Consider the following 288358-nt stretch of genomic DNA (forward strand, 5'->3'; position numbering starts at 1 on the left):
TTAAGGAGGTGTTTAACCTATGGATTCTAAGCTGCAGAAGCCAAGGAACCTGTCTAGAGGAGGGTGCCCTTCTGAGGGTGCTCGTCTGATGGCTGGGGCCCGCAGAGCTCCATGCACCTGAAGCAGAAGCCCCACCAGCGCTCAGGTGTCTGGCGCTATATGACGTGCGTGAATCGAAAGTGCACCCTTTTTCCATGGACAGCTAGCTCCAATGTTGTCACCCACATATTATGTATCACTGCCAGTGTGTGTTCCACTAGGGTTGCCCCCCACCCCTCCGCTGGACAGCACCGGGTGGTGAAGGGAGGGCCTACTGTAACTGCGCAGTCGCATGAATGCAAAGTTCAGGGCCTCCTCCCAGCCAAACACGAAAAATATTATACTATTCAAAGATCACACAGTCACTGTCTTTAAATAAGACTAACAGGACACATTTCCCGTGCAGTGTACCAACACCATTCCCTACCACCTGTATATTCCATGTCATTTCTATACACAATAGTATACAAGTTATTTAAAACAGCAAAAGAGCAAATACTTAAAAACAACAGTTCATCCCATGTTTACTGGAACCTTTGGGGGGAGACGTAGCTGTTGAAGTTAAGATGCAGGGCCGCAGCCCATGCTCACATTCCTACAGGCGATGAAGTCAAACAAATTATAGCAAATTCTCTGGTGTGTAGTTATCCATATCATGACTGGACTGACTAGAAATGCCCATGCTGCCTGCAAATACCGCCTGAACCTCCTGGTGGCTGTTAAACCTGCGGCCGGGTGCAGTCCATGGTTGTTGGTAGCTGAGAAATATGCTAAATTTCATTGGTAGTAGCATAGGGCTCAGCTACCAATGACATAACGCTTGCATTGAGTGACCCCGTGGCATGGCCGCCCTCGACCCGCACCGCCTGGTGTGACTCGTTACAGCTGGGCCGTGGTCGGGAGGGCCCCATTATTTCTGGTAACATCGAATGCGCTTGAGCACACTCCTGCAGCCCAGTGGCACTCACTGGGCTGCTGGAGTGCACTGCCAGTGTTAGAGTGTTACTAAAAAGAATGGCGCCAGGCCACCCGCGTCTGCCACCCATATGGCACCATGGCACGCCACCAGGTCCAGCCATCACGAGTACGGCCCGCACCTCGCAGGCCGGGCGCCATTATTTTTGGTAACATCGGACACTCCTGCAGCCCAGTGGGTCACTGGGCTGCTGGAGTGCCACTGCCAGCATTCATAGCTGCCAATGTTTCAGATTGCTAATGCTATTTGTGACATTTTCATAATTACAGTGTAATTATGAGTGACGTTTCAACGAGTATGAGTGACACTTTCTTGCGACAAAAATCAAGCAAGGAAGACAAGGGAAACATATAACTATAAAAAATTAGAGTGATTTGAGCAATGAAACACTCTAAGGAGATCTTAAAACTGGTGCAAACAGCTGACTCATAATTACAATGAAATTATGAAAATTTCACAAATAGCCATCTGAAACTTATAGTGATTTAACTACTTTGTGCATTCTGGGAGTTATGGTATTGATATGCCTCAGTGGACCACTTTGTATAAATACACTTAAAAACAAAGATACCTAAAACGAAAGCCTTGGATTGTACACATGGTGTCCTGCTGACAGTTGAATTAACTGAGAGCCTACATCTCCAGTTCCTCATGTGTGCAGGCGGTGGTGGTGTCTAGCGCTCTTTTTTAACAGAATGGGACACATTTTTCATTATTTAAACTTTACCCGGAGTAAGAGAGATAAAGGCAGAGAAAGGAAAAAGAAGCAGAAAAGGGAAAACAATAAAAAAAGGGGAAACATGGATGAAAAATAACATGTAGCAGAATAAAGCTAAAGAGACCAGCAGTGTGGGGGTGGTGGAAAAATTGCATTAGTTATCCACAAGTCTAGGCACCCCAACTTTCAGCTGCTCCTGCAGTGGTTCCATAAGAAAACTTTGGACCCCTGTGCTTATTATTATTTTTTAAATTAGGCACTGCCTCCATCTTTACCTAATTTTCAAGAGTTAACATTCCATGTCTCCCTAGATCAGGGCGTCCCTCCCTCGTGGATGATTTGTCCTCCCTCTCTGGGAGGCTTGGCCTTCCCAGGTGCTCTGTGTTAAGGGCTCCCCGACTCCTTCCCTTCCAGAGATTGGGTTACGATGTCACAGTGTTTTGTCTGCTGATCTTTTAGGTACGATGTGACACGCATCCGAGTTCTGCGTCCCCTGAGCCCTGGGATAATCTCCCGGTTTTGAAAGGCCTCAAGTTCCCTGGCCTTTCTATAGCGGCCAACTCGGTCCTCAGCTGTGGGGAACACGGCGTGGAGCTCGTGGCCTCGCTGATGCCTGTACAAGGCCACTGGCCACCCCAAGAACCATGCGAGGCAGGAGAAAAGGACTGCGTGGTGGAGGGGGTCCAGAGAAGGGAGACTGCGGAGAAGAGAAAACAATCCTAGGAGTGTCAGTCATGATCGGGCTGTCTGTCTGCAGCTCAGCCTCACTCGAGCAAAATGAGCTTAATGCTGAGTTTCCCAAAAATTAAGTATTTCTGCATTTCGGTGACTGAAACAGTTGAGCAGTAGTATAAGCCACTATGCTTGGTAAGTAACCGGACACTTACTTTTGCAGCAGCTGCTGCCACCGAGCCTGCTCCTGCGCTGGTAGCTGCAACGACCCGGAATGATGGGCCAGCCTGCCCGATTACTTTCCCTGCAGAAGCGCCGGCCGCATTTCTGGCCTAGAGTCGAGGACAGTGCTGGTGCAACATTTTGATAATGGCCTCACTGCTGCTGGGCTCACTGCAATGTCTGTTCAGACACCATCCCTTTGGTGGCATACAGGTCCTGGGTGACGTGGTACTTTACTATTTCGGCTCAAGAAACCAGTTATGCGCGATGTCATCACCACTCCGCTGAAATGATCTGCGCAACCGCGCTGGCGGGGGTGAATTTGTTACATTGTTTGTAACCTCACCTCTGCGCAACCCTGAGAGCGCTGAACCTGCCCGCAAGCTGCAAGCTGCACACACGGCGCGCTGCCAGCTTTCTGGTTCAGTTAGTTGTGCTAACAGCAGCACTGCCAGTACGGCCCCCACCGGACGGACCGACGATCCAGGGGGGGGCATGTGCCCCCCCCTTGCCCCCTCCTGCAGACGCCCATGGTTGAAGCGACTTTCCCCTGATGTGGTGTTGTTGCAGGAAACACATTTGATCAGTAACACTTGTCATGCCATGAACCGGAGAAGGTATCACTTGGTTTCCCATGCAGGGTTCTCCTTTGGATCCAGAGGGGTGGGTATCCTAGTTAGGAATTCACTCCCCTTAGAAATAGATGCAACGGTCCTGGATGATAGGGGGCGCTATGTAGCTCTTACTGGACGATGTGAGGGTAGAACTATATCCTTGATCTCGGTTTACGTCCCCCCGGAGCTACAGTCGACAACTTTTGCTGACCTGGGGCAAATAGTATTGGGACTTCCTGAGGGGACTCTGGTCATGGGCAGAGATTTTAACTTGGTTGTCTCTAGCACGGAGGATCGGCACCCACCCAGGGACCTTACAGGGTCACAGAATTGGCTTAGTGGCTTTATAGACACACTGGGGTTTGTGGACTGTTGGAGACTGCTACACCCAGCCCAGAATCACTACACTTTCCACTCGGGTGCACACGGTAGCCTTTCCAGGATTGATTACATTTTGATGCCAGCTGCACAAGCCCCCTCCGTAATTGAGGTTAGACATCTAGCTTGGGGAATATCCGACCACTCTCCACTGTGGCTTCGGATGGACTCGTGTGTAGGTTCGGAGGGGCGGGTAGCCCCAATTAATCCGTGGTATCTCCGTAACCCTAAGACCCGCCCGGCGTTGGTCAAATCTCTTGACCAGTATTTTGTTGAGAATTTGGGATCTGTTTCTTCTGCAGTATCGCTCTGGGAGGCTTTTGAGACGTTCATCAAAGGTCAGGCGTTGTCATTGATTGCTGGTGCGAAGAAGAGTAGAAATGAGGAGGTAGTTAGACTCGAGACAGAGATCACCGAACTGGGGCGTGATCTGGAATTGGGCGTCACCCGTGAGAAGATGCATGTTTTGCGTCTTAAACAACTTGACTACAGGGCGTTGCTTACGAATGCCGTGAAAGTAACAGGGAGCAGCAGGGTCGATTGTATGATGTCGGGGATAAAGCTGGCAAACTGATAGCATAGTGAGATAAAAAAGAAAGGGCTAGTCGCGTGGTTCCTGTGATTGAGAGAGTGAATGGTAGGCGTGTGACTGAACCCGAGGAGATTGTCCAGAGTTTTGCGGAACATCTCCAGGAAGTGTATTCCCCTGTATCTGATAAGCCGGAGGAAGACTCCCATTTATTGTTGCGCGACATTGCATTGCCCAGCTTGTCCGATTCTGATAGAGAGTTGCTAGATGCCGTAATAACCGCGGACGAGGTGGCTCTCGCTATTCGCTCTATTCGTTCGGGGAAGGCGATGGCCCCCAATGGTCTCCCCATTGAACTTTATAAACTGCGCCCGATAAAATTGCGCCATAGCTTCGTGACATGTTCTTGGAATCGCGAGATAGTGGCTCCCTTCCCCGTGATCAGCGTCTTGCGACCATAGTGGTGATTCATAAAGAAGGGAAGCCAAGGGACCGCTGCGCCTCTTATAGGCCTATATCACTCCTTAATGCGGAACCCAAGATTCTCGCTAAGTTATTGGCCAATTGTGTAATAAAGGTGATTAGTGAGTTGATTCATCCAGACCAGTCCAGTTTCATCCCGCATCCGAATACGGCTCTGAATCTGCGACATTTGCATGGTGTTCTCGCGAGGACTTCGTCATTGCGTGAGCCGGCCATCTTGGCATCCTTGGATGCCACGATGGCTTTTGATACAGTGGAGTGGCCGTATTTGTGGGCTGTACTTGCCAAGTTTGGTTTTGGTCCTGGCTTCATTAGCTGGGTCAGGCTCCTCTATGAAGTCCCGTTGGCGCAGGTTGTGGTGAATGGTCGGGTCTCTGAGCCCTTTGTTCTCGGAAGGGGTACAAGAAAGGGTTGTCCATTATCTCCGCTCCTATTTGCTCTTGCTCTTGAGCCCCTTGCTGCCTGGATTAGATGGGAACCATCCATAAAGGGTATTCAGTGGGCCCCAGCCCTCGAAGATCATATTTCGCTCTACGCGGACAATATACTGTTGTACCTGTCTTCGCTCAGGAAGTCGTTAATTGTTTTGTTTGATGTCCTCACCTCCTTTGGTAGGAACTCAGGTCTAGTCATTAATTGGACTAAATCTTACTTATACGTCCTCTCTGGAGATGTCCCACTTTTGCCGCGCGATTGTCCCATTCAGGTTACACAGACGGGTTTTAAGTATCTTGGGGTTTATGTATCGTTGAACCCGGCTGCCCGATATGAACAGAATTTGCTCCCGCCGCTAACCCGGTTGAAGCTGGACGTGGTGCCCTGGCGCAAGCTGCCGCTTTCATCGCTCGGCCGTGCGGCGCTCTTTAAGATGATGTTGTTGCCACGCTTTCAGTATGCTCTTCAGAACACCTTTGATGTAATTCCCGCAAGCTATTTTCGGACTATTTTCGGGACTCCAGAGGAAGTTGATCTGGGATGGGCGTTCGCGTATCGCCCTTGCCAAGCTGACGCTTCCATGGTATGATGGTGGTATCGCTCTCCCTGACATCAAAAGGGTTTTACTGGGCGTCTCAATTGGGGGCCATTAATCATGGCATGTATGGTCCCGGATTGAACCCTGTGTTTGCCATGGACAGGTGGCTGTTGCCGTGAGGCGATTATTCTAAAGCGCTTTATTCTAGATTTGATAGAGGAAAGCTCTCCGGGCCCACAAAGATTATTATATGGGTTTTTTGCTCTGCACAAACAATGCTATGGGTTGGAAGGATCGACTGACCCGAGCGACCCCACTTTTTGCTTCCGAGAAGCTGGGTAACTTGTGGAAAACGAAAGGATTTGAGAAATGGGATATGATCAGTATCAGTAAGGTGGGTGACCTCTGGGTAAAAGGCAAGTTCAAAACTTTTGAGGAATTGAAGGCCGAGTTCCAACTTAGTGACAGGGAATTTTTTCGATATGCTCAGGTCCGCCATGCCTTGCATTCGGTTTCTACTGAGAGTGGGGATATACCGGAGTCCTCTCCGCTTGAGGATAGAATACTGGATGGTCATGTGCCAGATAGTACTATCTCTTTGATCTATAAAAAGCTGATCAATGGTAGGGCTGACCTGTTGATGCTCCTCCGGGACGTATGGACCCGAGACGGTCTTGAATTAGATGATGAGGATTGGCAGTCTGCGATCTCTTCTCCCAAGGAGGTTGCGATTCCGGCCAGTCTCCGGTTTGTGCAACTTAAAATCCTGCATAGAGTCTATGTGACTGGCCCACGCTTGATTAGAATGGGTTATTCAGAAGATGGTCTTTGTAAGTGTGGTTGTGGGCTGCTCGGGACGTTTCTACATATAATTTGGGAGTGTCCTGCAGTAGCAGCTTTTTGGACTGAGATACACAATAAGATGGAGGATGCTACTGGTATTGATCTGCTGCCCGAGGCTAGACGTTGTCTCCTGAATGTTTGGGAGCCAACTGACTATAATGTTGCACAGACGCAGTGGGCAGCCCTGAGAAATATGGTGGCTAAGAGAGACATAGCGCAGTTGTGGGGTTCCCAAAGGCCACCCACGGTCGAGGCTTGGATGGAAAACATGGATTGGTGCATGTTTAGGGAGAAGACGGTCTATGTGGCACAGGGGAGACCCAGGAAATGGGGTAAGATATGGGGTCATTGGAACATTTACCCTGGAGATATTTGCACTCCTCCTCTTATGGATGTCCCTGAAGTTCCACTTTCTCCCTGATTTGCCATATCTCGTAATGGAATATGTATAACCGGTTTTGAACTCGGCTCTCCCCTGATCCCATCCCCTAATATGATTTGTACACCTTATTGTATGGTATTTTTTATTCCTCCTTCCGCATTCGGACTGGTATACTATTGTATTGTGTTTATTGCCTTGTTTGTTTGTATGTTCAAAAAAAAAAGAAAAAAATAATCTCAGCATTTGGGTGGATGAAAAACTGTCATTTGACAACCAAATCACTGCAGTAGTGGGGAAATGTTTTGGAATCCTTAAAATGCTGTGGAAAAGTTTGAGCTTCCTGCCAGATGCAGCAAGAAAGGCAGTAATTCAGGCCTTGATAGTGTCAAGCCTGGACTACTTCAATGTCTTAAATCTTGGATTTCATCAGAGGTGGGACTGTTCTCCAGTCCCCAGAAATGCACAGCTAAACGTCACTTTTGGCTGTACCTGTATACGAACATAATTTTTTACTTATTCCACATTTATCCATTGTAATCCAAATTATATATCATCAATATTCCAATCTTCCACAGACGAGAAGGCGCCCTTCGTGTGCACGTTAATTTTCGAGTTTCTACTATTCTCCTGGTGTCACTAAGACTTTGACCAAGAATATGACAAAGACGTGAATTCATTTCAGGCAGTATTTATTGTCACATAACACAATGCATTTCGGGCATCCAGCCCTTCTTCGGGGGTCACTGTAAAGTATAAACATACGACAAGATTACCGAACTGATTCACCCCTTTAAGTGCGTTTTCCACTATCTGCACATATCCAACCACATTTATCTATTAATTCTCATTAAAAAAGACATCTCAATAAACCTTAAATTAATCTGCACATGTTGACCAAAAAAGTACAGCCTCAGATTCGAACCCCTGTTCTATGCACATTGCTTCATGCTGCATTATCGCGCTGAGCCACCCTTTGTCCTAATGACCTACGCCCTTCTTTTCTTAACTCAGCTAAATATTTTTACAACGCATTGATAAAGTACGTGAAAGTCATGTTTCTCTAACAGTGTAAACTCTGTGTTTTATGCCATAGCCTCAATTTTCTCTTGGATTGCCACAGGGCACAATTAACAGACTACAAAGAGTGCAGAACACTGCAGCCTGACTTACACTGAATTTCCCAAAGCATGTGTCAATGGATGCTGCGCTCAAGCAGCTCCATTGGATCCTGTGAGAAAGAGGTCCTCATTTAAGGGCTTGTGGTACAGTTACAAGGCCTTGAATAAAAAAGGCCCTCGATATTTGCAACCTTATGTACCACTGAGGAACCTTAGATCAGCAGAGGAAATGCAGGCAATGGTCCCCAGATTTAAGGGTGGGAGCTCGTTTGGCTACATGGTGGCTAAATTGTGGAACGCTCTGCCTTTAGCAGTTTTCCAGGGCCACACGGAAGACCTGTTCATAAAAAAACGTAAAACCCGGTTCTTTAGCTTAGGATGCAGGTTTGATACCGGTCTTGAGGCTAGTGGTTGCCTGTACCAGGCACACATCAAATGGGGTAGCTATGCACAAGAGCTGTGAATGTAGGCGCAGGGGCCACAAAAATTCAATCGGGAGGCGGGGCAGCGAGTGGGCAGTCAGGGGGGCTGAGTCGCAGGGGGCACAGCGGCTGGGGAAACTAGTGGAACAGAAGGCAAAGGGGGAACAAAAACATGGAAAAAACGAGTAGCACAGAAGGCAGAAAAAAACGAGTGGAACAGAGGGCAGAAGGGCACAAAAATGAGGGGAAAAACAAGTGGAACAGAGGGCAGAAAGGCACAAAAAACGAGGGAAAAACAAGTGAAATAGAGGGCAGAAAGGCACAAAAATCGAGTGGAACAGAGGGCAAAAAGGCACAAAAAACTAGATGAAAAAACGAGTGGAACAGAGGGCAGAAAGGCACAAAAAATGAGGGGAAAACGAGTGGAACAGAGGGCAGAAAGGCACAAAAAACAAGTGAAACAAAGGACATAAGGGCACAAAAAATGAGGGGAACAGAGGGCGGAAAGGCACAAAAAACGAGGGAAAAATGAGTGTAACAGAAGGCAAAAGGAGCACAAAAATGAGGGAAAAAACAAGTGTCACAGAGGGCAGACGGGCACAAAAAACGAGTGGCACAGAGGCAGAATATAGAAATATAGGAGCAGCTAAGAGCAGAAGGCAGAACGAGCAGAGAGGCACTGGGGCAGCGAGGGGAACTGAAGGGAAAGCCGGGCAGAGACACGGGCAGCGAGGGGTACAGAAGGATAGACCGGGCATGGAGAGCACGGGGACAGCGAGGGGAACAGAGGGAATAACAAGGGACACGGACCACGTACGGGCAGCGGGGGAAGACAGACGACAGCAGTCACAGACACAACAATGAAAATACAGGCAATAAAATAAAAGCAATAAAGCGTTGAAAGGCACATGTGTATAGGTTACTGTTACTTGGTAGGCAGGTAAAAATAGATGCAGCCAGGATCAGAAGTAGGATTTTTGCGCTGCTGTCTGATTTCTCACTTTCCACAAGCCCTTGGGTGAATTATGTGTGCTGTCAAGCTTTCATATTCAGACATATCAAGCTCTTATTCTGTGTAGCCTTTGCAGTTTGTTGTTGGCAAGGGACGGGGCAGTGGGCATACTAACAGGAGAAGGTCATGTTAGGTGCCACACGAAGCCTCTCTGAAATATGCCTTACCTGCACTGCTCACCCCTTGGTGGTAAAATGCTGCTCTGCTGTCCGTGACTGAAGATTATGTCTAAGAGGGGTTTATGGTAATTGGCAAAGCATTGTTCCATGATCTCGCTGAAACAATATGCTTCCTGCCATCTCTTGCACTTCCATGATGAACTCCTAATATAGACCTTGAATTTGCTCTGTACACTGGACTCATCGCTTTGTGCACTATCTTGTTATAATTTTCTCAATATTCGTTGCTCCCCCGGGCATGTCTTTATTATAAAATGCTTCATAATTGTATAATATGTTAGACCTTCTTAAACTGTGAATAGGTAAAAATGCTAATAATTCACAATCATTCAACCTGTTGCAGTAAGGAAGGGTCACCACTCCAAGGCTCTGGAATGAGAATATAGAGGTGCTGCTATGGCTAAGAGCAGGAGACTTGTACCACTAAATAATACACTGCTGTATGCATACATGTCCATGCCAATAGACCCAATTCAGGCTGTCTCCCTCTTGAAATTGCCTCTGCTTCAAAAGGCGTTTTTAAAAAGAAATTTAAATTGTACAAATTGCTTGGGGGTCTCCGACTTCCAGTAGTGATTCAGTGGGGGTCCTCAGTAGTCAAAAGTTTGGGAACCACTGTTGTAGAGCATTGGTAAATAGTGAGTGTTAACTGCTAGTTAAAAGCAAAGCATTTCTTGAATGATTAAACCATACTTATTAATGTTAAAAGTCAACCTACATTCTAGATAGATCATGTTCGATAGGCATCTCGAGAGTGTGCTCCTGCCAGTCCAATCTGGTATTTATGCCTTCTTATTATGAGTCTATAGATGATTGGTGGATAGTGAAAACCCAGGCTCGTGGTGACAATTGAAGCCAATAGCTGGGCTGTTTGCAGTTCAGTTAGGAAAAGATTTGAAGAAACTTGAAGAGTGGGATCCTTTGGGAGTGACCAGTTGGACTTAAGACATATCTGGCTGTGAAGATTGATAGGAGATTTCGCCAATGGAGTTATTGCAACATCCAAAAACTTATCAGAAGCTATGCATCTATTTTGTGTAGAGATTTGTCTAGAGCTGCTTTGGCTGATCCGTCTTTCTAGGCATCTCTCCTTACTGTAATTCCGCAAATGATGAATTAATAGAGTCTGAGTTTGTGTGTGAACAGTACGGTTAGTAGCAATTGGATGATACCAAAAAGAGTGGGTTCCTTAAGAGTCTCCTGTCTTTAAGTTAGATTATAGTGAATGATTCGGACTATTGACATGTCAGACTGTGGCGATTGATGTTAGCTTTCTCCAGTAGGATTGTTGCAAGGTCAAGAATATACAGAAGTCCAGTCAGAAGCTGTACATCTGTTCCATGCAGACATTTGTCTACAGCTAGTTTGATGGATCTGATTGCTAGGAGACTGAAACAAGGCCCTAAGAGCTTCATTCTGAGGTCTAAGAGAAGGGAAGATGCAATTTGTGTGCTCTATGCAAACCTTGATAAAGGCACCTTGTGAGAGAGAGACATCTGGTGATGTCCCAGTTCTGAGATGCTGGCATAAGTCGCTTCTTAGAGCAGGGGTGCACTATGGGTTCTGTAAATCTGGCCGATTATTCTAATCTATGGCCACACCCCCTACAGTTTAGACAGGCTTCTTTACATTTCCAGGGTTGAGTGGTCTCAAGTGGTATAGTAAAAATCTGTAACTGATGAATTTGAGGCTTCTTGAATGTTTCAAGTTGACAGATAGGAACGGTTGTTGGGAAGGCGAGATGAAAAATGGCAATGGAGACTCTGCTCTTGATAGATTTTCAAAAGCCTCTAAATTAGCTCTAAAACAAACATTGTTGACGGCTACTTGGCCGTTGTTTTGAAAAGGGTGTAGTGTGGTCTGGACCGCCACGAGTCCTTTAGGTGGGGATTGTTCAAGATCTTCTCGAGGTGGCACATCCCACTAGTTTGAATAATTTTAGGAAAAGTTACTAGTTCTTTCCAAATCAGGCTTTTTAGGGTCTCGTTGGGTGCCCTTCTCAGACTCTGACAGTAGTTCATGAAGCTGAGCTCAGCTAATGAGGTTATATTCAATAGGCCAAATTCAAGCCTCAGCTGGCTGATGGACATGGTTGTTGGCAGAACAAATAAAGCTGTAATTGCCTCTTGTGAAGTTGCCGGGCCCAGATGGGAGAGCCATATAAGATTGCTGGGATCACTTTCAGCTTTAAACATGTCCATAATATAAGAGACTTTCTGATATTTTAGTTCCTTAGAGATGCGACGCAGTTCGATTTTGCTAGAAGGAGCAGCAAGCAGACAATGATTTGCGTTGGTGGTCGAATTTTAATGAATCATCTATCCTCCTCGGGGAGAGGTGTGGCGCCGCGGCCAGAGCGACTGACGCTGGAATCTGGGGATCACGGTTCGATCCCCGGCACCGGTGGCAGATTAGCCCAGCACCATGTGACTCTGGGCAATAGCTTGCTTAATCTTCCCTACGGCCCCCAGCGCCTAGAGACCCTTACGGGTGAGTGTTCGTGCTTTACAAATGTGGATTATTATTAATGTGGATTATTATCCAAACCCCTAAATAATGGTATGCATCTATTGTTGATACTGTTCGAGTGTTGATACTCCATGAGTACCTGGTCTTACCAGAGCTGAATTTCACAATGTTTGCTTTTTCCAGATTGAGGTTTAGCTCGTTCTTGCTGTTGTTGTAGGTGTTACAACTGATTAGGGCACTTTGGAGGTGGATTGGTGTTTAGTCAAGTAAGACGGTATTATCGGCAGACGGATTCATTCTTGTTGGATGGATTTATAAATCCCTTTACAGCAGCGGTCTTCAATCTGTGGGGCGCGACCCCGAGGGGGGTCGTGGAGTACTGGGAAGGGTGTCGCAGCTTCTGCAGATTGCAGTTCCTGGCATTGGGCTAAGGGTGCTCACGGCGGAGGCCTAATTCATACCGAGGTGTGAAAAACATCAACGCCTCATTAACAAGTAAAAGGTCTTTGAAAGACCTTTCAAGTACTTGGGTGTGACTGTGTGTGTGTCCCTGAAGCTGTTACAGCCGGGCTCACATACACGAGCTGGGGGGAGCTGGGGGGGGGGGGGGCTGGGGGACTGGCTGTAGTGCAGCCCTTTGAGTTCAATGGATGTTGCGCACCTGGAGCTGTGGGTCCCATGACACGTCCCCCACCCCCAGCAGGGAGGCACAGAGATGCCCTCCCATGAGTGGGAAAGAAGAATGAAGACGACGCAGAGAGATACTGATTCCCCCCCCCCCCCCCCCATGAGAGAGGCACAGAAAAGGTGGGTGTATGAATGATGGGTGGATGGATGGATGAAAGGCTGAAGGATGGATGGATGTGTGAAAAGGTGGGTGGATGAATGATGAGTGGATGGATGAATGAAAGGGTGGATGGATGAATGATGGATGTATGGATGGAAGGATGAAAGGGTGGATGGATGAAGGATAGATTGGTGAAGGATAGATGTATGGATGGAAGAATGAAAGGGTGGACGGAAGAATGGATGGATGAATGATGGATGTGTAAAAAGATGGGTAGATGAATGAAGGGTGAATGGATGAAGGGGTGGATGGATGAATGATGGATGTATGGATGGAAGGATGAAAGGGTGGATGGATGAAGGATAGATTGGTGAAGGATAGATGTATGGATGGAAGAATAAAAGGGTGGACGGATGAAGGATGGATGGATGAAAGGGTGGATGGATATGTAAAAAGATGGGTGGATGAATGATGGGTGAATGGATGGATGAAAGGGTGGATGGATGAATGATGGATGTATGGATGGAAGGATGAAAGGGTGGATGGATGAAGGATGGATAGATGGGAGGATGAAAGGGTGGATGGATGAAGGATGGATGTATGGATGGATGGGAGGATGAAAGGGTGGATGGATGAAGGATGGATGTATGTATGGATGGGAGGATGAAAGGGTGGATGGATGTATGAATGGACAAAAGGCTGCATGGATGAATGATGCATGGATGGATGCGTGAAAATGTGGGGGGATGAATGATGGGTGGATGGATGAAAGGGTGGGTGGATGGATGTATGGATGAAAGGGTAAATGGATGTATGGATGGGAGGATGAAAGGTGGATGGATGAAGGATGGATGTATGGATGTATGGATGGGAGGATGAAAGGGTGGATGGATGAAGTATGGATGGGAGGATGAAAGGGTGAATGGATGTATGAATGGATAAAAGGTTGCATAGATGAATGATGGATGGATGTGTGAAAAGGTGGGTGGATGAATGATGGGTGGATGGAAGGAAGGGTGGATGGGTAAAGGATGGGTGAATTGGTGGATGATGGATGTATGGATGGATGTGTGAAAAGGTGGATGAATGATGAGTGGATGGATGAATGAAAGGGTGGATGGATGAATGAAAGGGTGGATGGATGGAAGGATGAAAGGGTGGATGGATGAAGGATAGATTGGTGAAGGATAGATGTATGGATGGAAGAATGAAAGGGTGGACAGATGAAGGATGGATGAAAGGGTGGATGGATGAATGATGGATGGATGGATGTGTGAAAAGGTGGGGGATGAATGATGGGTAGATGGATGGATGAAAGGGTGGGTGGATGGATGGATGAAAGGGTGGATAGGTGAAGGATGGATGTATGGATGGGAGGATGAAAGGGTGGGTGGATGTATGAATGGATAAAAGGTTGCATGGATGATGATGGATGGATGTGTGAAAAGGTGGGTGGATGAATGATGGGTGGATGGAAGGAAGGGTGGATGGGTAAAGGATGGATGTATGGATGGAAGGATGAAAGGGTGGATGGATGAAGGATGGATGTTTGGATGGAAGGATGAAAGGGTGGATTGATGGATGTGTGAAAGTGTGGGTGGATGAATGATGGAGGGATGTGATGAGGTCTAACAGGCGCATTTATGGTTGTCAAAAGTTGATGATGAGGAGTACCAGTTTCTAGAAACTTTTGTCGGAAGGGGGTCCTTACGCCTAAAAAGGTTTTACAAGGGGGTCTAGGCATCAAAAAGTTTGAAGACCTCTGCTTTACAGTATCCAAAAAGAATTGCTTGAGGCAACATCAACCTGGAAATGTTGGCAGTGTTTCTTCACATTTCTGTATATATGTATAGTCACCTTGATGAGCACTGCCTCGTTTGCACCTTCATTTTTTACGAAAATACTAGAATGTAGGGCCTTTGGTAGAGAGGACGGGGTCTCATTTGGCAAGATTAAGAAGTACTACCTTGAATAGCTGGAATCATTGGGCCCCAGACTGTGTTTGAAAAGTGGTGGGGAATGGAAGAATAATGGATCCTAGTCTGTCGAACCCTGTATTTACTGTGGTATTCATTTCTTCCGATTAATCTAATACAGAAGGATTGAGCTGTTCAAGGAAAAACTATAAAAAGTAGTTATTTAAAAAAAAGAAAAATGGCAAATTGCCAAGACTATTTTTGGTGGTTTGAAAAATGAGGTCAAGTAGATGTATGTAGGAAAATGTCCAAGTGACATCAATTCCTCCTCTGTACTTTTTAACAATAAAAGGCAAAAAGGAGATGAAGTCATGAGTGCTTCGTGATAAAAGTACATGTTAAAGAGCCAGCTACCTTCTCACAGGCTACACATTTCTAAACATTTACATACGTTGCTTTTAAACTTCTTTTCAGGGTTTTCGATATCACATTGCTTTCCATCTGATCAACCTGGCTCAGACCCTAATCCAACCCAAAGCCAACAAAAACCTTAGGGCTAAAGACGAACGAGTGCTTTTCCGGTTTCTTCTTCATATCCTCCTTGTAACTAAACACACCAGGGAAGAACTCTATTATTTTTTAATCAATCAATCAATCAAAAAAATCTGTATGCGGATATGATATATCCATAAAAGCACAAGTAAAATCAAACAATACAACCATAACATACATGATCGATAAACGTAGTGCAATATCTTAAAGGAAACAGTTTCTGATAAGGCCATGAAGTTGTGTGGGATAGGTACCAAATATATATATATATATAGGTAGTGAACAAGGCGGCAACGCCGAAACGCGTCTAAGCAGACACTGATCTAGAAATAAAAGTTTGGATTCAGATTCACGGAGTCAGCGCCTTCTTCAATCGTACAAGTATGGTATGAAAGCATATATATATATATATATATATATATATATATATATATATATATATATATATATATATATACAGTTAATTATAATGAAAAAGCAAAAATACAAATGTTAAAAAAGCGGTTAACATGATGCAATTAATATACAATTCAGTCGGCCATCATGGAGTACACATAGATCTGCGTGTGCATACTGCTGCTTTCAGAAATGAGGCGACACGCAAAATTAATTTTTAATCAGTGTTAGTTCTCAATTAATGGAAACATGTTTACATTCTCTTTTTTAAAGGAAACCAGGGGTTATATAATGCCTTCATAAAAGGCACTTCAAACTCCCATTTGCATTTTAATGTCTTTTGAAACCATACTAATAATTACGTTTTGGTTAGATTTAACAGCAACAGAGCAAAGTATTAATTTCTACGGGAAAACCACCTCATTTGAGTTTCTAGATTTAATGGGTGCAATGCTAATTTCTCATGCCAGTCTTGCCCGGATACCACGTAGTGGAGATCATGAAAGATATACCTCATCTAAGCTGCATATCATGGCTCATCGGCGATCGATGATGCACCATGAAAAACAGACGGCGGCAAGGCAAGGGCCTTTATGGGATCCACTCGAACACTCCCACTACCTAGGACTCCAGTCCCACCCACAGAAAGTCAGGGATTGCAGATGTGACGTGAAATGCCCCCAATGCTACATGATTTGTGATTTGTGGCCCTGTAACATTACATGAAGTGACATCACTAAATGTTTTTGAAAAAACAAGTACAATGAGGGCGGGATCTGCAATATAAGTTTTGTTTAGTTGACACTATATATTTTCTACAGCCCATTTATGATGTAGCACGAGCACATTCGAGCAAGGCCAGGGGCTCAAGCATCGTGTAACAAGGCACAGCCCCCACGCCTGAGACAAGCTTTATATCTTCACGTCTAATCTAAAAGGGCCGAATGCAGCTTTAGCTGCACAGTTCCAAATGTCCAGACAGGGCCACAAATGTCCAAGTGCACCCCAGATACCAGGGTTACATATCGAAAATGCAGACGGGAAATTGCAGAGCTTAATTGTGCTCAGGAATATTTCCAAAAGTCTATTATAGACTAATAGTGCTTGAATTTGAAGTCTAATTCCCCAATTTATTATTTGCAGTTGTAACCTGGTGTCCCCAGGGTAGCCTTCACCTTGTACAGTTTTTTTTTTGTATGTTCTTATATAGCGCTCGAATCACCCGGAGGCATCTCGGCGCTTGCCTTGGGAACCCGTCCTGGCTTTTCCCTGTGAGATAGCCCCTAACGGGCATCCCCAAGGTGAAAGCCAGGCATCCCGCCGCGGGGGGGGGGGGGGGGCATTGTGGAGATTAAGCAAGCTTAATGCCCAGAGTTGCAGATTGTGAACCCATGATTAGGTCAGGCACCGAAGCGAGAATTATCGAGTCAGTGGACATTTGAGCTCAAGACCCTGCCGCGTCGGGAATTGAACCCTGGTCCCGGGTCTGACCTCTGCTTCAGGGTCTGCCTGCTCTAACCAGTGAGCCACACTTCTCCACAGTTGTTGCCTCTAACGTCCATTTAAACATTGCATGTACAGATTTAGGCTCACTATCCAATGCAACCTCCATCTCATTAGGTTTAGCCCCAAATATGATTTATGTGGCACAAGTCTGTGATCAATCCTCAGACTCAAAAGTTAGATTTCTGACTGCTTAACCCAACCATTCATGTCTCTGAGGTCGATAAAATGAATGTTAACTAGCTGGATTCACACTAATTTTTAAAACCTAGCGAACATCGATCGCCCCTTTTTCAGTTCCACATCTCATTACACTGGTTTGAAGTACATTGTGAGAACCTCGATATCTGAGTGCCAGAACAAGAGTTTACACGTCATGTCGGGATAGAGAGGAGTTGCGAGAGCTCATTCGCTGCCTCAGTGAGGGGCAACTATGACATTGTGCACATGAGAATTAGTTTGCAGGTCTCCACCCAAGAATGCCATTTCCTGCTCCATGTCAGGACAGAAACTCATTCTATGATATTTTTCGTTTTTTTCGCTGTGGGATAAAAGCTCGATGCAAGCCTTGATAAAGGCACCTTGTGAGAGAGAGGCATCTGGTGATGTCTCAGTTCTGAGATGCTGGCATGAGTCGTTTCTTAGAGCGAGGGTGCACCTGCATTGGAGAGTTTGGCGGATGTCTCCATGAATAACAGTGCACGTTGCAGTTTAGTATAGATGTGCATCTTGAGAGATCTCTGGATTCAAATACGCCTGCATGCCACAAGTGAGGGAAACGGTCTAGATGCTGAAATGGGGGGGCGCAGGAAGGGAAGGATCGGGAGAGGACGGGGTCTGGTAAGTTGGGCTGGGGCCGGGTTTTTGGGGTAGTTTTTAGGGCTCATGGCTGGGGGGCTAGTTTTTCAGGGCTGGGGGGGGGGGGTCAGGGTTGTTTTTAGGGCTCAAGGGGGTCGGGTTGATTTTAGGGCTGGGTAGGGTCGGGGAAGTACTTAGGGCTCAAGGGGGTCGGGTTGTTTTTAGGGCTGGGTAGGTCGTGGAAGTACTTAGGGGAATCGGGGTAGTGTTTAGGTCTCAGGGGGGTCGGGGTAGTTTTTAGGGCTATGGGAGGGTCAGAGTAGATTTTAGAGCGCAAGGCAGGGCTGGGATGTCATCTTTACCACACATATCCTTTTACCAGTCGTGTCTTTACCACAAAACTGTGTGGTAAAGGCATGAGTGGGAAAATAATGGATAATTCACATCCATTCATTGTTCAGGCATCACTGTAGCGGCACGCCTGCCTTAGCCGTGGGTTCCTCTGTCATACAACCTTACCTTGCAGTTAAAAGGGGCTTGATTTAAATGGTGCAGCAGGTACAGTGGCACCAGGACCAGAAGCTCTAGCGACCCCACTGAAACAGATGATTGCTAATTTGTTTACTACTAAACAGACAGTTACAGGTGCATTAATTTAGCAGGCACTAGGATAATGATTACAATGGTGAAGCAGGTGCAGTGACACTGCTACAAAAAGCTCTAGGCACACCACTAAACACCTAATATTACTACATTTTACTGCTAATTAGGCAGTCACGAGTGCAGTTGCTGGCAGTCACAAATGCAGTTACCTTGCAGTTAACAGGGGTTTGAATTAAATGGTGCAGCAGATGCAGTGGCACCGGGGCCAACAACTCCAGGGACCACACTAAACACACATTATTGATGAATTTGCAGTCACAAGTGCAGTTATCTTGCAGGCACTAGAGTCATGATTTCAATGGTGCAGCAGGTGAAGTTACACCGGGACTCAGAGTTCTAGGAACTCATCTAAACACCGACTATTCTATATTTTACTACTAAACAGGCAGCCATAAGTGCAGTTACCTTGCAGGCAATGGGGTCGAGTTGTGAATAGTTCAGCAGGTGAAGTGGCACTAGTCCTAAAAGTCCTCTAAATACAAAATATTGCTATATTTCACTATTAAATAGGCAGTCACAAATGCAGTTATCTTGCTGGCACTAGGGTTATAATTTGAATGGTGCAGCAGGTGCAGTGACACTGGGAACAAAACCTCTAGGCACATCGCTAAACATCTAATATTGCTGAATTTTACTACTAAACAGGTAGTCACAAGGGCAGTTGCCTTGCAGGCAAGAGGGCCATGATTGAAATGGTGCTGTAAATTAAGTAGAACTAGGGCCAAAAGTTGTCATAACTCCTCTGAACACCAAATATTGCTATTTAACTCATAAACAGACAGTCACAAATGCAGTTATCGTGCAGGCACTAGGGTCATAATTTGAATGGTGCAGCAGGTGCAGTTACACAGAGGGTCAAAGGTCTAGGAACACCTCTAAACACCAATTATTGCTATATGTCACTACTAAACAGGCAGTCATAAGTGCAGTTATATTGCAGGCAATAGGGTCATGTTTTAAATGGTGCAGCAGGTGCAGTGGCACCCTGTCCAAAAGTTGACACAACTCCTCTAAACACTTAGGGCCTTATAAAGAGTGGGGCGGTTCTAGAACCGCTGTACTCACGGTGGCGGTCCGACCACCGCTACCACTGCAGGTCTGTCTGCAGCATTTCGAGTGTGGTGGTCGGACCACCACAGGACTGCCGCATCTGCCGTGAGCCCGCCATGAAAAGGGTAGTGGAGATGCAACTATGGGGGTCCGGAAAGGCCACATGCCACTTCTGGGCCTGGGGTGCATGCGCAGGCGGCACATGCTGTGCCTCCTAATGGCACCTGCATTCCTACACTGTGTGACATGCACAACATGGTGTATGCCACAAAATGCAGGACTGTGCTGCAGGCGCTGTCACAGCACATACCACTGCTGTGAGCCGTCACAGCACCACCCACCCACCCAGGATTACAGCAGTAATCCTGGCAGGCGGGTGCACAATGGGCTTGGCAGTCCTCCTGTGAGCGCAGCAGTGGCGGTCTCACATGAGGCCCACCAAACACGTAATAAGACCTGTAGTATTGCTATATTTTACTACTAAACAGGAAGTCACAATTGCAGTTACCTTGCAGTTAATAGGGGCTTGATTTAAATGGTGCAGCATGTGCAGTGACACTGGGGCCAAAAGCTCTCGGGCCCCAGTAAACACAGATTATTGCTAGATTTTAGAACTAAAGAGACAGTCACAGGTGCATTAATCTAGCAAGCACTAGGGTCACGATTAACATGGTGGAGCAAGTGCAGTGACACAGAGACCAAAAGCTCTAGACAAACCACTAAACACCTAATATTGCTACATTTTACTACTAAACAGGCAATCACAATGTAAGTTAGCTTGCAGGCAGTAGGGTCATGTTTTTAATGGTGCAGCAGGTGCAGTAGCACCAGGCCCAACAGTTATCAGAACTTCTAAAAACACCTAGTATATATTTTACCACTAAATAGTTAGTCACAATTGCAGTTACGTTGCATTTTCAAACGGGCTTGATTAAAATGGTACAGCAGGTTCAGTGGCAGCAGGGTCAAACGCTCAATGAACTCCACTAAACACAGATTATTGCTACATTCCCCTACTTAACAGATAGTCACAACTACTTTTATCTAGCAGGCACTAGATTACAGTGGTGCAGCAGATTCAGTGGCACCGGATTCAAAAGCTCTAGGCATCCCCCTAAACACTAAATACAGCTATATTTTACAATTAAACAGGCAGCTACAACTGCAGTTATCTTGCAGACACTAGGGTCATAATTTGAATGGTGCCGGAGGTGCAGTGGTATTGGGATCAATAGTTGTCAGAACTCCCCTGAACACCCAATAGTAACAAGTGCAGTTACCTTGCAGACACTGGGGTCATGATTTTCATGGTGTCAGGTGCAGTGACAACGGAGCCCCAAAACTCTAGAACCCCTCTAAACACCAAATATTCCTATATTGTACTACTGAACAGGCAGTCATAAGTGCAGTTACCGTGCAGGCCATAGGACCATAATTGAAAAGGTGAAGCGCGTACAGTGGCACAGTGGGCAAAAGTTGGTATAACTCCTCTAAACATTACCTATTGCGATATTTTACAACTAAACAGACAGTCACGAATGAAGATCTCTTGCAGGTACTACATCATGATTTGAATGGTGCAGCAGGTGCAATGGCACCAGGCTCAAAAGTTGCCAGAACTCCTCTAAACACCTAATATTCCTATATTTTACAATTAAACCGGCAGTCACAATTGCAGTTACCTTGCAGTTAAAAGGGGCATGATTTGAATGGTGCAGCAGGTGCAGTTGCACCTTGGTCAACAACTCTAGGGATCCCAATAAACACATATTATTGCTCAATTTTAATGCTTAATAGATACTCACAGTGCAATTATCAAGCAGGCACTAGGTTCATGATTACAATGCTGCAGCAGGTGTAGTAACACCAGGACCAAAAGGTCTAGGCACACAATTAAGCACCTAATATTGCTATATTTTAGTACTAAACAGGCAGTCACGTCTGCAGTTACTGGCAGTCACAATTTCAGTTACCTTGCAGTTAAAAGGGGCGTGATTTAAATAGTGCAGCAGGTGCAGTGGCAAAGGGGCAAAAAGCTCTAGGGACCACACTAAACACAGATTATTGTTAAATGTTACTACTAAACAGACAGTAACAAGTGCAGTTATGTAGCCGGCACTAGGGTCATGATTACAATGGTGCAGCAGGTGAGGCAACACCAGAACCAAAAGCTATTGTCACAGCACTAAACACCTAATATTGCTATATTTTATTACTAAACAGGCAGTCTCAAGTGTAGTTACCCTACAGGCAATCGAATCATGATTAATGTTACAAGCACAACTATTGTTACAAGGAAACTATTGTGCAAACCCCCGTTTCCATAACTTCAAATCCTGTTATTAATATCCAGCTAGAGGAGGGCACAAATGTCCTAAAGATCATGGAGTAATCCGCAATGAGTAATGACACAATTGCCGACTCTATAACCCCAGATCCATACAGCATTACAGTTCTATGCTGGACCGTATCGGGGCCGGGAAGTAAGCTCAACTCACCAGAATGGCTTCAATTTGCAACAAATTTTACTTTTATCTGTTTACAGGAAACCTGGGTTACCAAACTATGCCACTTGAATGGTTTCAAAACATAGTTGGGCACATGCATCAAAGTAGGCTTTTGAGATTCCTTAATTGCGATTATTAAGGAATCGCAAAAGCCTATGCATGTAGGAATCGCTAAAATAACAACGATTCCTACACATTCCTTAATTGCAACACGCAAATTGCAAGTCGCAATTAAGGAATGGCATCCCATTCATTCCTATGGGCCTACAGACCCATAGGAATGAATGGGAATTGCATGTGCAATTTGCAAGTACCCAATAGGCAATCGCAGATTGACAATGAAATTTAAATGGTACAAAAAGGACACCCTCTTGCACCCCTGAAGTGTGCATGTGTGCAGATGCTGTGCACACACATGCCCTTGTGTGTGTGTAACATGGAACTTTGAAAAATGCACCATAGTGCATTTTTCAAAGATTTTGAATTACCATCACGTTCAAATTTATGGTATTTTCCGACCCCTAATAGCGAAATTGCAATTTTCGATTGCTTCATGCATTGCATTTAGGGAATCGCAATTTGCGATTTCCTAAATGCAATCGCAATTTGAGTAATCACTACTTTAGAGATTACTTAAATTGCGATTTTTGCATTTGGAATGATGCATCCCAAATGCAAAAAGTACCGGTTGCAAAGGGGTAGATTCTGAGGATCTGCAAGTTTGTGACCGGTTTTTCTTTTAATATATGTGGCCCTTAATTTTCCAACCATACGATCAAGGCATGGTAGACCGAATGGTGGTCTTTGCATTTACGTGTCATATAACCTATCCTCTTCTACCATAAACATTAAGGGGCAGATGTATCAACATCCTGATTTGCAAATCTAAAATAGCGATTTTTTAGAAAGCGCTATTTGAGATTTGCAAATAGGGATGTATGTAGAAAATCGTATTTTTTTTGCGATTTGTTTAAATTCCTTAATTGCGATTAGCAAATTGCGAATTGCAATTAAGGAATAATTTCCCATTCATTTCTATGGGCCAGGAGGCCCTTGGGAATGAATGGAAAGTTATTCTCAATTTGGGATTCGCAATTTGAGAATCGCAAATTGAGAATAATTTCAAGGGTGCAAGGGTGTCATAAGGGCACCCTGCTGCACCCCTGAAATTCACATGTGTGCGCATATGGCGCATATACATGCCCTAATGGCATGTATGTGCGCCACATGGCACCTTTACAAATGCAAAAAAAAGGGCATTTGTGAAAGAAATCGCAAATTACCACCAACTTCAAGTTGGTGGTAATTTGCGATTTCCTAATACGAAATTACACAACTTGGGTGCTTCATACATAGCATTTAAGGAATCGCAATTTGCGATTCCTTAAATGCTTTCACAATATTAAGGAATCGCAAAATTTGTGATTCCTTAATATTGCGATGCAAATTCACACATACATCCCGTTTTGCGAATTTTGAGTCGTAAACGCTGCTTTTTTGCGATTTGCAGCGTTTTCAAATCAAATTTCGTTTGATACATATGCCCCAAAGTCACCTAGTACATTTTTCCAAATTGTTACTGTTGAGTTTTCTGTATCCTCTGAGTTGATCTTGGTTAATTTTTACAACAATGCTTGTGATTCTGACATACTGGTTATATTGGGCCTACTTGATACTGAGCTGGAATCTACACTTTCTAAGGAGAATGGGGACAATTTCCTAACACAGTGAGGACTCCAATATTGAACCCCGTAAACTACCTTCTAACAGTATTTGCGAAGTGACCTCACTATTAAACGATGATGTCACTCACTTCCTACACTCAGGTTATGGTAAGAAACTTAACAAGCTTATTTCTAAATATGATTTAGGCTTCAGTAATAAATTTGGGGATAGCCCAGTTGAGGTAACATGCACCTTTGATGGCACTATGGGTAAAAATCTTATTGATTTTTTGTTATTTTCCAATCTTTATTTGGCACTAGTCACAAACTTTACATTACATAACTGTGCAATGAGTTACTATTTCTCAGAATTTAGTGCTAAACTCTGGGTTAGCTAAAGTCCAAAGGGCCTGTCATCACACATTAGCAGTGATGAACTTAGAGCTCTCGCGCATGAATGGCTATACTCTACGATGGTCCATGGTTGACCCGACTCGATTCCTATAGCAATTAAAATGAATCCAGCAACAAAGGAGTGCCTTTGAGGTTCTTTTGGTTACCTGGGAGGAAGCATCTGCCTTTATGGACTCTTTCAGCCAAATAACTAGAGCTATTAAAGTGGGGTTAACATCTAAACGGAAGACAAGAATGGTAAAGAGGAAGGGCTGGTTTGATCATGCATGCAGTGAGGCCCACAAACAACTCATAAGAGCTCTGAAAAATAAACCTAGGAATCATGGGGAGGTTCAGCATTGGAGACGGCAATATAGGCTTATGCAAAAGAATCGTAAAAAAAGCCTTAAAAAAAGAGGCCTGGGAGAAATTGTACAAGGCTAGCCAAAGTAGCGACAACACCGCATTCCGGCGTGTCATTAATTCTCCGTTCTTTAGGGAAGACGATAAGGCAAAAATAGAGGTTGAGGTAACCGAAGATGACTGGGTAGCACATTTTTCCAGTTTGTATGCAGCTTACAGAATGTGATAATATTCATTCTTACACTGCCCCCTCAATGCCTACTCCCACCTTAGATTGGACTGCTCTAAATTTTACTCTGGAAGATGTTTCCCTTGCAAGCAATTCAAGTAAGGGAAATAAAGCTACATGGCCAGATGGGGTCCCGATTGACCTGTTTAAAGCTAATATTGATCTTTGGGGCCCCATCTCATAAATGCTTTTAGATCTTACCAGAATGAGGGGTTCCCTTCATCTTGGGCGGAGACTCCGATTGTGCAACTATTTAAGAAAAATGATCGCAACTGCCCAGTGCACAACAGACCCATTTCCTTGCTAGATTTGCTAGTAAAGGTGGTGGGCCTTATAGTTTACGGCAGATTACACAGATGGGCAGATGGCAATAACAAGATTTCTGATTTACAATATGGATTCCACCAGGGAATTGAGACCATGGAGCAAGCCATCAATTTGAACCTGCTACTGTGGAAATATGTGTTTGTCAAGAGTGGCAACCTGTATTTGGTGTTTGTTGACTTATCATCAGCTTTCGCTTGTGTAATCCACAACAAGCTTTGGTCTGTAATGAATTTGATGGGTATTGATTGTACCATTGTTAACTTTTTGAGATACTTATATTCAAGTAATTATGCAAGGGTTGGTTTTGGTATAAAGGGTGAATGCACACGTCCCTTTAGCATTGAAAAAGGGGTACGTTAGGGGTGCAAACTGGCCCCTCTTTCATCTAACCTGTACATTAACAGTCTGGTCTAGTACGTGCAAAGATTTGTCACAAATTAAGTACTGGTCAATACCTGTTCTGCTTTATGAAGACAATGCGGAATTCATGGCATGCACCCCTCTGGTTTGCAGCGTCTTCTGGACAGCTTTGTCCTTTTTATTGACAATTTTGGGTTGCAAATGAATATAAGTAAGACATTTGTTATGAAAGTGGGCCGGAACTCACCCAAGTGCTGAAACATATTCATAGAAAAAGCCATTTTACCTTTAACCCAGAGTTTCTTATATCTGGGCATTTTATTTGATTGTGAAGGGAATTGGAAAAGTACTATTAATTCGAGAAGGCTGCAATTTGTTAGATCTATTATGGCTCTTCGTAACTTCGCAAGGAAACTGGGATATAGTCAGCCAAAAGAATTGTTCACTATTTACAATGCAAAATGTAGAACTATTGCAATGTAAGGGTCTGAAATATGGGGATAAGCAAATGTTGAATCACTACAAATGGTGGAAAATGCTTTTTTTAAAACTCTTTTAGTACTCCCTTTAGTTGTTCACATGTTGTATGCCACTCCGAACTGTGAGCTAAATATTTGATAGATTTGATCAAGATTCAGCCAGTCCTTCTCTGGCACAAAATGTGGACCTCGAAATGCATGGATTTGAACCATGCTATAGTAAAGGACTGCTGTGATTCAGAATGTGCTTTAAGAATCCACTGGTTAAAGTACATTAAGAGTTTTATGCCAAACATTAATCACCCAGAATTTTAGGATCAAACTGAAACTTTGAGTCACATGTACCAGAAAGCACTAAAGACAGATGTCTTAATTTATTAAAGGAACTTAGGTTGTGTGTGGAAGCGACCAAAACTACTGTTCAACATAATCAAATGGTCTTAACCACCTTGTCAGTGCAACCCTACTGTCTTAATGTTCTTAATGTTCATCACAGATTATTTTAACGCGTTTCAGGTTAGATATGTTCCACCGCCTGATAAGTTTCCCAAATGTTACCAATTGGTCAAACAATTTAATCCCCTGTCCCTGTGACAATGTGTCTAAACAATGAATCATTCAGTGTTCTTTTGTAAAAAATTTACAGACTTACCTTGTATTATACCTTTTGAAATCTCTAAATTTTAAACAATGTAGGTCGGCATTTCTACACTTGCAATTTCTTCCAAATCTCTTTACATGTGTGGTACTTGCAAGATTTCTTAGGGCTATATTAATGAGAAGAAAGCTTTTACCTGCTGTATGTTAAAGTGTGATTTATATGTGATTGTATCTTTTTTATATCACCATATTAGTCTTTTATCGAACTGCAGTTTTTTAATGTCTTCTTTTATGATACACCTTGCGAGAAAAGAATAAAGATGAATTGGATTGAATTGATAAATGTTACTACTAAACAGACCGTAGCAGCGTTTACTCTTTGCTGACACTTTTCTTCCTGTGGTTGCTTACATTTAAAACATGCTTGTTTAACACTGCTTTAGTGGGTGGAACCTTTAACAGATTTTAACATTCTTTATGATATTTTTCAGCTAATAAAGTGGAAATCGTGTTTGTTGCTAATAAATATTTTTTCTGTGCCCTTGTGTTTATTGTTCGTGCATTATGTGGAGTAAACCCTAACAAAGTGATTTCAGTGCTTCACATGAGCACACCCCGTGGTGCTCTGAAGGGATGTTTTACCCTCCTTTAACAGTTGGGACAGTTTCTGTATAACATTACAGCACCAGACAACTGTCACAGAGTCTTGGATTGTGCATGTGCCCTGTTCTAAAAGCACTCCTCGAGTTTTGAGATTGCAGCCTGTTCCTTTTATTGACTTGGGAAGGGAGGCTGTATAATTTTAAGAGCAGTGAATTCGCAAATTCCAGCTGCTGGGCATTGTTGTTGTTGTGCCTCAAACCTTGTCTTTGTGAGCAGGCGTGTTTGGTTACTGTATGGGACTTGTGCTGTTTATTTTTTGGAAGGAATTTATTATTTGAAAAATAGTCTTTTTCTTCTTTTGGTGTGAGTTTTCCACTTTTGTTACACTGAGTGTTTAGCTGAGTAAGCAGGTAGGTGGTAAGACTGGCTTTTTTTCAGACTTGCCTTTACCCTGCAGATTGTATTGTTCCAGCATCAGAAGTATGTTATATTGTTTATGGTATTTTCCATTGGCCGGCCATATGAATAAGCAGCGTGGTAATTGATCGATATTCTGTTGCCTGAACCAGGAGTTATTTCTTAATAGTGAGAATTTTGCTGTTCATCCTTCTCTGGATGTAAAATGCATTCATATTTATTTGCATACTTTTAACGCGTGGTATTTTAGCCTAATAATAGAAAAAAAGGGCTTAAGTTCTCCAAAGTAATTTAAACAGCCTTCTGTAATTTTGTTGTTCTATAATATAAAGAACTCCAACTGCACATTCTCAAAACAGACAAAGTGCAGTTATCTAGCAAGCACTAGGGTCATGATTTCAATGGTGCAGCAGGCGCAGTGGCACAGAGACTAAAAATAACAAATGCCTTGAAATAAAATACAGTATTTGCTACAACATACAAACCTCAAAGTATATAGCACTATAATTGTGAGCCATATGTAACGCAATGCCAATGACAATACACGTGCAACTATTAACTATATGCGCATTATTGTTTTAGAGTTTCTGTTAATTTGTAAGTGTTTTCACAATAATACAAACAATGTGCAGTTAAAAATAAATAAAACGTAGTAAGAGAAATCTGTAATAAAAAAAACTTGCCCATCTCAATCAAACAACTCACTTCCAGTGTGTTTCTTTTACTTATTTTTCACAACTGTTGAGATGCTCATTTGATGAATGTAAAGTTCATTTTCATTTGATTATCTCAACAATGGACAATAATCAAACACCACCTTTTCATCTAGTTTTTGTAATCTTGTTTTTTTATTTGCAAATGTACCTATTCTCCCCATAGCTGCACCACTTTCACACGTCCGCATCAGGTGCATATTATTTTTTTATCTTTGTCCTCCACCATTTACCAAATCTCCTCACTTTATTATGTCACTAGTAACAGCACAATATATTGCCTTTTTGTACATAAAGAAGTCATAATACTTTAACAGACTTTCTGTGACATATTGTACAACTACTCAGCAAGCTACAACTTACAACACTCGGAGGCGCATGCTCGCAGCACCAGGGATCACCTTGTTATCTCAAGCCCTGATCATCTCTGCCGGTGTATACTTCCTGCCTTCAATTCTATACACGGCGACTCTATTAGCTGCATCATTGGAGGGAATACTGTTCCTTGATGTAAACCACTTGATTCTTTGGTCACCCTACATATTGGTCTTAGACACACCCAGGAGAACCTGATTTTCTGACCTCCTATTCTGGTTTGTTCAAGTCAGGAGGTTTGTCCACTGAATCCTTCCAACAGACCAGCCCTGACAAAGTCGTAGGGATGTCTCTCAGAAACGACAAGACACATGTTGGCTAAAGGAAGGTCATCAGAAGAAAATAAAGCACAACATTGAAGACAAGAAAACAAATATCTTTGGCTCATTCACAGTTTTTCAACAAAAGTGCAATTGATTTAAATGGCGTCTGCTTCATATAATTAGCCATTGCTCATCAATATCAAGATTGGACCTGGGGAGTAGCATGTATCTTCCCACCATTGAATGCACCACGGCCTAAAACCCTGTTCTATAATACACACATGTGATTACTATATGAGCGCTTGATACCTCACAAACACCCAGTACTGACACTAGTTATTATTACTCACATAGCTGAAACCTAATGCATTTACTAATGCTTGTTTTTATTACAGTGAAGAAACTCAGAAAAACAACACTGTAGAAGGTAGTGTCTATGGGGCAAGGCTACTAAAAATATGGTTCTGAATGCCCAAGCATGCTATTGTTTCTCTTAAGCACGATGTTGACATATTTATCAGTAACATTATCAAATGCTGATAATGATTAGTCGCAATCATGTTTTACAAAAGATCCCAGTGAAAAATATGGCTCCTATAGTAGGTGTCGTATGGAATTGTTTTAGAATTAACAATTTATGTTTCTCCTTTTGGAGACAAATCTGGAGGGATGGCCATCACTTATACCAGAACTGAAAACTACAGCACCTGCTCGGAAAACTAATTTGTGATTGCTTACCATTTAACCGCTTCCAGTGATTCCAACTAGGAGAACAAATTCCGCTGCACTAATAAATGCAATATGATTTCATAAGCACTATCAGACACGGTTCTACCGAGCACAGTTGCATTGTTGGCTGAGTCCTCTCAGAGAGAGAAAATTAAGGGTTCATCAAACCCATGCTCAAAATACCAAGAATTCTGCAATAACTGGGCGTAACCTAAGCTTTCTTATGGGCGTAGGAAGTAGGTGGCAATTAAGTATAGATGCCCAGCCAAGGTTGTGTTTTACCACACCTAAGAATCTCTCACCTATAGTAAATATCTCTGTTTTTGCCATCTGCTTAAGATGATTACATGGTGCCATATGAGGTCACTGGCATAGTGTACCATTATTGTGTTACGTTTGTGTTTTGTGAGATTTTTTACCGTTTATGGTGCAAATACACCCAGGGCTGGACAGGCCTTTTATTCCCCTGGGCAATTCCACTATGGGATGGAACTCTTGGATAATGGTTTTTGAAAGTCAAGGACCGCTCCTTGTGCCTCGGTCACTTTCCCAATCTCCCTGAGGTTAACTGAGAGAAGAACAGAAAGGCTAGTGTGGTGGGGAGCGGGGGAAGGTCGAGATAAAGCAATCAGAGAGGAAGAAGAGAGAGAATAGTTAGATGAAAAGACAGGGTATGAAAGAAGTGAGGCTGGTTTGAGCACTTTGACAGGGTTGCTTTTAGCTCCTCAGTCTGTCTCTAAACACATCACATATAAAACTGGGATCCCTTGCTAGACAGCCTTTACAATATATGTGAAGCATAAAACATTCTGTGAAGAGAAAGACAGTTGCACTGGACTTGTAGCAATCAATATCACAGGTAGTCTTCCCATTTCCGTGCAGAGATGTTAGAGTGACTCAGAATATATTCATGACCAACTATTGTCATTGAGATCGATTTTCAGCAAGCCACAAATGGTCTGGCGATGAGTTGAGTGGGCTTTGAGGTGCTGTTTTGGTCTTCGGATCTCCCGGGCTTACAGGGGTCCTTCATACTGGTAATACAGCAGCAGAAGAGTCAAACAAAGCTTCGTCAGTGCTTTGAGGCTTCAGTCTAGCATGGACTAAGTGGAAGATCTACAACTTCATACTCTGGAGACCAAGGGCAGAGGATTTACCAGGTCCATGACATTCTCCAGGTCCATGTCAGGATCATTGAGCTGCAGGGCAGCTCTAGCTTACATGCAGATGGCTAGGCACGTTGACAGATGCCAAACAGAAATCAGTGTCTACTGTATCACAGTTTCAAAGGGTCAGACAATCAGTCCGATCAGTGACTTCGCTCCTCGGAGAGAGGTATATGGTAGGTTGGCTTCCCACAATGCACCATAGCATCTAAACAAAGAAGAATAGTGCACAAATAGGAGATGGGGTTATCATCTGAAAGTAAATTAAATGCTCATTATATGGCTAGCCCTAATGACACGTACAACCAGTAATGTTTACAAAGCGTCTTACGATAACCCATTCATTCTAATGTTTTCTAAGAGTGATATCAGCTATGACTGTACAAACTGTTTGCAAACATTAATTTCTGAAAAAAGTAAACAAAAAAGGGGTCTCTCATCTATCCAAAAGATCTGGACTTCAATGTACCCAGCGAGGAAAGTAGACAACTCTCTCATAAGTTGCCACCAGAGGAGGCCAGCAAAGAGAGGGTAAAGGCGGGCACCAAGCCTGAGATTACGTGTATTGTAGAAGCACTGGAGATTTTCCCTATTCTCAGGGTCACGCCTATGGGGTCCCTGACAGGCACTAGTTCTGCAGTTTACGAGAACAACAGACGTTAAAGGTGTCACAAACTCAGTCCAGGAGAACATCTGGGGCAAATGATGGCAGAGATGGCATAGCAGGTGTTCTGGTGCTGTATTTTTGTCTCTATTGACAATGAAACATGTCAATACATACTGTTTGTTGAAAGGCGTGCACTTGATTTTAATCCTGAGAAAGTATATAGCATGATCAAAAATATATTTCTCAAGATGGCGGCCGGGTTGGACGTGTAGTCCCTCGGCTCCGAGGACCATCTCCTTCTTCGTGACTATCCTGCCGGCGATCCTGCGTTGAGAAGGCACATTGGGGTAGCTGTTATGCTCCGACGGCCCGCAGAGAAATCCTGAAGCTCATGCCTCTTTGCTATCTGGAGAAAGGTTCGATTGAATTTTGAGGGCGGCATTGGCCCCGAGACCGGGGCCTCGAGTGGACACCGGAGCCGGCTGCGGAGCGAACAACACCGGGCGTCAGCAGCTGTGCTGAACCGGTCGGACCATATGTGGAAGTCGCGGCTGAATTTGAACCGCCCGCCCCACTTGACTACAGGTACAGAGTTGATTGTGCCTGGCGCTTGTATCTGGAGTTAATTTATGACTGCGGGAACCCTTAATGTGGATTGCAGAGTGACTGCCTGAGTGCTGGCCCAATATCCACCTCACTGATCTCAAACAGGGCGGCTGGTTTCCGGGACAATGCCTACGGCAGCTTTCTGGGTCTCACACTGCTCTTCTCCAAAGCGTAGACCTAAGGCTTACTGTGAGCAGCCTGCCCCGATCTGGAGGGCCTCCATTTGAGACCGCGAAGTGCATAATGGAGCACAACCCTGAGGAGCTGGGGCCATGGAGTGGTCACGGACGTGTGGTGCAAGGGGACATGAGTGGCAGGGAGCGTGGCTGTGATCAGGGATACGGCGATTTATTGGTGGCTATCGTCTCCCTTCACCACAAAATGGCTTACTCTGCGCAAACCCTGATCAACAAGGTTGACGTAATAATGTTTGCCCAGGGGTGCGTCTATCTCATACAAGATGGCGGCCTCGCGCAATAATGATGGCTTTGGGACTCCAGGCTTCGAGGCTGTTTTGGCAGCGGACGATGTCTGCCTGGACCAAACTACGACCCACGGATCGCGATCACGACGGGAGTCTTTTCCCCACGTCTTGCCCCCTGATACCCGGGGATCGCTCCAGAAGGGGCTGGACATCGAGACTTTTCCCCTTGGCTCGGATTCGCTTTATGCTACGAGGGTTGTGTATCTCTGGCTCAGCATGGGAACGTTGAACTCCGGTGTTCTTGATCTGGTTGTGTGTTTGAAGCAAAGTGCCCCTTCCGGACCACTGTTCGCGCCTTTTTGGGTTATTTCTGTTAGCAGTGGGGGGAGAGTGAAGACGGGACAGGGATGAACGCTTCTTATCGCTGTCTGATGGTTTCCTCGTTGCAGACCGACTTGGATGTGGGGCGTGTTGATTTCTTGGATAACGCAATGTGTCGACTCGGAGCCTTTTATATTGTATGCTAGTAATGCTGTTTTTCACCGGACAATACATCCCGAGCTACTATTGAACTATGGGAGGGGGGATGCCGGGGGACTGGTGGCGGGCTCCTCCTCCGCTTCTCTTCATTTTATTATAGTTATAGGTTAGAACCCTTTTCTTACTTCCAATATTTCGGGACTCCTTTTTAATGGGCGACAGGCACACTGCTAGGGGGGGGTAGGCCGTAGCCAGCTGCAGGGGTGCAGGGTGGGGGGCGGGAGGCGGGGGTTTTTGTTTACTTATTTTTTGTTCTATGGGCCTTCTATTCTTTTTCCCTTTTCTTCTGGGTTTAAACGTTTTCTTCAATGGGAAAGTGCTGGTTCTGGTATTTTTAGTGCACTGTATGTATGTCTCTCCTGATCCTCATGCCGGAACCATTGTGCTGTTTTGTGACATCCTGCCACCGTTTATCCTTCAGAACTTATCTTTGAAAATTAGACCTCAGTATCTTTGTACTAGATCCTTCGAGCATTGCCTTATTGCTATGTGCTACCTTTGGGAGGCTTCGGGCGTGTTTTTTGGCTATGTGTACGATGCATTATCAATAAAGGTCTTCCAAAATTTTTTTTAAAAAATATATATATATTTCTCATATTATTTCATTTAATTTTACTACTCACATGTTTTTCTTTCCAGCTGTCCATGTGAGAAGTACAGGATGAGACAAAGTATATTTATTTGCTGACGGGCAGCAATACCAGCCCTGCTTTTCTAAAAAAACTACATATACCAGTGCTAGGGAACACATAATAATTAATGAGTAATTATAATCCTTCTTATTAGAAAGTAGGTTCAAATAAACAGTGAGATTAACTTAACAAAACTGCATTTGAACTATTTGGGCTGGTTAAACTTTTGAGGGTACCCGCTAGCATGATTAGTTACATCCTTCATATGGTTTCCTTTAACATCATCTCTCTAATTCCCTGTTTAGCACAATAATTCTGAAAATTTGAAACCCCCAGGCCCTCAAGGCTTCGATTATCAAAGAAGGACAAGTACATCTAAGAACGAAGGTAGCTCTGATTCTATTAATTCATTCAGTATTCATACGCAATGCTTACTAACTACAATTACAAATAATATTTTGTGTAGGAAACAGATTACATACACGCATTCAAAATCAATGTGCAGTTGTATAAGTTGAAATAAAACATACTCAAAGTCACTACTGAGGAGCAATTCAAAATGTTGAAGCAGTGTGTTACAATAGTGTTGTTTTTTAATTTTATTATTGGTGTAAGTTTAAAGCCAAAACACTAGCACCAATAAGAGCTAATAATCCAAAACCTTCTGAATGCATAGAAAAAAGCTATAAAGCCTTTCTCCCACAGGCTTACGATTAAGTGCAGGGTGCATATAGAACAACCTACCGTCTTAGAAAAGAAAACGAAATGGCTTTGGTGTATGGTTATAACCATTCTGAAATCGAAGCAGTGGTCCGCTCACCGGGTCCCAGATCTTCCTTAGCCTTGCCCTCCACTCGTCTTTATCGATTATCAATATTTAAAGGAGGCCAGTATTCAGAAATTCATGCCACTAAAGAAAAGGAATAGGGGCCTCAGCCATAAGCCAATGTCGGGCCAAGATTAATCGTGCCAGAGAGATTGAAAAAACTAGATCCCAGCAGGGTGCAGAGGGATAGACGGAGAGTGCCCTAGTACTATCAGTGTAAGAGCCCCAGACAACATTGGCCTGACAGCATCAATTACGTTTTCCCATAATTGTCTTACAATAATAAATGGTGAATGGCCAAGCGGCGAAGATGTGCACTGCTTCCGCTTGATCTGCCGCACATCGAAAGCATTTGGCACCCTGTCAGAAATTCATTACATAAAGACGTAAGGGCATATAATAAAAATTGTTAATACACTTAAATTGATGAACTTGAACCCTTGAAATGTTTACAAAACTCTGCGGGGGGCATGTTTGTATGGCTTATGAAATCCACAGTTAAGTCCAACCAAAGATGCTTGCTCCACTTATCCAACTCAAGTTGGAAGGGACCAACGCGCGGTCTCAACTCGACCGATGAGATTACTTTATAGGCGAAACTAATGCTCCTCTTGATAGGACCTCTCATCAGGTACTCCAGAAAGCTGTGCGGGAAGCAGTCAATGTCTTTCATCTTCAGACTCCTAAGAGTAAAAGCTGTAAGTTCTGAAAGAATCCAACAATAGTCTGAAAATTAAGATGTAAAGAAAATTATATGACCCAAAATTGAGCATACAGTGAAAACTATGTTGTAGATATATAACCGGGATAAGACAGAAATATAGGGCAAGAGCAAAGATCAGATGTAGTAACCAAGTAAAGCATACAGTATTCCATCAAGTAAAGAAATTAGTAGACTACATGGCAGTCCATGGCTAGCAAGAGATCAGATTAACCAGGCCTATCCAATGGTCAGACGCACCCAATGACCATTAAGAGAAAAAGACAAATGTTTTTCCTTTTTTCATGAAGCACCAAAAGGATTAGTGACTCAATTTTCACAATACCTTTGAAATTGACAAACTGGGAATAGGTTAGCAGTCAGCAGGGGTGACAACATATCATTTTCAGTAGCATATGCCTCCCATCATTCACCTAGTAAAAGCAAGGGATCTGGGAATGTTCAGGGCTAACAATGTAAAAGACAGAGGAAGCAAGCTCTCATCACAGATAAATTAAGAGAAAGAAGTAAATTAAAGTCCCTGAGCAGGCAAATGATCTCGCAGTACAGTCTTTTTAAGTTTAAGAAAATATGTTTTCTATAAATAATGAGATACAATATAATAAACATAAGATAAAAACATATACACAACATTATCTATTCAATAACATATGCAAGATAGAAAGAAAGAGTGAAAACTATAATGAGTATAATTACAAGGCATTCATTATTACAACAAAAGTCGAGAGCAAGACAAAATTAACCAATTAACAGTTACTATATTTGTGTTGTGTAGTTCCTATAGTACCCATGCAGGACCTGCGCGTTTTGATAACAAACTGTGGGTCTGGTGGCAGACTGGTTCTGTGCACCCCCACCGAGAATGTTAGCCTGTTTGCATTAGCTAGCTCACAGTGCCACTAGTGTCTCCTCTTATCGGGGAGAGAATAGTTTCTGGCAACGTTGGCTCATGACAACCCTGATCTCTCAGGATCGTGGAAACAATGTAGTACTTTTCCCTCAATCACTCGTGCTCACTTATTCGGTCTCAGAGACACACAGAATAAACAATCTGTGTTTTTCAATAAGGAGTTATTGAACAGTTGTTATTCTCGTGTAGAATATATGAGCTGCAACAACCATTAGACAGCTGGAACGTCTGCATGCAGGAGCCTCAGCTTCTCTGGTCAGTGTGTCGGCCTGGAAGTCTCGGTTCCCTTTACCAACCCTAGCAAAATGTGCTGTATTTATACAAAAAGTATCTAGGGTTTCTTTGTCCCTTGTCTCATGTATTAGCCATTGTTGGATGTGAGGATAACGTATGGGATGAACCTTGCACGTAGATATGGTGCGGTAGGTGATGTAGCCCCTGCCTGGTTTCCAAGAACCCTCATGAATATTAAGTTATAGGATGCTATTGTTCAGGAGAAACCCTCCTTCTGTGTAGTATGAAGGAGGTAATGTAAGTGAAGGTGTATGATATTCCCTGTGTCTATATTAGGGTATCTATATGAAACATAACACTTCTATTGTAGGAAAAAGACATTCATGGAGGTTTAGGAACTTCATCAATTCGGGGATTATAGGAGCATGTAGACTGAGCAGAAATATCGAGAAAAGTAGTTGTGGGTAGCCAAAGAAGGTTTCATTTAATAGTGAGGGAAATTGGGGAAACATATGCCCTGTCTAATCTATAATTGTAACAAACCATATACCACCAGGCCAATAAGATACCTTAGTAGAATTCTTCCATTCCCTGGTGATTTGTTGGATGGCAAGGAGTAATCTATTATGTAAAAATTGTTCGCTTGGGAGTTCCAATCCACAGAATCACTCCCTAAGAAAATATTAACAAAGGTAAAAGGGATATGTGTGTGAAAAATGTCGTTTATTTGCTGCCAAACTTGTGTCCAAAAATTATAAATATGTTGACAGTCAAATAACATGTGTTTTAAATCAGCTGGATATATTGCACAGGACTAACAAGAGGAAGGAAGAGTTGAATTTATCTTGTGCAGTTAAACAGGATATAAACATAAGTCTATTGTAAATATAGAATATAGTTTGTGTAGTGTTAGCTGCTCTAGAAGACTTCCTTATTTTCAACTAAATCTTGTTCCAAATAGAAATGGGAAGGGAAACCTGAAGATTTGCTTCCCAAGCTAGTTCCACTTCCGTTTTTTCTTGATTGACCGGGTGAGGAAGGAGATGTTTATATAATTGAGAAGCAGATTATTATACGCGGATTGAATAACCACAATTAAAGAATTATATTTAGATTCATAGGAAGAAAGTAGAGATAAGTTGATTTGGGCATTAATAAAATAAATACATGTAAAACCATGAAAGAGTTGAGAAATCCAATTAATCCCTTTAGCGTGCCATTCTATCCAAAAAATAATGTTGTTATTAATGCGGATATATTTATTGTAGCAAATGGAAGATTGCAAGAATTGGTCTTTCTTTAGCATTTTTATAAGTCAGGAAAATAGGCTGAAAATGCTTGAAATGTTATTATAAATAGGAAGGGATAGAGATAAAGGTCTATGTGAGGGGAATAGGAATTATTTGAGGCAAAATGGGTGGAAAAAAGACTTTTCAATATTAGTCCATAGAGGTAAGTTTGAGGGTAGTGGCTTGGTGCCGATGTGAGGGGAAGCGGACTCCGGAGCTCTGTCCGCAGATTACCCTCGCTCACAATCATCCTGAATATGTAAGGGGCCCCTTATTAAAAAATAGACGGCGGAACACCTGGTGCCACTGCGGAGCACCCAAGAGATGGCAGAGGTGCTCCCACGACTGAGAAACACCGAAGTTTATAGGGACTTGCTCCGAACGTGGAGCCTTCAAAATGGCGGGCGGGCGATGCTGATGCACACATCTCCAATTGGGGTGTGTAAAGAGGCCCCTTACTGATACTATGTGCCGGAGTGGAGGGTGTACTGAGGAACCGGTCCTCGGAAGCTTGTTTCCGGTCCAGGGAAGACATGGCTTCGCAGTTCGGGCTGGACTGTTCCCATGAGGCACAGGGTCAGACTGATTTGCATATAGCCATGTCTGAACTGGGGTGGCAGAGTGGGCTAAAGAACGGTGATGGATTAAACCCAGATCTTTTGACTGGGTGTGAGTGTTTGATTGATTCAGATGCTCCGTCCATCACCACCCCCTTTTGTACCACTTTTGGTCGCCATAAGTGTGGCAGGGTATGCTCAGACGTAAGTCCCTTGCTCACTTTGCCACTGGATTCAAGCAAGCCGGGCTGAAGACGGCTGGAATGCCAGAAACCGGTCCTCAGAAGCTTGTTTCTGGTCCAGGGAAGACATGGCTTGGCAGTTCGGTCTGGACTGTTCCCATGAGGCACAGGGTCAGACTGATTTGCATATAGGCATGTCTGAACTGGGGTGGCAGAGTGGGCTAAAGAACGGTGATGGATTAAACCCAGATCTTTTGACTGGGTGTGAGTGTTTGATTGATTCAGATGCTCCGTCCATCACCACCCCCCTTTTGTACCGCTTTTGGCCGCCATAAGTGTGGCAGGGTATGCTCAGACGTGAGTCCCTTGCTCACTTTGCCACTGGATTCAAGCAAGCTGGGCTGAAGACGGCTGGAATGCCAATAACCGGTCCTTGGAAGCTTGTTTCCGGTCCAGGGAAGACATGGCTTGGCAGTTCGGTCTGGACTGTTCCCATGAGGCACAGGGTCAGACTGATTTGCATATAGCCATGTCTGAACTGGGGTGGCAGAGTGAGCTAAAGAACGGTGATGGGTTAAACCCAGATCTTTTGACTGGGTGTGAGTGTTTGATTGATTCAGATGCTCCGTCCATCACCACTCCCCTTTTGTACAGCTTTTGGCCGCCATAAGTGTGGCAGGGTATGCTCAGACGTGAGTCCCTTGCTCACTTTGCCACTGGATTCAAGCAAGCTGGTCTGAAGACGGCTGGAATGCCAGAAACTGGTCCTTGGAAGCTTGTTTCCGGTCCAGGGAAGACATGGCTTGGCAGTTCGGTCTGGACTGTTCACATGAGGCACAGGGTCAGACTGATTTGCATATAGCCATGTCTGAACTGGGGTGGCAGAGTGGGCTAAAGAACGGTGATGGCTTAAACCCAGATCTTTTGACTGGGTGTGAGTGTTTGATTGATTCAGATGCTCCGTCCATCACCACCCCCCTTTTGTACTGCTTTTGGCCGCCATAAGTGTGGCAGGGTATGCTCAGACAAGAGTCCCTTGCTCACTTTGCCACTGGATTCAAGCAAGCTGGGCTGAAGATGGCTGGAATGCCAGAAACCGGTCCTTGGAAGCTTGTTTCCGGTCCAGGGAAGACATGGCTCGGCAGTTCGGTCTGGACTGTTCCCATGACGCACAGGGTCAGACTGATTTGCATATAGCCATGTCTGAACTGGGGTGGCAGAGTGGGCTAAAGAACGGTGATGGATTAAACCCAGATCTCTTGACTGGGCGTGAGTGTTTGATTGATTCAGATGCTCCGTCCATCACCACCCCCTTTTGTACCGCTTTTGGCCACCATAAGTGTGGCAGGGTATGCTCAGACGTGAGTCCCTTGCTCACTTTGCCACTGGATTCAAGCAAGCTGGGCTGAAGACGGCTGGAATGCCAGAAACCGGTCATTGGAAGCTTGTTTCCGGTCCAGGGAAGACATGGCTTGGCAGTTCGGTCTGGACTGATCCCATGAGGCACAGGGTCAGACTGATTTGCATATAGCCATGTCTGAACTGGGGTGGCAGAGTGGGCTAAAGAACGGTGATGGATTAAACCCAGATATTTTGACTGGGTGTGAGTGTTTGATTGATTCAGATGCTCCGTCCATCACCACTCCCCTTTTGTACCGCTTTTGGCCGCCATAAGTGTGGCAGGGAATGCTCAGACTTGAGTCCCTTGCTCACATTGCCACTGGATTCAAGCAAGCTGGGCTGAAGACGGCTGGAATGCCATAAACCGGTCCTTGGAAGCTTGGTTCCGGTCCAGGGAAGACATGGCTTGGCAGTTCGGTCTGGACTGTTCCCATGAGGCACAGGGTCAGACTGATTTGCATATAGCCATGTCTGAACTGGGGTGGCAGAGTGGGCTAAAGAACGGTGATGGATTAAACCCAGATCTTTTGACTGGGTGTGAGTGTTTGCTGGATTAAGATGCTCCGTCCATCACCACCCCCCTTTTGTACTGCTTTTGGCCGCCATAAGTGTGGCAGGGTATGCTCAGACGTGAGTCCCTTGCTCACTTTGCCACAGGATTCAAGCAAGCTAGGCTGAAGACGGCTGGAATGCCAGAAACCGGTCCTTGGAAGCTTGGTTCCGATCCAGGGAAGACATGGCTTGGCAGTTCGGTCTGGACTGTTCCCATGAGGCACAGGGTCAGACTGATTTGCATATAGCCATGTCTGAACTGGGGTGGCAGAGTGGGCTAAAGAACGGTGATGGATTAAACCCAGATCTTTTGACTGGGTGTGAGTGTTTGCTGGATTCAGATGCTCCGTCCATCACCACCCCCCTTTTGTACCGCTTTTGGCCGCCATAAGTGTGGCATGGTATGCTCAGACGTGAGTCCCTTGCTCACTTTGCCACTGGATTCAAGCAAGCTGGGCTGAATACGGCTGGAATGCCAGAAACCGGTCCTCGGAAGCTTGTTTCCGGTCCAGGGAAGACATGGCTTGGCAGTTCGGTCTGGACTGTTCCCATGAGGCACAGGGTCAGACTGATTTGCATATAGCCATGTCTGAACTGGGGTGGCAGAGTGGGCTAAAGAATGGTGATGGATTAAACCCAGATCTTTTGACTGGGTGTGAGTGTTTGATTGATTCAGATGCTCCGTCCATCACCACCCCCTTTTGTACCGCTTTTGGCCGCCATAAGTGTGGCAGGGTATGCTCAGACGTGAGTCCCTTGCTCACTTTGCCACTGGATTCAAGCAACCTAGGCTGAAGACGGCTGGAATGCCAGAAACCGGTCCTTGGAAGCTTGGTTCCGGTCCAGGGAAGACATGGCTTGGCAGTTCGGTCTGGACTGTTCCCATGAGGCACAGGGTCAGACTGATTTGCATATAGCCATGTCTGAACTGGGGTGGCAGAGTGGGCTAAAGAACGGTGATGGATTAAACCCAGATCTTTTGACTGGGTGTGAGTGTTTGCTGGATTCAGATGCTCCGTCCATCACCACCCCCCTTTTGTACCGCTTTTGGCCACCATAAGTGTTGCAGGGTATGCTCAGACGTGAGTCCCTTGCTCACTTTGCCACAGGATTCAAGCAAGCTAGGCTGAAGACGGCTGGAATGCCAGAAACCGGTCCTTGGAAGCTTGGTTCCGATCCAGGGAAGACATGGCTTGGCAGTTCGGTCTGGACTGTTCCCATGAGGCACAGGGTCAGACTGATTTGCATATAGCCATGTCTGAACTGGGGTGGCAGAGTGGGCTAAAGAACGGTGATGGATTAAACCCAGATCTTTTGACTGGGTGTGAGTGTTTGCTGGATTCAGATGCTCCGTCCATCACCACCCCCCTTTTGTACCGCTTTTGGCCGCCATAAGTGTGGCAGGGTATGCTCAGACGTGAGTCCCTTGCTCACTTTGCCACTGGATTCAAGCAAGCTGGGCTGAATACGGCTGGAATGCCAGAAACCGGTCCTTGGAAGCTTGTTTCCGGTCCAGGGAAGACATGGCTTGGCAGTTCGGTCTGGACTGTTCCCATGAGGCACAGGGTCAGACTGATTTGCATATAGCCATGTCTGAACTGGGGTGGCAGAGTGGGCTAAAGAACGGTGATGGATTAAACCCAGATCTTTTGACTGGGTGTGAGTGTTTGCTGGATTCAGATGCTCCGTCCATCACCACCCCCCTTTTGTACCGCTTTTGGCCGCTATAAGTGTGGCAGGGTATGCTCAGACGTGAGTCCCTTGCTCACTTTGCCACTGGATTCAAGCAAGCTGGGCTGAATACGGCTGGAATGCCAGAAACCGGTCCTCGGAAGCTTGTTTCCGGTCCAGGGAAGACATGGCTTCGCAGTTCGGGCTGGACTGTTCCCATGAGGCACAGGGTCAGACTGATTTGCATATAGCCATGTCTGAACTGGGGTGGCAGAGTGGGCTAAAGAACGGTGATGGATTAAATCCAGATCTTTTGACTGGGTGTGAGTGTTTGATTGATTCAGATCCTCCGTCCATCACCACCCCCCTTTTGTACCACTTTTGGCCGCCATAAGTGTGGCAGGGTATGCTCAGACGTGAGTCCCTTGCTCACTTTGCCACTGGATTCAAGCAAGCTGGTCTGAAGACGGCTGGAATGCCAACAACCGGTCATTGGAAGCTTGTTTCCGGTCCAGGGAAGACATGGCTTGGCAGTTCGGTCTGGACTGTTCCCATGAGGCACAGGGTCAGACTGATTTGCATATAGCCATGTCTGAACTGGGGTGGCAGAGTGGGCTAAAGAACGGTGATGGATTAAACCCAGATCTTTTGACTGGGTGTGAGTATATGATTGATTCAGATGCTCCGTCCATCACCACCACCCTTTTGTACCGCTTTTGGCCGCCATAAGTGTGGCAGGGTATGCTCAGACGTGAGTCCCTTGCTCACTTTGCCACTGGATTCAAGCAAGCTGGGCTGAAGACGGCTGGAATGCCAGAAACCGGTCCTTGGAAGCTTGTTTCCGGTCCAGGGAAGACATGGCTTGGCAGTTCGGTCTGGACTGTTCCCATGAGGCACAGGGTCAGACTGATTTGCATATAGCCATGTCTGAACTGGGGTGGCAGAGTGGGCTAAAGAATGGTGATGGATTAAACCCAGATCTTTTGACTGGGTGTGAGTGTTTGATTGATTCAGATGCTCCGTCCATCACCACCCCCTTTTGTACCGCTTTTGGCCACCATAAGTGTGGCAGGGTATGCTCAGACGTGAGTCCCTTGCTCACTTTGCCACTGGATTCAAGCAAGCTAGGCTGAAGACGGCTGGAATGCCAGAAACCGGTCCTTGGAAGCTTGGTTCCGGTCCAGGGAAGACATGGCTTGGCAGTTCGGTCTGGACTGTTCCCATGAGGCACAGGGTCAGACTGATTTGCATATAGCCTTGTCTGAACTGGGGTGGCAGAGTGGGCTAAAGAACGGTGATGGATTAAACCCAGATCTTTTGACTGGGTGTGAGTGTTTGCTGGATTCAGATGCTCCGTCCATAACCACCCCCCTTTTGTACCGCTTTTGGCCGCCATAAGTGTGGCAGGGTATGCTCAGACGTGAGTCCCTTGCTCACTTTGCCACAGGATTCAAGCAAGCTAGGCTGAAGACGGCTGGAATGCCAGAAACCGGTCCTTGGAAGCTTGGTTCCGATCCAGGGAAGACATGGCTTGGCAGTTCGGTCTGGACTGTTCCCATGAGGCACAGGGTCAGACTGATTTGCATATAGCCATGTCTGAACTGGGGTGGCAGAGTGGGCTAAAGAACGGTGATGGATTAAACCCAGATCTTTTGACTGGGTGTGAGTGTTTGCTGGATTCAGATGCTCCGTCCATCACCACCCCCCTTTTGTACCGCTTTTGGCCGCCATAAGTGTGGCAGGGTATGCTCAGACGTGAATCCCTTGCTCACTTTGCCACTGGATTCAAGCAAGCTGGGCTGAATACGGCTGGAATGCCAGAAACCGGTCCTTCGAAGCTTGTTTCCGGTCCAGGGAAGACATGGCTTGGCAGTTTGGTCTGGACTGTTACCATGAGGCACAGGGTCAGACTGATTTGCATATAGCCATGTCTGAACTGGGGTGGCAGAGTGGGCTAAAGAACGGTGATGGATTAAACCCAGATCTTTTGACTGGGTGTGAGTGTTTGATTGATTCAGATGCTCCGTCCATCACCGCCTCCCTTTTGTACCGGGGGTGGTATGGGAAACCCTAAAGGTTCGTATACAGGGTGAGACCATACAATTTTCTCTGAGAAAGAATAAAAGGGAAAAACAGCAGATGCAGGGACTCCCCAAAACATTGGCAAGAGCCAAGAAAAAACTTATTGGGGCTGTCCAGAGGGGGGTGGAAATCGAGCTGGCACAACTAGAGGTCGCAGCAGCAAGAGCTGATATTGGTGCAATATTGGCTGAAAAATCTGTTGCCAAGTGGGTCACTGCTCGGGAAAAAGTCTATGAATTTAGCTAACAAATTGGCCACCAGCTAGCCCTGCGAACTAGGCAACATCTTACAAACAATGGCATTTATTCTATCTGGGTTCCTTCTACCAAGTTAACCACTGAGCCGGAAAAAATTCAAACTGCCTTCCGTCAGTTATATCAAAATCTGTATACTGAGGAAGGTGCTGGCTCCCTTGCCGCTAGACAAAAATCCATAGACAATTTCTGAGATCCGATTTTAATATCTAGTCTTAACTTGGAGGATCGTGAATATCTAGAAGCCTTCCCTTCTTGGGAGGAGATTGCTATGGTGACGTCTAGCTTGCCAGATGGAAAGGCAGCTGGTTTGGATCTTATACCAGTGGAATTCTATAAGACTTTCTCTAGTCAGATCAAAGATATTTTTTAATCTCTTCTGGAACAAATCTTTAATGGCACTACTCCTCCTTCCTCTTGGTCATCAGCTAAATTATCATCTTTCCTAAAAAAAGACAAACCCTGGAAATGGAAATGGGCTCCTATCACCCTACAACACTAATCAATGGAGACTCTAAAAATGTATTCGAAGACCCTTGCCTCGCGACTATCGGTTGTCATTGAAAAACTAATTTCAAGATGGCAACACGGATTTATTCCCAAGAAAAGTACCACCGATCATATTAGGAGTCCCATCACGTTGTTTGATGCGGCACAGTCTTCAGGAGACCTGATGGCTCTAATACTTCTTGATGACAAAAAAGCCTTTGATCAGGTCTCCTGGATATTTTTGTGGAGTATCATGCAGAGAATGGGACTAGGGCCCGGGAATATTCAGGCTATTAAAGCCCTGTATATAAATCCTACAGCCTAAGTAATAATAAACGGATATATTATCAGAGCAACTTGTAATTACACGTGGGGCACGTCAGGGTTGTCCCTGCTCCCCACTGCTCCCTGCAATGTACATCAATCCTTTTATTAAGAAGCTGCAAAACAACCAGGGGATCCCCGCAGTAATGAGACATGGATTTGAAAGAAAAAATATGACATAAGCCGGCTACCTGGCATTTGTGACCTCGGACCCTGGCAAGGCAATAGAAGTAATAGAACTAGAGGCCCAAAACTTTGGGGAGGTTTCAGGTTATGCATTAAATAAGGGAACCCCCAGATTAACGTGAACACAAACTTAATTGGATAGATCATTGATTTCTTCACCAAAGCAAGATATCTGGGGGTGAACATTGTAACCGATACTGATGCGATAGTCGACGAAAACCTTGTCCCGCTAGCCATGGAGATGAAGAAGACATTGCATCAGCTAAATAATTTACATCTGTCCATAGTTGGCCATTGCAATGTACTTAAAATGTTTTTTTCCCCTGAAATGTTATTCTTCTTTAGAGCAATTCCCCTTGAATTTACTAATTCAATGTTAAAAAAAATGTGTAGCCTCTTTCCACAGTTTGTATGGGCATATTCGGAGCCAAGAAGGGCTCTAAAATATCCATCTCTGCCTAGGTAAAGAGGTGGCTGGGCACTCCCAAACATAAAAATATACTACTGTGCCACCATTTAGCAGACTTGTCCCGTATTACTACAAGATCGATATAATACTTGAATAATGGATCTCCCCTCTCCGTGCGAACTGTTACATATGTGTATTTTTTTAAATGAATATATATATATATATATATATATATATATATATATATATATATATATATATATATATATATATATATATATATATATATATATATATATATATAGATATATATATATAGATATATATATATAGATATAGATATATATATTTAAAGTTTAGTTACAGGCCAGCAGGCCTCTGTATGTTCTGCAAATTGACTGCAGATTCCTAATGAGTGTCACAAAACAGAACCCAAAACAAGATGGATACCACAATTGCACTGAATGGAACTGTGTATCTCCAAAGTCTCAATTATTTGAAGTGCTGCATATTCACATTCATTCCATCAAGTAGTTTCCATAGCACCACATGGGACCAATGCAGCCTTCTTACTGACAAGATTTATAGGGCAGGAAACTGCCATTTCTCAGGGCTGCTGAAGGGTAGGCATAGGTTTTCTTCTGTGTTATGATGAGCTGTGACGATTATGCATCATTTGAAACTGCACGACATTACAGTCCACTACAGTCAGGGCGATTCCTAGTTGACAGGTGCTAAAACAACTGAAGAATACAGAAATGTGATGGGTGGAATATTTGAATCAAATTCAGCCACAACTATTTAGACAGGCTGCATCACAGTACATCATTATTTTGCACAACATGCCACCGCGGTTTGGATCCAGCCATATGCAAATCAGTCTTTACTTTGTCGCAAGTGTAACAGTCCAGCCCTAATTGTCAGGGCAGGGTCTTCCTGAACCAGAACACAAGCAGCCCAATAACAGTTCCTCCCTGTAAGTGACTCAGAATGTGACTCTTCAGTCAAATGCAGCTTGGTTCTTGTAGCACAATACCCACATCTGAGCATACCAGCTGCACTTAGTGCATCACGCTGAAGTATACAAAAAAGTAAAGGGCGGAATGATTGAATCAATCTCAGCCACTGCTGATTACTTGGGACATATCCCAGTCAATCATAAGTTAAGACACCATGGATTTCAGTTTGAACTTAGCCATATAGAAATTTGTCTTGACCCTGCTCAAATATGAATAGTCCAGGCTGAACTGCCAGGCCAGGTCCTCCCTGAACACAGTGTAGTATTCCCATATAAATGATGAAACTTAGTTGATTTCTTCATGAAATGTATTCATTACAAAGGATCCCATCCAACAGCTACAGAAGTCCGTCTCAACTGAGCAGCATTCTTCAAAACCCCAATGACCTCACAACACTCCAGATCCATGAAGACATAGAACCTAAGCAGGCTCACAATTCCAGCACTCAAGAATATCAAACGTCTCCATCCTATAACAACTATTTACATGTACTAATATAATTTAATAAAAACAAGATTCAACATTAAGAATAATCCTCAAGATATGATGGACGTTTTGTGAACCTCAAAAACGACGAAGATGATCATCTCCATTTCTGTTAGTAGAGCGACAAAGATGATCAGCTTCATTTCTACCAGCAGAAGCGTCCTTTTCACCAATGTTTCTACCAGCAGAAGCATCCTTTTCACCCAAAACATTGTTGAATGTTGATCCTACAATGACAACTCTGTTGAGGTTCCATATTCGGTGATCCTGAGTTTTTACAGCATTGGTAAAAACTTTTATGACCAACATTGGCTTAAGATACTTGGAACTGCCGCCACCAAACAAACCTGGACACTTGATGGCAACCCAGTCCACCTTAACCATTGTTTTTTGTGATCCGTTATAACCTCAAATTCCATTCCCCACAAGAATTTTCTTAATTTTTTATGCCGACTACGCCAGTGTAGTATTCCCATATAAATGATGAAACTTAGTTGATTTCTTCATGAAGTTTATTCATTGCAAGGGATCCCATCCAACAGCTACAGAAGTCAGTCTCAACTGAGCAGCATTCTTCAAAACCCCAATGACCTCCCAACACTCCAGATCCATGAAGACATAGAACCTAAGCAGGCTGACAATTCCAGCAGTCAAGAATATCACACACAGGCACACCAAGAATGGTTTCACCCTGATTGGGGCTTGTCAATTGGATGCAACTTGGTTCCAGTGGCATAGCGAGGAGGGTACCCATGTCTGGCCTACCCCCGGTACTTAGGCGGTCTCGATGAAGTATACAAAAAAGTTAGGAATGGAATGCAGAATTCATCTCAGCCACGGGTAATTATTCGAGCTGTATCACAGTCCATCATTATTTCGCACACCATGCCACCTTAGTTTGGATCCAGGAATATGCACGCAGTTCGGGTCAGACTGGTCCTAAGGAGCAGGGTTGGTAGTGAGTACATAAGGGACCCCTTTGTCTAGAGAGGCATGGTAGGCATAAACTGATGGACTGGAATGTGGCCATAAGCAATTGCCAGTGGCTGAGATTGATCTGAGCATTGCATCCATCACGTTGTTATTGCATTTGACACCCTAAGTGAGACAGGTGTACCCAGATGTGCTTCCTGGGCTCAATATGCCATAAGACTCATCCTACTGCTGAGCCCCAAGAGGGGAAAATGTTGTCTAGGGTTACTAGTGGACCCTTATGTAGTGGGCCGTTCCTTTTAGTTCGCGACAGATTGTTCCCATGAGGAGAAGAGTTGGTACTGATGTGCATAAACCGGACCTTTGTCTAGAGAGGCATGGTGTGCATAAAATGATGGACTGGAATGCAGCCACTAGCAATTGCCAGTGGCTGAAAATAATTTGAACATTCCATCCATCACATTGTTGTTGGTGCAGGCGCTGAAACAAAATATTTATATCGATTTTGCTGTAGGGAGCACCCGTTTTTTCTCACAGACAGTGCTGCGCATCCAAAGCAGTGCTGCTTCTCACCAAATATAAAAGTATGGGGAGGTAACACATATCAACCTAATTTTAAGCTGCTTCGCGCCAGCGATCAGATCCCCACACATGAATAAACCGCGCTTGAAAATTAAAGTGCCTTTTATTGTAATGATAATGATTACCTTTTCAGTTTGATTGAGCTCAGCCACCGTGGTGGCTCAGTGAGAAGAGTTGCATGTCGCGTAGGCCTTGAGAGTTTCTGAATACATATTAGCTGTTTAATGCTTTTGTGCATTCCACCCTAATAGGAGGTTTGCTGGAACAAATCAGGAAGGCCCGAGTGCTTCAGCACAAAAAGGGTTTGATGCATGCACAGCTAAAGTTTCAGCGAACAACTACGTGAATACATTTAAATATTGAATTGTATCTCAGCATAAAGTGTACATTTCTATATTTAGTTTGGACTAGGTTGTATTTTTTTTGTTTTTCAGGTAGTGGTGCCGTTCATGTTGCATTTGTGGAGCTGTCAAATAAACAATTAGACGTACGTCACAGTCGTGGCAAAGACAGTGCCAAATGACAGAGTAAAGCACTGCCTAGCACACACTAAAGGAATAACATTTTCTAAGTGCTTTCAGGTTTGCTCGAACAATTTGTCGGATAACAAAGTGTAAATGCGAGTAGGCATAACGATGCATGCTCTCTTCTGGCACCCAGTATCGTGGCACGCTGCCATTTGCTAGTTCCCCAAGAAATGGGACCCATTTCATGACACCCCTCCTACTTTAGGGCCCTATGCATGTCCTCGCCCCCAAGGCACTTTCATGGCTACACGTTTCCCGATGCTTCTCCATTGACAGAGTCCTTGCAGGGATAAACATGCCCGACAACCTTCCCAGTGCTGCATCCCGGGTAGCAGGTAGTGATGAGATGTCCTTTCTCCCCTCTCACTGCTGCAGCACCCAGAAGCGTGCACAGACCTCGTCACTAGTCCCTCTGCCACATGCCCTGCATGAGCGCGGGTCCCCTCACAAGGTGAGAACATTTTAAGTGGTTACTATGTTGTGGCATCCGTGCAGCTCCTAGAGTCACTCAAGGGGCCCACACATGTCTTGGCAGCAGGGTTGGATTGGGATCACAATTTGGCCCAGCACTGCCAAAAAGGGACCCACATTCGCGGGGCGTGCACTTTCATAAAACACAATTTGGTTACTTCCACGGGTCTCATTTGTAGAGAAATGCTTGATAAATGAAGCATCTTAAAGCTTATAGAACCAGTAACATTGGTAAAGACTAGGAGCACTGAAGGTCTGCAATCTGAATACTTACTTTCAGTCTTAACACCCTGCACGATGTAGTTAGATACTCTTTCCCAACCAGCTATGTCCTGGACTCTGATCTTCACATAAATCAGAAATCTAGTACTAAGTCAAGGGGAAAGGGTAAGACTGGAATCTCTGGGAATAGAACATGTAATAACAAAAGTAAGAGGAAGAGCAGCTCTGAACTTCTGCCTTTGGAGAATAGAACCTCTATCATTTTTCCAAATACTCAAAAGAAATTAAATCTAGCTCCCTCACAAATTTTGCACTTTTCCCTGAACATAAGTACCTTTTGCCACCTTGTCCTACCTCTCTTTCTCTCTTTGTGTCCACTACTCTAGTTAGACAGTGATCCCAGTTCTGCTGGGTAGGACCAACTTGAGTGCTGGGGGAAAAGAGGAGGAACACAGAGAGATAAAGAGACAGTATGTTATGCTATGTTATGTTAGTCTATTTCTTCTATAGCGCTCGGCTACTCCGAGGAGCATCCCTGCGCTTTGGCGAAGAATATCACTAAGTGAATCAACAACATAACAACTAAAATGCAGACAGAAAAAAAAGGAAAAGAACTATTTGGTAAAAAGCCACGTTTTAAGGTCTTTCCTAAAAGCAAGAAGACTGGGAGCCTGTCTTAGGGAAAGTGGTAGTTCGTTCCAAGCCTTCGGGGCTAGGTAACGGAACGACCGACCTCCCATTCTTGCACGCCTAATGGCCGGGACTGTCATCTTGGATAAGCAGGATGACCTCAAGGTCCTGCTAGGTACATATCGGGAAAGACGTTTCCCTATGTACTTGGGGCCAGTGCCATGTAAAGCTTTGAAAGCAAATGTCAGGCTTTTGAAAAGAATTCTCTTTGCGATCGGTAACCAGTGTAGGGTGTTCAGTAGGACAGTGGCACCTGCTCTTCTCGGGAGTCCATAGATGGCACAGGCTGCTGAGTTCTGGACTACTTGCAAACGGGTCAAAAGATATTTTGGTAGACCCAAGAAAAGAACATTTGCGTAGTCCAGTCGAGATCCGATCAAGGCCTGGACAATTATCTTCCTATGCTGAAGAGACAATAAAGGAAGAAATTTCCTCAGCATCCATAAAATGCCGAAGCATTTACCTGAAAGGCACGAAATATGCGGCCCAAAGGACAGTTCACTGTCCACAATCACTCCCAAGTTCTTGGCCTTGAGAGACACATTGTCAGGGGGAAACATATCTTGTGGCCACCAAGATTTCCAGTCAGGTTCAAGGGCGCATCCAAAGAAGAGCAGTTCCGACTTATCGGAATTGCACTTTAAGCCATTGCACCTAACCCACTCAAAGACCGCACCAAGGCAATCCCTGATCTTTATGCCGTCGAATGACCCGCCCCTATCACAAGTGAATAGGAGCTGGGTGTCATCGGCGTAGGATACGATCTGGGCGCCAAAGGACTCCGCGGCTACCGCCAGAGGGGCCATAAAGATGTTAAAAAGAATGGGGCTGAGAATGGAACCTTGAGGGACCCCCACCTCTAGCGGAGCCACATCAGCGGAGAAAGGGGGTGCCCAGATCGTTTGCCGGTGGTCGGCCAGAAATGATTTAAGCCAATTCCACACCGTTCCTCGAAGGTCGCACGCCCAGAGTCTTGCAAGGAGGGGATCGTGAGGAACGGTGTCGAAAGCCGCCGACAAATCAAGCATTACCAACATGGCTCTTCCCCCAGAGACGAGTACTTCCCTGATGGCATCAGTGACCTCGAGTAGAGCCGACTCCGTGCTAAAATTTGCATGGAAACCAGATTGCGTTGCGTGCAGCAGGTCGTTTCCTTCGATGAAACTGGAAATCGTCCGATGCACGAATCTCTCGGTCACTTTCGCCAGAGCAGGGAGAAGGGAGATAGGCCTGTAGTTGGCATGGATGAGGGGGTCTAAGGTAGGTTTCTTGATCAGTGGTAGGATCATGGCATGCTTCCATGCCTGCGGAACCACACCTGTAGACAGGGAGGAATTCAAAAGGGGGTTCAGCAAGGCATTTAAGGCAGGTGCCACCTTCCCCAGATGTTTAGCCGGGCACGGATCAAGTGGAGAGCCAGATTTCAAACCTGACAGAAGCTCGAGAGAAGTATTAAGACACAGATTGGGAAATTCTGAAAGAAAAAGGCCTTGACCCTCCACAAGAGAAGAGGAGGATGAAGGACTCGAAACCAACTGTGGGCGGGAGTAGGAAAGAGAGGCTTGAATGGTTGTGATTTTACTAACAAAGAAAGTTGCAAGCTGTTTTATCCATAGTTCTGAATGAGTATGAGAGGGAGTGCAAATGGCTGGAGAAGTAAAATCCTGAACAACTTTAAAAATGTCTTTACAAACATTTTCCGCCTCATCAATTCGGCGCTCAAAATAGGCCTTTTTTTAATTCCAGATCGACTGATGGTAGGCTTTAGTTATCGCTCGAAATTTCAGTTTTTCAGTCGGATCATAAGCCCGCCTCCAGTCTCTCTGGCCCTTTTACATCCCTGCATTTGCATCTTTAACTGGGGAGTGAACCATGGGGCCGACGCTCTTCGCTCACCTGATTTAGGCTTTTTTTCGGGGATTAAGGTCTCAAACCTGGCTATAAGCCATTTATGGAAGAGAGCAAGATTCACTTCTAAATTGCCCAAAAGAGGACATGGAAAGGTAGTGATAGCCTCAGATAGCATATCCACCGAAAGCAAATGGAAAGGGCGCGAAGTCCGCGTGGCCTCTATTGATTCTCTCACCCGAGTGAAAGCGGTGGCAGGCACGGAGAAGGAAATCAGGAAATGATCAGACCACAGTACTGGTTGTATGGAAGTTATATTGATAGATTTCGTTGAAAAAACCTGATCCAAGGTATGGCCTTTATTGTGTGTCGGTCCTTGCAGGAACGGAGACAATCCTAATGGGGCTGTGATGTCACTAAGTTTCATAGCGTCGGGGTGAAGTTTATTATCCATATGAACATTAAGATCCCCAAGAAGAATACAGTGATCGGATCTGAGACAGGGAACTGGGAGAGCTACTTGTAGTTCATCAAAGAAAAGCCCCGCAGGTCCCGGGGTTCTATACAGGAGAATCCCAGTACAGGCCTGGAGGGGAGAAAGATGAAGGGTGAAACCAAGGGTTTCACATCCCTGAATGTTCTCTACCGGAAAGGTTGAGCAGGGAATGTTTTTATTTACAACAAGTGCTACTCCTCCTCCTCTGCCCGATATTCTATCCCTCCTGAAGATGTTGTATTCCGGAGGGATGGTGTTGGCCAGGTCAGGTGCGGAGCAATCACCTAGCCAGGTCTCTGTGAGAAATAGACATGATATATTGGAATTCTGTAGTAAATTCCAGATATCAAGAGAATGACAGTTCAGAGACCTGGTATTAAGAAGAAGACATTGAAAAGGAGCAAGGATATTGCCCTGAGCGGTTCCAGTAAACACCGGGAGACGCCAGCCGCAAATCGAGCAGCCTTTCCTTGAAGCCCAGCCGCCAGGGAAGATATGGTGACATCGACCTCGGGGGAGGCGTAAAGCAAGTAAATCTGCCGAAGTATAGATAATCATATCTATGGAGCAGCACAGAAGTGCAGATGAAGGAAGACACCCAGCCGTCCAGCCCCGTCCGCTACCGAGACGCTGACGGGCGCAGACGGGCGCAGACGGGCGCAGACGGGCGCAGACGGGCGCAGACGGGCGCAGACGGGCGCAGACGGGCGTAGACGGGCGCAGACGGGCAGGACTCTGGCAAGACTCCGGCAAAGCGGAGGCCGACCCGCTGCGCGATCCCGCTGCGCTCGGAGGGCTGGTTTAAGTAGTGCCCCCAGGTGAGGAGCAAAGCGCACCACCAGGACACTCAAAAATGGCGCTGAAAGAGCGTCAAAGCCCTTCCCAAGATGGCGCCCGCTAGGCAGACTCGAGAGACCCTCAGCCACCCCGGAACCGGGCCCGCTCAAGCAGCGGTGCTCAACCTATTATGGTGCAAGTAAGGGGAGAGCCCAGAAAATGCTGCCAGTTAAAATCAGGGTAAAAGTAAAGAAAACAAACAAAGATACAAAACGAGGTTTTAAAAACAAAGCGCGCTCACCACGCTGCGCGAGAAGCCATTATGAGCTGCCAGCACCTGGCAAATAATTACTATCAAGGTGCACACACAAGGGGACCGCCTTAAGTAGTGCCTCCAGGTGAGGAGCAAAGCGCACCACCAGGACACTCAAAATGGCGCTGAAAGCGTGTCAAAGCCCTTCCCAAGATGGCGCCCGCTAGGCAGACTCGAGAGACCCTCGGCCACCCCGGAAGTATAATGAGAGAGATGAAGTGGAACTAGAAATCAGGTAGTGAGAGGTGTGTTGGGGAGAAACATAGGTAAAGAAGGGATGATCAGGTAGCCAGAAGAAAAGGTACATTGGTGTAGAAAGAAGAAGAGGTAGATAGATAATGAGTATAAGAGGTTGAGGCAATACTTTATGGTCATAGTAAATCACATGTAAACCTGCAAAGTGAACCTTCTTCACTTTTCCAAGAGAATAGATATCAAATGCCACACAGCACTCAGAAGAAGCAATACACCCCCCCTGTTCTCAGAATCATGGTTCAAGTGACCTACAGAAAACTAGTGATATTGATTTAAATATTCGATCTGTGAAACAATCACTCACAATTGTTCACATGCACCTCCATGTGTAAGACGCATGCTGTAGTACCAAATCTGAAGCACGTTCTGTGGGCCACATGCATGATGACAAAACACAACCAACGAGAAAAAGTTGTGCAATGCAAAATGGCTCTCTTCTTCCGGGCAGAATTAAGCCATGTGTTTGGGCATAACAGGGCCTAAGGCCTTAAATAGACCCGAGGCAATTATCTCACAGAAATGTTCCTCTAAGAATGGCAATAACCATGAAAAATCATCAAAAATTACACATTACCTGAACATGCTAGAAAAGACAATCCTGCTGCACAGTGAAGCATTAAATTTGCAAATTTTGCTTAGGCCTCAAGCATGGGCTGCTTAGAATGAGGCACAAACAGTTCTCTTTTGAGGAAGCACATTTCACAGTCTTAAACATATCCTAAATTTAACACACACATGTTGCCACATTCTGGCCCAGGACCAAAAACAGAGTTCAGTCAGAATGACCTACAGACTACAGCCCAAACTAACCAAAAGTTACTAATTAATATTCATGACATATGGAAAAATATGTCCCTTGTCTGCATTTTGGATAAGTCCTTTAAAAATAGAGCTGAAAGGGTGACTGGTATACAAATGATTCAGTTTAATTGTCCAAAGAACTGGAAAAATAAATCCATACAAATGGTTCCTACCTGTTCCTTCTTGCTATAGAGGAAGGGATCTGCTAGCAACACACTGCATTTCTGGATGCTGGATGTGATAAGTCAGTAAAGCTTTGGGGTAGACCAACTGCACTGAGCCTAGTGCGGGATTTTCTGGATGTGGTGGGGCCGCAATTGAGGAGCACTAGATATGACTTTGAGTATTGCTTTACTCCCGCCCTCTGTGTGTCAGCAGTTGGATGGATGAGCCAGGAACGATGCTGTTGTGATCACCCCTTTTCCTGCTATCAAGCGCCTCTGTTCCCGCCTGTCACTCGGTGTGTGGGGGGCAGGTGTGGCCTGAATGACCTCCCAACCAAGCCTTGACACCCATTTTCCTCTCAGCTACTGATACCAGCCAGGGAGGCGGAGGCCCCTGAGCATGCAGCATGTTGGGCAAGCACTACACGGGGCCTGAGGTTAGATGCTGCATTGCTTCAACATGTCCCCGTCCCTGCCCTTCTCTGAGGTCAGCAGTTGCCCATGTAAATTCCATGGGGGTAAAGCCAGTCAGGCGAGCCACATCAATAAAGGCAGTACGCAACTGTAGTCAAGGCAGTGAGTATGCAGCTTTGCATGGAGCACATGTGGTGTAGCTGTTTTCACAGCATTGTGTCAGGTGCTGCAGCTGGGTATTGTGTTGCCTGTTTGTGGACTGAACAGGCAGTGTCTTCTACCCGAGCAGGTCAGCAGTGTTACAGAAGAACCGTCTCTTGCACCACAACTGCTGCACACATTTGAATCACACACTACTTAGGCACATCAAAAACTATGCATTCATACACAAACCATAAACATATTTGTCCAGGCCTCTCTCTGTCCCTTGTGCCTTGTTCAGACCCTGACCAGTAGTCTTTCCTGAACCCTACCACGTCTCGTTCTTGCCCCTCTTTCCTGGAGTCTTTGTCACTCCTCACACAGACTAAATCGGTCTGCCACCAAACCTCTCTCTGGACCATTCCCCTGGTCTCCCATCCTACAGACCTTCCCTCACCCAGAAAGTGCCCAAAGCATCTAAGCAAGCAAAAGCGAAATCCAGCACAGCATAAAAAAACACAGAGGAAAAAGTCAGGGGAAACCACGCCAAACATGCTAAGTCTAACAATACAGCTATGAGGGCGTGTCTTTGGAAGCTTCTTGTTTATTTTTTATTTTTTCATCTCCCCTTACACACTACCTGTTGTTTCCTCCCTCCTACTCCACCCACTCACCTATGCTGCACCCCCATGATCTTTTATTCATTTATTTTGGAGAGCATGGTAGCAATTGCCAACAGCAGCTCAACCTAATTAAAAGTGATTCCCACTACATGGAATTTCATTTATTTTAATGTATTTACCAATTTATGTATATACTTTTTTATTCCACCCATTCACCTCACTTTGGACAATTGCTCAGTGGGCTAACCACACGTAGCGGAGGTTGGAACCCGAAGTCTGCAAAATGTTTCATTCTTCCAATGTGGATGAAATGGCACTTGTGCAAAACACTACTGCTTTCCTAGTATATATCCCTTCATGGTATACATACAGAAGACAGCACTTCAGCCCAGAATAATGCTCTCAAGGGGTGCACCTGAATGGCATCCCTGCACCCCGGCAATGCTTGGAGTGTATTGTAGCTCCCAGAAGCACCCTATGTAGATGCACGTTCTGCTGGATAGTACATCATTATCATTCCACACAATTCAGCAACACACCACATAATTCAATGAAACAACACATTTACGAAGCACACCACATACATCCAATCCACACCACCCAATACCACCTCATGCTCCAAAATGTAATAACACACCACTTAATTAAACTGCACAACATACCACTACACAACACAAAATAACATCCCACATAATTCCACTCCTTGACACACAATCCCACTCTACATAATTCCAGTATACTCAAAACCACATAATAACTATCCACACTATTCCACTGCACACCTCGCCACATAATTCTCTGCCACACGATTCCACAACTAACAATTTCAGTCCAACCCACATAATTCCACTCCACACCACATACCTCCACTCCCTAACCCATGGGTAAAAAACATCGTCCTTTACAACGCCAATAGCTCTAACTCTCGCAAATGTGGGACCTATTGGTGTTGCCAATGCTTGTTTTTTATTGTTGTTCTTCCTTTTGACAGTTTTATATGGTGTGAACTTAGCCCAAAGCAAAGGCTATTTGAGCACTATTTATGAGCACCAATTACAGTGCACAAGAACAGATTTTTTATTTATGGGTCTGGGAGATGAAGTGATTTGCCCAGAATCACAGGATGTTGAGAGCAGACACCTGGACTCAAACCGGTTCTCCCATCTCTGCAACTCTGACCTTTAGGCCACATGTGCCTATGCACACGCAAGGCATGGAAGTGGGAGGGTATTGTTCTTGGGAAGGACACTGGGGCCAAGGTTCCCATGGCCTACAGCCTGAGCAATAGAACAACAGCGAGGCACCTTCCCTCACTAAATTACTCAACCCTCACTACCTCTCCATTACTTGAGCAACAGAACAACTGCCAGGCCCCTTCTATTACTAAATTACTCAAGCCCTTCCCAGCCCTCTAAAGCCTCAGGTCAGTGGCCCGGCAGGGGAAGGGATTAAGCATAAAACACAGCTGCTGGGCCATCCACATCACAATATCACCTGTCCTCCAAAGCGAGGCTCCAGCATAAATCCACCCTCTCCCATCCACCATGCCCTGCATGTAGTGCCGGCTTTACCACAGTGCGATCGGTGCCGTCGCACTAGGCACCAAGCTCGGTGGGCGCCATTTGCACTTTGCTTGACCTGCGTGTCATTGCCATATTTTAATTTTTACAATGTTGTGGCAATAAAAGACAAACAATGCTGCTCAAGCTCTGACGATGCACATCGCACAGGGTTTTTCTCAGCTTTAAGTCTTCATATCTAGACAAAGGAAATGCAATTCTATTGGTAAACAATGATTGCTAAACTTCCAAAAGACAATTTCGATTCAAGTAAGTGGGCTATGAAGCTGGTCTATCAACCAGGTGCAGCAAAAAGGCAGTGCCCACAGAGCGGGCTAGAATAGCTGCATGCAAGCTTGCAATTTTATGAGTTGCTGTTTGAGAAAAAAAAAAAAAGACTATAGGCGATTTCTCAACATTTTCAAACAGATTCCTTGATACAATTATATTTTGTCCGGATCCTTTATAGCTTTTAAGCCGGAGCTTCTTTCATGTATAAATATAAGTCCCATTTCTCGTCATTCCACTCCCTCCCTAAATTATAATCCATACCTCGGGACTGGATAACAGAGGAGCATTGTAGCACCACTGCATCTTGCATCAGGAACAAGTTGCATGGAGACCACCCATGCCTGGTACAAAGTACCACGGCCCACCCTCTGTGGCGAGGTAATAGAATAATAAACAGCTTTATAAAGACTGTGTGTCATTGATTTTGAAATAGGGCCATTTATTACCCAGGGGACTTCTTTTTAGTAACATTAGAAGGATGGAAGTTTAGGAAGAATACTTTCTTATGAAATATATTTGCTGACTTTAATTAAGTGGGTCACAAAGATGCTGCATTTTAAGATATCTTGCAGTGTTAAGGCAAATGCTGGTGAGATTTTTGCGTGCCCAGCAGTTTTCAGAGCATAATAATGGCAAGATAACTTTGGGGTTTAATGTACTGTTCATTCATCCTAACAGAGGTTTAATGTGCCTTCTGAAAGGCGCAACTTGGAACATACCATTCTAGGGTTGCTAAAAACTGTTTCCTTAGATAGCGATACACGGTAAACATCGTTTACCACGAAGTTTTTACAACGCGGTACCTTTAGCACGCATCCCTTACAACGCAAGTCGTTACCACGACTTGCGCTGGAGGGCGCTAAAGGATTAAAAATAGTAAATTTACTATCCCAACACCTGCCCTAGGGTCCATGGGGACTGGTGTTAGAATAGTAAATTATAGTATTCGAAATCCGCACCCCCAACGCAAGTCGTGGGAACGACTTGCGTTGTAAGGGATGCGTGGTAAAGGGATGTGTTGTGACGGTACGCGTTGTACCGTCATACATCCGCGATACACTCATTACCAAATACAACCCCAACCACTGCGTTACTTTTAAAACCCTAAGTTTGTGTTTTTCCACACTAAGGGCTCGTACAAAATCAATGCCTATTAGTGAGAGAATCTGCGCAGAAGGAGGTCAATGGGCTCCAAGAAACTTTGTGGTACCAATCAATCAATCAATCAGTGACACTTGTATAGCGCGCTACCTACCCGTAGGGTCTCAAGGCGCTGGGGGGGGGGGGGGGGGGTGCCGCTACTGCTCGAACAGCCAGGTCTTCAGCTTCTTCCTGAAGTAGAGGTGGTCTTGGGTCAGGCGCAGGTCGGTCGGGAGGGAGTTCCAGGTCTTGGCGGCCAGGTAGGAGAAGGACCTTCCTCCCGTAGTCACTCTTCGGATGCGGGGGACGGCGGCGAGGGCGTGGTTGGCTGATCGGAGGTGGCTTTTGGGAGCGTAGAAGTTGATTCGGCTGTTGAGGTAGCTCGGGCCCTGGTCGTGTAGGGCTTTGTGTGCGTGGGTGAGGAGGCGGAAGGTGATTCTTTTGTTGACGGGGAGCCAGTGGAGGTCTCTCAGATGTCCGGTGATGTGGCTGGTTCGTGGGATGTCGAGGATGAGTCTGGCTGAGGCGTTCTGGATCCGCTGGAGTCTCTTCTGGAGCTTGGCGGTGGTACCGGCGTAGAGGGCGTTGCCGTAGTCCAGTCGGCTGGTGACGAGGGCCTGGGTGACGGTCTTCCTGGTCTCGGAGGGGATCCACCAGAAGATCTTTCGTAGCATGCGTAGGATGTTCAAGCACGCCGAGGAGACGTTGTTGACTTGCCTGGTCATGGAGAGGGAGGAGTCCAGGATGAAGCCCAGGTTGCGTGCATGGTCTGTCGGTTTGGGTGCGGTGCCCAGGGCGGGAGGCCACCAGGAGTCGTCCCAGGCGGAGGGTGAAGAGCCCAGGATGAGGACCTCCGTCTTGTCAGAGTTCAGTTTCAGGCGGCTGGTCGTCATCCACTCGGCTACCTCTTTCATCCCATCGTGCAGGTTGGCTCTGGCGGAGGCGGGGTCGTTGGTCAGGGAGAGGATCAGCTGGGTGTCGTCGGCGTAGGAGATTATGCTGAGGTTGTGTTTGCGTACGATGGCCACGAGGGGGCTCATGTAGACGTTGAAGAGGGTGGGGCTCAGAGATGACCCTTGAGGGACGCCGCAGATGACTTCGGAGGCCTCTGACTTGTACGGTGGTAGGCGGACTCTCTGTGTTCTTCCGTCGAGGAAGGAGATGATCCATTCCAGCGCCTTGTCCTGGATTCCGACTTTGCTGAGGCGCTGTACTAGGGTGCGGTGGCAGACAGTGTCGAATGCCACGGAGAGGTCTAGGAGGATGAGGGCCGCTGTTTCTCCATTGTCCATCAGGGCTCGGATGTCATCGGTGGCGGCGATGAGGGCGGTCTCGGTGCTGTGATTGGCTCGGAAACGGACTGTGAGGGGTCGAGGGATCCGTTCGTCTCGAGGAAGGCGGCCATCTGCTTGTTGACGGTCTTCTCGATGACTTTGGCTGGAAACGGGAGGAGCGAGATGGGGCGGTAGTTCTTGAGTTCGGTGGGGTCCGCTGTTGGTTTCTTGAGGAGAGCGCTGAGTTCGGCGTGTTTCCAGCTCTCAGGGAAGGTGGCGGTGTCGAAGGAGGTGTTGATGATGTCCCACAGGTGGGGTGCGATGACAGCGTCGGCCTTGTTGAAGACGTGGTGAGGGCAGGGGTCGGTCGGTGATCCGGAGTGGATGGAGTTCATTGTGCGTATGGTGTCTTCGGTGCTGATCGGGGTCCAGGCGTGGAGGGTGGTGGTGGGGGGTGGTTGTTCGGTCATGGTGTGCGTTGGTTGGTTGTTGAAGCTGTTGTGTATGTCCGCGATCTTGTTGTGGAAGTATGAAGCAAGGGAGTTGCAGAGGTCTTGCGATGGGGTGATGTCGTTGTTCCCTGCGCTGGGGTTGGAGAGCTCTTTCACGATGTTGAAGAGCAGTTGTGTGCGTTGTTGTCCAACCGGTCCTTGAATGCTGTTTTCTTGGCGGCGCGGATCAGCTGGTGGTGCTTCCGGGTGGCAAGCTTGAGGGAGGTCCTGTTGTCCGGTGTAGGTTCCCTTCTCCAGACTTTCTCGAGGGCTCGGCAGTTCTTCTTGGAGCTCTTGAGTTTGTCGGTGAACCACGGGGCTTTCTTGCTGCCGGGTCTGCTGGGCGGGGTCCTCAGCGGGGCGAGCTCGTCCGCGCAGTTGCTGATCCACTTCGTGAGGTTGTCGACGGCCTGGCTGGGGTTCGCTGAGCTGGCAGGAGGGTGCTGGCTCAGGGAGGTGGCGAGCTGGTCTGCTGTGATCTTGTTCCAGCTTCTGCGGGCGGCCTGTTGCTGGTGGCGGTGGGTCGTCGTTCTCTTGAAGGAGAAGTGGACGCAGCTGTGGTCCGTCCATTGAAGCTCTGTGGCGTGGCTGAAGTCGATGTCTGGGCTGGAGGAGAAGACTGCGTCCAGTGTGTGTCCGGCGAGGTGGGTGGGGGTGGACACCAGTTGCTTGAGTCCAAGATTGGCGAGGTTGTCGAGCAGGGTGCTGGTGTTGCGGTCGTTGTTGTTCTCCAGGTGGAAGTTGAGGTCGCCTAGGAGGATGTAGTCAGCGGAGGGGAGGGCATGCGGGCTGACTAAGTCGGCGATGTCCTCGCTGAATTGTGTGCGTGGTCCCGGGGGTCGGTAGATCAGGGTGCCTCTGAGGGTGGTGTTCGGGCTGGTGTGGATCTGGAAATGCAGGTGTTCGGCGGTGTTCAGGGTGTTGTCGGTGCTGGTCGTGAGACGGATGGTGTTCCTGTGGATGATGGCGATGCCTCCTCCCATCTGGTTGGCGTTGCGGTCCCTCCGGACGGTCTTGTAGCCCTCTGGGATAGCGATGGCGATGTCGGGAGCTGAAGAGGCGTTCATCCAGGTCTCCGTGAGGAAGGCGACGTCAGGGGCTGTGGCGTCTAGGAGGTTCCAGAGTTCGATGGCGTGTCTGTGGACGGAGCGGGTGTTGAGCAGGATGCACTTGAGGTGGGTGCTGCTGGCGTTCGACTTGGCGGGTGCTGGTGCGAGGCAGGTCCGGATGCAGGTGAACTTGCAGGCGTGGCAGCTGAAGGGTCCGTGGGTGCGTCGTGGGGTGGCTCGGTAGCATCCTGGGAATCGGCCGGTGTTGAGTGCGATGAGGGTGGCGGCGGAGTACGTCTGGCGGGTCGGCCGGGGTCTTCGGGGGCCAGGGGTGCTGGCGCTGGGCGCGATCCGGTCGCGGACGGGTGCAGACGGGCTTACCTTTGGCGCGCCTTCGGCGCACAATCGGCGCGCCCGCTGCGCATGACCGCTGCGCGTTCGCACGGTCGCCATTTAAGGCGAAGTGCGTGGGTGGGCGGAGCAGCTGGGAGGCGGGAGCGGGGAGGGAACAGAAGAGAAAAGGGGCGGGGCCAATGGCGGTGGCGGGAAGCGAGAGCGGAGGGCGGCGAGGTAGGCGGGCAATCAGGAAGGAAACTGGACACGGCACAGAGGATGCAATTTAAATTAACAGGCACAAATGGAGGGCAAAACGAAGGAAAACAGAAGGAAAAACGAAGTTACGGCAGAAGGAAATGCAGGCACAAATTACGGGCAAAACAAATAAAAACAGCTAAATAAACGAGCAGACGGCAAAAAGATAAACAAGCACAAATTTAGGGCAAAACAACTGGTAAACCAGAGGGGAGCGACCACGGCGTCAGCGAGGCCGGCGGCGAGGCAGAAGGCAGGCAGAGGGAGACACACGCAGCAGCTGGTGGCCGTGCGGCGCGGGGGTGTCCCACAAGTGGGTCACACTCACCTGCGTCGCACGGTCGCCATTTAAGGCCAAGTGCGCGGGTGGGCGGAGCAGCTGGGAGGCGGGAGCGGGGAGGGAACAGAAGAGAAAAGGGGCGGGGCCAATGGCGGTGGCGGGAAGCGAGAGCGGAGGGCGGCGAGGTAGGCGGGCAATCAGGAAGGAAACTGGACACGGCACAGAGGATGCAATTTAAATTAACAGGCACAAATGGAGGGCAAAACGAAGGAAAACAGAAGGAAAAACGAAGTTACGGCAGAAGGAAATGCAGGCACAAATTACGGGCAAAACAAATAAAAACAGCTAAATAAACGAGCAGACGGCAAAAAGATAAACAAGCACAAATTTAGGGCAAAACAACTGGTAAACCAGAGGGGAGCGACCACGGCGTCAGCGAGGCCGGCGGCGAGGCAGAAGGCAGGCAGAGGGAGACACACGCAGCAGCTGGTGGCCGTGCGGCGCGGGGGTGTCCCACAAGTACCAGGCACCACCAATGCAAAAGCGGGCCCTGCCGAAGGAGAAGGACCATGAGCGAGGTGTCAAATAGAACACTGTTTCTGGGCTGTGTTGGACACAGGGGGGCGAGGTGAGAATGGTGCAATGGCCTGAGGAACACCTAGCCCTCAGGAAGGCTGATTTTTCCCACGCAATCACCCGCGCCCCAGCCCCCCTTTAGAGAGATTGCTTGGCAAGTCAGGGGGTCAAGGTAATGCCACCACTGATCCTCAAAAAAGGGCCATATCACGCCCCCCCCCTCCCTCCAGCAAGACTGCTTTACTCTTCCTGCCCAGTGCCCTCTGTGGGCTGAGAAAGAAAATAAACCCGGCCAACAGAGGGCATTGAGACACCGGCCCTTCGGCCAATGCCCGACTGCATGCTGTGTCAATCCGTCCCTGATTGGCAGTTGGCACCACTTCTACTGACCCCAAAGAAGCACATGCGCCCTGTGACGGCACCTGTTGCTAACGCTCTTGAATGGCCGACCTCTCCTTCAAGTCAGTTTTAGAGCATCTGCAGATGGTCCCAAGCCTTGCCCCTCTCCCCCTACCTTCTATAACTCCTCAAAGGCCACAAGTGCCCTGTCACCTCTCCCTCAACTAAAGCCCCAATAGGCCATAGAGCCCCTCCTGTTGCCAGAGCACCTGCAAAGGGAACAATGCCTTTGTACCCATCACCATTTGCTGCACCCTAAAGGGTCGCACTAGTCCTGACACCACTTCTAAGGACCCTCTAAAGGTACCTGTGCCTTCACTGCACCCGCTGTTAAATCCTCTGAATGCCTCGACCCCCTCCCAATGCCCGAGCCTCTGCAGAGGGCCCTTTGCCATGATACGGATATATCGGACAGATCCCTTAAAGAGGTATATACCCCCACATCCCAATCATAACGATGATGAACAAAAAGTAAACACCCTTCTATGCCACCCTTCCTTCCCCTATGTGAAAGTATAATAATGACCCCATATGCGCTACCACCGTGTCCTTTTGTAGTAAATTGCGATTCTCAGTCAAATGTGTTCCCTTCAGACTGTGTAGCTGTGTTCCGACGCCACTGCGGGTGTCACCCCTACGTCACCCCCACCAGATATCAGACGGACCATGGGACGGGTCCCCAAGCCTCCGACGAGCTTGGCCACCCAGTGACACGGGGCGATGGCTGTACTGCTTTGTCAGTTCCGAGAGTCAGACGGCACAGCTAGTGAATTGAGTGCTTGGCCAGATGATCTAGGGTGTGACTTAGTGTCTCAGTGAATTACACCAGACAGCTTCGAGATGCTGTTAATTGGCGACTCGTGACCCAAAAGATTCTAGTTAAACATGTTGTGCTCTGACCCCTTTCTATAATCGCATCATTCTTTTCACAGGATTTTGGTTTGCTAATTAGATTATTAACTCAGATAGTACACCATACAGCCACAGTTTGCTGCATGTAGTTGTTGCTATATGTTTTTGTGGGTTCTTTTAGTTGGTTTTTTCCAAACACTTCAGGATTGGATCAGCAATTGGAGCTATTGGGCTACATTTCCTTTGTCTACTGCTAAATCTAAGTGCTGCATTATGATTGTTCGTTGCATTATATTTTTTGATAACTAAAGTATAGTTATAATGGCAGTTCTGCCTGGAATGGTCCCATTGAAGTAGGGTCAACATTGATTTGCATAGGGCTGGGTCCAAACTAAAGTGGTGCGGTGTGCGAAAGAACAATGGACTGGATTGTGGCCCAGAGAAATTACCAGTGGCTGAGATTAATTCAAGCATCCCTTTAATTTTTTAATACATTTCTTAACTAAGGCAATTAAAAATATGTATCAGTTATTTTGTGTTTTGTTACTTGTGGAACCACTGACCTCTGGTACTCCTCACACCCAAGGGCATATTAACACATTTTCACCCAACGCATCGCTGCAAGCCACCTTGATGCGCTGATTGAAAGGGATAGGGCACGAATGGGTCATATTTAACATTATACAGTGCATTCCTGCTCTCTTTCTGTGCTGGTGCACAAACTGCTCCTTCGCACCAATGCAAGAACCGGTGTTGCTGACAGGATTGTTTTTGTTCAAGAAGGGACACTTTCTTGCACAAAAACAAAACTCAGAGGAACTTTCCTCTTTCTACGTCTTGTTACATCTCTCTCGGGAGACATAGCATTTTGACACATTCTCACATCCACCACTAATGGTAAATCTGGGAATGTGCTAAACTCCGTGGGTGAATCTGTGGGAACACCCACACTCCACCCATGAAACGCCTCCGTGGGGCAGAGTAACACAAGGTACTGAGTTGCACTTCCTTGCGGTACTGCACAATTACCAAGCAATGCAGGGCCACGCATGGTGACCTTGCATGACCTGGTAAATGTCATTCTAGGTTTTGCTTCATCCTTGTACATCCTTGCGTGGTGCAAGGGCAAAGCAATACCATAATAAGTCTGCCCTCCAGTTTTAACACAGAAATAAGTGTTGGCTCCTAAAATACAATAACATTGTCTTTTCTGGTGGAGCCTAGACAGTGCTTGCAAGACATGTTGTATTGTATTCTATGTGTATTAAAAAATTAACTGCTTTCTATTGGAAGTTGACTGTGCCATTAAAAAATGTAGCCTTTGTATTGGTATTGGGTTGTAAAAGTCCCTCCCTCTGGCGATTTCACTTAGTGAGTATTTAGTTTGGCCATCACACTGTGTAGCATTTGATGGCCCCTGTTTAGAGAGACGTGCATCTGTTAGCAATTACCCTTATCGTAACTGCCGTCTAACTTCCCTTCTGACCTAAAGAAGCTCTGTGGCTTCGTGTCTGTTTCAGCGGGCTTCTGTTATCAATTATCTTATCTTAACTGTAGTTTCATTTCAATTATGACCTAAAAAAGCCCTGTGCCTTTGTTTATATTTTAACGTGCATCCGTTAAGAATTATCCTGATGGTAACTGCAGTATGACTTATATTCCAACAGTCAAACTAAAAAATGATAGTAAAAAACCACAAAGCATTTTATTTTACTAATATTTAACATTGTATGTTATTAATTAAATAATACATTAGATCATTTTTAGTTTCTTTTTCTGTTGACGTTGTCTGGGTTTGTTTTCCGTTTTGCCAGCAGACATGGGCAGAGATCATGTAAGGTATGGCTGGAAATAAATCACAGTGCATATGCACTTTTTAGAGCTAACGATGGAGAGCACCAACAGTAACCGGGCCAATTAAAGCTGGTGTTATAAAAAAATTGATAGAGCATTTTTAGTTTCCTTTTCTGTTGACATTGCCAGGGTTTGTTTTCGTTTTCTGTTTTGCCAGTGGACATGGTCAGAGATGCTGGAGTCATGTAAGGTGTGGGTAGAAGTAAATTGCAGTGAATATGGACTTGTTTCGGCACCAGCTTTTTAGAGCCAACAATGGTGAGCACCGACAGGACCTGCGCCAATTAAAGCTGGTGTCAGGTTCCTGTCGCGCCTCACTATGGACAAGGGTACGGACGGTGATTGAACTACAATTCCCAGACTGCTAAGCGGTATAGGAGGCGGGGTATATATAGGACGTCACTTCCTTCATCCGGTGTCGGATATTTTGGATTGTGACCGCCATCGTTCTTGACGTCTCTACGTTTGGCAAGTTTAGCGAGTGTTTACAGTATCATTGTTCTCCTTGGGTCCTCCGTTGGCAAGCCTTCTCACCGGCTATTGCGGAGGACATATTTTCGTGTTCTTTGGTCCCGCTGTGCTGTCATACCGCGTGTCTCCGTTGGCGAGCCTTATTGCATCGGCTCTTGCGGAGGACACGATTTCAGAACCTCAGATCTGGGTTCATTCTGATTCCGATTTCCTCCGTTGGCGAGCCTTCTTTCAACGGCTATTGCGGAGGAAATACCTTTTGTTTGTGTTCCGTATACTCCCCCCCTCCCCCCCTGTAATCCTCCGTTGGCGAGCCTTCTTGCATCGGCTATTGCGGAGGATTACTGTCATAGGTCACAGGCTGGGACGAAGAAATACGATTCCTTAAGGTTACCGAACAACTATCCAGGTAACTCTTTCTTTCCTTACTTTTGGGTGACGTAACCCTTATTTATGTTCAGGGAGAGACTGTGTCCTTTCTTTTTCGGCATAGAGCACTGACTCCTCATCTTCAATACCCATGGGTAGAGAGAATAGGGTATGTATTTCCCTTTCTTTACAATTATAGCTTTTCTAGAAATCCGGTCCCGGGGGTTGTTACAATAGTGAGGTTTATGTTTTGCAGGGGAAGACAGACGCATGCTGAACTTATATGTTCTCAGTAGAAGAGAAGTATCTCCTGAGTTATCGCTGGCTGCTTTCGAGTTACAGGTAGAAAACTGTTATATACTGTCAGTATATAGTGTTAGGAGTGCATTCAGTAGAACTGGTACCAATCATTGTGTTCTCTGTCTTCACAGCTCTCCCTCCCCGCAGTCCCCTTCCTTTCCTTCCTGTTTTGCCCTCACCTGATCCTTCCCTAGCCCACGGCTATAACAGCAATCGGGGCTTGGATAGATCTGGAGGTGGCCTATCTAACCACACGCTGATCCTGAGGACGGAGAGGATAACAGAATATCCGACCCACGAGTTATATTCCTCCTGATCAGCGGAGTGGTTATGGCCACTTTAGACTATGTGTTGGCGGCTCTGGTCTTGGTGCAATCTGAACTGATTGCATCCAGGCAAGAAAACACTGATTTAAAGACCCGGTTGGATAATATCCAGAGAAATCCCTTTAGTGCAGGGGCTTCATGGTCTGGCACTGCCAGTCCTGTAGTGGTGGAAATACCACCTAGCATTCCACTAGCAAATCCAGAACGATTTAACGGGGATGCTGGGTCAGTACAAGTATTCTTGACGCAAGCAATGATGCATTTTTCTTGCAAACCCCAATTGTTTCCCACCAATCAGGCAAAGGTAGCCTTCGTCACCACCTTTGAGAACTGGTTGATAAAGCGCCTGTAGAAATTGGCAAATCCTAGGAAACATTGAACATCCTTGATGTTTCTAGGAATAGGCCAATCACGAACAGCCTGGATCTTTCATTCAGCCATTTCTTGCCCCTGGGGGGTGAGCATGACATGGAAGGGCTATGGTCCCGAGGAGAACTCGTGGGAACCAGCGTCTGGTGTCCATGCTCCCCGCCTGGTGGCTGCTTATCATCGTCGGTTTCCTATGCGTCCTGGCCCCCTTCGGCGCTCTAGGTGAGGCGGGATGTACTGTCGGGTTCCTGTCGCGCCTCACTATGGACAAGGGTACGGACGGTGATTGAACTACAATTCCCAGACTGCTAAGCGGTATAGGATGCGGGGTATATATAGGACGTCACTTCCTTCATCCGGTGTCAGATATTTTGGATTGTGACCGCCATCGTTCTTGACGTCTCTACGTTTGGCAAGTTTAGCGAGTGTTTACAGTATCATTGTTCTCCTTGGGTCCTCCGTTGGCGAGCCTTCTCACCGGCTATTGCGGAGGACATATTTTCGTGTTCTTTGGTCCCGCTGTGCTGTCATACCGCGTGTCTCCGTTGGCGAGCCTTATTGCATCTGCTCTTGCGGAGGACACAATTTCAGAACCTCAGATCTGGGTTCATTCTGATTCCCATTTCCTCCGTTGGCGAGCCTTCTTTCAACGGCTATTGCGGAGGAAATACCTTTTGTTTGTGTTCCGTATACTCCCCCCCCCTGTAATCCTCCGTTGGCGAGCCTTCTTGCATCGGCTATTGCGGAGGATTACTGTCATAGGTCCCAGGCTGGGACGAAGAAATACGATTCCTTAAGGTTACCGAACAACTATCCAGGTAACTCTTTCTTTCCTTACTTTTGGGTGACGTAACCCTTATTTATGTTCAGGGAGAGACTGTGTCCTTTCTTTTTCGGCATAGAGCACTGACTCCTCATCTTCAATACCCACGGGTAGAGAGAATAGGGTATGTATTTCCCTTTCTTTACAATTATAGCTTCGCTAGAAATCAGGTCCCGGGGGTTGTTACAATAGTGAGGTTTATGTTTTGCAGGGGAAGACAGACGCATGCTGAACTTATATGTTCTCAGTAGAAGAGAAGTATCTCCTGAGTTATCGCTGGCTGCTTTAGTGTTACAGGTAGAAAACTGTTATATACTGTCAGTATATAGTGTTAGGAGTGCATTCAGTAGAACTGGTACCAATCATTGTGTTCTCTGTCTTCACAGCTCTCCCTCCCCGCAGTCCCCTTCCTTTCCTTCCTGTTTTGCCCTCACCTGATCCTTCCCTAGCCCACGGCTATGACAGCAATCGGGGCTTGGATAGATCTGGAGGTGGCCTATCTAACCACAGACTGATCCTGAGGACGGAGAGGATAACAGCTGGTGTTATTAAAAAATACGGTAGAGCATTTTTAGTTTTCTTTTCTGTGAATGTTGTCAGGGTTTGTGTTCCGTTTTGCAAGTGGACATGGGCAGAAATGCTTGAGTCATGTAAGGTGTAGCTGGAAGTAAATCGCAGTGCATATGCACTCGTTTCGGCACCAGCTTTTTAGAGTTAACAATGGTGAGCACTGGCAGGACCCGGGCCAATTAAAGCTGGTTCTCTTGGGCTCATTAATACAACTATATCAAATAGACAAACTTAAAAATGATATTTAAAAAAACACAGAACATTTTATTTTTGTAATATTAAGCATTGCGTGTGATTAAAAAATACTGTAGATGATTTTTTTTCCTTTTCTGTTCAAGTTGTCGGGTTTGTTTTCCGTTTTGCCAGAGGACATGGCAGAAATGCCGGTGTCATGAAAGGTGTGGCTGGAAGTAAATCGCAGTGCATATGCAGTTGTTTTGGCATCAGCTTTTTAGAGCTAACATTGTTGAGCCCCGACAGGACCCGGCCGGATTAAAGCTGTGTCTGTTGGTGTGATTAATACAACTATACCAAACAGTCAAACTTAAAAATAATATTAAAAAAACAAGCAGCATTTTATTTTACTAATATTAAGCATTGCATATTATTACAAAATATGATAGATCATTTATTTTTTCCTTTTCTGTTGACGTTGTTGGGGTTTGTTTTCTGTTTTGCTACCACTGCTCTTTAATACTTTCACTGCTCTTTCATACTTTTTATATACTAAACTCCAATATACAGCGAGACATATTGCCACTGCCAATTCTTATTTTGTTGTGCCCCTACCAAAGACATCATGAAAAACATAGCATGAAAAGTGGGTCAGTAAATTGACAAATTGCTGTTGAAACAAGATGTGATTTACATATCACAAGTTCAAGCTCCAGTAGGCTGACTTTTCTTTCTTTCTTGGTGCATAAAGTAAGTTTCAATTGGATAATAAAAATGTGTTTTATTTATAGCTCTTGTCAATAGCAGAAGTCTGGGACAATAACACAAATAGTTTTTATCAGTAGATGGTCAAAAGATATGCTTAAAATAGGCATGGTCATAACAGTACAATGGTGCAGTCTAAAACCTAGTGTGCTTGAGGTTTTAAATGGGTAGTTAAGTGGGTGTGAAACATTCCATCAGCTTTGCATAAAGTGCATAGGCACATGGTTTATTTTAGTTTTCCTTACTGATGGCGTGAAGCTAAGAAGTACATGGTGGTTTGTTTGCGATTCGAGGGCATCATCCCCTGAGTGACATAAACGCAGAATTGAAGAGGGGAAAGGGAGTCCCTTTCATAAGTGCAAATGTAATAGGAACATTGCAGTATTTCATGGAATATTACAACAGATTGACTACCTAGCAAGCAGTTCTCTGGTGCAAGTGGGTCGCAGCTATGCCCGCAAATCTAAAATGTTCATAGATTTATATGGCCTACTTATTTGGCTTCTGTGAAATAACTGAAATGTGTAAATCTATGCAAATCGTGGGCATACTCTACAAATATTAGAATAAGCCCATTGAGTTTATGATTGGAACACCTTCTCGCATCTCACCTCCTTGTCACCCTTCTTTGCTTTTAATTATCACCCTCCACAATCAAGGCGTAGTCGGTAGTCGAGGTCTTTTAAAATCTTCATAGTTTCTTTCCTAGGCTTACAGCCTGATTTGTACTTGGTTGATATTCGTAGAACACACCATCTGCCATTAAAAGGGCCACTTAGTGATGCTGCTGCCTAGAGATGCTTCAATATGCAAACATGGGGTTTCAATTACAGATTGGGATCTGAGAACCTGACTCCCCTTGTATATGCATCGTTTAGGCAGGTAACCTGCTCAGTGATGATTGGAGATATTCTATGCCTGGGGCTGCTGCCTTAGAAGCAAGTGTTATAGGCAGCAACATGGTATCCCACTATGGGCATATCAGCTGCTGTGGCTAACCTTTCTCCTCTTGCAATCTCCAAATGGAATTGCTGCAGGAAGTCTAGTTATTAGTTCCTCTTAGTAAAAGGTACATTTGAATTTTTAGAGAAGCCTTGATTCCTCTGCTGTCACTTCAATGTCTAGGTCTCCTCCCTCCAACTCAGGAATGTCAGCAATACATGTCCACTGTCTGGTAAAAGAACCTTAACTCCCTCACATGCACAAGAACAAGCCGGAGGATTCTAATGAAACTAACAGTCTTCCATTACTCTGTGCGGCACTCATGCACACCGTGCATATAGCCATATACCACAAAGGCCTCAAATACAATCACTTACAACAATTACTTGGGCTCTTTAGCCGTAGGTGCCTTTGTTTCTGCCGGTCCTCTGTTGTAAACAATAACTTAGAATGTGATTAGGAAACATGAACTACACATTTTTCTGCACGTTTGCAGGATGCTCTCAGCCAGAGCCATATAACTCCTTTTTAAGGAAGTAAAACAACCTTTTTGAGCAGTGATGTTAGAACATAGAGGAAAAATCATTTAATGAGAATTTCCCCTAAACAAGCCTTCTGTACTATCATCCTGTGCTGTAAACAGACTTAGTTGCTAGTTTGAGATACTCCAGATATCGATTAAAAGTCTTCTATCGGCTTGGCACACAACAGACTCAGGCTCCTAGGGCCAGATGTGTCAAAATTGGATTTTTTGAGTCTATAATAGCGAATGTTACCGATCCGCTATTATGGACTCGCAAAATGCAATGTATGTAGGTTTCAGCAAATTTTTTGTGATTCCTACACATTCCTTATTTGCAACTCGCAAATTGCGAGTCGCAAATAAGGAATGGCTTCACATTCATTTCTATAGGCCTAGAGGCCCATAGGAATGAATGGGAATTGCATGCACAATTTGTGAGAACTCACAAATTGCACATGCAATTTCAAAGCTGCAAGGGGGCCAAAAGGCCACCCTGATGCACCACTGGAATATCCATATGTGCACATGTGGCGCACATTCAAGCCCTAAGGGCATGTATGTGTGCCACATGGCACTTAGAAAAATGCAAAATGTTGTATTTTCTAAGGATTTGCAATTTACCACCAACTTGAAGTTGGTGGTAAATTTCGATTCCATAAAGCAGGGTTAAAATGTAAAAAGCACTTCCTGCATTGCATTTAGACAATCGTAAATTGCAATTCTCTAAATGCATTCGCAAAATAGGTCATCGCAAAAATTGCGATTCCCTATTTTGCGATTGCCTTTTAAAATTATGCATCCCTGTTTATAAACGGGCCGATTCTCCGAATCGTCCCGTTTGTGAATGAGAATACACTTGATACATCTGGCCCTTAATGTTTAAATGATCTGCATACTCAGACTCTGGTGTTTAATCAATCTGTCATTTATATAGAGAACAACTTAATCTTGCTTCTTTCTACAGCTTTACATCGTCAGGTTGCCTTCTTTTTCAGAAATAGTCCTCCTGCAATTTTCTTTAAACCGTGCCTAAAAATTGACTTTAACTTTCAAATGTGGACTTATTCCTCTTCTTCCATTCCTCAGTGATGCTTTCTTAGCTCCCTAAGGATTCTCTCTTTTGCATGCCTGTCTGCCTAAATCTCTCTTACTGTGTTTCTACAAATGCCTTACACCTAATTTCTTAGGTAACAAGTTTGCCTTCTTGAAAACCCTATCTCTGCAACATAACAATACTTCACCTCTGCCAGCCAATCTACTTATCTCACCAACTATTACATGAATCCACATAACCCTGACTAACAATCACACATAACTCTTATTAATTTAATCTACTAAAAAGAATTATGAGTAAATGTATGGAATGGGTTCCTGACAGAACATGGCTAATGCCAATAACCAGTGTATTAATCACTAACCTTGCGTCCTAGAGAAGCGTTCTACTTGGTGTAAAGCGCTTACACATCTCATCAGAGGTAACAAGTACACTATATATATATATATATATATATATATATATATATATATATATATATATATATATATATATATATATATATATATATATACATATATATATTACAAATCCTGAATTCGATACCGCGTCTTGAATCACGCGCAGGAACCAAACAGGACACGGACCCGGTATTCTCTTGGTGCTTATTTCTTTATTTCAGCCAGATGTCAGAGACGCGTATCGCAGCGCGAACGCCGCTTGTTCACTCGATATATATATATATGCAATCACAATATCTTCTTACAAAAGCATGATGGCAAATGCACAAGTTACTACTTGTGTAACGATATATCTGTAAGAGACATTAGTTAGTGAAAGATTCCTTACCTTAGAATATCCCCTGGCGTCAGACTGGATCCGGAAAGTTTTGCATAGCAGTACCCTTGCGCGTCGGTAGGCGTCGTCTGCGGCTCCGCGTCCGTCGTCGGCATCGTGGGCGCCGTGATGACGTCGTCGGAGTACTTAGACGCCGCCTCCGCGTGCTGACGTCAGTTCTTAGCCACAGCTTTTCCGCGCCAGAAGCGCAGAGCCATGACAAAAACCAACACTGGTGCTAAGAAACTAGGGCCCTGAAAGGAGATGACCTTAACCCTAGATATCAGTTTGCAGAACGGGGAGGATGAGTGGGTCGGTAAGGAATCTATCACTAACTAATGTCTCTTACAGATATATCGTTACACAAGTAGTAACTTGTGCATCTGAAAGACACACGTTAGTGATAGATTCCTTACCTTAGAATAGATACCCCAGCAATACCATCCCCGTGGTGGTGGGTCTGCGAACCAATATTTACACCAGAAAATCCTGGAGTACGGAACGGCCAAAACGGAAGGTGACATGCCTACAGGTTTCCAAGTGCAGATCGGAGGAGCTGGGACGAGGGAGCCTCGGTGGCGGGAAAACCGGACGACGCTGGCAAAGGACGAAATCCAAGATAACCGGCAGGTGAGGAGGAGTGCTAAGCCTAGACTGGCGGTAACCCGAAGCAAAGTGTGTAAAAATCAGAGCACCGTGCGTTTATCTGCAGTAGTGGGCGAGCAGTAATATACAAACATTTAACACCATGTCCGCGACAACACTAAGGAACAGGGAGAGTGCGGCGGCTGACGTGTTCTCGGACGAGACACCGCAATCAGCGAACGTTAATAAGACTGCCGGCACAAGTAACACCAATGTGGGAGCAGGATTAAAGGACAAATATAAACAGCTGGAAAAACTCATTCGCAGGGAGACAGCGAAATGGTGGGAGTCCAAATCGCTCAGAAGATATTTGGATGTGGGTCGTATACCGAGGGGGCTACGAATAATGATTGCCCCTAGCTACGATACCCCAAACCCGCGATTAATGGCAGAATGGGCACAATGTAACCTAGATTCCTCACGAAAACTGGTGGAGTTACTAGTTAAATACGCCGAAAGCGACAGAGAGGACCTAGTGCCTCAGATTGAGAATCTAAGGAAAGAAATAGAAGCCATGAGTGACCCACAAGAACAAAAAACCAAGTACAACGAGAAGATGGAACAAAAACTTGAAAAGGAAGAGGAAAAAATCAAAGCAAGAAAACAGTATAAATTTAGACGAGAAACAGGATTATGAGGATGGAAAAATCTTCACTTTTGCGAGAAAATTTGATGCAATGCGAAAGACAGCAGCAAAGAAAGCCAAGAAAGGTATACAAAGTGGCAACAAGCCACCTGCACATGTAGAAGAATCAGAGCCTGAAATCTCATCGCTATCGGATGGCAGCGGGATAGTGGAAAGCAATTCAGACTCAGAGGGCCTGGATGATATCACCAAATTAACCATGGCGGAGGAATTGGAATATGTAAGGCAAAGCCGGCGAGAAACTCTACGCTCAAAGACCGTACAATCGGCAAAAAACGGCGCACAAAGAGGAGAAGGGCGAGGAGGATTGCAAACAAACAACGCAACAAAGAGAGGAGGCAGAGGCAGGGGGTCATGGACAAACAAGAAAACAAAATAACAGAAACTACAACCACCCCGTGTAATGCCAACACTATTATCAACCTGGCAGGAATTGATCGAACAATTGCAGAAAAACAGCTTTTATCGCTGGGCCTGTCATACTGCCCGGAATCCAATTTCCAGTACACGAAAACTAGGGCCGACGTGTACCAATTTATAAGAAAATTAAAACTGTGCAAGTACCATAAACAGGCGAACAATAAAGCAAAGTCCAACAATCCACCTTTGGACACAGCGGTTATGCCTAACCTATTAGCTGGTGATTTTGAATTGCTAAGGGATATTCAATCCATTGTAAATACCGCACCAGTAACTCAGACTGGCAGTACCCCTCAAGGAAGTCAAGTAAGTCAGGGGGGATTTCCAATCTTGAACACCCAAGACATAGACAATATGGGAAGCAAAAAACCTGAAACCCCATTTAAGAAGAAGTCTAAATTTGTGCCAATAATGACTAAAGATGCCATCGATGTTTTTAGTGATGTGGTTGTTTCACAAATAAAGAAATTGAACATGAGAACAATAAACACAAAAAGGAAACTTACCACTCAGGAAAGAAACTATGGGGCCCTAATGGAGAAATTAAAAAAGCAAAAAGACATTGTGATAAGGAATTCAGATAAAGGGGGGAATATAGTGCTGTGGCCCCTCAAAGACTATCTATCTGAAGCAGAGAGACAATTAAATGATACACAATGTTACCACCACAGCACGCCCCTGAAATACAAGCAGATGCAAGACGAACTCTGGAGTAAATTACTTGCGTGGAAGAGCAAAGGATTTCTAAGTTTGGAAGAATTTAAATTCTTAAAGAAGGATTTTCCAAAAACCCCGGTAATTTATTTCATCCCGAAAATACATAAGAGCAAAGATCATCCACCAGGACGCCCCATCATTGCAGCCTGTGATGGACCCCTTGAAAATGTATCAAGATATATTGATTTCTTCCTCCAAGAACATGTACAAGGTTTAGACTCCTATGTGAGAGACACTGGAGATTTCTTGGGTAAAATAGGAAAAGTCAAATGGGAAGAAGGATACATGCTGATTACTTTAGATGTATCGTCACTATATACTTGCATAAGAAACATTGATGGCATAAAGGCAGTGGAATATTTTTTGGCAAGGAGACCCATTTATTTATTTATTTATTTGCGTGTTTATACCGCGCTAGGATCACCTCCCGAAGGAGTATCTCCGCGCCTTTGGCAACCAAAAAGAAAAGCAAATAGCGGGCCCTAACCATAAACATAGATCAATTTTGAAAAAGGAATGTCTTTAATTGCTTCCTAAAAGGAAGGTGGTCCTTGCACTGTCTCAGAAACAGTGGGAGGCTGTTCCACAAGGTTGGACCAGCAACCGTAAGAGATGTTCCCCCTTGTCTTACTTTTCTAAATTTTGGAATCTGTAACAATGCCTGCTCACTAGATCTCAAAGAGCGTGTCGGTGTGTACCAGGAGAATTTCTTAATCAAATATGCTGGACCATTTCCCTGTAGACACTTATGCATTGTACAGCAGATCTTAAACTTTACCCTCTGTTTGATGGATAACCAATGTAACTTCTCCAGAAGGGGTTTAGAGAGGGTGCGAGAGGGCTGGTTCAGGACGAGACGGGCAGCAGTATTCTGGACCACCTGGAGTCTAGAGATTACCGCTTCATTTGTTGACAGCAGCAACCAATTGCAAAAGTCCAAGCGACTCAATACTAGGGCCTGCACCAAAGTTCTCCTAGTAGAGTCTGGTAGTAGAGGAAATACCTTTCGTAGCATCCCGATGATATGGAAGCAGGAGCCCACCACTTGATTGCTATGATGTTTTAATGAAAGCTCCTGATCAAGTCGGACGCCAAGGTTTTTCACTACCTGCTTGGGCTCTGGAGCCGGGCCAAGATCTTGAGGCCACCAGTCTGGGGTCCACAGAAGTTTGGCCTCACCGAACAGCATCACCTCCGTTTTTGCAACATTACACTGCAGGAGGTTAGATGCCATCCAGTGTGCCACCGCCTTCATCCCCTGAGCAAAGGAGTTCCTGACCTCCACCGTAAGGGTTTCAAAAGGAAAGAGGAGTTGGGTGTCATCTGCATATGACACAGGAATAAATCCATACGATCTCATGATGTTAGCTAGGGGGGCCACATAGATATTAAAAAGAGTAGGGCTCAGACAGGAGCCCTGTGGCACCCCCTTAGAGATCTCCAACTCCTCTGACCGATAATCCCCCAGGGTGACCCTTTGGGTACGACCTGTCAGGAAACTCCTCAGCCATGACAGCGCCTTGCCTTCCAGGCCGATGTTAACTAGCCTGGTTGTTATGATATCGTATGACACGGTGTCAAACGCCGCAGACAGATCCAGCAGAACCAGGATAACAGAATGACCTTTATCCTGGAACATGCGTAGATCGTCTGCGACTGACAGCAAGGCGGTCTCAGTACTGTGTCTTGGTCTAAAGCCCAACTGGGATGGATCCAGACCGCCTACTAGCTCAATATAGCTGGATAGGTGGCGATTTACATATTTCTCTATAATTTTCCCCATAAAGGGGAGAAGAGAGATGGGCCTTAAATTCGCCAACTCCGTCCAGGGAATGGCAGTATTTTTCCTCAATGGCCTTACTAACGCCCTCTTCCAGTCCATAGGGACCTGCCCTGTACAAAGGGAAAGATTAATCAAGTTCTGGATTTCTGGTCCAAGAACTTCTACCAGCTTAGGCAAGATACGGGCAGGAATGCTATCATAAGGACTTCCACTCTTGATCTGTGCATCCAAAGAGATTACCTCCTCCAAAGAGATAGGAGGAAAGCTAGAGAGACATTGAGTAGGTGGTCCTGATTGTACACTCGACTGGGATCTGTTGTTATTATTCATTCCCTCAGCCGTCTTTGAGGCCATTATCTTCTCATAGATAGCCTCTATCTTCTTCATAAAGAAGGTAGAGATCTCATTGCACAGCTCTTGGGTGGCTACCTCAGCAGTCTCACAGGCTGCAGGACTGGTAAAGGTTTGTAAGATGTTATACAAAACTCTAGAATCTTTCCCTGCCTCTATAAGTTGTGCTGCAATATGGTTTTTCCGAGCAGTCCTGATGGCTTTATGGTACAACTTAAGAGAGGATTTGTAGAGTGTTTTATCCTCCAGCCTTCTAGACCGTCTCCATAATTTTTCCAGTTTTCTAGTATTTTGTTTCAAAGATCTTAGGTCTTCCGAGAACCAGATTTCTTGCTTTTTAGCTGGGCGGGGTTTGTAGATTTTCTGTGGGATAGTAGTATTTATTGCATCCCTAACTGCCTCCTCAAACCTGTACAACTCTGTTGTTATATCTCCTGTAGTGAGTCCATACAGGGGAACTTTGAATACACTGGTCATAACAAAATGCTGATGGATCTCTTAGTCTTTTGCTTAGAGCACAATTTCTTTCTTTTCAAAAAACAAATGTTCAGACAAGTGCAGAGTGTAGCAATGGGGGCCAGCTTCTCCCCCACATATGCCTGTTTGTTTATGGGTTGGTGGGAGGAGCTGGTCCTAAGGAGACAATATAATAACGCCTATAAAGACAAAGTTATATCGTGGCTACGATATATAGATGATCTGATGATTAGACAAAGGAGGAGGCAGAAAAATTCATTGAAGAGCTGAACGATAATGAGATTAATCTCAATTTCATTTCACATATAAGTAAGGAACAAATACCGTTCCTAGATGTCCTGATTAAAATAGATAACCAGACAATAAGCACTACACTATACAGGAAAGAAACATCTGGAAACACACTTTTGCACGCAACGAGTGCTCACCCTGTTCATCTTATCCAAAGCATCCCCTACGGGGAAATGCTTAGACTACGTAGGATATGTAGTAGTGATGCAGAACTGTTTAAGAATCAGCTGGCGAGTAAATTGAGATTTATTGAAAGGGGCTATAGTGCCAAATCTATCAAGAGCGCAATTAAAAAATCTAGAACTAGACCAAGGGAGGACTTACAGTCAAATAGTAACAAGGACTTGGAATCCCGCAAATCCAATACAGTAGAAATGGAGGGAAATCCAAGACTTATATTAACATATAATCGTCAGCATAAGTCCCTGCGCCAGATATTTAAGAACAATTGGCACATAGTCAAGGATTGCCCCATCATTGGAAAATCATTATCAGAACATCCTACCATAACGTTTAGAAAATCAACTTCAATGGCAGATATTTTAGTCAAGAGTAGCCCTGAATGTGAAAATACCAGAGACTGGCTCAGCACCAGACAGGTAAAGCCTGTACATATGGAAAAAACACAACGTCATATATGACAGCCTTCAGTCCCAAACCATACATGATCAGACAACATCTAACTTGCAGAAATGAATATGTGGTGTACGTTCTAGAATGTAGTTGTGGTCTCAGGTACGTAGGGAGTACAAAACTTCCTGGATATCAGAGAGTATTGCAACATATCAGGGCGATAACTAATAGTGACCCTAGCTATCCAGTAGCCCGCCACTTCAAAGAATACCACGGTGGAAAACCCAAAGATCTGAAATATTACCTTATAGACAATGTGCAAGTACAAAGAAGGGGAGGTAATAGGGAAGCGGCACTACGTCGCCTTGAGACCCATTATATACTGCTACTAGATAGCAAACAACCAAATGGGTTGAATATGGGGGAAGATCTGTACACCTACTTGGATTAAAAAGAGACCAATACACCACACTGTCAGTATAATAGTCTACAAATTGAGGAAGGTTGACTGAACAAGAGAATAATAAGGATCAAGTCAAAATGAGAAAGAAAACTAGAACTCGTTGTATGAAGTAGATCTGTAAATATTGTAAATTTATGCGATTATTTGATAACTATTTTAACTCATTGGGAATGTCAACTGCTGAAACCATATATTTTTTTACGAAGTGTGATTAAATGTTGGTTTTATGATCTTAAATGGATTAGAAATTTTAGCTATTTAAACATGAAATTGATTTTTAAGAGATTTTATTGGAATATTTTTTAGAAATTAATTGTGGGAATCATGTTTTATAAGCCCAGCAAAATGATAGTCCATTTAACCTGTATTCCAATTGGTGTGAAGATGGCCGACCGTCATCAAAATATAAGAATGAAGATACAAACCGCACATATGAAATGACTGCACTAATTAGCACTTTATTATTTATAAGCACTCACAAAGCACTTTTTGGTGTAAAACACTAAACAGGCAAATCAAGGGTTGTTCCTAGGGAAGCACAACATTATGAATCAAATAAGAGAGGTAACAAGAGTATAAGTTTACATAAACTTTTGATGAATGAGAAAAGATACATTCATGCAATCATGTTATTCTTAGCAATATAAAGGCTCATATATGTATTTATACAAATCATTGTAGCAGAAGCGTAAAGTGAATACTGTATTTTACAAGTATTATTGGAGGCCATTATGGTATGTTAAAATCTATTGTGGATAGCAATAACCATGAATTACTCATATTGCACAAATGTATTTTACGTATAATTGCAAAAACGGAAAAAAGAAAAAAAGTTTGTTTTTAAAAAAAGACTGTAGAAAGACAGGCTACCGTTATGTACATATGTCAATACCTCTTCTATGTTTAATAATGGGCACTAGCACTTTAAAAAGGGATGTGCTTCACTGACGTGTTGTCATGTGATCAAGGCAGGGATCTGCCGAAACGCGTCGTGAGGACTGGTGTTTGAAATAAACTGAAATTGCACCGAGAAGGGTCTGCCTCGTTTTCCTTTCTGACCCTTTGGGAGATGGTGGCTGAGGCGAGCACTATTGAAAAAAAATATATATATATATATATTCAATGAAAAAACCATAGGTTATACTCCATATATAGTTAGGAATTAGCATTTACAAAACCTTATTTTACTCGCATAAAACCATTGAAATTCCATATATAGTTAGATGCGCTAACTATATATCGCGCACCCGCAATCCACTGCTGATGATGTCACATATTACATCATTCATGACATGGTCAGTGACATCACTGATGACATCACTGATGACAACATCCAGTGACTGTATGTTTCTGTAAAGTTAAAATATGTCTTACATATTGAAGAATGAGTGGATGTATAAGTGTCTGGATGAAGGATTTAGTAGGTGCATGACTGACTGTATGAGTGAGTGATTAAATGTGTCTCACTGAGTGCATGGGTTAGTGACTAAACTGTCTTAATTTGCGCATCATTATGTCTGTTGTTCTGTAAACTGTTGCATGTGTTGATAAGTAGCTATATGAGTAACTATATGGGTTATTGATTGGTTGCCCAAGTATTTGTATGGGAGACTGAGTGTGTGTGTGGGTGGCTGGGAGGTGTATGACTCTGTGCATAGATGTGTGAGCAGTTGATTCACTAGATGTATGGTTTCAAAAGTGCATGTGGAAAAAGCTGTATGGGCGGTTGACTGTGTGCATGAGTGTATTGGTGAGTGAATGGATATCTCAGTGCTACATGTCAAAGTAAGTACATATGTAAAACACAGTACATGTGAGAGTTGACATATATAAATAACTGTGCATAAGAGCCAGTGAATGTGTGAGTGGCTGTATGGATCATTGTGAACTTGTATCAGGGATTGTATAAGAGAGTAAATATGTGTTAGTATATGTTTGAATAAGTAAAGTTTGTATAACTGTATAGTTGAGGAAATGGAGGTGTGATTGATTCTTTGCATAACTGACTAGGTGTGTGAGTAACTCCATGGATGAGTGACAGTCTGTGAGTGTCTGTTTACACTGATTGTATCTAAGGTTATATTAGAGTCTGAAGAGGTTCATCGTATTATCACATGAATGATATCATCAGTGATGTCATCAGTCATGTCAAATGAGATGTCATCAGTGATGTCATCAGTGATGTCATTTGAGATGTCATCAGTGATGTCATTTGAGATGTCATTTGAGATGTCATCAGTGATGTCATCAGTGATGTCACTGACCATGTCATGAATGATGTAATATGTGACATCATCAGCAGTGGATTGCGGGTGCGCGATATATAGTTAGCGCATCTAACTATATATGGAATTTCAATGGTTTTATGCGAGTAAAATAAGGTTTTGTAAATGCTAATTCCTAACTATATATGGAGTATAACTTATGGTTTTTTCATTGAATTTCAATGGTTTTTTGAAAGCTAATATTTCTATCTCTAAAATGTATTTTTCTTTAAATCATAAAATATATTGTACATTTTTTTATACAATTTTTTTTAAAAAAAAATTGTTCCGCTCCTAGTCCGCGAACTAGTCAGCTTCCCGTTAGCTGAATTCAAAGCCGCGACTTGGTGCGCGAGCCGGTAATCGCTCCTTAAGCGTGACTGTTACGTTATCATGACGTTTTGCGTTGTCGCGTAATACGTTATCCGACGCGCCAAGTTAGCGGACTCGAAAGCGGATTGGATAGCGGCGCAAAGCGCGAAACGTAAAGACAGCAGGTCATGTGACTCGATAATAACACTTTTCATTAGTTCATTTCACTTTTGGTTTCCTAATGATGTAATACTAGGTCATGTGATCTAAAATTAACACTTTTCATTGGTTTAGAACTTTGGCTTTTCCCAAATGATGAAAACCCCTCCTTCTTTCCTCACTCTGACTTTCATCTTGATGAGAGAAAGACCTTTGTACAATCCAGGGAAATGGCTTCTGTTGTAGCTTCTGGTAGTGTTCCCCCACCACCACCTCCACCTCCTCATGGAAAGAAAGGACCACCAAGTCAACCAATCTTTCAAGAAGAGGAAGAGCGGGAAGAGGAGGAAGAGTCTGAATATTTGCCTGAGGAGCCCAGGAGATACAACAGGAAGGAAAATTTCATTTGGCAATTTTTCAAATTTCCACCAGGGCAAAAGAAAGTGAACGCCAGGTATGTCTTTTGCCGAATCTGTGACGAACGTCTTTCTAGAGGCACGGATAAAAAATATAGTTATGGGAATTTCACTATGCACAGACACATGAGCAGGTGGCACCCAAATAACTACAGTGCAGCTCAGCTTCGAGACGAACAACAGAATTCACCAGCAATAGCCAGAAGATCGGTTGTGCCAGAAATAACGGGACCTGAAGCAAGGGAGCTGATCCCAAATATTCAAATGGACATGGGGGAAGTCAAACAAGTTTGTATGAGGTGCAATCAAACATTATGCTACCGCGAAAGTAGTATAACTCTTATCATTAGAGCCATCAAAAATCATGTATGTCCAAAACGCCCCCAAAAATAAATTCTTCTTTTTTTTGTTGCTCCTGTTGAGCCCTCTTCGATGAATCATTTTTGTTTCCCCCCCTCCCCCCAAAAAATAAAAAAAAATACATGTTCAGAAAAAAACAAAAAATATAAAAAATGTTCAGAAAACTAATAAAAAAAATTTAAAACAACAAAAACAAAAAAAAAGTTCTTTTCAGAACTACCTCCCCATTATTAAAAAAAATTGGTAGAATTCTTTGAACTCTGCCAAGCTCTATTTCTATTAGTTCGCTCCCAGTTCGCTATCCGGTACGCGAACTTTGAGCGCACCAAAAAAAAATTTTTTAAAAAAAGGAACAGTAAGTATAAGGAAAGAAAACAGACAGCTATGTTACTATAAAGATAGCTATAGGGAGTAAAGAAAAGATACTGTGACCCGCAATTCACTTCTGATCATGTCATATATTACACTATTTTTCACATAGTCAGTGACATCATCAGCAGTGGATTGCGAGTAAAAGTTTTTTTTGTTTACGTCCTATAGCTCTCTTTTTTGTAACATAACTGTCTGTTTCCTATCCTTAAACTTACTGTTCGTTTTTTTAACGAGATAACAGATATGCCCAATTATTACATCATTCATAACATAGTCAGTGACATCATCAGCAGTGGAATGCAGGTTAAAAAAGTAGAAAACATTTACCTTATAATTCTTGTTAATTTTTAACGAAAATTTTTCATACATTCAATCTGTAAAAGAGAGAACAAACATTTCCAAAAATATTAAAACATGTATTTAAAAATTAGAAAAAAGAAGGGAAAAGGTTCAAGAAGAAACACTTTTTAAACAACTTTGACACTTATATAAACCTCTACTTCTCTACGACCCCTACACAATCCTAAATATATTTATTTTCAACAAACAGTATCTTCATGCTGATGAAATGAGGCCTATTTTGAAATATGATGCTTCTTTTGCATTGCTTATGTCTCACAATCGTGATGCCATAACAGCGCAAAAGAGATGTGAAACCATCATAAAATTGTGTCTAACATTTAAAATGATTATTTTAGGATGCAAATAAGATGTGTGCTTTCAAGAGCTTTCTTTGAGGTGAGGCCTCTTTTCTTTTTTTTTAAAAAAACAGTACCCAGAAGTACAGCACTATAAGCATTAAAATGGACACTTACAGAAGACTCAGCTTACCCATATGTACCTCACATTTCTAAATGTATATCATAAGTACAAAAACGATAACATTAATTATACATGTTAAATGGTTTATTTTTGCTGTTCTCAGAATGTATCAAATTTCACTTAAATCAGTGACTTGAAGGTATTCATCATATAACAGCGGGGAAAAAAAAACACAATCAAAATGACTGTGTTTAAAAAACCCATACAACCAAAGAAATCTGATTTCAAAACTCCTTAAAATTGACTTACTTTCAATGACGTCAAATGATCTCCCATAAACAGCATCCACTCTGTTGTGCTATAAATATTTTCAGCCCGCTACTTTCTGAAAGAAAACCTCCATCGATACGTAAAATATGTTACATAGAAAAAAATACTTCTCTCATTCTATCACATGTTTCCACTAGGCCAAATCATGTTGCCGCAATTCGCAAGTCTTATATTTCTTCCAATCAAATCCCGACATTTTCTATTTACGCAACTTTCAAAAATAAAATATTTGAGATTATTTTCACAATCCTGGACTACTAATATCTTACTCTTCTTTGTCACTCATGTTCTCCTTTTCCTATGACACTGATACTGCTTACTATGAAGCAGACCTACTTGCATCAGGTTTATATAGTTGGATTTTTAATCTAGACAGCATTGCAGACTTACATTCCCTCTACTTAAAATTTTGGTTTTAAAAACACCAGGTAAGAATTTTTAAGGTCAAACGGCAATTTTTTTTTGAAAGTTACAACGGAATCATTACAGAATGACCAGCCGTTTCCAGACTTTAAGTAAGCTGTATAATGTCCTGATGTTGTTGATGGACCTTCATGATAGATAATTGCTACAGTTACAAAAGTCCTCCCTGATATTGACAGCTGAGAAGCCACAAAATTTTTTATTAAAGTTGACAATTTTGATCCATCAGGCCTACATCGTTGGATCATTAAAATGACATACTGGCTATATCTACGTATAAATAATGTTGACATCATATCACATTTACATTGGCTACACTCCATGTTGTGATCCGCTGCATTTACTAGCTTATTAAAGGAGACTGATTTACTGTCTGGCAAAGTTAAATATATAAATCTTTCTGAGTCTACACTAGTAGTACTTGATACCATACAGTTCTCGCAGTCATGCTGCCATTGATAAGAAAGCCCAAACAGGTGATCTACATCTACACCCTCATCTTGCAATACATCAAGCATATACATTAAAAACTCCTGACAATCTTGCTGATTATTTTCAGAGAAGTCTGTTTGACCTGAACATTCATCTAACAGATAACGAACTTCAGACACACTTTCTACTTTTGTTCGATCAGTGCTACATTTCTCTAACACAGAATTCAACAAGCAGCATAAACTTTGCTCCGAATTGAACACAATCTGTTCTTTTAAACTCTCTAGTGAAAAGAGAACATTAACCACTACATTTGCATAGCAGTTGACACCAGAACTGTTTTCAAATTGAAAACCGACAACATCTTCAACAGAATCCACTTTCTTTCTGCTAACAACTTTCGGTTCATTGACTTTTAGTCTTTTTGCAACAACCTCCCTACTATTACTGATATTTCTACGTTTCTGACCTACCACACGTTTCTCAAACAAAGGATATTGAGGCAAATGTGGCGCATACTCTCTTCTTAACCTATTGTATTCCTTAACACAATCTAGATCCGCACAAATGTTTGTGACATCACAGTCAATCAAGTACAATCCCGATAAAGTTCTAACTCGTGACAATGCCACATATGCCATACCCTCCTTGAACACAGAACTGCCAATATTCACCAATGCACAGTCTACACTTAAACCTTGCGATTTATGGATTGTCACCGCATATGCCAAGCAAACAGGAAACTGTTTACGGCGAACATATAAGTCTTTAACAAGCAAAAACCTAGCAGAACAACGACCAATTTGCTGTACTTCCTCAATGCCATCAAATTTAATTCTTAAAAATTCGATTCCATCTCTATTTTTGTATTTCTCCAAATCAACAACATTACCCATTGATCCATTTACTAGACCTCTTTCTACATGTAAATTCCTTCTCAAAATGATTCGACAATTTAAACACACATTCAAAGTCTTTTCAAAACCCGCTGTTTTAGATATAGTCTTCTCTAATGAATCCAATTTTGATTTCAAATTGTCTGACAAAATAATTGTTGATCCCATGTGCTCTAATTTGTCGATAGCTTCAAGTTTCACAATCTCTTGCTTTTCTAAATTCAACATTTTATTGTTGAAGATGGCACATTCTGCAAGAGTTGGCATGAGACATATCCCGGACTTCTTCTCAGTAATTTTCTGAAAAATATTCTCAGGCACAATCTCTTGTTTGGGATATAAATTTGACAGTAATCGTGCATTTAAAGCTTCTCTCCCATGCTCGGTCACTTTTCCAATTCTAATGTCTTGTAGAATATTCTTGTAATCTTCATCCTTTGCCTGACGCATATTTTCATGCAGTTCTGCATAATTGAAGTTTAACCATATATTGACGTTGCCAATGCTCCCTAGGCACTTCCTGGTATCTTCATGTGTGAGTATTTTGAACACAGGTTGACCTTTTACTGGTGTCAGCTGCAGAAGATCTCCAAAAACAATGATGTGTTTGCCACCAAATAACACATCATATTCAGTTTTAAGTACTTCTTGCATTCTCAAATGCACAAAGGCAAGCATGACATTGGAAACCATGCTTACTTCGTCAATGATAAGTAGTTTCATTTTCCTCAAGACTCTTGAAACTTCACAGCAAGCATCTCCAGATAACTTGTTGTATTGTAATTTGTTGTCATGCTCCACCGGCAGCATCAGTAGACGATGCAAAGTAATACCTTTAATGTTATGTGCTGCCAGTCCAGTAGGAGCGGTGACAACACAAGACAGCGATGACTTAGTCCTTTCCTGCAAATAACAAGAAATTGCTTTAATGAGGAAACTCTTTCCAGTTCCCGCTTCTCCACTCACGTACAGTCGGACAGGCTTCAACGACGTACATGAGCACTCTTTCTTCTCATGACTTAATCCGTGCTCAATTTCCTTGGTAACTTCATCATATATTTTCCTCTGCTCAACGTTGAGTTGTTTTTCCAAGTCTTCTAAGTTAACTGAATCCTCCTGAGCATGTGCCATGGCTCTTTCCACTTCATTCATAGCAGTGGCAGCTTCATTTTCGATAATAGGTCCTCCAAGTGGATCTTGACTCAATGAAACAGAACTCTGACTGTCCTGAGAACTGTCTCTGGCAATCTCGGCTGCAATCGTTGCTTCCTGCTCAATTTCCAAAGTTAGCATTTCTTGATATTTAGGAAAAGCAGGACATTCTATGGACTCCTTGGCTGCATTAAAAGAGTCTTCGTAACAGAGGAAATCTCCAAGCAGTTCCTCTTCTGCACGCCAAGGCTTGAAAAGTTGCAAAAGTGCTAAATAGAAAAACTCCTTTCTTTCTGGAGATTCACCACTCAATTTTCGATGGTTTACTAATTGGCATTTTCTTTGCTTGACCAGGCATCCCTCACTTCCAATTACAGCATACACTCCTTTCTCAATATCTTCTTTGATGTTCCTCTTGAATATATAATTTTGGAGAACCTCATATAGACAAACATTCTCAAGGTGACTGCTTCGATTTGGATAATATGTATCCAACATGTTGGTCTTCAAAATGTCGGTACTGTTTGGCTCCTTTTCCGCCAAATACTCAATTTCCCGGACAGGTTTTAGAACTCGATTTCGCGTTGCAGCAAGACCAAGACTCGCCCAAACGATACTCCTAGATTTGGCATAGAGACTTGCTGAAGACAATCGATCTGAACATTCGTAAGCTCCGATTTCTCGATGCGACAACATCTTCAGACTGAAACTATACAATTTCTTGCTGAGGCTCTTTTCATGGGATATGTCCTCCCACATATCCTTCAGTTCTGTCTTTTCTTTTTTGGTGATGTAAGATGTCACATACCGAGCCACAGCCATGCAGTTGTCACCCACAAACTGTATATCCATGTTAGCATTCCACATGGACAAAATCACTGGGTTGTAGTCATTGATGTACTTGGACTCTTCGTTCCTTTTCAAATTGTATGTATTTTTGGGTGATTTCCTCGTCACATTATGTCGTAGTGAAGACATCAAACTGTTCACTTTTCCTTTAGAAATCACCGGCCGTGGAAAGTTGAAACGACATTTGGTGTAGAACTTGTCCTTGTTTCTGAATTTACGACGACAGTACTTTCCACAACGATGGCTTTGGAAACGTAGAACTTGTTCTCTTAGGCTTTTCTTCTCCGTTGCATTTGGAACAGCACACGTAGAATACTGTTCTATGAAATTCATCACTAAGTCATCGGGATCTGTTCCAAATTTAGGAGCATCCTTGATCCACAACAACATATGTATATGAGGAGCACCTCTTGCTTGGTACTCCTTTCTCCAAAAGAAATCCAACACCTCTCCAAGAGGTGGATTCTTCTTATTTGTGATGAAAGACATCATAGCTTCAAATTTATGATTGAAGTACCTGCATACATTCACAGGATCCAAAGAACACAGTTCTCCAGGTGTCTTGAATTCAATGTTTTCAATATTTCCATTTGCTTCTCGTAGAAATTCAAGTAAGTCTTCCCAGCCATACTCGGCACAGCTCAGAGTGAGGAACCATGTCGGAGTTCCTAAGTTCCTCAGCATACATTTTAAATCACCATGACGACGATACCAATACTCATTAGTACCACGCTGACACGCCATGAGATTAATTAAGTGAGAATCCAAAATACTATCTTGGACATTAACTTTATGCATAAAGTCTCTTGCCGAGATATTTCGCATCTGTATACCACTTTTCAAGATGTGGTTCACTGCATATGACAGTCCAGACAGATCGCTTTCAAACAGGAGATGAAACAAATAGGGAATGCATTGACGAAACCTAGGATCTTCTCCATACAATCTTAAAGTCCGGTATTCAGACGCAGGAATTTGATGAGATCGCTCATCATATCTTCCTCCTCGACCTGTAGGAAATAGCTGTGGGAAACACCGAGCTTCCAAACTTTCCTCCCAAACACTAATGGGACTCCCTTTGGCTTGTTTCATTTGAAACAACTCAATAGCATTCCCCATGACTTCCTTGGAATGCAATGGATGAACACTATAATGTTCATATATTTCTTCACTTTTAGAGGCCTCTACTTTCTCAATTTGCCCAGCACACAAATCGCTATCCTCTTCATCACTTACTTCCTCTTCTGCAACATATACATTCTTATAGTACTTATTATTTTTCTTCAAATACACTGTTGCCTTTTTGACTTTCCTAACATCCACTAAATCTTGCCATATTTTCTTATTCTTTGTCGGAACCCCATTAACCAAGATAACCAGAGGTTCCTCTTCCACTTCTTCCACTCCAATTGTGTTAATGTTTTTATTCAAATCTAAAGGCAAATAAACAACTCTTCCCTTTAATCCTCTCTGTAAATCTGCTGGAGGCAACTTCCCTGTCTTTGGCTCCATTCTTACAATAGCCTGAAAGGGATGAATACTTTGAATCAAAATAGATTCATAAGTATTTAAATCCTTCAATTCAGAAGGAATCTCAACCAATTCAAGATTATTATGAACTGCCCTAGCAGGCATCTGGTTTTGGTTTAATTTATTACAACAATAAGTACACACACGTTGATCCGATCCCAAATCAAAATAATTTTCTACCATCAAGTATGTGGCAAAATACTTCCATTCACTATTATTTTCCCTTTCACTTTTTGCATATAAATCCACTACCTTAGTCTGATTCTTATAATAAGTACGTCGACAACAAACACAAGTGAAATTAGGCCTCTCACTTGATTTCATCTGAAACGTGGCAATTTCCTTCTGAAAATTATCTGTACTGTAAACCTGTACATTATCTTCCACATTACTCTCTACTTCAGGGTCAATTTGAACATTCTCATCTTTACTACTAAAGTAACAAAACTCAATTTCTTCACAAATATTCTTCACATCTATTTCAGAACCATGCAAAAGAGCAGCACATAATTGTTTAAGCATAATTGCTGGACTCTTAGCATAATACAACATTCTCACTAATTTTCTCACTTTATTATGATGCACTGCTAGCATCCTGAAATGATGAAAAACACTCTGGCATACTCTCCTGGAAAGACAAGCCAGTGAATGACCACGCAAACCTGTTATTTGTCTCACTCTGCAAGGATCTAAATCTTGCAACAACTTCATTTTCTGATTCAAACTTTTCTTATTAAATGTCCGTATAAAATCACAAAGCAAATTGATGGAAACCTGTCGCACACTGCAAATAGAACTACACTTCCAAATGTACACAGGAGCCTTAGGACGTCTTCCTAAAACCTCATCACTTTGCGCCTCTTTTGTGTCTGTTGTCACAAGTTTTTCTTTTTCAACTGGACAACCATCCTTCACTTCATAAGCTCGGCCACTGGTGTCAACTGCAAACATCAAATCATTATCCTGAAAATAACTCTCCTCATTAAAAAATGCCTCAGAACTTGAACTATGCATCCATTCTCCGGAAAAAACTTCACAAAAGTTGCTACGATTTACTACTCTCTTCCATCTACTGTTTGTTTTAAAATCAGAAATTACCTTGCTTAGTTTCCTAATTCTATTGATTACCAAAATAAACAACTTTCGCTTAATTTCAAAAGCATGATCAATAATTTTCTCGAAATTTTTCTTCTTCTTATAAAATGCCGCTTTCTGTTTGCATTTCTTAATATTTCTTAATAAATTAACTATTATCCGATTACGGAACATTCGTTGTCGAATGTCCCTAAACTGTTCTTTCCTTCTACTATCATGCACAGAGTTATCTCTTCCTCTACCAGTAACATTTTTCATGGGTCTTTTCTTTCCATTTAAATTACTCTTCTTTTTCTGAACTGAAACATTTTGGCGAGAAATATTTTTTTTACTACAAATATTTTTTAAGAAAGACTTGGTGCTCTTACCCGGAGCTTTCTTGGTGTTTTGATAAGTATTTAGGGAAGAGGACTGCTGCAATAAAACATCACCGTACTGTCTTTGACGTTTTCGAGCCTTTATAATTCTATTTTTGGAAGGCATTTTCCAAACTATGAAAGAATCTGCAGTTGAATCTGTTGAAAAATATAATAGAAAAATGTTAATTACCACTATTACCAAACAGTAAATAAATAACAGTCATCAAAAACTTAATGCCCTTCTTATTATTTAACATAGCAAATCAAGGCATATGACTGAGTATGATGTTATTTTTCTTTTTTAAATGGAAAGCGTTCTTCATGGTGCAAGTTTCTTGTAAATACGCTCCCACCTGCGAAAAGGAACTTAGCAATGCAAAGCTGCTTGGGTCCCCAGTGTCTGTCAACATTCTAAACAGTCCGGAGCGGCCGCCATCTTATCTCTCGGTAGGATCGAGAGAGAAGAAAAGGTGAAAAACGAAGGGGAAATTTAATAAAATGGGGTAAAGTATACCCCAGTTGACCCCCTAGGAATGTTGTTGGAATTTTTTAAAGGGTCCCCTGAGGAAAATAAAGAAATATATATTTTTCACGATAGAACCGCTTCCCAAACACCGAACTGGTCCGCAAACTGCACGAGAATACGCCATTTTGTGCGTCGTTTTAATTAAATTACTAGGAATAAGGAGGTGCGGGAGACGTATCCTATTTCCTTATATTTTCTGAGAGTGCCTGAGGAGTCTGATATATGTTGATACATGTGTTCCAGCGACTGTGCGTGAGCTTTTTTTAAATTCTTGCTGCGTGACGTCTGTTAACGTTCGATTCGAAGGAAATCAGGAACTGTTGACCACCAATTTCTCAGTACGATAAAATCTTTTGAAATATATTATCAAACCTGTGCGCTAAAATTATCGCCGATAAAGCGGCGACAATGGGCTTGATAATATACTCTGTGAAATTCCAATCGAAGCCCATTTTACATGTCTTCACATCTAGCATGTACTTCGATTGGAAATCCGTAGAGCATATTATCAAGCCCATTATCGCCGCTTTATCGGTCGTTTTCGGCTGATAAAGCGGCGATAATTGAAGCGCACAGGCTTGATAAAATACCACATTGTTATAAATGAATCCTTATTGAGACACAATGTCTGCGCCAATTTGCCTTTTTTACAATGCCACAATTTTGTCGTGCACGGCAGCCATTTTACATGCCAGGCTGGTCTCAGCCTATCACCTAGCCCTGCGAATGTAGGGAAATATTATCAAACCTGTACACTAAAATCTATTTCTATATCACTACAGACAAAGCCACAATTTAAAAACACAGCTTTCTTCATCATTTTCTCCTTAGCGATAAAAAGCGGTAGCAATGCATGAATATCACGCTGAAAAGTCAGCGATATTCATGCATTATCCTGCAAATGCTCTTAGCCATGTTATCCACCTCCTATTGGATAACATGGCTAAGAACTGCTCGCAAATGCGAAAAAAAACGGTCGCAATGCATGAATATCACGCTGAAAAGTCAGCGATATTCATGCATTATCCTGCAAATGCTCTTAGCCATGTTATCCACCACCCATTGAATAACATGACTAAATACTGCTCAGAGCCCCATGAGGAACGCTTTCCATTTAAAAGAGAAAACATATCATCATAGAAAAGAATCGTTTTTAAACACAGCATATAAATCAATTGTATACCTGCATTCAAGAGGAAATGACTGAAAATGTCCTTGAGACACACGAAAGCGTTTTCTGGAATACCCTAGCACCATTTTTCCGACATTATTAACATGGCTATGTAACTCCCATAATCAAAATCTAAATTTGCCAAGCGCAGGTGAGAACGTATTTACAAGACACTTGCCCCATGAGGAATGCTTTCCATTTAAAAATGAAAAAATAACATCAAAGACACTCAAATGCCTTATAAATATGACCCAAAACAACCTATGAAACTCTAACAGTACATATCCAAAATTTAATTGTTTTCAAAATGGTTTTTAAAAACAACATATCTGTTTCAGCTTACATAAAAGACCATGGAATGCGCTTCATATACAACAATACCTTGAGTTACTACATGCCGGAATCCTACACCGAATATGCAAATACAATTTCTCAAAGAAACAAAATCTATTTCTATATCACTATAGACAAAGCCACAGTTTTAAAAACACAGCTTTCTTCATCATTTTCTCCTTAAATCATTCTATTCTATATCTAAAATAAATAAATCTTTTCTCACCTTAGCAAATACTTTTTGAGTTTTGAAAACAGTCTCAGAAATACACCAAATTGTCTTCAGCAGAAGAAAAACGATGCACTCCAGAGGCTGCAGCTATTGAAAGCACAGAAATACAGATATTCATTTCACATATCTCTCATATTAGCCAATCATAACTCTTCCCTCACTTTTTTCAAATCAAAACCCTTCCCCCCCTCTGCCCTCTCTGCCTTTTTTTTGCTTAGCAACGACCTCCTGAAAGACCTCTCATGTTTGCAAGTTCACACAACAATGTTTCAATTGAACTCTGAACTCTCAGTGCACCTGCGTATCCAGTGCAATCTTTCATTAAAAGTTTCTTCCTTGACCATTGAAATTACATGTTTCAAGAACACATCCATGCACCCTAACTTTCTGTTTTCAGAAATGGAAATGCGCCAATCACTGCTAATGAATAATTAGCATTGGAAATCCACAGTTTTTTTTCTTTACAAACTCCTACTGTTTCAACTGCCCTTTCATTACCACACTTCATCTGACTGCAGCACAACCTTCTCCCACCATGTTTAACGTCTGGATTGTTGGACATAGTTACATCCACTGGGCTCAAAGGTATGCTGACAACAGAAATTTACACAACCTCAATTTACAGGATGTGGAAATTAAATGGTTGGGCCAAAGAGGATTAAAATGTCACCAATTGATACCATTGGTGAAAACCTTTATGCATTTGCCAAAACCTGACCTCTTAATAGTGCACTGTGGAGGAAATGATTTAGGCACTATGACTGGGGTTGGTCTGGAAATGCTTTTAAAGGACACCTTTGAGCAATTAATGGCACTTTTTCCTCAAACTGCCTTGGTATATTCCAATATATGCCAAAGACAGAAATGGAGGTGGTCCAACCAATTTGGTCCACAAATTGAGAAAGCGAGGAAGCATGTAAACAAATCTGTTTCAGCTTTCATGAGAGACCATGGAATGGGCTCCCTGTACAATAATAACTTGCGTTACTACATGTAAGATATCTACAGAGGAGATGGAGTTCACTTCTCAGATGAGGGCAACAGAATTTTCATTCTGAATTTAAGAATGTGCATTGGTACCTACTTATAAGTACCTAAATGGAACATAAACCCAAAAGCTCTTCTCAGAGCTACCCTTCATCTGATCAATCACAATTAATACTTTTCTCTAACTTATTTCTGTAATTTTCAACAAACTACGCTCAAAGAGCGCTACCCGGTACGCGAACTGGAAGCTAACCACCCAAAATTATTTTAAAAATGTTTTTTCTCCGCACATATGGTCCTCCTCAGCCACCCTCAGAAAACCTGGGGGGTCAAAATACTTGTACCGTGTCCCCTTCTACCCTTTCTGAACATTATTTAACCTCCATTTTATATGTTAATTCGACCGAAACACAAAATGGTGGACTCCCGTTACGCTTCTAGTTCGCGGACTAAACTGCTTCCCGGGAAGCGGCCCAAAGAAAAGGTGGGAAAGTAATTCAAAGAAAAAGGACTGGAGACACTCTCACCAAATATAGATTATCTCATACTACATAACAATCCCTTTCATTTTCACAAATTTGATTGAAATTCCATTTAGCCATTAAGCCTGTAGACCTCTCAAAATACCTTGAGGTAAATTACTTCACAAAACACATCTGAAGTTTTGGAATTGACAACCAATAAAAATCTTACTTTCATTTTCTACTTTTATTACCTGATATTTGATTGGTTATATACCTGAATATATATAAAGGAAGAGAAGAAAACACAGCCATTTTGACTGCTCCTTCTTGTTGTACATCACATTTCAATACTTACCTAAGACTTCAACTTGTTTCTGAAGGTAAGTTGTATATTGAACACTATAACTTAATATGGTAGACTTTTTCTGATACATATACACTATCCCTCTGTAGTAGTTATGGATTTAGATAGACTTCTCTGTTATAGTTAGGAATGGAGTTAGGCTTCTCTTCGTTAAATTACATACACTTTTTTTATAGTCCTATTTCCACTCTGATACTATACACTGCCAAAAGAAAAATTCACTGATAAAAACTACCTATCTAAAATTAATCCCAACAGTGCCCAATCTCTACTAATATATATTTTCTTATTCAAAATTTCAGGCAAAATGGAAGGCGAACAACAAGTTTCATTTTCGATTGAACTGAAGGAGAGCAGCCAAGACAAACTTGATGACTTTATGGATGACAGTAGAGACCACGAACTTCTACAATGTGTTGAAGCAGTAGACAACTTGCTTCAAAATGAAAAACAATTACACCCTATAATAAATTATGACATTTCTGACAATGAAATGTTAGAAAATTTAATAAAGTATGAAACACAATCATAATAAAAAAAATAAATAAAGAAAGAAAACAAAAAAAAACTAACAAAAACAACAAATATTTAACATACAGTATTAAAAAAATCTATCATTCTTTTATCCTTATAGTACGCTGCCCAGAGCGCTACCCGGTTCGCGTACTAGGAGCTCACCACGCATAAATAAATTTTTTTTTTTTTTTTTTTTTTTTTTCCCCTGCAGAAACCTTTTACAACCTCCACATAAAACCTAGGGGGTCAGGGAGGATCTACTAGGCCCCCTTATCGAAATTTCCCCCTTTGTTTTGGCCTCCTCTTATCTCTCGATCCTACCGAGAGACAAGATGGCGGCCGCACCGGACTGTTTAGAATGTTGACAGACACCGGAGAGCCAATCAGCTTCGCATCGCAAAGTTCCGATAAGCGAAAAGTACGCGAACCGGATCGCTGCCCGGAGCGCTGTTACAGATATATATCTTGATTTAAACGTTAATTTCTCAAAATCCACTGAAGCACATATATTGAGACCTAGCAAAGGCACATCGGGCTAACAGTCCCTACAATTTTGCCAAGTTTCGTGCAAATCCATTCAGCCGTTCGAGCTAAAAGTGAGGCCAACCGCCCTATGGAAATTAACATGGGAAAAACGCGTTTTGGGACCCCCCTTTTTTCTCAGCCCCCCCTTGACGAAACCCCCCCAAATTTCCAGGAGCTGCTCAGAAACAAAATGTGCCATTTTCCTGAAAATTTCAGCCGATTCCGTCCACAAACGCCAAAGTTATTAGACATAGAATTTTCAGAAATCCCATAGGGAAAAAATCCTAACTATATATACCTACTGGCGACCGCCAGTAGGTAATATATATATATATTCACTGAAAAAACCATAGGTTATAGTCGATATATAGTTAGGAATTTGCATTTACAAAACCTTGAAAATTCAATGAAAAAACCATTGGTTTTAGGCCATATATAGTTAGGGATTTGCATTTACAAAACCTTATTTTACTCGCATAAAACCATTGAAATTCCATATATAGTTAGATGCGCTAACTATATATCGCGCACCCGCAATCCACTGCTGATGATGTCACATATTACATCATTCATGACATGGTCAGTGACATCACTGATGACATCACTGATGACAACTCAAATGACATCACTGACAACATCCAGTGACTGTATGTTTCTGTAAAGTTAAAATATGTCTTACATATTGAAGAATGAGTGGATGTATAAATGTCTGGATGAAGGATTTAGTAGGTGCATGACTGATTGTATGAGGGAGTGATTAAATGTGTCTCACTGAGTGCATGGGTTAGTGATTAAACTGTATTAATTTGTGTATCATTATATCTGTTGTTCTGTAAACTGCTGCATGTGTTGATCAGTAGCTATATAAATAACTATATGGGTTATTGATTGGTTGCTCAAGTATTTGTATGGGAGACTGAGTATGTGTGTGGGTGGCTGGGAGGTGTGTGACTCTGTGCATAGATGTGTAAGCAGTTGATTCACTAGGTGTATGAGTTCAAGAGTGCATGTGGAAACAGCTATATGGGCGGTTGACTGTGTGCATGAGTGTATTGGTGAGTGAATGGATATCTCAGTGCTACATGTCAAAGTAAGTACATATGTAAAACACAGTACATGTGAGAGTTAACATATATAAATAACTGTGCATAACAGCCAGTGAATGTGTGAGTGGCTGTATGGATCATTGTGAACATGTATCAAGGATTGTATAAGAGAGTAAATATGTATTAGAATATGTTTCAATAAGTAAGGTATGTATAACTGTATAGTTGAGGAATTGGAGGTGTGTTTGATTCTTTGCATGACTGTCTAGGTGTATGAGTAACTCCATGGATGAGTGACAGTCTGTGAGTGTCTGTTTTCACTGAGTGTATCTAAGGATATATCAGAGTCTGTAGAGGTTCATCGTATTAACACATGAATGATGTCATCTGTGATGTTGTCAGTGATGTCATTTGAGTTGTCATCAGTGATGTCATTTGAGATGTCATCAGTGATGTCATTTGAGTTGTCATCAGTGATGTCATCAGTGATGTCACTGACCATGTCATGAATGATGTAATATGTGACATCATCAGCAGTGGATTGCGGGTGCGCGATATATAGTTAGCGCATCTAACTATATATGGAATTTCAATGGTTTTATGCGAGTAAAATAAGGTTTTGTAAATGCAAATCCCTAACTATATATGGCCTAAAACCAATGGTTTTTTCATTGAATTTTCAAGGTTTTGTAAATGCAAATTCCTAACTATATATATCGACTATAACCTATGGTTTTTTCAGTGAATTTCAATGGTTTTTTAATAGCAAATATGAAAAGCTTTAAAATGTCAAGTACGTGATAGATAAAAACATTTTCGTATTTATGCACGCTGATGTGCTTTGAACGCTGAACCCCCCCCCTTCCCTCTTTTCTCTTAGTAGTACTCTCTCTTTGCAGATAGTGAACGGTAGTTAACGCAGACCTTTACCCCCGTTGTAATCCGTCGTACCTGCTTGTCTCTCCATTTGATTGATTGTTATCCAAGCATTTACTGTTTTACAATTGATTCTCTTTGGTTCATTCTCTATTTACAAACAAGCACAAAGTCGCAATACTCTGTTTAGTCTTTGCAGATAGTGAAAAATCGTGTAAAAAAATAAAAGTAATCGAGCAAAATCAGTAGGCCACTAATTGGATCTCTTTTTGACCTCGCTAAAATAGAAATATTAGGAACAACCCTTCATGAGAAATACGAAAATAGTGAGATGAACTTAGCTCCACACCATGAGGGCTGCAAGACAGCTCGACTCCGTCACCCACCCCGCCCAAAATAACGACAAACCCTATGCAAATATTAAAAATATAGACAACACACCAGCAAAGAAACAGGGTAAAACATTTTATTAAATAACTATTTACATAACGTTGGTTTATAAGATGATGTCAGTAGTGGACCGATGTGTGAATAGGTCGGAAGTAGCACAAGGCGCCAAGATCCGGATGGAAAGTCCTGGATGTTGGGTGCCATAGTTCAGAGTTCTGAGTTTGAGCCTTTTTCAATGCCTGTGCTTTGTTGTTTCCCCTCCATCAAAAACAAAAAAAATATATAAAACTGTGCAAAAATACAAAAAAATCAAAAAATGTTTACAAAAGCAGTGCTTGTAAGACTGTCTGAAGCTTATTTCCACCTACTGCAGCTTCACTATTCTCAAAGTAAGTGAGGCTCGTTTGTGGACCTGACTGCATTTGAAAACAATGTTATATGGTACCTCCCTAAACCGCTTGACGGAGGCCCCCGAGGGGCGGTGTGATGGCACGGACTCGCAGAAGACGCTTGGCTCCGACCCCCTCCCCAAGTCTTATAGCACTGGTGTAGCCTGAGATCGCCCCCGACATAGGCGGCCGGCTCCCGGGGTCCGGCGGAACTTTTTGCCTTTTGATGACTCTTCTATTCTGGACTTTGTCCCACAATCCGTTTGACCTGAAGACACGCTGTAGTGGGGCGCACCTTTACCGTTTTAGTTGCCATTCCGCCCGCTTTTGCTACACTGTGCCTCTTCCGCCATTCAGCTGTTTACCGCCCGCTCTTGCGACTACAGCGTCTCGCTCACCATGTAGTTAAGTTGCTCCCGCTCTTGCGGTGCAGCGATAGGCGGCTGCCACAGGACTCTCAAAATGGCGGCCGGCTCTTCGGTTTTAGGCCTGGTCCACTAAAATGGCCCTGGGACACCTTGGAACTCGGACGCTTCCTTGATAGGGCTTGGGTCCCATTCTCGAAAGCGTCCCCTCAGCCTTGAAGATTCTACAAAAGTCTTGGGGGCCCCCGACTCCCGCAGGCTTCTGGTGGGGAGTGGCTGCCATGTCTGCTCGTGAAATGGCCACGACGGAGCTACGAGATGGCAGTGCTCTCATGCTGACGCCAGCTTTAGTCTGAAACATCCAGAAACACTGTAGTCTACCAATTCGATCAGTTCCGGGAGCGCCCCAACATGACCCGGAAGAGAAGAACTTGCCCTCCCCTCTTTGACTGATGGTTCTTGTTGCCTGTCCCCTCTGTTGTCATTTAACAGAACTTTTTGGACTGCTGAAAGGGGTTGTGTTCCGAACGCTGGTTGGTGGAGACATTTTGACTATATTCTTGACCTACGTTGTCGCGTAATGCGTTATATGACACGCCGCGTTAGCGCACCCGGAAGTGATCCGGGGCGCGGCGCGCAGCGCGTAACGTAAGCATAACAGGTCATGTGACTTGTTAATAAAACGTTTTATTGGTTCATTTTACTTTTGTTATTTTAATAATGAAAAGCTTGGTCATATGACCTAAAAAATACGCTTTTTATTGATTTCGAACTTTTTTTTTTAAACATATATGTTATAATATTCCAGGCTAATGTACTTTCCCGGAAAATTTACAACTGTCCTGCAAGTAAAATATATTCCTTTTTCGAGAAAAAGGGCGTTTCTTCGTTCCATGACGGAGCCGTTGAGTAAAAGAGACTCGGCCTGCTGTCTTAGTCGCCGATACGCCTGATTATCAGATTCTTATCGATCACTTTATGTTGCAGGAGTGGAAAACACAACTGCCCTTGACCATTTATCTTTACTGCGTTCCTACGTATTATACCTTTTATCCGTCATGAAATTGGACTGCTTTATTTCACTTGCCTTTTACTGATTCGAAAACAGTGACTAAAAGTAAAAACTTTACCAATCTAAATACTACTACCGTGTTTTGTTTTAAAAACCTTTATTGTGAAAATGTCAGCATACAAATACGGGCCTATAACCACGTGGGCCGGCCACGGAGCAAACTGAAATTCGAACTTTCAATAGTACAGTAATCAATAACACATCAGAACTTAATATCAATAGGGATGTCGAAATATTCAATCAATTCTCGTCCCCGCCCGCCATGAGCATCAAAACTGCATTCATATCTCGTGATATCAAGGTTGTTCAACCAGTACACAACAATGAGTTACGAGTCCCATTTATACCGGCGCCATTTTGGGCGAGGCCGGGCAGGTCCAAGATATAGTCAAAATGTCTCCACCAACAATCGGCCAGACCAGAACCCCTTTCGGCCCTTTATGCTACAAGATGGTGTCTTCCATTCAGAAAATATTGTTGGCAGCATTTTGAAAGGAAAGATAAACAGCCGTTCTCCTAGTGAGTCTCACATTGTTACATTTAGGAAGAATGTTGAAGAGTAATATGTGGAAAATCTGAAGCCATTTTTCTACAAACTCTCAATCAGCCTTGGATGGAAAAAAAAATCCTGAAGAATGTACAAACTGAAAACCAATTTTTGTCTGTATAGCATCAACAGCAACGCTTGAGTCAGCTTTGTGTCAAGTCGCCATTTTCATTCAATCAATAGCGTCCCCCTGCACACATTCAGGAACCTGGTCGTGTCTTCAGGTGAAACGGATTGTGGGACAAGCAGAAAGGAAAAGGAAAAAAGTTCCGCCGGACCTCGGGAGCCGGCCGCCTATGTCATGGGCGATCTTTGGCCACACCAGGGCAATAGTGAAGCTGCAGCAGGTGCAAAAGAGCTTCAGACAGTCTTACAAGCACTGCTTTTCTAAACATTTCTTTGTATTTTTGCACAGTTTTATATATTTTTTTTGTTTTTGATGGAGGGGAAACAACAAAAAACAGGCATTGAAAAAAGCTCAACAGTGCAGGGCGCCTTGTGCTGGTTCCGACCTATTCACACATCGGTCCACTACTGACATCACCTCATAAGCCAACGGGGCACCCCACACTGACTTTCGGCGCAGCATTGTAGGATGGCCACACCAGTGCGGCAACTTGCTGGACACGACCTCGGTGCCATCCGGATCTCGGCGCGTTCGAGTCACTGTACCGCAAGAGTGACCGGAACTCAGCTGAACACGCCGTCTTTCGGCGCAGCATTGTAGGATGGCCACACCAGTGCAGCAATTTGCTGGAAACCACCTTGGGCAATAGTGAAGCTGCAAAAGGTGCAAATAAGCTTCAGACAGTCTTCAACTTAGTCTGATTCTTATAATAAACTTCAGATAGTCTTACAAGCACTGCTCAGAACTCTCAACTATGGCACTCAACATCCAGAACTTGCCATTCGGATCTTGGCGCCTTGTGCTGGTTCCGACCTATTTACACATCGGTCCACTACTGACATCACCTCATAAGCCAACGGGGCACCCCACGCCGACTTTCGGCGCAGCATTGTAGGATGGCCACACCAGTGCGGCAATTTGCTGGACACCACCTCGGTGCCATCCGGATCTCGGCGCGTTCGAGTCACTGTACCGCAAGAGTGACCGCAACTCAGCTGGACACGCCGTCTTTCGGCGCAGCATTGTAGGATGGCCACACCAGTGCGGCAATTTGCTGGACACCACATATGAAATGACTGCACTAATTAGCACTTTATTATTTATAAGCACTCACAAAGCACTTTTTGGTGTAAAACACTAAACAGGCAAATCAAGGGTTGTTCCTAGGGAAGCACAACATTATGAATCAAATAAGAGAGGTAACAAGAGTATAAGTTTACATAAACTTTTGATGAATGAGAAAAGATACATTCATGCAATCATGTTATTCTTAGCAATATAAAGGCTCATATATGTATTTATACAAATCATTGTAGCAGAAGCGTAAAGTGAATACTGTATTTTACAAGTATTATTGGAGGCCATTATGGTATGTTAAAATCTATTGTGGATAGCAATAACCATGAATTACTCATATTGCACAAATGTATTTTACGTATAATTGCAAAAACGGAAAAAAGAAAAAAAGTTTGTTTTTAAAAAAAGACTGTAGAAAGACAGACTACCGTTATGTACATATGTCAATACCTCTTCTATGTTTAATAATGGGCACTAGCACTTTAAAAAGGGATGTGCTTCACTGACGTGTTGTCATGTGATCAAGGCAGGGATCTGCCGAAACGCATCGTGAGGACTGGTGTTTGAAATAAACTGAAATTGCACCGAGAAGGGTCTGCCTCGTTTTCCTTTCTGACCCTTTGGGAGATGGTGGCTGAGGCGAGCACTATTGAAAGAAAAAAAAAAATATATATATATATATATATATATTCACTGAAAAAACCATAGGTTATAGTCGATATATAGTTAGGAATTTGCATTTACAAAACCTTGAAAATTCAATGAAAAAACCATTGGTTTTAGGCCATATATAGTTAGGGATTTGCATTTACAAAACCTTATTTTACTCGCATAAAACCATTGAAATTCCATATATAGTTAGATGCGCTAACTATATATCGCGCACCCGCAATCCACTGCTGATGATGTCACATATTACATCATTCATGACATGGTCAGTGACATCATTGATGACATCACTGATGACAACTCAAATGACATCACTGACAACATCCAGTGACTGTATGTTTCTGTAAAGTTAAAATATGTCTTACATATTGAAGAATGAGTGGATGTATAAATGTCTGGATGAAGGATTTAGTAGGTGCATGACTGATTGTATGAGGGAGTGATTAAATGTGTCTCACTGAGTGCATGGGTTAGTGATTAAACTGTATTAATTTGTGTATCATTATATCTGTTGTTCTGTAAACTGCTGCATGTGTTGATCAGTAGCTATATAAATAACTATATGGGTTATTGATTGGTTGCTCAAGTATTTGTATGGGAGACTGAGTATGTGTGTGGGTGGCTGGGAGGTGTGTGACTCTGTGCATAGATGTGTAAGCAGTTGATTCACTAGGTGTATGAGTTCAAGAGTGCATGTGGAAACAGCTATATGGGCGGTTGACTGTGTGCATGAGTGTATTGGTGAGTGAATGGATATCTCAGTGCTACATGTCAAAGTAAGTACATATGTAAAACACAGTACATGTGAGAGTTAACATATATAAATAACTGTGCATAACAGCCAGTGAATGTGTGAGTGGCTGTATGGATCATTGTGAACATGTATCAAGGATTGTATAAGAGAGTAAATATGTATTAGAATATGTTTCAATAAGTAAGGTGTGTATAACTGTATAGTTGAGGAATTGGAGGTGTGTTTGATTCTTTGCATGACTGTCTAGGTGTATGAGTAACTCCATGGATGAGTGACAGTCTGTGAGTGTCTGTTTTCACTGAGTGTATCTAAGGATATATCAGAGTCTGTAGAGGTTCATCGTATTAACACATGAATGATGTCATCTGTGATGTTGTCAGTGATGTCATTTGAGTTGTCATCAGTGATGTCATTTGAGATGTCATCAGTGATTTCATTTGAGTTGTCATCAGTGATGTCATCAGTGATGTCACTGACCATGTCATGAATGATGTAATATGTGACATCATCAGCAGTGGATTGCGGGTGCGCGATATATAGTTAGCGCATCTAACTATATATGGAATTTCAATGGTTTTATGCGAGTAAAATAAGGTTTTGTAAATGCAAATCCCTAACTATATATGGCCTAAAACCAATGGTTTTTTCATTGAATTTTCAAGGTTTTGTAAATGCAAATTCCTAACTATATATCGACTATAACCTATGGTTTTTTCAGTGAATTTCAATGGTTTTTTAATAGCAAATATGAAAAGCTTTAAAATGTCAAGTACGTGATAGATAAAAACATTTTCGTATTTATGCACGCTGATGTGCTTTGAACGCTGCACCCCCCCTCCCCTCTTTTCTCTTAGTAGTACTCTCTCTTTGCAGATAGTGAACGGTAGTTAACGCAGACCTTTACCCCCGTTGTAATCCGTCGTACCTGCTTGTCTCTCCATTTGATTGATTGTTATCCAAGCATTTACTGTTTTACAATTGATTATCTTTGGTTCATTCTCTATTTACAAACAAGTACAAAGTCGCAATACTCTGTTTAGTCTTTGCAGATAGTGAAAAATCGTGTAAAAAAATAAAAGTAATCGAGCAAAATCAGTAGGCCACTAATTGGATCTCTTTTTGACCTCGCTAAAATAGAAATATTAGGAACAACCCTTCATGAGAAATACGAAAATAGTGAGATGAACTTAGCTCCACACCATGAGGGCTGCAAGACAGCTCGACTCCGTCACCCACCCCGCCCAAAATAACGACAAACCCTATGCAAATATTAAAAATATAGACAACACACCAGCAAAGAAACAGGGTAAAACATTTTATTAAATAACTATTTACATAACGTTGGTTTATAAGATGATGTCAGTAGTGGACCGATGTGTGAATAGGTCGGAAGTAGCACAAGGCGCCAAGATCCGGATGGAAAGTCCTGGATGTTGGGTGCCATAGTTCAGAGTTCTGAGTTTGAGCCTTTTTCAATGCCTGTGCTTTGTTGTTTCCCCTCCATCAAAAACAAAAAAAAAATATAAAACTGTGCAAAAATACAAAAAAATCAAAAAATGTTTACAAAAGCAGTGCTTGTAAGACTGTCTGAAGCTTATTTCCACCTACTGCAGCTTTACTATTCTCAAAGTAAGTGAGGGTCGTTTGTGGACCTGACTGCATTTGAAAACAATGTTATATGGTACCTCCCTAAACCGCTTGACGGAGGCCCCCGAGGGGCGGTGTGATGGCACGGACTCGGAGAAGACGCTTGGCTCCGACCCCCTCCCCAAGTCTTATAGCACTGGTGTAGCCTGAGATCGCCCCCGACATAGGCGGCCGGCTCCCGGGGTCCGGCGGAACTTTTTGCATTTTGATGACTCTTCTATTCTGGACTTTGTCCCACAATCCGTTTGACCTGAAGACACGCTGTAGTGGGGCACCCCTTTACCGTTTTAGTTGCCATTCCGCCCGCTTTTGCTACACTGTGCCTCTTCCGCCATTCAGCTGTTTACCGCCCGCTCTTGCGACTACAGCGTCTCGCTCACCATGTAGTTAAGTTGCTCCCGCTCTTGCGGTGCAGCGATAGGCGGCTGCCACAGGACTCTCAAAATGGCGGCCGGCTCTTCGGTTTTAGGCCTGGTCCACTAAAATGGCCCTGGGACACCTTGGAACTCGGACGCTTCCTTGATAGGGCTTGGGTCCCATTCTCGAAAGCGTCCCCTCAGCCTTGAAGATTCTACAAAAGTCTTGGGGGCCCCCGACTCCCGCAGGCTTCTGGTGGGGAGTGGCTGCCATGTCTGCTCGTGAAATGGCCACGACGGAGCTACGAGATGGCAGTGCTCTCATGCTGACGCCAGCTTTAGTCTGAAACATCCAGAAACACTGTAGTCTACCAATTCGATCAGTTCCGGTAGCGCCCCAACATGACCCGGAAGAGAAGAACTTGCCCTCCCCTCTTTGACTGATGGTTCTTGTTGCCTGTCCCCTATGTTGTCATTTAACAGAACTTTTTGGACTGCTGAAAGGGGTTGTGTTCCGAACGCTGGTTGGTGGAGACATTTTGACTATATTCTTGACCTACGTTGTCGCGTAATGCGTTATATGACACGCCGCGTTAGCGCACCCGGAAGTGATCCGGGGCGCGGCGCGCAGCGCGTAACGTAAGCATAACAGGTCATGTGACTTGTTAATAAAACTTTTTATTGGTTCATTTTACTTTTGTTATTTTAATAATGAAAAGCTTGGTCATATGACCTAAAAAATACGCTTTTTATTGATTTCGAACTTTTTTTTTTAAACATATATGTTATATTATTCCAGGCTAATGTACTTTCCCGGAAAATTTACAACTGTCCTGCAAGTAAAATATATTCCTTTTTCGAGAAAAAGGGCGTTTCTTCGTTCCATGACGGAGCCGTTGAGTAAAAGAGACTCGGCCTGCTGTCTTAGTCGCCGATACGCCTGATTATCAGATTCTTATCGATCACTTTATGTTGCAGGAGTGGAAAACACAACTGCCCTTGACCATTTATCTTTACTGCGTTCCTACGTATTATACCTTTTATCCGTCATGTAATTGGACTGCTTTATTTCACTTGCCTTTTACTGATTCGAAAACAGTGACTAAAAGTAAAAACTTTACCAATCTAAATACTACTACCGTGTTTTGTTTTAAAAACCTTTATTGTGAAAATGTCAGCATACAAATACGGGCCTATAACCACGTGGGCCGGCCACGGAGCAAACTGAAATTCGAACTTTCAATAGTACAGTAATCAATAACACATCAGAACTTAATATCAATAGGGATGTCGAAATATTCAATCAATTCTCGTCCCCGCCCGCCATGAGCATCAAAACTGCATTCATATCTCGTGATATCAAGGTTGTTCAACCAGTACACAACAATGAGTTACGAGTCCCATTTATACCGGCGCCATTTTGGGCGAGGCCGGGCAGGTCCAAGATATAGTCAAAATGTCTCCACCAACAATCGGCCAGACCAGAACCCCTTTCGGCCCTTTATGCTACAAGATGGTGTCTTCCATTCAGAAAATATTGTTGGCAGCATTTTGAAAGGAAAGATAAACAGCCGTTCTCCTAGTGAGTCTCACATTGTTACATTTAGGAAGAATGTTGAAGAGTAATATGTGGAAAATCTGAAGCCATTTTTCTACAAACTCTCAATCAGCCTTGGATGGAAAAAAAAATCCTGAAGAATGTACAAACTGAAAACCAATTTTTGTCTGTATAGCATCAACAGCAACGCTTGAGTCAGCTTTGTGTCAAGTCGCCATTTTCATTCAATCAATAGCGTCCCCCTGCACACATTCAGGAACCTGGTCGTGTCTTCAGGTGAAACGGATTGTGGGACAAGCAGAAAGGAAAAGGAAAAAAGTTCCGCCGGACCTCGGGAGCCGGCCGCCTATGTCATGGGCGATCTTTGGCCACACCAGGGCAATAGTGAAGCTGCAGCAGGTGCAAAAGAGCTTCAGACAGTCTTACAAGCACTGCTTTTCTAAACATTTCTTTGTATTTTTGCACAGTTTTATATATTTTTTTTGTTTTTGATGGAGGGGAAACAACAAAAAACAGGCATTGAAAAAAGCTCAACAGTGCAGGGCGCCTTGTGCTGGTTCCGACCTATTCACACATCGGTCCACTACTGACATCACCTCATAAGCCAACGGGGCACCCCACACTGACTTTCGGCGCAGCATTGTAGGATGGCCACACCAGTGCGGCAACTTGCTGGACACGACCTCGGTGCCATCCGGATCTCGGCGCGTTCGAGTTACTGTACCGCAAGAGTGACCGGAACTCAGCTGAACACGCCGTCTTTCGGCGCAGCATTGTAGGATGGCCACACCAGTGCAGCAATTTGCTGGACACCACCTTGGGCAATAGTGAAGCTGCAAAAGGAGCAAATAAGCTTCAGACAGTCTTCAACTTAGTCTGATTCTTATAATAAACTTCAGATAGTCTTACAAGCACTGCTCAGAACTCTCAACTATGGCACTCAACATCCAGAACTTGCCATTCGGATCTTGGCGCCTTGTGCTGGTTCCGACCTATTTACACATCGGTCCACTACTGACATCACCTCATAAGCCAACGGGGCACCCCACGCCGACTTTCGGCGCAGCATTGTAGGATGGCCACACCAGTGCGGCAATTTGCTGGACACCACCTCGGTGCCATCCGGATCTCGGCGCGTTCGAGTCACTGTACCGCAAAAGTGACCGCAACTCAGCTGGACACGCCGTCTTTCGGCGCAGCATTGTAGGATGGCCACACCAGTGCGGCAATTTGCTGGACACCACCTCGGTGCCATCCGGATCTCGGCGCGTTCGATTCACTGTACCGCAAGAGTGACCGCAACTCAGCTGGACACGCCGTCTTTCGGCGCAGCATTGCAGGATGGCCACACCAGTGCGGCAATTTGCTAGACACCACCTCGGTGCCATCCGGATCTCGACGCGTTGTGCTGCCTTCGGCCTATTCGCACATCGGTCCGCTACTGACGCCGCCTCACGTGCCAACGGATTTTCTATGCTTTTTGTAGCCCTATGCCGCATAACAGGTCATGTGACTTGTTTATAAAACTTTTCATTGGTTCATTTTACTTTTGGTTTCCTAAAGATGGAAGGCTTGGTCATCTGACCTAAAATAACACTTTTCATTGGTTTAGAACATTTTTTTTTCCCAAACGATGAAAGCCCCACCTTGTTTCTGGATCATTCAGACTGAAGCTGGCGTCAGCATGAGAGCACCACCATCTCGTGGCTCCGTCGTGGTCATTCCGCGAGCAATCATGGCAGCCGCTCCCCACCGGAAGCCTGCAGGAGTCGGGGGCCCCCAAGACTTTTGTAGAATCTTTACGGCTGAGGGGACGCTTTTCGAGAATGGAGCCCAAGCCCTAGCAGGCAAGCGTCCGAGTTCCAAGGTGTCCCAGGGCCATTTCAGTGGACCAGGCCCAAAACCGAAGAGCCGGCCGCCATTTTAAGAGTCATGTGGCAGCCGCCTATCGCTGCACTGCAAGAGTGGGAGCAACTCAACAACATGGTGAGCGAGACGCTGTAGCCGCAAGAGCGGGCGCAACTCAGCTGGATGGCCGCCACCTGGGGAGGCCCGTTCACGCCGCCTCCCCCACGCCCCCCCCCCCGGGCCGCCCCACGCCAATTTTCGGAGCAGCATTGTAGGATACCAAAACCAGTGCGGCAGTTTACTGGACATCACCTGGGTGCCATCAACATCTCAGCGCGTTCTGCTGCCTTGGGACTATTCGCACAACAGACCGCTACTGACGAGGCCTCCCCCCGCACCACCCGGGACGCCCCACGCCAATTTTCGGAGCAGCATTGTAGGATCCCAAAACCAGTGCGGCACCCAGGCGACATCACCTGGGTGCCGTCCAGAACTCTGCACGTTGTGCTGCCTTGGGACTATTCGCACAAAAGACAGCTTCTGACCATTGTTGCTTTTTTGGGTGAAAAATGTTTAAATGTTTTTACAGTTTTTGTTCCGTTCATTATATTTAAAAGTTAATAAAGTTTTATAATGTTACTTTGTTGGAGTGTTATAAATTTTTTTAAAAACGGGTGAATGGGGCCTTGAATCAGGTTATTGTCATGTGTGGGCTTTGCAAGTGTACTGCTACAGGATCGGACATTTCAAACTCAAATGCACGTTCTTTTTCTTACCTTTCCGAAGCATGGAGCGCAATAGCAGGCAGAGAAAGGGTGATGCACGTGTTGAACACTACCTGACCTGGCAAGTTGCTGGCAGTGCCCCCCCGCCCGCTCCTGAAAGAGGGCACACACACACCGTCGCCCCGAGTACTTCACAAATCTTTAAAAGACCATGCGCTTGTTCATGAGGCTTAAATGGTTTATCACCTCTTCTAGAACACCTGCATCGACCCTCTGACGTTTCCTGGAAAAATTACCACGTAACACAATACCAAGCCCTATCAGCTGAAACCCCCGAGGAATCGTGGGGCATACTATCAAGGGGGTTTATCTCCGCTTTTTTGGCTTTAAAAGCCATGAAAGCGGAGATAAAATTATCTCCCTATTACCAAGCTGTCGCTAACACCAGTTAGTGACAGCTAAAAGGAGATAGCGACCATCTTGGGCCCCGCTTTGCATGTCAGTGATACTTATCACTAATGACATGCAAAGTGGGCGTGCCAAGATGTTAGCGACTGGAAACAGTCCCTAATATCGCTATCTCCTATTACCAACTTTTGGAGATATTCGCGCTAAACGCGAATATCTCCAAAACCTAACACCTGCCCTGAGCAGTTCTTAGCCATGTTATCCAATGGGAGGTGGATAACATGGCTAAGAGCATTTGCTCGATAATACATGAATATCGCTGACTTTTCTGCGATAATAGCAAGGTTTATCTGCGATAAAAATCGCCGATGTGCGGCGAAAATTTTTGTCTCTAAACAAGTTAGAGACAAAAATTATCGCTAGTTGTTCGTAATATGCCCCCGGGTTTTTGCTTGCAGAAATCGGGAGGCGGGAGACTAGCACTGAAATCAGTAGTCTCACGCCTGAATCGGGAGGGTTGGCATGTCTGGATTCTCTTTAGCTGGGGCCATAAACTACATCCGCAGGGGTAGGTGATAGCCTGGGACCAGCCTGGCATCTAAAATGGCTGCCGTGCACGACAAAATTGTGGCATTGGAAAAAAGGCAAGATGGCGCAGACAATGTTTATCAATAAGGATTCATTTATAACAAAATATTTTATCGCAGTGACAAATTGGCGGTCAACACTTCCTGATTTCCATCGAATCGAACGTTAACAGATGTCACGCAGCAAAAAAAAAAAAAAGCTCACGCACAGCCGCTGGAAAAGATGTATCAACATATATGAGCCTCCTCAGCCACCCTCATGAAACATAGGGGATTAGGATACGTCTCCCGCACCCCCTTATACCTAGTAATTTAATTAAAACGAAGCACAAAATGGCGAATTCCCGTTTCGCTACCAGTTTGCGGCCCAGTTCGCGGCCCGTGAAGCTCTTCTACCGTGAAAAATCATTTTTTTTTTATTTTCCCCACGGGACCCTTTAATAACCCCAACAACATTCCTAGGAGGTCAAGAGGGGTATACCTTGCCCCCTTTCATTAAATTCCCCCTTCGTTTTTCACCTCTTCTTCTCTCTCGATCCTACCGAGAGATAAGATGGCGGCCGCTCCGGACTGTCACGCAGCAAAAAAAATAAAAAGCTCACGCACAGCCGCTGGAAGAGATGTATCAACATATATGAGCCTCCTCAGCCACCCTCATGAAACATAGGGGATTAGGATACGTCTCCCGCACCCCCTTATACCTAGTAATTTAATTAACGAAGCACAAAATGGCGAATTCCCGTTTCGCTACCAGTTTGCGGCCCAGTTCGCGGCCCGTGAAGCGCTTCTACCGTGAAAAATCATTTTTTATTTTATTTTCCCCACGGGACCCTTTAATAACCCCAACAACATTCCTAGGGGGTCAAGAGGGGTATACCTTGCCCCCTTTCATTAAATTCCCCCTTCGTTTTTCACCTCTTCTTCTCTCTCGATCCTACCGAGAGATAAGATGGCGGCCGCTTCGGACTGTTTAGAATGTTGACAGACACCGGAGAGCCAATCAGCTTTCTGCGCTCAAAGTTCCGTTTCGCGAAAAGTAAGCGAACCGGAGCGCAGCCTGGAGCGCTGTTACAGATATATATCTTGATTTAAACGTTAATTTCTCAAAAACTACTCGAGCACATATATTGAGACCTAGCAAAGGCACATCGGGCTAACAGTCCCTACAATTTTGCCAAGTTTCGTGCAAATCCATTCAGCCGTTCGAGCTAAAAGTGAGTCCAACCGCCCTATGGAAATTAACATGGGAAAAACGTGTTTTGGGACCCCCCTTTTTTCTCGGCCCCCCCTCGACAAAACCCCCCCAAATTTTCAAGGGCTGCTCAGAAACAAAATGTGCCATTTTCCTGAAAATTTCAGCCGATTCCGTCCACAAACGCCAAAGTTATTAGACATAGAATTTTCAAAAATGCCATAGGGAAAAAATCCTAACTATATATACCTACTGGCGATAGCCAGTAGGTAATATATATATATATATATATATATATATCAACCACGTGACTCCTCTGGATCTCTCGGTGTTTCTCGCACCACGCAGCACACCAGCAAACAGGAAGGAGACAGACCACGTCACATCAGCAAAGTTGTTTTTTATTGAACAACAGAAAGCAGCTACGCGTTTCTGGCAGGATGTGCCCTTGTTCACGCTGCAGAGTATTGATAGGGGGGTGTACCCAGTTAAAGTTAGGGGGACCTGGGTGAATAAGCGTATAAAGCGAAGGGGTCCCAGTAACAGAGAAACATTAACCACAAAATTAGAAATAAATCAAATCAACAAAGTTTTGGTCCACATTGTTTTAATTCACAATGGGACGTTATGCTAAACATGCACTTATTACACAGTAATCAAGCATTGGTTAAATACAGTGCCCCAAAGAGTAAAGGCGGGGAGGGGAATGTGATAGTGACGGGAATCAGTGAGGAAGGAGAAAAAGATTCTTAGGTGACGATATAATCAACACTAGAAGCTTGTTTCGCACAGTTACAAATTCTGTACCAGGAAATAGGACCAATAGGTTCAAATATAGTATTTTAGACAAATATCATACTCCAAAAGTTCAGCAAATGATAGCAATAGGGTATGGAGTTGAAAATGAAAGGCTGTCAGATGTCATCTTTTGGAGTATGATATTTGTCTAAAATACTATATTTGAACCTATTTTTCTCCTTCCTCACTGATTCCCGTCACTCGATGCCGCGATCTAGTCCGCGAACCGGTCAACGTTACGTTAGCGGAACTGTGACGCGTCGCGGAAGCGCGACGTATCACGTTATCGCGTAATGCGTCTAATGACGCGCCGCGTTAGCGCTCCCGGAAGTGGTCGGGACCGCGAACCGGAAGCGATCTGGGACGCGGCGCGCGCCGCGTAACGTAAGCGGAACAGGTCATGTGACTTGTTTATCAAACTTTTCATTGGTTCATTTCACTTTTGGTTTCCAAATGATGTATGACTAGGTCATGTGACCTAAAAATAACACTTTTCATTGGTTGAGAACTTTTGCTCTCCCCAAATCATGTAAACCCCTCCTTATTTCCTCACTCTGACTTTCATCTTGGTGAGAGAAAGACCATTTTGCTTGATCTGAAGAATGGCTTCTGTACTGGCTGCAGCTGGTGGAACCCCACCACCACCTCCACCTCCTCATAAGAAGAGAGGACCACCTAGTCAATTCATCACTAACAGAGAGGAGGAAGAGGAGGAAGAAGAAGAAGAGGACAGAGAGGAACAACAATTTGTCGAAGAGTTGCCCCGGGTTTCAAAACGAAAAACCAGTTTCATCTGGCAGTTTTTCTCCATCCCTCCTGGATCAAAGAAGGTTAATGCTAAGTATGCCACCTGCCTCATCTGTGATTACAGATTGTCGAGAGGCACAGATAAGAAATACAGTATGGGAAACTATACGATGCACCGACACATGAGCAGGTGGCACCCCTTAAACTACAGCAGGGCTGAGTTAAGGGATCTTCAAGACAATCCCACGTCAACTCCTGTGGCCAGATCGACCTCCACAATGTCATTGACGGGAAGAGAGGCACAAGAAACTGTGCCAAACATTCAACCCAACTTCCAGCATATGAAGTTAAGTTGTATATACTGTGGTGCTATGCTGTCATATGGCAACATGAGCGTCAACCTGATGAACATGGCGTACGAAAATCATAAATGCCCTAATGCACCCAAGAAATAATTTTTTTTTTTTGCTCCAGTTGAGCCGTTTTCAATGCCTGTTTTTTGTTGTCTCCCCTCCATAAAAAAACACAAAAAAAACATAAAACAGTTCTAAAAATACAAAAAAATCAAAAAATGTTCAAAAAATAAAAAAATAAAATAAAACAACAAAAACAAAAAAAAACAGTTCTTTTCAGAACTACCTCCCCTTTCAATCAAAATTGCTAGAATGTTTATCACTCTGGCAAGCTCTATTTCTTTTGGTTCGCTTCAAGTTCGCTGACCGGTTCGCGAACTTTAAGCGAACTAAAAAAATATTTTTTTAAAAAAAAGAAGAGTTAGTATAAGGGAAGTAAACAGAGAATAATGTAAAAAGAAAGACAGCTATAGAGAGTAAATGAGAGATACTGTCAATAACATCATCAGCAGTGCATTGCGGGTAAAAAGAGTAGAAAGCATTTACCTTATAATTCTTGTTACCTTTTTTTAAATATTTTTTCATACTTTCAATCTGTAAAAAAAAGAACAAACATTTCCAAAAATATTAAAACATGTATTTAAAAATTAGAAAAGACAAGGGAAAAGGTTCAAAAACAAACAGTTTTTCAACAACTTTGACATTTACAGAAGTCTCTGCTTCTCTACGTCCCCTACACAATCCTAAAGATATATATTCTAAAGAAACTGTATCTTGATGTTGATGAACTGAGCCCTATTTTGGAACATGATTTTTTTCTTGCACTGCTAATGTCTCACAATAGTGATGCAATAGCAGCGCAAAAAAGATGTAAAGCCATCATAAAATTGTGTCTAACATTGTAAATGCTTGATTTAGGATGCAAATAAGATGTGTGCTTTCAAGAGCTTTCTTTGAGGTGAGGCCTCTTTTCTTTTTTTAAAAAAAACACTACCCAGAAGTACAGCACTGAAAGCATTCAAATTGATATTTACAGAACTCAGCTTACCCATATGTACCTCACAATTCTAAATGTATATCATAAGGACAAAAAGCATAACATTAATTATACATGTTAAATGGTTTCTTTTTGCTGTTCTCAGAATGTATCAAATTTTACTTAAATCAGTGACTTGAAGGTATTCATCATGCAACAGCGGGGAAAAAAAAACACAATCAAAATGACTGTGTTTAAAAAACCCATACAACCTTCGAAATCTGATTTCAAAACTCCTTAAAATTAACTTACTTTCAATGACGTCGAACGATCTCCTATGAACAGCATCCACTCTGTTGTGCTACAAATATTTTCAGCCCGCCACTTTCTGAAAGAAAACCTCCATCGATACGTAAAATATGTTACATAGAAAAAAAGACTTCTCTCATTATATCACATGTTTCCACTAGGCCAAATCATGTTGCCGTGATTCGCAAGTCTTGTTATTCTTCCAATCAAATCCCGACATTTTCTATTTTCGCAACTTTCAAAAATAAAATATTTGAGATTATTTTCACAATCCTGGATTACTAATAACTTACTCTTCTTTGTCACTCATGTTCTCCTTTTCCTATGACACTGATACTGCTTACTATGAAGCAGACTTACTTGCATTAAGTTTATATAGTTGGATTTTTAATCTAGACAGCATTGCAGACTTACATTCCCTCTACTTAAAATTTTGGTTTTAAAAACACCAGGTAAGAATTTTTAAGGTCAAATGGCAATTTTTTTTTGAACGTTACAACGGAATCATTACAGAATGACCAGCCATTTCCAGACTTTAAGTAAGCTGTATAATGTCCTGATGTTGTTGATGGACCATCGTGATAGATAATTGCTACAGTAACAAAAGTCCTCCCTGATATTGACAGCTGAGAAGCCACAAAATTTTTTATTAAAGTTGACAATTTTGATCCATCAGGCCTACAACGTTGGATCATTAAAATGACATACTGGCCATATCTACGTATAAATAATGTTGACATCATATCACATTTACATTGGCTACACTCCATGTTGTGATCCGCTGCATTTACTAGCTTATTAAAGGAGACTGATTTACTGTCTGGCAAAGTTAAATATATAAATCTTTCTGAGTCTACACTAGTAGTACTTGATACCATACAGTTCTCGCAGTCATGCTGCCATTGATAAGAAAGCCCAAACAGGTGATCTACATCTACACCCTCAACTTGCAATATATCAAGCATATACATTAAAAACTCCTGACAATCTTGCTGATTATTTTCAGAGAAGTCTGTTTGACCTGAACATTCATCTACCAGATAACGAACTTCAGACACACTTTCTACTTTTGTTCGATCAGTGCTACATTTCTCGAAAACAGAATTCAACAAACAGCATAAAATTTGTTCAGAATTCAACAGAATCTGTTCTTTTAAACTCTCTAGTGAAAAGAGAACATTAACCACTACATTTGCATAGCAGTTGACACCAGAACTGTTTTCAAATTGAAAACCGACAACATCTTCAACAGAATCCACTTTCTTTCTGCTAACAATTTTCGGTTCATTGACTTTTAGTCTTTTTGCAACAACCTCCCTACTATTACTGCTATTTCTACGTTTGCGGCCTACCACACGTTTCTCAAACAAAGGATATTGAGGCAAATGTGGCGCATACTCTCTTCTTAACCTATTATATTCCTTAACACAATCTAGATCCGCACAAATGTTTGTGACATCACAGTCAATCAAGTACAATCCCGATAAAGTTCTAACTCGTGACAATGCCACATATGCCATACCCTCCTTGAACACAGAACTGCCAATATTCACCAATGCACAGTCTACACTTAAACCTTGCGATTTATGGATTGTCACCGCATATGCCAAGCAAACAGGAAACTGCTTACGGCGAACATATAAATCTTTAACAAGCAAAAACCTAGCAGAACAACGACCAATTTGCTGTACTTCCTCAATGCCATCAAATTTAATTCTTAAAAATTCTATTCCATCTCTATTTCTGTATTTCTCAAAATCAACAACATTACCCATTGATCCATTTACCAGACCTCTTTCTACATGTAAATTCCTTCTCAAAATAATTCGGCAATTTAAACACACATTCAAAGTCTTTTCAAAACCCGCTGTTTTAGATATAGTCTTCTCTAATGAATCCAATTTTGATTTCAAATTGTCTGACAAAATAATTGTTGATCCCATATGCTCTAATTTGTCGATAGCTTCAAGTTTCACAATCTCTTGCTTTTCTAAATTCAACATTTTGTTGTTGAAGATGGCACATTCTGCAAGAGTTGGCATGAGACATATCCCGGATTTCTTCTCAGTAATTTTCTGAAAAATATTCTCAGGCACAATTTCTTGTTTGGGATATAAATTTGACAGTAATCGTGCATTTAAAGCTTCTTTCCCATGCTCGGTCACTTTTCCAATTCTAATATCTTGTAGAATATTCTTGTAATCTTCATCCTTTGCCTGACGCATATTTTGATGCAGTTCTGCATAATTGAAGTTTAACCATATATTGACGTTGCCAATGCTCCCTAGGCACTTCCTGGTATCTTCATGCGTGAGTATTTTGAACACAGGTTGACCTTTTACTGGTGTCAGCTGCAGAAGATCTCCGAAAACAATGATGTGTTTCCCACCAAATAACACATCATATTCAGTTTTAAGTACTTCTTGCATTCTCAAATGCACAAAGGCAAGCATGACATTGGAAACCATGCTTACTTCGTCAATGATAAGTAGTTTCATTTTCCTCAAGACTCTGGAAACTTCACAGCAAGCATCTCCAGATAACTTGTTGTATTGTAATTTGTTGTCATGCTCCACCGGCAGCATCAGTAGACGATGCAAAGTAATACCTTTAATGTTATGTGCCGCCAGTCCAGTAGGAGCGGTGACAACACAAGACAGCGATGACTTAGTCCTTTCCTGCAAATAACAAGAAATTGCTTTAATGAGGAAACTCTTTCCAGTTCCCGCTTCTCCACTCACGTACAGTCGGACAGGCTTCAACGACGTACATGAGCACTCTTTCTTCTCATGACTTAATCCGTGCTCAATTTCCTTGGTAACTTCATCATATATTTTCCTCTGCTCAACGTTGAGTTGTTTTTCCAAGTCTTCTAAGTTAACTGAATCCTCCTGAGCATGTGCCATGGCTCTTTCTACTTCATTCATAGCAGTGGCAGCTTCATTTTCGATAATAGGTCCTCCAAGTGGATCTTGACTCAATGAAACAGAACTCTGACTGTCCTGAGAACTGTCTCTGGCAATCTCGGCTGCAATCGTTGCTTCCTGCTCAATTTCCAAAGTTAGCATTTCTTGATATTTAGAAAAAGCAGGACATTCTATGGACTCCTTGGCTGCATTGAAAGAGTCTTCGTAACAGAGGAAATCTCCAAGCAGTTCCTCTTCTGCACGCCAAGGCTTGAAAAGTTGCAAAAGTGCTAAATAAAAAAACTCCTTTTTTTCTGGAGATTCACCACTCAATTTTCGATGGTTTACTAATTGGCATTTTCTTTGCTTGACCAGGCATCCCTCACTTCCAATTACAGCATACACTCCTTTCTCAATATCTTCTTTGATGTTCCTCTTGAATATATAATTTTGGAGAACCTCATATAGACAAACATTCTCAAGGTGACTGCTTCGATTTGGATAATATGTATCCAACATGTTGGTCTTCAAAATGTCGGTACTGTTTGGTTCCTTTTCTGCCAAATACTCAATTTCCCGGACAGGTTTTAGAACTCGATTTCGCGTTGCAGCAAGACCAAGACTCGCCCAAACGAGACTCCTGGATTTGGCATAGAGACTTGCTGAAGACAACCGGTCAGAACATTCGTAAGCTCCGATTTCTCGATGCGACAACATCTTCAGACTGAAACTGTACAACTTCTTGCTGAGGCTCTTTTCATGAGAAATGTCCTCCCACATATCCTTCAGTTCGGTCTTTTCTTTTTTGGTGATGTAAGATGTCACATACCGAGCCACAGCCATACAGTTGTCAGCCACAAACTGTATATCCATGTTAGCATTCCACATGGACAAAATCACTGGGTTGTAGTCATTGATGTACTTGGACTCTTCGTTTCTTTTCAAATTGTATGTATTCTTGGGTGATTTCCTCGTCACATTATGTCGCAGCGAAGACATCAAACTGTTCACTCTTCCTTTAGAAATCACCGGTCGTGGAAAGTTGAAACGACATTTGGTGTAGAACTTGTCCTTGTTTCTGAATTTACGACGACAGTACTTTCCACAACGATGGCTTTGGAAACGTAGAACTTGTTCTCTTAGACTTTTCTTCTCCGTTGCGTTTGGAACAGCACACGTAGAATACTGTTCGATGAAATTCATCACTAAGTCATCCGGATCTGTTCCAAATTTAGGTGCATCCTTGATCCACAACAACATATGTATATGAGGGGCACCTCTTGCTTGGTACTCCTTTCTCCAGAAGAAATCCAACACCTCTCCAAGAGGTGGATTCTTTTTATTTGTGATGAAAGACATCATAGCTTCAAATCTATGATTGAAATACCTGCATACATTCACTGGATCCAAAGAACACAGTTCTCCAGGTGTCTTGAATTCAATGTTTTCAATATTTCCATTTGCCTCTCGTAGAAATTCAAGTAAGTCTTCCCAGCCATACTCGGCACAGCTCAGAGTGAGGAACCATGTTGGAGTTCCTAAGTTCCTCAGCATACATTTTAAATCACCATGACGACGGTACCAGTACTCATTAGTACCACGCTGACACGCCATGAGATTAATTAAGTGAGAGTCCAAAATACTGTCTTGGACATTGACTTTATGCATAAAGTCACTTGCCGAGATGTTTCGCATCTGTATACCACTTTTTAAGATGTGGTTCACTGCATATGACAGTCCAGACAGATCGCTTTCAAACAGGAGATGAAACAAATAGGGAATGCATTGCCGAAACCTAGGATCTGCTGCATACAATCGTAAAGTCCGGTATTCAGAGGCAGGAATTTGATGAGGTCGCTCATCATATCTTCCTCCTTGACCTGTGGGAAATAGCTGTGGGAAACACCGAGCTTCCAAACTTTCCTCCCAAACACTAATGGGACTCCCTTTGGCTTGTCTCATTTGAAACAACTCAATAGCATTCCCCATGACTTCCTTGGAATGCAAAGGATGAACACTATAATGTTCATATATTTCTTCACTTTTAGAGGCCTCTACTTTCTCAATTTGGCCAGCACACAAATCGCTATCCTCTTCATCACTTACTTCCTCTTCTGCAACATACACATTCTTATAGTACTTATTATTTTTCTTCAAATACACTGTTGCCTTTTTGACTTTCCTAACATCCACTAAATCTTGCCATATTTTCTTATTCTTTGTCGGAACCCCATTAACCAAGATAACCAGAGGTTCCTCTTCCACTTTTTCTATTCCAATTGTGTTAATGTTTTTCTTCAAATCTAGAGGCAAATAAACAACTCTTCCCTTTAATCCTCTCTGTAAATCTGCTGGAGGCAACTTCCCTGTCTTCGGCTCCATTCTTACAGTAGCCTGAAAGGGATGGATACTTTGAATCAAAATAGATTCATAAGTATTTAAATCCTTCAATTCAGAAGGAATCTCAACCAATTCCAGATTATTATGAACTGCCCTAGCAGGCATCTGGTTTTGGTTTAATTTATTACAACAATAAGTACACACACGTTGATCCGATCCCAAATCAAAATAATTTTCTACCATCAAGTATGTGGCAAAATCCTTCCATTCACTATTATTTTCCCTTTCACTTTTTGCATATAAATCCACTACCTTAGTCTGATTCTTATAATAAGTGCGTCGACAACATACACAAGTGAAATTAGGCCTCTCACTTGATTTCATCTGAAACGTGGCAATTTCCTTCTGAAAATTATCTGTACTGGAAACCTGTACATTATCTTCCACATTACCCTCTACTTCAGGGTCAATTTGAACATTCTCATCTTTACTACCAAAGTAACAAAACTCAATTTCTTCACAAATATTCTTCACATCTATTTCAGAACCATGCAAAAGAGCAGCACATAATTGTTTAAGCATAATTGCTGGACTCTTAGCATAATACAACATTCTCACTAATTTTCTCACTTTATTATGATGCACTGCTAGCATCCTGAAATGATGAAAAACACTCTGGCATACTCTCCTGGAAAGACAAGCCAGTGAATGACCACGCAAACCTGTCATTTGTCTCACTCTGCAAGGATCTAAATCCTGCAACAACTTCATTTTCTGCTTCAAACTTTTCTTATTAAATGTCCGTATAAAATCACAAAGCAAATTGATGGAAACCTGTCGCACACTGCAAATAGAACTACACTTCCAAATGTACACAGGACCCTTAGGACGTCTTCCTAAAACCTCATCACTTAGCGCCTCTTCTGTCTCTGTTGTCACAAGTTGTTCTTTTTCAACTGGACAACCATCCTTCACTTCATAAGCTCGACCACTGATGTCAACTGCATGCACCAAATCATTATCCTGAAAATAAGTCTCCTCATTAAAAAATGCCTCAGAACTTGAACTATGCATCCATTCTCCGGAAAAAACTTCACAAAAGTTAGTACGATTTACTACTCTCTTCCATCTACTTTTTGTTTTGAAATCAGAAATTACCTTGCTTAGTTTCCTAATTCTATTGATTACCAAAATAAACAACTTTCGCTTAATTTCAAAAGCATGATCAATAATTTTCTCTACATTTTTCTTCTTCTTATAAAATGCCGCTTTCTGTTGGCCTTTCTTTTTAATACTTTTCAATAAATTAACTAATATCCTATTACGGAACATTCGATTTCGAATGTCCCTAAACTGTTGTTTCCTTCTACTATCATGCACAGAGTTATCTCTTCCTCTACCAGTAACATTTGTGATGGGTCTCTCCTTTCCATTTAAATTACTTTTCTTTTTGTGAACTGAAACATTTTTTTGAGCAAAACTTTTTTTACTACAAATATTTCTTAAGAATGATTTCGTGCTCTTACCCGGACCTTTCTTGGTGTTTTGACAAGTATTTGGGGAAGAGGACTGCTGCAATAAAACATCATCCTGCTGTCTTTGACGTTTTCTAGCCTTTCGTATGCGACTTTTGGAAGGCATTTTCAAAACTATGAAAGAATCTGCAGTTGAATCTGTGGAAAAATATAATATAAAATGTTATTAACCACTATTACCAAACAGTAAATAAATAACAGTCATCTAAAACTTAATGCCGTACTAATTATTTAACATAGCAAATGTTTTCCACCAGCACTGCATCACAAAAATGACACTCAATGGTACAAAAAAGGCATACAACACTCATAAATCACTCCCTAATATTTTAAATCATTAATTCAGGATGACGATAAGATGTAGCCTATCTAAAGATTTGTTTAGGCCCTGATCTTTAGACTGGGGTAAATGTGTGTCATTGATCCACATTCAGTCCATCACCTGTTTTGTTTATTTGAGGTGAGGCCAACACATGGTTGCAGATAAGATTTTCACTGAAAAATATCAAAATAAAAAAACATGTGAAGGCCTACCAATGAAGTAAATCATTAAATGAAAACCAATACATTTCTGGAAATATGCACTACTAGTGCTTCATAAGATGTTTTGGGTCATATTTATAAGGCATTTGAGTATCTAGTATGCTATTTTACATTCTTCCTGGTGCAAATTTATTGTAAATATGCTCCCACCTGCGGTTGGCAAATTTAGATTTTGATTATGGGAGTTAGATAGGCATGTTACTAATTTCCCAAAAATGGTGTATAACCCCAAACAACCTTTGAAGCAAATGCTCTTAGCCATGTTATCCACCTCCCATTCGATAACATGGCTAAGAAGTGCTTGCAAATGTGAAAAAAAACGGCCGCAATGCATGAATATCGCAGAAAAGTCAGCGATATTCATGCATTTTCCAGCACATGCTCTTAGCCATGTTATCCACTTCCTATTAAATAACATGGCTAAGAACTGCTCAGGGCCCCATGAGGAACGCTTTCCATTTAAAAAGGGAAAAATAACATCAAAGACACTAAAATGCCTTCTAAATATGACCCCAAACAACCTAAGAAGCTCTAACAGTACATATCCTGAAATGTAATTGATTTCAAAATTTGTTTTTAAACACAGCATATAAATCAATTGTATACCTGCATTCATGGAGAAATGACTAAAAATGTCCTTGAGACACATGAAAGTGTTTTCTGGAATGCCCTAGCACCATTTTTGGGACACTATTAACATGGCTACGTAACTCCCATAATCAAAATCTAAATTTGCCAAGCGCAAGTGGGAGCGTATTTACAAGACACTTGCCCCAAGAGGAACACTTTCCATTTAAAAAGGGAAAAATAACATCGCAGAAAAGTCAGCAATATTCATGCACTTTCCAGCAAATGCTCTTAGCCATGTTATCCACTTCCTATTAAATAACATGGCTAAGAACTGCTCAGGGCCCCATGAGGAACGCTTTCCATTTAAAAAGGGAAAAATAACATCAAAGACACTAAAATGCCTTCTAAATATGACCCCAAACAACCTAAGAAGCTCTAACAGTACATATCCTGAAATGTAATTGATTTCAAAATTCGTTTTTAAACACAGCATATAAATCAATTGTATACCTGCATTCATGGAGAAATGACTAAAAATGTCCTTGAGACACATGAAAGTGTTTTCTGGAATGCCCTAGCACCATTTTTGGGACACTATTAACATGGCTACGTAACTCCCATAATCAAAATCTAAATTTGCCAAGCGCAAGTGGGAGCGTATTTACAAGACACTTGCCCCAAGAGGAACACTTTCCATTTAAAAAGGGAAAAATAACATCGCAGAAAAGTCAGCAATATTCATGCACTTTCCAGCAAATGCTCTTAGCCATGTTATCCACTTCCTATTAAATAACATGGCTAAGAACTGCTCAGGGCCCCATGAGGAACGCTTTCCATTTAAAAAGGGAAAAATAACATCAAAGACACTAAAATGCCTTCTAAATATGACCCCAAACAACCTATGAAGCTCTAACAGAACATATCCTGAAATGTAATTGATTTCAAAATTCGTTTTTAAACACAGCATATAAATCAATTGTATACCTGCAATCATGAAGAAATGACTAAAAATGTCCTTGAGACACATGAAAATGTTTTCTGCAATTCACTAGCACCATTTTTGGGACACTATTAACATGGCTAGGTAACTCCCATAATCAAAATCTAAATTTGCCAAGCACAAGTGGGAGCGTATTTACAAGACACTTGCCCCATGAGGAACACTTTACATTTTAAAAGGAAAACATAACATCTTAGACACTCAAATACCTTATAAATATGGCTCAAAACAACCTATGAAGCTCTAGCAGTACATATCCAGAAATGAAATTGATTTCTTAAATCGTTTTTAAAAGCAACATCTCTGTTTCAGCTTACATAACAGACCATAAAATGGGCTCCATATATCACAATATCTTGTGTTACTGCATGCCAGAATGTTACACCAAATATGCAATTACAATTTCTCAAAGAAACAAATTCTATTTGTATATCACTAGAGACAAAACCACATTTTAAAAACACAGCTTTCTTCATCATTTTCTCCTTAAATCATACTATTCTCTATCTAAATTAAATAAATCTTTTCTCACCTTAGCAAATATTTTTTTGAGTTTTGAAAACAGTCTGAGAAATACACCAAATTGTCTTCAGCAGAAGAAAAAGGATGCACTCCAAAGGCTGCAGCTATTGAAAGCACAGAAATACAGATATTCTTTTCACATATCTCTCATATTAGCCAATCATACCTCTTCCCTCACTTTTTTCAAATCAAAACCCTTCCCCCCTCTGCCCTGTCTGCCTTGTTTCCATAGCAACCACCTCCTGGAAGACCTCTCATGTTTGCAAATTCACACAACAATGTTTCAATTGAACTCTGAACTCTCAGTGCACCTGCGTATCCAGTGCAATCTTTCATTAAATGTTTCTTCCTTGACCATTCAAATTACATCTTTCAAAGAACACATCCATGCACCCTAACTTTCTGTTTTCAGAAATGGAAATGCACCAATCACTGCTAATGAATCATTAGCATTGTAAATCCACAGTTTTTTTTCTTTAGAAACTCCTACTGTTTCAACTGCCCTTTCATTACCACACTTCATCTGACTGCAGAACAACCTTCTCCCACCATGTTTAAGGTCTGGATTATTGGACATAGTTACATCCACTGGGCTCAAAGGTATGCTGAAAGCAGAAATTTACGTAACCTCAATTTACAAGATGTGGAAATTAAGTGGTTGGGCCAAAGAGGATTAAAATGTCACCAATTGATACCATTGGTGAAAACCTTTATGCATTTGCCTAAACCTGACCTGTTAATAGTGCACTGTGGAGGTAATGATTTGGGCACTTTGACAGGGGTAGGTCTGGAAATGCTTTTAAAGGACACCTTTGAGCAATTAATGGCACTTTTTCCTCAAACTGCCTTGGTATATTCCAATATATGCCAAAGACAGAAATGGAGGTGGTCCAACCAATTTTGTCCACAAATTGAGAAAGCGAGGAAGCATGTAAACAAATCTGTTTCAGCTTACATGAGAGACCATGGAATGGGCTCTCTGTACAACAATAACTTGCGTTACTACTTGCAAGATATCTACAGAGGAGATGGAGTTCACTTCTCAGATGAGGGCAACAGAATTTTCATTCTGAATTTAAGACTGTGCATTGGTACCTACTTATAAGTACCTAAATGTACCATAAACCCAAAAGCTCTTCTCAGAGCTACCCTACATCTGATCACTCACAATTATTATTTTTCTCTAACTTTTTTCACTAATTTTCCACAAAATTCGCTCCCAGGAGCGCTACCCGGTTCGCTAACCGAAAGCTAACCTCGCGGAATTTTTTTAAAAAAAGTTTTTTTTTCCGCACATATAAGCCTCCTCAGCCACGCTCAGAAAACCTAGGGGGTCAAGATAAGTCTACCATGACCCCTTCTACCCATTCTAAACATTATTTGCCCTCCATCTTGTATCTTAATGCGACCGAAACACAAAATGGTGGACTCCCGTGACGCTTAAGGTTCGCTAACCGGGCAGCTTCCCGGAAAGCGGTCCTAAAAAAAGGCGGGAAAGTAATTTACAGAAAAACGACTAGAGACACTCTCACCAAATATAGATTAGCTCATACTACATAACAATCCCTTCCATTCTCACAAATTTCATTGAAATTCCATTTAGCCATTTAGCCTGTAGACCTCTCCAAGTACCGTGAGGTAAATTACTTCACAAAACACATCTGAATTGTTGGAATTGACAACCAATGAAAATGTTACTTTCATTTTCTACTTTTATTACCTGACATTTAATTGGTTATATACCTGTATATATATAAAGGGAGAGAAGGAAACACAGCCATTTTGACTACTACTTCTTGTTGTACCTCCTATTTCAATAGCTTCAAAAAACTTCAACTTCTTTGTGAAGGTAAGTTATAATTTAATATATTGTGCACTATGACTTAATATAGTAGACTTTTTCTGCTAGATATACACTATCCCTCTGTAGTAGTAATGTATTTAGATAGACTTCTCTGTTATAGTTATCAATGGAGTAAGGCTTGTCTTGGTTAAATCACATACACTTTTTTATAGTCCTATTTCCACTCTCATACTATACACTGCCAAAAGATAAATTCACTGATAAAAACTGCCTATCTAAAATTAATCCCAACAGTGCCCTATCTCTACTAATATATATTTTTTTAATCCAAATTTCAGGCAAAATGGAAGGCGAGCAGCAAGTTTCTTTTGAGATGGACCTGCAAGAGAGCAGCCAGGAATTAATTGAACCAATTGACATGGAATTTATGGATGAAAGCTTGGATAATGAACTGCTGCAATGTGTCCAAGCAGTAGATGTCCTCCTTGCAAATGAGGACATTTTGCAACCTCACAGATTGCAAACAATATTTCAAGAAAATAATGACATTTCAGACACTGAAATGTTAGAAAGTTTAATAAATTATGAAAAAGAATCAAAATAAAAAAAACACTTTAAAAAAAAGAAAACAAAAAAAAACAAGAAAAACAACAAACAATTAACATACAGTATTAGAAAAGTCTTTCATTCTTTTATCCATAAAGTTCGCTGCCCAGAAAGCTATCCGGTTCGCGAACTTGGCGCTTACCACGCAAAAAAATTTTTTTTTTTTTCGACCCTCCTAGGCCCTTTTAAAACCTCCACATAAAACCTAGGGGGTCAACGAGGATCTACTATGCCCCCTTATGGTAATTTCCCCCTTTGTTTTGGCCTCCTCTTGTCTCTCGATCCTACCGAGAGACAAGATGGCGGCCGCTCCGGACTGTTTAGAATGTTGACAGACACCGGAGGGCCAATCAGCTTCTCATCGCAAAGTTCCGTTACGCGAAATGTTCGCTAACCGGAGCGCTGCCCGGAGCGCTGTTACAGATATATATCTTGATTTAAACGTTAATTTCTCAAAATCCACTGAAGCACATATATTGAGACCTAGCAAAGGCACATCAGGCTAACAGTCCCTACAATTTTGCCAAGTTTCGTGAAAATCCATTCAGCCGTTCGGGCTAAAAGTGAGTCCAACCGCCCTATGGAAATTAACATGGGAAAAAGGCGTTTTGGGACCCCCCTTTTTTCTCGGCCCCCCCCTCCACAAAACTCCCCCAAATTTTCAAGGGCTGCTCAGAAACAAAATGTGCCATTTTCCTGAAAATTTCAGCCAATTCCGTCCACAAACGCAAAAGTTATTAGGCATAGAATTTTCAGAAATCCCATAGGGAAAAAATCCTAACTATATATACCTACTGGCGACCGCCAGTAGGTAATATATATATATATATATATATATATATTCACAGAAAAAACCATAGGTTATAGTGGATATATAGTTAGGAATTTGCACTTACAAAACCTTGAAAATTCAATGAAAAAACCATTGGTTTTAGGCCATATATAGTTAGGGATTTGCATTTACAAAACCTTATTTTACTCGCATAAAACCATTGAAATTCCATATATAGTTATAAGCGCTAACTATATATCGCGCACCCGCAATCCACTGCTGATGATGTCACATATTACATCATTCATGACATGGTTAGTGACATCACTGATGACATCACTGATGACATCTCAAATGACATCACTGATGACAACATCCAGTGACTGTATGTTTCTGTAAAGTTAAAATATGTCTTACATATTGAAGAATGAGTGGATGTATAAGTGTCTGGATGAAGGATTTAGTAGGTGCATGACTGACTGTATGAGTGAGTGATTAAATGTGTCTCACTGAGTGCATGGGTTAGTGACTAAACTGTTTTAATTTGTGCATCATTATGTCTGTTGTTCTGTAAACTGCTGCATGTGTTGATCAGTAGCTATATGAGTAACTGTATGGGTTATTCATTGGTTGTCCAAGTATTTGTATGGGAAACTGAGTGTGTGTGTATGGGTGGCTGGGAGGTGTGTGACTGTACATAGATGTGTGAGTAGTTGATTCACTATATGTATGGATTCAAAAGTGTATGTGGAAACAGCTGTATGGGCGGTTGATTGTGCATGAGTGTATTAGTGAGTGAATGGATATCTCAGTGCTACATGTCAAATTAAGTACATATGTAAAACACAGTACATGTGAGAGTTGACATCTATAAATAACTGTGCATAAGAGCCAATGAATGTGTGAGTGGCTGTATGGATCATTGAGAACATGTATCAGAGATTGTATAAGAGAGTAAAGTAAATATGTGTTAGTATATGTTTGAATAAGTAAGGTGTGTATAACTGTATAGTTGAGAAAATGGAGGTGTGATTGATTTTTGGCATAACTGACTAGGTGTGTGAGTAACTCCATGGATGAGTGACAGTCTGTGACTGTCTGTTTACACTGATTGTATCTAAGGTTATATTAGAGTCTGAAGAGGTTCATGGTATTATCACATGAATGATATCATCAGTGATGTTATCAGTCATGTCAAATGAGATGTTTTCAGTGATGTCATCAGTGATGTCATTTGAGATGTCATCAGTGATGTCATCAGTGATGTCACTAACCATGTCATGAATGATGTAATATGTGACATCATCAGCAGTGGATTGCGGGTGCGCGATATATAGTTAGCGCTTATAACTATATATGGAATTTCAATGGTTTTATGCGAGTAAAATAAGGTTTTGTAAATGCAAATCCCTAACTATATATGGCCTAAAACCAATGGTTTTTTCATTGAATTTTCAAGGTTTTGTAAGTGCAAATTCCTAACTATATATCCACTATAACCTATGGTTTTTTCTGTGAATTTCATTGGTTTTTTAATAGCAAATATGAAAAGCTTTAAAATGTCAAGTACGTGATAGATAAAAACATTTTCGTATTTATGCACGCTGATGTGCTTTGAACGCTGCCCCCCCTCCCCTCTTTTCTCTTAGTAGTACTCTCTCTTTGCAGATACTGAACAGTAGTTAACGCAGGCCTTTGCCCCGTTGTAATCCGTCGTGCCTGCTTGTCTCTCCATTTGATTGATTGTTATCCAAGCATTTACTGTTTTACAATTGATTCTCTTTAGTTCATTCTCTATTTACAAACAAGCACAAACTCGCAATACTCTGTTTAGTCTTTGCAGATAGTGAAAAATCGTGTAAAAAAATAAAAGTAATTGAGCAAAATCAGTAGGCCACTAATTGGATCTCTTTTTGACCTCGCTAAAATAGAAATATTAGGAACAACCCTTCATGAGAAATACGAAAATAGTGAGATGAACTGAGCTCCACACCATGAGGGCTGCAAGACAGCTCGGCTCCGTCACCCATCCCGCCCAAAATAACGACAAACCCTATGCAAATATTAAAAATATAGACAACACACCAGCAAAGAAACAGGGTAAAACATTTTATTAAATAACTATTTACATAACGTTGGTTTATAAGATGATGTCAGTAGTGGACCGATGTGTGAATAGGTCGGAAGTAGCACAAGGCGCCAAGATCCGGATGGAAAGTCCGGGATGTTGGGTGCCATAGTTCAGAGTTCTGAGTTTGAGCCTTTTTCAATGCCTGTGCTTTGTTGTTTCCCCTCCATCAAAAACAAAAAAAAATATAAAACTGTGCAAAAATACAAAAAAATCAAAAAATGTTTACAAAAGCAGTGCTTGTAAGACTGTCTGAAGCTTATTTCCACCTACTGCAGCTTCACTATTCTCAAAGTAAGTGAGGGTCGTTTGTGGACCTGACTGCATTTGAAAACAATGTTATATGGTACCTCCCTAAACCGCTTGACGGAGGCCCCCGAGGGGCGGTGTGATGGCACGGACTCGGAGAAGACGCTTGGCTCCGACCCCCTCCCCAAGTCTTATAGCACTGGTGTAGCCTGAGATCGCCCCCGACATAGGCGGCCGGCTCCCGGGGTCCGGCGGAACTTTTTGCCTTTTGATGACTCTTCTATTCTGGACTTTGTCCCACAATCCGTTTGACCTGAAGACACGCTGTAGTGGGGCGCCCCTTTACCGTTTTAGTTGCCATTCCGCCCGCTTTTGCTACACTGTGCCTCTTCCGCCATTCAGCTGTTTACCGCCCGCTCTTGCGACTACAGCGTCTCGCTCACCATGTAGTTAAGTTGCTCCCGCTCTTGCGGTGCAGCGATAGGCGGCTGCCACAGGACTCTCAAAATGGCGGCCGGCTCTTCGGTTTTAGGCCTGGTCCACTAAAATGGCCCTGGGACACCTTGGAACTCGGACGCTTCCCTGATAGGGCTTGGGTCCCATTCTCGAAAGCGTCCCCTCAGCCTTGAAGATTCTACAAAAGTCTTGGGGCCCCCCGACTCCCGCAGGCTTCTGGTGGGGAGTGGCTGCCATGTCTGCTCGTGAAATGGCCACGACGGAGCTACGAGATGGTAGTGCTCTCATGCTGACGCCAGCTTTAGTCTGAAACATCCAGAAACACTGTAGTCTACCAATTCGATCAGTTCCGGTAGCGCCCCAACATGACCCGGAAGAGAAGAACTTGCCCTCCCCTCTTTGACTGATGGTTCTTGTTGCCTGTCCCCTCTGTTGTCATTTAACAGAACTTTTTGGACTTCTGAAAGGGGTTGTGTTCCGAACGCTGGTTGGTGGAGACATTTTGACTATATTCTTGACCTACGTTGTCGCGTAATGCGTTATATGACACGCCGCGTTAGCGCACCCGGAAGTGATCCGGGGCGCGGCGCGCAGCGCGTAACGTAAGCATAACAGGTCATGTGACTTGTTAATAAAACTTTTTATTGGTTCATTTTACTTTTGTTATTTTAATAATGAAAAGCTTGGTCATATGACCTAAAAAATACGCTTTTTATTGATTTCAAACTTTTTTTTTTAAACATATATGTTATAATATTCCAGGCTAATGTACTTTCCCGGAAAATTTACAACTGTCCTGCAAGTAAAATATATTCCTTTTTCGAGAAAAAGGGCGTTTCTTCGTTCCATGACGGAGCCGTTGAGTAAAAGAGACTCGGCCTGCTGTCTTAGTCGCCGATACGTCGGATTATCAGATTCTTATCGATCACTTTATGTTGCAGGAGTGGAAAACACAACTGCCCTTGACCATTTATCTTTACTGCGTTCCTACCTATTATACCTTTTATCCGTCATGTAATTGGACTGCTTTATTTCACTTGCCTTTTACTGATTCGAAAACAGTGACTAAAAGTAAAAACTTTACCAATCTAAATACTACTACCGTGTTTTATTGTGAAAATGTCAGTATACAAATACGGGCCTATAACCACGTGGGCCGGCCATGGAGCAAACTGAAATCGTATATGATGAGGAGACATTTACACTGTAGAGGAACGTAACGAGCGGGCCATTAGGTTATAAGAACTAAGGTGTCTAACAGTTGCGGAATCGGTGGACGTACATTTTGTAATTAAAATAACACAGGGCCACTTACAATAAAATTTTCTAGATATACATTTGCGGGCAAGGAGTTACGAGTCCCATTTATACCGGCGCCATTTTGGGCGAGGCCGGGCAGGTCCAAGATATAGTCAAAATGTCTCCACCAACAATCGGCCAGACCAGAACCCCTTTCGGCCTTTTATGCTACAAGATGGTGTCTTCCATTCAGAAAATATTGTTGGCAGCATTTTGAAAGGAAAGATAAACAGCCGTTCTCCTAGTGAGTCTCACATTGTTACATTTAGGAAGAATGTTGAAGAGTAATATGTGGAAAATCTGAAGCCATTTTTCTACAAACTCTCAATCAGCCTTGGATGGAAAAAAAAATCCTGAAGAATGTACAAACTGAAAACCAATTTTTGTCTGTATAGCATCAACAGCAACGCTTGAGTCAGCTTTGTGTCAAGTCGCCATTTTCATTCAATCAATAGCGTCCCCCTGCACACATTCAGGAACCTGGTCGTGTCTTCAGGTGAAACGGATTGTGGGACAAGCAGAAAGGAAAAAAGTTCCGCCGGACCTCGGGAGCCGGCCGCCTATGTCATGGGCGATCTTTGGCCACACCAGGGCAATAGTGAAGCTGCAGCAGGTGCAAAAGAGCTTCAGACAGTCTTACAAGCACTGCTTTTCTAAACATTTCTTTGTATTTTTGCACAGTTTTATATTTTTTTTTTGTTTTTGATGGAGGGGAAACAACAAAAAACAGGCATTGAAAAAAGCTCAACAGTGCAGGGCGCCTTGTGCTGGTTCCGACCTATTCACACATCGGTCCACTACTGACATCACCTCATAAGCCAACGGGGCACCCCACACTGACTTTCGGCGCAGCATTGTAGGATGGCCACACCAGTGCGGCAACTTGCTGGACAGGACCTCGGTGCCATCCGGATCTCGGCGCGTTCGAATCACTGTACCGCAAGAGTGACCGGAACTCAGCTGGTCACGCCGTCTTTCGGCGCAGCATTGTAGGATGGCCATACCAGTGCAGCAATTTGCTGGACACCACCTTGGGCAATAGTGAAGCTGCAAAAGGTGCAAATAAGCTTCAGACAGTCTTCAACTTAGTCTGATTCTTATAATAAACTTCAGATAGTCTTACAAGCACTGCTCAGAACTCTCAACTATGGCACTCAACATCCAGAACTTGCCATTCGGATCTTGGCGCCTTGTGCTGGTTCCGACCTATTTACACATCGGTCCACTACTGACATCACCTCATTAGCCAACGGGGCACCCCACGCCGACTTTCGGCTCAGCATTGTAGGATGGCCACACCAGTGCGGCAATTTGCTGGACACCACCTCGGTGCCATCCGGATCTCGGTGCGTTCGAGTCACTGTACCGCAAGAGTGACCGCAACTCAGCTGGACACGCCGTCTTTCGGCGCAGCATTGTAGGATGGCCACACCAGTGCGGCAATTTGCTGGACACCACCTCGGTGCCATCCGGATCTCGGCGCGTTCGATTCACTGTACCGCAAGAGTGACCGCAACTCAGCTGGACACGCCGTCTTTCGGCGCAGCATTGTAGGATGGCCACACCAGTGCGGCAATTTGCTGGACACCACCTCGGTGCCATCCGGATCTCGACGCGTTGTGCTGCCTTCGGCCTATTCGCACATCGGTCCGCTACTGACGCCGCCTCACGTGCCAACGGATTTTCTACGCTTTTTGTAGCCCTATGCCGCATAACAGGTCATGTGACTTGTTTATAAAACTTTTCATTGGTTCATTTTACTTTTGGTTTCCTAAAGATGGAAGGCTTGGTCATATGACCTAAAATAACACTTTTCATTGGTTTCGAACATTTTTTTTTCCCAAACGATGAAAGCCCCACCTTGTTTCTGGATCATTCAGACTGAAGCTGGCGTCAGCATGAGAGCACCACCATCTCGTGGCTCCGTCGTGGTCATTCCGCGAGCAATCATGGCAGCCGCTCCCCACCGGAAGCCTGCGGGAGTCGAGGGCCCCCAAGACTTTTGTAGAATCTTCACGGCTGAGGGGACGCTTTTCGAGAATGGAGCCCAAGACCTAGCAGGCAAGCGTCCGAGTTCCAAGGTGTCCCAGGGCCATTTCAGTGGACCAGGCCCAAAACCGAAGAGCCGGCCGCCATTTTAAGAGTCATGTGGCAGCCGCCTATCGCTGCACTGCAAGAGTGGGAGCAACTCAACAACATGGTGAGCGAGACGCTGTAGCCGCAGGAGCGGGCGCAACTCAGCTGGATGGCCGCCACCTGGGGAGGCCCGTTCACGCCGCCTCCCCCACGCCCCCCCCCCCCCGGGCCGCCCCACGCCAATTTTCGGAGCAGCATTGTAGGATACCAAAACCAGTGCGGCAGTTTACTGGACATCACCTGGGTGCCATCAACATCTCAGCGCGTTCTGCTGCCTTGGGACTATTCGCACAACAGACCGCTACTGACGAGGCCTCCCCCCGCACCACCCGGGACGCCCCACGCCAATTTTCGGAGCAGCATTGTAGGATCCCAAAACCAGTGCGGCACCCAGGCGACATCACCTGGGTGCCGTCCAGAACTCTGCACGTTGTGCTGCCTTGGGACTATTCGCACAAAAGACAGCTTCTGACCATTGTTGCTTTTTTGGGTGAAAAATGTTTAAATGTTTTTACAGTTTTTGTTCCGTTCATTATATTTAAAAGTTAATAAAGTTTTATAATGTTACTTTGTTGGAGTGTTATAATTTTTTTTAAAAACGGGTGAATGGGGCCTTGAATCGGGTTATTGTCATGTGTGGGCTTTGCAAGTGTACTGCTACAGGATCGGACATTTCAAACTCAAATGCACGTTCTTTTTCTTACCTTTCCGAAGCATGGAGCGCAATAGCAGGCAGAGAAAGGGTGATGCACGTGTTGAACACTACCTGACCTGGCAAGTTGCTGGCAGTGCCCCCCCGCCCGCTCCTGAAAGAGGGCACACACACACCGCCGCCCGAGTACTTCACAAATCTTTAAAAGACCATGCGCTTGTTCATGAGGCTTAAATGGTTTATCACCTCTTCTAGAACACCTGCATCGACCCTCTGACGTTTCCTGGAAAAATTACCACGTAACACAATACCAAGCCCTATCAGCTGAAACCCCCGAGGAATCGTGGGGCATATTATCAAGGGGGTTTATCTCCGCTTTTTTGGCTTTAAAAGCCATGAAAGCGGAGATAAAATTATCTCCCTATTACCAAGCTGTCGCTAACACCAGTTAGTGACAGCTAAAAAGAGATAGCGACCATCTTGGGCCCCGCTTTGCATGTCAGTGATACTTATCACTAATGACATGCAAAGTGGGCGTGCCAAGATATTAGCGACTGGAAACAGTCCCTAACATCGCTATCTCCTATTACCAACTTTTGGAGATATTCGCGCTAAACGCGAATATCTCCAAAAGCTAACACCTGCCCTGAGCAGTTCTTAGCCATGTTATCCAATGGGAGGTGGATAACATGGCTAAGAGCATTTGCTCGATAATACATGAATATCGCTGACTTTTCTGCGATAATAGCAAGGTTTATCTGCGATAAAACAAGTTAGAGACAAAAATTATCGCTAGTTGTTCGTAATATGACCCCGGGTTTTTGCTTGCAGAAATCGGGAGGCGGGAGACTAGCACTGAAATCAGTAGTCTCACGCCTGAATCGGGAGGGTTGGCATGTCTGGATTCTCTTTAGCTGGGGCCATAAACTACATCCGCAGGGGTAGGTGATAGCCTGGGACCAGCCTGGCATCTAAAATGGCTGCCGTGCACGACAAAATTGTGGCATTGGAAAAAAGGCAAGATGGCGCAGACAATGTTTATCAATAAGGATTAATTTATAACAAAATATTTTATCGCAGTGACAAATTGGCGGTCAACACTTCCTGATTTCCATCGAATCGAACGTTAACAGACGTCACGCAGCAAAAAAAAAAAAAAGCTCACGCACAGCCGCTGGAAAAGATGTATCAACATATATGAGCCTCCTCAGCCACCCTCATGAAACATAGGAGATTAGGATACGTCTCCCGCACCCCCTTATACCTAGTAATTTAATTAAAACGAAGCACAAAATGGCGAATTCTCGTTTCGCTACCAGTTTGCGGCCCAGTTCGCGGCCCCTGAAGCGCTTCTACCGTGAAAAATCATTTTTTTTTTTTTTCCCCACGGGACCCTTTAATAACCCCAACAACATTCCTAGGAGGTCAAGAGGGGTATACCTTGCCCCCTTTCATTAAATTCCCCCTTCGTTTTTCACCTCTTCTTCTCTCTCGATCCTACCGAGAGATAAGATGGCGGCCGCTCCGGACTGTCACGCAGCAAAAAAAATAAAAAGCTCACGCACAGCCGCTGGAAGAGATGTATCAACATATATGAGCCTCCTCAGCCACCCTCATGAAACATAGGGGATTAGGATACGTCTCCCGCACCCCCTTATACCTAGTAATTTAATTAACGAAGCACAAAATGGCGAATTCCCGTTTCGCTACCAACCAGTTTGCGGCCCAGTTCGCGGCCCGTGAAGCGCTTCTACCGTGAAAAATCATTTTTTTTTTTTTTTTCCCCACGGGACCCTTTAATAACCCCAACAACATTCCTAGGGGGTCAAGAGGGGTATACCTTGCCCCCTTTCATTAAATTCCCCCTTCGTTTTTCACCTCTTCTTCTCTCTCGATCCTACCGAGAGATAAGATGGCGGCCGCTCCGGACTGTTTAGAATGTTGACAGACACCGGAGAGCCAATCAGCTTTCTGCGCTCAAAGTTCCGTTTCGCGAAAAGTAAGCGAACCGGAGCGCAGCCTGGAGCGCTGTTACAGATATATATCTTGATTTAAACGTTAATTTCTCAAAAACTACTGGAGCACATATATTGAGACCTAGCAAAGGCACATCGGGCTAACAGTCCCTACAATTTTGCCAAGTTTCGTGCAAATCCATTCAGCTGTTCGAGCTAAAAGTGAGTCCAACCGCCCTATGGAAATTAACATGGGAAAAACGTGTTTTGGGACCCCCCTTTTTTCTCGGCCCCCCCTCGACAAAACCCCCCCAAATTTTCAAGGGCTGCTCAGAAACAAAATGTGCCATTTTCCTGGAAATTGCAGAAAAAATGAAAGAAATCCAAACAAGAATAATCAAACATGAGGAAGAGATCAAAGAGAGGAAAGCAATCAAATTTCAGAGGGACAGAAATGACTATCTGAATGGGAGAATATATACTTTTGCAAAAAAATTCGATCAGATTAGAAAACAACCCCTACAAAAAACTCAAAACGATCAAATTGGGGGTGCAGGTCAAAGTGAAACTGAATTTAGTTCAGAGTATGAAACTGATAACGAAAGCAACCAAGGTGCGGAAGGTCCAACACCAACTCCAGCGGAAGAGCTAGCTTTTTTTACGCCTACAACGCCTCAGAACATTGCGCCCAAGAAGTACACTGACCCAGGGAGCAGGGCGAGGCACGAACAATCAGACACAAAAACAAAAACAAAGAGTAGGAGACGGAAAAACAGGAGATGGGGAACAACAAGCACAAAAAGCAGAAAAACAGAAACAAAAACAAAAATACAGATCCAACAGGCGCCGATGAACAGTACAGAAAAAGACAACACAGTAATAAATCTATCAAACATGGAGCTAACCAAAGAAGAACTGGAAATTTTGTCACTTGGTCTAACCTACTGCAGTGATACAAACTTTGACTATACCCAAACGAGGATTGATCTCTTCCTGTATGTAAGAAAACTAAAACTGCAAAAATATTTCTATAACGTTAACACAACCACCACAGGGGCAGGATTGAGCAGTGAAACAACTAATACACTGAATGTTGAACATATGGAAACACTACAGAACCTAATTGATTTGGAAATGGAGAATGAAGGTACTAATGAGGAAATCACACCAAGTGGAGCAGCAATGAGTTCGGACATAAATATTTGGCAACCAGTGAAAACAGGTTTTAAACCGAAATCAATCTTTATGCCAGCAATGCCGAAAGATGGTCTAGATCTGTTTGCAGAATACGTAATAAAAGACCTGAAAGAACTCTCCATTCTAAGCACCAAGCAGAGGTACAGGAAAAATGAAGACCATAACAGAAAATATAATGCACTAATGGAAAAAATTAAATCCAGGCCTGACATCGTAGTAAGATGGTCCGACAAAGGTGGCAACATTGTACTCTGGCCGTTGGAGATGTACAACGCGGAGGCACTTGTCCAATTGCAAGACAGGGAGTGCTACACAAGGATAAGCCCAACCCACTTGGTAGGTATCCAAGAGAGATACCACAATGAACTGTACAAATGGAGAGGGGAAGGCTTACTGAGCAAGAATGAACTTGAATTTCTCAAAACAGATTATCCGGTAACAGCACAATTGTACCTAATCCCTAAGGTGCATAAGAATGAGAAAGTGCCACCGGGAAGACCAATAATCTCAGCCATAGGAAGCCTCTTCGAGAATACGAGTGTATATATTGACCACTTTCTCCAACCCGAAGTCAAAAAACTACTAGCATACATAAAGGACACGGGTGATTTCCTAAAAAAGATATTCGATATAAGGTGGAAAGAAAATTATGTATTCTTAACATTGGATGTCCAAGGGCTGTATACCAGCATTAGACACAAAGATGGACTGAATGCCATAAAACACTTTTTGGGAAAAAGACCTATTAACCAGTACAAACACACTGCAATGATTTTGGAGATGACTGAGTGGTGCCTCACAAATAATACTTTCATTTTCGACAAATTGTTTTATAAACAGATTCAGGGTTCAGCCATGGGTATATGCTTCTCCCCCAGCTATGCGAATCTGCATATGGGCTGGTGGGAGGAGCAGGTACTGATGAACCTACACAAAGAGACATTGAACAAGAATGTAATTGTTTATAAGCGATTTATAGATGACATTTTTATTTTGTGGGAGGGCAGTGTGGAAAGTGCTAACAGCTTCACAGAACAGTTGAATGAGAACTCACTAAATTTAAAATTTACTTGCAATGCTAGCAAAGAAAGTATTCAATTTTTGGATGTGGAGCTATTTGTAGAAAATGATAAAATACAAACACGCACATACCGTAAGCCCACTGCGGGCAATACAATCCTCCACGCAAATAGTTTCCACCCAACACCACTAAAACAGTCTATCCCATACGCAGAATGCCTTAGGATGACTCGCAATTGCAGCACAAGGGATGGGTTAACCAATGCCAAGACAAATCTCTTTTCAAGATTGAAAAAAAGAGGGTACACAGATGAGACATGCAAGGCTGCAGAGACAAAATGCAACTCTAAAACCCGCATAGAATTACTATTCACAAAAGAAGTGGAATCTGAGGCGACCGCACCTGATAGACAACCACCTAGGCTAATCACGGGCTTTAATCGTCACCAAGCCAATCTTCGCAAAATACTCCGAAGACATTGGCCATTGGTTAAAAATGACTCAACCATAGGTAAAACAGTGGGTGAAAGACCACTAGTGTCTTTCAGGAAGGCAAAATCCATGCGGCAACAATTGGTTTGCAATGCCCCAGAAATACCTAAACAAAAAGCCTGGTTTCAATCCCAAAAAGGTTTTAAGAAGTGCGTGAAATGCAAAGCCTGCATCCATGGCAAAAATACTGTCAGCATCACAGTACCCTTCCGAAAACAACCCTACACTCTGAGGGATCACTATACATGCAAAACTGACCATGCAGTATATTTGTTAACATGCATATGTGGTAAAATGTATGTAGGGTCAACTATTCACCCAGTACATGTCAGAGTGTTGCAACACCTCAGGGCAATAACCAATAAGGACCCAGCATACCCTGTAGCGAGACATATCCATGAAGTACATGGTGGAGATGCAAAAGGCTTAACCTACTGCGTACTAGACAATGTCCCAAAAAATCTAAGGGGAGGCAATCGCAAACTTGCATTGCGTCGTCTGGAATCCAGATACATAATCCTACTGAATTCCAAAATTCCCATAGGGCTTAATGCAGATGAAGCCTTAAATGTACACATCTAGAGCAAAGATCAAATATATACTTAATGTGTGCCTACTGAAAACAAAGTAAGGAACAAAGAAATGCATTATAAATTGCCAGAGAAACAAATGAACTGGAATAATTGTTTGGGTGTAATATATGATTACTATGGTAACTAATTAATGCCAATCAGGAATGACCATTATGACTCATGTGATAGTTTAAAACATGTATAAAAGCGTCATTTTGTTTAGTCAGATGTTAGTGAGCAAGGCGGAGGTTGCCGCCGAAACGCGTCTGAGCAGAAGTTGATATAAAATAAACACCCTTGAACTAAGATACACGGAGTCAGCGCCTTCTTGGATGGTGAAGTTTGGTGTGGTATTAATATATATATATATATATACATATATATATATATATATATATATATATATATATATTTTTTTTTTTATTTTTTTTCCAGTATGAGTGCTCAGCACTTGAGGGTGCACACGCGCAGACTGCAATCCATTATTTCTAGCATCTGAAGCACACCAACCCTTGAGTGTTCTGCCTGACGCGTTTCGGTTACTTCCTTAATCATAGGCACACCCACTTTTGGCAAGTCAGCTGACACTTTATTCAAAACGGCTCCAATCAGCTCATTACTTGTTTGCCCCAAAGTCTGCTGGGATTTGTAGTGTCACGCTGTTGCCTCCTGCCCCATTGGGATGGGTAAGTAAAATTCAGCCTTCAGCGCTGTATGCGCCGTGATGTGCCTCTCTCCGCCCATCTCGAAGTCAGTCCCGCCACATACAGCAGCAACATGAATTGTGCGCCGTGGCCCCCTTTGGCAATCCTGGGGTGGTGCTTCCCTCCTACGCCTTGAGCGAGGCGTGACAAATTTTCCAGTATGAGTGCTCAGCACTTGAGGGTGCACACGCGCAGACTGCAATCCATTATTTCTAGCATCTGAAGCACACCAACCCTTGAGTGTTCTGCCTGACGCGTTTCGGTTACTTCCTTAATCATAGGCACACCCACTTTTGGCAAGTCAGCCGACACTTTATTCAAAACGGCTCCAATCAGCTCATTACTTGTTTGCCCCAAAGTCTGCTGGGATTTGTAGTGTCACGCTGTTGCCTCCTGCCCCATTGGGATGGGTAAGTAAAATTCAGCCTTCAGCGCTGTATGCGCCGTGATGTGCCTCTCTCCGCCCATCTCGAAGTCAGTCCCGCCACATACAGCAGCAACATGAATTGTGCGCCGTGGCCCCCTTTGGCAATCCTGGGGTGGTGCTTCCCTCCTACGCCTTGAGCGAGGCGTGACAAATTTTCCAGTATGAGTGCTCAGCACTTGAGGGTGCACACGCGCAGACTGCAATCCATTATTTCTAGCATCTGAAGCACACCAACCCTTGAGTGTTCTGCCTGACGCGTTTCGGTTACTTCCTTAATCATAGGCACACCCACTTTTGGCAAGTCAGCTGACACTTTATTCAAAACGGCTCCAATCAGCTCATTACTTGTTTGCCCCAAAGTCTGCTGGGATTTGTAGTGTCACGCTGTTGCCTCCTGCCCCATTGGGATGGGTAAGTAAAATTCAGCCTTCAGCGCTGTATGCGCCGTGATGTGCCTCTCTCCGCCCATCTCGAAGTCAGTCCCGCCACATACAGCAGCAACATGAATTGTGCGCCGTGGCCCCCTTTGGCAATCCTGGGGTGGTGCTTCCCTCCTACGCCTTGAGCGAGGCGTGACAAATTTTCCAGTATGAGTGCTCAGCACTTGAGGGTGCACACGCGCAGACTGCAATCCATTATTTCTAGCATCTGAAGCACACCAACCCTTGAGTGTTCTGCCTGACGCGTTTCGGTTACTTCCTTAATCATAGGCACACCCACTTTTGGCAAGTCAGCTGACACTTTATTCAAAACGGCTCCAATCAGCTCATTACTTGTTTGCCCCAAAGTCTGCTGGGATTTGTAGTGTCACGCTGTTGCCTCCTGCCCCATTGGGATGGGTAAGTAAAATTCAGCCTTCAGCGCTGTATGCGCCGTGATGTGCCTCTCTCCGCCCATCTCGAAGTCAGTCCCGCCACATACAGCAGCAACATGAATTGTGCGCCGTGGCCCCCTTTGGCAATCCTGGGGTGGTGCTTCCCTCCTACGCCTTGAGCGAGGCGTGACAAATTTTCCAGTATGAGTGCTCAGCACTTGAGGGTGCACACGCGCAGACTGCAATCCATTATTTCTAGCATCTGAAGCACACCATCCCTTGAGTGTTCTGCCTGACGCGTTTCGGTTACTTCCTTAATCATAGGCACACCCACTTTTGGCAAGTCAGCTGACACTTTATTCAAAACGGCTCCAATCAGCTCATTACTTGTTTGCCCCAAAGTCTGCTGGGATTTGTAGTGTCACGCTGTTGCCTCCTGCCCCATTGGGATGGGTAAGTAAAATTCAGCCTTCAGCGCTGTATGCGCCGTGATGTGCCTCTCTCCGCCCATCTCGAAGTCAGTCCCGCCACATACAGCAGCAACATGAATTGTGCGCCGTGGCCCCCTTTGGCAATCCTGGGGTGGTGCTTCCCTCCTACGCCTTGAGCGAGGCGTGACAAATTTTCCAGTATGAGTGCTCAGCACTTGAGGGTGCACACGCGCAGACTGCAATCCATTATTTCTAGCATCTGAAGCACACCAACCCTTGAGTGTTCTGCCTGACGCGTTTCGGTTACTTCCTTAATCATAGGCACACCCACGTTTGGCAAGTCAGCTGACACTTTATTCAAAACGGCTCCAATCAGCTCATTACTTGTTTGCCCCAAAGTCTGCTGGGATTTGTAGTGTCACGCTGTTGCCTCCTGCCCCATTGGGATGGGTAAGTAAAATTCAGCCTTCAGCGCTGTATGCGCCGTGATGTGCCTCTCTCCGCCCATCTCGAAGTCAGTCCCGCCACATACAGCAGCAACATGAATTGTGCGCCGTGGCCCCCTTTGGCAATCCTGGGGTGGTGCTTCCCTCCTACGCCTTGAGCGAGGCGTGACAAATTTTCCAGTATGAGTGCTCAGCACTTGAGGGTGCACACGCGCAGACTGCAATCCATTATTTCTAGCATCTGAAGCACACCAACCCTTGAGTGTTCTGCCTGACGCGTTTCGGTTACTTCCTTAATCATAGGCATACCCACTTTTGGCAAGTCAGCTGACACTTTATTCAAAACGGCTCCAATCAGCTCATTACTTGTTTGCCCCAAAGTCTGCTGGGATTTGTAGTGTCACGCTGTTGCCTCCTGCCCCATTGGGATGGGTAAGTAAAATTCAGCCTTCAGCGCTGTATGCGCCGTGATGTGCCTCTCTCCGCCCATCTCGAAGTCAGTCCCGCCACATACAGCAGCAACATGAATTGTGCGCCGTGGCCCCCTTTGGCAATCCTGGGGTGGTGCTTCCCTCCTACGCCTTGAGCGAGGCGTGACAAATTTTCCAGTATGAGTGCTCAGCACTTGAGGGTGCACACGCGCAGACTGCAATCCATTATTTCTAGCATCTGAAGCACACCAACCCTTGAGTGTTCTGCCTGACGCGTTTCGGTTACTTCCTTAATCATAGGCACACCCACTTTTGGCAAGTCAGCCGACACTTTATTCAAAACGGCTCCAATCAGCTCATTACTTGTTTGCCCCAAAGTCTGCTGGGATTTGTAGTGTCACGCTGTTGCCTCCTGCCCCATTGGGATGGGTAAGTAAAATTCAGCCTTCAGCGCTGTATGCGCCGTGATGTGCCTCTCTCCGCCCATCTCGAAGTCAGTCCCGCCACATACAGCAGCAACATGAATTGTGCGCCGTGGCCCCCTTTGGCAATCCTGGGGTGGTGCTTCCCTCCTACGCCTTGAGCGAGGCGTGACAAATTTTCCAGTATGAGTGCTCAGCACTTGAGGGTGCACACGCGCAGACTGCAATCCATTATTTCTAGCATCTGAAGCACACCAACCCTTGAGTGTTCTGCCTGACGCGTTTCGGTTACTTCCTTAATCATAGGCACACCCACTTTTGGCAAGTCAGCTGACACTTTATTCAAAACGGCTCCAATCAGCTCATTACTTGTTTGCCCCAAAGTCTGCTGGGATTTGTAGTGTCACGCTGTTGCCTCCTGCCCCATTGGGATGGGTAAGTAAAATTCAGCCTTCAGCGCTGTATGCGCCGTGATGTGCCTCTCTCCGCCCATCTCGAAGTCAGTCCCGCCACATACAGCAGCAACATGAATTGTGCGCCGTGGCCCCCTTTGGCAATCCTGGGGTGGTGCTTCCCTCCTACGCCTTGAGCGAGGCGTGACAAATTTTCCAGTATGAGTGCTCAGCACTTGAGGGTGCACACGCGCAGACTGCAATCCATTATTTCTAGCATCTGAAGCACACCAACCCTTGAGTGTTCTGCCTGACGCGTTTCGGTTACTTCCTTAATCATAGGCACACCCACTTTTGGCAAGTCAGCTGACACTTTATTCAAAACGGCTCCAATCAGCTCATTACTTGTTTGCCCCAAAGTCTGCTGGGATTTGTAGTGTCACGCTGTTGCCTCCTGCCCCATTGGGATGGGTAAGTAAAATTCAGCCTTCAGCGCTGTATGCGCCGTGATGTGCCTCTCTCCGCCCATCTCGAAGTCAGTCCCGCCACATACAGCAGCAACATGAATTGTGCGCCGTGGCCCCCTTTGGCAATCCTGGGGTGGTGCTTCCCTCCTACGCCTTGAGCGAGGCGTGACAAATTTTCCAGTATGAGTGCTCAGCACTTGAGGGTGCACACGCGCAGACTGCAATCCATTATTTCTAGCATCTGAAGCACACCATCCCTTGAGTGTTCTGCCTGACGCGTTTCGGTTACTTCCTTAATCATAGGCACACCCACTTTTGGCAAGTCAGCTGACACTTTATTCAAAACGGCTCCAATCAGCTCATTACTTGTTTGCCCCAAAGTCTGCTGGGATTTGTAGTGTCACGCTGTTGCCTCCTGCCCCATTGGGATGGGTAAGTAAAATTCAGCCTTCAGCGCTGTATGCGCCGTGATGTGCCTCTCTCCGCCCATCTCGAAGTCAGTCCCGCCACATACAGCAGCAACATGAATTGTGCGCCGTGGCCCCCTTTGGCAATCCTGGGGTGGTGCTTCCCTCCTACGCCTTGAGCGAGGCGTGACAAATTTTCCAGTATGAGTGCTCAGCACTTGAGGGTGCACACGCGCAGACTGCAATCCATTATTTCTAGCATCTGAAGCACACCAACCCTTGAGTGTTCTGCCTGACGCGTTTCGGTTACTTCCTTAATCATAGGCACACCCACGTTTGGCAAGTCAGCTGACACTTTATTCAAAACGGCTCCAATCAGCTCATTACTTGTTTGCCCCAAAGTCTGCTGGGATTTGTAGTGTCACGCTGTTGCCTCCTGCCCCATTGGGATGGGTAAGTAAAATTCAGCCTTCAGCGCTGTATGCGCCGTGATGTGCCTCTCTCCGCCCATCTCGAAGTCAGTCCCGCCACATACAGCAGCAACATGAATTGTGCGCCGTGGCCCCCTTTGGCAATCCTGGGGTGGTGCTTCCCTCCTACGCCTTGAGCGAGGCGTGACAAATTTTCCAGTATGAGTGCTCAGCACTTGAGGGTGCACACGCGCAGACTGCAATCCATTATTTCTAGCATCTGAAGCACACCAACCCTTGAGTGTTCTGCCTGACGCGTTTCGGTTACTTCCTTAATCATAGGCACACCCACTTTTGGCAAGTCAGCTGACACTTTATTCAAAACGGCTCCAATCAGCTCATTACTTGTTTGCCCCAAAGTCTGCTGGGATTTGTAGTGTCACGCTGTTGCCTCCTGCCCCATTGGGATGGGTAAGTAAAATTCAGCCTTCAGCGCTGTATGCGCCGTGATGTGCCTCTCTCCGCCCATCTCGAAGTCAGTCCCGCCACATACAGCAGCAACATGAATTGTGCGCCGTGGCCCCCTTTGGCAATCCTGGGGTGGTGCTTCCCTCCTACGCCTTGAGCGAGGCGTGACAAATTTTCCAGTATGAGTGCTCAGCACTTGAGGGTGCACACGCGCAGACTGCAATCCATTATTTCTAGCATCTGAAGCACACCAACCCTTGAGTGTTCTGCCTGACGCGTTTCGGTTACTTCCTTAATCATAGGCACACCCACTTTTGGCAAGTCAGCTGACACTTTATTCAAAACGGCTCCAATCAGCTCATTACTTGTTTGCCCCAAAGTCTGCTGGGATTTGTAGTGTCACGCTGTTGCCTCCTGCCGCATTGGGATGGGTAAGTAAAATTCAGCCTTCAGCGCTGTATGCGCCGTGATGTGCCTCTCTCCGCCCATCTCGAAGTCAGTCCCGCCACATACAGCAGCAACATGAATTGTGCGCCGTGGCCCCCTTTGGCAATCCTGGGGTGGTGCTTCCCTCCTACGCCACGGCAGGAGGCAACAGCGTGACACTACAAATCCCAGCAGACTTTGGGGCAAACAAGTAATGAGCTGATTGGAGCCGTTTTGAATAAAGTGTCAGCTGACTTGCCAAAAGTGGGTGTGCCTATGATTAAGGAAGTAACCAAAATGCGTCAGGCAGAACACTCAAGGGTTGGTGTGCTTCAGATGCTAGAAATAATGGATTGCAGTCTGCGCGTGTGCACCCTCAAGTGCTGAGCACTCATACTGGAAAATTTGTCACGCCTCGCTCAAGGCGTAGGAGGGAAGCACCACCCCAGGATTGCCAAAGGGGGCCACGGCGCACAATTCATGTTGCTGCTGTATGTGGTGGGACTGACTTCGAGATGGGCGGAGAGAGGCACATCACGGCGCATACAGCGCTGAAGGCTGAATTTTACTTACCCATCCCAATGGGGCAGGAGGCAACAGCGTGACACTGCAAATCCCAGCAGACTTTGGGGCAAACAAGTAATGAGCTGATTGGAGCCGTTTTGAATAAAGTGTCAGCTGACTTGCCAAAAGTGGGTGTGCCTATGATTAAGGAAGTAACCGAAACGCGTCAGGCAGAACACTCAAGGGTTGGTGTGCTTCAGATGCTAGAAATAATGGATTGCAGTCTGCGCGTGTGCACCCTCAAGTGCTGAGCACTCATACTGGAAAATTTGTCACGCCTCGCTCAAGGCGTAGGAGGGAAGCACCACCCCAGGATTGCCAAAGGGGGCCACGGCGCACAATTCATGTTGCTGCTGTATGTGGCGGGACTGACTTCGAGATGGGCGGAGAGAGGCACATCACGGCGCATACAGCGCTGAAGGCTGAATTTTACTTACCCATCCCAATGGGGCAGGAGGCAACAGCGTGACACTACAAATCCCAGCAGACTTTGGGGCAAACAAGTAATGAGCTGATTGGAGCCGTTTTGAATAAAGTGTCAGCTGACTTGCCAAAAGTGGGTGTGCCTATGATTAAGGAAGTAACCGAAACGCGTCAGGCAGAACACTCAAGGGTTGGTGTGCTTCAGATGCTAGAAATAATGGATTGCAGTCTGCGCGTGTGCACCCTCAAGTGCTGAGCACTCATACTGGAAAATTTGTCACGCCTCGCTCAAGGCGTAGGAGGGAAGCACCACCCCAGGATTGCCAAAGGGGGCCACGGCGCACAATTCATGTTGCTGCTGTATGTGGCGGGACTGACTTCGAGATGGGCGGAGAGAGGCACATCACGGCGCATACAGCGCTGAAGGCTGAATTTTACTTACCCATCCCAATGGGGCAGGAGGCAACAGCGTGACACTACAAATCCCAGCAGACTTTGGGGCAAACAAGTAATGAGCTGATTGGAGCCGTTTTGAATAAAGTGTCAGCTGACTTGCCAAAAGTGGGTGTGCCTATGATTAAGGAAGTAACCGAAACGCGTCAGGCAGAACACTCAAGGGTTGGTGTGCTTCAGATGCTAGAAATAATGGATTGCAGTCTGCGCGTGTGCACCCTCAAGTGCTGAGCACTCATACTGGAAAATTTGTCACGCCTCGCTCAAGGCGTAGGAGGGAAGCACCACCCCAGGATTGCCAAAGGGGGCCACGGCGCACAATTCATGTTGCTGCTGTATGTGGCGGGACTGACTTCGAGATGGGCGGAGAGAGGCACATCACGGCGCATACAGCGCTGAAGGCTGAATTTTACTTACCCATCCCAATGGGGCAGGAGGCAACAGCGTGACACTACAAATCCCAGCAGACTTTGGGACAAACAAGTAATGAGCTGATTGGAGCCGTTTTGAATAAAGTGTCAGCTGACTTGCCAAAAGTGGGTGTGCCTATGATTAAGGAAGTAACCGAAACGCGTCAGGCAGAACACTCAAGGGTTGGTGTGCTTCAGATGCTAGAAATAATGGATTGCAGTCTGCGCGTGTGCACCCTCAAGTGCTGAGCACTCATACTGGAAAATTTGTCACGCCTCGCTCAAGGCGTAGGAGGGAAGGACCACCCCAGGATTGCCAAAGGGGGCCACGGCGCACAATTCATGTTGCTGCTGTATGTGGCGGGACTGACTTCGAGATGGGCGGAGAGAGGCACATCACGGCGCATACAGCGCTGAAGGCTGAATTTTACTTACCCATCCCAATGGGGCAGGAGGCAACAGCGTGACACTACAAATCCCAGCAGACTTTGGGGCAAACAAGTAATGAGCTGATTGGAGCCGTTTTGAATAAAGTGTCAGCTGACTTGCCAAAAGTGGGTGTGCCTATGATTAAGGAAGTAACCGAAACGCGTCAGGCAGAACACTCAAGGGTTGGTGTGCTTCAGATGCTAGAAATAATGGATTGCAGTCTGCGCGTGTGCACCCTCAAGTGCTGAGCACTCATACTGGAAAATTTGTCACGCCTCGCTCAAGGCGTAGGAGGGAAGCACCACCCCAGGATTGCCAAAGGGGGCCACGGCGCACAATTCATGTTGCTGCTGTATGTGGCAGGACTGACTTCGAGATGGGCGGAGAGAGGCACATCACGGCGCATACAGCGCTGAAGGCTGAATTTTACTTACCCATCCCAATGGGGCAGGAGGCAACAGCGTGACACTACAAATCCCAGCAGACTTTGGGGCAAACAAGTAATGAGCTGATTGGAGCCGTTTTGAATAAAGTGTCAGCTGACTTGCCAAAAGTGGGCGTGCCTATGATTAAGGAAGTAACCGAAACGCGTCAGGCAGAACACTCAAGGGTTGGTGTGCTTCAGATGCTAGAAATAATGGATTGCAGTCTGCGCGTGTGCACCCTCAAGTGCTGAGCACTCATACTGGAAAATTTGTCACGCCTCGCTCAAGGCGTAGGAGGGAAGCACCACCCCAGGATTGCCAAAGGGGGCCACGGCGCACAATTCATGTTGCTGCTGTATGTGGCGGGACTGACTTCGAGATGGGCGGAGAGAGGCACATCACGGCGCATACAGCGCTGAAGGCTGAATTTTACTTACCCATCCCAATGGGGCAGGAGGCAACAGCGTGACACTACAAATCCCAGCAGACTTTGGGGCAAACAAGTAATGAGCTGATTGGAGCCGTTTTGAATAAAGTGTCAGCTGACTTGCCAAAAGTGGGTGTGCCTATGATTAAGGAAGTAACCGAAACGCGTCAGGCAGAAAACTCAAGGGTTGGTGTGCTTCAAATGCTAGAAATAATGGATTGCAGTCTGCGCGTGTGCACCCTCAAGTGCTGAGCACTCATACTGGAAAATTTGTCGGCTCCTCGCTCAAGGCGTAGGAGGGAAGCACCACCCCAGGATTGCCAAAGGGGGCCACGGCGCACAATTCATGTTGCTGCTGTATGTGGCGGGACTGACTTCGAGATGGGCGGAGAGAGGCACATCACGGCGCATACAGCGCTGAAGGCTGAATTTTACTTACCCATCCCAATGGGGCAGGAGGCAACAGCGTGACACTACAAATCCCAGCAGACTTTGGGGCAAACAAGTAATGAGCTGATTGGAGCCGTTTTGAATAAAGTGTCAGCTGACTTGCCAAAAGTGGGTGTGCCTATGATTAAGGAAGTAACCGAAACGCGTCAGGCAGAACACTCAAGGGTTGGTGTGCTTCAGATGCTAGAAATAATGGATTGCAGTCTGCGCGTGTGCACCCTCAAGTGCTGAGCACTCATACTGGAAAATTTGTCACGCCTCGCTCAAGGCGTAGGAGGGAAGCACCACCCCAGGATTGCCAAAGGGGGCCACGGCGCACAATTCATGTTGCTGCTGTATGTGGCGGGACTGACTTCGAGATGGGCGGAGAGAGGCACATCACGGCGCATACAGCGCTGAAGGCTGAATTTTACTTACCCATCCCAATGGGGCAGGAGGCAACAGCGTGACACTACAAATCCCAGCAGACTTTGGGGCAAACAAGTAATGAGCTGATTGGAGCCGTTTTGAATAAAGTGTCAGCTGACTTGCCAAAAGTGGGTGTGCCTATGATTAAGGAAGTAACCGAAACGCGTCAGGCAGAACACTCAAGGGTTGGTGTGCTTCAGATGCTAGAAATAATGGATTGCAGTCTGCGCGTGTGCACCCTCAAGTGCTGAGCACTCATACTGGAAAATTTGTCACGCCTCGCTCAAGGCGTAGGAGGGAAGCACCACCCCAGGATTGCCAAAGGGGGCCACGGCGCACAATTCATGTTGCTGCTGTATGTGGCGGGACTGACTTCGAGATGGGCGGAGAGAGGCACATCACGGCGCATACAGCGCTGAAGGCTGAATTTTACTTACCCATCCCAATGGGGCAGGAGGCAACAGCGTGACACTACAAATCCCAGCAGACTTTGGGGCAAACAAGTAATGAGCTGATTGGAGCCGTTTTGAATAAAGTGTCAGCTGACTTGCCAAAAGTGGGTGTGCCTATGATTAAGGAAGTAACCGAAACGCGTCAGGCAGAACACTCAAGGGTTGGTGTGCTTCAGATGCTAGAAATAATGGATTGCAGTCTGCGCGTGTGCACCCTCAAGTGCTGAGCACTCATACTGGAAAATTTGTCGGCTCCTCGCTCAAGGCGTAGGAGGGAAGCACCACCCCAGGATTGCCAAAGGGGGCCACGGCGCACAATTCATGTTGCTGCTGTATGTGGCGGGACTGACTTCGAGATGGGCGGAGAGAGGCACATCACGGCGCATACAGCGCTGAAGGCTGAATTTTACTTACCCATCCCAATGGGGCAGGAGGCAACAGCGTGACACTACAAATCCCAGCAGACTTTGGGGCAAACAAGTAATGAGCTGATTGGAGCCGTTTTGAATAAAGTGTCAGCTGACTTGCCAAAAGTGGGTGTGCCTATGATTAAGGAAGTAACCGAAACGCGTCAGGCAGAACACTCAAGGGTTGGTGTGCTTCAACTGCTAGAAATAATGGATTGCAGTCTGCGCGTGTGCACCCTCAAGTGCTGAGCACTCATACTGGAAAATTTGTCACGCCTCGCTCAAGGCGTAGGAGGGAAGCACCACCCCAGGATTGCCAAAGGGGGCCACGGCGCACAATTCATGTTGCTGCTGTATGTGGCGGGACTGACTTCGAGATGGGCGGAGAGAGGCACATCACGGCGCATACAGCGCTGAAGGCTGAAGGCTGAATTTTACTTACCCATCCCAATGGGGCAGGAGGCAACAGCGTGACACTACAAATCCCAGCAGACTTTGGGGCAAACAAGTAATGAGCTGATTGGAGCTGTTTTGAATAAAGTGTCAGCTGACTTGCCAAAAGTGGGTGTGCCTATGATTAAGGAAGTAACCGAAACGCGTCAGGCAGAACACTCAAGGGTTGGTGTGCTTCAGATGCCAGAAATAATGGATTGCAGTCTGCGCGTGTGCACCCTCAAGTGCTGAGCACTCATACTGGAAAATATATATATATATATATATATATATATATATATATATATATATATATATATATTACAAATCCTGAATTCGATACCAAAATCTTGAATCACGCGCAGGAACCAAACAGGACACGGACCCGGTATTCTCTTGGTGCTTATCTCTTTATTTCAGCCAGATGTCAGAGACGCGTTTCGCACGCGAACGCCGCTTGTTCACTCAAGATGTATATATAGGCAATCACAATATCTTCTTACAAAAGCATGATGGCAAATGCACAAGTTACTACTTGTGTAACGATATATCTGTAAGAGACATTAGTTAGTCATAGATTCCTTACCTTAGAATATCCCCTGGCGTCAGACTGGATCTGGAAAGTTTTGCATAGCAGTACCCTTGCGCGTCGGTAGGCGTCGTCTGCGGCTCCGCGTCCGTCATCGGCATCGTGGGCGCCGTGATGACGTTGTCGGAGTACTTAGACGCCGCCTCCGCGTGCTGACGTTAGTTCAGCCGCAGCTTTTCCGCGCCAGAAGCGCAGAGCCATGACAAAAACCAACACTGGTGCCAAGAAACTAGGGCCCTGAAAGGAGATGACCTTAACCCTAGATATCGGTTCGCAGAACGGGAAGGATGAGTGGGTCGGTAAGGAATCTATCACTAACTAATGTCTCTTACAGATATATCGTTACACAAGTAGTAACTTGTGCATCTGAAAGACACACGTTAGTGATAGATTCCTTACCTTAGAATAGATACCCCAGCAATACCATCCCCGTGGTGGTGGGTCTGCGAACCAATATTTACACCAGAAAATCCTGGAGTACGGAACGGCCGAAGTAGCCGTCCCTCCGGACTTGACTGTCCAGGCAGTAGTGCCTTGCAAACGTGTGCAGCGAGGCCCACGTAGCTGCCTGGCAAATGTCCTGCAAGGGAACACCTCGGCCCAAGGCAGTAGTAGTGGCCGTGGCTCGAGTGGAATGAGCCCTCAGCCCAACAGGGGGTTCCTTCTTAGCCAAGGAGTAACACGCCTGGATGCACAAGATAATGCATCGAGGGATGGTCCGTTTGTGCACCGCTTTCCCTTTCTTAGCGCCCGCGTACCCAACAAAGAGTTGATCATCCAATCGGGACTGTTGTGTGCGATTCAGATAAAATGAGAGCGCACGTTTTGGGTCCAGACGGTGGAGCCTCTCCTCCTCTCTCGAGGGGTGCGGAGGCGGAAAGAAGGTGGGCAATGTGATGGATTGCCCAATGTGGAAGGCCGTGACCACCTTAGGCAAGAAGGAGGGCCTAGTCCTCAAAACAACCTTGTCCGGTTGTGGTAAATAAAATTATTACCCTGTCGGAATTTCTATACATTAACAAGGATCATGCATATAATGAGAGGCAGAGTCCGTGGTGTCCGATTCAAAAGGGCTTTAATTCAGTAACTCGAGTAAAGGGAGAATCGGGTTCCATCACCAATAAGGATCAGGAAGGATCGTCATCTGAACTTTATTCACAGAGTACATTATTTATACTTTAAACATACATTAACTTGCATAGAGAAGGCGGCGCGCTCCAGGCGGAGCAAGCGAAGCAGAGAGATAAGAGCACATGGGCGTGAAAAGGGCGTGTAAGAATGCGTACACGTGGGTGTTCCCTTGAGGAGTCATAGGTGTGTCATAGGTGGGTGGATACATGGAGGGGGTCTGCATGGTCAGCAGGAACCTTTACCCTACTTGTGTGCGCAACTTGGTCATGACGTGGAATTAACGTGTAACTGGGGGAAACTGGGGGGGAGCTGACTTTCGTGGTAGTAGAGAAGCCTTGGATGTCAGGACGACCTGCACTTCTGGTATTATCTGATATCTTGAGTCTGGAGGATGTATTATCTCACTTAAAGGTCGCTCGAGCAAAGGCTGCTCATCACTAAATGCTAGTGTGTGCATATATTTCTTTGTGCATTACGTGGGGGCCATGGGCCTTCTATGGATGCGAGTTCTGTAAATCACTTGAATGGAGACAGAAAGGCTAGGCCCTATCTTCTGCAGGCGGGTTATGTTTACCTTCTTCATTAAGCAGGAATGTGTTTCTGTGGAGCAGAGCAGATAACTGTAAGCAAAATACTGTCTTCGCAGGCCGGGCTGGGCACCTCTCGGCTGAGCAGGAAGTATGTGAGAGGTCAGGGATACATAGCTAAACTGCAGCTTTCAGAGTGTCAGGAGGCATGGAGCCTGAATTCGGGTCCTGGCTCGGCTGAGCCACGAAACGGGTTCATCTCGACTTTTAAACGTGCACCATGCAAATACATTGGCAACATAGGCCTCAGTGCAGAATTAATGTTTCTTTCATGGAGGGCTTGGTAACTGACATGCTAACATTGGACGGAAATGCAGAGGCATTATTATTACAGGCATGAGAGGGGAAGTGCATGGTGACATGGACATACATAGGGTACATGTAGGGGACACATTGGCCACATAAAATTTCTATTTCCTCATTCCCTCCTTGTCCCCTACTGTGCCCTTCAGGACACATCTATATTCATGATACCATATATCTGATCATACAGCATCATTTGTTCGTCTTTTTTCGTTTGTATACGTGGATGGGGAATACAGGCAGTGGCACACAAGCCGCAAATCGCTGGGCCACATTGTAGACAGAGACAGCAACTGAATATCACAAACAGTATCATTCCTAGGAACGACAATACTTTCCAACCCCATGCTGATATTACACTCCAGAGCCAACCGGACCAAGTGCATGTGCCTGGGTTTTGGTGTATCTCGTGAGCTATCATGTGGAGTCTTGTTATTGCTGCATACACGGATGGCACGTTATTAGGAATAAACACACAACAACTGGAGCCTATCACTCTACAAGCCCCGCCCCTATCTGCCAGGATGACGTCAAGAACAAGGCGGTTCTGAAGAACAACAAGTCTCATGGCAGACTGCTCCTCCGTCAAGTTCGCCAGAGCAGATGCAGTCTCATTTACTACTGCTTCTAGAGTTCTTGTTAACCTGCGTATTAGTTTACTGTTTTGGATGGGACCTATGAAGAAAAAGAATCCTCTATTGAAATCTGTATATTGCTCCCAAGCTGTCTCAGTCTGATCAATCACTGGGGAATCGGTCTACCTCTTGTGTCCAACATGCACTAGTCGGGAATCTCGATGATAATGGGATGGGGCTAGAAAGACGGGTGGCAGCAGGAACGCTATATAACACGTCCCACCCCAGTCTAAGGGCAGACGTACATAGGCTGTCTGACCGCAAATGAAATAGGAATGGCGGGAAGCTTTGAAAGTAGACTTTCCCTTATCATTGAACTCGACTACAGTATTACAATCACTGTGTCCCAAATGCACTGATCCTTTCTTTCTGACGCACAATTCACGTTTTACGGGTAAGACTGATATGAACGGTGGACCTGTATTTTTCTCAGACTGGACATTCAGAATCATAAAGTTAAGGGAAGCATTTCCTTGTTCGTACACTTCATTTTCTAGATCGGTCCCTTTCCTCTGGGGAAGACCGTGTTCGTCTGGGAAACATGCCTTATTCATTACTGTGTTTAAATCTCCCCAAATCCAATCGCCCTGGGAAACTGTGAACTTTCTATCTTGTGATGACATTAAAGCAAACCATGCTCCGCACGAACCATTGTGCGAGAACGGAAAAGGAAAAAGGGGCAGAACTCCCTTTGTTTTCTGATAAAGTGGGAGTCGGCCACATACCCAGCAATTCGTTACATTGCTGGTCTGATGCGAATGGTGCAACATTCGAATAAAAGTATTGTTGCGCAGTGCTTGTCGATATGACAGTTCATGGGGTGGCAGATCACTGAATGTGTGCTCTACAGTGTCATTAAAGGAAGAGTGTATATGTGAGGCAATAGGAGGAAAGAAAACATGTAGTGTCAAGCTGATACATATAATCGTTATACTTAGAAGAAACATAATAATCAGGGTTACTATACATCTACTGCGTAAAATCTTGCAATATTTCTCTCTCATCTTGCTCTTTTTGCTATTCTGGTCTATGATCTTATACATGTCAGGAACCTGTCTAACCGATTCACCACAGTGTGGACTTAAACAATTAAACGCTGTCTGACTTACTAGACCGTAACTTAGACCTATACTCTTGTTGCGGAGTCTTTTCTAGCAAAGGGGGCTTTGAGTCATTATTGTCGGGGCAGTCTTTAGTTTTGATTAAAGTTCCGGGATTTCCGAGAAATTTTTTAATATGCTGGGCGTGGATCCAGCCTTTACGTCCCTCGACCTTGACGGCAGTCCTCGTTGTTAGCAGAACTAACTTCGGTGTTCTCCAGCGGGGCTCAAGAGGGCTTGAACGATCAAAATTCCGGACCAATACCATATCCCCTGGGACGATGGTATGTTCTTTGACTTGGGTGTTGTCGGGGAAGGCGGCGGCAACCTGTGAATGACAAGAGAGTAGTGCAGACATCAAGGAAGGCAGGTAATCTGTCAGCATGTTACTGTCAACATCAGTAATTTTCTTTGGCATAGGCGTACCCCACATATTCGGTGGTCTACCAAAAACCACTTCGTAAGGGGACAGGCCTGTTCTGGAATGAGCTACCATACGCATGTAAAAGAGGGCAACCGGCAAGGCTACCATCCAATCCACGCCTTTTTCTGCACAGCCTTTTGCTAATTTCGTCTTAAGTGTCTGGTTATGACGCTCTACAAGTCCTGCTGCTTCTGGGTGTCGTACACAATGAAATTTCCACTGATAGCCTAACAGAAGGGACACTTGTTTCATTAATTCAGAGGAGAATGGCTGACCATTATCTGAGTACACGACACGGGGCAATCCGTACCGTGGGAAAAACTCTCGTACCAATTGCTTGGCAGTGGTCACAGCAGTATAATCTGGGACTGGGTACGTTTCTGTCCATCTAGATAGTGCACATACAACTACTAGGACATATTTGTATCCTCTACATCTGTCCATCTGGATATAATCCATCTGGAGGACCTCAAAAGGATGGTCAGGAGGATGAAATCCACCTTGTTCCACCGGAATGCCTTTGCCTGGATTGAACTGGCAACAGATCAGACAGGTGCGTACTTTTTGTTTCGCTGCTGCACCCAGGTGCTTGTTAAACCAAATATTCTGTAAACTGTCTAGCATTGCCTTTTCTCCTAAGTGTTCTGGACTATGTGCTGTGTTTATGATGACTTGTACCATAGAGTCCGGGAGAAACCATGTAGCTTTGCCTTTTGTCATCCAACCCTGGTCAGTCTGGACCCCTCCTTGTTCGGTCCATTTTTTTATTTCGTCTAGAGTAGCATGTGTCTGTATGTCGAGTACATCTTGTGAGGGATCCCTGACTGTCATGTTGTTTGTCAGTGATGGTACTTTTGTCTTTGTCGTGTCTGTTGGTGTCTGGGCTGTAAGTTTAGCTGTTCGGTCTGCCAGGTCGTTACCCTGGGAAATGGTGTCTGTAACTTTCGTGTGTGCTTTACATTTCAGGACGGCTATGGCTGTAGGCAAATGTATTGCTTCTAACAGAGCCTGAATAAGGGGACCATGCTGAATTTTGGCCCCATGAGAGGTCAGGAAACCTCTCTCCTTCCATAACACTCCGAAGTCATGAACAACCCCGAAGGCATACTGTGAATCTGTATATATGTTCACTTTCAAGTTCTTGGCTCGTATGCAGGCTTGTGTCAGAGCGATGAGCTCTGCTGCTTGTGCTGACAGTGTGTCTATTCTTTGGGTCTCTATAATTTCAGTATCAGTGGTCACGGCATATGCGGCCACTAACTCTCCTGTGCTTGTTCTCATGCATGAACCATCAACATAAAGTGTCAGGTCAGGGTCTGGCAATGCAATGTCTGTCAGGTCTTGTCTTGGTTTTGTCACTGTATTAATTACTTCCACACAGTCATGTGGTGCAGTGTCCACTGTGCTTGAGGGCAAGAGTGTAGCAGGGTTAAGAATGTTGCATCGTCTGATCTCTATGTGTGGCTGGAATAGTGTCGGTTCATATCCTGTCAGTCTTGCTACAGTCAGATGCTGCGTCTGTGTCCTGTTCAAGAGAACTTCCACTGCATGTGGAACTTGTACTGTCAGGGGGTGTCCTAACACTATGGAATCACTCTGTCTTATAGCTAGGGCTGTTGCTGCAACTGATTTCAGGCACGCAGGCAGAGCCTGGGCCACTGGATCCAATGTACTAGAAAAATAAGCACAAGGCTTATGTTTTCCTGCTTGATCTTGTGTAAGGACAGATAATGCTGTTCCATCTCGTTCAGTGACAAAAAGCATAAAAGGCTTGCTGGGATTTACAGAACTCGCATCCATAGAAGGCCCATGGCCCCCACGTAATGCACAAAGAAATATATGCACACACTAGCATTTAGTGATGAGCAGCCTTTGCTCGAGCGACCTTTAAGTTAGATAATACATCCTCCAGACTCAAGATATGAGATAATACCAGAAGTGCAGGTCGTCCTGACATCCAAGGCTTCTCTACTAGCACGAAAGTCAGCTCCCCCCCAGTTTCCCCCAGTTACACGTCAATTCCACGTCATGACCAAGTTGCGCACACAAGTAGGGTAAAGGTTCCTGCTGACCATGCAGACCCCCTCCATGTATCCACCCACCTATGACACACCTATGACTCCTCAAGGGAACACCCACGTGTACGCCTTCTTACACACCCTTTTCACGCCCATGTGCTCTTATCTCTCTCCTTCGCTTGCTCCGCCTGGAGCGCTCCGCCTTCTCTATGCAAGTTAATGTATGTTTAAAGTATAAATAATGTACTCTGTGAATAAAGTTCAGATGACGATCCTTCCTGATCCTTAGTGGTGATGGAACCCGATTCTCCCTTAACTCGAGTTACTGAATTAAAGCCCTTTTGAATCGGACACCACGGACTCTGCCTCTCATTATATGCATGATCCTTGTTACTGTATAGAAATTCCGACAGGGTAATTCAAGTGTACACGACAGCGGGACTTCCTGCCTACTCCCTCAGGCCCACGGAGGAGACGGAGACTGCGACCAGGCATCCACACGAGGCGGTGAGGATTGCGGACCATCCCAACCAGAGCCCAAGCCGTGAGAGAGCAAGGTCCGAGGTATCCCGAGGCCCACCTGTTCCGAGGCGCATGCGCAGCAGCAGTAGCAGTATCGAGTTTCTGAGGCCTTCAAGTTCTGCTTCCCAGTGAGTACCGTTATTGGGAACGCATAGAGACGGGTTCATTTATTTGAGCCCGGTAAAGACGTGTTTGGGTACACAGGCACGGTAAAGACGTATCTCTTTATGAGACCGGTATGGTTGTACTGTATTGCAGTACATAAAGTTAACAGTTTTCAAGTTCATGTTTTTCCCCATGTACTAGTTAGGATGTATCTGTTTTTAATGTTTTAGTGTTGTAGTGCGAATGATTGTTTTCAGTCTATTTTTGTGTATATTGTGTTTTTGTTGAGTTAGTTCCAACATGCCAATGTTCTCGAAATTACGTCAGATAGGCACCAGGAAAGGGATACTCGCTGCTGTAGGCTTGCTGTAACAAGGAGTCGCTAAAACGGGTGTTTGACATAAGGCTTTTTTCAATTCTTCAAATGCCAGGGTATGTTCTTGTGTCCAAGGGAGGACAGTCGAAGACGCTGCCTCCTGTGTTTCCCTGACTGTCATGTTGTTTGTCAGTGATGGTACTTTTGTCTTTGTCGTGTCTGTAGGTGTCTGGGCTGTAAGTTTAGCTTTTCGGTCTGCCAGGTCGTTACCCTGGGAAATGGTGTCTGTAACTTTCGTGTGTGCTTTACATTTCAGGACGGCTATGGCTGTAGGCAAATGTATTGCTTCTAACAGAGCCTGAATAAGGGGACCATGCTGAATTTTGGCCCCATGAGAGGTCAGGAAACCTCTCTCCTCCCATAACACTCTGAAGTCATGAACAACCCCGAAGGCATACTGTGAATCTGTATATATGTTCACTTTCAAGTTCTTGGCTCGTATGCAGGCTTGTGTCAGAGCGATGAGCTCTGCTGCTTGTGCTGACAGTGTGTCTATTCTTTGGGTCTCTATGATTTCAGTATCAGTGGTCACGGCATATGCGGCCACTAACTCTCCTGTGCTTGTTCTCATGCATGAACCATCAACATAAAGTGTCAGGTCAGGGTCTGGCAATGCAATGTCTGTCAGGTCTTGTCTTGGTTTCATCACTGTATTAATTACTTCCACACAGTCATGTGGTGCAGTGTCCACTGTGCTTGAGGGCAAGAGTGTAGCAGGATTAAGAATGTTGCATCGTCTGATCTCTATGTGTGGCTGGAATAGTGTCAGTTCATATCCTGTCAGTCTTGCTACAGTCAGATGCTGCGTCTGTGTCCTGTTCAAGAGAACTTCCACTGCATGTGGAACTTGTACTGTCAGGGGGTGTCCTAACACTATGGAATCACTCTGTCTTATAGCTAGGGCTGTTGCTGCAACTGATTTCAGGCACGCAGGCAGAGCCTGGGCCACTGGATCCAATGTACTAGAAAATAAGCACAAGGCTTGTGTTTTCCTGCTTGATCTTGTGTAAGGACAGATAATGCTGTTCCATCTCGTTCAGTGACAAAAAGCGTAAAAGGCTTGCTGTAACAAGGAGTCGCTAAAACTGGTGCCTGACATAAGGCTTTTTTCAATTCTTCAAATGCCAGGGTATGTTCTTGTGTCCAAGGGAGGACAGTCAAAGACGCTGCCTCCTGTGTTGTTAGCTATATGAGTGGTTTGGCTAGATAGGCATACTGGGGAATCCATTGTCTGCAGTAAGAAGTGAGGCCAATGAAGGCCCATACTTCCTTTTGTGTCTTGGGTTGTGAAAGGTTAGCAATTAACTGAATACGGTCTTGTGTCAGCTGTCTACCCCTCTTGGACAGCAAGTGTCCAAGGTACACCACTTGCTGTGCACAGAATTGCAACTTCGAAGGGGATACTTTGTGCCCCTTGTCTGCCAAGAAATGTAAAACTGTCAGTGATGCATGTTCGCAGTCTGGTTCTGTTCGTGCTGTGATCAGGATATCGTCTACATATTGGAGCAGTGCAGTGTTGGCAGGCATGTGAATACTGTCCAGTTGTCTCTTTAATGCTTGACTGTAAATACTAGGACTTTCTGTGAAACCTTAAGGAGCTCTCGTAAATTTAAAGCTGCATCCATTTAAACAGAATCCGAAGAGGTATTGGCTCTCTAGATGAATTGGGACACTGAGGAAGGCTTTCTTTAGGTCAATTACAGTAAAGAACGTCGCCTCGGAATCAATTGCAGTCAATAATGAAGAAATGTCTGGGACCACTGGGTATTGAAGAATTATGCATTTGTTCAGTTCTCGAAGGTCAATCACTAGTCTGTAGACTGGTGGTGCATTAGGGTCTGTTCGTTTAAGAACAGGGATGACAGGTGAATTACATACATTCGAGTCAGTTTCTACTACCACTCCTTGTGCGATGAGTTCGTCAACAATTTTCAGTAAGGTTACTACGGCATCAGGTGGTAACTTGTATTGTCGGATTCGTGGCAGTACTACTGGTTTGAGAGTGACACGGTGTGGCGTAATGTGCATGTAACCTACGTCAGTCGGACCTTGTGCCCATAAATGCTGTGGTACATTCTGGAGTCTGTGATCAAAATCTTTCAACACATAATGTCCTTTACAATCACGTAAAAACAATCGTACTCCTTCCGGAGAACAACATATAACTGCTCCTAGTTCTTTCAATGTCTTTATACCAAGCAAATTTTCTGGACATGACTTAGTAAGTAACAAGTCTGTGGTACGGGACAATGGACCGACTCCTAGGGAAACTGGCTTTGACACTTCATTAACAATCGGCTTTCCTGAAAATCCCAGGGAAACATTCTGTGAGCCTGAAAGGGGTGCCCCTGGAACCTCGTCATGGCTGATGGTAGTTCTGCTTGCCCCTGTGTCAATCAGAAATTTTCTGTCTTTTCCCAATACACGACTATGTACATAGGGACCCTCTTGATCTACAGGAACCTCAATAAGGGGCAAGCCAACCTCCCTCTCTAGGCTGTTTCATGAGAACTGTTGGAATTCTGGATAGTCCGACTGTGTGTACTGGTACATTTGTTGTGTGGCTTGTTGTGTGGCAGCTGATGGTGGGGGTGGAAAATTTGCTACTGTCTGTTGCGTGTTCTGTGGGGTGCTATTCTGTCTAGGAGGATGCGGTCGTTCTTTTGTCTTGCCTGTAGCTATATTGTGTTTCAGGACAGCACATTCATTTACATAGTGACCTGGTTGCTTGCAATAATTACAGTTCCCTTTAACAGGTGTCATGCCCTTTTTATTCGCATTAGCTGGTACCGATTGTGCAACCAGCACTTTCATTTTCGTATCTTTCATGCGTCTCTTTTCATGATCTTGTTCCTCTCTAATTCTGTTCTGGTGATATTGTAACATTTGCAACATTTGGGAAGGGCTATTTGCTTTCCAGGTACTCTCAACCTTCAGTACTCTATTCTTGATCGGGGGTAAGGAATTCTCTACCAATTTGCTCACAAAAAGATGTGGATATGATTCACTACTTGGCTTAAGGCCACTATTAACCGCTTCGCTGCTAAGGCACCATTAATATTTTACATTCATTTTCCATTGAAATGAATGGAAAGTTCATGACGAGTTACCCTTGTCATTAGCATCGAAGAGGTTAATAGAAAAACATTTCTCGAATCTAGAATAAAAATCACTGGTGTCCTCGTCTTGTTTCTGTTTACAGGCTGAAATAGCATCCCAATCTTCCTTTTTAGTAATCAATAATCTCGGCAGAACCTGTATCAGGAGTTCAGGTAGGACTTTAGCTTTGTCCCCAAGACCAACACCAGGGTGCCTGTCTTTATCTTCGGCTTCCAATTCTGCCCAACTTAACTTTTTCTCTCCCACCTCCCAGTCTTTCTCTTTAAGCTTTTCGTAAATACCAGCAGGCAACAGTACTTTCAATAATTTTATAATGTCGGCGTACGTGTAATCCCCTATGCGGAGGATGTCTTTTAATTCACGGTGGAACCCCCCCGGGTCTTTATCATGGCAGGGCAGCATCTTTTTCATTTCCAGTATTTCTAGTTTCGTCAAGGGTGTGTAAACATACACTCGCTGAAGGTTACCCGCTGCATTTTTGATGGGATGTACCTCTCGTAGGGGGTTCTGTCTGTCTATGTGTAAGCTCTTTCTGTTGTGGTGTGGGGCAGGAATCATGCATGTGGTCAGAGAAGCCAAGTACTTGTGTCGTTGGTCCAGAATGACATTAATTAATTCAGTACCTAGGTCTATCCATCTATCTAGAAGTATATCGTCCAGTAATTTATACAAGGGACCGGGATCTGAATATTGACTCTCGTACAACGTTGTCAAATGTTGAACCATGTAAACACCAGCCAAACGCTGTTCGTTCGGAGGAAGGCTCAAAAAGGTCTGGGCCACTACATCACTGTTATATATATTAGAATTAGACACCCATTGAACGGCTGACCGGGCTAATTCCTATTCGTGTGGGGTGTGGGGTCTATCGCACTCTACTCGTCTTTTCAGTGCGTTCTCAGTAGCTTGGAATAGATTTTCGAGGGAATATCTTTCTTTTATAGGAGGTCCCTGTTTGCGGTAGTCGAGGCACTTGGGCCTGTCAAACTGTCGTGCTTTGCCTACGTAATTCATTTTATCCATTTCCTCTGTTTCGTGCTCAGCATCTTCTGATGGTGACTCATCTTTCCCGTCTGACTCTTTCCTGTGTAAGTTTAAAATCTCTTTTCGTATTTTCCTGTACATACAGTCTGTCTGTCCCTGTTTATCATGCCGACCGGTAGCTATGTTGTCACTCCAATCAGTCAGACCTTTGTTTACTCCTTTGTCTGGTTGGTCTTGTTCCCTGATCAGACAGTTAATCAAGAAACGTAAAATCATGCATTTAACCTCCACCTTTCTTTGTTCCATGGCCTCTTCTATACTCTCGGGTCCCTCCCCCGTTCTAATGAAATGGTATATTTTATCTAAATTTTCCTTCATGCCTGGTAGTGTGATCAAATAGTCGACAGCGTGTCTTAATCTTAGTGAGTACACGAGCATTGCACCCTCACCTGGTACTGGATCGTATATACAACGTGAAATAGTTATATTATGCTTAAAGGGTGATGCGGTCATTTGTGGCGTTCGTGGTAGTCCTAACCCTAGCGGTGCTCGTGTTGCTGGCGGTGTTCGTGGCGTTGTTGGTGGCCCCCCTCCCACTGCCCCTTGTCCTACGTCATCTTTCACGGCCTGAGGAAGCCGCATTTGTAGAAGCAGATCCTGTGTTTGGGGCGGAGGGAAAGGAGGGAATTCTGCGTTTACATAGTCCGGAGCGGGCTCTTCTAGATAGGAGGAAATAAAAGCCTCAGCTTCTGTCTGCTTCTGTCTACGTACTCTAAAGGGTACTAGTGGTGGTGGCAACTTACTGGGTACTTCTGAGGGAGTCGCTTTAGCTAGTTCCTCTGTGTGGACGGGATAAATACCTGCAATGAGGGCATTTCTTTCTCTATCTGCTTGTTCTACCTTGACCCGTTCCCCCTCTTCCTGTAGCTCTTTTTCTCTGGCTTTTTCCGCTGCTTGCTTACTTCTCTCACAGAGAATGTTTACTCGAACCTCAGCCAAAAAAAACCCTATCTAAGATTACATGTGTTACCACCTTTAATACAGCCAGTAACAAACTCACTAAAATGATCAAGAAACACTGGAATGTATTGGATCCCTTAGAGCTAAACACCGGGCTCCCCCTGTTTTCATTTAAACGAGGTCGCAATCTGAAAGACCATCTAGTGAGAGCAGCCAGCAACCCAATAGCTAATAATACAATTGAAACTAGGTTGAATCTACCACCAGTCCTAGGGCACTTTAAGTGTAACAAGTGCATGGCATGCGAATTCACCACCAACACTAAAGTATTCGAGTATGGAAGTTTTAAGCACAATCTTAATTTTTTCACCAATTGCAATTCAAAGAATGTGATTTACAGTATTGAGTGCCCATGTAAACTACTATACATCGGACAGACGACCCAACAGATAAAGACAAGAATATCTCAGCACAGGAGCAGGATCCGATGTAAAGTAACAACAGCTCCTTTGGTGGAACACTACCTCGAACTGGGACATTCTGAAAATGAAATAAAGTGGCAGGTTATTGACAAACTGATGCCTAATGCCAGAGGAGGCAATCAACAAACAATACTAAATCGCTTGGAATGCAAATGGATTTTCTTTTGTAAAACAATTGAGAAAGGACTCAACTCTCTCGATGAATGGAACATGTGCACCTGAATCAGAACCAATGGATATTGTTATGTGAATTCATTTAGCAATGTACACTAACTAGCCACTGTTTAAGGTTCTTTTTCCTGCAAGCTACAACTGAATATTGTTTCGAAAATGTTCTAAAAGGTTTTACTCTCATTCTTGGTTACTCTGGTTGCTTCAAGTAATATATCAAGTTTCCATTCAAAATGCCCTAATTTTAATCACTGCGCAACTAACTTATTCACAACTTTTTCCACGCATGTGCCCAATTCCAACACTGATCATGAGCGCATGCTCCCAATATCCCTTACCGCGCATGCTCCCCCCAGACACGCTTCCGTGTCTGCGCGCGTAATAACTTCAACACGCTATTAATGGAGTCACGGGCGCTCGCTCAGTTGTGAGCTGCTGCGAAAGAGGTACTCGGACCCCCTTTTCCTGCCACGCAGAACTACAACGATTCAGTAAGTGTACCGCCGACCACGGGGTTACGCTCACCGTATTGGTTCTAATTAAACTAACCACGCACTGACCTAAAATGTTTTTTAGTTTCAGGCGCCAATTTCTGCCATAGCGACGAATGCGCTTTTGGAACCCCCTTCCACACTGATTGTGTTTTAACTTGATTAATCCTCTCTAAGTAAGTAGCCCTGCCCGCTTCACTCTAATTGTGGTTAATAGCACTTCAAAGGTCCTAATAATTATTATTTTTCTCACTTTATAAGTTCAAGTAGGACCCTTGCCTACATAGAAGTGAATGAGCGCTACTTGAATTCCTCATTGGAAGACCCAAATCCAATAACTTTAATGTAAGTTTTTGAACCTAGCAGCGAATATGGTTATCTCTTAGCCCCCCCATTCTGCCATACTCGCACAGAGTTAATACATGATTACAGTGACCAAGTTCAACCCATGTCTATATAATTTACATTACCCACAGATTCTTTGGAAAGCAGCGCCATCCAACCAGCTGTATTGTACGAATGACTATCCTTGCCCTACCCATCGGCAAGGTACATTTTAAAACTGTGACAAATCAATTACTTAAATGCATGCGCTTATATATAACTTGTGTCTGCATAAGCGCCACGCACTAGGGTGAGGTTAAATCACACACCTCCCTTATAAATCCTTCACAAAAAACGCATGTATAGTAATAAGAACATGTGCATGCTTTAAATTTAATTTAATTTAAGTCTAATTCCATATCTTCCCGGGAGCACCAAAACAATGGCAAATTAAAGCAAACATGTAGGAATGCTAGTAAAGCATACATATAGGAAACAAAGTGTAATTGAAATTCTTATAGTTTCAGGAGGCTCAACTGTCCTGATGATGATCTAAAGCAATATAGATCGAAATGCCGTCGACCTACCCAAGGAATTTCACTTGTTCTATTGTTTATAATTGTTGTGTGTTTTTATCCTTGTTGTTGTGTGACAGTCCGTTCACTTTGATCACTTATGTCACGTCCTGCACCGTACTATTCACTTGAGCACCTGCAATACAGTATATATATTTATGTATATCGTTAAGAGAAAAGAGTAAAATAAAAAAACTCTTACCTTTACCTACTACCACTGCTCCCTAGCGACTTATTAAATACTCGCTCCTGTTCTTTTTTCCTCTAAGGACCTCATAAGGCCTACCTCGAACCATTGTTCTTTAAAATTATTGCTTACTTCTCTCTGCTTTGTGGAATTCTTTCTCTGCTCCCCTATGCGCTTCTTTACGACATAATTCAATGGCATCTTTCTGGGACGGTCTAACTTTCTTTTTCCATAGTGCTTCCTCTACTTTCATAATACATTCAGCATCCCATGTTCCTGAGGCAGGCCTTCTATACTTCTCTTCTAGATCCTTCGTGTAATCTACCCATAAGTCTAAAAACAGTATGGCATCTAGCCCGTGTTTCTGATACATAAAATGACCAGGTGTGTCTCTAGGCGGGACGGGAACTGCTTCTTCGAGTATCCCTTTACAGAAGTCCGTGGTGTCCGATTCAAAAGGGCTTTAATTCAGTAACTCGAGTTAAGGGAGAATCGGGTTCCATCACCACTAAGGATCAGGAAGGATCGTCATCTGAACTTTATTCACAGAGTACATTATTTATACTTTAAACATACATTAACTTGCATAGAGAAGGCGGAGCGCTTCAGGCGGAGCAAGCGAAGGAGAGAGATAAGAGTGCATGGGCGTGAAAAGGGCGTGTAAGAAGGCGTACACGTGGGTGTTCCCTTGAGGAGTCATAGGTGTGTTATAGGTGGGTGGATACATGGAGGGGGTCTGCATGGTCAGCAGGAACCTTTACCCTACTTGTGTGCGCAACTTGGTCATGACGTGGAATCGACGTGTAACTGGGGGAAACTGGGGGGGAGCTGACTTTCGTGCTAGTAGAGAAGCCTTGGATGTCAGGACGACCTGCACTTCTGGTATTATCTGATATCTTGAGTCTGGAGGATGTATTATCTGACTTAAAGTCGCTCGAGCAAAGGCTGCTCATCACTAAATGCTAGTGTGTGCATATATTCACCACGGCTGTAGAAGGGGGCAGGGGCTGGACCTACATCTCCGGTGCGTGGGGAAGGGGACTTGGTCCTCTTCGGGCTGTGGTAAATTCTAATTACCGGTGCTTAATTTCTATGCGTTAAAATCAATAAGAATAACTCATAATAAATAAGAGGCAAAATCCGTGATATTTGAGGTTTCTCAAAAGGGTTTTATTCCTATAAAAGGAATTGGGTGATTAGCATATTGGCTCGAGCCAAGGTGGCATACCATTCCGTCACCCCATAGGTTCGGGAAGGGACAGACTGACAGAGTCAATGGTAATATGCGAATATGCAAGTATGCGACCATACATTATTGACAGGCATTCATATATATAGTCAATGCATTACAGTAAAGGCATATGCAGGAGGCGTAACAGCTGAGAAGAGAGATAAGAATGCATGTACGTAATACAAAAGGCGTTACAATAGGCGTGCATGAAGGCGTGAACAAGAACGTCATTTAACATGATGTCACAGATAGGCGGATCCATGAGTGAATCCGGCAGTGTCAGCAAAAATACATGACAGAGATGCGCGCGCAGCAGAATGACGTGTAATGTACGTGTAACTTGAGGGGTGAAGGGGAACTTGACATTTAGCCCTACAAGTGTAGACGGATGTCTGGATGTCAGATCAACCTAATCCCAAATCGTATCTAATATCTCATGTTTAAGGAACTGTATTATCTGGAGGGAAAAGGCCTCTCGGACAAGAGGCTATTCTATACTGGCTGTGAGTGCGTGTATGATCGTCTACGTGTCTGCATGAGACGCGAGGGGTGCGAGGGAGGGCAAGGGCCTACCATGGAAACAGAGTCATGAATTACTTGCATAGAGACAGTGATGCCAGGCCCTTTGCTCTGCAGCTGGAAGGATGTTGACATGAATCTACCAGACAGGAATGTATTTTCGAGGAGTGGAGCAGATAATTCGAAGGTTGAATACAGTCTTGGCAGGCAACGGGATGAGCCGAGCACCGTTAGCCTGGGCTGAGGTTTTCAGAGTCAGAAGGCAGGAAAAAGAGACTCGATGGCAGAATTCAGGCCTACTTTGCCAGAGCTGAAAAACGTGTAAGGTATACCACAAAAAAGACGTTGGCATAGCATATTTAGAAACTGAATATTCAATCCGTTCTTGGCGGATCTGAAAGAGAACATGTTAACGTTGGACGCAAATATATTTGCGTCTTCATAGCTAGTACAGGAGGGAAGTTACATGCACTTCAAGCTAGTACATGGAGTCGGTGGGGTCTAAGATAGGGGACACAATCGATCATAAAATTTATATTACCTCATTCCCTCCTTGTCCCCTACGGACCCTTCATGATATATCGATCTGCATGAATCGATCAATCTGTTCATGTAACATCATTTGCTCTTCTTTCTTCTTTTGACGTTTTGAATGGGAATTTGAATGCGGAATACATGATGTGGCGCACAAGCCGCAAATCGCCGGCCCACATTGTAAACACAGGCAGCAACTGAATACTATGAGAAGGCCAATGCCTAGGAAGGATAGGATCTTCCATCCCCAAGCGGTCAACGTTGTCCAGAACCAACCGGACCAAGTCCAGGTGCCTGGATTCTGATGTATCAGACTTGCAATTTTATGGAGACGTGTTATAGCTTTATATACCGTTGGCGCGTTTTCTGGAATGAAAACACAGCAACTTGACCCGATGACCTTACAGGCTCCACCCCTATCAGCTAGGATGACGTCAATAACGAGACGATTTTGAAGAACAACAACCCGCATGGCGGACTGCTCCTCTGTTAAGTTACCTAAAGCGGAGGTAGTTTCGTTCACTACTGCTTCAAGGGTTCTAGTTAATTTGCGTATCAGTTTACTATTAAAAACAGCACCTAAGTAGGGGAAGAAACCTTTATTGAAGTCTGTGTATTGCTCCCATGCCGTTTCGGTGTAATCGACAATCGGGAGGTCTCTTCGGAGTCTATTGTTTACTAGATTGGTATTTCTGTGATAATCAGGAGGAGCTAGGAAAACAGGTGGCAGAAGGAATGCAATGTAACAGGTACCATCCCAATCTGGAGGCAAACGTATGTATGCGATATGTCCACAAACAAAGTAGGAATGACGTGTAGCTCTAAACGTGGATTTGCCTTGATCACTGAATTCGATCACAGTAGTACATTTACTATGACCTAAGTGTATGGAACCATTCTTTCGGATACATAATTCACCTTTGACAGGTAACACTGACATGGCAGGCAATACTGGTGCAGTTTCGGATTCAACGGTAAGAATCATGAGGTTGATTGTGTAATTACCCAATCCATATACTTCATTTTCTAGATCAGTTCCTGTTCTAGTTGGAAGTCCCTTCTTGTCAGGGTAACAGACTTTAAGTAGAACTGAATTCAGGTTTCCCCAAACCCAATTCCCATCGTAAACAGCAATGTCGGAATCTAAGGAATTAATCAATCTAAACCATGCCCCACAGGAGCCATTGTGAGTGAACGGGTACGGAAAAAGGGGCAGAACTCCCTTGTATTTCTGGTAGGGAGGGAGTCGGCCACATATCCAACAGTTTGTAGCATTGTTAGTCTGATGGGAGTGATGTAACATACTAATGAATGTGTTGTTGCGCAGCGCAAGTCTGTAAGAAAGTTCGTGTGGAGGTAACTCGCTAAAGGAATGTTCGGCAGTGACGTTATAAGCAGATTGTACATGCTTGAAAATAGGGTAGTAGATGTGCAGCAAGATACTAGCACCAATAATCAGAAGACTTAGAAAAACATGATTAACAATGTCACTATACAGTGACTACGGAGTGATTTACAATATGCACGTTTCTTGAGTATTCTCTGTCTATCTCTCTCTCTATCTCGATCTAGGGGATACATGTCAGAAACTAATTTAACCGATTCACCTAGGGGAGGACTTAAACAATTAAACTGTCTGACTTGCTAGATCGTAATTTCAGTCTATATTCTTCAGAGGCTGTTTTCTCAGCCAAAGGGAGTTTTGAGTCAGTTTGTGTAGGAGGGCAGGGCTTAGAGTCCAAGTCCGAAGGGAGTCCGTGGAACTTTTTTACGTGGCTGGAATGCAGCCACCCCTTCCTGCCCTCTACTTTGACGGCTGTCCTCGTTGTTAGAAGAACCAATTTCGGGGTTTGCCAGCGGGGCTCCAACGGACTTCTCCGATCGAAGTTGCGCACGAAGACATAATCCCCCGGGACCACCTCGTGGGGCTTCACATCGGCGTTGTCGGGAAAGGCTGCAGCTACCTGTGAACGACAAGATTGTAGTGCAGACATCAAGGAGGCAAGGTAATCTGTCAGCATAATACAGTCAACATCTGTAATTTTCCGCGGAATAGGTGTCCCCCACATATTCGGAGGCCTACCAAAGACCACCTCATACGGGGATAGCCCGGTTCGAGAGTGTGCAACCATCCTCATATAGAAGAGGGCTACCGGTAAAGCAACTATCCAGTCAACGCCCTTCTCTCTACAGATTTTGGAAAGTCAGATTTTTAGGGTCTGATTATGGCGCTCCACGAGACCTGCTGCCTCGGGATGCCGGACACAGTGGAACTTCCACTGATAGCCTAACAGGAGTGTAATGGGTTTCACAAGCTCGGATGAGAATGGCTGACCGTTATCTGAGTACACGATACGGGGCAAACCGTACCGCGGGAAGAACTCGCGAACCAGTTGCTTGGCTGTGGTCGGAGCAGTATAATCTGGAACTGGGTATGCTTCTGTCCATCGGGAAAGTGCACATACGACTACGAGGACATACTTGAATCCTCGGCAGCGGTCCATCTGGATATAATCCATCTGGAGGACTTCAAAAGGGTGATCGGGAGGCTGAAATCCACCTTGTTCTACAGGGATGCTTTTACCTGGATTAAACTGACAACAAATCATGCAAGTACGCACTTTCTGTTTCGCTGCTGCTCGTAAGTTCTTATTGTACCATGTTGAATGCTATCTAGCATTGCCTTTTCTCCTAGGTGTGCTGGACTATGTACTGTGTTAATGATGACCTGAACCATAGAGTCGGGGAGAAACCATGTAGATTTTCCCTTCGTCATCCATCCCTGATCTGTTTGGATCCCTCCTAGTTCAGTCCACTTCTTGATTTCATCTGGTGTGGCATGTGTCTGTATGTCAATTACATCATGGGCGGGATCTCTGACTGTCATGCAGTGTGATGATGTCGGAACTATTGTCTTTGTCAAGTCGGTTGCATGCATTCGATTCTGAGCGGTTTGCTTAGCTGTTCGGTCTGCCAGGTCGTTACCCTGGGAGATCGTGTCGGTAACCTTTGTATGTGCTTTACATTTCATGATAGAGATTGCAGTAGGTAGATGTATTGCATCTAATAAACCTTGAATGAGAGGACCGTGTTGGATGTTGGCACCGTGAGAAGTTAAGTAACCTCTCTCTCGCCAAAGGACTCCAAAGTCGTGAACGACTCCGAATGCATAACATGAATCAGTGTATATGTTAACTCTCTTATTTTTGGCTTGAATACAGGCTTGTGTCAGAGCAATGAGCTCTGCTGCTTGAGCTGACAGGGTGTCGATGCAATTTGTTTCTATAACTTCGGTGTCTGTTGTGACTGCGTAAGCTGCCACTAATTCTCCTGTACCTGTTCTCATACATGAACCGTCCACATAAAGTGTCAGGTCTGGATCTGATAATGGAACATCTGTCAAGTCTTGTCTGGGTTTTGTTGTAATCGTAATGACTTCAATACAATCATGTGCCAATGGATCTACTCCATTTAATGGCAACAGTGTGGCGGGATTTAATGTGCTGCAGCGTCTGATTTCTATGTGTGGTTGAAACAATGTTAATTCATAACCTGTCAGTCTTGCTATGGTCAGATGTTGGGTCTGTGTACGATTTAAAAGAACTTCCACGGAATGTGGAACTTGTACTGTCAATTGATGCCCTAATACTATGGCATCGCTCTGTCTGATTGCTAAAGCTGTCGCTGCAACTGATTTCAAACACGCAGGTAAAGCCTGGGCTACTGGATCTAATGTGCTAGAAAAGTAAGCACACGGTTTGTGTGAACCTGCTTGTTCCTGAGTGAGGACTGACAAGGCAGTACCCTCACGTTCTGTGACAAAAAGTGTAAAAGGTTTACTGTAACATGGTGTTGCTAAAACTGGTGCTTGGCATAAGGCTTTCTTTAAGTTTTCAAAAGCTTGTGTATGTTCCTGAGTCCACGGGAGGACAGTCGATGTCGCTGCCTCCTGAGTTGTCAACTGGATGAGTGGCTTTGCTAGAAATGCATATTGGGGAATCCATTGTCTACAGTACGAGGTGAGGCCTATGAAAGCCCGCACCTCCTTTTGTGTTTTTGGTGGTGACATGTTTACAATTAACTGAATGCGATCTGGAGTGAGCTGTCTCCCCACTTTGGACAGCAAGTGACCCAGGTACACAACTTGCTGAACACAGAATTGCAGCTTCGAAGGGGACACCTTGTGCCCCTTGTCGGCCAGGAAATTCAGAACTGTCAGTGATGCTTTTTCACATTCGGGTTCGCTTCGTGCGGTGATCAGCAGATCATCGACATACTGGAGTAGGGCAGTGTTAACTGGCATGTGAATACTGTCGAGTTGTCTTTTCAGTGCTTGGCTATAGATGCTGGGGCTTTCTGTGAATCCTTGAGGTGCGCGTGCAAATTTGAAAGATCGTCCATTTAAACTGAATCCGAACAAGTATTGGCTTTCTGGATCAATAGGGACACTGAAGAAGGCGTTCTTTAGATCAATTACAGTAAAGAACGTCGCTTCTGAATCAATAGCTGTCAGTAATGAAGAGATATCTGGGACCACAGGATACTGTGGTACAATGCATTTATTCAATTCGCGCAGATCAATAACTAATCGATAAACAGGTGGTGCATTTGGGTCAGTACGTTTAAGAACTGGGATGATAGGAGAATTACATACATTGGAGTCGGTTTCAACAACCACTCCTTGTGCAATGAGCTCGTCAATAATTCTCAGTAAAGCCACTACAGCATCTGGAGGTAACTTGTATTGTCGAATTCGTGGTAATACTACTCCTGCTTTGAGTGTGACTCGATATGGTGTAATATGCATACAACCTACATCAGTGGGGCCTTGTGCCCACAAGTGTGCAGGTACATTCTGTAACCGGGGATCCATGTCTCTTAATACATAATGGCCTTTAAAATCTCGCAAAAATAAGCGTACTCCTTCCGGAGAACAGCATATTATAGCTCCTAGAGCTTTCAGTGTCTTTATTCCTAATAAGTTTTCTGGGCATGATTTCGTGAGCAATAAATCTGTAGTCCGTGTCAGAGGACCTACTGCAAGGGGAAGTGGCTGTGATACTTCATTAATAATAGGCTTTCCTGAAAATCCAAGGGAAACATTCTGTGAGCCTGAGAGGGGTGCCCCTGGAACCTCATTGTGACTGATTGTGGTCCTGCTTGCCCCCGTGTCAATCAAAAACTTTCTGTCTTTTCCTAACACTTGACTGTGTACATAAGGACCCTCTTGATCTACAGGAACTTCAATAAGGGGCAAGCCAAATTCCCTCTCTAGGCTGTTTCATGTGTATCGTTGATAATCGGGGTAATCATTTTGTGCGTACTGGTACATCTGTTGTGTTGTGTTCTGTGTTGCAGTAATAGGCTGTAGCTGTGGTACTGCTACAGTTTGTGATGAAGCTGGCATAGGCGGAATATGTTGTATATTCTGCGGTACTTGTTGCTGGGCCTGATCCTGTCTAGGTACACGCGGTCTCTCCTTGGTCTTACCCGTGGAGATATTGTGTTTCAGAACGGCACAATCGTTTACATAATGACCTGGCTGTTTGCAATAGTTACATGTCCCTTTAACAGGAGCTGTCGTATTGCTAGGCTGGGTCCCACCCTTCTTGTGACCATCGGCGGGAACTGACTGGGCAACTAACATTTTCATTTTCGTATCTTTCATACGCCTTTGTTCGTGTTCTTGTTCTTCTCTAATTCTATTCTGGTGGTACTGTAACATTTGTAACATTTGTGAAGGGGTGTTAGCTTGCCAGGTGCTTTCGCCTTTCAGTACTCTGTTCTTAACCTGGGGCAGCGAATTCTCAACTAATTTTGTTACGAAAAGATGTGGATATGAGTCGCTACTTGCTTTCAGACCACTATTAATACCAAAACATTTTTCAAATCGAGTATAGAAATCACTAGTGTCTTCATCGGGTTTCTGTTTACAAGCTGAAATTGCACCCCAATCTTCCTTTTTAGTGCTCAATAAACGTGGCAACACTTGTACTAACAATCCTGGTAATGCTTTAACTTTATCCCCGAGCCCTTGGCCCGGAATTCTAGTACTTTCTTCGTTTTCTAATGCAGCCCAATCAATCTTTGTGTCTCCCACCTCCCACTCTTTTTCTTTGAGTTTCTCGTATATACCAGGAGGCAGTAATACTTTCAATATTTTCATGATGTCGGGATAAGTATAGTCACCCATGAGTATCATGTCTTTTATTTCACGGTGAAAACCTGCGGGATCTTTGTCATGACTAGGTACTAATTTTTTCATCTCTAATAATTCTATTTTAGTTATGGAGGTGTACACAAACACGCGTCTAAATGTATTGTCTGCGTTCTGTACTGGGTGCACTTCTCGCAACGGATTCTGTCCATCCATGTAATACATCTTTCTTTCCCTGACATGTGCTGTATCGGTCTGTGGACATAGGAAGGCGCTATATCTGTGTCGGTGTTCTAGAATTACTTTAATTAGATCGGTACCTAGACCTCTCCATTTGTTCATGAGCAGTTCTATTAATATATCAGGCAAGGGACCTGGATCAGAATGTTGGCTTCTATACAATAAGAGCAGGTGTTGTATCATGTATGTACCAGCTAAACGTTGTTCACTGGGTGACAGGTTCAAAAACGTATGCGCTAACGCATCATCACCATATTTCTCAGAATTGTCAGCCCATTGCACGGCTGACCTGGCTAATTCTTGTTCGTCCATAGAATCGAGTACATGGTACCCCATTCGTTCTCGAAGTCTGTTATCAGTAGCTTGGAATAAGTGTTCAGGAGTTCTTGGATTACACATGGCTTCTTGGAATATTCTTTTACTTTCTGGACGCACTGGGAGCATTGAATTATTGAAGGGTCTTCCCTTACCTACATATGCTATTGTTTCTCTAACTGGTAATTGTGTCTGCTCTGGGGTCTGTTCTGGCTCGTCCTCCTCCTCTGAGGATTCGACTTTATCTGAATCTATTTCCGGTGGTGGCTGTCTTTTCTCATGCATCTTCTTTATTGCATTTCTGATTCTTCGGTACATATTTTCTACACAGGCCTCTTTATCGTGATTCCCAGCTGCTATATTCTGGCCCCACCGGTGGAGTGCTTTTATGTCTTCCGGGTTCATACCCGGCCTATCCACTTCCCTTATAAAACAGTTTATAAGAAACCGTAATATCTTGGCTTTCGTGTCCACTTTCTGATAGGCCATGGCCTCCTTAATACTTTCAGGCCCTACTCCTGTCTGTACAAACTGATATATTCGATCTAGATGATCTACCATTCCAGGTAGTGTTAATAAGAAGTTCGTGACTCGTCGCAAGCGTATTGATGCGAGCAACATTCTTTCGTCGTTCTTTTTACCAGGTACTGGATCATATCTACAGTCTCCAAGATTATCTCCATATAGTGTAATATCGCCTGTTCTAGGTGTACGTTGCTGTGCTAGGTCTCTATAGGTCAGCCGATGGGCGGATGGCGGAGTCTGGAAACCTGTCGCTCCTCCGGACGCGCCTCCCGAGGCGCCAGCTCCGAAGGGGTTCGTTGAGTGAAAAGCGGAGGGAGCAGGCCCCGGAATGGGTGGAAGGACAGCTGGAAGACCAGGAGGAACAGGAGGAGGAGTAGCTTGTCGGGGAGGAAGGGGCTGACCATCTTGACCGGCAGGAGAAGGTGTGCGTGGCGGTGCGGTATTTACATATGCGGGGGCCACATCATCTAGATAGGAAGAAAGGAAAATGTCCTTTGCTGTTTTCTGGTGCATTTTAGTCGGGAGCATGGGAGGTGGTAGGTCTTTCAGTACTTCTGGGGTGGCTTTAGGCAAACCCTCAGTCAAGAGGGGATACATGCCGTTCATGAGTGTGTTTCGCTGTCTGTCTACCTGTTCCAACTTTACTCGGGTACCTTCTTCAACTAATACGTTTTCCTGGGCTTTCTCTGGATCCTCCCTCCTTTTCTCTTCTTTTCTGAGTGCTTTTTCTGTACGCCTATGTGATTCTTTACGCCATAATTCAATGGCATCTTTCTGTGACTGTCTGGCTTTCTTTTTCCACAATGCTTCTTCTACTCTCATGATGCAATCTGCATCCCATGTCCCAGCAGCAGGCCATCTCTGATTCTCGGATAATTCTTTAGTGTAGTCCACCCATAAGTCGAGGAATAAAACAGCATCTAGGCCATGTTTGTGGTACATAAAGTACCCTGGAGTGTCCCTAGGTGGAATGGGAACAGCTTCTTCTAGTACCCCTTTTCTAGTTTTTATTTGTCTTAATTTGGAGAACAACGGCATCCTGAAATCTGGCTACTTGGTTCTTACTCAGATATGAACACAATGAACACAATAATCACAATAATGACGATCGAACAATCACTCATACCACGACATTTTGAGACACTTTAAAACATTTTGACATGAATAATAACAATTAGAAGGTAACTTGCTAACTGCATAATACTAGATACACTGCTCAACAGTGCAGACTGGATATACTGCTAAACAGTACAGATACACTGTCGAAAACAGCGCAGACCAGGTCTGTGTACCCACACCTGTCTTGACCGGCACAAACTAATGCGCACGTCTAGATGCGTCCCCAGCAACGGTACTCACCGGGAAGCACGGAAACGGAAGGCCTCGGAAACTCTGGACTGGATTCGGACTGGATTCGGACTCGACTTGTGACGCAGATACTTCGGAACTTCGGAACCTGGTGGGCCTCCGTATACCTCGGATCTTGCTCTCTCAGCTAGGCTCTGGTCGGGATCCTCCGCACGTCTCACCGCCTCGTCTGGGTGTCGATCGCAGCCTCAGTCACCTCCGTTGGCCTGAGGGAGATACAGGAAATCCTGCGGGTACGCGTAGTTGTCCGTCCGGCTGTGGCAGGTGGCCAGGCCTGCAACGCACCGCCGGCGCGTGAGATGGGGGAGGGGTCCCTATTCGGGCGCCAAAATGTGGTAAATTCTAATTACCGGTGCTTAATTTCTATGCGTTAAAATCAATAAGAATAACTCATAATAAATAAGAGGCAAAATCCGTGATATTTGAGGTTTCTCAAAAGGGTTTTATTCCTATAAAATGAATTGGGTGATTAGCATATTGGCTCGAGCCAAGGTGGCATACCATTCCGTCACCACATAGGTTCGGGAAGGGACAGACTGACAGAGTCAATGGTAATATGCGAATATGCAAGTATGCGACCATACATTATTGACAGGCATTCATATATATAGTAAATGCATTACAGTAAAGGCATATGCAGGAGGCGTAACAGCTGAGAAGAGAGATAAGAATGCATGTACGTAATACAAAAGGCGTTACAATAGGCGTGCATGAAGGCGTGAACAAGAACGTCATTTAACATGATGTCACAGATAGGCGGATCCATGAGTGAATCCGGCAGTGTCAGCAAAAATACATGACAGAGATGCGCGCGCAGCAGAATGACGTGTAATGTACGTGTAACTTGAGGGGTGAAGGGGAACTTGACATTTAGCCCTACAAGTGTAGACGGATGTCTGGATGTCAGATCAACCTAATCCCAAATCGTATCTAATATCTCATGTTTAAGGAACTGTATTATCTGGAGGGAAAAGGCCTCTCGGACAAGAGGCTATTCTATACTGGCTGTGAGTGCGTGTATGAGCGTCTACGTGTCTGCATGAGACGCGAGGGGTGCGAGGGAGGGCAAGGGCCTACCATGGAAACAGAGTCATGAATTACTTGCATAGAGACAGTGAGGCCAGGCCCTTTGCTCTGCAGCTGGAAGGATGTTGACATGAATCTACCAGACAGGAATGTATTTTCGAGGAGTGGAGCAGATAATTCGAAGGTTGAATACAGTCTTGGCAGGCAACGGGATGAGCCGAGCACCGTTAGCCGCGCAAGGAGTAAGGCAGGGGTCACTGGCACAGAGGTAGCCTGGGCTGAGGTTTTCAGAGTCAGAAGGCAGGAAAAAGAGACTCGATGGCAGAATTCAGGCCTACTTTGCCAGAGCTGAAAAACGTGTAAGGTATACCACAAAAAAGACGTTGGCATAGCATATTTAGAAACTGAATATTCAATCCGTTCTTGGCGGATCTGAAAGAGAACATGTTAACGTTGGACGCAAATATATTTGCGTCTTCATAGCTAGTACAGGAGGGAAGTTACATGCACTTCAAGCTAGTACATGGAGTCGGTGGGGTCTAAGATAGGGGACACAATCGATCATAAAATGTATATTACCTCAGGGCGCCAGATTATGTGGTAAATAAAAATATTACCCTGTCGGAATTTCTATACATTAACAAGGATCATGCATATAATGAGAGGCAGAGTCTGTGGTGTCCGATTCAAAAGGGCTTTAATTCAGTAACTCGAGTTAAGGGAGAATCGGGTTCCATCACCACTAAGGATCAGGAAGGATCGTCATCTGAACTTTATTCACAGAGTACATTATTTATACTTTAAACATACATTAACTTGCATAGAGAAGGCGGAGCAAGCGAAGGAGAGAGATAAGAGCACATGGGCGTGAAAAGGGCGTGTAAGAAGGCGTACACGTGGGTGTTCCCTTGAGGAGTCATAGGTGTGTCATAGGTGGGTGGATACATGGAGGGGGTCTGCATGGTCAGCAGGAACCTTTACCCTACTTGTGTGCGCAACTTGGTCATGACGTGGAATTGACGTGTAACTGGGGGAAACTGGGGGGGAGCTGACTTTCGTGCTAGTAGAGAAGCCTTGGATGTCAGGACGACCTGCACTTCTGGTATTATCTGATATCTTGAGTCTGGAGGATGTATTATCTGACTTAAAGGTCGCTCGAGCAAAGGCTGCTCATCACTAAATGCTAGTGTGTGCATATATTTCTTTGTGCATTACGTGGGGGCCATGGGCCTTCTATGGATGCGAGTTCTGTAAATCACTTGAATAGAGACAGAAAGGCTAGGCCCTATCTTCTGCAGGCGGGTTATGTTTACCTTCTTCATTAAGCAGGAATGTGTTTCTGTGGAGCAGAGCAGATAACTGTAAGCAAAATACTGTCTTGGCAGGCCGGGCTGGGCACCTCTCGGCTGAGCAGGAAGTATGTGAGAGGTCAGGGATACATAGCTAAACTGCAGCTTTCAGAGTGTCAGGAGGCATGGAGCCTGAATTCGGGTCCTGGCTCGGCTGAGCCACGAAACGGGTTCATCTCGACTTTTAAACGTGCACCATGCAAATACATTGGCAACATAGGCCTCAGTGCAGAATTAACGTTTCTTTCATGGAGGGCTTGGTAACTGACATGCTAACATTGGACGGAAATGCAGAGGCATTATTATTATTACAGGCATGAGAGGGGAAGTGCATGGTGACATGGACATACATAGGGTACATGTAGGGGACACATTGGCTACATAAAATTTCCATTTCCTCACGGAAGGACTGAAAGGAAAGGAGGCTTATAAGAGAGAGCCTGGAGCTCACTCACTCTCCTGGCAGAGGTGATGTCTACCAGGAAGGCAGTCTTCAAAGAAAGAAGGCGAAGAGGACAGTTGTGAAGTGGCTCAAAGGGAGAGCACATCAGAAATGTTAGAACCAGGTTCAAGTCCCACTGAGGCATCACGAAGGGAACAGGAGGAAAGGTATGAGTGATGCCCTTCAGGAATCGATTTACGATAGGGGACTTGAACAAAGAAGGTTTGCCAGGAAGCCTCAGAAAGGCTGAAAGAGCCGAAAGATAGCCCTTGACAGTGCCCAGAGCAGAGCCCTGCTGGGCAAGAGAAAGAAGGAAGAGGAGAACCTCCGAGAGAGGGGCATTGAGAGGATCCACAGCCTTTGCTGTGCACCATGCCACAAATCTGTTCGACCTGCAGGCGTATACCCTCTTTGGGGAGGGACGCCTGGCTGCCAGAATGATGTTGCAAACTTCAGGAGGCAAGTCAAATGGCCTCAACTGTCGCCGCTCAATCTCCAGGCATGGAGGTGGAGACTGGACAGGTTCGGGTGGAGGACCGTCCCCTGCTGCTGCGACAGAAGGTCCTCCTGAAGAGGCAGACGAGCCGGGGGATCGACTGACATACTGAGTAGCTCGGGATACCAGTACCTTCGTGCCCAGTCCGGAGCCACAAGGATGACTTGTGCCCGGTCGCGCTTGATCTTCTTCAGCACTTTGGGCAGAAGTGGTATAGGCGGAAAGGCGTACAAAAGACCGCAGCTCCACTCGCGACGAAAAGCGTCTCCGAGCGAGTGCCGCCTTGGAAATTCCAACGCGCAGAACTGATGACATTGCGCATTCTCTTCGGTGGCGAATAGATCTAACCAAGGCTCTCCCCATCGCAGAAAGAGGCCTTGCACCACGTCCGAGTTCAGACACCATTCGTGATCCATCGAGCACCGACGGCTGAGTTCGTCCGCCCTGGCGTTCAGAGAACCTGCCAGGTGTTGAACCACCAGAGTCACGCCCTGATGTTCCAGCCATTGCCAGAGACGCAGAGCCTCCTGGCAAAGGGTCCACGACCCCACTGCGCCCTGTTTGTTGCAGTACCACATGGCGGTGGCGTTGTCCATGAACACCTGCACTGCACTCCCTCGGACAGACGGGAGGAATGCTTTCAGTGCCAGACGAATCGTCCGCAGCTCCAACAGATTGATATGGAGCCGGGACTCCGCCGGAGACCAGAGTCCTCTGATCTCCGCCTCTCCCAAGTGGCCTCCCCAGCCCTGGAGGGACGCGTCCGTCACAACTACGTGCTCCGGGTGGGGAAGACAGAGGGATCTGCCGTGGACCCAATTGCGGTCCGTGAGCCACCACTGCAGCTGTCTCGCAGTGCCCTCCGAGATCAGGACGTGGTCGGACAGGTTGCCCCGGTGCTGGGCCCACTGAAACTTCAGGTCCCACTGCAGAGCCCGCATCCGCCACCGTGCGTGATGCACCAGAAGGATGCAGGAGGCCATCAGGCCCAGAAGCCGCAGCGTCAACCTGACCGAAACCCGGGATAACGGCCCGAAGATCGGAATCAGAGCCTGTATATCCCGAACCCGCTGTTCGGGCGGGTAAACCCGAAACTGCGCCGAGTCGAGAACCGCTCCGATGAAAAGGAGCTTCTGAGAGGGGCACAGGTGTGACTTCGGCACATTGATGGAAAATCCCAGCTGGTGCAGGAGATCCGCCGTAGTCTGGAGGTGGCTGACGACTGACTGGGGTGAGCCCGCCTTCAACAACCAGTCGTCTAGGTAGGGGAAGACTGAGACCCCTAACCTGTGCAGATGAGCTGCGACCACCGCCATCACCTTCGTGAACACCCGTGGGGCGCTGGTAAGGCCGAAGGGGAGCACGGTAAACTGAAAGTGTTCGAGGCCTATCGTGAACCGCCGGTAACGCCGGTGGGCTGGCAGGAGGGGGATGTGGAAATATGCGTCCTGCAAGTCCAACGCTACCATCCAGTCTCCTGGGTCTAGGGCAGCCAAGACCTGAGCCAGTGTCAGCATTTTGAACTTCTCCTTCCGGAGGAAGCCGTTGACGTTCCTCAGATCCAAGATAGGGCGTAGGCCCCCTTTGCCCTTCTTGGGTACCAGGAAGTAGTGGGAGTAGCAACCACGTCCTACTTCTGGCCCAGCAAGCGCGCTCGATGGCCCCCTTGGCCAAGAGGGCCGAAACTTCCTCCTGCAGGAGCCGCAAATGATCCCCCGATATGTGGTGGTGTTGCGGTGGCATGGCTTGAGGGGTCGTCTTGAAGGGGAGGGAGTAGCCCCTTCGGACGATCTGCAGCACCCACCTGTTCGAAGTGACTGTACGCCAGTGAGAGTGGTGATGGCGAACCCTGCCTCCCACTGGCGTCACATGGGCCGAAAAGCACGGACTAGGAGGGTTTAGAGGCGGATGCTGCGGGGGCAGGTGTGGACTGGCTCCGCTTGTTTCCCCGACCGCCTCCACGGCGGTTTCCACGGCCGCCGCTGCGCTGGACGACAGTTTGCGGCGAGTGGCTGGCGGCACGTGTGGGGGCGCCCCTTCCTTGGCCACGAAAGGAGCGAAAGGCACCCATTTGCTGGTGCGGGCCGAGAAGCCCAAGGACTTGGCCGTAGCCCTGGAGTCCTTAAAGCGCTCAAGCGCGTGGTCTGCCTTGTCGCCAAAGAGGCGACGGCCATCGAACGGCATGTCCATGAGTGTATTTTGGACGTCTGCCGAAAAGTTGGCGGATCTCAGCCAGGCGTGGCGTCGTACCGCCACCGTCGTAGCCATCGCTCTGCCCAGCGAGTCAGTAGTATCCAGTCCGCACCTGATTGAATACTTTGCTGCGTTCCGGCCCTCCACCAGGGCTTGGCCGAGTTTGGCCCGTACCTCCAATGGACACTCTGGCAGCACTTCCGCCACCGTTTCCCACAGAGAGTGGGTGTAACGGCCCAAGAGGCATGCGGTGTTGGAAGACCGCAGACCCAAGCTAAGGGACGAGAAGATCTTCTTGCCATAGTTCTCATACCTCTTGGACTCCCTGTCCGGCGGGGCCGGCGGGAAGGCGGTCTGGGAGTTAGAGGCCTGGATAACCGGACTCTCGGGGGTGGGGTGGGTGGACAAGAAACATGGGTCGCCCGGGGCCGGGCGGTGGCGTCTGGCCACGTTCCTATCTACAGGCGAACCTGTAGCGGGCCTGGACCAAGTGCCCAAAAGAATGTCCGTCAAGGCCTCATTAAACGGCAGCAGAGGCTCCATGGAGCATGACTGCGGCTTAAGGACCTCAGTGAGGAGGTTAGTCCTCACGGCCGCGACGGGGAGCTCAAGGCCCAAGGCCTTGGCAGCCCTCATCAACACCACACCATAAGTAGCACCCTCCTCCGAAGCCACGGTAGGAGGAGAGACAAATCCAGTGCCTGGAGAGGTGTCCAGGCCACTGGCCTCCCCAAGGTCTCCTGTCCAGTCCATGTTAGACTGGCACTCCCTTGCCAGAGGGTCCTCAGACCCCTCCCAATTCTCCTCTTCCCCCATCTCCTGAGATTCAGGGTCCTAAGTGAATGAGGACGGTTCATAGAAACTAAAATCTCCAAACGGCGTCGAGATCGGCGCCGATAGGCGTCGTCCCGACGTCGGAACCGATTGAGAGGAGGCATCGGGGATGGCGCCGCCCGAGGACGACGCCGGAGGGGACACCACACTGACCGACCCTGGCGGGGTCGTAAGGTCCACCGGTGACGATCCATCGCCCGAGGAGGGTAAAGCGGCGCTCTGCGGCGCCGGGCCCGAAGGCGCCGGCGGCGTCGAGGCCGAAGCACCCGACGGCGTCGGGGTCATAGCCCCCGACCCACTAGGGCCCCGAGACGGGTTCGCTGGGCCTGAAGGCGTCGCGGAACCCGTTGGAGGAGAAAGGGACCTCATGGCCATGAGGAAACGCTCGATCTCCTCCGGCGTCGCGTTCAGCCCAGGGACCGGGGGGTATGGGGCCAAACGCGGCGCCCGCGACTCCTGAGGAGCCGCGTGGGCGGTGTCACCCGAACCCCCGGCCGCATCGCGCGAGCGTCGGGGGGAGTCAGAAGAGCGATGATATCTCTTCGACTTCTTATGCTTCTTACCTGACGACTTGGACCCGGAGGAGTGGCGCCGACTCCCGGAGCTGTGACGGCTCCGTCCCCGCGACCTGTCCCTCGACCTCCCGTGTGACCGGGACCGGGACCTCACACGGCGCGGGCCGACTGGCGGATTTCGAGTCGCCTGCGGGACCGCTCCCATCAGGCACAGGCCGTGGGGATCCGTGACCGACATGGTACGGTCGCACTCGTCGCAATGCTTGAATCCGGGCATCCCTAACGGCACCGTCTGAGTTGTAAAGACTTCGAAATGGATCAAAAGATCACAAAAGTTTAGTCAAAAAGTGACTAGGGAACTGCTCTTTCCAGATCTGCGCTGGCTGGCGCGGAAAAAAGAAGAACTGACGTCAGCACGCGGAGGCGACGTCTAAGTACTCCGAAGACGTCATCACGGCGCCCACGATGACGACGACGGACGCGGAGCCGCAGACGACGCCTACCGACGCGCAAGGGTACTGCTACGCAAAACTTTCCGGATCCAGTCTGACGCCTGGAGATATTCTAAGGTAAGGAATCTATCACTAACGTGTCTCTTACAGGTGTGTCTTTCAGATGTTTAATTTTGAGTCACAAAGAAGGGCATATTGCATTAATATATTAAAATGAAGGGTAGTAGAATCTCATTTAAGATGAACTTCAAAGCCACATGGATATAAAATGGCTATTTCTAGGTCTCTAGACCCCTCTGACATAAATTTCTTTATCTGAACAGTATACTGAAGACCCTCACAAACATTTGTACCCCACACATAGCAAAACAGGAAACCTAAACTATTAACCTGATAATACACCCGGCACTAAATATTAATATAAAAACGCATCTGCACATTCATGAGCAACTGGCACAAATCCAGTACAAAACTCAGCTTTGCAACTTACATTTCACCACACAAAATCTGAAAAGAGAACATCACAAACCACAAAACCAAGTGAACTTGAAACGCCTTCTTCAAGGTTAGTAACTGAAGAAATGCACTATTGTAAGCGGTCAAGCACTTTTTCGACTCTATACCCTCCCCTCTCCCGTCCGCTCAGTACATAAAATATAAGCTGTAAAATATATACAGTCAAAAATATCACCCAATGTAATACACATTTCATAATTTGTGGCAATCATGAGGGATGATAATGGATACCTTTTCAAGATGAAGGTGTGTGAGGTGCATTTACCAGGTGACAGCAACGCTATCTGACGATGGTCTCTGGAGACAACAGCTGGGTGGAGGACAGTTAGAGAAAGTGAAACTAGATTTGTATCAAAGAATGGCTATAATGGAAGTGAGTCAAGAGTATAGAAAAGGAAGAGGGAAAGAAATAGAGGACAGATTTAGAAAGAAAATGGGGGAAAAGGGCAATAAGGGATCTACCAGAACTGTACCATGACCTTCCTTGGTACTCCTGACTTTGAGGAAGTTTTCACTTTAAATCCAGCTTCACTGACAACATGCTACCAAAAATGGACATCAGGGACCTAGGATCCAATGTGTAAAAGCAAGAAGCTGTGCTCAGTGGGATCACCACATCAGGAGCCTGTGAACGTCTGGCTGAAAGTGACTTTAGAGGAGGGAGACATGCTAGAGGAGGCAGATGGCTTGGAAGATGCCCAAGAAGCACCCAAAAAGGACAGTCTGGAGAATGTGGATTGATGGATCCTAGGCCTCTGCCCGTATCACTTGAAGTACCTACAAGGAAGGAGGACTATGGCACCTGCTGGTGTGTGTGTGTTGGGGCTTTATTTCAGAGTAGGTCATTTGTCTGATGATATGTGCATGTTGCCTACAAATCAGGCCTAATTCCATGATAACCACGACTGCTCATTATTTAAAGTATGTATGTGAAAGGCTTACAGCCAGATTCATCATTGTCCCGTTTTGCGAATCCTTAATAGCGATTATTAAGGAATCGCTATTAAGGACTTGCAAAACGGGATTCCTGTAGGAATCGCAAAATAAATGGCGATTCCCACAGCTTCCTTATTTGCGATTAGCAAACTGCTAATGGCAAATAAGGAATAACTCCCCATTCATTCCTATGGGCCTAAAGGCCCATAGGAATGAATGGGGAGTTATTCCTTATTTGCGATTAGCAATTTGCTAATCGCAAATAAGGATGCGATTTCAAGGGTGCCAGGGGTGTCCAAAGGACACCCTGTAGCACCCCTGAAATGAAAATGTAGACTGATGTTGCGCACACACATGTCCAAAGGACACGTGTGTGTGTAACATACAACTTAGAAAAATGCACAAAAGTGCATTTTTCTCAGTTTTCGCTATTTACCACAAAATCAGACTTCGCGGTAAATAGCGCAAAAAATAGCTAATTTGCAATTTTTCAAAGGTTCATGAATAGCATTTAAGTAATCTCAAATTGAGATTCCTTAAATGCGATCGCAATTTGAAAAATCGCAATTATTTGCGATTTTTCAAATTGCGAGTTCATGACCCATTGATGAATTCCAAATGCCATTTTTGCGGGCGCAAACGGCCGAATTTAGCGATTCGCACCGTTTGCGCTCGCAAAAATGCTCGATGAATGTAGCGGTTAGAGACTACAAAATGAATATTTTAAATATGATAATAGCTAACAGAGTTAGAGAGATCACCACATCATAGAAAGGCTGACATTAGTTACACTAACAAAAATAACCGAAATGGAGCAAACGGGAAAATTCAATTTTGCTGTTCAGGAAGTTATGTCTATTGAGCAACATTGCATGGCCATGCAGCTGGGAACTAAGCTAATGTGGAAAGAAGCATGCTTCGATACAGTTGCCTACATTTGGATATATCTTTAACAGAGGCATTGTTCACACATTGATTCAGATACAAAAAATTCTACAGTAACTATTCCTCACCTCTCCATGTGGAATCATTGAGGAGAAAGATATAAAGGGACCTAAGAATTTGGGAAGTGCAGACATGAAGACTAGTTGCTTGAAGAGAATGCCGAAAAGTCTGTACCGAAATGCAGGCCTGAGAGTTTCTAAGAGGTATGCACGAATACTACATGCCATGGTCTCCTTAAAGTTCTGTAAATGAAAAAGACCCTTGGGAGGGAAGATTGCGTCCTCCTAAATTGGACCAAGAAAGTTTGACTATGGAGAAGACGTTCCGGGAAAAGGCACAATGTAGAAAACCATGATAGTTGATAAACCTGTGAGATTATATAGAAATGGGTTTCGAAAGATTACAATTATAAAAAAACAAGATGCCACTTGGTATAACATTTACTTTCAGCAAGCTTATGAGGTGGCACGTCAAGAACATTTCCTAATTATTAAAAGGATACTTGGTGAAGGCACCTTTCCAGCCTAGGTTGCAGGGCCTGGAAACTTCCATGCAAGGTCACACAATCTCAGCTGTCATTTTGGATTCATAAATTATAAAGGACACTCCCAGAGTGCCAGCCCTTGCCTGGTCTCATGCCAGAAGCAAGGCATCAATACCAACTCCCGAACCTACCTGACAAAAGGTCCTGAATTCCTGGCAGTGGATCCTGCATTGACTTCAGTGTGAAGTACCGCAAAGTCCCACTTCTCAGCAGGTCCTGGAAAACAAAAGAAAAGACAACTAAACAAACATTCAGACGAGTAAAGACATTACACTTTGCACGAATGAAATTGTTTGACTAAATTACTTTTAATGATTTACTTGAAATAATCGGCTTTGCAGATTGTGTTAAGGTTGAAAGAGAAAGTTCCTAGTAATTTCTAGCCTCACTACTTACTTGTAACAGACTCTTCAAGAGAGACACTGGAAGAGAATTTAAAATTTTGAACGACCAGATAATTATTGATGAGAATAATTAGGACTCGGTATTTGCATATTCAGAGACATTAACACTAACCTATAGGTTTTTAGGTTCCAAGAGGATACAAGAAAGGTTTGAACACATTTTCTAAAATCAGGAGATTCATTGAGTGCTGGTCGAGTGTTAATGACTGCTATTTTTAAATATACAGAAATAAAACAATTGTGAACATGACATTCCCCAGAGTGAAGTAAACTAAGGTGAACCACTGTTACGTAACACACCAGACTCATTCAGTGTAAGTCAACAAGTCTTGTCTTTCTGGTTTTCTCTGAAATTCCATGTCCCTCTTCCCAATGTTGGTTTCTTAGACCAAGTGTACATTTCGCTCTCTCTGGAAGTTGCTAAAGGGTATTGGCAGCAAATCTTCATGCAACCCTCTCGCTAGGCCAGTGGACACAGGTTATTCAATTTGAAAATAACTATACTTGCATACTCTGTCAATACATTAGTTGGCATAAGATAGTGAGGGGAATGTACTAATCAGTCAATACCATAATTAGGAGAATGATAACAATGTAGATTTATTGTTAGGTAGGCAGACTAATTATTAAAGATAGTAGGAATGTTACATATCAAATGGTTTTGGTTTCTCTTATATTCATTAGCTATGCTATGGCTTCTGAGATTAAAATAATACTTTTCCGCATTTTGATACACTAACTTTCGGTGCGGATTATACACAATAATTTACCAATCAAGACAAACACCAATAATGTGTTTAGTTACTGCTTTCAAGGGTCAGAGTAAGGGTTCATCCACATAACTATAAATAACCATTGCACAAAAGAGCTTCTCGACATCTCCTGCAACAGCCACATCACACAACACCTCTGAGAACTCCACCTGCTCCCAGTAAACAAGAGAACCACCTTCAAGCTACTCACACATGCCTACAAATCTGTCCACGATGCAAGACCAGCATATCTGCACTAACTTCTCTCATTCCAAGTAACCACCAGACAACTTCACACCACCCAACTTGCCCTGGCCAAGTTTTATGGATTTGCAAGACCACACCGGAGGAATTTCCTTATCCTACCTCGCACCAAGATCTGGAATACTCTACCCCTCTAACTCAGGCAAGGCCCGTTGCTGTCCCACTTGAGGAAGGATGTCAAGACCTGGCTCTTCTACTGAACCTCCACGCACAGACGGATCAGCAGCCCTCCCTCAGTGCCTTGAGACTCTAATAGGTGAGTAGCCATGCTATGCAAACTCCTGATGATTGATTGATTGATTGGCAGGGTTATCCGACTCATACCACTCTAGATCTGGATGTCAATATAGAGAATATAGAGAAGAGTGGGAGGCATCTGTCTGTTTTACTTTTCTCCACAGATGGAGCAATAAGCAAATTCCCCTTAGGGCTAAGGAAATATTTTCAGGTATGACTTTCAATTTGGAGAGGTTCACAACAAGGTAAACTTTTAAAGACTTGAGACCCTGAAGGAATCTATATACAGATGTTATCCAGAGACGTCAACTGGTGTTTTCTGATCATCATCAGAATTAGGAGAGGTGTACTCTTCTACCACTGAGGTTTGTTCTACACTTAACAGATATGAAGGATTAGCCCTTATCGTTAAAACAGAGTTTACGTTTTTGTGAACAATGGTTGGGTAGCCAGAAGAAACTGATTTACAGGAGGTAGAAATTCCAGAGAATTCATCTAGCTCCTGCTGCTTATTTGACAGCTTTTTGGATTCACATTGGATGGAGGTGAAGCAGTTCTAATGGTCGAAGCAGTTTATACTCCACAGGTATTTTACTATTAAATTGAATTAAAATATGCAGATGCAGCAGTGCTATTCACAAAGTATGCATAGATTTACCCTTCATTTCAATATGATCCATCAGTTTACTGAGAAGTGCTTTTAACATACATTGAACATTTAACGCTGCTTCAGGGATAACTTCCTCATGTACTGCAAAGAGTATGCTTAGGATCGCTTACAAAGCCAGGCCAAACTTTGCCAGTTTTTTACCTACGTAGACACTGAGAGCAAGACCACATACCCATAAGTGAGAAAAGAAACTATAAATATATACAGACAATTTAGGGAGTATGATTTACAATATTGAGGTACTAAGGTAATAGGGGCTGTGCAAACATCTACACAGGCACAAACTACGACTATTAATCCACAGACAATAAGTTTAATAGCCGGGCAGTGCCCAACTGTAGGAAGCTGGCTCTGTATATACTATACCAAAATGAGGTAGAGTGTGCACAGAGTCCAGTGGAACCCCAAAGGAAGGCAGAGGTAAAAGTAGAGAGCACCTTACTCTCTATTTATGGTAGTGTGGGCAAGCAGTAAGGCTTTATCTGAGTGAGGGTAGTGTTAAGCATTTCTTGTGCACACTAAGGAAACAAATGATGTCACACACTCGAAGATTGAACTCAGACCAATTTGTTTGTAGCAAAAATATTATTTAGTTATTTTGTTTCTAGAACCAAGCCAAGTCTGGTGCAGGTAAGTAAAATAAATGTTTTGAAAATCTTATGCAGTATTTTACAGTTGAATGCCGGTTCAAATGTAGTTGGTTGAATAACAGGTAAGCCAACAGTTCAGAATTACTTTTTAGTTACTTTACAGATTACTAGGTATGTTACTTTTCAGATTACTTTTGCTAATCAGTGTGATATGCCTAAATATCACATTGAGGCATCTCCTAGACAAGAAGTAAGTAATTCACTTTTAGTACATATTCAGTTTTTCAATATTTCATACAATCCAACTCCACACTTGAAACAAATTTCAAGAAAAGCAGTCAATGCAATTGTAAGGGAGGAAATAGAGTTATCAGTTTACAGGTAAGCAGTGATTTGTGAGAGTTGGTATTTCTGGGGTTAGAACCAGGGTTTCCCCAGGGTCACAGATGCACTTTTGAAGAATCACCCTCAGCGGTACTAGGGTGGCCGGGTGCAGAGTGCTGAGGCCCAATGTTATCCAAAAGGGGATATGGGGCCTCTGGGTGGTGGCTGCTCACGAGCAGGCCACAAGGCTGTGTGGGAGCAAAGCTCCTGGTGTTAAGCTCATGGCAAAGGGGAATCTGAGTTACCAGCCAAAGTACATCCACAGTGGTGCAGTCGCAGCTGGGTGCTGTTTTGGCGTCAGGTGCCCTGTTGTTTTCAATGGAAATTCCCTGGTTGCAACAAAGACTGCAGGCTCGGGGACGAAGATCTTCTGGAGGTGACCAACAGTTGGAGAGGTAAGTTGGGATGCCTGGGGATGCTGGGACACCATTGATTGGGCCACCAAAGGCCGTGGGATGTCGGGTTCAGGGGTGTCTTTAGGTGTCGGGTTGTCTTACCTGCTCCCGTCGCAGTCTGGAGGATCCTCCAGGAAGGGGCTTGGAGATTCAAGGCAGGTCAGAGATCACTTGAATCTCAGGTCAGGGTTGCCGGGGAGACTTCCTTGTGGTGTTGGGCCACTCGAACTCGGGCCTGAGAGTCAGGTGCAGAGTGGTGCAGACTCGCAAATTTGGCCGAGCCAGAGTCTGTGGATGAGTGAATCCAGTGCTCACGGTAGAAAAAGTCTTGGGTTTGGAAAGCAGGGCAGGTCCTTCTGGTTCTTGAGGGCTGCTGGCGGCAGGACGCATCAGTGGGCGTCCTCCTCTTCTTAGTTCAGCACGCCTTTTTCAGTCCTTATTCTTCTCTTCTTCTGGTCGGTTCTTATCTGAGGAGGCAAGGTTCAGGGTTGCCCCAAAATACTTGATTTAGGGGTGTTACAGATAAGTAAAGGCTGGGACCAATGGGTCACTTCCTTGGTATGGGAACACCCATTATTATGCCACCCTCCAGTTGGAGCGGAGCATATGCTTCTCTCTGGCCGACCCAACAGACCTGAAAAACTGCCGACCCATCTCTCTCCACCCTTTTGCTGCCAAATTCACCAAGAGACTCGTGAACGCCCAGCTGACCACCTTCATCGTAGAGCACTCCATCCTTGATGCCTCCCAGTCTGGATTCCGCAGCAACCACAGCACCGAGACCACCCTCCTCGTTGCCATGGACGGCATCCGCTTGCTACTCTCCCAGGACCACGCCGTGGCCCTCATCCTTCGAGACCTCTCCGCAGCCTTCGACACTGTTTCCCACCGCACACTAGCAGCCAGACTTCACAATGTGGGGATACAAGGAACCACCCTCGTCTGGATCCAATCCTTTCTTACCAGCAGAACCCAGAGGATCAGACTCCTTCCCTTCAGCTCCAAACCCACCAATATCGACTGCGGAGTACCCCAGGGTTCCTCACGCTCTTCAACATCTACATGGCCCCCACACCATCTTTGTAAGACAACATGGGCTCAGCATTGTAACCTACGCCGATGACACCCAGCTCATCCGCCCACTCATGCAGAAACCCGAAGACACGAGACTCTGTTTCCAGGAAGGAATGCAGAACCTGGCAGCCTGGATTAAAGACAGCTGTCTGAAGCTCAACTCAGAGAAGACCGAGGTCCTCATCCTCGGACCCTGCAGGTCCACCTGGGACAACACCTGGTGGTCCTCCGCCCTCGGGATTTCTCCTACTCCTACTGACCATGCACGAAACCTCGGCATCATCCTCGACTCCTCAATCCCCATGAGTCACCAGCTCAACGCCGTTGCTTCCACTAGTTTCAACTGCCTGAGCAAGACCCTCAAATGGATCCCACCCAACTGCAGAACGACCGTCACCCACCCACTCATAACCAGCAGACTGGACTACAGCAATGCCTTATATGCCGGAATCAACAGAACTCTACTACACAGACTCCAGATGATCCAGAACGCCGCCAGACTCATCTTCGGGACTCTGCACCACAAACACATGACCCAACACCTGCAAGACCTCCACTGGCTGCCCGTAGAGAAGAGGGTCACCTTCAAACTCCTCATCCATGCCTACAAATCCCTCAACAACATCGGACCCAAGTACCTCAACGTGAGAGTTTCCTTCCACATACCCAAAAGGAACATCTGCTCTGCAGACCTCGCATTGGCTGAGGTCCCCTGCATCCACAGAACAAGAACAGGCAGGAGAGCCTTCTCTGGTGAGTAGTGTGCTTTACCAACCCTTGATTGATTGGCTATTGGGTCCCCCCATCTGCAAGATGGCGGGGACTGAGAGTTGTGCTTCACCTTGCCTCCCACACCTGAGGTGTGGGCTTTGCAAAGGAGGGCGCACCTCCCTTCCTCACTTAGTTTTCCCGCCAATTCTCCAGCCTAAATTGGGGGTCAAAACTGGAGGGGGGGCCAGTTGCTGAAAGCAGCAAAGGCCTGGAATGCTCACAAAGGCGGCAAGCCTTTGAAGCTTCCCCTTCATGGACTCTGCCCTGGCACCCCGAGGATGTACATTGTTTCAGACCCCCAAGATCAGCAGGCTGTCAACCAAGGGGTCCAGAAACATGTCTGGTGGTGGCAGCTGGCGAGCAGTCACTCAGCTAGGACACTGGAGTTGGGTAATTTTTAAGGGGGCATCTCTAAGATGTCCTCTGAGTGCATTTTTCATTAAATCCCACACTGGTCTCAGTGTGGGTTTAATGTGCTGAGATGTTTGATATCAAACTTCCCAGTTTTCAGTAAAGCCGTTATGGTGCTCTGGAGTTCGTAATGACAAACTCCCAGCACCATATACTCTTAATGGCATTACTGCACTTACAAGGTCTTAGAATTGGTTTAGACACTGTAGGGATACAGGGCTTGTGCACCTGTACCCTCACCACTGGTATAGTGCACCCAGGTAGAGGGGTGGCTTACCCATGCCAGGGCAGTGGTTCATAGGCATGGCACTCATAGATGGGTGCCATGTCGACTCTTCACTTTGTTCTGCACCAAAACACACAGCCTGCAATGGCAGTGTGTGTGTGTAAATGTACAGGGCCTCACAATAAGTATTGCAGCCCTTAGAGGAGTTCCCTGGCCACAGCGCCCTTGGTACCTATGTTACCATTTACAAGGAACTGACATGTGGCCAAAGAGTGCCACTTGGGTGTTGCCTTAATGCAGTTTTAAGGAAAGAACATAGGCCCAGGGTATCTGATTGGCAGGAACCCAGGGCACACTCAGTCAAAGTACATCAATAATTTGACAAGTGGGGGCCTCCATGCAAAAAGAGGGCACTTTCTTAAATAAACTAAATGGAATGACACCTCATTTTGGTTAGCCAGAACAACCTACTAGTTAGCAGTGGTGGTTCCTCATTCTACTCCACAAAACAAACATAGAATATTAAAAATGTGTTTACCAATGGTAGTGAATGTAGTACAGTATTAGTCATAGGGAAGTGTGTTTGCTACCCTATACATGGCTATGCCTGGAATGCCTTCAATTGTAGTGTTGACAAAAGTATCGAAACAAATTCAAAATGAGCATGTGCCTTCACCTGCAGTGGACTTAAAAATTAAACATATAGGGAATATAGAGTTAGACATGGTAAATAAGATCTTTCTTGGCACTATTAAAAGTGATACAGCAATGTCCTAAATATGCTGCCACTTTGCAAGATTAACAAGAAGTGGGGTTGTCAAAAATGATTTCTCAAGTCTAAATCACTATGAAGAAAGTTACTTGAGTACTTGAGAGGTGAGACTGCAAAGACCCTAGTTTGAGGAGTATGACATTTCGGGGTGGATTTAAAAATAAGCTACAATTGAATTTTAAAGATGAAGAGCAGGGAGGCTATGACCCAAGAGACAGAAAAAAATAAGGGCTTGAGAGAAATATCAATCCTCTGATGAGTGCTATCCGTATTCTTCAAAGGATCATGGAGATAAGAAGGCAGAGTCTGGTAAATGTGCATGCCCTTCCCCAAGACCTGACAAAGGACCAACCTATCAGCATTGAAGAGGAGACAGTCAAGATCCAGAACCTTTAAAACCAATTTTACAGAAGGAAATACTATCCACAGCAAGGAAATAAAATGCCTCACAGAAAAAGGGTTATATTGTGGAACAGAACATGGCTAGAGGCTGTACTAGACAGTACTGTGAAAAAACCTAGAGGTCATTAGAAACTCAAACCCCTCCTGAATGTGGAGGTGACTATTGATTATGTACAAACTGAAACTGCATATGGAAGTTTAAAGGAACAGGAATTAATTCGCAGATTTGGATTCCCAATTAAAAGAGATATTGAATTAATAATTTCATAATTTTTTGAGGTCACTGGATTGATTTTATGACATAGTACTAACATAAGAAGACATGCCTTCTCAAGTTATAATTGTTGATACATTAAGGGAGTAGTTTATAATGAAAGTTTGTCTCTATAATACTCTAGTCACTTAATGACTGGTACACTACAAAATGTGCATTAAAACTATCTCCAGTATTCTACAGAAATCAAGCTTGAATAGATAAAAGTGCGACCACCTATTTAATTCCTGATGAACGACAGATCCAAAACAAATACCAAATACAAGTATAGGCGCAAAGATCTTAAATGAATCAAAGGTGAGCTACAATGCCAAGGAATAGTAGTTCTTCATCAACAATAAACACATCTATTTAACCAATCCTGAAACTAGATCAGGCTTGGAGAATTGTATTAGATTATCGCAATTGAAAATCACATTGCAAAACATATGCAGTACAAAGTGCACATACCACTGGACAAATGATGCAATTAACATGCAAAAAGTAAACCAACCCCTGACATAGCAAAAAGCTATTTTATTTGCACAAAGTCAAATGATTTAATTACCTTTACCTTCTGAGAAACTCAGTTCAGCTTTGTCCGATATCCTCAGGGGTATAAAAATAGCTGTGGAGTAGTTTCTGCACCAGCTTATAACACACACAGACATGAAAGATTTGCTAGGTTTAGTAGTACTGGGTAAAATTCATACAATTCATTCTGTCCAAAGGTCAGTTTTTACCTCCAGAGAATTAGCAGAATCACTTGCTAAGTTGAAGTTAGTCTCCAATTTGTGCACCCTTTTAGGCCAACAGCGTTGTGAAGAAAGTTAATGGCACATTAAAGCAAGCCTTGACTGCAATGGTCTTAGACAATGGTGGGTAATGGGCTTAAAATCTGTCGGGCACACAGGAAGCAATGGGGAACATGGCAAGAGGTGTCTTATTCAACCGCTCCTGTTATCGGATGCTTTTTATAGCCAAAATCTATGCACTGGAACTTCCAGGATGGGAGGATCCGCATGATCAATCACATCTCACTTTTTGGCAGGAGTTGTAGCACATCTAAGATAGTATAAGGCAAACACCAGCTTATACCATGGCTGGCTGACTTCCAAAGGTTAGAGCACTTATAGCACAGGGATTGGGATTGAAGAAAGAGTTCAGCCTGATGTATTGAGATCCTGTACTACTGCTGGTAATGAAAGGAAGAAGAACTGTGAAATGATCACTGTTATCTGGAAGAAAGAGAACACGGATGGTCTTAGTAGACACAGAAAAACTGTATAATTTGGCCTATCGTGTACGAAATACCAGTTCAACTTCTGAATCCACCACTGATTGTGCAACTGATAATTCTGTCACAGAAAAGAGCATTACTTGAAAATGAAATGCAAACATTGATTTAATAATGGAACTTTAAAAAAAAGCATCTCCGCAGTGAAGGAAAACATATTTTTAAATTACAGGTATCACAAAGAAAAATTTCAGAAAAAATGAAAAAATAGTTCTTAAATCGTGAAGTTCAGAGTCAATTGTTGCTCCCTTAATAAAGGAACGACATACTTAGTGACTATGAATGAGCCGCTTCAATATTGTGGTTAAATACTACATCGGTCAGCACAAGAAGCGATTTCTACATTATGTTGGCCAAACACAAACAAACTAGTGCATGCAAATCTTAATAAATTGACAAGCATCTTTGTATTGTTATTATCAAAATAAGATTTAGGGTGAAAATCAATAAGTGCGTATTGTGCAGCTCAGGTTACACACAGTACAAAGAGAATAATATGTATTAGAAACAATGTAACTATGTAAATCAACTGAGGGATTAGAAACAGTATTTTGTGTGCCTACCACAATAAGCACTGCATCACATAAAACAGCAGAAAAGTGTGTTCGGGTTGGAGAAAGTAACATTAGGGTCAGCTTCACAGAACTATGGTGTATGTTTTTGAACTTTTTTGCAGGATTGGCAAAATCTTAATAATGGGTGCAATACATGATTTGTGTTCTTAATGGTGTGAAAAGAAACAAACTAAGCAGACTGAAGGGAAGGCTCAAAGTGTGTGCAAGTCAAAACTGAAAAAATGGGTTTGCCTCCAAAAAGTGCAAAGTCTCTTGAAGATTCAAGTGCTTCTGGAAAAGAGTTATCTTACAGGAGATTTATGGAGATTGAAACTCAGCACTTTCCATACCGACTGAAAATGAATACCATTAAACAAAATGATTTGATCAATGAGAACAAATGCAACACCCACTGGGCTAATAATTCGTTCATAGAGTCTTTCCATTACAAAACAAATATATTACTTACACAAAGGGAAACTTACGTACTTAGATGAATTTGTATGTCTTATTATTCCAATTAAATACGTCATTATTTATTATAAATATAAATACAAGGCAGGGTTTATCTGTTAATCACTGCACAAGACAGGCTGACATATGCGGTACAGCTATTTCTGAGAACATGCGCATGTTACATACAAATCATGGCACTGTCCATGTTTCTCCACCACCAGAATCTGATCTCTGCTAGAGCTAATAAAATGCCAAAGCCATGATGATACCCGCCCAAGGACTGTAGCACACCGACGGCATGGCATTCAAGTTCATAACTGGTTTCTATGACAAATGTTTTTCGCCACTATTTTCTCCAGTCTCTATGGTAGTACACACAAGACATAGCAGCCACTTTGAACCCAGCACAAATTGTACTTACATTAGCCTTTATCCCTTCTGCTAGGAGACAGGAGGAGGCAGCTTAATGTAATGGGTTTGTTGATGGGAAGGCTGCACTAATGAAATGCAGAAAACGTGTTTTATTTCCAGGTTGCAGGCAGGGTTACCATCATTGTGATAGGATTCACTGCCTTTTTTCGGGGGGGGGGGGGAGAGGCCTAGGTACTTTGAACAAAACCTTCATGGCCAATGGATTTGGATTGATTTTTGGCTTCCGTAAGATGACAATATCTTACCTCTTACACTTTACACAAATAGATATGATGTTCTGTATGATTGACAGTGGTAACTCTTTCGGTAAATCACATGGAGTGGGTTTAGGGTGGTAATTATGAAAGAAAATGAATGACATACTCATGTTAAGCCACAAGTAAATCCCAAAAATGAACAAAGGAGCAAATGGCACACATCACTGGTGCACAGTTGGAGAAGGTGACTTTTTTCCCATGGTCTGAGACTGCTCACAGACCAGGAAACACTAGAAGAACACGTTTACAGTGCGAGTTGCCCAGATCAAGATACAGCAAAGCCTACAGCAGATTTGCTGACCCAGTCTTCGTCCTGGCTAGCTGATGAATTACCATACAATGGAAATCTCTCCATTCACCAAAGCTGTTGATCTCATTGTAATGTGATTCGATTGAACCTATACAGTAAATCTGATGTAATGCAATTCATTCTTTTATCTTTATAAAGTCCTGCCAACTCCTGTGAGGGGGTCTGCAAGCCCCACAATTCCTAGCGCCAGGAGGCGTTGACGCTGCACTTTTTGCGACTGGAGGCGCTTAAAAGCACTTTGCGGCTCCAGCAGCACGTGACGCAGGTGGGCGTGTCCAGGGCGTGCCCGGGCAAAGACTGGGCTAAGGGCGGGCCCGTCCACACCCGGGGGAGCCGGGAGGAGGCTGGGCTAGACCCATTCTCTGACATCAGGACTGTGGATTATAACGATCATCACACTGAGGTACAGGCTTTTAATAAAAAAACATTTAAATGACTATTTTTTATATATAAGCATATCGTACATAGAATTGTTAAGCGTAAGGGGACTATTGATCATCGGGGGTGGAATAGCTGGGACTTTAGACAACCTCCTAACGAGGGCAAAGTCGGTTCTGACCCACCAAATCAAACAAACAGAAATGCGTCTTTCTCTGGACTCTCTAGCCACTCAGAAGCGCTGCTCCCTTGTCAATCAATCTGTGGATAGTACTCTTATTCTTTCCTCCCAAGTGCCCATGCCTGTAGCTGCAGCACCAGTGGCCCCGTGTTGTCAGATGTATTAATCCCTGTCTCCGTTAAATCCCCAGTTGAAGCTTTAACAAGATCTAAAACAGCTACAAGGGGCAAAGTCGCAACCGCCCCACCAGATTCTATCAGTGAGCCTCCTGAAAAAAGAAGAAGGGGTGGTGCCCTTCTAAAGCACAAGCCGTACGCCATCGAGCAGAGAGGACCTAGAAATATTGAACCTGGCTCAAGTTCAAATTCGTGTCCTATGGCTGGTGATGGCACTCTTACTTCGCTGACCCAGGGGAGTGATGATGAACTAGGGAAAAGACTAGAGACATTGGTTATTATCCTCCTGCGTCCACTATTATTAAAGTTATCCCAAATTGAAGACAGGTTGTTGTACATTGAAAGGCTGGGTAGACCGACGCACAACAAAGGTGCTTGTTCTTGCCCAAGTTCATGTTTTGGAGCAGCAGAGGGACCACCAGGGGGGTGGGTTGGCCCAAAGGAGTGTAACAATGTAGGGCAGCTTGCCAGTACTGGCAGCAACACGCGTAACTCAGCAGCTACTGAGGTTCCGTGACAATTGTAAGTGGTGTTTTTGACTCGCCCGAATATGGTCGAGTCTGGTATCTATGAGCCGCAAATGACGAGTTTAGTGGGTGTACGCGTTTTCGCTGTGCTAGCCTAAACTGTTCGTTTGTTTCGTGGGTTTCTTCATCTGAACCCACGGATTCCATTTTAGATGTGGCATCCATTTTGTTTCTTGCCCTCAAGTAGCCAGCGAACGGACACTGCCGCTTCGTGACCCTGGGATTCCCAAACTCTTACGGAAGACACATGTTCCTTTGAGGGTGTCTTTATGATGAGGGGGATGACACTGTAAGGCAGAAGGCCCCGCTCGAGGCTCATCTTGCCATGCCGGTCTATTGTCTCAGTTGTGCATTCATTAGGCATGTCTCCTTTGATCCCTGCAATCGTGTTTCCTGATACCACCCCTTTTACACTCTTTTCGATCTGTTCGCTACCTTCGTCTTCCTCTGCACCTGTTTCTGACTCTTCCTTGATTCGTTTACAGCCGAACGGAATGCACTAATGGTGAGAAGATGTACTTTTACAGTTGGGAACCGACAAATGCTACTGTAATTATGTTCCGGGCCCTGAATACATGAAAGCGACCCCCTATGAAATGTACTGTGGGAACCGGGTTGTAATCTTTTGTTCGCCATGTTATCTTATGACGAAAAACTGTATAAAAGGAGCAATCCACAGATACAATTTGAAGCAGTCTCCTTGAACATACATGCTATGTACTTCTTGTGACTTCTGTGTTCCCTGCAGTAAATAAACCTCGAATCTTTGACGCCGAAGGAAGTGTCCCGTGTCTCTGTCATTTGTACGCCGGAACAGGTAGCCCACGAAGGTTTCAGGTGTTATCCCTGGCACCGCTGGGTCTTAGAAAAACCCAGTCCTTCAGTTGGTGCCCAACGTCGGGCTGCATCAGCGGTACCGGTCCAAAGCCCGACGATCGTGAGGAACTTCGTGTGAAATCTCCGAGGGACGGTGCACCCCGCTTCATTGATCCTGTTGTCGAAACAAGTGGCCCGAAGACTTTTCCTGCGAAGATCCCCGCCTCCTGACGGCTGCGACGGACTGCTGCCCTGACTGTAGACCTGTTTTGGCGCCTGGCGTAGACCTTGGTATAGCGAGACGATTGACGGGCCTTCCTGGTGACGCCATTGTTCTTTGAGTTAAGTATTTGTGGGTCGCTCCCAAAATCCTTAGTCGTTGTGGGTGCTTAGTTGTTGCATGGTTCCATTGCATTTGTGGTTCTTTGTATTTTGTTCTTAGTTGTTCTATTTGACGTCTGCAGTCGCCAAAAACCGAGGGTTTTTGCATTTTTGCGGGGACATTGTAATCCAATAACCCTTGACGTTTGTGAAACTCGGTTAGTGTGCACGATGCCTGGCCGTAGTACTTTGTTCAGTTGCTTTAGAGGTTGTGGTGCGGATTCCCGATTGGAGGACTCATGTCCGATACCTCCAGTTGGAACTCCAATTTACGAATTATATAGTCGCCATGGTGTGGGTCCTATCACATTCAATGATTGCTGGGTTTGTTACACTAAAGAGGACGGTGTCCTTAGTTGGCCACCTCATGGTAGTTTTGAGACCCCGATTTTAGATAATCTTGAAGCTAAATTGTTCCAAAGAAAGCAAGGCCGGCCATGTTTGATTCCTTTCGGTTGTGGCATAAAGAAGCCAAGCAAAAAAAAATCAAACAGCTTAAACGTAATAAGAGAGAAGGTATCGGTACAACGATGAGAAATGCAGAGCAGTTTCAGCGAGATAAAGAAGAGAAGGAAAAGGAAATTTTTGATAGATAGCAACGTATGACGGTGGATAAATGTTACCCCGCTTTACCGACGGGTACGGATAAGAAGGGAGAGGACGCAGTAGAGGACCCTTTGTTGTCCTATCTATTGAAGTCGCCACCTCCATATGCACAGGATACCACAGTTCCCGTGGTTCCTCCGGTTCCTCAACTTGCTGTTCCGGCAGCTGTTAATCCGCCTGTCGCTGGTCCTGCTATTGCAAATCCTCTTGTTCCTATTCCTCTACCTGCTCCTGTTCCTACTGCTCCACCGTCTATACCTTCTCAAGCTATTGTTTCCGCTACTTCTGCTCTTGTAGCTACTCCTACTGCTCCTGCTGCTCCTATCTTTAGCCCCCATGTTGTTGCTCCTGTACTTTACTCCTCTTCTCCGTCTGTTCGGCGACGCATTCCTAACACTGTTGCTAATCTTTATTCTCCTTTTGGACCGCTTCTTGGGTCTGACGATTCTGATGTTCCCCAACGACGAAGTCAGCTTCCTGGTGGTAGGGAACGTGATACATTAATCAAAATGGCGCGTAATTGGATTAGATACCCCCTTAAAAATCCCCCGCGCATAGTTGCTGAGACTTTCTCTCAATTCAATGAGCCAACACAGAGATTTGTGTTTGACGAAATGTGCAAATTCTTACGTGAAGCAATATCTAATGATGAGGTCAACGAAGTACCGGTTGACGTGACTGAACTTCAGCTTCAGTTTGCGAGTGGTATACTTGTGGGTAGCAATGTTCGACGTGCTCTTGAGCATCTTCTATCTTTTCGTCCCACTGTGATACCTCGAGCATTGTTTAAAGACGAAACTGAGGAGTGGATGGCGACGCCTGGTCAGTATCCCATGCGTGAAGTTCCACCAGTGTGGATGCCAGGTGATGCTAATGCCGTTCCTATTGTCCCGGTTGAAGAAAATGACCAAATGAAGCATTAATTGTAGTTCATAGTTAACTTTGTATTCAAATCATAATGAGAATAGTGTATATCCAAGGACACTGTTGAAATTCACAAGATCCAGGACATGAAGTATCACACTTTAAATTCCATGAAATCACAAGTCCCAATGCATTTCGGGCTTATAAACCAAGCCCTTCATCAGGGGATCTAGAAAAACGACATAAATCATGTTTTAGACCTGAATGGGAAACAAAGCAATAGGCAACATATTCGCTCAAATGAGGAGGTAAAGAAAGCCATGGACTGAATAGCACCCAAAGTGAGCTGCTTGATTAAAGGGAAAACCAAATGAAACAATACCAAACAATAAAAGAAAAGACCTACACACATGCATACAAGTGCCAATCTAACCTGTGCGAAGTGTAAATAAATCACGGAAGAGGTGACTATCATGAGTGCAAACCATTACACAAAGGAACATTAGTAAACAAGAGTACCCTGATACTATTCCCGTGGATGTGCCTCTGACTCAAAAAAACATGCAAGTGAGTCAGAATGTGAACAGTAAACCAAGAACATGCTCAATGGAGCTTACGCGGTGGGTAGATAGACGAACATCCTTGCCGGTAACTGCAAACAATGCAGACACGTGATTTAAACAAAACCGGAGATCCGGTGAAGTGAAATGAAAAAGCAAGCCATGCTAGCGTGTCTCTTACCGTTAACAACAGTGTGAACGCGAAGCGTGTGAACACGGTGCCATGCAGGAAACAAGTGTCAGCGCTAGAGAGGCGCCCGATGATATGTTTAAGTAAACAGGAAGTCCCAAATGAAGAGAGATGAAAGAGTGGAAGGACTCAAGTGTGTGTGCCCGTAGTCCGCCATTTGCAAGTGGTGTGAAAAGTAAACTAAAGATACCAAAAGGTGACCAAACGGTCCTATGAAACAACAACATTGCAGTGAAATAAACATAGTTCTCTATCAGAAACAGTGTATGTATTCAATGACAATATCATATCGAATGTTACACACAATGGAGAAATCTACAATATGCGACCAAGAGAAATGAAAACAATGCAAAAGATGAAAAATACATATACTGAAAAATGCAGAAGATGAAAAATGCATATAGGATGGTATGTTTAGAGAAAACAAGCAAGTTCAAATTTATCATTAAGACCCAAGGGGGTCAGAGTCTGCATGAACCAAATCCAGTGTGTCTCTCGTTGAGACAAGTATTTGTTACAGTCCCTGTCTGGGCGTACATCGATGACTTCAAGTACCCCACATCTCAGTTGTGCAATGTTATGTTTGAGGTTACGCCAGTGTTCAGCAATAGGGGAACTCGTGGTTTGGGTTCTGATCCGACTCTTATGTTCATTCATCCTAACCCTTAAAGGTCTCTCAGTTTTGCCAATGTAGTAAAGACCACACGGACACTTGATGTAGTATACTAGATGATGACTGCTACAAGTAGCATTAAACTTGAGATGAATGGGTTTGCCAGATCTAGGATGGTGAATCATGTTACCCTTGACCATGTTGCTGCAGTTCGAACAATTCATACACGTCATCAAACCTTTATACATAACTCTGGGAGTTGGTTGAGTGTTCAAAATCTCCTTGAGATTTTTAGCTCTTCTGTAAGCGAACATGGGTGTATGCTGAAATAGATCTTTGAAGTCCACTTCCGATTGTAGAAGAGACCATCTGTTAATTATGATGCTTTTCAACTTAGGAGATTGTGTGGAGTAAGTAGAAACAAATACTTCTCTCTTGGTGGATGATGCTTTCATGGTTTTTTTTAAAAGCTGTTCACGTGTCACTGCTCGAGTCCTGATTTCAGCTTCTTGGATGACTGAAGGGGGATAGCCCCTTACACTGTATTTTTCTTTGTATTGTTCAATCGTTTGCCTGCCTTTTTGCTCATCAGAATGTATGCGCTTGATGCGCAGAAATTGACTATACGGAAGGTGGCGTTTAAGTGACCATGGGTGGAAGCTCTGGTATGCCAGAGCGTTGTTCCTATCCGTTGTTTTTGTGAACAAAGACGTAGTTATGTTGGAGTCTTTTATGGTGATTGACACATCAAGAAATGGGATGCTCATTGCTGCAATTTGAGAAGTGAATTGAATTCTCGGGTGTACGGTGTTGAGCTCTTGTATCTTAGTCTCCAGTAAATGGCGTGGACCTCGCCATATGATGAGGATATCATCAATGTACCTCTTAAAAAGAAGTAAATGATCAGACCAGTCCTTATTGAATAGAATGTGCTCAGTTTCAAATTTCATCATAAAGATGTTGGCGTAGCTGGGAGCTCCCGGAAAACCCATGCTGGTTCCGTTAGATTGCAAAAAGAAAGTGTTCTTCCATTGAAAGTAACTGTGAAATAAACAAAACTGTAAGATCTCCAGTAAAAACACTCTATCTCCTCTCAATTCGTCAGTTTTTAGAAGTGCCCATTCAATGGCCTCAATGCCTTCCGAATGAGGAATAGAGGTATACAAGGCTACCACATCAACAGTGCTTAGCCAGATTTCTTCACCTGTTGGAATGTCAATGGAAGAGAGAATGTTGAGCAAATGTGTGGTGTCTTGCACATAGGTGTCACTGGATTTAACTATGGGTTGCAAAAAAGTGTCCAGGTATCTTCCCAGAGAATCGTGTATGGAATCACATCCAGAGACAATGGGTCTCAAGGGTGGGTCCCTCAAAGATTTGTGGATCTTAGGGAGCATGTATAGACGTGGTCTACGTGGGAACCTATTGAAAAGATATTCCTTGGTCTTGGCCGTGATCCATTTCATTGCTAAAGCTTTGTTGAGAATTGTGTCAAGTGCTCTCAAGAATTCATTTGTAGGGTCTGCTGGCAATGGTAGGTACGTGGATGTGTCAGATAACATAAGTTCAATTTTCCGCTCGTAGTGATGTTTATCCATGATGACGAGAGCGCCACCTTTATCAGCCTGCGTGAAGTGAAGCTCAGTGTTATCCTTGAGTGAACGTAGAGAATCTTTTTCTCTCTTAGATAAGTTGTATTTTGATCTGGTAGTAGGAGATAATTTAGCGATGTCTTGTTTAGCTAAAGACTCAAACAGATCAATGGACTTATGTGAAATCGGTGGTATGAAGGAGCTCTTTGGTTTGAATTCAAGAAGTTGTGAAGTGTCCTGACTGGAACCAGAAGATTCAAAAGTGGAGAAAAAATAGCGCAGCCTTAGTTTTCTCGTGAATCTGAATAACTCAACTTGAGCATCTAGAGATCTTGCCTGGTTGGTTGGTACAAAAGAACACCCTCGATTTAATACCGTCTTCTGGGTGTGGGTCAGTTCTTTAGATGATATGTTAACCACTAGTGTTTCTTCTTCCTGGATGGTTTTCCCGTGTCCGGACCCTCTGCGGGTTTTTGCTGGCCAGTTTTTGTAGGTGGTTCGTTTGCAGCTGGACTGGTGGATAAAAAATCCTTTGTGGAAGATGAAGTGCCTTGTGCCGGATCACTAATGGAAACGGTCGAGACAGGAGGTCTGGACATTTGGGTGTCGGTGACGGAAGCGACGCTCTCATCTGAAGACGCCATGTCGGATTTCTTCTGCCAGGTTCTTTTCTGCGCATAAACTTCAGCCCAGGAGTAGACCTCATCAAGCTTATAGTCGATGGTGTCTCGACGAAATTTTCTAATCTTCCTTTCATGGAGATCCTTGGCATAGGAGTCCAATTTGGTGTTGATGCTTTCAAGAGTGGAGTTCCAAGAGTCAGTTTCCATACGTTGAGTCAGAGTGGTCTGTAAATCCTTAATTTCAGTCTCTAAACCAATAAGAACTTGTGAAAGTTCTTCCACAATTAGTAAAATGAGATCGAGTGAGCATTTATTTAGAACCGCATACCACTTTTCCATGAATTTTTTGTTCAATTTGAAGAGCATGGGCTTGATTGCGAGACGCAATCCACGGGGAATTCTGCTGAAGCGATGGTACTGGATGAGCGTTGTGGCGTGCAAACGTTGGTTGATTTCACGTCGCATAAGGTATTCTAATTGTTTGATTTGCTGTTGCACTGGACCTGAGGTCACGTCGAATTTCCTCACCTCCTTGATGAGGTCATATATGCCAGAAGCTTCTGCTGAAGTGTAGGCTTTTGTCTGTGCCTTATTCTCTGTAAGGTGTGCTATGTCATCGAATGACGCCATGTTTTACTGTGGGGAAGGTGTCGCAAAGGTGGTGCAAAACGGTTGCGTTGCAGAAACTTGACAAACAAAATGAAGAGCAACCTATATGCACTCGAGTTCCTAAAGTGTACAAAAATGAAACCACTGAAAATCTTGTAGTCAGTTTAAGCCAATGCGTGCCACAAGGAAAAGGGTCCTGCCAAACCCTTTCTCGTTAAATGCAAGGGAATACTAGACATATGTCAAAGTAGCCTTGTGCACAGCGTTATCACTCGAAAGAGTGTAAATCCAAAAGCTTGATGAAATCTTATTCAGTTCAATGTCTTTACACACAAAACATATTCATGATGAAACGGTTGAAGAAAATGACCAAATGAAGCATTAATTGTAGTTCATAGTTAACTTTGTATTCAAATCATAATGAGAATAGTGTATATCCAAGGACACTGTTGAAATTCACAAGATCCAGGACATGAAGTATCACACTTTAAATTCCATGAAATCACAAGTCCCAATGCATTTCGGGCTTATAAACCAAGCCCTTCATCAGGGGATCTAGAAAAACGACATAAATCATGTTTTAGACCTGAATGGGAAACAAAGCAATAGGCAACATATTCGCTCAAATGAGGAGGTAAAGAAAGCCATGGACTGAATAGCACCCAAAGTGAGCTGCTTGATTAAAGGGAAAACCAAATGAAACAATACCAAACAATAAAAGAAAAGACCTACACACATGCATACAAGTGCCAATCTAACCTGTGCGAAGTGTAAATAAATCACGGAAGAGGTGACTATCATGAGTGCAAACCATTACACAAAGGAACATTAGTAAACAAGAGTACCCTGATACTATTCCCGTGGATGTGCCTCTGACTCAAAAAAACATGCAAGTGAGTCAGAATGTGAACAGTAAACCAAGAACATGCTCAATGGAGCTTACGCGGTGGGTAGATAGACGAACATCCTTGCCGGTAACTGCAAACAATGCAGACACGTGATTTAAACAAAACCGGAGATCCGGTGAAGTGAAATGAAAAAGCAAGCCATGCTAGCGTGTCTCTTACCGTTAACAACAGTGTGAACGCGAAGCGTGTGAACACGGTGCCATGCAGGAAACAAGTGTCAGCGCTAGAGAGGCGCCCGATGATATGTTTAAGTAAACAGGAAGTCCCAAATGAAGAGAGATGAAAGAGTGGAAGGACTCAAGTGTGTGTGCCCGTAGTCCGCCATTTGCAAGTGGTGTGAAAAGTAAACTAAAGATACCAAAAGGTGACCAAACGGTCCTATGAAACAACAACATTGCAGTGAAATAAACATAGTTCTCTATCAGAAACAGTGTATGTATTCAATGACAATATCATATCGAATGTTACACACAATGGAGAAATCTACAATATGCGACCAAGAGAAATGAAAACAATGCAAAAGATGAAAAATACATATACTGAAAAATGCAGAAGATGAAAAATGCATATAGGATGGTATGTTTAGAGAAAACAAGCAAGTTCAAATTTATCATTAAGACCCAAGGGGGTCAGAGTCTGCATGAACCAAATCCAGTGTGTCTCTCGTTGAGACAAGTATTTGTTACAGTCCCTGTCTGGGCGTACATCGATGACTTCAAGTACCCCACATCTCAGTTGTGCAATGTTATGTTTGAGGTTACGCCAGTGTTCAGCAATAGGGGAACTCGTGGTTTGGGTTCTGATCCGACTCTTATGTTCATTCATCCTAACCCTTAAAGGTCTCTCAGTTTTGCCAATGTAGTAAAGACCACACGGACACTTGATGTAGTATACTAGATGATGACTGCTACAAGTAGCATTAAACTTGAGATGAATGGGTTTGCCAGATCTAGGATGGTGAATCATGTTACCCTTGACCATGTTGCTGCAGTTCGAACAATTCATACACGTCATCAAACCTTTATACATAACTCTGGGAGTTGGTTGAGTGTTCAAAATCTCCTTGAGATTTTTAGCTCTTCTGTAAGCGAACATGGGTGTATGCTGAAATAGATCTTTGAAGTCCACTTCCGATTGTAGAAGAGACCATCTGTTAATTATGATGCTTTTCAACTTAGGAGATTGTGTGGAGTAAGTAGAAACAAATACTTCTCTCTTGGTGGATGATGCTTTCATGGTTTTTTTTAAAAGCTGTTCACGTGTCACTGCTCGAGTCCTGATTTCAGCTTCTTGGATGACTGAAGGGGGATAGCCCCTTACACTGTATTTTTCTTTGTATTGTTCAATCGTTTGCCTGCCTTTTTGCTCATCAGAATGTATGCGCTTGATGCGCAGAAATTGACTATACGGAAGGTGGCGTTTAAGTGACCATGGGTGGAAGCTCTGGTATGCCAGAGCGTTGTTCCTATCCGTTGTTTTTGTGAACAAAGACGTAGTTATGTTGGAGTCTTTTATGGTGATTGACACATCAAGAAATGGGATGCTCATTGCTGCAATTTGAGAAGTGAATTGAATTCTCGGGTGTACGGTGTTGAGCTCTTGTATCTTAGTCTCCAGTAAATGGCGTGGACCTCGCCATATGATGAGGATATCATCAATGTACCTCTTAAAAAGAAGTAAATGATCAGACCAGTCCTTATTGAATAGAATGTGCTCAGTTTCAAATTTCATCATAAAGATGTTGGCGTAGCTGGGAGCTCCCGGAAAACCCATGCTGGTTCCGTTAGATTGCAAAAAGAAAGTGTTCTTCCATTGAAAGTAACTGTGAAATAAACAAAACTGTAAGATCTCCAGTAAAAACACTCTATCTCCTCTCAATTCGTCAGTTTTTAGAAGTGCCCATTCAATGGCCTCAATGCCTTCCGAATGAGGAATAGAGGTATACAAGGCTACCACATCAACAGTGCTTAGCCAGATTTCTTCACCTGTTGGAATGTCAATGGAAGAGAGAATGTTGAGCAAATGTGTGGTGTCTTGCACATAGGTGTCACTGGATTTAACTATGGGTTGCAAAAAAGTGTCCAGGTATCTTCCCAGAGAATCGTGTATGGAATCACATCCAGAGACAATGGGTCTCAAGGGTGGGTCCCTCAAAGATTTGTGGATCTTAGGGAGCATGTATAGACGTGGTCTACGTGGGAACCTATTGAAAAGATATTCCTTGGTCTTGGCCGTGATCCATTTCATTGCTAAAGCTTTGTTGAGAATTGTGTCAAGTGCTCTCAAGAATTCATTTGTAGGGTCTGCTGGCAATGGTAGGTACGTGGATGTGTCAGATAACATAAGTTCAATTTTCCGCTCGTAGTGATGTTTATCCATGATGACGAGAGCGCCACCTTTATCAGCCTGCGTGAAGTGAAGCTCAGTGTTATCCTTGAGTGAACGTAGAGAATCTTTTTCTCTCTTAGATAAGTTGTATTTTGATCTGGTAGTAGGAGATAATTTAGCGATGTCTTGTTTAGCTAAAGACTCAAACAGATCAATGGACTTATGTGAAATCGGTGGTATGAAGGAGCTCTTTGGTTTGAATTCAAGAAGTTGTGAAGTGTCCTGACTGGAACCAGAAGATTCAAAAGTGGAGAAAAAATAGCGCAGCCTTAGTTTTCTCGTGAATCTGAATAACTCAACTTGAGCATCTAGAGATCTTGCCTGGTTGGTTGGTACAAAAGAACACCCTCGATTTAATACCGTCTTCTGGGTGTGGGTCAGTTCTTTAGATGATATGTTAACCACTAGTGTTTCTTCTTCCTGGATGGTTTTCCCGTGTCCGGACCCTCTGCGGGTTTTTGCTGGCCAGTTTTTGTAGGTGGTTCGTTTGCAGCTGGACTGGTGGATAAAAAATCCTTTGTGGAAGATGAAGTGCCTTGTGCCGGATCACTAATGGAAACGGTCGAGACAGGAGGTCTGGACATTTGGGTGTCGGTGACGGAAGCGACGCTCTCATCTGAAGACGCCATGTCGGATTTCTTCTGCCAGGTTCTTTTCTGCGCATAAACTTCAGCCCAGGAGTAGACCTCATCAAGCTTATAGTCGATGGTGTCTCGACGAAATTTTCTAATCTTCCTTTCATGGAGATCCTTGGCATAGGAGTCCAATTTGGTGTTGATGCTTTCAAGAGTGGAGTTCCAAGAGTCAGTTTCCATACGTTGAGTCAGAGTGGTCTGTAAATCCTTAATTTCAGTCTCTAAACCAATAAGAACTTGTGAAAGTTCTTCCACAATTAGTAAAATGAGATCGAGTGAGCATTTATTTAGAACCGCATACCACTTTTCCATGAATTTTTTGTTCAATTTGAAGAGCATGGGCTTGATTGCGAGACGCAATCCACGGGGAATTCTGCTGAAGCGATGGTACTGGATGAGCGTTGTGGCGTGCAAACGTTGGTTGATTTCACGTCGCATAAGGTATTCTAATTGTTTGATTTGCTGTTGCACTGGACCTGAGGTCACGTCGAATTTCCTCACCTCCTTGATGAGGTCATATATGCCAGAAGCTTCTGCTGAAGTGTAGGCTTTTGTCTGTGCCTTATTCTCTGTAAGGTGTGCTATGTCATCGAATGACGCCATGTTTTACTGTGGGGAAGGTGTCGCAAAGGTGGTGCAAAACGGTTGCGTTGCAGAAACTTGACAAACAAAATGAAGAGCAACCTATATGCACTCGAGTTCCTAAAGTGTACAAAAATGAAACCACTGAAAATCTTGTAGTCAGTTTAAGCCAATGCGTGCCACAAGGAAAAGGGTCCTGCCAAACCCTTTCTCGTTAAATGCAAGGGAATACTAGACATATGTCAAAGTAGCCTTGTGCACAGCGTTATCACTCGAAAGAGTGTAAATCCAAAAGCTTGATGAAATCTTATTCAGTTCAATGTCTTTACACACAAAACATATTCATGATGAAACGGTTGAAGAAAATGACCAAATGAAGCATTAATTGTAGTTCATAGTTAACTTTGTATTCAAATCATAATGAGAATAGTGTATATCCAAGGACACTGTTGAAATTCACAAGATCCAGGACATGAAGTATCACACTTTAAATTCCATGAAATCACAAGTCCCAATGCATTTCGGGCTTATAAACCAAGCCCTTCATCAGGGGATCTAGAAAAACGACATAAATCATGTTTTAGACCTGAATGGGAAACAAAGCAATAGGCAACATATTCGCTCAAATGAGGAGGTAAAGAAAGCCATGGACTGAATAGCACCCAAAGTGAGCTGCTTGATTAAAGGGAAAACCAAATGAAACAATACCAAACAATAAAAGAAAAGACCTACACACATGCATACAAGTGCCAATCTAACCTGTGCGAAGTGTAAATAAATCACGGAAGAGGTGACTATCATGAGTGCAAACCATTACACAAAGGAACATTAGTAAACAAGAGTACCCTGATACTATTCCCGTGGATGTGCCTCTGACTCAAAAAAACATGCAAGTGAGTCAGAATGTGAACAGTAAACCAAGAACATGCTCAATGGAGCTTACGCGGTGGGTAGATAGACGAACATCCTTGCCGGTAACTGCAAACAATGCAGACACGTGATTTAAACAAAACCGGAGATCCGGTGAAGTGAAGTGAAATGAAAAAGCAAGCCATGCAGTGTCCGTGTGGTCTTTACTACATTGGCAAAACTGAGAGACCTTTAAGGGTTAGGATGAATGAACATAAGAGTCGGATCAGAACCCAAACCACGAGTTCCCCTATTGCTGAACACTGGCGTAACCTCAAACATAACATTGCACAACTGAGATGTGGGGTACTTGAAGTCATCGATGTACGCCCAGACAGGGACTGTAACAAATACTTGTCTCAACGAGAGACACACTGGATTTGGTTCATGCTGACTCTGACCCCCTTGGGTCTTAATGATAAATTTGAACTTGCTTGTTTTCTCTAAACATACCATCCTATATGCATTTTTCATCTTCTGCATTTTTCAGTATATGTATTTTTCATCTTTTGCATTGTTTTCATTTCTCTTGGTCGCATATTGTAGATTTCTCCATTGTGTGTAACATTCGATATGATATTGTCATTGAATACATACACTGTTTCTGATAGAGAACTATGTTTATTTCACTGCAATGTTGTTGTTTCATAGGACCGTTTGGTCACCTTTTGGTATCTTTAGTTTACTTTTCACACCACTTGCAAATGGCGGACTACGGGCACACACACTTGAGTCCTTCCACTCTTTCATCTCTCTTCATTTGGGACTTCCTGTTTACTTAAACATATCATCGGGCGCCTCTCTAGCGCTGACACTTGTTTCCTGCATGGCACCGTGTTCACACGCTTCGCGTTCACACTGTTGTTAACGGTAAGAGACACGCTAGCATGGCTTGCTTTTTCATTTCACTTCACCGGATCTCCGGTTTTGTTTAAATCACGTGTCTGCATTGTTTGCAGTTACCGGCAAGGATGTTCGTCTATCTACCCACCGCGTAAGCTCCATTGAGCATGTTCTTGGTTTACTGTTCACATTCTGACTCACTTGCATGTTTTTTTGAGTCAGAGGCACATCCACGGGAATAGTATCAGGGTACTCTTGTTTACTAATGTTCCTTTGTGTAATGGTTTGCACTCATGATAGTCACCTCTTCCGTGATTTATTTACACTTCGCACAGGTTAGATTGGCACTTGTATGCATGTGTGTAGGTCTTTTCTTTTATTGTTTGGTATTGTTTCATTTGGTTTTCCCTTTAATCAAGCAGCTCACTTTGGGTGCTATTCAGTCCATGGCTTTCTTTACCTCCTCATTTGAGCGAATATGTTGCCTATTGCTTTGTTTCCCATTCAGGTCTAAAACATGATTTATGTCGTTTTTCTAGATCCCCTGATGAAGGGCTTGGTTTATAAGCCCGAAATGCATTGGGACTTGTGATTTCATGGAATTTAAAGTGTGATACTTCATGTCCTGGATCTTGTGAATTTCAACAGTGTCCTTGGATATACACTATTCTCATTATGATTTGAATACAAAGTTAACTATGAACTACAATTAATGCTTCATTTGGTCATTTTCTTCAACCGTTTCATCATGAATATGTTTTGTGTGTAAAGACATTGAACTGAATAAGATTTCATCAAGCTTTTGGATTTACACTCTTTCGAGTGATAACGCTGTGCACAAGGCTACTTTGACATATGTCTAGTATTCCCTTGCATTTAACGAGAAAGGGTTTGGCAGGACCCTTTTCCTTGTGGCACGCATTGGCTTAAACTGACTACAAGATTTTCAGTGGTTTCATTTTTGTACACTTTAGGAACTCGAGTGCATATAGGTTGCTCTTCATTTTGTTCCTATTGTCCCGCCACACTTCCAGAGAGTGTGGATACATCTTCCATGGAAACGATTGGAAGTTTTGCAGGTTAAGCAGACTTTGCCCGACCCTCGCAAAAATCCGGCAGGGTACTATAAAGAATTGTCTCAGCTAGTGGATGCGACGATAATGAATCTTGCCGACATCGATATGTTGTTCGGCAATGTCGTACCGCAACCGGTATGGGCGAAAATTCGTCAGGAAAACCATGTAGCCGAATTAGGCGGTGATTGGCCTGCTCTTGTGGCGGCTGATGTCCGACAGGTTGGTGGGGCTAAGCCCGAACAGCTCATTTCCGATCTTCCCCAGAGAATAATTACCCTTATGAAAACGCTTATACCAGCTATGAAAGTTAACTGGGACAAATTGTCTGCTTGCAAGCAAAAGAAGGACGAGAGTGTCTCCGATTTCTTTACGAGATTTGAGGAGGCATTCATCGATCATAGTGGTCAAGATATGGGCACTGAGGGAGGTCAGAGATTGTTTGTGGACAAATTTGTGTCGAATTTGTTGCCTGACCTAAGCAATAAATTGAAAAATTCAGAGAGTGCGTGGGCTGTTTCTACTTCTGCCCAGATATTGGCTACGGCTCAATATTATGAAAACAGAGAAAGAGGAAAACGTTCGTGCGGATAAAAAGACGAAAGAGCTCAAAACGAAAGTTTTGTTGCAACAAGCATATCCTCCGCGCTCGAATCATAATGATTCTCAGCAGCGGAATAGATCGCAGTCACAGCCCGCTAGGTCACAATCGCGAAATGACTTTTCTTCGCAGAGATCTATGCTTGGGTACAATCAGTGTGCCTATTGTAGAGGTGAGGGTCATTTGAAATTCGATTGTCCAGTTTTGCGTGATCGAAATAGTGGAAATTCATCTAGAGGAGGCCGTAGTGGTCCTCAGCAGGCTTCACGAGGTAGAGGTTGTGGTGTTACGCAGAATCAAAATGATCGTTCTAATAATTCCTCTGATTCTAATAATTGTTTTGATCAACGTGGATCATCATCAGGTAGATCCGCACAGTACAATGTGGACGATTATTACGTCAATCAGGGTACTGACGACGGTAATTACTAGGACAGCCATAGACAAGGAGAGGGAGTAGTATCAGTTCCGGTTGATCAGAGAGGGCCTTACGTCGCAGTTGCCACCTCGGGCATAGTTGAGCCTTTTCTGTTGGACACTGGTGCAGCGAAAAGTTCCATCATGCATTCGAAACTCCCTGGCGCACCTTTGTCTGGCTTAACAAATGTTTCCGTTGGATTCTCCGGCGCCCCTGTTAGCAATCCGGTTTCTCGCCCTTTGCCCCTTACAATTGGGCCACGTGAGCTGAAAGCTCCTTTGATTTTGACCACCGGTTGTGGTGAAAATCTTTTGGGCCTGGATTTGCTGAAACGTTTGTATGCGACTTTGTATTGTTCTCCTGCGGGTGTGAAGTTTACATTGGGTGAGAGAGTTATCTCTCCTATGTACTTGTCCATTGATAAGCTCCCACCGGAATTGAGTTCTCTTCCTGCATCTTTGTGGGCAACAGGTCCCAATGACGTGGGCCTGCTTGACATCTCCCCTTATGTTGTTCAACTGAAATCGAATGTGCGATTACCACGTATTCCCCAGTTTCGTATCTCCCTTGATGGTGAACGAGCATTGTTAGCGATCATCTATGATTTAATCGAGAAAGACGTTATCGAGGAGACTCTGGGAAACGTGTGTAATAGCCCTGTGCTACCCATTTTGAAATGCACTGATCCATCTAAGCCTCCTGTTTATCGTTTTGTCATTGATTTACGGGAGGTGAACAAAATTGTGGTTCCTCAGTTCCCTGTGGTGCCTGACATTACGGCTTTACTGACTGATTCCAGGATCTGCATCCTGGTTCTCAGTGATCGATTTAAAGAATGCTTTCTTTAGCATTCCGATTGCTGAAGAGAGCAGGGACATTTCGGTTTCTCGTTAGGTGGACGCAGCTTTAGGTTTAAACGCGCTCCTCAGGGCTACTGTGAGAGTCCATCGATATACAGCCAAGCCCTGAAGAGCCAACTTGATGCGTTTGTGTTACCGGCTGGTTCGGCCTTGATCCAATATGTCGATGACTTATTGGTGGCTGCGGATACACTAGAAATTTGCAAAACTGCTACGGTGTCTTTGTTGCGACATCTCTGTGACTTACATCACAAGGTGTCACCTTCTAAACTGCAATATTGTTGCCAAGAAGTAACCTATCTAGGTCACTTATTGTCAAAGGAGGGAAGAAGGTTGACCCCAGAGAAAATTGCAGCGATCGCTCAAATGACTGTGCCAACAACTCAGAGAGATGTGCGTGCCTTTTTGGGCATCACGTCATACTGCAGACAGTGGATCCCAAATTTTTCACTGTTAGCGAAACCATTGGTGGCTCTTACGTGTAAGGATGTTCCAACTCCTTTACCATGGACGGAAGAATGTCGGAAAAGTTTTTCTGAATTGCGTGACGCGTTGTGTTCGGCTCCTGTGTTAGGCACCCCTGACTACAGTAAGCCGTTTACACTATACGTGCACGAGAGAGAAGGTTGTGCGTTGAGTGTGTTGACGCAACCTTTTGGTGGTAAGCAGCGTCCATGTGCATATTTTTCCTCGACCTTGGACCCAGTAGCTAGAGCATTGCCGAGTTGCTTGAGAGCAACAGCAGCAGCTGCGGTGTCCATCCGACAATCTGCAGGATTGGTCATGGATAATATGCTTACGGTGATGGTTCCTCATGCAGTTGACACTCTTGTGAATCGTACGAAAACCCAACACTTGACGAGCGCAAGGTTGTCTGGTTATGAGTTGACGCTCCTGGCAAGTCACGTTCAAATAAAGCGCTGCAATGTCCTAAACCCGGCGACTTTGTTGCCAACAAATATGGAATCAGATGAGGTACCACCACACAATTGTTATTTGCGAACCGAGGAAGAAACGAAGGGTCGTGATGAACTAAAAACACTCCATTGGAAGAACCCAATGGTACTTTGTATGTGGATGTTTCGTGTTTTAAGTTGCTGAATGGTGATGTGACGACTGCGTATGCTGTGGTGACGTTGAGTACGGTTGTGGAAACTGCAAGATTGAACCAGAACTCTGCACAGGCGGCAGAGCTGATTGCCTTAACCAGAGCGTGTGTTTTGTCGAAAGGGAAACTGGTGAATGTGTTTACGGACAGTCAGTATGCGTTTGGTGTTGCCCATAGTTTTGGACGATTGTGGAGAGAGAGAGGTTTTATGACATCGCATGGTACGAAGATCCAGCATGGACAGCTTGTGAATGATCTTTTAGATGCACTTACATTGCCCAAGCAGGTGGCGATTATTAAATGTAGTGCACACCGTAAGGTGACAGATGATGTTGGTCGGGGCAATGCGTTTGCTGATGAGATTGCTAAGGAGACTGCGAGAAACCTTACAACTAGAATGTATGTGACGAGTTCGGTAAGGTGGCCTGCAGAAGCAGGTATGTGTGAAGACACTATTGAAAGTGTGAAAGTGATTCAGAATGAGGCCACCGAGACTGAAAAGACCAAGTGGAAAGAGAGTACAGGAAAGATGGATGCGAATGGCTGTTGGATTGATTTGTCGGAGAATAAAAGGTGGATGTTGCCGGACGCATATGTGCTAGCTGTTGTGACCATGGCACACGGTTTGTCACATATTAGTGCGAAAGGTATTTGCAAGTTGTTGTCCCCGGTATGGAAGAATGATGGTATCGCTAAGTGTGCAGAGAGGTTGGTCAAGAATTGTATGGTATGTATGATGTACAATCCTGGCAAGGGCACTCCTACACCCCCTGGCCATTTCGCTCCCCCTACATGTCCCTTTGAGGTAATTCAGTTGGACTTCATCCATATGGAGCGATGCAATAACCTAAAATACGTTTTAGTTGTGGTTTGCGCATTCTCCCGATGGATTGAAGCTTATCCTCTCAAAGACAATACTGCCTTGTCTACAGCGAAAATCCTACTGAAGGAATACTTTCCTCGGTATGGAATGCCACGGATTGTATGGTCTGATAACGGAAGTGAGTTTGTGGGGAGTGTGATGAAGAGTGTGTGTAAAGGCCTTGGAATTACACAAAAATTCCATAGCGCCAATCATCCCCAGTCAGCAGGTTTGGTTGAGGGGTACAATGGTACTCTCAAACTGAAACTCGCAAAGATTCAGGCTACGACTGGTCTCTCGTTGCCTGACGCTTTGCCTCTGGCTCTTCTGTCAACCAAGGCGACCGTACACTCTCGAGTAGGGCTCAGCCCATATGAGATTGTGTTCGGCCGTCCTGCAAATATTTGGGGGGTTCCTAGACCCAGTGGGTTCACCGATCTTGAATATCCAATGCTGATTGATTACCTTCATGATCTGACTGCTAAACTGAGGTTAATTCATCAACAGGTCTTTGAAGCACTGCCGGCGCAGACGGAGGGTCCAGGCCATCAACTCCAACCCGGAGATTGGGTGGTTACGAGGAACTTTGGCCGAAAGCGAAACCTTGAGCCGAGGTTCATCGGACCCTTTCAGGTGCTCTTTGCCACGAGAACTGCTGTTCGTTTGGAGGGCCGCAAGCATTGGGTGCACGCCACCCACACCAAAAAGGTACCAATACCTTTACCAGCAGACTCGTGGGTGAGGACAGGCATCGTCTCATCTGAAACCGAGGCTTTGTCGAACTTTGTGCCGTTCAGTGACGCTCAGCCTGTGGGAGATACCTCGGTGCAGCCGGATAATACTGTTCAACCTTTGTCAGTGGAGAATTCAAGATCTGAACTATTGTCTGATCGACAGGACTCTGTTTCATCATCCGACCAACTGTTTGAAGAGCAGACTCGTCCTAGAAGAAGCAGATATTTTCTCCGTTCCATCACTAGAGACTAATAAAGAAAATTATTTTTGCTTTTTCCCTTGAAATTCACGTTCCCCCCATTTCTGAACATTTTTGAACAACTGTGATTTTTGCATGAATTCTGAGTTCTTTTCCATATATGTGCGTTTGTTTCCACAGCTAGGAGATTTTGTATATATTGTTTGATTGAAAGAACCTTACATCTGGGTTGACCGTAGGGCCGTGCGGGTACTTCCTTCTGTTTAGTAGGTCCTGACACTAGGTTAGAGGCCGTCGATTCCTAGTAACTCCTGGGGATTGACTATTGCTACACAGAACGAAGTGCGTCAAGAACGTTGCGGACGGTTTTTAGAGGATGGATTTCTCAAAGCTGTCGGAGGAGGAAAAGACTCAATCTCAAAGATTCGAATTGCATAGGATTGCACGTACTAAATGCTTCATGTTTCAGGTGTTCCTTCTATTCCTAACTGCTTCCTCGTTATTGGTGGGTGGAGTGTATTATGCGATACAGTCATTATTGCCTTCTGTTTCACCTACCCCTTCTTCTGAACCTAAACCTACTTCCACTGTTTCTCCTCATTCCTTTCATATCTTACCCCAACACGAGCAGGTTAGACGTGCAGAATTTATGAATAATTCCTTTGTTCAGCTCCTTCATCAGCATCAGTTGGTAATGAACACTACAAATTGTTGGGTGTGTGGGTTAATGCCACATACCACTGATAGGGGAATTCCGTACTTGGTCCTTCCTTACAGTTCCCAGGGTTCAGCTCGAGCATTCCAAACAATGTTTCGTAGCGCACTAGATTCTTACCCCCATCGAGAGCCACGCACTGCAGATCATGGTCCTGGCCCGTACCAGAAGCCTTTGGCAAGAGCGATTGCCGATTTAGATAGGGATATCTTCGACGCATCGCTGATCGCAGAGGAAGAGGTGCGAGCATACCGAGATCTGAGTGAGGCTGAGTATAGCATGTCAGGGGTGATCGGCAGCTTAAAAGCTCGTCTCCGATCTGGATCGTACCCCATCTCGGTAATTTCTGTCTGAAAGGCTTAGGCCGAAGCCCGCGAGCTCAGCTCGGGAGGAGTGCCTGTACCGAAACATATGTTTTGCCGACGACCTCTTCCCCTGTTCTTCTGACTGCCAAGGGTACTTACTTTGTTTGTTACCGACCGCGCATATACATGGTTGCCTCGTGACTTCTCAGGCACATGTTATATTGCGAATTTGTTGCCGCCGACCTTTACTGTTGGGTCGGATTATCACAAGACCAGAGTTGTGAGAGGCGTGATTAGCAAAGAGGACACTGCCGGTCAAGAAGCAGGAGACTTCTTTAAGGGTTTCTTGCCGTTTTGGGGACCTATGATCAATAGTAGGAACCTGAGACAGTTGACTCGAGTGGTGGAATCGACCGCTAATATCACTGGGAGCGCCCTTGGCAACATTACAGCAGAGCTTCAGGCTGATAGGCCTATGACGTTACAAAATCGTATGGTTTTAGACGTTGTCCTTGCAGATAGAGGTGGAGTATGTAAGGTGATCCATTCGAGTTGCTGCATTTTCATTCCTGACAACGCTCCAACTGTCTATCAAGCCATCTCGAAGTTGCATAAGATCTCTGAGTCCATACACGTGGGCGTAGGGGATTGGACGCTACTAGGGTGGTTTTGGGGCCTGATGTCGAAGTGAGGTTGGAAGATTCTGATGATCATTGGGGTTGTTGTAGCATTTCTGTTCACGTGTTGTCTTTGTGTGCAGTGTGGTCCTGCCTTATGTGGCCTCTGTGCTACGACGTGTATAAGACTGCCGCCTGTTACCAAGGAAACATTGATGGATAGAATAATAATAATGTTGCAGCAACATCTGGATGGTTTGATGAATATCGAGATCGATTCTGATTCCGACTAGTGCTTGCCTACATGAGGGCAAAAGGAGCGTCTGAGGTTCCGTGACAATTGTAAGTGGTGTTTTTGACTCGCCCGAATATGGTTGAGTCTGGTATCTATGAGCCGCAAATGACGAGTTTAGTGGGTGTACGCGTTTTCGCTGTGCTAGCCTAAACCGTTCGTTTGTTTCGTGGGTTTCTTCATCTGAACCCACGGGTTCCATTTTAGATGTGGCATCCATTTTGTTTCTTGCCCTCAAGTAGCCAGCGAACGGGCACTGTCCGCTTCGTGACCCTGGGATTCCCAAACTCTTACGGAAGACACGTGTTCCTTTGAGGGTGTCTTTATGATAAGGGGGATGACACTGTAAGGCAGATGGCCCCGCTCGAGGCTCATCTTGCCGTGCCGGTCTATTGTCTCAGTTGTGCATTCATTAGGCATATCTCCTTTGATCCCTGCAATCGTGTTTCCTGATACCACCCCTTTTACACTCTTTTCGATCTGTTCGCTACCTTCGTCTTCCTCTGCACCTGTTTCTGACTCTTCCTTGATTCGTTTACAGCCGAACGGAATGCACTAATGGTGAGAAGATGTACTTTTACAGTTGGGAACCGACAAATGCTACTGTAATTATGTTCCGGGCCCTGAATACATGAAAGCGACCCCCTATGAAATGTACTGTGGGAACCGGGTTGTAATCTTTTGTTCGCCATGTTATCTTATGACGAAAAACTGTATAAAAGGAGCAATCCACAGATACAATTTGAAGCAGTCTCCTTGAAAATACATGCTATGTACTTCTTGTGACTTCTGTGTTCCCTGCAGTAAATAAACCTCAAATCTTTGACGCCGAAGGAAGTGTCCCGTGTCTCTGTCATTTGTACGCCGGAACAGGTAACCCACGAAGGTTTCAGGTGTTATCCCTGGCACCGCTGGGTCTTAGAAAAACCCAGTCCTTCACTACCCCTTGTCATAACACTCAATTGACACCTTCCTGCTCAATGGGGTATCCTTCGTAGCTATCTGGAGTTTCAAATCTCCAGTTGCATCCTACTATCCCCTCAGATGGACCTGCTTCCAATACACAATCAATCTTTCAGAGGGCTGGAGAGAGGGAGCCCCGCCCAAAGCAGCGTAGACAAAATCTGGCGAGCCCTTCCAATGCACATCCGTCTCTACAACTCCCACAGGCCTCATCCCCTCTAGTACTGATTCTGGATAATGTCCTGATCTTGAGGGCTGAGCAGTCAGAAACTACCACCCAATTAATGGATACATCTCTGGATTGGTTAACTCACCAAACATCTAGTAGGGGATAAAAGGGGGTTCCATTGGCAAATCAAATTATAATGGCTAGAAGGGTGGAGTGGTTGAGTCTAACTAAGAAAACAATGGAGGGTGATTATAAACTTCAATAACCATCATGTAACAAATGCCTTATTACATCATCTACATTGGGATCCTCACAAAGGCACACACATCAGAGCACTACCATATGCATTCTTCTACAGGTACCCCCAAATACTGGTTAGTGAAACAAGAGCTCCTATGGGAGGAGGGGGGAGGACGGACATTGAATCATATAGCAATATAGCCAATTCAGGGGTAACCCTGGAGAATAGATTTGCCCCTCTAAGTGATCTGGAGCAGTGTGGTTGACTACATTCTAAAGTCTACTGGCCTTATCCAAGTAACAATGGGCTATTCAGCCATTTAACCCCCTTTATAGACAAAGTAAGTAAGAATTCTACCCCCTGCAAACCAAAAGGTAGCATAGATCTAGCATCTCCATCAAAATCTGCCCAGATTACATAAATTTCATGGAATCTTGAGGGTTTGCAGTCAAAATTAGAGTCCTGGGATTGGCTTGAACTTTTTGTGAGTCATGACATCTGCGTGTTCCAAGAAACATGGTCCCTAAACTCATTACATCATACAGGCTATCATACATTTTTATAAACCGGCATTCCAAGGGCAGAGAGGTAGACCACCAGGTGGGCTGACTATTTGGGTAAAACAGGATCTATACTTTAAAATTCAGGAAGTTCACATCGATAGCCCTGACATTATGGCCATCTGTCTACAGATCTACCCCAAAAACAAGGTCATAGTCCTTAATGTTTATGCTAGAGGTCTTACAGGTGGAAGACTGTCCAATACAGTAGCAAATTTAGAGGACTTTCTGGAAAGGACAACTGGTACTCCGAACTTCATAATTGCATGGGACTTCTACATCACCTTTGAGCCCCTTGATCAAAACGATAGCAAACTCACCGAAGAAGAAGATGCGCACTGGAGCATCACTTCTTTAGAGGCGCCCCCAATTAAGAGATGGGTAGAGGCAACGTTACAACTTAAAGCATTATGTTTGAGGAGGGGTCTCAGGTCAGAAAATGGGCAGACAAGCTAGGTTTGAATACTTTTAATAATTATAGTTAGTAAGAGTCGCATTGAATATATACTCATAAATCTGGAATACTGGACCTCCCTCATTGACATGGAGGTCTAGGAGAGAGTAGAAAGTGATCACAACCCCATATCATTAAAAATGAAATCGCCAGGAAATTCCCAGCACCAATAATATACTGTACCACCAACAATGTCGTGCCTTGTAATGATCTGAGGAGGGTAAAATGGAACAAAACAGTGGAAAGTGAAGAAACCCTCACAGCTAGAAGGGCAGATTTTATTAACACATTGACAGAGTTACGAACCTGCACCACCCAGACACAGTTAAATCAAAATGTAACTAGGGCCCATGAAGACCTATTTGGCAAAATTACAAAATATTTTATAAAGCCTCTCAGCCACCCGAGTAAACGAGAGGAGAAACAAACAACCTGGTACAATAAGGCGTGTAGAGAAGCGTACAAGTCTTTGGAGGTGGCCATTAAACAGTAAGGTTTGGCCACTTTCAAAGCAACCCGCTAGAAGTATAAAGCTATTAAGCACAAAGCAAAAAAAGACTGGGATGGATGGTATGATCTTTATCAGGCCAGCCTAGGAAAAAATCTTCTACACTTCTGGCAGCTGGTCAAATGGGGGAGAGGTGGGCAAGCACCACAACCACAAAATTATGTAGCTCCTGAAAAGTGGGTTTCACATTTTGCTAAGCAATTTCCTGTTGAGGAAACGGATGAAACCGTAGTCCAATTCCAAATGCAGTGGTGTGATGTTGCATTGCACTTTGATATAGGGGAGGTTGAAATAGCTTTGAGTGCAGTAACTAGTGGAAGAGTCTGGGCCTGGATAGTATTCCTGCAGATCTGTTTTTATATGATAGGGTCATCTGGCATGAGTACATATTACTGTTAATAAATGAAATAGCCAGTGGAGTCTCTAAACCGGTCTCATGGAGGGGCGCAGAGATCTTGCCAATTTATTAGAAAGGTGATTGGTCAAGCCCCAGTAGCTATAGGCCAATAAGCCTTATTGATGCTATACAAAAAATAATGGCAAGAATGGTACTAAACCAGAATCCAGTAATAGATCATAGACAATGATACATTGTCACCATTACAGGCAGGATTTCACACCCATGTGAGTACGGTGGACCAGGTCTTTCTTTCTGTATTAAAATACTGGTGCATTGTAGTGTTAACAGGAGGTACCACATATGCTGCCTTGGTGGATTTCAAATCCACATTTGACTTGGTCCCCCATAATCAACTTTCGTGGGTCCATTAGGATCTTGGGATGCCACTAGAACTTTTATCCGTGGTGGTGGGGTTACACGAGGAAAACTTCACACAGGTCCGGTGGGGTACACAGGGTAACATTACCTGTATCCAAAGGGGTCCTTAAAGGCTGTGTTATGGCTCCAACATTATTTTCATTATTCATCAATGGGGTCGTTAATTATTTCACCACCTTCCCAACTGATGCGCCCACTCTTGCAAGTGTAAAAACACCCATACTCATGTTTGCAGATGACACACTTGTCATCTCGAAAACACAGAGTGTCCTGCAACGGGCGCTAGCGAGGTTTGAAGAATTTTGTGACACCCGTGGTCTTGTGATTAACACAAGCAAAACTAAATTCATGGTTCTTCACAAAAACTAGGTCATCAAGGGGAGGGTATCCCTAAATAATTAATATCTTGACCAAACTGATGTTTTTTAATCATTTAGGAATCACGCATGGAAATAAACTCAATTGGAAACCCCAGATTCCAACTATGGATTACCTCAGAGCACCCCACTTAAGCCTCTATATTATGACCTGGGCTGCAAAAGATTGGATGAGATAGTAAGGATTCGCTCCTGATAGCTTTTTTGGCAAAGATTATGGACCACTCCGGAGCTATCATATTATGCTGCTGCCCTTATAGATGTCTGGAAAGCCAATACCTCTTGTAAAATCATTTGGTTGACTAGGGTGAAAAACGCATTCGTCAACATGGGAGTGCGACATCTATGGGATGATCCAGAGGGTCAACAGTTTCCTTCAAAAAAAGAAATGAAAGAGCTCTACTGGTCCATGGTTGTCACAAATAGTAACCAAACTTCCGGTAATGCCACAAAATCAGGTAAAATTCAGAGTTTAAAGCCACGTCCTTCGCATGAACCCTTCTGGGATGTTATATCTAGGCCCAGAGACAGACAACTCTATTTTCAGTTCCGGGTGGGGTCACTACCAGTGAACTCTTTTACGTGCAAGTGGCATAATTTAAATGATAGCAAATGCTAATTGTGTGTAGAATCCGAGGAGACCTATTCTCACATTTTCTTTGTTTGCCCGGCCTAAAAGGACCCCTGGAATAAATGGTTGGAACCTTTATGCAGAAATATGAGTACTAGGTGCAGCACTAATGCAATGAGAATACTGCTGACCAACACAAATGAATCATGTTTAATAGCAACTGCCAAGTTTCTAGGTTGGATGTGATTAATTTGTGAAAAAATTATAGAGACCCCGGTGCCCATCGAACCTAGTAATTAACGAAAAGAGTAAGTTGATGTTTAAAATGGTTAGGCAAATGTCATTAGTTGCAGACTAGTAATGTCTATAGTAAACTTCTGTCCGGCATAATCATTGTCATGGATTTAGAATTCTATTCCCATTCTAGTGCTGTATTTATTGCTTTATATTTGACTGTTTCCTTGCACAATTGTATGGCCATTGGCTGTCGCATACTCTTTTGTCTTTTTTTAATCTCTTTTGTAACTGGTCGTTTTTATGATATTTTTATGAAATAAGAATTTTAAAGTTTTTTATATTAATGTTTTATAAATGAGATATAATGGTTTTATGACTAGTTCTGAATCTTTTTATTTACATTTGGTCTTGAAGCCCTTAAATTCTGATTGTAAATAACTATGTATTTATACTATTTATTATGCTCATAGGGTGTAAGTACCCCCAATTGGAATGCCGTATGTATTGTTGTAAATATATTTTGTGATCTTCGCGATCGAAATAAAGATTATGAACTGAACTGAACTTTATGAAGATGGCTGGAACAGTTATGGTGAACAAAGCTGGGTGCAAAGGGTATTTTAATCCTCTTAAGCAGAGTAGCCTGCTGCAGAGCGATGTCTCAGTGAGTCCCCGTAAGTCTTTGTCCTCAGTGTCGGTGGCGAGCAGCTCCTGAGCTTTCCCTTGGATAAACCAGTGTGGTTCGGCAGAAAGTTGACGATGGTGGACTTTGTAGAAAATTCACAAACTTTCAGAACTTCCTCTGGGTTGTTTCCTTTGTGTTGAAGTGTCCAGCAGCACCAGCCAAGAGTTCAGAAGCTCTGGACCGCCTCTTTGAGGTCTGGTACTCAATCTCCCACAGTGCACCTAGGCAATTCAGGAAAATCCAGTTGTAGCTGGTCAGCTTGAGTAGTCCTCTCTTTGTCTGCTGCAGGTGACTTCTTCCAGCACGTTTATACCGGTTGCTGCTCAGAGATTCCACTCCTTTTCCTTGAATCAGACACAGTCCTTATTTGGTGTTGAGTGCAGCAGATGCAGTCCTTTGAGAGCAAGCCCTCTGTGTTCAATCCAAGGGTCTATCAAGGCAGTCCTTTTTCTTCAGATATTCCAGGCAAGGATCTGAGGGGCTCCTGCAGATCTCCCTTATTTTGTCTCCATTCTGGGCTGGCAAGAGGTGGGGGGAACACCTCAGCCAATAGGGGTAACGTTGCCACCCTCTGCTATGGCCACTTTATTTTTGAACCAGAATGTACTGTTCTTATGAAAATCAAAAAGGAGAGATTCTGTCCTTGAAGTGTGTATCAGTTTAACCCAACCCAGAGGTATGGCTAACATTTGACTACACTTCCCTTCCAGCCCCTCTCCTAATCTAATCCAGAGGCTCCCATCTGGATGGAGACCAAGGAAGTGGGAGCTGGCCTGGGCCTCGTGACATCTGCTTTCCTGCCTTTGAAGTCTAGCTTATCTCCACAGCCCCTTCCTCATCCTGGCTTCTCCTGCTACAGGGCTGCATTAGGTAACCTCAGGATGGTAAATTCTAAAACTACTTTCCTGTAATAGTTATAATAAATCAAACCTTGGACAGTTTTTGGCCTTGTAGTAACCATTAATTTGATACTTTGAATCATATTGCTAGCTAACACCAATCAAAATGTGACTGAATTAAGTTTACTACAGCCTTCCCAAGTTAGCCTATAAGTCTAGCAGCACTACAATAGGAAAAACAACTTTTGTCATTTTTTTCCTACCAGGGCATATTAACATCTTTTATATTGTCTCTACTTTTGATTACAGTGCACCCTACACTTGGGGCACCTCAGGCAGACCATAGGGCTGATTTAAACGTAATAAAAATGATAGTTTTAGACTTTGAAAGTAATTTGTATTCCAAGTTGAATTCGGGCATTGTTTTATTTTAAAACCAGCCTGCAAGGCGGGCCTGGCTTAAAAATGACACCAGACACCACAGCAGTGCACACAAGCCCACAGGGGGTCTCGAAACCTATATGCCCTAGCATAGACTATGGATTTGTAGGTAGGCTGTTTTGGACAATTATAAATATAACAGTTACCATATCCTTTTTATGGATGAAGCTCTTGCCCTGGCCCTGGTTAGCAGAGCCCAGAGCACTTTCAGAGCCAGTAACAACCAGCATGAGTCAAAAATGTGGGTGATCAGGGCAAAATAAAATGACATTCCTACACTATTTATTAAGCATTGCAGCTTCTGTAAACATACTCTTCAGCATATTAGAACTTGCCCTTGGTTTGCACAACTGCTGGCCTCTCAAGCATTCTCGTAATTATAGGGGTTAAGTGGCTCGGGGCATTGTGCCATACATTCATATTAAAATTCTCCTTTTATTTTTAATCATGGTTTAGGCCTAATACTGCTAAAAAAAACTGTAAACCTATTCAACCTACATTCTATTTGACAATTATGAAGGTAACACATATCCATGCATAAGGTAGGGTGTCAATAACCTTTTCCTTTTGCCAATTTAGGCTCAATATGAGCCAGAAAGTAAAAGCACATCCAGAGCTCCCAGGCTACCGAATTTTAGAGGGTAAAGGACATATCATATAATTAATTCATTGCTATCATTACAGCAATTTTAACCCCAGATTCGCCCAGCATACTTTATGCCAATCTTCAGAAAGGAATGGTTATACATTTTCATGATGGGAGTGCCAATATCTATTTTCAGTTCAATATTTATGCATTAACAGTGACGGGGCTTTCGGAGAATCCCCTTCAGCCATTCTTCAGCCATTGCTTTTTTGATGTGCACGTTTTGTTTTGTTTCAACTTACAGAATCATGTGGATGTTCGCCTTCGGCCATCTTCATTAGGTTAACAAAGTAGTTGGTCAAGTGCAATAGATTATTGTGAAGACTTGGGAAGTGCGGTGTCGGAGGCATGGTATTGAGCTGGTTCACCTCTTTCTTAAACAGTCGTTTACAAACAATTTGGTCTCAGACTGATGCCACAGAAATTGCCCCCATGAATGGTGGGATCCCACAGGACTCAATCCTGAGCCCAACGTTATTTAATCTATATATGGCCCCTCTTGCTACCCTTTCAGAGAAACACTGCGCAAAGATAGTGTTGTACGCGGACAACACTCAATTATTGTTCAAGTGCGAGAAGGGTGCAGAGTTAAAGGTGATGTGATTAACACCTGCCTCCCCGAGGTATTCTCTTGGCTTAGATTAAACCAATTGAAATGCAACTCTGAAAAAACAGAGATTATTTTCTTCGGTTCACAGCCATGCAAAGCCTGGCATTCTTAATGGTCGTCGGACCACCCCCTCGGGGTCAAATTGGATTCAGCACTTTCTATGAAGTTTCAAGTCCAATCAGTTGCAGAGACTTGTTTAGGAGTGTTGAGAAAGTTGAGGAACTTTCTCTCCCTGCTCCCCGTCTCATATAGGAAAACAGTGGTCCAGGCCCTGGGGTTCACAAGACTGGAATATGTTAACTCCCTGTACTTGCGCGTCCCCGATTACCTTCTTGTCCGATTGCAGGGTATCCAGAATGTGGCTGCCAGGGCTATCTTTCTGACAGGACCTAGGACTCACACAACCTTCCTTCCATCTTCCCTCCATTGGCTTCTGGTGCGGAAGAGAATTCCTTTTAAGGCACTGGTCCTGGTCTTCAAAGTTGTTCACAAAATTGGAGCCCCCTACCTTAGGGAAAGATTTCAACCCTATATACCTCAACGTACCTTGAGGTCCTCTGATCAGCTTTTGACCTCTACACCGAAAGTCCTGCTCTCTAGTATAGGAGGAAAATCTTTTCAAGTGGTGGCCTCACTGCTTTGGAACAGCCTACCTCTCTCTTTGAGACAGGTACCAGACCTCCTCACTTTCAGGAGGAAGCTTAGGACCTGGCTTTTCCGACAGTAGGATTTGATCAATTTCTGTAGTGGAGTGATATTCTGTGTGCTGTTTTATTTCTCTTAGCACCGGGACACTCTTGGGAGTAGGTGTGTGCTTTATAAATACCAGATAACATAACATAACACTTTCATGTCCAAATAAAGTTGATCGCCACTTACTGAAGAGAATGTTGTTCACCCAATGTCAGGTCATACACTGCAAGCGCTCAACCAGGACACTCATAATGGTGAAATTCTGACCACTGTGGTGCTGACTTCATCAGATTGCAAATCATCCAGCCTAGTTCAGACTAACCTATTGCACTGATAAGACTTGCTAACATATGGTAGATTTTTCTGGCCATCAGGTAACAAATGTATTCCAACCTACTACAAAATGTGGAGAAAGTGAATAAATGCACGCACATAATTGAAGAAGGATCCAATTTGGAATGGAACAGCCATTCCAGAAACAAACAGGCTATAGATTTGTTCCTTGCCACTTTCTCCTAAGCCAGCACACAAACCAACAAAGTCCCGAATATACGCAAAACAATAGTAGCAGAAAAAAACTTACTGTAGGAAGAATAAAAATAAATAAAATGTTTACAGAATGAACAAAGCTACATATTACTGATTACTTGTTTTGCAATGTGGTTTATTAGTAAGTTTAAGTAGGTACCTACCACTAGTAATAAGGCCATAATCGCAATATAAGGTCCACTCAAGGTCACAATAAATGATTCCCTTGCTCAATACATTAAATAAGTAAGCCACGACACACAATAAAAGTCCAACACCACTGTATAAAATAGGAAATATTTTTATGACTACAATTACAAAGAAATGAACAAAATCCAATGAGGGGAACCAGAGATATGAATTGTTCAAGATTAAAAGTAAAGGTCATGCTGGACCGGGACAAAATCAAGAGTTCAGTCCATCCATGATGTAACACTTTTACACCTACTTCAAGAAGCGTATCTTGATGCAGGAAAGTGGTCTGCAGCACCAGCCAAGAATTTAGAAGCTTTTGGTTTTCCTCTTAGGGTCTGGGACTATAACTCCCACAATGCACCTGGTCAATTCAAGTGAAACTTGACCGCTGGATTTGTCCTCATCGTTGATGTTGCAGGTAGCCCTTCCAGCACTTTTCTACCTTTTGCTGATCAGGGAGTCCACTCTTTATCCATTAAGACAGGCAATGTCCTTTTGTTGTGAAGTCTTGTGAGTGCAGCAGGTGCAGTCCTTATGAGTGCAGTCCTCTCTTGTACAGTCCTAGTTTCCAGCAGGGCAGTCCTTCTTCTCCAGATGTTTCTTTCGGGTCTTTGAGGGTTGAAAACACTAATCAAAGGTTCCATAATCTCCGAGTTGCTCCTTGGGAAGTTGTAACTACAAGACCTACAATGCACCTGGCCGAATCCCTAAACGTCCACTGAACGCTGTCCAGTTAGCTTTTTCTTGGTGGAGATGATGCAGGTGGACCTCTTTTAATCTGTTGCTTTCAGGGAGTCCTCTCCTTCAACTTTCAAAGCCAGGCAAAGTCCTTTTTGGGCTGAAGATCAAAGTGTACAGCAGGTGCAGTCCTTGTGAGTGTAGTCCTCTATTGTGTAGTCCAACGGTCCAGCAGGGCAGTCATTCTTCTTGTAGCTTTAAGGCAAGGATCTGAGTTGCTGGGCAGCTCTCCCATTTTTATCTTTGTGTCTGGGGTGATAAGCAGGGCGACACCCCTGACCAAAGGGGTGCAGGGTCCCACCCTCCGGGATGACAACTTCATCCAAAGAGTGGCATATTCTTGCCCAAGAAAACACTATTTTTTTAAATGCAAAATGGAGAAACTCTCCTTTTGAGGTTAAAATCTGGCTAAGCCAACCCACTTGTGTGGCTGAGTTTCCCTAACACGCCCCTAACAGCCCCTCTGCTACTTCAATTACTAGGACTCCCGTCTGGCTAGGGATGCAGGATGTGAGGGTGAGCTTGTGTTTTGTCCTGTCATTCCCTCTTTGAAGACCAATTTGGCTACTCCACCCCAACCTGCCTTTTGCTATGCAGTTGCACATCTCCTCCCATCAGATGTCCTTCGTCTCTATGCAGGCCACTTCACACCTTATCAGAGCAGTTTGGCTCAGCCTATCAAAAGCTGATCGATCAGGAGCGGCTGCTGGAAGGCTGGATTTTAGCTCATCAGAAAATAAAATTCTATAACTTCTTTGCTGTGATAGTCATAATAAATGTTACCTTGGCAAGTTGTTGGATTTATTCGATCATATTTATTCTATCATTTTAATACGTTGAAGTATAATTTTAGCTCACTTATATCAATAGTTAAGCTTTATTGAAGTATTCTCATCTTAGCCTATGGAGCAAATGACCTACAGGGGGGGGGGGGGAATTAAATTGGCAGTTTTTCCTTTACCAGGTCATATAATCATATTTTAAAATTGCTCTAATTATAGTTACAAGGCACCCTGCCCCTGGGGCACCCAGGGGAGAAATTAGGAGAGACATATATGTAAAAAAATAAGGTTGTTCTCACCTTTGAAAGTACCTCCAATCAATCAATAGGCATTTATAGAGCTGAACACTGTCAGCCATGGGGTATATAGGCACTAGGGAGGAAAGTCTTTGTCGAAAAGACAGGTCTTCAGGAAAGATCAAGAAGAGGGATGATACAAGCAGAAAAAGTCAACGAGAGCACAGAAAAATGAGCAAGCAAAAAAGGCCCAAACAGAGGGAAGAAAAACAGCAAGAAAAAGGAAAAACAGAGTAGAAGAGGGCAAAACAGAGGGCAGAAAAACTAGCAGAAAAGGCCAAACAGAGAGCAGAAAAATAAGCATAAAAGGCAAAGCAGAGCAGAAGAGGGTAAGACAGAGGGCAGAAAAATGATCAGGAAAGGCAAAACAAAGGGCAGAAAAGAGAAACAGAGCAGAAAAGGACAATGCAGACGGCAGAAAAATGAGCTGTAAGGGCAAAACAGGACAAAAAAGGAGCATAAAAGGCAAAACAGACGACAGAAAATGAGCAGAAAAGGCAAAATAGAGAAGAAGAGGGCAAATTCGGATTGGGAGGATGTGGACTTCTAGGTGTTGGGTAAATCGCTGGGCGATCACTTTCTCAAGGACATTTGCTAGATAGGGGAGCAGAGATATGGGCCAGTAGTTCTTTAGTATGGCTGGGTCAACAGATGTTTTGGTCAAGAGAGGCCTCAATTTAGCATGTTTCCAGTCCTCAGGGAAGAAAGCTGTAGTAATGGAGGTGTTCCAGACCTTCCTGAACTCGTCACCGATTGTCTTGCTTCAGAGGTTGAAAAGCTGGTGGGAGCATGGGTCGGTGAGTGCTCATGAGTGCACGGAGTTCATGATGGAACTAGTGTCCTGCGTCGTGAGCAGGCCCTCACCAAGCAGGTATAATCTAATGTATATGAACTAGCCTAGAAAGGAGCAAAAACCTATATGTAGAAGCTCATCTACATATTTATTTTCAAAATACAATGAGATAGTGAAGGATGTAATGTATAAGCATAAATGTACTGTTACATATGAAGTTTCTCCAGCAAAGGTTTATTCACCAGGTACAAATATCATCACCACCTACTCATTTCAACCAGAAAGGTCTTACTCACAGTAAAGTGAGGCCCTTGTCTCTTTCTGCTACTTGTAGTCTCTCCCATTTACACCCATTATGTGGCATTATGGGATTAGTAGTTTGTATATAGAATAAAAAATTACATAAAATTGCTTCAAAGTTCATTGTCATTATTTGTCTCTTATTCCTCATTAATCACACTATATTGTCATGTAAACTCTTTCTCAATGTATTATGCACATATATGATTTTTAAATTGTAGGATATTTAAATAATTGCTATTGTTTATTTAATCTGATGAAACTTTACTCCACAGTATAACCTCTATTTACAGGGGATAGTCTTCGCTACATACATGACTTAGTGCCTCTTTATATCCTTATCTCTATTGGTTTAATTAACCAAATGGCTCCCATTATATCCTATCATTCTTGTAATGGAGTTTTGGAGATGGCGTGGTGCCATGTAGCCTGTGAGCCAATTGGATAATGTGATAACTACCATTCTTTTAGTGTTTTTTTTTTAGATGGCTTGGTGCCATGTTGCCTATGGGTCAATTAGATGGTGTGAAAACTCATATTTCCTTATTTGACTTATGCGTCTCTTCTCTTCCCTTGTTAATATGAATCCTTTCTGCTCCCCTTCTCTAGATCTAATACACTGTTTAGTATTGGTTTATGTGGTTTTACTCCTGAAGACACAAACTATACACAGCTATTCACAGTTAGTTCTTGTTCATGTTCACTGGCAATAAAGAATCATTTGTTTTTTCCATGATATTTTCAAAACCACAGTTTCTAAGTATTTGTATGACCTTTCATTTCTTTTGCATCCATAAGTGTGTCTAAAAATGTAGTACTGTTTGGGTTCTTCTTCTCACCATATCAAAGTACCACATGGACAACTTCTCAAGCTTCCAGTGCAATTGGCAATTCAGAACACCATACCCTGTCTTGAGTAGAGGGGTGTCATTCGTACCAGAGAAGATACCTCCAGAACATCTCACTAACGCAGGTTACACCAGATTGTCGTCAGACTGTCGTCTGTGTCTGCTTCGGTAGGCTTTCCCTTAGCAACGGGAATGCAGCTTCTGCACTCCATTTCTCATTATGGCTGACTTGTTAGCTACTACAAATTAGTGCTAGAGATTTTGCTGGCTATGAGAGACTAGGGCTTCTTGCAGCGTTTTACACAATCTCCCATCACATCCTGATCAACAGACTCCACCTCATTGGGATCCAGGGAAACACCTTCAAATGGATCGCCTCGTACCTCACCTGCAGAACCGAAACAATCCGTCTCTCATTGTTCGTCTCAAAGCCCAAGAAAATCATCTGCAGAGTAACCGAAGGATCGACCCTCTTCAACACCTACATGGCCCCCATGGCCAACATAATCTGATTGCACGGACTCAACATCAACTCCAATGCCGATGACAGACAGCTCAGCCTATCACTGTCCGAAGATACCTCCACCTCAAAAGATAACTCCCACAGATGCTTTATGAACATTGCAAACTGGATGAAAGACAACTGTATCAAACTAAAGACACAAGTGCTCATCTTTATGAACAACACCTCACCATGGAGCGACACATGGTGGCCTGCGGAGCTCAGCATACCTACCATTCCAACAGACCAAACCCACAAGCTTGGCATCATCCTGGATAGCAGGTTATCCATGAAGAAAAAAATCAACACAGCTTCATTCACCTGCTTCCATACCCTTTGCATGCTCCTCAGGATCTTCAGGTGGCTCCCTGTCAATACCAGGAGGACCATCACACAGGCCCTCATCACCAGCAGGGTGGACTAAAGGACCCCACTCTACATAGAAATCACTGCACACCTCCTGAAAAGACTCCAGACAATACAGAACTCAGCAGCAAGACTCATACTGAACCGACCCAGAAGGACCCACATCACATCCCATCTCAAAAAGCTACACTGGCTCCCAATTCAGAAGAGATGCCAGTTCAAGATGCTGACCAACTCCTACAAGGCCCTGCACCACCATACATCAACAAACACCTGACCTTCTACAAACCAACTAGACACCGTCATTCAGCAACCCTCTCCCTCACAGACCCCCCACGGATCCGCAGAGCCAACAGCGGAGGACACTCCTTCTCGCACCTAGCAGCCAAGGCTTGGAACAAGCTCCCCCAGCACCTCAGGACTGCTCCGTCGCTCCAGCAATTCAGAAGGGAACTAAAACCCTGGATGTGTGATTGATCAGACCTCTATGCAGCAGCCAACATCTCCAGCGCCTGGAGACCCTAGCAAGTGAGTAGCAGGCGCTTTATAAATGATTGATTGATTGAGAGTAGAGTACGTGAATAGTATTAGAGTGAAAAGTAACTGTAATAGAAGTGCATGACAATATATTTTGCCATACAAAAAAGTAAAATTAAAAAGTATATATAATAAAAAACAGTACAGTGTATGTATATGCACAACAACATGTAACTGTTAATACAAGAATGTACACGTTGTGTGGAAGTAGAACTAGCGTTTTCTTTGCTATACTCAATAATAGTAAGTATAAAAGCCTATATGTGTGCATGATTGATATATATATATATATATATATAACGTTAAAATATCAAATGTATACATTTTGCATTACATGTATATATCATAGTACATAATAAATACATCATATTTCCATTAGATAGATGTAGAAAGGTGAGAGTATATGCCTTTATGCTTCTTTTCTATGAAACACATCACAGTATGTAAATCGGATTATAAAAAAATATTATAATTTAGTGGGCAGTGGAACTTATTAAAATTGCAGGGGCATTTCACGAGGTTCATTCGGGAATTTATTGAATTAAGTGTGGGAAAAATGTGCATCACTGAAATCGAGTGACTAAAAAGATACGTTTTATATATATAAATATATATATATTTTACTGAAGTTTTAGCCTTATCGTATGTTCTGGAAACTGTCTTGACATAATGTAAAACTGGAGAAAATAAGTATTTTAATGTTAGCTTGGTTATAGCTTGTAGAACAATGCCCCCTGCCGTTTATAAGTGTGATTGAAATGGATAAACGTTTGAGTACACATAGTAGAATTATTATTATTGAGTCTAAGTGCAAATTGTATTAGTTGCGACACTTGGGACATATTTATTTACAGCAAGTGTGAAATGGTGTGGTTTTAACGCATCTTCTGTTGTATATTAATAGTTGTTTCTCACAAACGCGGTTATTAAACCACAAAGTAGATGTTATGACTAGTAAACGCCGATATCAGAAAATGTAAAATTCTGCAGTAAATCGAAATGGAATTATTTGCGGAGGGGCATCGGGCATAGTAAAGCAGTACGTTTCCAGCTTGACCTACTAGATAGGAAATTCATAACAATAGGATATTTTTTTCTCTTTAAGCATTTCATGACATTGAATACTTTATGAAACATCATTGAAAATAATTCGACTTATTTTCAGGACTACATTTTTCGTTCAATGTTTGTCTTCACCCAGTACAATATCAACTTATTAAAACTGTGTGGTTTTTCAATAAATATTAGATATTGCAGTAAGAGAGTGACCGCCACAATGAGATAAAGACATACGAACAGTTGCACGAGGAACATGGATACTGGTACAAGTATGAAGCTGTCATTAGAGAAATACCTACAGTGACATTACAACACAATTATTCAGGCCATTGCCATCTGGATCAATACTATCTAGATGTGAACAATGGCAATCGCGCAGTTCTCCCAATCAAAATACTCCTATCCAGGCCTCCGATCCCCCAGCCCACCGCGCCACTCCCTCAGGGAGGCCTCCCTCCCAGAGCATTCCCTTTCAGATCTCCCTGGTACCCGTTTGATCCGGTTTTGTGCCAGGCGGGACCATAGTTCCAAAGGGGTGTCTAGACCTCACCTGCTCCCTCCTCAGAGAAACTACACATATAGATGATGGATACATTAAAAAGATGTAAGCCCTTTTGTATTTTAAACACGGAGTATTACAAACCATTGAAATCTGGTATGGCCTGATGGAGCGGTGTGTCTTAAAGCCCACTATGGTTGGGACAAAGTCATTCATAGGTGAAGCCCCAGTAAAAACACGTTTGAGTGCTCTGACCTGTGTGAATCTTTTTCTGATTTTAGCTTGGAGAAGAAATGGGAGACAAGATTTTTGCCTGTCACAGGTGAACCTAATGACAAGAGGCGCTTTCTACATCAGGCAAAATCTCGGATGCATTTGTCCTCGGCTAGGTTGCCCAAGGTAACTACCGGCAACCATCACTCCTTGCGGAGTCTTATGTAGACTAAACAAATGGAAATTTCCTTTAGTCTTACTACTTGTAGTAGTTATGTCTTATTCTACATGTTGGAATATGGGAGTGCTCTGATTCTTATATTCCAATGTGTGATAAGTTGGCCTGGCATGTGCTGTCCACTATTCTAGTGAGTACTTGGCACCAGTCCAAACGACTGATGGTAGGTTTAAGACAACCTTTATAGAAAGCTATCCTAGTGGTAGCTGTGGAGAGCAGCCTTCAGGCTAAGTCTTGGAGGAATGTAAAGCAGTTTGTTTTACCAGTCTATAATCTCGTGAATGACCAAATGAAAGGCGAACCACACAAGGTATATATATAATACATGTATTTATTCTAAACACTTTCTCTGTTGTGCATTCTGCGTGCTGTGCAGAGCGTGACCCAGTGACCCCACGTGGCCGAGGAAGCAGAGTAGAGACGCGAGACGCGAACGCGAAGACGAGAGCGGGAGACGTGAGCCCTGAGACCCGACTCGCCATCTAAACCCTCGGCCTCCGGCCCGTGAAATCTGGCCAACAGAGAAAATAAAAGAAGCTATCTTGAATCCAGTGGCCAAGTGAGCAAGGGACTCACGTCTGAGCATACCCTGCCAACTTAGGGCGAACAAAGCGATACAAAAGGGGTTGATGAACGGAGCGTTTGAGCCAATCAAACACTCACAATTGCTCACTTGGCACAGGGTCAGACTGATTTGCATATGGCCATGTCTGAACTGGGGTGGCTGAGTGAGCTAAAGAATGGTGATGGATTAAACCCAGATCAGTTGACTGGGGTGAGTGTTTGATTGGCTCAAACGCTCCGTCCATCATCCCCTTTTGTATCGCTTTGGCCCAAATAACTTGCCAGCTTTAATAATAAAGTCAGGGACATCATGGTGGGCTGAATTTTTCTCTCTAATGTTCAGAGTAATCCTTGACATTGGGGTGATCCCGATCAATTGGAAGGGTGCGATAATTAGGCCAATCTATAGAAATGGGGATATCTACGCACCCAGGAATTATAGACTAATTAACCTACTTGATATTGGTGGAAAGATATTTGCTAAAATAATATTAGGTAGGGTAAGACTTGGGCAGAAGAGGGATATACTATCCCAGCTGAACAAGGCGGATTTAAAAAAAGGCCATTCCACAATAGATCCTTGTTTTGCACTAAGGGCCCTAGCTCGGAAATCGATAGAGCAAAATGGGACGTTACACTGTTGCTTTGTCGATTTTCGGGCAGCATTTGACTCCGTAGACCATAGTAGACTCTGGGAAGACATGATAAGATATAGAATCCCGCATGGCTTATTGATGATCCTAAAAGAGTTACATAGTAGGAACTGGGCCCAGATAATTAAAGACACCCAGGGCACATTAACTCATAAGATAACAGTCGGGAAAGGGCTAAGACTGGGGTGCGTTTTGACACCCAGGTTATTCTCAATTTTCTTGGCTGATCTCCCTGCGACAGTCGAAAGAAGTGCTAGCCCAAGAATGAGCGGTCGCAAAGTGTCTTGTCTCCTATATGCAGATGATTTTGTGATCCTGGACCAAACAGAAGTATGTCTCCAAAGGAAACTAAATGCTTTCAAACGTTACTGCGATAGAAAATTATTGACTGTAAATAGTTAAAAAACCTAAGGTTCTATGTTTTGGGAAGAGTAAAAAAAAATTGAATTGGTGCTTAGACCACGACAAATTGGAGGCAGTTAAAGAATGTAAATACTTAGGCCTCCGGTTATATAGTGCGCTAAAATGGCGCACTCACTTGGAGGCACAAAAAGCAAAAGCCTTTTTGTCAATATGTGGATTAAAAAAGTTTAATAAAGAATACGGCGATACGACACACAGACCAATGCTAAAGGCATTTGAAGCAATGATCCCCCGCAAGTATTGTATGGGGCAGAGGTATTATACTTGAGTGGCAAGCAGGGCTGGGATCAGGAAGAAGGAAAAACTTTAAAAATATTAATGTCTCTACCTAGCTGTGCAATGGTTCAAGCAATCAGAATGGAACTAGGGATAACTTCCTGGACAGTGCTGTCTCAAATCGCATTGCTAAGATTTTGGAAATGCCAGGACCCAGGAGTTGCACAGAAGGTCTCACAATGGTGTAGGGAGGAGATTCAAACAAGTAGCCCTGGTTGGGCAAAGGATGTGAGAAGAACCCACCAGTAGCAGGGTGCCTTAACGTGAGATTCTCCCAGCACTCCTTGGTGGCCGATTTCACAAAGAGAATGCTTAGGGAACAAGGTCAGGTTTCCTCAAGGGCCCAGGACCTTGACTATATGTTATTGAAAAAATCGGTCCAGTGGTTAAAGAACTCATGGGAAAATGAAGCCTGGTTTCCGTATTTGGACATATTGCCCAACAAAGGGTTAAGAAATGAAATCTTAAGGACCCGAGTTGGGAATAATCCTTGCAAGATTGACGGAAAAATAAAGTCTGTATTGATTGGCCCAGATGGTATATGTAACTGTGGGATAGGTCTAAGAAATGACATGTTGCACATATTGCTTGATTTCACATTTGTCCTTGCCACACGGAAACAGTATTTACGTCCAATATTTTAATCACATAAGATAAATTTGCGTGCCCAAGCGGTTTGCTTACTTACAGATCTGCCCTCGTTGGAAATTGCAATAGGATTGGGAAAATTCCAGAAGGCTATAAAAGAACTTGTAAGGGGGAAACTGTAGAAGGGGCAATGATTTTTAATTGTTCAAAGGACTCCCATAAAATGTGAATTTTTCTTCTTTTAGAAATTCAGAGTGTTCCGTAAACTGTGTTTAATGAATTGTAGGTGCTGAGGGTGTTACCTTCTTTTAATATGTATTATATTTTAAATATTTATTATGCAGTAGAAATTAGATTGTTTACACTATTTGATCCTGTTTGCATTTTGTACTGTTTAAAAGGCTGTGGTCTAAATAAACAAGGTTTCTTTCTCTCTCCCTCTCTATTCTAAACACATCCCACTAGTCTCTTTATGAGGCTAGTGGCAAAAGTACATAAGGAAAACTTAATAGCACACAGTAAATTAGCACAATATACGTTGAGCCCTAGGGGCGTACCAAACCATATATTAAGAAAGTGGTATAAGAATCACCACTTGACAAGAAACAAGGCTTAGAGCATGTATAAGTGCTGGGGCCACCAGGACCCACCCAAGGTAGTGACACAGTAATGTAATGGTGGAGTAGCGTGCGAACTATGAACTTTGTACGTAACTACGGCTCCCTTGAGCCTTCGAGCTGACGAACTCAGGAACGCCCTACGCGCCCGGAGAGGTACCATACCTGATAACACTTTGTCAGCCTGCACAGCAACCCCTGGCACTCATCCTACACTCTGCTGATGAAGGACAAAAATCCAGAAACACCGGTGTCCAGAGTTGGCCTGCAACTGTGCATCACACTTCGGAACTTTGTTAAGCGCACCCGCTTTGAGAAAACTACATCTACCGTGATGCTCCTGGGGTACACACGCTGTAATGGTGGAGTAGCGTGCGACCTATGAACTTTGTACGTAACTACGGCTCCCTTGAGCCTTCGAGCTGACGAGCTCAGGTAACGCCCTACGCGCCCGGAGAGGTACCATACCTGATAACACTTTGGCAGCCTGCACAGCAACCCCTGACACTCATCCTACACTCTGCTGATGAAGGACAAAAATCCAGAAACACCGGTGTCCAGAGTTGGCCTGCAACTGTGCATAACACTTCGGAACTTTGTTAAGCGCACCCGCTTTGAGAAAACTACATCTACCGTGATGCTCCTGGGGTACACACGCTGTAATGGTGGAGTAGCGTGCGACCTATGAACTTTGTACGTAACTACGGCTCCCTTGAGCCTTCGATCTGACAAGCTCATGTAATGCCCTACGCGCCCGGAGAGGTACCATACCTGATAACACTTTGGCAGCCTGCACAGCAACCCCTGAAACTCATCCTACACTCTGCTGATGAAGGACAAAAATCCAGAAACACCAGTGTCCAGAGTTGGCCTGCAACTGTGCATCACACTTCGGAACTTTGTTAAGCGCACCCGCTTTGGGAAAACTACATCTACCGTGATGCTCCTGGGGTACACACGCTGTAATGGTGGAGTAGCGTGCGACCTATGAACTTTGTACGTAACTACGGCTCCCTTGAGCCTTCGAGCTGACGAGCTCAGGTAACGCCCTACGCACCCAGAGAGGTACCATACCTGATAACACTTTGGCAGCCTGCACAGTAACCCCTGACACTCATCCTACACTCTGCTGATGAACGACAAAAATCCAGAAACACCGGTGTCCAGAGTTGGCCTGCAACTGTGCATCACACTTCGGAACTTTGTTAAGCGCACCCGCTTTGAGAAAACTACATCTACCGTGATGCTCCTGGGGTACACACGCTGTAATGGTGGAGTAGCGTGCGACCTATGAACTTTGCACGTATAAGAATCACCACTTGACTAGAAACAAGGCTTAGAGCATGTATAAGTGCTGGGTCCACCAGGACCCACCCAAGGTAGTGACACAGGGGACCCACAGGGAACGTGTGCATTGTCTGAACACAGTCACGGGTTGCAGTTAACTTCAATGGGGAAAGTCGTGGTTGGAAATTTAAAGATAAAGGACACTCAGGAGAGGACTTTGAGCAAACCCTTTAGACTTAAAGGGTTCTAGAGCCAACACCATGGGAGTAACGGCGTACTTGAGCTACCTCACCCAGGGAAGCCAGGTGCATAGGTGTCTTTTGGTGTCGGGAACCGTTGTCGTTTCCAATGGCGATATGCTTTAAAGTGCTGCTGCCGTGGTAGAGGAAAGTGTCCGGAGTGATCCAAGCCTGGATCAAAGATGAGAAGAACCTGAAAGCAGAGGGGAGAGAGTCTGGGTCACTTACCAGTGACCAGGGGCACGATAGTCGAATGCCCGCCGATGTCGGGTGATTTCAGATGAAGAAGGTGAAGCTTGACTCTTCAGCCACGAGGACAAGGAGGCGTCGACAATGACCAGGAACTGAATTCAAGCTGCCCCACAAAGGAATTCAGGTGCTGCGGTGTCGGTGCTCAGAAAGGACCCAACAAGCCTTGGCAACAGCAACCCACACAGGAATTAAAGAAATGCTTTGTTGCAGAACAGCAAGGTCTGAGGGACTCACCATGTGGTGGGGAGTCAGGGCACGTCTGGAGCAACCAAGGAAGCCCAAGGAAAGTTAGAAAATAGTAAACAGGATTGGGCGCACGCTGCTCCACCTCTCAGCTGGATTGCCCCTGTGCATTCTGGGTCATGCAGTTCGTGTGTCTTCGCAAATGGAAAAGAAAGGGTTTGTAAATATTTCACCAAGTTTGGTGCAAGTAGGTACTTGGTGTCTCCAGGCATCTCTAGACACGAGAATCGACTCTTGTTTCTGGATCAATATCCTTCATCAGTAGAGATAAGTAATGAGGCCGCTGAGTAGGCTGCCCAACAACGGTCACATGCATCTGCTTACACCAACCTTGGTGTAATACTTACGAACTTTGTCCTGAATCGTATGAACTGCATGTACCAGAATGCGAAGGGGCGACCCGGCTGAGAGGTCAGGAGTGTGCTACCTCCCTGTTTCCTGTTTAGGGCTCCCGTGAGCCTCCATAGCTGACGAGCTATAGGGGAAGCACCTCCGTGCCCGAGCAGCAACAAAGCCTGGATTGTTTGGCAGCTTCTTAGCCACCCCAAACTGATCTCTACTGATGAAGGATACTATCCTGAAACACGAGCCAGGTCTTGTGTCTAGAAATGCCTTGTAACCAAGCACCTGCTTGCACCAACCTTGGTGTAATACTTATGAACTTTGTCCTGAATCGTATGAACTGCATGTACCAGAATGGGAAGGGGCGACCCAGCTGAGAGGTCAGGAGTGTGCTCCCTCCCGGTTTCCTGTTTAGGGCTCCCGTGAGCCTCCATAGCTGACGAGCTATAGGCGAGGCACCTCCGCGCCTGAGAGGCAATGAAGCCTGGATTGTTTGGCAGCCTCTTAGCCACCCCAAACTGATCTCTACTGATGAAGGATACTATCCTGAAACACGAGTCATGTCTTGTGTCTAGAGATACCTTGTACCAAGCACCTGCTTGCACCAATCTTGGTGTTATACTTACAAACTTTGTCCTGAATCGTATGAACTGCATGTACCAGAATGCGAAGGGGTGACCCGGCTGAGAGGTCAGGAGTGTGCTCCCTCCCTGTTTCCAAGGAAAGTTAGATTTGCCTTCTCAGGTACCCACAAGTTGACAGACCAGTGATCGCGAAGATACCTCAAGAGAAAACGCAAAGGGCCGACTCACAGAACACTTGTGGAGTGTAGGCTGGCAATCTTCAGTGGAAATACTGCTCGGAGTCTGGGCTATAAGTAACCCTATGCTCAGCCTCAAGGATTATCGAGAAGCATATGCACTTGCAAATGTGCACGGTGTCCAGGGGTTCCAGTTCCACGGTCCCCTTGAAGGCTACAGGTCTCAGCTTCGCTGGGAGCTCGGGTCAGCCTCTGGGAAGTCTGGGAACCCACCTCCTGTGTTGCAAATTTTTCAGAGTCTGGCGGGAGCTTTGGAGATGCAAACCAGTCAGATGCGTCTTTGGTGCCTGCCACGCAGGGGAGTAAGTCCTTTACTCCAAGGGAGATCCTTCAGTCATCTAGCGCCTTGTAGATCATCGAAGTTCCAGGATTCAGTATCAGAGTTTCATCCAGGTAAATCTAAAGTCCTGTAGTCAGGAGTTCCTACTTTAGGCCCATGAAAGGGGTGGGCCAAACTCTGGGGGACCCACCAATGGGAGGGTTTGGAAAGAGAGGTGGCTACACCCATTTCCTTTGTCCAGTTTTGCACCAGCAACAAAAACTACTGGGTTTGGGCTCCCAACAGCACCGCTTGCCACAAGCTAATAATAAAGAACAGAAATTGCACGTGCTGCTAACAACTTGCCTACCTTATTTTTGGTTTAAACATCTGAAAATAAAACAAATGTTTATATTGACCACAGTGTGTCATTTATTTATTTCATTTCGAAAGAGAATTATTTTATTTTTATATCTCTAAAGAAATCAAGTTTATTTGAAGTTCATTATTTAAGACCTTATGTACAATAACAATCAACATATATTCAAGAATAAGTAATTTTTTCAAATAGAAAGATTAGGACCCTTTAGACAACATGAATAACACACAATCAGTCATACAACTCTCAAACCACACTATTTACACTATATATACAAACACAACAGTAAGAAACCATATGAATTATTTCAACAATGTAATCACTTAGATTTACAAAGAAGCCAAAAACATTCGTGTTTTATCAAAAAACCGTTTGGGAATTTTTTCACAGTTTTATTTTTCAGTTTTAGGCTTGAAAAGTCACACTGCCTTTTCCTACTACCAGCTAGTGTCTCTTACCTCTCAGTCACTTGGAGACCAGAATAACGTATGGGGGTCCGGGAAACAAAACCATCTATCATAAGAAATGTATAACACCATTATCTACTGACACCTAATTACTTGTCAAACCACATGCAGACATACACTTCTCGAAATGTGCTTACATAGTCATAGGGCGGATCTGTGCTCCACGATTGGAAATAGAGGCTCTCTGGCGGGCACTGAATATCTGTGGGGACAAAGGGACTTGTAAATTTACTGCGGTGGTGGTGCATGAGCGGTATAGCAGGGAGGGGCGGGTGTGTGCTCACCTGGAACCAGTGAATGAATCTTGATGGCCGAGATTGCCGTAAGCGTTGAAGTTTCTGAAAAAAGGGCGAAACAGTCCTATCAGAACATTTGCAGCGGCTTGGCTGTTGTGAAGTTTCTATGTAACGATTGAAGTGGCGGTTCTTACCTCGAGTAGGTAACGTCAATACGGAGCACTGTGATCAATATAAACATTTGTTTTATTTTCAGATGTTTAAACCAAAAATAAGGTAGGCAAGTTGTTAGCAGCACGTGCCATTTCTGTTGTTTTTTATCAGTTTTGCACCAGAGCACGGGCTGGTAGCCCCTGTAACAGATTTGAACTGGGCTATGCAAAGGGACACCAAATGTGCCTCCAGTGCAGACTTCCAAAGTACTCATGGAGTGCACCCACCCAGCCCCAATACACTAAAGCCTGTCTCGGAGGTGGTTACACCTCCCTGTGACAGGAAACCTTTTGCCCAGGCCTCCCCTGTCAGAGTTTCGGTCAGCAGCAGGAGGCCAGACTCGTGTCTGTGGCTGCAGCATCCATATTGTGATGCCAGGGCTCGTTTAAACTTTTACCAGGTTAACAAGTGTGTACATGTCTCTCCCTATAGAAGGGTGGAATTCTACCCCTGTCACCAGGACTGGCGGGGGAGTAGGATTCCAAAGTGTTTGACACCAAACACAACATGTTTCCATGCAGCCATTCCAAAGTTAGCATTTACTGCAAGGTTATAATGAACTTAAGAGTATTTGGTCGGCTGCATCGTAGAACAGCCTCAGAGAATAGATTCCGAAAGCTGTAGAGGGGTCCTGCTCATGCATGGGCACCCTCTCACACAAAACCAAGCACCCTGCCCTCAGGATTGATAAGGCCTGCCATAGGGGTGACTAATATGTTTCTATGTGCAGTGATTTAAGGTAGCTATAGTAACCTATATCTTAGTAAGGGGTGCATGCACCACCTTACCCAGGCTGCAGAAGCAGTCCTGTGGTGTCATTTTGGAAGGCTTCCCAGGGGTGACATAATACATGCTGCAGCCCCTGGTAGGCCTCTGGTGTACCCAAGCCCTTAGAACCTAGTGTACCATATACTAGGGACTCACAAGTAACCAGTAACCAAACTGGAGTGTACCTATAGCGCATGCAATCAATTTAGAGAGGAAGCAGGTAGGCTGGGGTCCTGGATAGCAGGGCCCCAGCCAGATTAAAGTCGAAAAACAGTGAAACTCCAGTAGAAAAGTGGGGGTAACCATAGTAAGCAGATCCTACTCTCCTACACAATACATGACCAATGTTCTAGGAACGGCTTGTTAGGAGTGTCGCTATTTGAATAGAGTTTGAAACTCAGGAGTTCTCTCTGAAAATATATCCTGTGATTGCTCGTTTAGGCAGGATGCTCCAATAATTGGACTGGACAAGAGTCATGTATGGTGTATTCATATTTACTGCACTACTCTGAAAACTTCAAAGCACACTGAATGCCACAGCAAGACAGCTCCTACACCTTTGATTAACTCCGAAGTTCCAATCTTCACCCAAGTCATAGGTTGTAGAGCAGAACGTCCTCTATCATTCATTCTTATGTTTAGAGACTTATGACTGAAACCTCTTTCTCAGCCAGGTAGTGAAATTATGTCACGCAGTGCCGGCACAGACCAGAAAAATTCATGACCACCTGAAAATTAAGAGGGCAGTACAGAACTTACTCTTCCCCAATAGATTAAGGATCGTACCAACCAAAAGAATCAGGGTCCTGTGTCGTTCAGAGAACTTCAGTATCATAACTACCTATCAACTGGACTAAATCTGCTACAGGTATGGTAGGAATAACTATGTATACCTTTACCTCGAACTTACATTTCCCCACTCTACATATAAGTGAAGATACACAATCGTAATAACACGATAAGCGTGCTCACTGCCGAGCATGAAACACACCAAAGACTTTCCACATAGGTCACACTCTCCTGTCTCATGTTAAAGCCCTTATCACAGAGCAGCTTCAGGCCTTTGGGATTTCTGCTGCGAACCGTGGTGACTGGCAGGAATAAGTCAGCTCAGCCGAAATTGTTGGAAAATTAAAAGAGATCAATGCCTGCCAGCAGCAAGTTGTGATTTCCTTCCAGAGCTGGACCTCAGAGGCATTGAGCCATGTATGCAGGGCGTGACTGGATACCAGGAATGTTCTGGACAAAGTTTTAATACGAGCCAAATTGTACATTTTTAACGTAGGGAGTGAACCTACCTGGGAGAGAAATGAGGAGAGTAGGTCACATCTTAAGTACATTTTAGAAAAATAGGTAAACGGTATGTTTCTAACTACACGTTTTTATTAACCACATCGGTTAACACGCAATGGTATATGTAGTACGTTTCGCCTATGTGATTAATAATAAGCAGTTTTTTTTGTAAGTTGTAGCTTGCTGAGTAGTTGTAAAATAATTTAAAGAAAGTTAAAGTGTTTTGACTTATTTATGTATAAAAAGGCATTATGTTGTGCAGTTACTAGTGGCATAGTGCGAGTAAGTAATAGCGAAATGTAAAAAAGAAAATACAAGTGGGAAATTGAATTAATTGTTGTAATAGCAATGCTATGTATTTAGAGGAGTTCTGACAACTTTTGGGCCTTCTGCCATTGCAGTAGCATAGGATTCAGCAGCCCACAATTCAGCATCATAGAATGCAGTGGCGTAGATTAAAGTGTTGCATAGTAGAGCGCAGAGGTGAAGAGTGCAGTGGAGTACAGCAGAGTGGCGCAGAGTGCAGAGATGACTTTACACATTAAAAACAATAAAATCTCAACTAAACAAATATTAATACATATAGATTAATCAATTAATTTAATACTTTTAAATTACTTCCCACCCTATTTCCCTGTAAACCACCAACTCACTTCGGAACTGAAACCCAAAAATTCTGCTAAAAAAAAAATTCATAACTACTAAACATTTAACATATTTAAATACAAACAATTCTTATACAATCATACACATCACATACATATAGTAAAATACATAACATTAATTTTAAAATATGATATTTTTAACAACTATGTTTTAGCAACCGAAATTAAACACTTCAATATTTTTAAAGTCGATATTACTTACCTTAAGTCGATATTCTTGACCACGATATTATTGCAGTCGATATTTCTGAACCTCAATATTTTTTACTCGAAATTTGTGCAACTCAATATTTTTGATTCTATATACTGTCTGCACACCATAATAGAGGCAGCATACACCAAAAAAAGAGTTGCCAAGGAGTACCAACCTGACTGGTAATGTATTAGATACTACCAGCAAATGTAATACCTGAACAGCCAAGTTTCAACGCCAATAAATACAGCTGCACACATTCGTCTGCAATGGATGCTGTAAAAGTCGACACACTAGAGCATCCAGGGAAAACAGGGGTAGAACCAGTCCACAACCTCAAATAATTGTATCTGGACTCAGTCTAAAGAAAAAGATTATACGCCGCCTACAGTTAATATCTGTATTCTGAAATGAAGTGGTACTACAAGGCACATTATAATCACAGGAGCATCGCAGTGGGATGTAAAGTCTGTCCATGATCTCCAGCAATTAAGTCCAGACTCACACTCTTCAGATGGTTACTACCAACCTACAGTTGATAAACGGTGGTCTACTATAAACAATGGTATTGTAGGACACATTAGAATCAAAACACATATACCCCCCACTGCATGTACCTTCAAAGTCACTGCAGGCAACCACTATGGCGCACTTGTCGATAGTACAGAAGTGAAACAGGTGACTTCATTTATACACTACCACCAATCAGTGCAAAGTGAAGGAGGAAGGGGAGGGGAAGTTTGGTATTTGTAATCCCGGAACGTGTCCAACCTACGAATAGGTTGATTAAAACAAAGATCTAACCCCACTATTGGCATATACAGAACTGTGTGCACTGGTCTCCACCTGTCAGTGGGTAACTAATGGCAGTGTGCCTGGCAACAAATGAAAGGGTAGTCCACAGTCCACAATCCCAGGATGACAGCAGAGCGGTGGTTAGACTTTAGAGTCACACCAGGCACACAGACATGGCATGAGGAGGGGATGGAAGGGGGCAGTTGGAAAGGAATTTGTGTTATCATTCTTAGCAGCAGTTTCCTGTGAGGATCAGAAGCAATATAGGATGAAAATGACCTATATCTCTCTTACCTTTTCCCTACCACTTTTCTAATATGTAAATGCAAAGAGCAATGACGTCCTTCGTGGTTTTGGGAAAGAACTGCTATAAAAAAATAATAAACACATAAATAAAATATAAATAAACATGTGCAAATTGTGCCTAACCATTGACTAAAATAAAGCAGAGGTGACAAGACTATTGTAGAAGGGAAAGGCCAAGGGTAAAACAAAGATAGCACAAGTTAGTGGGAGAAAAAGAGCGAGAGGAGAAGAGTGGTGGGAGAGATATCAAGAAGACAGTGGAGGGGTTTTTCATCCTGAAGTACCCTTTCACCAATTTGTAAAAAAAAAAAAAAAAAAAGAGTAAAGGCACATAAAACTCATGTTTGACAGATAACAGGACTGTGAAGAGTATCAATTTACCGAGCAAAATTAGCAAGCTCACCAATTAAGCCCTGATGTGAGACTCCTCAGGGGTTGCTAACTGCCTACAGTTAATAATCTGTGGTCTACTGTAAACAAAGGCATACTAGGGCGCATTAGAACAAGCACTGGCATAGCCATAAGTCTTGCCTTTGAGACCTTATAAGTGTTATAAATGTTACTTGTTGTATTATGGATCTGGCTGCAATGACTGAAGCAGCAAAATACTAGTCCAGCGGCTCACTATGCTAAGCACAGATTTGTAGCGTATATGTTTTATGCCACGGCCTAATTTTATCGGCCACTCACCTTTGAGAGACCCCCCCCAGTTTTCCAACCCACTTGAAGCACTTGTTATACAAGTATTGGTAAAAGGCAGGAGCCTAGCTTCTAACTCCGTGGGAGTGACGTTATAGGAAATCTGGCCTTTTTCACAGCCTGTGCCCCAGCCCTCCACAAACCTCCTCACCCTCAGCCAACCTTGCTGTGATGATGCTGGGCGATGTGTGGGCTTTAAGGGCATCACTGGAGGTGGGAGGGAGGTGATGGAGCTCCAGGTGTCAAGAGTGCCAAAGGGCCTGTGCGCGAGTGAGGTGGGAGGGCACTGTGGTCATCACTGGTGGGGAGAGGGAGTTGGAAGGGCGATGCAGGTGTCAGGAGTGTCAAAGGGCCCCTTTGCGTGAAGGAGGGAGGTGGGAGGGCACTGCGGTCATCACTGGAGGTGGGAGGGAGGTGACAGAGCTGTGGGTGTCAGGAGTGCCAAAGGGCCCGAGTTGGACTTGGCCCTTTTTGCAGGGTCATCGCTGAACTTTTTGCCTTCCTCCTGTATTTTGTCTGACCTGTTTTTGTTGGTTTTACAACTCTGGGCACTTTACCACTGTTGATCAGTGCTAAAGTGCATATTGTAAATTGATGTATGGATTGGTGATTCCATGATTGGCTGGTTTGGTTTACCTGTCAGACCCTAGTACAGTGCGCCAGGAGCGCCCAGGGCTTGTAAAACAAATGCTGCTGGTGGGCTTGCATCACTGGTTGTGCCACCCACAGAAGCAGCCTGTAAAAATGTGTCTAAGGTCTGCAATTGCAGAGCCTGTGTGCAGTCTGGTACTGCCATGTTGACTGAGCACGTGCACCCACTTGCCAGTCCCTAAACCTTCAATTTTCTTCATTTCAGACACCCCTATGGTAGGCCCAAGGGCAGGGTGCAATGTAAGTATAAGGTAGGACAAGCCCTGGTGTGTGTGTGGAAAGTTCTAATAGTAAATTACAGCCATTTTCGTTTTTCACTATTGCAGGGCTACCTGTTCTCCATAAGCCAGAATGGGCAGTTAGATTATTACATCTTATAATCTTAACTGACTCAGAGAACATGGTAGAAATTAGAGTTTAGTACGCCTGAACTCAGAATGATAAAAAAACATCTTTTAGTGAAGTTGGTTTTAACATTCTGTGTTAGAAAATACCACTTTTAGACAGTAGGTATTTTCTTGTCTAACTATCCAAGCCTGCCTCTACTAGGTTGTGTATTCCTTGTCTGGAATTTGAGTGACAGGGCTGGGGGATTCCAGGAGACAGGACGAATCCGCCCAGTGGTGACTAGAGAGATCTGCATCTAGATGGGAGGGAGGATTGCACCTGGGACCTGAATAGGACTGTGCCTGCCCCCCACAGTGCTGGCTCCACACCCTGTGGTGCGTCTGATGTCTCTGCCCTGCACTGTGAAATGAGAGAAGGAATCATGTCTACAGAGTGCTCCAGGGCTGTGCCTTTCCTCCATAATGCTAGTTCCACCTTCTGTGGGACGTCTGATGTTTCTGCCCTGCCATCGTAGACTAGGCCCTCGTAGATTAGGCCCTCGTAGACTAGGCCATCGTAGACTAGGCCCTTGTCGACGCTGTAGACAGGCCGCCGTAGACAGGCCATCATAGACGAGGTCGTCGGGGACTATGCCATCGTAGACGAGCCATCGAAGATGAGCCTCCGTAGATGAGGCCATCGTAGACGAGGCCATCGTAGACGAGGCCATCGTCGATACTGTAGACAGGCTGTCATAGACGAGCAGTCGACTCCATAGACGATCCGTCGTAGACAAGGCCGACGACGCCGTCGTAGACTAGCCTTTGTAGATGAGGCCGTCATAGACGAGGCGGTCATAGACTAGGCCATCATAGACTAGGCCCTTGTCGATGCTGTAGACAGGCCGTCGTAGACGAGCAGTCATAGACGAGCAGTCGTCTTAGACGCCGCCGCCGCTCTCGCCGTCGCTGGCGACGCTCCCGCCGTCGACATCAACGCTCCCGTCGACGTCGACACCCTCGTCGTCGACACTCGTCGTCGACTCTCGTCGTCGACTCTCGTCGTCGACTCTCGTCGTCGACTCTCGTCGTCGACTCTCGTCGTCGACTCTCTCGTCGTCGACTCTCTCGTCGTCGACTCTCGTCGTCGACTCTCGTCGTCGACACTCTCGTCGACACTCTCGTCGTCGACACTCTCGACGTCGACACTCTCGTCGTCGACACTCTCGTCGTCGACACTCTCGTCGTCGACACTCTCGTCGTCGACGCTCTCGTCGGCGACGCTCTCGTCGGCGACACTCTCGTCGTCGACGCTCTCGTCGTCGACGCTCTCGTCGTCGACGCTCTCGTCGTCGTCGCTCTCGTCGTCGTCGCTCTCGTCGTCGACGCTCTCGTCGTCGTCGCTCTCGTCGTCGTCGACGCTGTCGTCGACGTGCCATTGTAGACGAGCCATCGTAGACGAGGCCAACGTCGACGCCGTAGACAGGCTGTCGTAGACGAGCCATCGTAGATGAAGCCATCGTAGACGAGGCCAGTGTAGACGAGGCCATCGTAGACGAAGAGGCTGTCATAGGCAATGATGATGGTTTTGTCATCGACGAACCAGTTGACGATGTTGGCTTCTTAGTCTTTACCATGCGAGGTATAGAAGACGCCTTTCTGAATGATCCCATGACCCGTGGAGGTGATTTTGACGGCTCAGAAGTCGTCTTTTTACCTGATTTTTTCTCCAAGCAAGTCCTTTACTCTCCTTTTCCACAGAGTGAGGAGATGTTTGAAGGACTGCGCCCGGAAGACCCATGAGCGGTCTTTTTTAGGGCCTTCTCAGGACGGTCCCCTGAGGAATGAGTCTGAGGAGATTCTCTTCTTTTTTGAGGTCTCCTAGACGTTGAGGGCAACACCTCATAGCAGTAAGTGGAGAAAATAAAAACCTCCTTTCTGGTCAGAACAATATTAAAAGTCTCTCTTCACGACCCCTCAAGAAATTACTTGAGAAAGTGCAACATACCTTGCAGCCTTTGGCCTGTGAGTGTGAGGAACAGAGCAAAGCAACCTTCTGGAACAAGAAGCGCAGGCTTTAAAATAAAATTCTTTCATTCATCTGTGGAGGTAATCCATAGTAGAAAGCAAAATTAGTGTAATTAAGTGAAAAAACACAGAATCTGAGCAGAGCTCAGGGGAGACTCCCTTAGCACAACGTGCGGTAGAAAATCTGAGGGACTGAGGCTCCTGACAGGAAGGTTCTAGAGGGAGGTGTTAGCTGATTGGCTGGCTCTAAGAGTTTGGTCCTTTTTACATAAGGACAAGGATAGGCTACTAAGGGGAGGACCTTAAGCCTATTTTTCTCTATGTATGTCTATAGGACATTACTTTTCTATGTACCGGAGGCTCCCGTCTCGACGACGGGGAATGATTCAGGCATGTGAATCTATGAAAGACACCCATAATACTGGATAAGTAAGGAGTCATGTAAGCAGAGGGCTCCAGAACTGGTTTGGACTAGGCAAATGCCCCTCTGCCCTCAGAGGACAAAGGATTTTGGAGTGTAAATCTTGGGACCCTGATCCAAAGAAATTAGATCACTTTTGGACAAACAAGAAGAAACCTTTGCTGAGGAGAGGAACCTAAAGAAACTGAGGAGAGACTATCCCTAAGCTGAAGTGCTGCTTGGGGGATTGGCCTGCAGTGGTTGCCTGACTGCCAAAGAGAGGAGAGAGGAGAGAGGAACTTTGTGTACTTTCATCAACTTGTAAGGATCTTCACGATCTTGGAACAGAGCTTGCCTCCTGCTGAAGTCTCAAGGACAACAGACTTCACCCCCAGCTCCCCAGCGCTCCTTGGGAAGTGCCTGCTGCTGTTTTGGGCCTTCTGAGGGACTGTGTCGCAAAGAGCTGGAAGCGTGACTCAACAGAAAGAAGCGTGTCGCCGTTGATGCTGCTGCCGTCGCATCTTGGATGTCGCCGCTGTAGCTGTCGTATTGCACCGCATCAAGAGAAGCATCTCACAATGAAAGAGAAGTGTGTCGCCGTCACTGCTGCTGCCATCGCATCTTGGATGTCGCTGCTGTAGCAGTCATATTGCACCGCATCAAGAAAAGCACCTTGCATCCAAGGAGAAGCGTGCCGCCCTCGGGGCTACTGCGGTCACATCACGGAACAAGGGTGTCGCCGCTGCAGTTGTCGCATTGTGTGGAAGCGTCTCGCAACATCGGAGAAGAGTGTTGCAGCCGAAGGAACAAGGGTGTCGCCGGTGCAGCTGATGCATCGAATCGAGACTTCTCGCATCATCAGAGAAGCATGCCTCATCTGGAAGATCTTCACGTCTTTCTTTCTTTGAACTGGAACTTTGCCGCATTTCCATCGCTGCAACACTTTTGTTGTGGAAGAGTAACGCATCGTAACGTACATTGACTCAAAGTGACGCATTTTAGGAACAAAAGAGAACTAAGCTAACCCTGCCATTTTAGGAACAGTATTGTGGATTTTTGTCATTTGTGGTCTTGTGATAAGTCCATATAAATAATACTTCTGTTTTATATAAAACCTGTGTGGTGTCCATCTGTAGTGTTGTCACTTGATTACTGTATGTGGTCACAAATGCTTTACACACTGCCTCTGAGATAAGTCGGTCTGCTTGTGCCAAGCTACAAAGGAGGTGAGCAGGGGTTATTTTAGGAGTGTACCCCCTTACCCTGACTAGAGGCAAGGGTCCCTATTTGTCACAAGTACCTACCTGTGCCAACTAGAGACTCCCAAATCTAACAGCCCATTTCTGTGTGGGATCGAGGTGGGAGGGCAGTGCTGGCATCGCTGCGGTGTGAGGGTCGGGCTTCTATCAGCAGCACGGGACTGCCTCAGCTTGCGCCACCTGCCAGTGGGAGCGCTACAAAGAGACAGGAAGGCAACATGAGTGTAATTAGGTAACATAAATGAAGGACATTAGAGGTTCTCCACATACAGCTAAAGTTGTCAAATTTAAACATGAGCAAAGACCAAGAAGTAGCAGCGTTTGCTCTCATGGTTGAGCCGCGTAAACTGTAGGGGTGATTTGGTGGCGAGTGAGGGTTAGTTTTAATTAATCTGCTGTGGAGCCGTGTGTGTTCCATTTTTCCAGCGTGACTGGGAGCTTTCCTTAGGCAGTTTGAATTATGCAAGTTGCATTTCCATAGACGCGCTCTGTGGTGGGAGGGAGGAGCATTGAAGCAAGGTAAAGGCACTCAGAGCGGCCATAAAGTGCGTGCAAAGTAAAATAAGACGCACAGCCGCAAGAGCAGTCTTTACTTTTTCAAGCACTGCACTCGTGCTTGTGGCACGCTGCTGTGCACTCCCGCAAGGTGGATGCCGCCACAAGCACGAGTGCAGTGCTTGAAAAAGTGAAGAGCGACTGCTAAAGGCCCTCCTAAGTAGCGCATGCGCTCTGTATAGGCGAGACCTAATAAACCACTCTAAATTAACCTTGTAGCTTTCCCTCACATCCTATCCCTGATTACATTTTTCGGCCATCTTTGCCTCCAAGCTAGATGACCATTTTCATTGCCCTATACCATTGGAAACCCTCTTCCTTTCCTCTTCATCAATAGTTTCATCCTGCACCACCACCCTAAATCCCTTCCATGTCAAGTTTATCAGCGAAGCACTTCACCTGCGGGATCCAAAAGTCTGACGCTTCCTGGTGAAGTGAAGCGGCCACTGTACCACAAACTTAAAATCACTCTTCCCGATGGAAACACAAGATCGTAGACATAGGCATCACAACTTCTCTGCCTCTGAAATATATACTACAGGCTTGTGATGCTCACTATAAACAGCCTGTGAGAGTAAAACCTGAAATCGCTACTGGCCAAGCATCAAGTCAAAGTCTCATATTCGATAACATAAATGTTTGATTCTTCTCCTTTCCATACCTGGACTACATATGTTAAGGCTAATTCAATTGCCTTTACCACATTTGCTAACGTAACACTTAAATGTATTATTTTTTTTACACTGCCTAGAGACAGTTGCAAGCATATGCTCCAATGTATGCCAGTGAAAGTGTCTTCTGCTTACATAACTCCGCTCTTCATCAAATAGTGATGAAAATCTTCCACTGCCTTTGAATGGTATTCATTGTCTGGTCTCTCAGGTGAAAGATGTATCCACTCCAAGGACCGATGCCTGACCCTGGGGTCACAAATTTAAACCCCAACAGCTTTTCATTCTTTCAAGGTTAATAAAATGACTACCATTGAGTTTGCTAAGAATAAGTATCTGTAATCTTCTAATAGCATCAGCAGACTACCCAGGGGGTGAACTTTGTGCTCTAGAAATACACCTGTTTATGTTGCATTTATTGTGGTGTGTTATGCCTTATGTTAGCTTATCTTCTTCCTTAAACGCAAGCAATTCCCTGTTTATATTAGCATTCATAGAAAAAATCCAAGGTTAAGGTGACTTTATGTTTAGGTGACAATGTCAGTTTAAATCTAACATTTTAAATATCAAAAAAACACTGAAATTCACCAGTTATAGTTATTTTAAGTAACCTTCATTTCTCAAAAACTGATTAAAAGATTTTCACCAAATCACAAAACGAACACTTTCAGACAAATGTGGTGCAATTCCGTTTAAGCTGTCTGTAGGACTGTTAAGAAATCTCTATGGAAATTGCCTGAGGAAATGTCATTTTGGGACCCCTCATTTTTTCTTCATCCCTCCCTCTCCCCATCCCAGCTTGATGAATCACCCCAATATTTTGAAGGAAGATCTTGAGGTGGATGAACTTTTGTTTTGAAAAGTTTCATGACAATTGCTGAAGTGGCGCAAAAGTTATCAGCAAATCAAAACAAGTTTTTTCCTATGGTAACGAGATCCTAAATAGCCACAGAATGGCGATCACCACTGTGTTATATACCTTTAGGAGGTACTTGAGTGCATGAAGTGACAGTCTGGCCCAACTATCACAGGGACAGGTGCAGTGGAAAGGGATCACAAGTAGATCAAAGTGTTTGAACTGAGATGACAGACGGAGTTTATAGGGAGAGGGGTGACGTGGGCGAAATGCGGTTCGCAACATTTTTAACTAGTGAACTCTACTGCTAAATCGCACACATATTTCAGTCCATAAGCGTTTATTATTTCAGTAATGCTACAGTGGAGCAGCTTAGTCTATAAAAGGTGTTATTGGTCAACACACACATTGTCACATTTCATTTACGTCTTTCAGCTAAATGGCTGATTAAAATCTTTTTCGGAGAACAGGAATCAGTAAGAAACATCTCTATATTTAACTTAAAAAAATATATATTTATATTACTTTGAAGTACAGTGGTTAAGGTCGATATAGAAGAGTTATACTTCTAGGAAAAATAACTTGGATTTCATATTCTGAGTTAAGGGCAACAATAAGAATTGACACTAGATGGCACTATTTGACGTTTATTTTGCACGAAATTTCGGAAAATGAATGTTAGCCCTTTTAAATGTATTTGCAAAGGTGTTTGTAAGATAAAAGTTCATAACTTGCTGACAAGCATTTGGAAATTAAACTGTTTTGCTTATACAGTTCACAAGAATTACTACACTCTGCACAGGCGCCAGTGAAGAACGTAGCAGTGCAAGCTTCTTCACAGCAGAATTAATAATTCCTGCGCTATTAGAATGCTGTTTTTCAGGCGCCAATGTAAACCGATTCAAAAACGTGAATGTAGAGAGAAGTAATAATACAAAGGAAAACAATAGAGGAACTGTTGGCTCTTGGATTCCGGGCATCTGCTCAACATCCTGTGATTCTTGGCTAATCACGTAATATCCACAAGTCTTTAAACAATCGCGCGCAAGTAAAAAAAATAAATAAACACGTTTGACGAGAGGCAGCAGGGGCAGGGGAGAGAGGAGGGGCCTGCACCTGTTTCCCTTGCCAGAGCGAGCTTTGAAACCATCTGTTAATTACAAACAGTTGGTTTCAAAGCTCGCTCCTGCAAGGGAATCGCCAAACGTGCACGTGTTGCCATTGAAAGCAATGCCACAAGTGCACGTTTTTGGGGCCAAGACTGAATCCATTACTGAAGGTCTTTTTCCTATGCGGTGCATGCGCACTGGGTAGGCGAGAGACCTAATAAGAAAAGTATATCCCCCTCTTCAGGTACCTTCAAATCCACTGCAGGCAACCACTAGAGGGTGCTCAGTGGGAGTGCGGAAGTGAAGCCGGTGACTTAATTTATACACCACCACCAAACAGGGTGAAGTGAAGGAGGAGAAAGGAGAGGGGTAGCTTGGGAAATGTAGTTTAACCAATCTGTTAAAAAAATTCTATAAACACACATTAACACCTTCAGCGCGGCGCAAATTTTCGCGCTGTGCTGAAGGTTCTAATGAGCCAACGGGCTCATGACGGAACGGTTCCGTCATGAGCACAGGCCACCCGACGCTCATGACGGAACCGTTCTGTCATGAGCATTGAAGGGGTTAAACTCATGGTTGACAGATAACATGACTGTGTAGAGTATCGAAGTACTGAGAGAAGAACAAGTTCCTTACCTTCAGTAACGCTTTTTCTGGTGGTTACAGTATCTGCCTATGGATTCCTCACCTTGTGAATATCCCCTGCGCCAGCAGCATTCGGAATTTTTTTGTAGCTCTTCACGCCGACGAGGACGACGTCGTAGAACCATGGCTCCGCTCGCGACTCCGCTGACGTCACTGGAGCCATAAAGGAGCCTCGTCGGCGTGATGACGTCAGTTCCGTCCTTTTTTCCGTGCCTTCGAGGCACACGGACGGACCGACATAAATATATATAGTATACATAGTACACAGGATTCAATCACAGGATTCAATCAACACACACAGTGTGAAAAAAATGCTGTAAAACACTTCCATTGAAATAAAATAGACAATATCAACATTGTAGGTATACAAGGGTAGACAACGGGGAGGCCGGTGGGTCAGTGAGGAATCCACAGGCAGATACTGTATCCACCAGAAAAGCGTTACCGAAGGTAAGTAACTTGTTCTTCTGATGGATACATCTGCCAGTGGATTCCTCACCTTGTGAATAGAGTCCCACAGCAGTCCCCACTCCCTGAGGAGGGTGTCCACCCTTTTATACCAGAAAATCTTGAAGGACAGAACGCGCAAAGTGACCGTCCCTCCTCACTTCGGAATCTAAGCAGTAATGCTTCGCGAAAGTGTGGAGGGAAGCCCAAGTTGCTGCTCTACAAATTTCCTCAACAGGAACACCTTTAGATAAGGCAGATGTAGAAGACTTTGCCCTGGTAGAATGAGCTCTTAAACCCTCTGGAGGTTCCTTCCCGGCCAAAGAGTAACAAATCTTGATACATTAGACAATCCATCTGGAAAGTGTGCGCTTGTACACCGCTCTGCCTTTCCTGCAGCCAGCAAATCCCATGAAGAGCTGGTCATCCATACAATAGTCTTTAGTTCTATCAAGGTAAAAACTCACTGCCCTCTTATGGGTCCAAGCAGTGAAGCCGCTCCTCTTTCTTGGAAGGGTGAGGGAGTGGCTAGAAGGAAGGAAGGGTAATGGACTGCCCCAGATGGAAGGGAGTTACCACCTTAGGCAGAAGAGCAGCCCTGGTCCTGAGAACCATTCTATCAGCATGAATAGTCAAGAATGGGGGGGTTTGAACTCAGAGCTTGAAGCTCACTTACCCTCCTTGCCGAGGTAATGGCAACAAGAAACACAGTTTTTAACGACAATACTCTCAAGGGACACTTGTGTAAGGGCTCGAAGGGAGAACCCATCAAGTAGGTTAAGACAAGATTTGAGTCCCATTGAGGCACAATAAAAGGAGTGGGCGGATATTTGTTGTTAAGGCCCTTAATGAATCGTAACACAAGAGGTAATTTAAACAAGGACGGCTGGTCCGGCAAGCAAAGGAACGCTGACAAAGACGATAAATAGCCTTTCACAGTAGCCACAGCAAAACCCTGCTGGGCCAGAGACAGAGCAAACTGAAGAATGTCAGATAAACGAGCCCTTAAAGGGTCAATAGACTTCTCCCCACACCAATGAACAAATTAGGACTTGGACCACCTACATGAATAAATAGACTTGGTGGAGAGACGTCTGGCAGACAAAATAACGTCCACCACGTCAGAAGGAAGAGAAAAAGAATTCAGGTTGCCCCGTTCAATCTCCAGGCATGAAGGTGTAGGGCAGGGGTCTCCAAACCGGTCCTGGAGGGCCAGATCCATGCCAGATTTTTTGGATATCCCCATAGAGATACATGAAGTTATTTTAAAAATCTGGCATGGATCCGGCCCTCCAGGACCGGTTTGGAGACCCCTGGTGTAGGGTCTGAAGGTGGGAGTGTAGAACCTGCCCCTGCGACTGTGAGAGGAGGTCTGCCCGGAGACGGTGATGGAGCGGAGGGCACGAGGAGAGGTGGAGAAGATCTGTATGTCACACCCTTCTTGGCCAATCTGGGGCAATCAATATGACTTGGGCCCGGTCTTGACGAATCTTCCTCAGAACTCGCGGAATCAAAGGTATGGGAGGAAACGTGTAAAGGAGTTGTGAGTACCAACTCAATTGGAACGCATCCCCCAAAGCTCCCTGCATCGGATACTGGAGACTGCAGAATGACAGGCAGTGAGCATTCTCGTGAGTAGCAAACAGGTCCATCCGAGGAGTTCCCCACGTCCAGAAGAGGTGACTAACCACTTCATTTCCTGAATGTCGAGAATCCTTTGAGGAGGAGGGAATGCACGACAGACAGTAGCGTCCAGTACCACCCCTATAGCAGGTTGCACTGAGAGGGCACTAGGTGAGACTTTGGCACGTTTATCGAAAAACCCAACCTGTACAACAGCTGCGTTGTCACTTGCAGATGGCGACACACCTTCTCCGGCGACCTTGCTTTATCAGCCCGTCGTCCAGACAGGGGAAAACCGAAATCCCCAAGCTTCTGAGATGGGATGCCACCACTGCCATCACCTTGGTGAAGACTTGGATGCAGTAGTAAGACCAAACGGACGGGACCGCAAACTGATAATGTTGCGATCCTATCGTGAAACGGCGATACATCCTGTGCGACTTCAGGATTGGGATATGAAAATGCGTGTCCTGCAAGTCGATCGACACCCTCCAATCCTCCTGATGCAGTGTTTGAAGAACCTGCGCAAAGCTGAGCATCTTGAACTTTTCCTCCTTCAGAAAAGGTTCAAGATCCTGAGACCCAGAATTGGACCTATCCTGCCGTCGTTTTTGGGTACCAGGAAATACCGGGAGTAGCAACCCTGATTGACCCCTTTCCTGCTCCGGAACCACCTCTATCGCACCTTTTTTCAGTAATGTTAGGACTTCGTCTTGCAGGAGAAGAAGGTGGTCCTCTGAGCAAATCCCTTGGCAAGAAGGGTAATTTGGAGGGAATTCCTGAAAGGGAAGAGCATACCCATTCTCCACAAGATTGAGAACTCAAAGGTCTGTAGTGACCGATTGCCATTCTTGCAGAAAATAGGTAAACCGAACCCCTACAGGACCGACATGATCCTGAATGGCAGATCTAGGGCTGCTTTGCTGTGGTAGTAAGAGGGGAGGTAGAGGAGGTAGAGGAGGAGGAGGAGGAGGAGGAGGAGGAGGAGGAGGAGGAGGGCTGACTATCTTGTGGGCAACCTCTATTGCCCACTGTAGGATCTATACAAGGTATTCTGCTGCTGCTGAGGTTGTTTGTAGGAGCGAAAGGACGATCTCCCAAACCCTCTATAACTCCTAAATGTTAAACCCCTAGGCTGAGTCTGAAGGCCTAGAGATTTGGCCGTTGCCTTACTATCTTTAAACTTTTCCAGGGCTGCATCTGCTTTCTTGCCTAAGAGACCAAAGCTATCGAAAAGTAAGTCCAAAAGTGTTGCCTGTACATCTGGGGAGCACTCTGAAGATTTAAGCCAGGCACTTCTTCTTGTAGCCACAGAAGACCCCATGATCCTGGCGACAGAGTTTGCAGTATCCAAACCACTCTGAATCACCTGAAGAGCAGCAGCTTGCGTGCCCTGTAACACATCACTAAAAGAATTTCTGTCATCTTCTGACAATTTTGGGGCAAACTGTTTCGCCGAATCCATAAGGGCATGGATATATCGACCCATAAGACAGGTGGCATTAGTTGACTTAAGGGTCATGCTAGCCGAAGAAAACACCTTCTTAGCGGACTGGTCGAGCTTCTTTGACTTTCTGTCCACCGGAACCTGTTGAAAGGCACCCGAAAAATTCTTTAAACAGGCTGCCTGGACTACTAGACTCTCAGGAGAAAGGTGCGATTATAAAAATTCAGGACCCCCTAGAGCCACCCTATATCTCCTGGCAATTATTTTGTTAACTGCTGGAGCAGAGAATGGTTTGCGCCAGACCTCCAACACAGGCTCAGTAATTGCCTCATTAAATGGTAGCAGAGGCTCTACAACAGAAGTAGGAGAGTGGAGAACTTCCATCAGTATATTAGATTTAAATTCAACAGAAGGAAGCTGAAGGTCCAAAAGTTCTGCTGCCTTTTTAATAACTGTATGGTAGGGGGCAACATCCTTTGATGGCGCATCCGAAACAGGAGAAAGCTCCCACTCAGGAGACATATCAAGGCCACTTGCCTCTTAACTCCATAAAACAGTCATCAGAGTCCTCAACCTCATCTTCCTCCATTTCCTCCAGACGAAATCTCTGCTCCTCCAAAACTGAGCTTCTCTCCTAGGTCTTATTCTAGGCACCGACGCCGGTGGAGCTGAGACCGACTCTGAAGGACCTGGAGCTGGCATCGAACACGGATCCGTTGGCACAGCATTGGGCAATCCTCCTGCAGGCACCCGAGCGGGAGCTGAGGCAGGCTGAAGTGTGTGTGGCCCCAAAACAGCCGGCAGCTGACAGCTGGAGGGTCGGAGCGGCGGGACCCTTGCGGACAGCAGACAGCGGAGCTGGACAGAAGACCAACAGCCCTCCGTGAGTACTTGCAGGGGGGACGAAGGGGTTGGCTTGACAGCCCATTAGCCTAAAAAAGAAGCACCCCAGGGAACACCAAGCACTTAAGGAATCCCAATGGGGCTCTAAAAGGACCACATAGGATACCACAGGGCTCATAGGCACGCCACCTGCGCAACTATTAGAGGGGCCTTGCAGCTGTGCTTATCTGCCTCCCACATTACTATCAAACTACAGCTACTTCGGCAACTGCTGCGCGGTGGCACGGTGCTTTGAATTAGTGGCAACCGGAGTAGGAATCATTTGAATTAAGAACAACAACCCGCACAACGAGTGCCTTGGTTATCCTTAGCAGCAGCAGCAGCAAGACAGTAGCCGATATCGGTCGGGCCAATTGACATTAGTCATCAATTACCACTTGGAGTAGAACTCTATTAAAACTCCATTAAATGCCTAGTGAAAAATAAAATCCAAGCACCTTTCAACTCTTTAACTATCTTTTCAACGCTAGAGTGAGTACACATCACGCCACGTCAAATACGCAATATCCTCGTTGCTCCTCCCTGACGGCAGCTGTTCCTACTTAGAGGGGGCAGACAGGCTTGGGAGGAGGAGGAGGAGTAAATAGAGCGGGGGTGGTGAGGGTTTGCGCTTACAGAGACTTAAAGAGACTAGGAAACACCTGGTTGTTAGTGAGATCTCGCAATAGAGCAGCAAGAGAGTTGCAAAACCCTATGCAAGCTCACGAACAAAAAAGATCTCAAAGTGAAGAGGAGGTGTTGAGCGGTCCTTGTGTGATCTTGTGTGTTTTATGATGAGGTCTGGTTTCCAGCGCGGAGCCCCGCAAGGCTCTAAGCGAATCAAATCGACTGAGGTGAAACCAGAAGTGATGGTAGGGACTGGAGAAAACCCAGCTGGACTTAGCTGGGATAAGGGAAACGGAGAACAGGAGGGAGACGTGTTAAATAACGGAAGAGGTGCCCGTTCAGAGGAGAATCTGCTTATCCCAGCAGAGGAAAGGGCTTTATCCGCTCCCCTAAGTAAAGACCATGTTCATATGAAGTCTCCATGTGTGGCGCAGACGTCTATAAAGAACTACTTCTTTAAGTATCATCAAATACAGTGAGATAAAGATATTCACAAAGCAAACCATAAAAGAAAGTTCTCTGAGAGAGACAAACTTAGCGGGGGGTTTATTGAGTGCACATTATCCTCTCCCCTGTCCTCCCCATTGTGTAAAAAAGAAAAAGAAAGTTGCCCTGTTAATGATCTGACCAAAACTAAGCTGCCCGAAAAAGTGGATGTTGTATTGGTTAAGCAGGACATGAAGATTCTAGTCGCAGAGGTTGTGACAGAAAAAGCGCTGACACCCACACTCGCACCCTCAACCTCACCCCATCTCTTAATTTTAGCAGGGTGGTTACAAGCTCAAGCGCAAATTCATGTCTGGGCCTCTACAGCGAAGGTGGAGCCTCGGCCGGCTAATGATTCTCAAATGGTCAGTCGAGAGTTGAGTTTTGAGGGGGTGAATGTAGGGTGTCATTTGTCTCTGCTGAAGGCACGATTGAAAATAAATATCAAAGTGTGCTTGATAATACGTATGTACAAGGAGCTGAAGCCGGAGATGGAGTTGATGTTGGAATTCCTGCTCTTAAAGATGGATCCAGCGAATCCTTTCTAGTTACAGAGGATTTACAGCCTGTCCCAAATAGTGGTTTAATTAAAGATGGCAATGTCAGCTTGATTAATCTGGATCAATCAAGTACAGAAATGGAGAATAGCTTTAATAGCCTCACTATTAATAAATCATTGTACGATCAAGATGTTGGTAGCTCTGAGAAGAATATTAGTACAATCGATCAATGTAGCTCAGACCTTAAAGAGAATATACCGTCATCATCTAAAGTTGAGGCCAATCAAAAAAAGGGTGAGGTTAGCACAGAACAGGGTTTATGGGACTGTTTAATACATACCATGGGTTCAATTACTAATGCGCTGAATTTCCACTCAGATAAATTGGATGTTCAGGTGGATATATTAAACACTCTAGCAAACCATGTGGTGGGTATTGACACAAAACTCTTGCATTTAACCAATCTCATTATGAAAGTTCAAGCAGATAAGGATACATCATATATAACCTGCACATGCGCACAGTTGATTGATAAGATCTCGGATCTGCCTTCAGTAGTTAGTTCCATGGTGCAAGAAGTAAAATCGTTGTCGGGTAGAAATGGGCAAGGTAAAGATGAAATGACTGCACCTTCTAATATTCTAGGCAGACTGCGTGATGATGTTACACCTCAATCTGTGAAAGATGTTAGCAATACACAAGCTCAAACTGAAGTCCATCATTTAGTTTCTTTAGAAGACAGCTTGGCAATAGAAGGGGGGGAGCTGTGATGTCTCTGGTGGAATCAATGACTCAAGTAATCTGGAAAAAGCTCGTTCGAAACAAAGCAAAGAAACGGGGGTTCCACCAAAACTGACAAACCTGTCAAAAAGGGCTAGGAAAAGGCTAAGGAAAACTCACAATAAAAAAGCATATGAACTACAAACGCTTAGTAAAAAAGTGAGTATAGATCCTAACCCATTGAAAGTAAAGGGATCTGAAATAAATTCATACTTTCCGATCTTTGGCCCCAATAAAAAATCAGGACTTATTGTAAATGTAAACCAATTATTGGAGTGTTGTACAAAAAAACCAGGGGAGGTAGAGGGCACATCCGGTTCAGTCCCCATAGGGGATGCACCAATAATAATAAAGGAAAAAGTATCCGATAAAATGATAAGTGTAAGGGCAGAAGTCCATAATTTGCAATTTGGCCAAATTAGGAATCCAGCTAAGTCTAACAGTTATTCAACAAGCCGGAGTAATGATCGAGGTATTGAATTAAGACGTAAATCAAGTAATGAACTAGAGGTTGACCAAGAAGCTCAAAACAACATTGTTAATCAGATACTAGCAAATCATACTGCCCAGCAAGGTGATAATAAAATTATTCAAGAGGTCCATTTAGGGACACAAGAGCGATTAATCAAGGAAGTCGAAGAAGGTAATTTGCTGACGGAAAAAGATGGGTCGCCAGTTATGGAAAATATATGCCCCCCTGTTATTATGAAGAAAGAGAATAGTGAGTATTTAAACCTGTCGCCCGAAACAAGGAAAGCAGCCTTCAGCCCCCAATACATATCTAGAGGCCCGCACGATATTTTAAACAGTGGTAATATTTTGAAATTACTACGTGATATTACAGATCTTAAAGATGTGGTAACTAGGGATCTCGATTCAGTTGAATTTAAGGAAGAAGATGCACACTCCGATAAGGAGATAAAAATTACAACTTGGCTAAACAGGTACATTGCAGACAAAATAATGGTGAATGTTAGTGTATTTGAGAAATGGGGTATTAAAGTTTGGAGACCACAAGAATCTTGTTATCCAATGGCGTTGAGTCCAAATGAGCCCCATGATATAATGCAGCAAAAAAGTGATGAGAATAAAATATGTCTGGCTAGTCAAAAACGAGATGATAAAAAAACAGCCAGAATAGAACAGGTTGGAGTTTTAAAAAATGCATCAGGCGCAACTAAGGAATTAAACATAGCATACGACATTAAGATAAGGAGTAGCCAATCTGGTTTGCGGACCTGTGAAGCATTGAAGAAAGTCCCAGAGTTACAAGACGATTGGAGTTGGCTTCCCGGAATATTAATTAAGCAAAATCATGAAAAGAAGGATCGATGGGGTGCCACTCATTCTGCTTCAGTGAAGTGTGCTGCTTTGTTCTCTCCAAGACGGAAGGAAAGTCCGCTCAACATCACAACTTGCTTTTCTGGCTGCTGCCTCCCCTCAACGAGGACTCGCTGTTGTGAGCGAGTCCTGCAACCGGCAGGGCTAGCCAAACGCTCCCAGCTAGAGTCCCCAGGGTAGAGGCTAGGGGCAAACACCATTAGCGAGCCGGGGGACTGCGAGGACCAGCATTCTCCACGCAGCTCAGCTGGTTCCTCTTCCCCCGGCGGTCACGCCCACCGCCTACAAGTATATAACTAACATCACTCTACCCTCGCGCGCGGGGCGGAGAACGGGGCGAAGACCGGGCAAAGAGCGGGCCGTTTGAGGCCGTTCAAGAACGTGAGAGACCGGTCCGGGCCCCTGCTCCAAGCCTTACATTTTCGGACTTCTATTACAGGTACTTACATAAACTACCTCTGTGAAGCCAATGACGCTTCTTTAATACCAACTAAAGTCTTAGCATACCTCATCCAGTGAAAATGAATACGAGGGGAAGCAAACAAAAAAAACTTAAAAAGACTGGGGTAGGAGAACAATTGTTAGGACCAATGGATGATTTTATCACCAAAGCAAATACATTCATTGACCAAAGCATCAGCCTGATCGAGGGTAGAGCATCAACCGAACTTACGATTGCAAGGCGATCTTCAATGGGTCTACTAGCAAGTGCAAGAACTCCAGAAATACAGTCTGCCCCAACTCAAACCACAGCGGGCAACAATAGGCTTAGTCTTCCAAATATTGTAGACCTTTCAGCCTCTCAACTCTCTGTAACATTCTCAGAAAACGAGCTACAAAAAACACCCAAAATTTTCCCTGATCACACCCTGGAAGAAGTAAGGCAAGCTAGAGGGAGGAGGGAGGGAGCCATTAAGAAAAGGAAAGATAGGGAAAAGGTAGATAATACGGTAAACAAGGAAATGGTCGATCACATAGACCTGATCGACACCACAAATTCAGCAGGTCCATCTCACCAAATTACTGACCCAGCCAATAACTTTGTAATGATCCATCATCCACCACAGAACATCCCAGACACCATCACCCCAGAATCCCCCCCTCTCTAACAACTGGCAAGGAAAAGGAAGCATCAAGGCTAATAAAGGAGATAGCTTCCCTCCTAGATTCCTTTTTTCGCCCAATAGAAACTAGACTGCTTAACATCGAGTCGCAACTGTCAAAACTTGCTAGTTGTCCCAAGCCAAAACCTATACAGGGAGCAAATAAAACGGGGACGAATAACTCGGCTACATTACTCCCACAAAAGAAAGTTACAACTCTAGCCTGCCCGTCGCCTAAACAGCAACCCACAGTAAAGGCCCCTATAGTAGCAAAAGCTTCCACAGTGCAGAAACCCACCCCCAAGGCCCTCACAATCCCCCCTCAGAGCAATATGGCACCAAAAACACCTACATTAAACACGCCAACTATAAAAACACCGACCCCTAAAACTCCTGCCACTAAAAAAACAAATCCTCCAGTAAATAAAGGAGGTATGAGAGGGACCACTGATAGCAGGCTCCCTCTAAACATGCCACCTGAGGCATGTCCATATGTGGTAGTGATGACAGGGGTACTTGAACTAACGGGGGAGGGGACGGAACCAAATTGGTCGTTGAAAAACAAGGTACAACATTGGTTGAACACAAATCGACCTATTCCGCCAACCTGGACAAGCAGGATAACATCAGTATGCAGGACCCCTTGGGTGGGACACAGGAAAAAAAGTATACAGGGAGATTGCATAGTGATCACCTTTGAGGACCCAAGCATAGTCGAGTACATTTGTTCCTGGGAATACCACAATACAAGTGGCGGGATCGACACAAGATCCCTTTCCTTCTTCTACCCAAAAAGACATTATAACAACTACTCCCAAGAATTTGATAATATCTGGCGTAAAGCAGTCCCACAACCATGGGAACTAGACTTTGCTGGGCCTAAAACATTTCAGCGAGATAGCGATCATGATAATTCTTGGTGGTCAGCAAACCAGAATTACCAACACTACGAGGGCCCGTGGCAGACCGTGGGACCACAGAATAGAGGCAGAAATTGGGAACATTGGGGCAGACCGCGATACCGACCATATAGACCTATCTATAGAGATACCCCACATTGGGAAAATTGGCCGGGCATACCGACCACGAATCGGTTTAGTAGCCTGGAAATGGTCGACTGACCACGAGTCGAAACCCTGAAGCCCCCACAGGCTATCACGGTCCCAGCCCCAGATCCACCAGAAATTAAGACGGCAGACCCAGTAAAGAATACATTATGGCTCCCGGTTATTTTCTGGAACATCGCAGGCCTCCGATCAAAAATAGAGGACGGTTCTGCTGCCCAATTCCTGGAGGAAGGCAAAATTATATGTCTACAAGAAACATGGGCCATGACGGCCCTACATCTTGTCGGATATAAGACATACTTTTCCCCCGCCCTACCAAGTAGTGCAGGCAGACCCAGGGGAGGTCTGGTAACCTACATCGCCAATACAATAACAGACCTAAAGGTTCTAGAGGTAGAATCTCTTTCAAACTTTCAATTGTTTACACTCACGATAGGGAAAAAACATACCATTATTCTAATAAATCTATATAATAATTTAGAAGATGACAATTTACTAAACATCCTCTCCTCAATCCAAGAAAAAAATTCCCATCACAGACACCTTCATAAAAAAAAGAGTAACGTCCATATATTATGGGGATGGGATTTCAATCTACACCCCTGCCCTTCATCGGGCAACCAGATTTGTGGAATGGTGGATGAATATGAGAACCCCCTCGTACACTTCCTCCATTCACGAACGGGGCTAGCCATGAATAACCTCCTCTCAGACTTGGAACTGTTAATAATAAATCCAATACTATCAACAAAGAATTTATTAGAACCCACCTACCGGGGGAGGGGGCATGAGACTACAGTCGATTATATAGTCCTCACAGAAGGTCTGAAACATCTAAGTAGGGACTTTAAAATTATGGAAAATACCCTAAGTGACCACTCTGCTCTCAGGTTGAATTTACAGCTGAATCACCCAGAATCTCACTTGACAGCAATAGCAAACACTTTATCCCAAAATAGGCTTGAACTGGGCAAAAGAAATGGATACAACATAAAATGGGAAAAAGTGGACCCTAACAAGCGGACTAGCACACTAATAAAGACTGCTTACAACAATATAATGACATGTTTAGATCCACAAGCAGATGATAATTTAATCTTGGAAAATTTTAAGCCAATACAAGATCATACAAAAACATTGTTGACCAGAATACCCAAACCAAATAATTCAAGTACTACAGGTTGGTTCAACCATGATTGCACTAAGGCGCAAACCAACTTAAGAAAGGCGCTTGGTAAATCGAGTAGAGACCAGCTAGAGATACAACACCTCAGGCGAGAGTATAACAATGCCAGAAAGACAAGGAAAAAAGAGCTGAAACTGTCCTTGTGGGACGCTCTGCATAAAAGCGCACTCATGAAAGACAGTCAGTCCTTTTGGCGAATAGTGAAGTCTCCCCTGCTATCGGACTCCAACACCCCCCAGATCGATGTTGCTATCGACGAGGAAACCTGGGTAAACCACTTTTCAAAAATCTTTGAACTAACATCTTTAACAGAAGAATTCCATCATATTCTTCCCCCGGTACTATTCCCAATACCGATAGTCTTTGAATTACAAGACGTCGAAATGGCACTACTAATGAGTAAGAGTGGTAAAGCACCCGGCCCCGACGGGGTCCCAGTAGATTTATTCAAACATCTCCCTGATCTCTGGGCCCCCATACTCACACAAGTTTGCACTGCAGCGGCGAAACTTGGATTGTTGGAGTCATGGTCAAGCTCTATCATGGTTCCTATCTTTAAAAAGGGGGATCGCCAAGATGCGAAATGTTATCGCCCTATTTCGCTGCTAGACTCCCTGGGCAAGGTAGTTGGCAGAGTTGTCCTAGAAAAACTTCAGCAATGGGCAAAAGATAAAAACATTCTTTCGGACCTACAATTTGGATTTAGGGAAGGCTTCGGAACTGTGGAACAGGCCCTTAACTTAAGCATGATAGTCTCTAAATACATCCACGCAAAGCCAGGGACAATGTATATGGTCTACGTGGATTTGTCCTCCGCGTTTGATTGCGTGTCTCTTGCGAAGCTCTGGACCCTGTTAGGAACAATAGGGGTGGATCCTCCCCTCCTGGATTTCCTAAGGGAGCTTTACGGTGAAGCCTCTGCAAGAGTACGATACGGAACAAAAGGAGAGCTGACTGCATCATTCAGAGTAGACCGAGGAGTAAGGCAGGGATGTGTCTTAGCCCCCTTCCTCTTCTCCCTGTATACTAACGGGCTGGAGGAGACTATGTCGAGGGGAGGGCAGGACCTGCCCAGACTGAAGCATCGCCTGATCCCTGCACTGCTCTATGCGGATGACGCAGTTATTCTAGCACGTACTCCTATCGAGCTCCAGAAATCTTTATCCAAGTACGCCGATTTTATGGGTGCCCTAGATTTACATATAAATGTAAAAAAAAAACATTTGTCATGGTAGCGGGTGGACAACGAAAAGCCACAAAGACCATCTATTTAAAAGATCAAAAAATTGAAAGGACCTCACAGTACCCTTATTTGGGCATCATGATTAATGAAAGCCTAAACTGGAAGGCTGCTGTTGAAGCCAGGAGACATCTGTTCAAAAGAGCAATTGTAGCACTGATGAACTTCTCAAAGAGACTTGGAAAGAGACCATCAGCCGAACTGTTAAAGATTTATGCTGCAAAATGCCAAGCCATCGCCCTTTACGGGGCAGGGATTTGGGGACACACAGCCACTGGTTCATTGCAAAAAGAAGAAAATACTTTTATGAGATTCCTCTTTTCCACACCAAAAGGCTCTTCCATCTATGCTTCCCACATGGAATTAGGAATCCCATATATAGAAGACCTGATTACGATCCAGCCACTGTTACTCTGGAGACGCGTCTGGCTGTCGGACAAAAATTTGCTGACAAAAAACATCATACAGGACACCATGGCACTGGATCATGCACATAAAATAGCATGGCTCTCCTACATCAGACATTTTTTCTCCGACCTGGGTCTACAAAAGTACTATTCCACCCCAGAAAAATTAACTGAATTATCTAAGAAAGACCTGAAACAAATGGCGCTGAGTCATCTAGAGTCCCTGAGGCGGACTTTGCTATCGACCAAAAAATCTGTGTCCCACGCAAACATGATACAGCACTCCCCAAAAATCCAGCTTTATTTGACACTAGAACTCACAACATATGATAAGATGCTCCTGACAAGGTTCAGATTGAATCTTTTTCACAGACTAGTGGCTTTTCCGGAAAAGAACACTTGGGACTCAAACTTGGTCCTCTGTCCATGTGACGACTTGTCCCACCAGTCATGTATCCATACAATTTTGTTTTGCAAATATTATCACACCCATAGAAAAATCTGGCTATTCCCTTTATTAAAAAGCTGGGGTTATAGACAGTGTCGCCCAGCCATGTTAGCATTACAGATGTTGGACTCTGAACGTACCTGCTATCACGTACTTAACTTTTTAAAGTGTATTATGAGACATAGGAATAACCTCTAAAAAAAGGAGAAACTCAGATGGGAACTATTGTCTTATACTTCACTCAAATGCACAGGATTCTGGTCATATTATTGTATTTTAAAAAAAAAGTAATATTTGTTTTTATATAAATACCTATGTACATTGTGATAACTTTTATGGTTTTGCACTGTTAAAAACCGAATAAAGATATTATTATTATTATTATTATTATTATTATTATTATAGTTCAAATCCTCTGACTCTATGTTCCTGGAACACCAATGGCTTAAAATCGCTAAGTGAAGACCAAGGGGTAATGGATTTCCTGAAAGCGTCCAGTATAATAATGTTGCAGGAAAACTGGTCGGCATCTAATGAACCCCTTATCGGCTACATAGAATACTGTAATAATGCAACACATGAAGCCAACTCAGGCCGCCCACGTGGGGGTCTTTCTATATACATCTCTACAAATCTTAAAGCATCTCACTTTGAAATTGACCTCCATGTTAAATGGCTCCAGTGTGTTAAACTAATAGCCAGTCACTCAATTATCTTATTAAAAGTGTACTTAAGTTGTAAAAAGAAAGTTAGATCTTCTCAAATAATCCTGCTTTGGGGAATGGTAAAAACTTTATATTATGAGCATTTGGATTCAGTATTTATTATTTCAGGTGATTTTAATATGCACTTTGATCCTTTTAATGGGCAGACTCTTGACTTAAAACGGTTAGCTCAATGGACAGAATATGAGTTCAAAAAATACAACCTAAAGATTCTGCATGATTCTGATAATATTCCTACATTTAACAAAGGTGAATGTTCCTTTGTAATAGACTATACTATACTGTCTGAGAAATTATATAATTTAGTAAAAAATTACGAGATTGTCCCAAGGATCGAAAGCGATCACAATCCACAAGTCATTCTCTTTGACATTGACCCAGAGTATCTGCCAGAAACTAGGACTATGATAAAAGTTCCAACAGCCTTTAATCTTAAAAGGTTAGTTTGGAATGGAAAAACTGAGGATAAAATCTTGGGCGTTCTTGGCTGTTTAATTCAGGATACGCACTCTGCTTATGCTGAAGGGCAGTCTATGGTTGAGCTTTGGTCTCATTTGTGTGATAAATTAGTAGCTAAATTTGCTAGAAAGGAGCCCTGTAAGGGTATAACACTAAATCCCCGGAGACCAGGATGGTATTCTTTCCACTTAGTTTATCAAAAAAGAAAACTTAATAAAGAAATAAGATTACTTCACAGGAATAATACCAGGCTACCGTGTCTCAATATATCATGTAAAATTAGAGAGTTAAAACAGAGATACAAGAAGGAAATATGGATAGCAAAACAAGTTCAAGTTCAAGTTCAAGTTCGGGCATTTGTATAGCGCACTGCTCACCCAGAGGGTCTCAAGGCGCTTGGGGATGTGGTTCATTATTTGTCGAAAAGCCAGGTTTTAAGTTCTTTTCTGAAGGAGATGTGGTTTTGGGTGAGGCGGAGGTGAGTGGGGAGTGAGTTCCAGGTCTTGGCGGCGAGGAAGGAGAAGGATCTGCCACCCATGGTGGATTTTCGGATGCGCGGGACAGCGGCGAGTGCTTGATTGGACGATCTTAGTTGGCGGGTGGGTTTGTAGAAGGACAGTCGAGTGTTGAGGCATTCGGGTCCTAGATTGTAGAGGGCCTTGTGTGCGTGGGTGAGAAGGCGGAATGTAATTCTTTTGTTGACCGGAAGCCAGTGGAGGTCTTTTAGGTGTCCGGTGATGTGATCTTGGCGGGGGATGTCTAATATGAGTCTCGCTGATGCGTTTTGGATGCGTTGGGAGTTTTTTCTGTAATTTTGCTGTGATTCCGGCGTATAGTGTGTTACCATAATCCAGTCGACTCGTGACCAGAGCGTGGGTGACAGTCCTTCTTGTCTCGAGGGGGATCCAGCGGAAGATCTTTTTGAGAATGCGAAGTACATTGAAGCAGGAGGATGAGACTGCGTTGACTTGTCTGGACATCGAGAGAGAGGAGTCTAGGATGAAGCCAAGGTTACGTGCATGGTCTGTGGGTGTGGGTGCTGTGCCCAGAGCGGAAGGCCACCAAGAGTCATCCCAGGCAGAGGGGGAAGATCCTAGGATGAGCACCTCCGTTTTGTCTGAGTTAAGTTTTAGGCAGCTATGTTTCATCCATTCGGCTACTTCTTTCATGCCTTCGTGAAGATTGGTTTTGGCGGTGTTAGGGTCATTGGTGAGGGAAAGGATTAACTGGGTGTCGTCGGCGTAAGAGATGATGTTAAGGTTGTGTTGACGCGCTATGGAGGCTAGTGGGCTCATGTAAACGTTGAAGAGGGTGGGACTGAGTGAGGATCCTTGTGGTACGCCACAGATGACATTGGTGGCCTCAGAGTTGAATGGGGGAAGTCGGACTCTGAGTTCTCCCAGCGAGGAATGAGGTGATCCAGTCCAAGGCTTTTCCTTGTATGCCGATGTTGCTGAGGCGTTGTATTAGGGTGCTGTGGCAGACTGTGTCGAAGCGGCGGAGAGGTCGAGTAGAATGAGGGCCACTGTTTCACCGTTGTCCAGTAGTGTTCGGATGTCGTCTGTCGCTGCAATGAGGGCGGTTTCGGTGCTGTGTTTGGCTCGAAGCCCGGATTGAGATGGATCGAGGGAGTTGTTGGATTAAAGGAAGGCGGCGAGCTGGTTGTTGACGGCTTTCTCGATGACTTTGGCCGGGAATGGGAGGAGGGATATGGGTCGGTAGTTTTTAAGTTCTGAGGGGTCTGCTGTGGGTTTCTTCAGGAGGGCGCGGAGTTCGGCGTGTTTCCAGCTTTCTGGAAAGGTGGCAGAGTTGAACGAGCCGTTGATGACATCACGGAGATGGGGTGCGATGATGGAGTACGCTTTGTTGAAGATGTGGTGGGGGCAGGGGTCGGTAGGTGAACCAGAGTGGATTGAGTTCGTTAGGCGGATGGTGTCTTCAATGGTGATTGGGTTCCAGGCGCTGAGGTTGTAAGTTGGCGGAGAAGGATCTGAGGAGGGTGGGGAGGATTGATCGCTGGGAGTATTCTCGAAGCTGTTGTGGATGTCGGCAATTTTGTTGTAGAAGAAGGAGGATAGCGCATCGCAGAGGTCTTGGGAGGGAGTGATGTCGTTTGATGCTGCGGTGGGATTGGTGAATTCTTTGACGATGTTGAAATGTTCCTTGCTGTTGTGAGTTTTGTTGTCGAGACGATCCTTGAATGCTGATTTCTTGGTGGACCAAATCAGCTGGTGGCGTTTGCGGGTGGCTGCCTTGAGGGTGGACATGTTGTCGGTGGTTGGGTTTTTTCTCCATGTTTTCTCCAGGGTGCGGCATAGCTTTTTGGATTTTTTAAAGGTCCTCATTGAACCAGGGAGCATTTTTGCTGGCTGATTTGATCTGGTGCTTTTTCAGGGGAGCTAATTCATCAGCACTGTGGGTGATCCATTGCTTGAGATTGGTGGTCGCTTGGTTTGGTTCCGATGAGAGAGTGGGAGGGTTTTGGTTGAGTGATGTGGGGAGTTGGTCGGTGGTGATTTTGTTCCAGTTTCTCCGAGGAATAGGTTGTGGGCGGTTGTGGGTCAGGGTGGTTTTGTAGCTGAAGTGAACACAGCTGTGGTCCGTCCAGTGGAGAGCTGTGGTGCGATCGAAGGAGATGTGCTTGCTGGAGGTGAAGATAGGGTCGAGCGTGTGTCCGGCAACATGGGTGGGGGTGTCAACAAGTTGTTTGAGTCCGAGATTGGGCAGGTTGTCCAAAAGGGTGGTGGTGTTGTTGTTGTGTTTGTTTTCAAGGTGGTAGTTGAAGTCTCCTAACAGAATGTAGTTCTCGGAAGCGAGGGCATGTGGGCTGACGAAGTCAGTGATGTCATCGCTGAATTGAGTGCGGGTACCAGGAGGCCTGTAGATGAGGGTGCCTCTGAGTGTGGTCCTAGGGTCGGTGTGGATCTGAAAGTGGAGATGTTCGGCGGTTGCAAGACTGTCGTCAGAGCTGGTCATGATTTTGATGGTGTTCCTATGGATGATGGCGATGCCTCCTCCTGTTTGATTGGTGCGGTCTTTTCGGATGATCTTGTAAGCGTCCGGTATGGCTATTGCGACGTCGGGTGCTGATGATGTGTTCATCCATGTTTCTGTAAGGAAGGCGATGTCCGGTGACGTAGTATCGAGAAGGTCCCAGAGTTCCGTAGCGTGTCTGTGGACCGAGCGGGTGTTAAGCAGGATGCACTTCAGGCGGTTGGAGTCGGAGCTGTGTGTGGAGGAAGTGGATTTGGTGAAGGTCCTGATGCAGTTGAACTTGCAGGGGAGGCAGGCGAATGGGCCGTGAGTTTGTCCTGGGGTGGCTTTGCAGCAGTGTTGAGTGCTTCCGGGGTTGAGGGCGAGGAGAGTTGTGGCATCATATGTGAATCTAGTGGGCTGGGTACGGTGGGGGCGAGGGGGTCTGGCGCTGGGCGCGGTCCGGGCGTAGACGGGCTTACCTTTGGCGCGACCGATGCGCGTAAACGCTGCGGGCGGGAGCATCTGTCATATATGGATGTTGGAGTGGGCGGGGGCGAGGGAGGCTCAGCTGGGAGGGGGGAGCGAGGAGGAGACACAGGCCAGGAGAGGGAACAACAACAACAAAATGGCTACAGAAGTAGGAAGCGAAATGGGGCACAGCCGAGGACCGGCAATGTAAGCAAATGCAAGTTCCAGTAATTATGTCCAAACAATGCAGCGCCAACGTTTACAAAAGCAATCTGCTTGTACAGTAGCGAATTTCCAACAGGCAGGTTATGATATTTTTAAATTGGCAATGCGGCGCAGGAGGGCTCTAATAGCGCTTAGAGGCTACGATACCAGGCGCTGTGCGAGAAGCTTCAATTCCGGGACCAGCAGGGTAGCAGGCTGCAATGAGGCACACAGACAAGCAGCAAGCGTGGGAGCGTGGGTGAGCGACCGCTTCGGGGCAAGCCCAGGTGGCTATTATGAATCAACTTGGGCAAAAGTCGATCATGCATGTAAATCCAAAGACCTTCCGTTATTCTGAAGCATCATTAATGATATTGAGAATGGTAATAATAGAGGTAGCAGTGCTAATGTTGATGAAGTGAGTTGGGTGAGTTTTTTTAATGAAAAAATTGATACAGAATATTTAGAAAATGATAAATATAGTTATAATAGATTAGTTGACATGCAAAAAGTAAAAGATAAGGGGAGTGGGGGCGGCATCTCTCCTCCTCATTGTAGAGTGGATATGGAACCCTGGTCGCTCAATAAAGTAAAAAAGGCGATAAAAAGGATCAAATCCAACGGAGAACCTGGTCCAAACGGTATCCCGAATGCAATATTTAAGGTTGAATTGAGTAATTGGCCTGAGTTAATAATGCTTTTATTTAATGAAATTCTTAAATCAGGTCTTCTTCCGTTATCCTGGCACGGGAGTATTATACAGCCGATTTACAAATTTGGCCCGCAGGATAATCCGGCTAATTACCGTTTAATTACACTCACTGACGTAGAGGCAAAAATATTTGCTAGTTGCTTGCTGGAAGAGTTAGAGACTTGGGCCTCACAGGAGGAGCTGATTCCTAAATTTCAAACAGGGTTTAGAAGGGGCGAATCAACCCATACGAATTTGATTTTATTAACGTTATTAGGTGAGAGAGCCAAAAGTAGGAAGCAAAGATTATAGTTTTTTTTTATTGATTTAAAAGCCGCTTTTGATTCTGTACCACGAAATAGACTTTGGAGGAAGCTACAGAATTGGGGTATTCCAGAGTTTCTATTAAAAATGATTATATTGCTATACTCCAACACCTGGGTGAAAATCAAAATAGGCGATGGTAAACACATGACCCAACGTTTAGTTACAAATGTGGGACTAAAACATGGGTGTGTCTTGGCTCCTTGCCTTTTTAATCTTTTTATGGCTGATTTACCAGCCCATTTGAAAAATATAAATTCGCATTCGCCTTTTATTCATAGCCAGGAAATCAAATATATGCAATATGCAGATGATACGATTTTAATGAGCCAAACAGAAATAGGATTAAAAAGGTTAATTAACTCTTTTAATGGTTACGGTACACAAAACGGTCTGACAATTAATATAAAAAAGACAAAGATAATGACTATGGGAAAAGGGAAGCCTAGGATTAAAGAGTGGAATATTAACGGTATGATAATTGAAAATGTGAATTTATACAAATACCTTGGAATCATGTTTGACGATGGTTTGATTTTTAGACAGCATTTTAACAGTCTTGAAGCTAGGGGTTGCTCACTTGCATTTGCTTTTAGAAAATTAAGAGACAAACTATTATGCCCCAATTACGACCATCTGATAAAGGTGATGCGAGCAAAATTAATGCCATCTTTGGAATATTTCTCATTCATCTTTAAGGGCAAAGACGCTAAAGTGCTCGACGATATAGAGATTAGAATATATAAAACTGTTTTTAAAATCCCCAAATATATTAGTCGAGCAAACATAAGACTGGAATTTGGTTTGAAAAAACAATCTCTGGCGCGTCAATCTACATTCTTGAAGTGTCTTTTAACATTAGTCCGTTCAGAGGAAGGCTCACTGGCAAAGTTATGCTGGCTTGAAATCTCAGAAGGGGAATATTCAAAAAATTGGCAGCTGTATTTTAATGAATGCATAAGTAAATTTGACTGCTCTAATTAGGCTGATGAATTGAGGAGCAGGATAGTTTTAAAAAAAAGAAATGAATCAAATGGCCGCATTATTAACGACTATAGCGGACAAGGAGGAATTAAGAAAAAGAAGTAATTTCTGGACAGTTGTTAACTCTTTCGGTAGGCTGTCACCTCAATCTTACTTGTCTTATCATTTAAAACCTAGGCTTAAGAATAAATTTATGTATTTAAGGCTGGGAAGATATCCGACGAAGGATGGTATACCAAAATGGGAAAATCAATGGGCATCGAGCATCTGCAGGCTTTGTAGTCAAAGGGAGGAAACACTAACACACATCGTAACCTTATGTCCAGCTGTGGCAGAGGCTCAGAAGTTGATCCTAAAACCTATTTTTAATGAATTAGGAATTCGAACATGCAGGCAAGCAATTATTACCTGTTTGAGTGGGGCCAATATAAAACGTACCTACCACTTTGTTAAGTTCATTATTATTGTTGAGAAGAAACTCAAAGACGAAGAACAAGTAAATAAGTGTTTATTGTGATCCAAAGTAAAAAAAAGAAACTTATTTTAGGAATTGTTTAAATCAAAATGTATGCCAGTTGAAGGGTCTATTAGTTTAATTTACTATAGTTATGCACATTGCACTTTACTATAGCTAGCAAATGGAAAACAGCAAAAAATGTATTATACTAGTATTTCCTACTGCTAACACTGTCACTTTAAGTTAAATGCTGCTATAACAGTGATTGCTGCTAATATATTGTACTCTAGTTAATACCTGTATTTTAATCAGTGTGTAAACGCTTAAACATTATTATGGAATTGACTGTATTAATGCAATTTTAGATGATCATTTTAATATGAATATAACTCTGTGCATAGTATATGTTTGTTTATGTAAGTTGCTTTTATCTATTCTTGTTTGTAATGACTTTAACACCTTAGCTGCGTGTAAACATTTCTCCCCAGTGCTGCGCTGTCCATTAGAACTAGTGCTGAATGGACGTTCAATGGTCGTGCGCAGCACTGGGGAGGTAGCGCTGCTGACGACCATTGGCCGTCAGCAGCACTTAAGGGGTTAATTAATCAACAAATAAAATACTCAACCGGCATCGAACACGGATCCGTTGGCACAGCCTGCGCCGATCGAGGTCGAGCTGACGGCGCCGGAGAGGATGGAAACGGCGTCGCCGTCCTCAGCGCCGGGAAATGCCAAGACCGCATGAACGGAGCCTGGGCATAAGCCTGAGGAACTCCTAAATTAAAAGCTAATGGACCCATAGGACCTGAAGGTGCACCAGAGGGGTTGCCCTATTGAATACTCCATACATCGCATTTAGATAATGCGAAGGATCTTGTCCTGGGCTTGGAAAAGGAGGATAGCACCCAGGGACAGACTCCGAAACAGGCTTTACCGTTTTCGGGCCAGCCGGTGCAGACAGTGGATCCGATGGAATCACCTGCTCATCCAGCACAGGAACCTCTTCTACCGGAGCCGTAGAATGTACCGAAGTCGGTGACGGAACCGACGTTGGAGAGGTAACAGGAGAAACTGCAGGTGAAGCCGATTTCTCCGGAGAAGCTGGATTTGAAGGAGATATTTAACAACAAAGGGTGGTGATGCACCATCAGGATTCAAGCAAGCCGGGCCGACGACGGTTGAAATGCCAGAAACGGGTCCCCGGAAGCTTGTCTCCTTTCTGGTGAAGAATTGGCTTGGTAGTTTAGTCTGCCCTGTTCCCATGATGCACTGGGCCAGGGACAGACTGATTTGCATATAGCCAGGTTCTGAGCTGGGATGGTGCAGTGAGCTAAATAACGGTGATGGATCAAGCCCTGATCTTTGGACTGGGTAAGAGTGGTCTGCTTAATTCAGACACTCTGTTCATCACCACCCCCTTTTCTGAATCGGATTTGAAGGAGAAGCTGGATTCGAGGGAGAAGGAGACACAAAGTCCGTACAGCGTCAATGGACTGTAGAAGCCAACTTCGGCGCTGGCTCTCTATCAGTATGACGCTTCCAAGAGTGCCTCTTCTTCTTTTTATGCTTCTTGGCTCTCGAAGCATGCCCAGACGTCGATCTTAAGCCTGACCTCGACCTTCTTCCTCTTTTTTCTTTCATTTTAGCCATGAAGAGCTTTGCCTCTCTTTATTTCAAAGCCTCCGGATTCATTTTCCTGCAACAGGCACATCCCTTGGCGTCGTGATCCGATGACAGACACCAAACGCAGTCTTCATGTGGATCAGTAATGGACATATGTCCTCCGCACTCCCTGCAAGGCTTGAACCCGGACTTCCTCAATGACATCCTTGAAAGGAAAGAAGCAGCACAGGAATACAGACAGAAACACAAAGTATCAAGCGAAACTACGGAGAGTCCTAGGAAAAGCGTTAGCGTCAACGGCGCGGAAAAAAGGGAACTGACGTCATCACGCCAACGAGGCTCCTTTATGGCTCCAGTGAAGTCAGCGGAGTCGCGAGCGGAGCCATGGTTCTACAACATCGTCCTCGTCGGCGTGGAGAGCTACAAAAAAATTCCGAATGCTGCTGGCACAGGGGATATTCACAAGGTGAGGAATCCACTGGTAGATGTATCCATCAGAAAATAGCAAGCATAATGTATTAATTCTATGGGCTTCATGACAATACAGTATGCAGGTGATATATATTAGGCACGTCTGTTTATCACAAATTCAAACCCTTTCGTAGGTTCCAGTTGGTTTTATTCATTACCCGCCCTTTAGCATCACCAGTATTATTTGATGCTCGAACAAATGGGCATCTCATTACCACGCTTGTACACATTTAAAGAAGTGCGCATCAGAATGAGATTTGTGGTGCTATTTACAGCAATTGCATAGTTGCACACTTGGAGAACTTACTGTAGCACCAAGAGCCAGAGACAAAGCTGGCAAAGACTTAAAAAAAGCAAGCACGGAGGTCTATGCCTCCTTATGCCCCGGGGTACTTTGGAGTGTACATGATGAGGAATGCACTCAAGTGGGTTGTGGCTAGTGCCCTGGGGGAACTAGGTAGTGTGCTTTGTCCAGAGCATAGATAAGGAACAAAAGGGAAGTCGGAGGAGCTCCCCAGAGATAATAACAGCAGGCTGAGCCCACACGACTTGGGAAGCGCTGTTACTTTAAAGTAAGGGTGTTGCTCTTTTGTTTGCCCAATCAATTCTTCAGAAGTTCCATCAAAGTGGATAAACACAGTAGTTTGTTAATGAGAAAGTGATAAGAGAAACACACCAGTAAGAACAGGGAATACAAGCAATAGAAAGGAGGAAAAGAAAAGTGACAAGTATAAGGACCATTAAGAAGTGGAGGCAGGATGCAAGTACCTTTTAAGATCTATTTAATATAATTTCACAAGCACAGTGCAAGCGTTGTGCAGGCAGTAGCTGAAAAGCTGTAGATTTTATATGAATCGCTAAAAGGCAACTAATGAAATATGCCCATACTTCAGGACCTGCTACAGAACCCAAGAGAAATATTTTCCTACTCCAGTAAATCGTATATGTGCCTTTAATGGAACTAAATAGCTAATACAAATCACTGAATTCACAATAAGACATATTTGTGTTGCAGATAAAGTAGTGCCAATCTAATGCAATATAGCCCATTGTGATACACACCATTGAAATCTTATACCAAGAGAAATCAAACCATTGGGGATTGCTCTTGGGTGGCTCCCTCTGCTAAGCAGTTGTTCAGGGTGGCAGCCTATAGCTCATATCGTTTTTGTTTTTTAGTACACTCACAACCTAGTCTGATAGACATGGGGAGTGATTATCATGGTGGGCAGACTTAAGTCCGCCTGCCACCCTAGCGATCACGGGACCGCCCACCAGCCATGCGTCTGTCCCGCCACCCCAATCATGATTCGACCGCCACTGCAGCAGTCGCATCAGGCATCTTCAACATTGCGGGGGCGCTGCTAGCTGCATCCCTCGCCGCAATGGTGAAGATGCCATCTTGTGCATTGCCATGCACAACGTGGCATGCACCGCGCAGTGCCTGCCACCTTGTGCATGGCAATGATGGTACCCCCCCCCCAAAGTGCAGCCATAGGGGGCCCACAACGGGCCCCAAATTGAAATTCCCATCAGCGTTTCCATGGCGCCATCAAGAGCTTGTCAACCTATTATGGATGGCAGTGCCTGCTAGGCACCACCACTATATTGTGACCCAAGTCCACTCAGGCGGCAATCGGAATGATTGCCAACCAGCGGAAAGGCAGCGGACGCACTTTGCGTCCGCAGCAATACCCCCACCATTATAATATGGCGGGGGTAAATCGGGTTGCAATGGCGGGTGGACCCATAGTGCCTCATTTGTAGCATTTTGGGGTAAGGCAGGGCACCAAGGCACCTTACTGAGCAGCCCTACACCTAAATGAAAGGTCAGGAATGCATTGCATGTAAGCAATACAGCACATTCTTTTCCTTTCGGCCTGCAATGGCACAGTCTCAGCAGCCTAGGGCAAAATTTGGCACCATTGCACCATGCTGCACAGGTGCTTCCACTGCACTCAGGACTTTTTTGTGCAGAAAGGGGCATCTTCCTGCACAAAAACAATCCAAAGAGGCATGTTCCTCTTTCTATGAGTGCTGCAGAATACAGCACACATGGAAAAAGGAAAATCAAGAAGAAAAACAAGAAGAAATAGAGATGTCTCCTTCTTACACCTCAAATCAGGAGGCATGTGAATGTGGCGCTTCCCAGGGTTTATATCACTTTTGGGGCACGGTCAAATTTCATGGCTGATGCATGGGAAAACCTTCTGCAACACCCATGTACTGCCTCTGGGGCACAGAGTAAGGTGATGCAAAGATGTGCGCTGCATCGCCTTACTCATGATTTATGAGGCCACTCAAATCCAAGCAGGATGGCTTAGTGTGGCTTCATAAATCTTTATGACAGCCCTGTGTCATGCATGTACCACTTTACATTGTGCAAAAGTGATGCAAGGCTCTCACAATTAAGCCTCAAAGGTCCCAGGCCCTATGCGCCAGTATGGAGAGCCATAACATTGGAGTTTCCAACTTCAGCATGTAAATCTCCATAACAATATATTTTCCTAGAGTATATGAAGCAACACCATAATAATACAAATTTCCACAATGTGACAGAATGAACAACACCATAACCAGGTCTGCATATCTCTTATGCAAAGTACCATATTCAGGCCATTGTTTCCAGTCTGTTGAGCACCACAGTTTGGCCAGTTTCAATACAGTCCTAATATGTAAAATGGCATAAACTTCTTGAGTTTGTAAAGCATCACAAAAATTGCACTTTTGGTCTAATGTGTAAAGGAACGCAACTTGTCAAGTTTCTAAAATGCCTGCCCATGCAAAGCACAATAATTCAGCCAGCACATACCCAGTATGTAATTAGGGCACCATATCTAGGTCCTTATCTCCGCAGAACAGACCGCATTTTTTCTAGGTCATATAAAACTATAGAGTAGTAAACCATTCTCGGGATGCCCCGGCAAAATATGTGGAAGGTCCTCTCACATCAACCCAGACTGAGGGGTTCCTCAGCAGGACTCAGTGATCTAGGTCCGTTCTGTATAGTGTGGGATGTGGGGCCTTATGTTATGGCTCTGCCACATTGCCACAGTATACATCACTGACTTGTACAGTTTCATAGTGCCACAGTATGTAAACAAAAAAAAAAGACAGTCAAAGACATATCCACAAATCTCCGGGGTGTAAAGCACTATAGCAATTTCTTTATTGGGACAGTATTTCCTTACCTTGTGGGGCAGTGCATGGCTGCCTGTGATGTTATATATATATATATATATATATATATATATATATATATATATATATATATATATATATGACATCTCAAATGACATCACTGATGACATCTCAAATGACTGACATCTCAAATGACATCACTGATGACATCTCAAATGACATCACTGATGACATCACTGATGACATCTCATTTGACATTACTGATCACATCACTGATAATATCATTCATGAGAAAATACGATGAACCTCTTCAGACTCTAATATAACCTTAGATACAATCAGTGTAAACAGACACTCACAGATTGTCACTCATCCATGGAGTTACTCATACATCTAGTCAGTCATGAAAAGAATCAATCACTCCTCCATTTCCTCAACTATACAGTTATACACACCTTACTTATTCAAACATATACTAACACATATTTACTCTCTTATACAATCCCTGATACAAGTTCACAATGATCCATACAGCCACTCACACATTCACTGGCTCTTATGCACAGTTATTTATATATGTCAACTCTCACATGTACTGTGTTTTACATATGTACTTACTTTGACATGTAGCACTGAGAAATCCATTAAATCACCAATATACTCATGCAGACAGTCAACCGCCCATACAGCTGTTTCCACATGCACTTTTGAACCCATACATATAGTGAATCAACTACTCACACATCTATGCACAGTCACACACCTCCCAGCCACCCACACACACACTCAGTCTCCCATACAAATACGTGGGCAACCAATCAATAACCCATATAGTTACTCATATAGCTACTGATCAACACATGCAGCATCTTACAGAACAACAGACATACTGATGCACACATTCAGACAGTTTAGTCACTAACCCATGCACTCAGTGAGACGCATTTAATCATTTACTCATGCAGTCAGTCATGCACCTACTAAATCCTTCATCCAGACACTTATACATCCACTCATTCTTCAATATGTAAGACATTTTAACTTTACAGAAACTTACAGTCACTGGATGATGTCATCAGTGATGTCACTGACCATGTCATGAATGATGTAATATGTGACATCATCAGCAGTGGATTGCGGGTGCGCGATATATAGTTTTTGCAACTAACTATATATGCGAATTTCTATGGTTTTGTGCGAGTAAATTAAGGTTTTGTAAATGCGAATCCCTAACTATATATGGTCTATAACCTATGGTTTTTTCAGTGAATTTCAATGTTTTTTTAATAGCAAATATCAAAAGCTGTAAAATGTCAAGTACGTGGTAGGTAAAAACATTTTCGTATTTATGCACGCTGATGTGCTTTGAACGCTGCCCCCCCTCCTCCTCTTTTCTTTTAGGGGTATTCTCTCTTTGCAGATAGTGAAGGGTAGGTAACGTAAGCCTTTGCCCCCGTTGTAACCCGTTGTGCCTGCTTCCCTCTACATTTGATTGATTGTTATCCAAGCATTTACTGTTTTAGAATTGGGTGCTCTCATGCTGATGACAGCTTCAATCTGAAACATCCAGAAACACTGTAGACTAACAATTCGATCAGTTCCGGTGGAGCCCCAACGTGACCCGGTAGAGAAGAACTTGCCCTCCCCTCTTTGACTGATAGTTCTTGTTGCCTGTCCCTTCTCTTGTCATTTAACAGAACTTTTTGGACTGCTGAAAGGAGTTGTATTCCGACCGCTGGTTGGTGGAGACATTTTGACTATATTCTGGACCTGCGTTGTCGCGTAATGCGTCATATGACGCGCCGCGTTAGCGCACCCGGAAGTGCTCCGATGCGCAAGGCGCAGCTTCCCGGAAACGATCCAGAGCGCGGCGCGTAACGTAAGCATAACAGGTCATGTGACTTGTTAATAAAACTTTTCATTGGTTCATTTTACTTTTGTTAATCTAATGATGAAAGGCTTGGTCATATGACCTAAAAATAACGCTTTTCATTGCTTTCGAACATTTTTTTTTTCCCAAATTAAGAAAGCCCCACCTTTTTTTTTCTCACTCTAACTTGTAAAGCAAAGGACCCAGATGCATTTACAGTTTATCACTAACAATGTTCCAGGCTAATGTATTTTCCCGGGAAATTTACAACTGTCCTGCAAGTAAAATATTCCTTTTTCGAGAAAAAGGGCGTTTCTTCGTCCCATGAGGGAGCCGTTGAGCAAAAGAGGCTCGGCCTGCTGTCTTAGTCGCTGATAGGCATGCATATCAGATTCTTATTGATCACTTTATGTTGCAGGAGTAGAAAACACAACAGCCCTTGACCATTTTTCTTTACTGCGTTCCTGCGTATTCTACCTTTTAACAGTCATGTAATTGGACTGCTTTATTTCACTTGCCTTTTACTGATTCGAAAACAGTGGCTATTATTCAAAACTTTACCAATGTAGGTACTACTACCATGTTTTTTTAAAAAAACCTTTATTGTGAAAATGTCAGTATACAAATACGGGCCTATAACCACGTGAGCCGGCCACGGAGCAAACTGTAATCGTATATGATGAGGGCA

This window comes from Lissotriton vulgaris, chromosome 5, assembly GCF_964263255.1.
Source record: "Lissotriton vulgaris chromosome 5, aLisVul1.2, whole genome shotgun sequence".
Classification (NCBI taxonomy): Eukaryota; Metazoa; Chordata; class Amphibia; order Caudata; family Salamandridae; genus Lissotriton; species Lissotriton vulgaris.